We start from the raw sequence: 251930 nt of genomic DNA, 5'->3' as shown, positions 1-251930 counted from the left end.
TGAATGTAGGAAGCCTTCCAGCCTACACAGAGCTCCTCCCTGTAGCTTGGAAGCTTGTCTGTCTCACCAACCAAAGTTGGTCCCATAAACTGTGTTGTGTCACCTGTCTTGTTTCTCTGATATTCTGGGACCCACACAGCTACAATGACACTGGAAACAAAACTCTATCTTCTGTGCTTGGAAACGCTAAATGTGGTAAGAGCCACAGGTACTCTTATGGGAGCAGATGAATTTGTCCAAAAATGCTAAAAGGTTGGACACCGGAACACGGGTTCAGCTGAGGCTTGGGCTACATTACCAACTTATGTCAGTTTAACTGGTGCTTGAAGTTGTAGACATTTCTCCGAGTGACACAGAATCACAGAAGTGGAAGGAACCCCAAGAGGTCATCATGTCCAGTGCCTGCACTCATGGCAAATCCAAGCAATCTAGACCAGTTTTTCTTAAACTGTGTTCCACAGAACACTGGTGTTCTTTGAACAACTCGCAGGTGTGCTACAAGCATTTGGAAAAAGTACACTGATGGTATATATTTTGTTATTAAAACCAGATACAATGTTACTTCTTCATTGCTATGACACCTGAGTAAATTACTTAATTTTGTTTTTGTGGTATATGTTGTGGTTTGTTTTTGGATTCTTTGGGGAAGCTGCCGGTCTAACCAATTTTAGAGAATTTTCATAAGTGTTCTACATAAGAATATTATTGTTTGGTGTTCTGTGGTCTCAAAAAGTTTAAGAAACACTGATCTAGACCTTCCCTGACAGGTGTTTGTCTAATCTGCTCTTTAAAAAAATCTCTCAATGATGGAGATTCCACTATTTTCCCTATGCAATTTATTCCAATGCTTAACAAACCTATTCCAATGCTAAAAAAACCAACTGTTTTTCATAATGGCCAACCTAAACCTCCATTGCCGCAATTTAAGCCCATTGCTTCTTGTGCTATTATCAGAGGTTAAGGAGAATGGGTTTATTTCCCTCCTTGTAACAACCTTTTAGTTGTATGGAAGCTGTTATCTGGTCCCCTCTCAGTTTTCTCTTTTCTGGACTAAACAAACCCAGTTTTTTCATTCTTCCCTTATAGTTTGTTTTGTAGGTTCCTTTTGTTGCTTTTCTCTGGACTCTCTCTGATTTCATCCACATCTTCCCAGAAATGTGGTACCCAGATCTGGACACACTATTCCAGTCAAGACTTAAACAGCACAAATTTGAGCAGAAGAATTACTTCTTGTGTCTTGTTTGACCACTTGTTCTAAAACATCCCAGAATGATATTTGCAGTAAACAGACTGACCTAATCCCTTGTGTAGTGAGCTCTATGTTGACAGGAGGGCTTCTTCAGGTAACATCGCTAACATAAAAAAGTGGAGTATCTTGGATGCTCACATTTAGATGCCTTCTGTTGGCTTATTACAGTATTATAAAGTGATCATTGTGGGCTCTGTACCTGCCATAGCTAGCCAATTTAGAATGAGAATTTCCCCTTATACTGGTGTGTAGTATGGTAGTATCTTTAATAGTGTTAGGGGAAATTAGGCTTCCCCACACAAAGGCTATGACCTGATCCCTCTTCTACCTCTCCCCTGAAGCTGACGGGTTCAGCTTGGGCAGCATGGAGCTCTGGCAGGACATGACAGTAACTCTGTCCAGATCATGGTTCAGGCTGGGGCAGGTGAGCCTGTGCTTGGGTCAGTTCAGCCAGGACTCCACCAGCCACACTGAGGGGCTCAGGGTTCTGACAGGTGCGGGAGAGCAGGAAGGCTGGGGGTTAGCTTCCCTGAAGAAGGGGTTCACACACTGCCTAACTGCTCTAGGTTAGGTTGTCTACAGCTATTTTCTTCCCCCAAAGACTTAAGTGATCCAAATTCCAAATGTTTGAGTTAGGTTCTAAAATCATCCGGAGAAGAATTACAAAAAGTACACATCCAAATGTTACAGATCCTGGACTGACTCCTTTGGTAGTGAGCCACAAAGAGGAATGGGGATAGATGAGCATTCTCTCTATTACTTTGCTGTTACAGGCTGTCAGGGCAGATCTCCACTCCCCCACACTGAGTGCAGAAAGTGGGGGGCAAACAAAAAACTTAATAATACACTTCCTTTGTAGCCTCCGCTTAAAAAACTCCCCTAGGTCACAGATTTCCTGATCCTGGGTGGGGTAGCACTGCCACCACTGTCAAGTGAAGAAAACCACCCTTTAAAAACCAGGAAGACATACTTGGGTAGCTCCCTGTGGGGCAACTCCAAACTTTTCCCTTTCCTTAGGAGATAGCTTGGAAACAGAGAAGAAATTATGATGTAATCTGATAGCTGATCTTTTGCTCTAAGCATGCAAATGCACAGATACTCTTCTAGGACACGGAAATTAAATCATTGCCTTAAAAAAGTAATTTATTCACAAAACAAAAGATGAAAAGATATCAAGAAAGTAAATAAAGCAACTCAAAACATCAAGGTTAGAGCACAGAGAATTACTTCCCTGGGTTTCAGCTTAGAGGTTACAGAGTTCAGGGGAAAATACATCAGGCAGCCTAAAAAGTCCCACACCAAACCCAAAATAAAAATATCCTGATCACATATAACATTCTCTTGCTACTTACATGTCTATGCTCTAATTATGATGTGGCCAGGATATGTACTGGATTAATTAGCATATCTGGTCTCTCCCTGCTCCAGCTGAATAACAAAGATCCCTCAGCCTGCAATTGTTTCAGGTCAAAAAGAATCTTTCTTTGTCCCCATTGACTCACTTGGCTGCTTCACACAGTGAACCCCCTGTCTCTGGGTTTAACCCTTTGCAGGCATTCATTTATGACATAGGCATGTTTCCTAAATCTATAACGTCCAATTGTGTCTACATCCATCCAATTTCCAATTCCTTGAGAGGGAGGAAAAAGTATTTGAATAGAGAAGAGTCCTCACCAGACACTTTAATTTTGTGAGATATGTCTAAAACAGAACAGACCCATCATAATGTCCTTACATTATTATCTCTGTTTTACAGATAGAGAAACTAAAGATGAGAAGTGAAATGACTTACCTGGTTGCGCAGGTTCACTACAGCCAGATTTATAATTTAAGAATCCCTGACTCAGCCCTATGCTCATGTCTCTAAACTGTTATGTTGATCATAGATAAGTATACTAAAATAAATATTGTTAAATTTTACATACTGTCCATAGTATACCTAATTCTTCCCCAATATGTTAAAAATCTGTTCTGAAGTGGGGCTTGGGAGTTCTAGTTTCAAGAGGGGCTTGAGAGTTCTAGTTCTAGCATTTCCAGTGGGAGCTTAGGTAAGTGACTGAAGCCCCAAAACAAAAATAAGTTTCAGGCACCTAAGTTCAGGGTATATTACAGTGTGTATGCTACTGTGATCCACCAAAGTTTGCTGGTTAATCCTGTATCAAGTTAAAATCACTCCATACCAAAATTTCCACTGCAAGAGTCCCTAAGCCTCTAGGTATTTGCTTGCCTCCTGCATAAGTGCCAACACAATCCTCCAATCAGGCAAAGAGAGGCATTCAGGTGAAGTCTGATCTGGTGGGAATGCTGTGAGCGCACATAACTCCCCAATGCCTAAGTCCCTTTGTATCTGGGCCATAGAATCTGTATCTAAGGCCAGGTCTACCCTATATCTTAAAGTTGATTGTAGACACACGATCCTAGCTATGGCAATGGCGTAGCTAGTATCAACTTAGTTGGCCATCCTGACAGAGGGAGGCTGACAGAAGGAACTCTCCTGTTGGCCTCCCTTAGTCCTCGCAATATAAACGAATACAGGGGTCAACTCTTGACCCTGATAGTTTGATTTTGCTTATCACTACTAGGTGTGTGAAATCTAACCATGACCCTGGCCAGTATGTCTTCACTATGCGGAAGATCAGCCTGGTCAGGATTGATCTTCCAGGGTTCGATTTCACACGCTTAGTAGGGATGTGTGAAATCAAACGATCAGGGATTGATAGCTGACTTCTGTACTCCTCAATACCATGAGGAGTAAGGGAGGTTGATTGTAGATAAGCCGATTCTAGCTACACAATTGCCATAGCTAGAATTGCGTCTCTACAATAGATTTTAAGGTCTAGTATAGGTATGGCCTTAGTTCCTCATCTGTAAAATAGGAATAATAATAGGTCCTTATTCTATGATGGTGTTGTGAATTTGAACTCATTAACAATTGTATGGCACTCAGTACCGTCATCATGTTATCTAAGTACCAACATAGATTTAAAAATTAAAATTAAAACCCCACACGTCACCTGAATTCACACTCGTTTGCAGTCTCAACAAAGACCAAGGAGGGAATGGACATGGAAACTACCTTCTCACCCTTTCTACCTTCAGATCCAGACTGAAGCAAAATGGTAGGACATATTCATCTTCTGGCTAAACTATGCCAGTTCTGTGGATTAATGGACAAGTGTGTTGTCTAGAGCAATCAGTCTAGTACCTTTGCAGGTACTCAGTTCACTAAAAATACAAAATATGTTAAGAGCGAAGAATGAATAGGAAAAATAAGAGTTCTTGGACTAAAGAAAAACTATATGTACAAAGAATCTCAAACTGTTTCATCAACATTAATGCATTAAGCCACACAACATTCCTCTGAGGTAAATAAGTTAATGATGATCTTATCTAGTTAAGAGCAATTATTCAAAATTGGAGACAACCATAACAACTTAGCTGACACAGCTGGGATTCAATTGCAAGCCTATTAGCGTAATAGTACTGGACAGGACACTAGTGCAAAGCTCCAGATAGTTTTTAATTGAATCAACTCATGTAATTAAAACATAAACAAAAAAAGGATGCTGTAGAAGGATTAACATGTGAGTATTTGAATTAATATTTTTACTACATTCTGACTGAAAGTCACAGAAGTATCTGAGGCTAGTTAAGGAAGCACCCTAGTTACAATATTTTAGCCTTATAGCATCTGTTCAATCTGACTCCATTATAAAAAGCTTTTAGCATGATAAAACAGATACAGCTACCTTTATGGTATGATAACCTCAGTTTTTCTGTCAGACTGAGAAGCAAGTTTTAACATGATCTTTTCCTTCAGACAGACTTTTTAACATCAGGATATTCTGTGGAATGGAACAAATCACCCTGCAATACGTCCCCTAAATACACATTCTTTTCTGCTATTACAAGACTACTGGTTCTTCTAAAATGGAGTGGGATTTGGTGTACTTGGCCTGATTTTACTGGCTGCCCAGCAGGGCTTAAGGATGGCTTCTGAGCCTTATAGGGCTTGTCTACACTACCTCCTTGCTTCGAAGGGAGGATGGTAAGTAGGGTGTTGGGAGTTTATTAATGAAGTGCTGCGCTGCATATGCAGCACTTCATTAAGCAAATCCCACCCCGCAGCAACTTCGAAGTGCCGGCTCATGTGTAGCCGTGGCTCATCCACCAGTACTTCGAAGTCCCTTTACCCCTCAAAATTTTGAGGGGTAAAGGGACTTTGAAGTTGCCCCGGCACTTTGAAGTACTGGTGGGTAAGCCGCGGCTACACACGAGCCGGCACTTCCAAGTTTAACACTTCGGAATTGCCGTGGGGGAGGATTTGCTAATGAAGTGCTGCATGTGCACTCTAAGTGCGTTAACTAGCTAACTCTACGTGCATTATAGCAGACTTCCAGGTCAGTTATAGTTAAGATTAAAGTTTATGCAAAACTTAAGAGTTCAGTGCTGCTTCCATTAATCATTGGTAGAATTGCTATTACTTTAATGGGAGCTGGAGTGAGTCCATAGCATCAATGAGTGTTTGATGTAACTGAAAACAGGATATTGTTTAATTTTTCTAGGCTGAAATTCCTACTTGTCATATTATGCAATGTACAGGAAAGACAGAAGAAGTATAGACTCCTATGTGACTAGAAACAAGAAGAGTAAGATGATTGTGCCCACTTTCCAGCTAAAACCTCAAACATGAGGTATGCAATTTTAATAAATCTAAATGTTTTAAGTGTATACATATCAGAACAAAAAATGTAGGCCATACTTATGGGATGGAGAAGTATCCTGTGAAGCAGTGTCCCTGAAAAAGATTTGAAGATTATGGTGAATAATCACCTGAACATGAGCTTACAGTGTGATGTTGTGACCAAAAGAGCTGATGCAATTGTAGGATGCATAAACAGGAGAATCGTTAGTAGGAATAGACAGGTTATTTTAGCTCTATATTTGGCATTGTTGTGATCACTGGTGGAATACTGTGTCCCTGGTGCTCCTAACTCAAGAAGGATGGGGATAAATGGGAGAGGGTACAAAGAAGAGCCACAGAAATTATTGAGATTAGAAAACATATCTTACAGGATATGCAAACTCAACATCAATCAAGGCTCAGATTGAGCCTTGAGTTCAAACCCTGTTTCTGTCTATAGACATCTCTGACTTAGGGTTATAGGATCCTACGGGGTAGTCCATAGAATTAGCGTTAGCATTTAGATTCAGATCAAGTGACAGTGGAATGTGGGATCCAAGATAAAGTCAAATTGTGACCCTAGAGTGTGAAGCTCATTATTTTGCAGTCGGCCAAAAGTTTCTCAAGGTTAATTTCCTTTATCTTCTCTATCCCCAGAATCTTCAGTCAACACTAATGAAAATGAAAATAAGCCCCCTTGGCATACTGCAGCAACTCAGTGAGTCAGAATGAACCGTTACATTGGTTTCTCACCAATGAACTGTGACCACACAGTCAGAGAGCCTGTGATAGTTGGAATTTGATGGGTGAGGAAGGCCAGCGGGTAGGTGATCCCCTGTGGTGGCTGTCTCCTGCTCACCCTCTGCTCCAGTAATCCCTGGCTAGGCTAGTGTCAGGGGGTTCAGGGGTCCCCAAGCTCTGCACCCCATCCGCAGGCAGGAGTGACTCTCACTCAGTAGGAGAACAGCACATTTATTAGCCGACAGGGTACAGCATCTTACAAAGGAGTCAGTACTGCAGGCAGAGACAGTCCAATCCACGCTGGGAAGAGGAGGCCCCGAGGGCCCCTGGCGCCAGGGCCTTGCCCCCTCCTTTGTCTCTCTCTCTCCCAGCCCAGACTAACTGCTTCCCAACTCCCAGTTCCAATTCAAACTCCTCAGGCTCCACTTCCTCCTTTGTCTGCAGTACAAAGGTGTCACCTGGTCGCCTCGGTTACCCTCAGCAGGAGTCCCACACCCTCTGTGAATCACTCACCGTACACACACATCCCCTACTACATCACAGCTGGTTGGGGAGGGGACCAGAAGTCATGGGTGGGTGGAGCGTGGAAGGTGGAGAATGGCCCATTGTGGGGAGGGGGATGCGTTCCCACCCCTTGCACTGCCCCTGTATATGCGCCTGTGTATAATATGCAGCTCTTCACAAATGCTATGAGATTTGTAGACATTCTCTCTAGAATTGTAGGAGGGAGAGTATGCAGAATTATCCTTTAATCTCTTTCTGTTTTGAAATTGTCTCTTTAATATCAAACATGAGGAAGAGTTCAGAAGCCTCAGAAACAACGTCATAGGACAAATTTTGCGGAATAGGACCAATAAAATGATAGTATATTACTGTCCTTCTTTTTCAAGTGGCTATTTTATGTCCCACATTCCTTGTTTTCTCAGGAGATAGATTTACAGCAAATCTAAAGTGGAAGGGAGGAAGCTCCTGGAACAAAACAAAAACATTTTAAAGATCAACAGGCTGAATAGCACTCCCCAGTTTGAAACCATATTATCAAACAGCATAACAATGAAAAAACAAGCAGTCCTGTAGCAGCTTAAAGACTAATAATTTTAATGTTTAGGTAATGAACTTTAGGTAGGACCCACTTTAAGGTTCTACAGGAGTGCTTGGGTTTTTTGTGAAGCCACAGACTAACACCTCTACCTCTCTGAGACTATTTACCATGCAAAGCACAGCAGTGAATCATCTTTTGGCAACCAATACCAGACAGTGGGTGCATATAAAATTGGAAGAAGCTTTAAATAATAAACTCAAAATTACTTTCAGAGTCAGTTTAATAGAAATAAAACAAATAGTGGACCTATCGTCTACCCTTTTTTATACTGTTGAGTCAGAGTATGTCCTTGTGTGAAGGCAATGGAGACGCACAATTGTAAATGAGGCCAAAATTTGGCCCCTGAAGGCTTACCAAAGATACATTCTGTTGTGGGAAGGAGATAATTGCAGGTTTTTCTTTGGGTTAGAGGAAACATTAATATGAAAACATTTTGCATTTAATGTAACTTTGATAAACACAAAATATTAGGTTTTTAAAAGTACAAAGTAGTGGTCATTCCAGTGGATGGAACACCCATAAAAGGAAAGCAGTTTCCTTTTATAATGACCTAGTTCCTCTCAGTTATGGTGAAATTCTGACCCTATTGAAACCATTGGCAAAACTCACACTGAAATCCTTGTCCAAAAGACACACTTCCCCAGTTTGCATTATTGGGAGCTGCGGTCTTTTCTGTAGAAAGTGTGAAAGGATTTCACCACCAAAAGCTACGAACACCTCAAGATCCATATTAATCTTTACAGATTATTTCTCCAGCTGTTCTATGGACAGTACCAAACCATGTTCTGCTCTTGTCTCTTTCGAGAGGAGATACGGAATTGGATTGTGGATAACTTTAATATCTGTACTTTAATATACATTCTGAGTTTTAGGAAGATGTAACAGTTCTACTATTATATACAGCTAAATACACCATGGTGATTGAGACATGTAGATGAATGAGGACAGACCCAATGATAGATTTGAGTTGTAAGCTGCAACTTTATTAACTTAATGCAGAGGTAGGAAGCTATTTGTCCCATCTCACATAAATCTCACAAACCAGTCATATAAATGAGTCCACTGCAGGTGTTACAGGAATCCCACCATATAAACCACTTTGCAAATTTTGGTAAGTCATCATGGGTGGCATCTGGGCCTCAGATGCAAAGGGCACGGCTGAGTGCTAAGGAAAATGTGTATATGTGGTAGAGAGACTGGGAGAGTGTGTGGGGGACAGTGTGTGTGACACATCCTGCCTGGGTGTGGCACAGACAAGCTGTGTGATAAGCCATGTAGGTGGGTTTGTGACACAGAGTATGTATACTGATTGCTGCTAGGTAAGTTTCTGAGAAGTGCCATGCACTCTCATTAAGACAAGGGTATGCTGTCCTGTTCTCATGTCTCCTCCCTACCCTGCTCAGCAGACAAGAGGTATGTATGTGTGGTGTTAGTGTGTATGTGAGACACAGAGTCTATGTCGGGTACACAAAGTGGGCGACAGGCCTTCTTGTGGCGGGTGTCAAATATGATACTGTTTTTATGTTTGTGTATTCACATTTATATACATATGAGTAATGTTTTTATATTCCACATGCTTATTTTCTTAACACATGCTGAAAGTTTTTGTGTTTTTTATTTTTTTACTTTATTTATTTTACATATGAACATCACCAAAATTTCCATTGGTTTGGATTACATTAGGCAGGTTGAGTTGCCGTGCTAATCACAGGCATGAAAAATGAAGCCCAAGTTAGAAAGTTTGCTCATCCCTGGTGTCTGTGTGTGTATGTGTGAGAGAGAGAGCGAGAGTGAGAGAGAGAGAGCTGGCTGCTGGAGAAGTTTTAGAAACAGTGCATTGCTTCTTAAGGCCGGCACTTGTCTCAGTCACTCACCATTCGTAATTCAGACAGGAGGGGCCGTATTAACTATTAGGCTAATAAAGCTATAGCGTTAGGCCCCTCTGTTCTTTAGAACGTCGTGGACCAGAAGGGGGAGTGACAGGTTCCAAGAGGAAGAAACAGAGTGAGCTGCAGCTGTATGGAGCAATGTAGGGAGGCGGGGCAGGGCCAGGCACCTGCCATTTCTCCTTACTCCCATTCAGCTCTCCTCCTGTGCAGCAAAACTCCCTCCCTCCCCATCCCCCTCAGGCCCAGGGTTCCTGTTGGAGCCTGGAGCACTCCTGCCAGCAGAAAAGATAAGGCAAAGCAGCCTCCTGTAGTTTACACGGAGTTCAGCAGGCAGCCTGCTGCCTCCATCCCCTTGGGTCTGTGTCTCACTGGCCACATTGCAGGAACACAGACACTATGGTCTGCCAATGTCAGGTACACTCTCGTTAATAGCACTGGGATGACCAGACAAACACTAACAATCTGGTTACTATGATCTGTGCCAGCTGCTTTGTTCATTCCCTCACACACACACCTGAAGCTTTCCCCACCCTCAATTTTTTGGGGAGCTTTGCTACTGAACTGTTCCAAAAGCAAAGAAATCCTGTTTGTTTTTGTTTTTTTAATGTATTTTTTCTGTATTGGAATGCAACCAAGATTTTTCCTTATACTCCACCTAGTTCCAAAGGCCAACACATCTTTATTCTTAAGAGGCTGCTAAACCACTGGAGGATGGTCAAGCTCAATGCTGATGTTGTAGGTTTCTCCCTCCCCAGGCTCTCCTCGAGGATTTTAAATTCACTTCTTAGCAGGTTACTCCTCTCCTAACATTTTTTTCCTCCTACTAAGTCTGGCAGTGAGGAAGTCCAGACAAATACCAGCCCAAGTGAACCTGCTGCACCTGCACATGATGAACAGGAGCAGCCTCTTGTCCCTTTGACTTCTGCAGCTGCAGATTCACCTTACTTCTCTGAAGATTTTCCCAGTGCTGGTAATATAAATATGTCATTCTCCTATGATCCAGGCAAATGGGACATGACTTCTCAAGATCTCACTGAATAATGGACTGAGAAGGGCCCACAGAAATGCCAGAATCTAGATGATGACTTTTCATTGACAAAGGGAGAGTGCACCTATCAGAATCTTTATCTGATCAAATCAGTTCTTGAATATGTGAAGACTACCAAACAGATTGCCAAGAAAGAGTGGTTCATCTATTGGCCTTCAAAAAAGAAAGTGAACTGTTTTTATTGTCATCTGTTTTCTGATACCAAAAAGTGCGGAATGAATGTTCTGCAAAAACTTCAGTGATTGGAAGAATACTGCATACGTTACCAATAACGCAATGAGTTGTCAGCATTAATTGTCGGTTAGCAGCTACGGTGACCAAAAGAAAGTTAGTGGCATAGTGATACCCAAATTGAAAACCAGTTTTTGGAAGCTTGTGTTAATTGGAAGGACATTACATTATTGAAATCATAGTTTTTCTTCCTGAGCGTGGTTTGCCATTTTGTGGCTCAGATGAGATTGTTGGATTGAAACAATGGCAATTACCTGGGTGTTCTACAGCTAATGGTGAAGTTTGACCCTTTCTTAGCTCAGCAAATCAGTGAACATGCAAATCTTGTACTGTTTATTGTGGTTTGTATAGTATCTAGGGCTGGATTTACGCTGAATTTTTAAGGGTTCCAGCCAAGGGCCTTGTCTTTTCAGGTTATCAGTCTGAAATGTAATCCAGACTAGTGAAGAACTGTCACTGCAGCCATAACACTCCAGTAAACATTTTGGCTTGCAACTTCCATGGTTATCACTTGCAGGTTGACTCCAACACAGTCTCAGTCCCAGATTTTTCCCACAAATGTGTATGTTCTGCACTATCCAGCTCTCTTCTGGGCAGTTCAGATATTAGAGGTCAGTTGCCCCTGTAAGAGGTTAATGTGCAACAGTTTGCTACTTTAATTCAATTTGAACATGTCATGGGATTAGGTTTGATTACAAAAATAAAAAGTTTACAAAGAAACAGATTTAAGTGAGTATGAGTAGAGTGTGTTAATGTCAGAATAATGTCTAAGGATGCATTCCGTCGCAGAGGGGCCCTGAAAGAACACACTATTTTCAACATTGTTCTTCAGTTCGTGTCCTATGAATCAGACGTATCTTATAATGGCTTTCAGCTTGGCCCACTGTCTCAGGTCAGCTATTCCTTCGTGTCTTCTGGAAATCAGAAGCCAATTAGAGCTGCTCAGGAAACCCCAGATCTCTCTCCCTCTTCCTTCCCCATCCTGTTCTAGCCTATTCACATCAGAAAGGAGGGATAGAGATGGAGGAGAAAAAGCTCTACAACTCTGACCGGGGTATTTGTACAATAATTTATTTGCAAGATTTCATTGGAATATTGTTTTACCAATACAGTTAACCTTTTATTTGAAGATTAGAAAATAAAAACCAGCAAATGACTCTTGAAAAGTTGCAGTCTCTGGGCGTGGCAGGCTTACTAGAGAGCAGGCATCCAAAAACTGTTTGTGCTGCCAAGACTGAGAGAGTGCTTTATCTGGCCAGCCAGAAAATAAAATTGTATACCACTAATAAAATAACTGAAGTAACAACATCTTTATGTTGTGCATTACTACGAGTTATGTGCCATAATTAACGTGGTTTTGTTTATTTTAATTTTCATTCTGCTTTACGATTGGTAAACCACATTTTAAAACTCTAGGGCTATGTCTACACTACAGCAATATTTCTAGAGAAGATTTCTTCTGAAATAAGTTCTTTTGAAAGAGTGCATCCACACACAAAAAAGCAGATCAGAAGAGTGATCTGCTCTCTCGAAAGAGAGTGTCCACACAGCCCTGCTTTTTCAAAAGAATGGACCAGGGATTGAAAAATCAGGCACCATGAGGACTGCTCTTTCAAAAAAAAAGGGCCGGAAAAAAAGTGTCTACACATGTTTTGAAAGAAAGCACTCTTCTTAAAATGGACATGGAAGAGCACTTTTGAAAGAAGCGCCACATTCTTTCAATTTAATTTGGAAAGAATGCTTTTTGTGTTTAGAAGCGCTGCTGGATATTTCTAAAGACCCCCTTCTTTCAAAAAATACTTTGAAAGAACTTGCTAGTGTAGACGTGGCCTAGATGAATAAACAACTTCACAATAAATTGTTTGGCCTCAAACATGGATGGTAGTAAAACTAAAGAGAAGGAAATGAGTATGCAAAAGGAGATACCAACATTACAAACTGCTCCATGTCCCCATCAAACATCCAGCACTAGTAATGCCAACAGTCTGCTATAAGATTTATGCCACATATTTCCATTATTCCTCATGTTATTTTACTCTGTGAAGTAAGCCCTTTTATTTCAGTGGAGCTACTCACAGAATAACATACTGCTCAGAGAGAGTAAGGATGGCAGAGTCTGGTACTTTTACATAGGCAAGATACTTTAATAATCTATTCTACCAGAGGCACTAATCTCAGATTAAAAAACAAAACAAAAATTGCCTAGAATTAATTATTTATAAACAAACAATATCAGTTAAGCTCAACTATTATGAAAACTACAAAGTTAGTGGAAGGTAGACCTATCTTCTACAGTAGAACAAGATCTAGAGTAGCCTCCATTAGGTAATCCTCAGTTCTGCTTGTTCCCAAACCAGTATGGACACCTATAAAAATGAACCATGCTGAAAATCAAGGTTCTTGCTTTCAAGGGCATAGAGCAAATTTACAAATGTATAAATGTTCACCTGCATATGTCATGTGAGCACCATAATAACATCGGCACCGGAAATTGTTATTCAGCAATGGAAAAACTCCTCTGACACATGGATCACTTGGTTAATTCCATTCTTATGATTTATAATTTGAGACACTGTACATCATCCAAAACAATAGGATGGACTCCTCCCTAACTGTCTGAAATCCTTTGAACATTTTTTAATTAAACTGAATAAGCATGAGCTTAATTTAAGCCTATTAACCAACACCAATATTCTGTAAGAAGTTAGGACTTGCTAGAAGTAAAGTTCTTAAAAGATCTAGTGCATTGAAATAGATAATAAATGCAGTCTTTAAATATTATGTGAAAATGCTAATAAGCTATAAACTAAAGCAGGGGTCAGCAACTCCCAGCACAAGTGCCAAGTGGCATGTGAGCCGATTTTCAGCAGCACTCGAGGTGGGAGATCCGTTCTGCCCCTCCCCCCTCATGCAGCTGGGAGCTTGCTCAAAGCCATGATGGCTGTGGATTAAGAAAAGACCAGCTAATGCTACCCGCCACCTAAATGTTGAAGCTCTGCATCTTAATGTATTTATTAATGAAGCTGTTGTAAGTATGACTATTAGGCTACATCTACACGTGAAGCCTACATCGAAATAGCTTATTTCGATGTAGCAACATCGAAATAGGCTATTTTGATGAATAACATCTACAAGTCCTCCAGGGCTGGCAACGTCGATGTTCAACTTCGACGTTGCGCAGCACCACATCGAAATAGGCGCTGCGAGGGAACGTCTACATGCCAAAGTAGCACACATCGAAATAAGGGTACCAGGAACAGCTGCAGACAGGGTCACAGGGCGGACTCAACAGCAAGCCGCTCCCTTAAAGGGCCCCTCCCAGACACAGTTGCACTAAACAACACAAGATACACAGAGCCGACAACTGGTTGCAGACCCTGTGCCTGCAGCATGGATCCCCAGCTGCCGCAGCAGCAGCCAGAAGCCCTGGGCTAAGGGCTGCTGTCCACGGTGACCATAGAGCATCTCTCAACCCCTCAGCTGAGGGCCGCCATGGCGGACCCCGCTATTTCGAAGTTGCGGGAGGCGCAATGACTACACGGTCCCTACTTTGACGTTGAACGTCGAAGTAGGGCGCTATTCCTATCCCCTCATGGGGTTAGCGACTTCGACGTCTCGCCGCCTAATGTCGAAGTTAACTTCGAAATAGCGCCCGACGCGTGTAGCCGTGACGGGTGCTATTTCGAAGTTAGTGCCGCTACTTCAAAGTAGCGTGCACGTGTAGACACGGCTTTAGTGATAATAAAAGATTCAACAGAAAGATACTGACATTCAAGAAGACTTATTATAGAAAGATCCTGTGAATAGGGTGGATGAAGAAGGTCACCAACAAGGAATTACATAGGAAGATACAGCTGAAAGAGAACCTATGGCAGACGGTTACACAACAGAAGTTACAGCTATTTGGGCATATTTGCAGAATGAATGACAAATGAAAAACAAGACCCTGGTGTTTGCCATAATGGACAGTTTAAATAGGAGAGGCAGACCCCACAGAGAATGGGTAGATGACATAGTAGATTGCTGCGGAGCTACTCTACAGAAATTGGCTACTTCTCATTGGACAGGGAAAGATGGAAGGAAATAGTGAGGGAGGAACTGGACACCAGCGGGCGCTGGGTCCATGATTTTTGATATTTATATCTATCAAGGTTCTTATGCTATGCCCACCACAGTTATCTATGTACCTTATTCCAGTGCTATGTCAAGCCCCACTGTAGCTACAGTAAATTAGCCAACAGAGGAGGCTGTGGTGAATTATTGGGATGACAGGTCAAAACATAGAGTTATGCAACACAATAAAGAAAGGTAACTAAAGTTTTATCAAAAGGTTTTAAACTGATACACAGTAGCAATTTTCGTAGGCCATGTCTACACTAACAAGTACATTTGAAACTGAGGTCGGAAGACGGCCTTGTTTCGAAATAACCCATGGAATATTTACACATATCCTGTGATCTTTCAAAAGTAACATCGAAAGAAGGGGGGAGTTCCGTTGAAGTTGGTCCTTCGTTCCTGCAGTGGGAAGAGTGGGCCACTTTGAAAGATTATTTTGAAGGGCGCAAGTGTAGATGCTCTTCAGATGGCTATTTCAAATGAGGGAGTCCTCCACGGCGGCAATCAGCTGGCAGGCGGTGGCACCGTTCTCAGCATAAGTGGAGCTCTATGTCTCCAGTGCCTGGCCATGTTTAAAGACACCGGCTCCCACAAGCCTCAGGCAGGGAGGCATTGTGGTGTTCCCAACAGGGAGCTCCCAGTGGGGGATGAAGGTCCCCTCGGTCATGGAGTGGCCCAGCCCCGAGTTCTGGAACACCCTGGCATTGTGGACATGGCTGGACCAGCCCATGCAGATGTCCTGGAAGTGACAGTTGGCATTAACAAGCACCTGCAGGACAACAGAGTGGTGGCCCTTGTGGTTTACATAGGCCCTGCTGCTGTGCTCCAGAGCCCAGATGGCAATGTGTGTGCCATCCAGGGCCCCACAGCAGTCCTGGAAGCCCAACTCATCAAACCCCTGGATGGTGTCATCCAGGTACCCAACATGGATCAGCTGCCGCAGGAGGACCCTGTTGATGGCCTGGATGACCTACAGAGCATGAGGGGGGGACGCGCTCATGAGTGCAGGGTGGGGTCCAGTGTGCCCGCCCGTCCTTGTCCCCACTCTGGCCCCTGTCCCTGTTCCCAGTGGGGCCACTACCCCAGTCCCCAATGGTGCCCCTTGCTGGGGTGCCCCCTGCATGCAGTGGGGGTGTGACATGGGCATGGCTTACCTCATTGAGGACATTCCCAATGGTGGCCTTGCCCACCCCAAACTGGTGGCTGATGGATCGGTGACTGTCTGGGGTGGCCAGTTGCCAGAGGGTTGCCAGAGGCCAGTTGCCCTCTTCTGGAGCAGGAATGCTGGCCTCAAGCAGGTGTCACGGTGCTTGAGTGGTGGGACAAGCCAGTGGCACAGCTCCAAGAACGTCCCCTTGGTGATCCTTAAGTTCTGTAGCCACCTGTCATTGACCCAGTCCTCCAGCACCAGCCTGTCCCACCAGTCGCTGCTTGTGGGGAAACCCCACAAGTGGTGGGTGACCTAGGGGACTGGGTGGGGACATTGCGCTCTGAGGATGGTGTCCAGGAGGGTGGCTAGTAGGGTGGCCACCCAGAGCCGCTGGTGTATGGTGGCCAGGACTTCAGCCAGTGCACCAGCCACAGGCTCGATGTGGCAGGGGGGAGCTGCTCAGGGTCCATGGGAGTGTGGGGTGTCTCCTCTGCTCTCTGTTGATCTGCGTGCCTGGGGACAGGTAGCTGACCCTCAGCATGTTCAGGCTGAGGCTTGGGGTGAGGGGGGGGGTCTTAAAAGGGACGGCAGGTGGTGACCCCAGAAGTGTTCGTCCGCCATGCGACCCTGCCTGTGGCACTTCCTGCCTCTGTATTTTCGAAAGAGCACCCTGGCATGTATGGATGGTCTCTTTTGAAAGTGCAGTGGGGGCCATTCGAAAGGGTGGGTTGGACCTTTGGTCCCTGTTTGCCTGTGTGGATGCTCCGTTTCGAAAGGCCGTCTTTTGATGTTAAGTTTTGAGAGGGTGCTGCAGTGTAGAAGCAGCCTTAGTATAGAAGAACAGCTTGTGGAGAGCAGTTAAATCTTTATTTCAGTGCTGGAAAACTGTTGCCAACTTTGTAATCACTCCAAACCAAACACCCTGGCCTGGGATTCTGTCCCTCCTCTGAGGCCCTGCACCTGCTGTACCCCTTCTCTGACACCCTACCCCCCTCTTACTACATCCCCCCAGACTCTCGTTCACTCTCCCTCACCCTGACTTCCTTTCACTTGTCTGGAATGGGGGCTTGGGGAGGAAGTGGGGGTGAGGGTAGAAAAGAGGGTTTCAGAGTACAGGAGGGGATCCAGGCTGAAACAAATAGCTGGGTGAGGACTCCTCAAAATTTTGAGCTCAGTCCTTGAGGAGGCCATTTAGGGGTCTGGGGCAAATAGATCTATTTTGAGGCATAAAGGGACTTCGAAGAACCCCGGACATGTCAAAGTACCGGTGGGTTAGCCGTGGCTACGCATGAGCCAGCACTTCGAAGTTTAACACTTTGGAGTTGCCGCGGGGGGGAATTTGCTTAATGAAGTGCTGCATATGTAGAGGTAGTGCAGATACAGCCAACATAAGGTGATTTGTAAGAAACAAATTAGTTCTTTCTGAACATAGATTAAGTTCTGATTTATGAAGGCACTGAAGCAAGCATTTAATTTCAAGATTTGCTTAACTAATTTCCCAAATAATGGCTTTACTTTATAAATATTATATATTCATATGCTATAAACAAATTATTTGAAAATTGTATGCAATGTTTTATGTTCCTCTCAATGTATCATTAAACTGAAAGAATACAACAATACTTTGAGACGCAATCAGAATAGCAATATTAGAATTTAGGAATATTTCTTATGTGCAGTACTCACTATTAAAGCCCTCAGTTCCAGAAAGTAATTTATCTGCATAGATCGTTAAACCCTTTCAGTCAACAGACTTCGGCAGTATTATTCCACTATTTGAATAACAAAACAGCAGTCATGTAACGCTTTAAAGACTAACAAAATGATTTGTTAGGCGATGAGCCTTCATGGGACAGACTCACTTCTGCAGATCCACAGAATTTCCAGTCCAAACCCAGTCATATATTACAGAGATCAAAAAAAAATTGCAATGTAAACTGGAAAACCAAATCATAGAATCATAGAACGCTAGGACTGGAAGGGACCTTAAGAGGTCATCGAGTCCAGCCCCCTGCCCCGATGGCAGGACCAAGTACTGTCTAGACCACCCCAATAGGCATCTATCTAACCTATTCTTAAATATCTCCAGCGATGGAGATTCCACAACCTCCCTTGGCAATTTATTCCACTGTTTGACCACCCTAACAGTTAGGAACTTTTTCCTAATGTCCAACCTAAGCCTCCCTTGCTGCAGTTTAAGCCCATTGCTGGATTTATGCTATGTACCACTTATAGCCTTAAAATAGGATTGCAGTGAGACTTGAGTATTGCATAGTCCTGGCACTAACCCTGTGCTGTGGGTGAATTTCATCTAAAGATAGGAAAAGACTGACTTTGCTAATGACAAAGTGAGGAAGAAACTGAATATGTAGCACAGAAGAAAGCTGCCTAGACTTCTCTCCTACTATTAACTAATTGACTTAAGAGTGAAGAAGTAAAATCAGATGTCTCAGTGGAATTACCAAACTTGGCCTGGCTGAAATCTGCTTTTACCTCCTGCATGGACTCTGAGGGCTGTGCCTAATTTGCATACCATTGAGTAAATTACTCCCACTGCGAGGATAAAGATGGAACATGGCATGTAGCTGTGGTCTGTGTGCGATACACCTCTGTATAGCTGCATCTACACTAGCATAGTCTTTCAAAAGGAAAATTGAAATCAGGGTCACTTTCAAAAGAGTTTGTGGCGTGTCTACATACAAAATGTGCCCTTTCAAAAGCAGTCCTCCAATCCCAGGGCAGGAAGAGCAGACCGTTTTTAAAGTGTCCTTCAAAAGTAAAAATATTCAAACACTTCACAGACCATTCTTTCAAAAGAGGAGTCCTCCATGGCACCAGCCAGCTGGCATGCGAAGACGCTCTGGTCAGTAGCAGTGGGGCTCTACGCTCCTCGTGTCCAGCTGCGCTTAAAGATGCAGGGATCCAGAAACCCCATGGCTGGAAGCTGAGAGTGTGCCAGCAGCAAAGGCACAAGCTGCAGCCAGCATGCCGTCACAGCCACCCCTAGAACATCTAAATAGCACCATGGCCAGCAGCCAGCCACCACAGGAGCCCCAAGGCCCCCTTAGAGCCCTTGCAGGGGCCTGCACAGGCCCCCACAAAACAGGCCCCCTTCTGGAAGGAGCCAGAGCTCAGGGACCTCCTGGGCTTCTGGGTGGAGGAGGAAGTCCTCCAGGAGAGACGGGGAAAGCGGCGCAATGCAGCTGCCTTTTCCTGACTCACCACCAGGCTGGCCTCCTGGGGTCACCCTGCCCACAACCCTGCCCAAGTCAGAAGCAAGGTCAAGGAGTTGTGGCAGGGCTATGCTAGGGCCTGTGATTCTGCCGGCCACTCAGGTGCAGGGCCCACTTCCTGCCCCTTCTTCCTGGAGCTCTGAACTCTCCTGGGGCTCAGGGACAGCTTCGGAAACCAAGCGCTGGGAAGCTGGCAACAGCTGGGTCCGGGTCACCCACATGGATGAGCTTCTGCAGGATCCTCTGCAGAAGCACAGCATTAATGGCCCGGACAGCCTGCATGGGATGGAGGGCATGTGCAGTCGTGAGGGTCTGATGGGCTGTGCCTGGCCCCTGCCCCCACCCTCATACCACTCCCAGCCCCAGTCCCTGATGGTCCCACTTTCCCAGGAGCCCTCTCCACCCTAGCCCTGGTGGGTATGTGGCCCAAACTGGTGCCAGCTTTCAGGGGGCTCTAGCAACTCTGTTCTTGAGGGAGCCACACCCTGGTGTCCTGGTGTCTGAGGGCAGGGGCAAGCCACTGGCACAGCTCCAAGTAGGTCTACGTGCTCATTCTAAAGTTCTGCAGCCACCTGGCATTGTCCCACTCCCCCATCACCAGCCATTCCCATTTGTTACTTTCTTTACTGAGTGCAGGAAACTGTATTCAGATCTTCCAATAATAAAACAGACTGTGCAGTTCAACAGAATGTCAGCTTTGCTGCAAGGTGTCTATACCTTACCTTTCAATTCTATTAAGGTTTGTAATAAACAACCCCCTATAAAATCCTGCTCATTGTGTGAAGAGAATTACCCTTCCTAGAGTAGGGGTGGATGGCCTGGAGTTCCGTTGGCCCTGTGATCCCCTTCTGCCCCTGGTTTGGGGTCCCTGGCAGGGCTGGGATGGGGTAGGGAGGACAGGGAGGTAGGACCATGGGAGGACCGTGACAGGGTCAGCTTTAGCAGTGGGGGAGCAGGGGGTGGCTACTCGGAGCTACTGGGGTGGCTCCAGAGTTGGTGGGGCACCTGGGGGGGAGCACCGGTGGGGTCCTGAGGGGAGGGGTTCCATGGCCATGGCAGGGGGTCTCGCCCCCAGGAGGAGGTCACGGGCAGCCGCGATTGCCCTGGTCAGCAGGGTGACCATGGCTTTAACGATGACCACCATCAGTTGCTGTTGTGGGTCCATCTAGCTGTGCAAAAGCCATCCAGTCCATGCACTGGCTCTGCAGGGCTTGTGGCAGCTCTGTAGGCCTCAGCCTGTGCAGGGCAAGGGTGCTTGGGATGGGCCCTTTAAGGGAGTGGCTGGCTGCAGGCCCAGAAGGGCTTCTCTGCCATGCGACCCCATCTACAGTGTTTCCCTGCTCTTTCTTTTGAAAGGGTGCCTGTGGCAGTGTGCATGCTTTTTCAAAAGGCAATCTTTCGAACCATGAATTTTGAATGAGCACCTTTCAAATTCATGCTGTGGTGCAGATGTAGCTTATTAAAAAAAGGGATGGCTGCAAGCTATGTAGAACTCCATGATATTCATACATATACATATAGCCTGCAAGACGCACTTTGAGCTCACCAAAAGGAGGGAGCTGCTTTTTGTCAGCATCGGAGTTTTGCAGCTCCAAGCATTTTTTCTCCACAGCTGGTGGAATGCCAGTGCAAGAACCTGCTATAGATATCAACAATATTTATTTTTCCCTTAGGGCCATGTACGTATCAAATTTTGGGAGCTCTACCAATGTGGCTATCTGTGGAGCAAAGGGGCTTCCATAAATATTTTACAATTATTTCACAGCACCAAAATGGAATAAGAAGCCATTTTCATAATCTTGGGGTTTTTTTGATATTTGCATATTCTATTCAGTCTTCTCCACAGTCACATCATTTAAGCAGCAGTTCCCAAACTTTCTGGCATCATGCCCCCCGTTTTGATTTTTGAGAAACCCTCACACTCCCCCACCTCTTTACCATCATTCAACAAAAAATTCAATTTGTAATTTAAAATAAACAAAAAAAACTTGATATAAAAATGTTAATATAAAAAATAAGCACAGATAGTTTTTCTTGTACCCTTGCAGGTGCCTGGTGCAGTAGTCCCACCTGACCAGCTCCGGAGTCCTGTGCCAGCTGCCAGAGCTGCCTGTACCAGCCACCCACCTGCCCTGAGCCCCTCCCCTCCCACAAAGCCAGGCACCCCAGCTCCCCATCTAACCCCATTCTCCTCCTTCTCCCCCCACAACCGACACTCACTGTCATTTGCAGAAGGCAAGCAGCTCCACATGGGTCTTTGTGGGCTGCCTGCTTTTTACAGTGGCTGCACCGGGTCACCCACATAAAATGGCAGGGGCTGAGAGCCGGAAGCAAAGGCCAGTTCTTTCTTCAGGTGGGGGAAATGATGTGGGGGAGCTGGGTTGCCTCGCACCTCCCCTGGAATTTCTTCATGCCCCCTGGGGCAACACCCCACAATTTGTGAAACCATGATTTAAAGGTACAAGTTAATTCCTCACTCCACTAAAATTCCCACTGGTTCTTCAATGAGATTTTTGCCTAGCTAAGGACTGTAGGATTGGGCCCTCCATAAAACAGTTTTCACAAGAGATATTAGTATATCAGTGGATGAAATCCTGGCTCCATTGAAGTCAATGGAAGTTTTGTTGCTGACTTCAATGGCATGAGATTTTACATAATGATTTTTAAGGGCTTCTTGATTGATTCTGAATGTACGTAACTAGATGTTAAAAAGTAAATGGTAGATTTCACATACAGATTCTTGGAAGAGATACAACAGGAAACTCAGTGGTAGTTAATTCTGATTAATTATTATGTATACAGTGCCATACGCGTACATCTTATTTTACAGACTACCAAACCAATGTTTCGTTCATAAAGGGTTACCATCTATTTTTTTAAAGTATAGTTTCACACTCATTACATGAAATCAGTTTATGGAAGACAGAACACGTCTGATGGTCTGGAATAATAGTAAGGAAGGTGCAATAATTACGAGAAATTCATTACTTCACACATCTAAATCATTTAATTCTTGCCACAGTTCTGGAACATTTTAATGTTTGTGTTAATGATTGCTTTTAATCCCAAAATACTTATTTGTGTGAATTATTGTGTTTCAGTGCAGACGAGCAAACAATATCATCTAACCCACCCAGTTCTAGGCTGAAAGCTTGGGAAGAAAAGAGGAATGGCTATTCGGTGGTTGTCAACTTGGTGAAAAAGACTGAAATGAAACGTGATAGAAAACTTTTGGCGAAGGAATCTATGGATCTGTAATCCAGCAGTTTTCAATTTATGGGGTAACGACTCTAAAGTAGGTCCCAAAACTAATTTAATGGGGTCACCAATGGAGTGGGGCTTGGGCAGGCTCAAGCTTCTGTCCTCCCCCTTTGGGCTCATACAGTAGCATTTGTTTTTGGAATGGGGTTGTGGGCATGGTGCAAAGTTTGAGAAGCCGATATATTGATTGCATGCTTTTTTGAAAAATAAATCAAATGTAGCCACAGATCATGTATGCCATTTGACAGTTAAAAATCAGACCATTTCACATTTAGATGCAGTTATATTTAGGCGAGGCAACTTCAAAAATGGACAATGTTTAAAAAAAGCTTCATCTCTGGGGCTTTTCCTAAAGCCCTTTCCAATGTATTAGATGATAAAGGGCGACAAATGATGTGGCAGACTTATTTGCTATCATCAGTGTTCTCTCCTGCCGTACTGCCAAATCTCTTAATCTTGGGTGGAAGAAATTTACCTTGTGCCTGCAGTGGTGGAACAAGTTGGCAGTGAGCCTGTTGCGTAAGAGGGTGACACAGGGCCCTGGACAAACGGGCTCAGCAAAGAACAACAAGTTAATGTATACTTTGCAACCTGGACAAGGCAATGCAAACCTCTCCCTTCCTGTGCAATAAGCGAGACGGTGGCCCTACTCCTGTGCGGCTTCCTCAGCCGGGAGGTTTTTGGCCGGCGGTGGTTTGAAAAGACAGAGGCGGGAGCTGTCAGGCTAAGTAAACAAACAAGCAGGAAATCGTGGCAGCTCGCTCTGCTTTGCGCCGCGGGAGAGTTGGGCTCCCCAGGAGCGGAGGGAGGGGTTTGCAGCATCAGCTGCGGCGAGAAGGCAGGAGCTCCCGAGGCAGCCCGCAGCTGGTCCTCAGAAGGTGGTGCTGCTGCTCTCAACTGCCCGCTCGGCATGGAGAAGCGCGGCTTCAAGCGCCTTGGGAAGCTCTTCCATTGGAGCGAGTCTGAGGACTCAGAGCCGGAGACGCCGTCCCCCCAGCGGCAGAGGGAGCCCAAGAAGCGCTCGGCCTTCAGCCACTGGCGTCTGAGGAAGCAGCAGCAGCAACACCTGGGGGAAGGGGACGGCGGCTTGTTCCACTCTCCCGCTCCAGCCCCCTGCGCTGCCGCGGAGCCTGGGATCTGCACAGTCAGGTACTTCGCGTCGCGTCCTGCCCTGCCGCCCCGGCCCCCGCGCGCGACCCCGCTCTCTGGAGCCTGCAGGGCAGTGGCATTTCCCGCTCAGAGCCTTTGGCAGCCCGCCTGTCCCCTGCCAGCCGGCGCCTGCCTCCCTCGCCCCCAGACTGGCCCGGGGAGAGAGTCCGACTTGTAGCCCAGCCGCCCGGGGCCACGGATGGAAGCGTTTTGCCATATGGAGGCTTCAGGACCTTGAGATGAGTCCACACAGGAACCATCTGCCTGCACCCCGGCTAGTTTGGTCAGGCAAAACTCAAAGCCGGTCTCGGTCCCCCACTTCACACTGATTGGAGTGTGTGTACACCACATGGCTGAGATGGGCATGAGCTTATTTGACCTGGGAATCAATGTATTTCCCACCGTAGGCGAACTAAACGCATTTCAGTCACGTCAAGTGAGGGGAATTGCTCAAGGCGTGTGGCCAAAAGACTGTTTACAGGTGAAAGTAGAATGCTTGTTTGCACAATATCAGAGGGGTAGCCCTGTTAGTCTGGATCTGTAACAGCAACGAAGGGTCCTGTGGCACCTTATAGACTAACAGAAAAGTGTTGAGCGTGAGCTTTCGTGAGCACAGACTCATTGCATCTGATGAAGTGAGTCTGCGCTCACGAAAGCTCAGGCTCAAAACTTTTCTGTTAGTCTATAAGGTGCTGCAGGACCCTTCGTTGCTGTTTGCACAGTGTTTGCATTTCCAAATACAGCCGGCTTGCCTTGGCTCATGCTTCAGGATTCATGAAGTCCACGACAATTGTAAGCTTCTTGTGTCTAGAAGAGAATGTGTAGGTGCAAGAGAGTTGCCTACTTTCAGTAATGTTTTGCATAGAAGCAAGGACGGATAATGTCAACACGTTTTGTGTGTAAATCAGTAAATGTATTAATGGACGTAAAAGTAACAGGCACCTTGTGCTTGAGGCAGGAAGAAACTTTCCAGGTAAAAAGAATAGTTTCACTGTCATGGTAGTTTGTATTGGCACAAAACGAAAAAGCAGTCCTGTACCACTTTAACAACTAACAAAACATTTTAATAGGTGATGAGCTTTCGTGGGACAGACCCATTTCTTCAGATCAGAATTTTCCAGATCTGAAGAAGTGGGTTTGTCCCACAAAAGTTCATCTCCTAATAAATTATATTGTTAGTCTTTAAAGTGCTACTGAACTGTTTTTCTGCATTTTAGTTTTGAGTAAAAAGGTCATAAAATGCACATAATGTATTTTCAGTAGTTGCCTTAGTAGCTGTTAATTTGGTCCACGTTCTTTTTCCAGTTCTGGGCTCAGCACAGAAATAGGGAAGGAAGAGTTTAGGTCTTTAGACTTCTCTTTTATGGCATTTCCTATCTTTTCAGACCTCAGTGTAAGATGGAACTCAGCCTCAGGGCTCCAATAACCCTCCAAAGGGTGCCACTAGAGACAATCAGTGTGGTTACCCCAGCCATGTCCCCTCTGTTATGGAGCACACTTCCTTTATGATGCTCTTCCTTGGAGCCACTTAGAGCACCTTTAAGCTGCTAGAGCTGTATGATAATTGAAAATCAAACCCCTGCTGTATTTAATGAATTCATAGGTGACTACAGGAAATTTGGGTGAGTACTCTGGGTCGTGCTGTTCAGATGAGTTCTAGGTCTGAAATGTAAAGTTTAGCCCAGCATTTCCCAATCTAATTTGGCGACGGAACACTCTTTGGCTTGGAAAATATTGACAGAGCACACATACACTCAAAAGTTGATTTAAGAGTTAGTTTTTTTAAAATGTCTTTTATTTTACAAAGAATAAAACAAACAGCGAGAAAATCATCTGAATTAACAACTAGTGTCCTTTGGATAGGATGGTTAGCAACCTTATAATAAAGTATAAAAATTAAAAATCGAGGACAAATCCAGAACAAAACATCAATACAACAGCCACAAGAAAGATGATTAATATTGTTCTTTTGTACAAAAATAGAAAGAACAATATTGGACTGTCCTTCCTTAAAGCTTAAAAATCATTTTTGTGAAAAAGAAACACAAAACAAATTAGGTATGGAAAAATATTTTTAAATTTTGTGTTTTTGTAAATTTGTTAATTTTACGGAAGCCACGGGGAAAAAAAATAACATTTGACAATTTTTCAATGGAAAGAACGTTTTCGCATTTCTGTTTGGACACAAGTACAACTACACTATTTTGAGTGTGTTTTTAATATACAGTACTTAGGTTCTTAAATACTATTCAAATACTTTAGTAGCTATGATACACACATACTTTCTTATTTAATATTTTAGAAGGAAAAATATAGCATCAAAATTGTTTCACAGAACAATCATTCATATCATGTGGAAAACCAGTGTTTCATGGAACACAGTTTGGGAAGCACTGTCTAGGGTTGAAAATTGGTAGTATTAGTGTTGTGTGGATTCAGAAGTGTCCAAAGTAAAATATACATATCTCAAGTTAGATAAAAATTCAGCATCGGAGTTTAATATTTCTATATTGGAGGAGTAATCGTGTGTGCCCACTAAAATATGATTGTGTATATGGAACAACTTTAGTATTTTTCCATATATTTTATACCAATATTAAAAAGTCCCTTTTGATGTGATTGAAAAAGAAAACAATGTGTTCTGTAGTCCTTTTTGACAGCCAAATTCCCCCTGCCTCCTCCCTTTCTAGAAAGGGCAGAACCTTAAATACAGCTTTTTATACCTATGGAAGGAAAACAGGTCAGAAACTCAGTGAAGAAAATAAGGTCTCTTGCTATGGGAGATGTTTGGGTAATAGGCTCATGGGTACCAACACAAAGCCCAAAGAAAATAAATAGATGAGATTGAAAAGTAGAAACATAACTGTTTCAGAAGAGTAGTTGTATTAGTTTGTAGCTTCACAATAACAATCAGTTCTGTGGCACCTTTAGAGAATAACAAATTTGAAAAGTCATCAGGAGGTGTTGTGGGCGAAGGACAGTTTCCCCACCTTTGATATTTGCAGAAATCAGACATCCTACTTAATTTGCTTCATTAACTGGTGCTAATAGTGATAGGTAACTTCCTAAATTAAAGTATATGTTAAACAGAGCTCATTTTAAACATGTGAGGTTCTTAGCAAACAGTCACAAATTAATACGAAACAGGTGTTCATCCAATTAACTACAAATGTGCAGGTTTGATGTTCAAAGGTACCTATTCAAAATAAGCATGGGAAGTTTGTGTTTAAATCTAGTTTTAAAAAATAAGTAGTTGAGTGGCAGTTGCAGGGTGTGTTACAGTTGTGCACAGCAGGATATAGAAAAAGTCTTTATTTTTTGATGATTTTTGATGAGCTAAATATTTTTCTTACTAAGGCTATGTCTACATTAGAGTGATATATCAGCAGAAGTTTTTGTTGGAAGATATCTTTTGACAAAACTTCTACGGACAGATGGCACCCAGACCACGTTCTTTCGATCTGCTCTGTCAACAGAGAGTGGCCAGACTGCCCGGCTGTTCTCCCAACAAAATGGCCACCCAGAACCACAGCAGACAGGGTCACAGGTCAGCATTTCCTTCTGGGAGCCCAGGCGAGACACTCCCTTAAAGGGATCCCCCCCAGACACCTGTTCTCTTCCCAAGGACAGCACAGCTGTTAAAGCAGAACTTTTATGCTTTCTGGGAGAGACAGCTCTTTCTAGCAAGCCATGGTGTCAGAGCAGCCTCCAGGCTTGCACTGGCCCCACACAGAGGTGCTTCAGCACCTGCTGCATCCTCTGACAGTCATCCTCCTCTTCCTCATGGAGGGTGAGCCCAGCACCACCTTAAAAAAAGCTTTCTGTTGCTGCCAGACAGTCACACCTGACCCTGCCTCCCGGGCAACACACCAGTTTGGACTGGTGGGACCAGCTGATTATGGGGCAGTGGGATGGCCAGCAGTGGCTTCAGAATTTCCACATGCAGAAGGCCATGTTGCTTGAACTTGTGTCTGGGGCTTGCCCCCACCCTCTGGAGACAGGACACCTGGTTGCAACCCGCCATTCCTGTGAAGAAGCAGGTTACAGTTGCCACCCCCATGAGCTACCACTCAGTGGAAAAACAGTTTGGTGTGGGGAAGTCCAACATTGGGGCTCTCCTCATGGAGGGAAGGCACTCTTGGGCTGTAGTCCCCCCACGGGGGTGGGAGTGTCCCACCAAAGGGGGACCCTCAGGAGGCAGGATGAAGGGTGCAAGTGGTGAAACTGCAGTCAGAGAGAAGCACCATCCCTGGGGAACCATGCCATCCTACCCTTGCACAGCCCTGCTGCTAGGGAGTTGGCCTCATGGGGGTACTCCTGGTGAGCTCAGGAGCAGGGAATGGGAGGGGAACCCTGGGCGCAGGGACTTCCTCCCTCAATCCCTGACATGTTTGGTCCTCTCCCTCTGCATTCACGTCAGCCATCAACACCATCTTGGTGTGGAGGATCATCTGTATGGGAGACATGGATGCAGTCGTGACTAGATTCACTGCCCTGGGGTTCCCAAATTGCATTGGAGCTATTGAAGGGACTTGCATCCCAATCCATACCTTGGAGCATAGCGCATCCAAGTATATCAACCAGAAGGCATTCTTCTCTGTGGTGCTGCAGGCCCTGGTTGACCACCAGAGATAGTTAACGGGCATTCACATTGGAGGTCAGGCCAGGCATACAATGCTTGTGTGTTCTAGGCACATTTGTCCGCCACCATGAGCTGGTGGTCAGTGACGTTCAGATGCCACTGTGCATCATGGGGGACGTGACCTAGCTCCTCAAGGCCTGACTCTTGAAACCTTACACTGGCCAACTGGACCCCAGACAGGAACTCTTCAGTTCCCGCCTCTAGCAGGCCCAGATACAGGTTGAGTGCACCTTTGGCAGTTTCAAGGCATACTTCAGGTGCCTGGCCACCTGCCTGGATGCAGAGGAGTGCAGTGTCCCCCAAGTTGTGGCTGACATGTTGTGCCCTGTGCAACATACTGGAGGGGAAGGAGGAGCCCTTCTTTCTGTCATGGGGGGCAGCTGCTGGCTGCAAGTGTGAGCAGCCAGGTGCAGCTCTGATCTGCCAGGCCCATTGGGACAGAGGGCAGATATGGAAAGCCCTGAGGAAGAGGTTCTCCTTCATCCCCTGGTAACCCTCCTCAGGGCACCCTCAGCAGGGGCCTTGGGCCCACAGCCTCATCCCCAGCACAATTCTTCCCTTCTCCCTCTCCCACACCCCTGCCCAATGAAGAGGGACACAGGTATGGTGCTCAAGTAACTATTTTACTGAACCAAAGAAAAACCAGTGCAAAAGAAATGGTGTAATAAGAAAACTATTTACAAACAGTGCAGTGAACTATTTACAGTGGGGGGGGGACTTTGGACAGGGGTGGGGGCATAAGAACATGGATGGGGGTCTTGGGAGAAGGGGCACAGGGAGGTCTCAAAACATGAAAGGGTGGGGGCAGGATCTGGAGCGGCATCTGCCTTGGGGAGCAGGGGCAACCTAGGGAGCTGTGGGGGTGGGCATGGCACTGAGCCACTGCAGCGGGTCCGGGACACCCTGTGGGATGGCTGGTCAGGGTAGGGTGGAGGGGGGCAGAGGGTGGTAGCCACGGGTGGCAAGGCCATCATGTCCCGTCAGACACCAGTGGTGGTGTCAAAGCAGGACATGGGTTGGTCCCAGGCCCATGACTGCCACTTTCTGTCCTGCACCTGCCTCTCCAAGATCTTGGTCATTCTTCAGAGGGTGGCACTGTGGTCACTCTGGAGGACCTCCTAGATGCAGCAGTGGCCCCTCTGGCTGTGGGCTCACCCTGGTGGTGAGGTGGGGTTGGCCCAGCCCTCGGTGTAGGTGCACTATAAGGAAGACAAGAAGGAGTGACAGTGAGTCATTCACACAATGCAGCCCTTAGGGCCGTGCCCCCCACTGTGAGCAGCAGCCAACACTTCCCAAGCCACAGGATGGAGTATTCTGGGTGCAAAGCCATGTGTGGCCTGCACAATGGGCCCTGTTGCACAGGGCTCCATGCTGCCTCCAGGACTGGGGTGACTGCAGTGGCCTCCTCCCCTCACCCAACAGACTAGCAAGCAAGGGGGATCCAGCCACAGAGGGGATCCTCTCTGGGGTGGTGTGTGAGCCAGGAGCAGCCTAGTCCTCCCTGGCACCCCCATATACAACTGCAGCTCAAAGTGCTATCTGTGGGAGTGGGTGCTGCCTCTCCCCTGCAGCCATGCCTGCATGCCAGATGCCACACTTCTTGGTGTGTCTTGGGTCAGGCCATTGCCCTTGTGGCTAGCCCACTTCCAGCCATGGAAGGTGCTGACAGGTCTCCCTCCCCCCACAGGGGCATGGGGCTCATCAGGCCTACCTTGAGGCTAGCAGCAGGATGGTGCCTGTGCCTGGGGGCTCTCTGCTGGGTCTTGGTGGCACATACTACCTTGCACATGGTTCCACATGCTGGGACTGTAGATGAGGTTCTGCCTGAATAGGCTGGGCAATGCTCACGAGACACCCCATCTGTACCTGCCCCATGGCCATTTGCTAGGCTTTCAGGTATGGTGTGGCTGTGAGGGGGTGGTGGACTGCAACCTGTAGCTCCGCTACTTCCGTGCTTTCAGTTTCCTGCCACAGGGTTGGCAGCAGGAACCACAGAGTACAGATTGCTGTGGACGTGGTGTCCCCTGGGGCACCTGTGCCATGCTCTGGAGGACTTTTCTGTCAACAGAAGACCCCTCGCAATGTCCAAACCTGCCTTTTGTCAACAGATCTCTGCTGATAGAGGCATTCTTCCTTGTGGGGAGCAGGGTACAGCTGTCATCAAAGGTGCTGTGTTCTGTCAACTTACTCTTGGTAAAAGCCAGTTTTGTCAACAAAACACTCTATTGTAGACTTAGTTTAAGGGACTGTCTATCTCGTGTAGCTGCAGCGGTGTTGGACTAAAAGATTTTTTTAAAGTGGATTTCTTGAAACTTAAGACTGCTACTGCAGAATGTTGTGCCTCAACAAGGTCTGTGCCTTCTACTTCTTTTACTGTTGGACTTCTAAAATTGACTGAGGAAAACCTGGTCAAATCTTTCTTGGATTATTTTCACAACAATAACTCTTTTTATGTCTGGTGAGGAGACAATAGCTACAGAATTGGATGTGTGATATAATTGGTTTAGATTGCACCAGTTCAGAACCCGGAATGGAAAAAAAAATGTTGGAGAACAGTAAGTGTATATGAAGAAGAATAGAAAAGGTAGCAAATCAGGCATTACTTCAATGTTTACATTAATTGGGATTACTGCAAGTATGGAGACTACATCCCCAAGGGAAGAGGATAGCTCTGCCACCTCTTGGATATTTATTGGATGGGGGGAAATGACCTCATTTTTAGAGAAGGGATCATAGAATTCCATCTATGACACTGATTAGAGCAGAAGGTGAACAAAATATCTATAGCTATATGTAAAAGTTAATGACTAAATGAATTTTCCTTAATCTACATTAACTATCATAGGAAAATGCAACTAATCAGTTCAGATTTATAATACAGGGTAGTATGGTAATTGGTCTAATATTTTGCTGTTCATGAGGCAGATACTAATTAGAAAATAAAGGCTCAATACACGTTACTTCTGTTGTGCTTCACACTTCTGCAATTTGAAACAAACTTTATTTGGACTCAGTAATGTGAATGTGTTTTGTATTTGTCCTTGCTGAGTGAGGGTATGGAGAATTAGGTACAGTTGTCTGCAAAGGCGTGCATTTGTGTATTTGAAGGATAGAGTCATGAAAAGTCTAGCCTGGATGTTTACAAGGCATCCATCTTTTTTTTTAGCATCCAGGTGCTGTAATATAAAAGTTTATAGTAGCATAATACTGAATGCCAAGGGCCCCATCCTTTTCTCTCTCTGATTTTTGGCTGCTTGAACCCTCTTTTTCTCTTCTCTGATACTCTTTAGTTTCTCTTACTAAAGAAATGTCAGTCTAAACAGGCAAGCTTTGCAGTCAGGTTTGAAGATGGTTGGACATTGGCTCAAACAGCTTTCACTAAATACGGATTTCTACAGCGCAAACTTTTTACATCTGACTCCACTTTTTATTCCTGAAGTTAACAGGGGCCCCAACCTGTCTAATGTAATCCAAACCAACAGAAATTTTGGTTATGTTCATAAGAAAAAAAATCCCTTTCAGCATGTGTAAGAAAATAAGTAGAATGCAAAAACTCTGTTAATCAGAATATAAATGTGAATACACATATATTAAAAACGGTAACATATTTCAACATTTTAATGAGATGGATGAGCCTGAGACCCAGCAGATGATCATGCTACACTGTCCCCTTATGAAATTTCACCCCCACCTCCTCCAAAGGGGCTCAACCCCACTTAGTCCACTCCTGCTACACAGAGTCTTTACTGAGAACACCTGCTCTCCACCTCACTACATATTTCCCGATACGTAGCAGTCTTTGTGGGTCTCAGATGATGGAGTGGTTTCCAGGGAAGACTGGTCCCAACACACAGAAAACTTCAAAAATCAGGAACAGAACCTTAATATGACTCAAAAGTAGACTGGGAGCCAATGGAAATCATGTAGCCTTGGCAAGCTGATTGTTTGACAGTGTTTATAATTGGTCAAACAGACACTGCACAGACTCTGAAGTTTAGCCTGGCCCTGATTGCATGAAGTTTATGACAACTTATAATAATGCAGGTATGAGCCAGCAAAAGCCCAGATTATAGCAGCAATGGAATGGATGTAGTCAGCTGCCAAGTTGGTGTTGCTGAGGTGTTACCATTGTTACTTCTCTAGCTTCAAGGAACAACAATAACTTTAAATAATAATTAGAGATTTAATGGTAACAATTTTAAAGTAGATAGAATGCAGAAATCTCAGTAGCTCCTCTGATTGTTTGCACTTTTGGTCTACTACAGTAAACCCCAATATGAGCAATTTTGACTTGCGCTTAACTTGTGTTAACATGAGTTAGGTGCAAGAAAAATAATGGGGTTCCTGGGGGCTGGGGAGCGCAGCTGCTCTGCCAGCTTCCTGCTCAAGGGACAGACAGCCATGGCAGTGTGGATTCTCCCCAGCTTCCCTCAGCTTCTCCCCGAAGTGTCAGGGAGCTGGGAACCAGGTAGCACTCTGGCTCCCAGTGAGAGCTGGGAAACTTACCAGGGCTGGTCAGTTTCCAGCTCCTGCCAGTGGAGGAGAACTAGGCTTCTGCATGGTCCCTGGCTCCCTGCCATTCTGGGAGCCAGGAAACTGACCAGAGCTGGTAGACTGGTCAATTTCCCAGCTCCTATAAGCCCAGGGGAGCTGGGAGCCAAGCAGCTGTCTGGTCCCCTGCTCTCTTCCACTCACTGGAGCCAGGAAACTGACCAGGGCTGGTGCCCTCATCAGTTTCCTGACTCCCTGAGTTGAGTGGGAAATTTGGCTTATGCGGGGGTCAAATTAAGTTTGATATTCAGTGGGGCTTCTCGAGGTGCTGAATTCTTTCAGGAAGGGTGGCATGTGTCCATAGCTGTGAAAAGGTCATCTGACAGTGGCTTGACAAGGGAAAAAAACCAGTTAATTACAGTTTATTAATGGCATGAAATTAAGTAAAGGAAAATGTAGGTCAAATATCAGAAAAAATATCTTAAACTTTTAGATTATGGAATATACATTACTCCACACAGGAACAACTCATTAATGTATTATGTGTAGGGCAGTGTTCCCTGTAAGTTGAGTCACCCAGGAGAGATTCATGTGTCATACAGCTGATTTAACAGAGCACTTAAAGCCACCCACTGTAGGCAGCATATGTTTCTATTGTGGTACACATCCCCACATGCCTTGGTGAACATAACAAAATTTATTCTGCCCATGAATGGAAAAAAAATTAGAGGGAACACTGGTGTAGTCCTGTCAATTCATATTCATTAACTCAATCTGTTTGCCAGAAGGTAGGAATAAGAGTGAGGAAATGGATCACATGATGATTTATCTATTTATTCCTTCTGGGACACCTGGCAGTGTTCACTGTTGGAAGACAGGATACTGGGCTAAATGGACCTTTTGTCTGACTGAGTACAGCAGTTCTTAACATTCTTAAATATAACAAAACGTGTTTGTTCGAATGATTGGCTGAACAAGGAATATGACTGAGTGGACTACTTACTGCTTACACCCTTATACTCCAGGTGGAGTACAGGTTGTCTACAAGTCTCTTCCACTTGACTGTATGTTGGCACAAAACTTCTAGCTGACTCCAGAAGTACCCCAGTTGTCATCCTTCATTCTCTATAGATCTCTACGTTGTGCGAGATGTTCCTCTTTTGCGTCTTCCTTGTGTACTCCATTTGAGAAGTTGGCGGTCTATGCTGGATGATGGTTTTCTGAGAGCACAGCCTAGCCATCCCCACTTTCTTGATTTGAATGTCAAGTGGTTATTGTCCTGCTCTCTGAGTGGACTCAGGCTCTAAAGTTTTACATTATTTTATATTTTAATGCAGTATTTTTATATGTAATTCTATATTCATAAGTTCAATGTTCATGCACCACAGAACTTGTAACAGAGGATTTTAAATATTTCTTCTGTTTTTTAGAGTGGAAATCTTTGTAATAAAAATAAAGTGAGCATTGTACACTAAGTATTCTGTATTGTAATCACAATCAGCATATTTTAAAATTTAGAAAACCTCTAGAAATCTTTAAATAAATCATATTCTGTTATTAACAGCACAATTAATTACATGATTAATCATTAATTTTTAATTACATGATTATCTGTGCTTATAGTTTTAAATTGCTTGACAGCTCTAATTATATGGAGAAATTCTGTGCTGGTAGAGGGAGACAAAGCAATCTAATAGTTCTTCTCCATATCTAATTTCTTTGAATTATATTTTTACTATTCTTTGTTTTAACTTCTGTGGAGAAGGATGGGAACCATGCATCAGTATATGCATATTATATAGCGTTTTGTTGATGGAGGCTTGTTACTTGCTGACTTTTACTTTACCTTAAACAAGAAATTTTAATAATACAAGACTTTGGTGATTTAAAATTTTACTAAATTATAGTGGTCTTAACTGTATTAAACAAAATATGTCCCAATGCTGCAAACACTTACAACCGTCTGTCCCATGAAAGCTCACCTAATAAACCATTTTGCTAGTCTTCAAAGTGCGACTTGACTGCTTTTTGTTTTGATAGTGTATAGATTAGCACGGCTTTCTCTTTGTTACTATTCAACTTTATGTAGTCTGTGACTCATCCAGTTTGCAGTCAATGAAACAACTCGCATGAACAAAGTTATACACGTGCTTTTGTTTTCAAGGTCAAGCTTAAATGTCTAGGACTACATCTACACTACTGTGACAGATTGAACTCCAGAATTTGATTTTGTATGCACGTGAAATGAAGCTCTCAGGGGTCAAAGTTGATCTCGGCGCTTCTCATGAGAGGTGAGGAATAAGGAAGGTCAAAAGGAGAAATGGTCCAGTTGATCTTCGCCTGTGTAGACAGACATGGAACTCAACCGTAGATACATCAACTTGAGATACACAGTTGGCATAGCTAAAATTTCATATTGGCAGTTGACTTCTATGTCTAGTGTAGACATAGCCTAAAAGCATGACATTCACTTTGCAAAATTAGATGTGACAGTGCAAATGGGATAACAACAAAATAAACTAGCCTGAATCATGCCAAAATGAGCGCACAGTGCTTTAGGAATAAAATACGCTACTAGTATTGCTATATAAAGGATAAAAAACAAGTTCTGCTAAATGTCAAGATATGCTTCAAGAATGAAATACTTAAGTTTTCCAAATATAGTCTGACATTGTCACTATGTGAAGCCATGTGTGCTTTTTAAATGCGTCTCTATAGAAAGATACTAAAAGAAGAGGCAAGCTGGAACAGGCACTCATTGCTTTCCGTACAGTAATAATTGCAGTGAATTCATAAATGGTGAATATATCCACTTGTGAGAGACTTACATAAGAATGTCTGTGCCTTAAAATCCTGCAGCAACCTTTCACAGGATGAGAATTACATGGGCTGACTAGCCGCATCTTCAATGCCTCATTTGTGAATAGGCCAGTGTGAAGTGGAGCATGATACTTTTCACTTACATTAAACTAAAATTGACAATGTTTTTAGTATTTATTTTTTAATTTTATCAAATAGTACTGCTAATAATTTCTAATCATTTAGGCTGTGTCTACATGTGCACATATCTTGGAAATATTGAATATTCAGCGCCTCATTAGCATTAGGACGCTTCTGGCAGCAGCGCTTCGAAAGCACCGCTTTTGAAAGCGCGCACCTCGGCGCGGCTACAACAGGGGTCCTTTTCGAAAGGACCCGCACCTTTCAAAAATCCCTTTTTTCCGACCAGTGAAAAGGACCCCATGTAGCCGTGCTGCGCCTAGCCGAGCTGCGCACTTTCAAAGCACCGCAGCCAGAAGCGTCCTAATACTAACGAGGCGCTGAATATTCACGGCTATTTTGAAGATTTGTGCCCGTGTAGACACACCCTTACTGATCTGTTGCCTTAGAAGTAAATGGAAATCTTCCGTTTAGACTTAGTAGAATGGGACAAAATCTCACTCCTAAATTCTGTGTTTTCAGAAAGGTCAATGAATTCCTCAGTTAAAAAATATCAAATTGTGATATACAAGTTGTTTTTTTTTCTAAAATACAATACACTAAAAAGTACTCAATGTCAGAAAATAAAATATAGTGACTTTGTTATTCACCTATGTAGGAATTGTCCATATCTCTCTTAATACAGCTTTTGTAGTTCTACATTTCAATGGAACTTACTTAGAGACTATGTAGTTTTTCTTATGGAAGCATAATGTCCACAAAAAGACAGTGCCTTCCTGATCCTAGGATATCCTAGTTCTGTCTTATTTTTAACAGTCATTTTATCATACCATGTCATATGACCTTAGTCTTGCAATTGTTTTTTGTGCTTCTAACCTCTTAGTCATTGCTGCAAACTCGTTTATGCTTATGTAACACTAAGACTGTGGCCACACTTGGCCAAAACTTTGAAATGGCCATGCAGATAGCCATTTCAAAGATTACTAAGAGGCGCTGAATTGAATATTCAGTGCCTCATTAGCATGAGGATGCTTCCGGCCGCAGCACTTCAAAAGTGCTGCTTTCGAAAGCGCGTGGCTCGGCGCGGCTACATGGGGGTCCTTTTCGTAAGGACCCCACCCATTTCGAAATCCCCTTATTCCCCTCCGCTGAGAGGAATGTGTTGAGTGCACCATCCAGTCACTGTTCTTTGGAACAGTTTCAGTTATTGCAGGCCGAGGACTTGGAGACGTGCTCCCGACCACGTGTTTGCTTGACTCCTGCCCTTCCTGGCTTATTAAATCTAGCTGGGAAGGGATCACTGGTTGGGTCCAGAGGATTATTATTATTATTAATAATAATAATAATTAGATCTAGTATAGTTACAGCTGCCTTGAAAGAGGCAGTGATAAAACCACTACTTAAAGAGCCTTCTCTGGACCCACATGACCTGAATAACTATCACCCAGTTGCTAATATTCCATTCTTGGGCAAGGTGCTTGAGCAAGTGGTGGCACTGCAACTTCAGACATTCTTGGAAGAAACAGACTATTTAGATCCATTTCAGTGTGTTTTAGGTTGGGCTTTAGAACTGAAACCACCTTGGTCAGCCTGGTGGATGACCTATGCCGGGAAGTAGACAGGGGAGTGTGTCCCTGTCAATTCTCCTGGGCTTCTCAATGGCTTTTGCTTCCATTGACCATGCTATCCTTCTGGAGCGACTGGGGGAGTTAGATATTTGAGGCACTGTTTTGCAGTGGTACTGGTCTTACCTGTGGGTTCGTTTTCAGAAGATGGAACTAGGGGGCTGTAATTCAACCCCATGGCAATTGTGCTATGGGGTCCCGCAAGGTTCCATCTTGTCCTCTTTGCTGTTTAACATCTACGTGAAACCTCTGGGAGAAGTCATAAGGAGCTTTGGAGGACGGTGCCACCAATACGCAGATGAAACCCAAATTTATTTCCCTGTGATACCAGAACAAGGTATGGCAGTAACGGATCTAAACCTGTCTCTGGAGGCAGTGATGGACTGGATGAAGTCTAGTAAGCTGCAGTTGAGTCCAGATAATACTGAGGTCCTGTGTATCAGGAGACTATGTGTTTAAGAATGTGGCATAGTACTGGTTTTAGATAGGGTTACTCTTCCCCTGAAAAAAACAGATATGCAGCTTGGTAGTCCTCTTGGACCATTTTTTAACATTTGAAAATAAAATTTCTTCGGTGGCTAGAGTGTTTTTGGGCAGCTTCATCTGATCTGCCAGCTGCGACCCTTCCTGCACAATCGTGACTTGGCCACAATGATCCATGGTCTTGTCACATCTCAGTTGAATTATTGTTATGCGCTCTATCTGGGGCTGTCTTTAAAGAGTCTTCAGAAACTTCAGTTGGTCCAGAATGTGGCTGCCCAAGTTTTAATTAACACTCATTATGCAGAGCACGTTATGCCAATGCTCTGGCAGCTGCACTGGCTTCCAATATGTTTCCAGGCACAATTTAAGGTATTGGTTATGACTTATAAAGCCCTAAATTGGTTGAGTCGATGGTATTTAGAGGACTATCTTTTCCCATATGAACCCATCTGGGCACTGAGGTGTGCTGGAGAGGCTCTGCTCACTATTCCCCCACTTAGGGAGATAAGGTTAACATCAACACGGAGCAGGGTGTTCTCAGACTTTGCTCCCAGGCTGTGGATTTTTCTTCACCAGGATATTTGCATGGCACCAACATTAACTTTGTTTCGGAGCCAGGTTAAAGCCATTCTTTTTACTCATGTTTTATTAGTGTTTTAGTTTTGTGTGTGTGAGCCTTCTTTTGAGATGTTTAATAGGTTTTATGTTCTTTTGTAGTTTTGTAGTTTTAAATCTTTTTGTATGTTTTTATATTTTGAAAAAAAATTTGAAATAGAGAGGCAGGGTAAAATATTTTAAATAAACACAGAAATAAGTAAATAAACTGAGGTGTCATTAGAGGAGGTTGTGGAACAAATTTATGAACTGAACAATAACAAGTCACCAGGACCAGATGGCGTTCACCCAAGAGTTCTGCAAGAACTCAACTGTAAAATTGTGGAACCACTATCTGTGGTTTTTAACCAGTCCTTTAAATCAGTGTTTCTCTGTCAGGGGTATATGTGCCCTTGGGGGTTCACTGAGGTCTTGCAGAGGTACATCAACTCATCCAGATACTTGCTTAGTTTTACAACAGGCTGCAGAAAAACCATTAGTAACGTCAGTACAATGTAAAAGTTCGTTCAGACAGTAGCTTGTTTCTTCTGCTTCATGTGGCTTACACTGAAATGTAAGTACAATATTTCTATTCCAATTAATTTGATAATAAGATGGTAGAAAGTCAGCAAGTGTTTAGCAGTAGTCTTCTAGGATATTTCTGTATGTTGTTGTAAGGAGTTTTTAAGTGAGGTGTAACTTGGTGGTATGCAAAACAAATCTGATTCCTGAAAAGGGTACAGTAATCTGGAAAGGTTGAATGACACTTGTTTCAAGACCTCAGATTACCATAGGAACATGTTTCTCAACTGGTGGTATGTGTACCCTTAGGGTTACATGAGAGAAGTCTGGGGGTACTTGTAATTTTTTTAAAGGGGTACTTTATAAAAAAAAAAAAAAAGTTGAGAAACACTGCTTTAAATGATCTTCTGTACCAAAATGACTGGAAGATAGCTAATACGATGCCAGTTTTCAAAAAGGACTTTAGAGGTGATCCTGGCAATAACAGACCAGTAAGTCTAACTTCAGTACTGGGTAAATTGGTTGGAGAAACTACAGAAGAGAAAAGAATTGTCAGATGCATTGATGAACAGAATTTTTTTAGGGGAGAAGTCAACAAGGTTTTTGTAAACAGAAATCATGCCTCACTAATCTACTAGAATTCTTTGAGGTGGTCAACAAGCGTGTGGACAAGGGATGTCTGGTGAATATAGTGCTCTCAGTTTTCCATGTACATGCTCATAATTTGAATAAATATTTAAAAGAATAGTAAAACTGCATCTGTGGCAAGTCCCTTGATGGCCTGCTAGGAGTTCTGCACTTCTTGGCAGATATTTATTATGTGCCTCAGAGATTCATGGTAGCCCTTCCACTGCCTTTGGTCTTTCCAGAGACAAGAGCCGCCATTTACCAAGCCATTCTCATAATAGGCAAGTCCCAAAAAGAGGGGGCAGCTGATGGAGCTTTTTCCTTGCCCCAAACACAGCACACTTTGCCTGGGCCACTTCTCCCAGCACTTCCCTCTAGCACCTTCCCTCTGTACCTCGCTGAGCTAATTCTCTTTTCCAAAACTTCTTTCCAACAGGGTCTGTATGCTTGAGGGGAGAATCTTTTATAGCAAGCCAGAAGGCCTTAACTGGCAGCAGGTGTCTGTTCAGCATTTTTTTGTTGCAGTCTAATGCTTAATAAACCCCAGCTGCCTGCCTTGGAACTTGTGATTTTCAAGTAGTGATTTATGGCTTCTTTTTATGCAGTGTTCCGAAGAGTCCCGTTTAGTAAGTTGGATGAAAAAACTTCACTCTGAACAGGTGACTTGAATTAGAGTCCAACTCCCTTCATCTACACATACTTCCTGATAAAGCGCACAAATTACACTAAGGTTACACAAAGAAAGCTACATGAAAAGAACATTAATGTTGTGAAGCCAAGCACTAAGAAGGTAGGAAATGCCAAATTTAAGGTTACCCGTGGAACCTTAATTTGGTCCTCTGGTGCATTGTAATTAAAGACTGTATTGTTGTATGTTATTACAATTCATGGAACCAAGCACCACCCTTTCTCTCTCTCTCTCTCTCTCTCTCACACACACACACACACACACACACACAGTGCATTTAATCACTCCCAGGCACATAATTCCCTTTCTTTCTGCCAGACTCTGGGACCAGTCTTCCTCTACTCTCCTCCAAGGCCAGATTTAGGACTCTGTGGTGTAGGGCTTGGAAGGTGCTGGGCTCAGAGTATTGTTTGTTGTTCTTAGCAACAAAAGTGAAAATAAAATATTAGAAGTACAGTAGACTTTTGGGTTATGCGAGGGTTCCATTCCATGCACCCTTGCATAACCCGGATTTCTTATAAGTGGGGTTCCGGCTTTTTCCCCAGTGGAACACACATTCTGCAGCCGGGGAAGCAGCAGAAAGGTAAGCCCTAGGGTGGGGGGCAGTTGGGGAGGGTTGAGGCTGGTGGTGGGTAGGGGCTGTAGGAGGCAGGTGGGGGGCGGTTAAGCCTGGGGTGGGTTTGGACTGCAGGGGGGAAAAGGGGTGGAGTTGAGCTGGAGCTGTGTGCAGGGATGGTGAGCCGGGCTGCAAGGGGTTTGAACTGAGCGGTGGGGAGTTGAGCCAGAGCTAGGCGCAGAGATGTGGGGTGAGCTGGAGCCATGTGTGGGTGGTGAGCTGGCAGAGGGTTGAACTGGGGCAGGGAGGTTAGCCAGTGTCATGCCTGAGGGGTGGTGAGCTAGAGTCAGAGGCGGGGATGGGGGGTGAGCAGGAGCTTTGTGCAGGTGGCGAGCAGAGCTGGGGAGGGGGCTGAGCCAGGGCCATGCGGAGCCAGGGGAGTTGAGCCAGGGATGGGGGGGAGCGAGTTAAGCGCAAATGGAAATCGTGTATTTCCAGAGTTTACAGTAGCGAGCGGGGTCACGTAATCTAGGTTTGTGTACTCTGAGACCTTACTGTAAAATAGTTCAGCTATTTTGCATGTGGATTCACTTTTCACTAGTAACTTAGAATGTTTAGGACTGCCAAAAATAATCAGTGACAATGAAGAAGCCTTCAGGAGGTTAGCATAAGAAAATGAAAAGCTTAATTATAATCTAGGTTACAGATGGGACAGATTTGGAGGGAAAATATCTGAAATAGAACAACATATACTACGCTTTAGGCAACATAAATCATCCTCGTGCAGAAGAAACTGAGGAGTGAAGAATAAGTAATGGAAGTCCTTTTACTAAGAAATTAGTAGATACACTTGAGGGAAATGTGAGGAACATGGTGGAGAATCAGGTAGTATTCCTGACATTGTACAGGAGAGTGATGTTAAAGAAGAGCATGGTTTACGTGAAAAGGAGAGACGTAATAAAGACGGTTCAGCCTCATAGAATAACAGAACCAGCAATAAGAGGAATTGCACACAAAAACTGATAAATCTAATCTTGCTTTATGACTAGTAATCCTAAACCCTGTTAAAATTGATTGTACAATTTTGGACAGGCTGGGCAAAACTGAGGATATAACATTTCCAGTAAATGTGCAGAAGTGAGGTTTCTCAAGGTCGTACTGTGAAAGAGTGCTTAAGAATGGTGAGAAACTGAATTGACATTGGCTAGTTTGCTCAAAATAACTGAAAAAGTGCTTTATTTTTGTTGTCATATTTGACAAGAACGACAACTTATTGCTTGCATTTTCCTTGTACAATTATTGGCATTACTTAACCAATGCTTTGAGGCAACATGAAAAGTCACCCAGCTGTTTTACAGCCTGGTCCCAAATGGATGGCATTTGAGTCCAGATTCCAGCTGGATAAATACATAGACTCAGAAACCCCAGCAATGGAAGGGTGCACTTGAGCGTCTGATCTCAGTTACCTTTTCCTTGCAAAAACTGATTTGGATTTCTGGGGCTCATTGAATAAATTGTTAACTGAACAGAATGGTAATTTCCTTTGTTTGGTGGAGCCGCTTGGGAAATGTGAAGCTCTCATGCACATGCACCTACACTGAGTAGTTTGCAAAGAAGTGAAGGACCATCACTTCAACAAAACAATTAAAAACAAATTGATTGATCTTGTTGTTGATACCATATTGATGTGGCTTGGCAAAGTGAAGTACTATGCTGTGATAAAGGGCTGCACTCCCAATATTAGTTGCTGTAAATAACAAAGCTATCTTTTTTTGTTCTAAATTCAGTGTTCAACTTAGTTGAGTGACCTAAGGATTTTGTTCAGACTGTAAATATACTGAAAATAATATTATTGGACAGAGTTAAAGAGGATAAAGGGCTGCACCCCCAATATTAGTTACTGTAAATAACATCTTTTCATTGTAAGATTTGTTGACAATGAGGATGGCTCTATCCAAATAATGCAATACTTTTTCTGGTCTGTGGACAACTCTCTTGGAAAAGGTCTGACAGAACTGTTTATGAATGTTCTGAAAGAGAATGAAAAACAGATTCTGGACTGCCATGGCCAAGCCTATGACAGTGGCACAAACATACAGGGAGCTATGGCATCCAAGCAAGGATCCTTGCATTGAATCCAACAGCTTTCTTCGTTCTGTATGGCTTCCATTCCCTCAACCTGGTTTTGTCAGATGCAGTATCATCCTTTTTTAGATTCGGAATCTCTCTTCATAGTACTGCAGAGAATATACATCTTGTTTTCAGTGGCAACTGAAATGGAAAATCCTTATGGGTAGTGTTACGGATCTGACTGTGGATCTGCCAAGTGATATTTGCTGGAAGAGTCTCATGAGCAGCATACGGTCAACGTGATACCAGATGATAAGGTTTATGAAGCTGCGATAGAAATAGTGCAGTTGAGTAAAGCTGAATACAATAGGAGGCATAAAGGCTGGCAAACCAGATCACCAACTTCAAATTTCTGACTCTAGGTAATACTGGTCTATCCAATGGTGACAAACAGTTCAATTTCTTGGTTTTATTTTTTTAAGTGCATTTCTGTTCTAAAAATTAAAATGTTTCTGTAAGCTTACAGAAACAATTTTAATTTGCCTATTTGTCACATTAATAAATCCTAGTATGCAAATTTATCATTTTATATGATAGAGATAACTCATTAATGCAAATCATGCATCAAAGTCATGAAACAGGCTACAAATGCCAATAAAAATAAGGTATTCAAATACATAAAATATGGAGGAAGAGTGCTGAACATGTTCCTTGGCTTCAATTTCGTTTGGTGTAGTGCCAGCCCTGCCCTCCTCTATCCATGGCCACTGCCCCATTCCAGGTCTGGCTTTTTCTTCCTTTACATGCAATTTTGGTGGCTTGATACTCGATGTCAGGGGGTCAACAACCCATGGCTCTGGACCTGCACGTGGCTCTTTAAGGAGCCACTTGCAGCTCCGAACGCCGTTGCTGCTGACTCCACTTGCAGCTCCAGAGGCTGTCGCCACTTAAACAATGCCCAGAGTTAAAACAGGTTTAGTCGTTTTAAACAGTGGCAGCCTCCGGAGCCACTGAGCATTCAGACACAGCAGGAAGAAGCTGGCAGGGCAGGGAGCCCCCCCCCCCCAACTCTCACTCTCTGCCCTGCCAACTCTGGGCATTAAGTGGCAACAGCACTTGGAGCTGCAAAGGAGAGCTGGGGAGAGGGGCGGTCAAGCTTGCCCTCCTGGAGCCACGCAGAAGAGGCAGCAGGCAGGAGCAGTGGCAGCACTTGGAGCTCGTTGGCTGAGGCAGATAAATTCTGGGGATGGGGGTTTGGGTTTGGGGCTGAAGGGGTTAAGCCTGGAGATGCGGGATGTATTTGGGGGCTGAGGCAGGTATAGTCCAGAGATGGGGGTAAGTTAACTTTCTAATGGCTACAAATCATTGTGTGCGCGCTGTTCTTAAAATAGGGGTTACAAAAAGTACAGCTGGATGTTCATTAAGGACTGGTTGTCCGTATTCACGTACATTGTGGCTCTTTAAGGATTGATTTTGTAACTGAATTTTAAAAAATGTCTCTTCTCACTATTTCAGTTGCAGACCCCTGCTCTGTGCTGTTTGGGACTAGCAAAGGAAGCAATAGAGAGACAGTCTCCCCGCTCTTGGTTCAAGTCCCTAACTGTGGACCTGGCATGGCATGGCTTGGAGCTGCAATTACAAAGTTCATTTCTTTTCGGGTCCAAGTTGCCAAGCTCAGTGCAGATAGAATCTTTGAGGAGTGAAGTTGTGGAACTTCAGCAAATCTCTGCTGAGCCTGTGCAAGCTGTGTTTCTTTTCTCCCACAAGGCCTGTAATTTGGATGAAACATAGGCACATTTTAAAAGGGAATAGCAAACAAACACACACACGTCTTAACACAGACACTGCTCACCTGCAAAATTTCAAGTCCACTAAAGCAGAGTGTGCTAGAGCTTCTGGAAGGGGGAAAAAAAAGGCACCAGAATTTTTAATGTGCGGAAACATATTTTGCCTGGGCCATGTACTAGGAAGTTCTGGAAATTTTCCAAAAATATGTCTTAAATAGATTTTCATCATGGACGATTTCAGCTCAAATTGTTTGAACTGTTAAATTTTGTATTACAGGTTTGCTTGCTTTTTTTGTGTAGCCACAAACTGATGTGGCTGACCCCCTGAGACAGAACACTTTAGTCTGTACTTGGTGAATCACAGTCTGTTTCAACAGTCCAGTGAGAGAAGCACTGTTGCTATTTTAACTCATTGAAACACAGCCCAACAATCAGAAAAAGAACACAGAAGCTACTTAAGCATTTTTCTTCCAGACAGATATTTCATGCTAATATGGAGCAAGAGGATTAAAAATCTTTTCCTCTGTTCACAAAAATGCATTTCTTTTGAATTATAAGACGTTTCCCTGTTTCAGTAGTGAATATTTTGATAGGGGCTCCCAGATAGTGTCTCCCTGTAGATCTAAATTGTTGTTGTTCACTTATACAGCAATCTAAGAATGACCAGTGAACTTAAGAATGCTAGGAAGGCTGGTAGATGAACAAACAGGCAAGTCCTCATAGAGTCTTAAGGTATTTAAAATTTTCAGTTGGTTGATTTGTTGTTTATTCTTCCTGCATTACTATTTTTGTGAGCCATTAAGATTGTTATTTTGCTATTGTAATATTTCTGGGATATTTTACCAATGTGGCATTGTGCCTAAGGCCCTGATCCAAATCCCACTGGTATCAATGAGTAGCTTTCCAATCTCTGTAATAGAAATTGATCAGGCCAGAGGTCAATAACTGAGCAGAGGATATTTTATAGACATAATCCAGTGGAGACCACAATCGTCCATCTGCACTGGGCACTGCACCAGCACACTGCATCTTGCATAGGAACTCTGGCAAAGTCATAGTTGTAATCAAGTAATCAATAATAGTGGGAGCAAGAACAGGGCTATGGTATCAACAACAGTTTCATTGTCGTTTGTGAGGAAATATGTTTGATATTTCTACTATGAGTCTCGCTGAAAATCTTTGTGATATGATATAGTACAAATCAATGTTTCATAGTTAGTTAAGTAAAAATAGTTGACTCTCAGATATTAGTGTAGTGGGGCTGTTGTAGCAGGATTCCTATAGGGTGTCCAGTCCTGGGTCTTAGTCTTCAATTTGCTTGTTAGTGATCTATATCAGAGGGGAGAAAATTTTCTTCGTCAGGCTCCACTTTTTGTCCCTGCAGTTTGCAGGCCTCCTCCCAACCTGTCTAATGGAATCCAAATCAAAACAACTTTCAGTACTGTTCATATGAAATAACCTTTTTGGCACACGTAAGAAATTCTTGCTGTAGAATGTAAAAACTTTATTAATTGTCATATAAATATAAACACACATACATAAAAAGTGACATATTTCAACAATTTTAATTATATGGATGAGCATGAGACCCAGCAGCCAGTTGCTCTGCACGCCTCCCCCTCATGAAATTTCACACAACCCTGAAAGGGCCTGTCACCCCCCCCATTTTGCACACCCTGGATCTAGATGATAGCAAAATATCTTTCCTGGTAAAATTTACAGAAGAGACACAGATAGGACTCAGGACAGGTTGTTGTTACAGACTGATCTGAATCCCCTGGTTAAATAGTGACAGACTAACAAAACATGTTGTAATACAGCCCAAATGTACATTTGAGAGCAAAGTAGTATGCATCGTAGGATACTATCTTGGAAAATGGTTCAGAAAAGGATTCTGGAATCATTGTAGTTGTCCACCTCACTAAGGGCTACATCTACACTTACAAAAATCTTCTAAATGGCCATGCTAATGGCCAAATCGAAGAATACTAATGAGGTGCTGAAATGAATATTCAGTGCCTCATTAGCATGCCACCAGCCATGGCACTTCGAAAGTGCCGCTGTTCACTCGCCCGGTGCTCGTGTACACGGGGGTCCTTTTGAAAGGACCCTGCCAACACCGAAATCCCCTTATTCCTATCAGGTAGAAGCAGAGAAGTGATCTTGCCAGTTTCCATAGCACTGGTTAAGATAGCCATTAGAAAGAACACTGACCAGTTTTGGTGCCCATATTTCAGGAAATGCAGGAAGGAGTTCAAAGGAGGGCTACAGAGAGGATCCAAGAGCAGGGCTGGCAACAGACTTTGCTGGGCCATGGGCAAGGTTGGGAGGGCCTTGACTTCAGGCTAGCCACCCCCTACCCAGCCCTTCTCCAGAGCTCTCCTGTCCAAAGGATGGCTTGGGGCAGCTGCCCTGAGAGTTGAGCTGTAGTTCCTTGGTCAGCTCCCTACCTAAATAGATATCCATGGAGCATAGAAGGAACTACATTTTCCAGCATTTCCTTGGCAGCAAACGGCATGAAAGGCAGGGCGAACATGAAAGGAGGATGTTGTGACACCAATTAAGTGCAGTTTCAGTAGACCCCCATCATACACAATTTCTACTGACGCGTTCCTTGCATTAATGTGAGTTGAAATTGCTTCTGGCAGCTGGGAAACTGACCAGCACTGCTGTGCTTATTGGTTTACTGGCTCCCAGGGATGGCAGGGAGCTGGGAACCAAGTGGTCAGTTCCCAGCTCCCACAAGCTGAGAGGAGCCAGGAGCCAGGCTTCCACCTGATTCCTGGCTCCTCCCAACCTGCACAAAATTTGAGTTACTCATGGTTGCCCAGGAATGCAACCTACATATAACTTGGGGATCTAGTGTACTCAAATAGAAAACTGGAATGCAAATGCAAGTTGACTTGCTTGAAAATCAGTATGGGGAGTCTACTCACTCTGAGAGTGCTTGTGAGGTTTGCTGGAGACAAAGAACTTGTTTATATTTATGACACAGCCGAAATGAGAATTGTGTACCGTTTGAGCTAGTCAGCTTTGTTGCTTTCAATGGAAGCTCAGCATGTCAAACTATAAGATAACTGTCATGGGACCTCCAGGGTTTGGCAGAGGATCCAGAAACTTATTCCATAGGAATCTTCTGTGTCATCTGTTAATTGAGGGTAATAATACTTAACTTCCTCCCACCTTTTGTCTGTCTGGTGTATTTAAATTGTGAGGTCCTCAGGCCAGAGACACTTAATAGTGTGTTTGTAGGAATGTGTACCATGATATAGATCCAATTTTTACTGAAGCCTCTACATACTACTGTAATACAAATAATATTAAATATCAGTGTTTTTGGTCTTCAGGGCTGTTAATCTGACATTTTTCACAAGCAAAGCTCTAAGTAAGCCCATAATTTTATTTAAAAAGTGTCTGATAAAAAAAACCAAGACTTTTATAAAGTTTTGTAATGTTTGTATAATTTTAAAAGGCAGGTATGGCAGGGGAGAGGCAGGAGGTAAAGTGCTGTGTTAATTTCCCAAAAGCAGAAATGCTTTTGTAAATAATGCAGTTGATAAGACGAGTATTTACTGACAGCAAGTCTGTTCATGTGGAATAAGCCAGGTAGTTCCTGCTTATTGACCCAATACTCTAACACAGTGAATGTTACTATTCCTGTTTCATTCAACAGGGATTGGAAATGCTCAGAATCTTGCATGAGAAACTGAACATATCCCATGTCTGGTAATGTTTTAAGAAAAAGAAAGCTACTTCCAATAGTCTGATTAAAAAACAAGCAACAAAATCCCTGTAGATTATTGGGAGGATTTAGTTATTATTTATAGGGTGGATCAGAGGTATATAGAAAATAATTCTATTATGTGCCCCATGATTTATTTTATGGATTTTCACTGCTCTAGGAGAAATAATAGTGGGATCCAAATGCAAATTGACTTGCATTTCTTGAAATTCAATATTACATTCTGTTCACTTGAGGAATACAGTATGGTATAAATAAGAACTTTGTGGTATCACTATTTTCCTGTTTGGAACAAACATAAAACAGCACTATGGATCCTTGGCAGGGCTGGCTTTCTTCAATAAGAGAAGGACAGCTTTTCATGCTGGCCCTGGTAGATTTTAAATAAGCTAAACCCCCTATTGGACCAAACTCTGTGGGACAGAGATGCTTTTTTTTATACTGTTGTTGATTAGGAATGGAAAAGACAAATGTGGGTGGGGAGATTCCTGCCTACCTGCCAAAATTTAATTTCTTTTAAAATAGGAATTTAATTTGGAACCTAGATGTCCATTTTCTGTTTCATCATTTGATTGCTCCTTCTTAAACCTTAAATATTTGTTAGTGCCAGAGACTGCAGTTTGTTCATTTTTTAGTATATTAAGTCTTTAGTATGAGTCAAAACAAATAAGACTTCAAACCTGGAACAGCTTGTTTGTACAAGCCAAGACTGCATGACAGATCTATAGTCCTTAATAAATATCCCATTGTTAGTAACAAGATATTTCATTTTCCATGAAAAGCAGGAAGGATTCTGTATTTATTTTCCAGTACAATGACCCTTCTTGGTGTACAGTTTATCCAGATAACTCATTTTTATTGTGTAGAAAATAGAGCATTTCTCCTAAATTTCCCTTAAGGAATAATTAGGAATGTTAATAGTTAATCAATTAACCGGTAAACCTTACCCTAAATGGATTGAACTTATGAGTTACAGTTAACTGATGGGGGCAAGAGCAGCTCCCCACCCACCACGGGCAGGGAGCTGCTCCAGCCCGGCAGTGCCCACTGCAGGCAGGGGATGCTCTAGCTCAGCCGGAAAAACCCTTGTCTGCAGTGGGACCGTCGTAGGAGCGCTGGTGCTCCAGAGCAGCCCTCATCTCCCAGGTGTCACTTCCCTTGTTTAATTGGTTAACAGGTTAAACTTACCATTTAACCAGTTAACTAAATGGGATTTTACATCCTTAGGAAGAACAGAGATGGTGACACAACTAGGCTTTAGATTTATAAACAAAACAATTACATAACTCCAGCTATAGTATATGGCCTTTATCAGTGTACAATGAAATTAGTAACACAGTATGACCAAGGCACACCATCAGGCCTGAATATTTCATGAGTAAATTTCGTTGTAAGTCGTTTTTTTGTAAAGTGAATGTTATATTTTGAGTAAATTTTTGTGGTCACACATTTACTTTGTATGAGAACCTAGATGGATTATTACATTTTCAAAGTAGGCTGCACTTGAGAAATATGCCATTAGTAACTGAATCAGAGGGATTGCACTAGTGATAACAGCAATGGCATAGTACTCACAGTGTAGTATTTTACTGAGGACCAAATCATGTTTTGTGATTATTTATTTATTTATTTAAAAGAAACTTAGAACTGCTGCTGCTGTAATATAGCCTGGCTGTATTCTCTGCCTTAGTTTTCGCAACTGGTGCCTGATGCTGTGTGTGAGAGTCTAAAATGACCTGGAAGGATGCCAGTGGATGTGTGGCAACTTTAAATTCTCTGGCAATGTTTCACCCTTCGTGGCATACCTCCTTTTGACTTCTCCCTCCCCACCCCCAAATTCCCTGTCTGAACAAATTCTAGCAAATACAATTAGGCTACAGCTCCACTGTACCTGTAACTCGAAATAATTTACACAATTTACATAGTGCAAATTGTATAATTTATTTCGAGTTAACTTATTTTGGAGTTGGGGCTATCCACACAGCACTGAAGTTTAAAATAAGCGGTTATTTGGAAGTTTCTGCTACCTTCGTATGACAAGGGGTACTGGAACTATAATACTGCATGGATCTTAATGGTTCTCAATGTTGCTGGAAAAGTATAACAAGTGGGGTTCCGCAGGGGTCTGTTTTAGGACTGGTTCTGTTCAATATCTTCATCAACATATTGGCATAGAAAGTACACTTATTATGTTTGCAGATGATGCCAAGCTGGGAGGGGTTGCAGCTGCTTTGGAGGATAGGGTCATAATTCAAAATGATCTGGATAAATTGGAGAAATGGTCTGAGGTAAACAGGATGAAGTTTAATAAGGACAAATGCAAAGTGCTCCACTTGGGAAGGAACAATCAGTTTCACGCATACAGAATGGAGAGAGACTACAACACAAAGGGATCTAAGGGTTATAGTGGACCACAAGCTAACTATGTGTCAACAGTGTGATGCTGTTGCAAAAAAAGCAAACGTGATTCTGGGATTCATTAACAGGTGTGTTGTGAACAAGACACCAGAAGTCACTCTTCCGCTCTGCTCTGTGCAGGTTAGGCCTCAGCTGGAGTATTGTGTCCAGTTCTGGGCACTGCAGTTCAAGAAAGATGTGGAGAAATTGGAGAGGGTCCAGAAAAGAGCAACAAGAATGATTAAAGGTCTAGAGAATGCGACCTATGAAGAAAGGCTGAAAGAATTGGGCTTGTTTAGTTTGGAAGAGAAGATTGAGGGGTGACATGATAGCAGTTTTCAGGTATCTAAAAGGGTGTCATAAGGAGGAGGGAGAAAACTTGTTCTTTTCGGCCTCTGAGGATAGAACAAGAGGCAACGGACTTAAACTGCAGCAAGGGAGGTTTAGGTTGGACATTAGGAAAAAGTTCCTAACTGTCAGGGTGGTCAAACAGTGGAATAAATTGCCAGGGGAGGTTGTGGAATCTCCATCGCTGGAGATATTTAAGAACAGGTTAGATAGATGTCTGTCTGGGATGGTTTAGACAGTACTTGGTTCTGCTATAAGGGCAGGGGGCTGGACTCGATGGCCTCTCGAGGTCCCTTCCAGTCCTAGTATTCTATGATTCTACTGTACTTGAAATAACGTTGCTATTTCGAGTGCAGTGTTTAGCCGTAGAGTCCTATTTCAGAATACATTTGTATCCTGAAATAGCAGGTGTAGTGTCACCAAAGCCTTACTGAATGTTACATAGAAACATTTTATTATAATATATGCTACTAGGAGATTAACCCCGTGCTGCTTGGGTCCTAGTGGGGGCTCAGGGAAGGAGACAGGGAGGTGCAGGAGTCAGGGTAGAGGCTGGGAGATGTGGTCAGCTCAGGGTAAGCTGTGGAGGTGCCGGGGTCAGGGCAGGGGTGGGGGCTCAAGCAAGGGTTTGGCAGGTGTGTACGGGTTCTCCACAGACTCCCATCATCCAGGGCCTGTGCTGACCAGCTAGTGGCTGCTCCCCACGGCCAGCAAGGGTTGAGCTGCCCTGCTGGGCTCTCCCCTCCTGCTGTCCAGCACTGGGACCAAAGGCTAGTGACGGGGAGTGGATTGGGCTGGGGCATTTTGGCATGGAGGCCAACGCAGGAGTGGGAGCTATCATGCCCAGCCCCAGTACAGCAACCTTACTCCTGGCTGGTGGACAACAACTTTGAGAACCTCTCCCCTAGCCAGTCACTGTCTTAATTTTCAGATCTCTAGTGAGAGGCAAATAGCTCCCCTGCTGGGAGATCATCTTCCACCAATGAAGCACGATCTGCACTGGTGCTTTTATCATTTAAAATTTGTCATCTGGGGGATGTTTTATTTCACACCTTTGAGCAATAGAAGTTTTAATGATGAAAGTGCAGTGTTGATATAGCTTTTGAGTTTTCGTTTGAACTTTGGTGTTAATAAGCTAAGTGCTTTGCTCTTTGAAAGAGCATTTTTGTGTCTGAAAGGGATTTCCGAAAGCATCTACCTGCTCCTAGAAAGTCCTGCATAGAGCTGCTATTGGCCGTGTCTACATGAGCCCCAAACTTCGAAATGGCCACGCAAATGGCCATTTTGAAGTTTACTAATGAAGCGCTGAAATGCATATTCAGCGCTTCGTTAGAATACCGGCGGCCTCCGCACTTCGAAATTGACGTGCTTCGCCGCCGCGCATCTCGTCCCCACAGGGCTCCTTTTCGAAAGGACCGTGCCTACTTCAAAGTCCCCTTATTCCCATGAGCTGATGGGAATAAGGGGACTTCGAAGTAGTGCAGTCCTTTCAAAAAGGAGCCCCGTGGGGACGAGATGCGCGGCGGCGAGGCGCGTCAATTTCGAAGTGCCGCGGCCGCCGGCATTCTAACGAAGCGCTGAATATGCATTTCAGCGCTTCATAGGAAACTTCAAAATGGCCATTTGCGTGGCCATTTCGAAGTTTGGGGCTCGTGTAGACGTAGCCATTGTGAGCCATGTTTGAACACAGAGAAGTGTATGTGTGAAGTTTGAGGAGCCCTGAAAAAGGGGAACTGAAGTTCTGCACAGCAGCATTACCTCTAGGAGGCACTTGGAAGGCAGCTGGCACGGTTACAATTGTGATAGAAATTGATCAGACCCTTCTCTTTAACTCTGTCCAATAATATTATTTTCAGTATATTTACAGTCTAAACAAAACCCTTAGGTCACTCAACTACATTGAACACTGTGAATTTAGAACAAAAAAAGATAGTTTTGTGAATTTCACTGGCACTGGTGGCCATGAAATAAAAATAAAAATAAAATGGAGATACACATCTTCTAGGACTGGAAGGGACCTTTGGAGGTCATCTAGTCCAATCCCCTGCTCTCTTGGTAGGACCAAGCACCATCCCTGACTTCTATTTGCCCCAATCCCTAAATGGCCTCCTCAAGGATAGGGCTCACAACGCTGGGTTTAGCAGGCTAATGCTCAAACCACTGAGCTATCCATCCCCCTAATCACATGTTGGCTTCAGAAAAGGTCTAGATAATTTGTTATAAATTACAGCATTCGCAGAAAAGAAACTATAAAGAAAAAGCAAATCCTGTACTTTAGGGCACAAGAGAATGCCTGGAATAGGAGTCTGCAACCTGTAGCTCCAGAGCCGCATGTGGCTCTTGCTGCTATAATCGTCCTGACTATTTTCAATAAACGGTGAATGTCTAAAAGCCCCAAAGTGAACGACTCATAACTAAATAGCAAATATGTGATCTTGAAACGTTCGATAACTCATTTTGTTCAATTAACATTTTGTTAATCTGTGCAAATTTGTTTGAGCACAATGCACGTCCAGTTCCTCACTTTTCTGTAGTATTCTCTTTAACCCATGATCACTTACTTTGGTCTCCAGGGTTGCTTATGGATTTTCCAAGATTGTCAATGGTAGTACTAGTAATGGAATGACATTGCCAATATATTTAATATACCATTTGCTGCTAGAGATGGCATTGTGGGTTTGACCATTTTTTATCTCGACCACTTTGGATACTGTGAATTTGATGTGGACTTAGCTTTTACGTTCATTTATACTATACTGAAATGTCTCCCTAGAAATCACACTTATTTGCCACATGCTTACTCCCAATGCTGAAAAGGCATTTGCTTTAATTCTGCAACTGATATGCTGAAACTCCTGCTTGACAAACTCCTTGCTTTACTATTATCTTTTTTTTCCTGCCCATCCTCCCTCTGTTGAATTTCTCCACTTCTGGAGCAGGGATTGGATTTTTTTTTTTTTTTTGGCTTTAGGTAATGTCTACAGTACAGCTTATGTCAGCAGAATGCTCGTCGCTAAGGGGTGTGAGTAAATCACCCCCCGAGCAATGTAAGTTATACTGCCAGAGTGCCAGTGTTAGCAGGAGAGCTCATAAAGGTAGTTTCATTATGCCAGCAGGAGAGCTCTTTCTGTCAGCATAAAATGTCTTCTCCATATGTGTTGCGGTGGCACGGAAGCACTGGTGTTTCTAGGTACCACTGAAATGCAACTATTAAAAAATAAATATTTTCAACCATTTATTTCTCTTAACAACTGTCTCATCACCACATACCTGCCTGTTAACTTTAGTTGCCTGATTTTTGGAAGTCACTTTTCATACAAAATCATTAACTCTAGTTATCGTTATGGGAACAGAAAGGTACAAGCGCAGATCTCACAAGTTTTGATTTGTACAGACAATTTCAAACCATAGTGTTCACACAACTTCACAGTTGCTAAGTTACTTTCCTCTTTCTCCAAAAGTAACACATCTGCATTCTTTTGCAAAACCACCTTTTGAGCTTTCAAATATGTTGGTATCTATTGTCAGGGCAAACTTCAATGTTTCTCTTCTTTCCTGTTTTGTTTTGTTTTTTTTTAAGACCACCCCTGCTCATCTGCTACTCCTAAGAAACCTCAGTCTTTTCTCATTGTCATCTCTGTAACTCATGCTAACAACCAATCCTTAAAACAGTTTTCCTTGTACAATATGCCAGGCAGCTTTGCTATTCTAGTACTTCATTAAAAACTTGAGTTTTTCAGCTAGCTTTCCACTACCAATTGTCCATCCCTTCTTTCGTGCCTCTCTATATTCCTTTAATCCAGATCAAATTATAATTTGATATTTATAAGGGAAAAACCTTCCCACCTTTGGAGGTAAGATGATGCATGTCAAACAAAATGTTCGTGTCGCTCACTTTACCTCTTTCCCTATTGTTGCCTATAGTTTAGTCTGTTTAGAACAGGGGTGAGCTAACTTTTTACATCGGCCCCACTTTTTGTGCCCTCAACCTTTGTAATGTAATTCAAACTGATGGAAATTTTGGTTATGTTAATAAGAAAAAAATTTCAGCATGTGTGAGAAAATAAGGATGTAGAATTTAAAAACATAATAAAGTGGTGTATAAATATGAATACACAGTCATGAAAACAGTAACGTATTTGAACATTTTTATGAGATGGATGGGCCTGAGATCCAGCAGCTGATCGTTCTGTGCACCCCTTATGAAATTACACATACGTCTGCCCCCCACTTCGCACACCACAGTGTTAGAATAGAGGCGTTCAAGATGGAACTTGGCATTGTACATAAATGTAAAATACAATCCAGAGCAGTGGCACAGTATAAATAATCCACCTTCTAAGTCTGAGATATGAGAAGTGAAGTGGATTGGAACCATGCTTTCATTAAACCTTCCTGTTCTTTCACTGAGAACTGGCAAAGGTACTTTACTGAATGTCTGCCAAGGCTTCTGTAGAAACTACTTTTAAAGCCAAATTTTGATTGTTTGCTTAGTATAACTGTGACATTAATGACTGAACAAATAGAATTAGGTTAAACAGAGGAGTCGAATATAAATTATTTATTTTTCATCTAATTTTTTTTTAATTCAACTTTTGGGCTGCACTGTTTTAAGAAACCGCTTACTGATCTGTAGAGTAGCATAATGTTCATGAGGCTATGTTGTTTTTATACTTTTATTTTTAAGGAGAAAACTTATACTTCATTTTAACAGACAGAGAATTTTGCTTCTCATCATAGTTTTATTTAAATATTATATCTATAAAAATGTAAAGGACTTAAAAAGCTTAATCTTTCATTAAATTGTCCTGTGGAGGGCTCCGTTTAAGACATTTTGAAAAAACAGGTTTGATATGAAATGAAAATTGCTAATTCCAAATTTCTGTGTTAAGAGCTCTGCCACCTGATTTGTGGGAGAATTGATTACATAAATCAATGGTTAACTTAGTTTTCATTAGCGCGTGTTGCTGTCTTTTAATGGAGGAGTGGGAAGGTCTGTTCACATAAGTAAGGGCTGTGGGATGCACACTTTCTTTCTTGGAAAGATATGATGCCAGGTATGCTCATTAATCTTTTTGTAAGTTCCTACAAATGGAAGCACGGATGTTAGAGAGCTAATAAGCAGAGCCAAGATATCAATCGGCTCCCGTGTCTTATTGTACTGTAGTTTTTCATCAGCTAATGTAAGTAGTTAGTTTTTGCTTCTGAGAGAGATTTGTAATAGTGCAGGGTGACATTCCAGGTTGAAGTATTATCTTCAGATGGAACTTTAGTCTGTAAAGGGATTTCAGTGGAATCTTTTCCTTGTGGAAGTGTTGACACAAGGGCCCCGGAGCATCTGCGCAGCTTTTTTGTCGACAGTTTCTGTTGACAAAACGTATTGTGTGTAGACGCTCCAAGTTTTGTCTACAAAACTCTCTAGTGTAGACTTAGCCTTACTCATAACAGCTTTGAGTCATAGAATTTAAGGCCAGAAAACACTACAGGTTGAACCTCTCTGGTCCAGCACCTTCAGGACCTGAATGGTGCCAAATGAGAAAATTTGCCCGACCACAGGTGGTCAGTAATATATAGCATTATCACCAATGTTCCCACTGGCTTTTGGGCTCTTGGAAGACATTTGGGGTAAATTACAGCTAAATAACAGCACAGAACACTGACAGCCAGGACTGGTGGTTGTAAATGAATTTTATGGGAGCATGGGAAGTTCGCCAAACAGGAAGAGTGGTTGTCCCGCTAACTAAAATCATGCCAGGTTACAGATGTTGCTGGACAAGAAAGTGCCAGACCGGAGAGTTTCAACCTGTATTACATTATCTTATCTGATTAATACTGAAAATGTAAAAAATTTGATTTATTTCATAATTGTTGTCATTTTCTGCAATTTCATCCGTTTCAACAGTGAAAATAGACTTTCAGTCTAATCTATTGATGGAATGCCAATTACTTTACTGCTGTGGTTCTGGTTAGTAAAATATGACTTAACCAATAACGTCCCTTACTGTCATCTCTGTGGAGACTGGTCACTTGTACTTTTTTAAAGTAATCATGGCTCCTGTTGTTGTGATTGTGCTTTGAAAGGTGTTTAGAGTAAAGTGCATTCTGACCTCAGACTGTTCGATAATCTAGAACAAGCTCTGAAAAATGTCTTGCCTGTAGATTCTGAGTAGCTACCTCTGGGTTGCTCTTACTATGGTGTTGCATGTAGTTGCCTCAGATGGGTTACAGAAAACTGGGTGATATCTGTGATAATCTGCTTTTAGTCTACTGACCTAAAAAATGTTTACAAAAGGTTAAAAGTGGGTTATAGAAGGATTTGGAATTGAATAAGGTGTTCAGTGGATAACTGAATTGCTGTCAGAAGACTGCATAAAAAGCCATGCCAAGTATGACATTTCAGAAGACTGCAGGGATGGTCAAGTTTTAAACAGGCTTCAGCATTATCCTTATAGTTTTTATTTCAGTGATAAACACATTTCATAGTTCATCTGTTGAAACTGTGTCAGACTGAAGTTTTGTAAGCAAACTCTTTAAAAACTGAAACATTTTGATGACTATTCAGTGATCGTGTTTTTGTGGTGTTTGTTTACTTTATTACTCATCTTAATTAAATGCTAATAACCTGCTCTTCCCTGTGCAATAGATTGAAGAAGCTACAGTCCAAATTGAGCTAGACAGACGCATACATCTTCCTGTCTCAAACTCCTGAAAAAGCGCACACTTTTGATGACTCCATGCCTATTTTACAGCTTGCAGGATATTTACATGGCATATCCATTTATGAGCATAATTAAATTTTGGAACATGAAAATCCACATCTACTGTAACATATCTGCCTCTCTGTGGACTGCCTCCTTTCATCTTCTATTTTTCCCTATTATATTCCTTAGCCCCTTCTTCCAGAAATCATTTTTTTTTCTCTTCAGTTTTACTTCACTAATCCTTATTGGTAACTCATCCATATCATTTATTTTACTTAGTATGATGTAGGTCTTCCTGAGTTTTCATTTCCTCATTTCCAAAATTAGAGACTAGTGTTCAAAAGGAGCAGCCCTTGACTGTGTTTGTGGGTTTTTTTAATGCTGAAATAATTAAATAGTTGTAATTTAAAATGTGTGAAAGCTAGTGATCAAATTGTTGGACTCTTCTTTCAAAAATAAATTTCATGATGATGTATCCCAGAGAATTTTACAGACCTATATATGTCAAGGGAAGATGCAGAAAGTGTCAGTCATACTGCCTCAATTTTCTCACAAAGCAGTTTCTGTGAGATAAAGTGAAGCAATACTTATTTTTTTTAAAACAGGAGGAGTTGTTATGCCTATAAGAAGCACAAGGTATCTTTTTTTAGGGGAAAAGGCTGTACACTGTGTTTTGTTGAGTGATACAAAAATCAACATGTGCACACGCCCACACTCTCCCCCACCTTCTCTCCTCTCCCAATCAGTGTTCCTATAGTTATCAGTCTGTGGCTCAGGCTGGTCTAATGGGTGAGCCGGGTTCTGTCCATTGTGATTCTGATGCTCTGAGGTTGTTGCTTGGTAGGACAAACCAAAGTACCATGGAAGACAGCCCGTCTTTCATAGGAATCCCTTCTCATATGATTTTATGGATCGTGTTCTAATCCATCTCTTTGCAACATAAGCAGCCAATTTGCAACATATGTTTAGAGGGAGATTGTTTTCCTTGTTTAAGATCAGTCTACTGATGTCTTTTCTGGGTGTTGCTCCACTCTGATTTCGATCTAATTTCTTATCTTCAGATGTGGGGAGTGTTTTTGCTTCTAACTTTGGGTTTTTCAGTATGCTCTCATCATGATGGGAGTGTTTACATGATCTTCCAGAGCCTCTGAGATCCCAGCTCCTCACTTTTGATACATCTGAACCTAGAAACTATTTTCAAACTTATCTAATTAACACAGGTATTAGAGGGATAGCCATGTTAGTATGTAGTCACAGAAACAACAGGAAGGCCTGTGGCACTTCATAGACTAACAGATTTCTTGGCGCATAAGCATTTATGGGCAAAGACCCACTTCGTCAGATGTATGTAGGGGAAATGTCACATGCAGGTATACATATATAGGCACAAGAAAAGAAGGGAGTGCCAATCAAGAGGAAGGCCAGAATTAATTAGGTCTGTTCAATAAGGGAGGATGTTATCTACTTTCAGCAGCTGATGTGGAGTTGATGTGATATATCTATGCCTACATATTTATACTTGCCTGTGTTCATCATATATTACAAGGTTTGTTGATGTGATGGATGTCATAGAATTTTTTGATTTGTAATTACAAAGTTTTGCACATTGTAGTGAAAGTGTTTTGGCATGAGTGGAGTGTGTGTGGGTTAATTAGCAAAAACAACAAGAAATCATGTCAAGTATCGGAGGGGTAGCCGTGTTAGTCTGGATCTGTAACAGCAACGAAGGGTCCTGTGGCACCTTATAGAGTAACAGAAAAGTTTTGAGTATGAGCTTTCGTGAGCACAGACTCACTTCATCAGATGCTGGTCTTGGAAATCTGCAGGGCCAGGTATAAATAAGCCAGAGCAAGGGTGGGCTTGTTATCCCCACCCTTGCTCTGGCTTATTTATACCTGGCCCTGCAGATTTCCAAGACCAGCATCTGATGAAGTGAGTCTGTGCTCACGAAAGCTCATGCTCAAAACTTTTCTGTTACTCTATAAGGTGCCACAGGACCCTTCGTTGCTGTTAAGAAATCATGTGTGGCTCCTTGTAGGCTAACAGATTTACTGGAGCATAAGCTTTTGTGGGCAAAGACCTGCTTTGCCAGATGCACATTGTTGAAATTCTAGAGGCAGGTATAAATATATAGGCACAGTTATATCATATCAACTCCACATCAGCTGCTGGAAGTAGGTCACATCCTCCCTGATTGAATCGACCTTGTTAATTCAGGCTTCCTTTTGATGTGTACTTCCTTCTTTTCTTGTGCACTTTCACTACCAAATGCAAACCTGTTTCTAATTACTAATCACAATATTCTGTGACATCCATCATATCAACAAACCTTGAAATATATAATGACCATAAGCAGTCACTAGGACTGTTCCTACCTTGACACCAATAACAGACTCCCTGATGCATCCTTACCAAAGGCAGTAGGCCATTTCTTAGGGTGGGTGGCAGAATACACTGTGGCATATTACATTGCATAAGGGTTATATTCTTAAATGCTAGAATACTACATTTTAGCTACATTTAGAATTTTCTTCTGTGTAAAAAGACTAAATTACTCAAATTAGTATTTAGCAGGATGCCAGGATTAAAACTCTATCTTGTGAAATAATGTCATGGGATCTTTTAATGACCACAAGCGTTGAGGATCATAGTTTTACATACTGTCTGAATGATGGTCTCTTCAGCAGTACAAGGCCACCTAGAGTCATGGCTCAGTATTGGTTTAGTGATAAAACACTTCCCCTACTTACCAGTAGTAAATGGCAGATGCCAACAAACACTGTGTCATATGAGACAAACAAGGCAATCTACTAAGAACAAAAACAGAAAAACAAGCAAGGCGATGGGCAGAGCATTTCAAAGAACTGCTGAGCAGGGAACCACCAAAAGAGGAAGCAGATGTCAAGGAGGCAGAAGAAAATCTTGATGTTAACACTGACATCCCAATTAAAGAACAGATCATTCAAGCCATCAAATCCTTTAAAAAAAAAAAAAAAAAAAAAAAAAAAAAGGGGGAAAAGTCCCTTTCAAGGATAACTTGAGTGTAGAACTGTTCAAAGCAAATCCTGAGTTAGACACATCTATCCTGGCCCCTCTATTTGTATCAGTCTGGAAAAGGAAAAAGGACCCAGATGTGTGGTCCCATCAGCTTACAGTGAAGATACCAAAGAAAGAGACTCTCAGGCTTCGTCTACACGACAGCCTAAACTCGAAATAAGCTCACTTAAAGTATGCTTTGTTTGTTTGTTTATTTTTATGAAAGCAATACTTCTTTCCTGTGTAACTGAAGTTAAGAGCCATAGGCACAGTCTCCATCCCATATACTTAATGTAATTTACGTGTTGGTATTTCCTGTTCAGAAGTTAATTACTGTGTTCATGCATGAATACTCTGAGGATGAAGGATGTTTCGTTGTCCGCAGTCGTCATAGCTCATTCTCACCCTGATTTTTCCCTCATTCCTCTTTTATATTCTCCAACTATCCCCTGCTTTCTGCTTCATAAGTCAGTAAAGTTTTTCTTCCCAAAGCAACTGCAACATATTTTTCTTTCTTTCAAAACTTGATTGGTGGGTGGGTGGATGGGGGCATAGCACTGGGCTGGGATTCTCACAGTATTATATTTAACAAACATAGAAATTATACATTTAGGGTGTGTCTACACAGCAAAGTTATTTCAGAATAATGGCTGCTCTTCCCAAATGACTTTGCGAGTTGCTACACAGCAAAACCAGTATTTTGAAATAATTTTGAAATAGCATATAGCTTATTTTGAATTCTGTAAACCTCAGTCTAAGAGGAATAGCACTTATTCCTCATAGACAGGGAATAGGGGCTATTTCAAAATAAGGTATAAGTTTAAGGGGCTCTAATCCGAAACAGAGCATCCACACACAATAGAGCCTAATTCGAAATAGCTGAGCGCAATTTCACTATGCATTTTGTGTGTTGATACACTATTTAAAAAACAATCTATTCCAGAAAATTTCTTCCAGAATAGCTTATTCTGAAATAGCACTGCTGTGTAGAAATAGTCTTAAAGAAAAGGAACCCTGCTGATCTGCAAGGAAGCAGGTTTGTATGAGTTGAGACAAAAGAGAGATTATGGAAAATATGAAAAAACACTTTAAAAAACTGAACGTTTCAGGAGCAGTTACGTCTTCAATATGCAGACTTGTTAAACAGAAATTGTGTTGAAATAATTTCTGTAAACATAACAAGACATTCAGAACAAAATAATGTTTGTGCCTATGGACATGAGACTTTCTTCTGGGCTTGTCCTACCAAGATTGTTCAGAAGTTCTGTGCTTTAGAGTATTTTCATCTTCTTAATGCTAAGGTACAATTCAAACAGTCTTCACACAAAAATGCTCAGCACAGAAATATACAGACAACTTGAAAGCAGCAAATGGTTTCTCAAGCCAAAGTTAATGTTGTTACAACTTTTTTTCAAATTTTTCTAAAAAACTACAGTTTGCGATACATGTTGTGACAAGGCCATTGCCAGTCCCCACAGGGTTCTGTGATTCCTGGTGGTTTTTTGTGTACCTCAGAGACTCATAACAGCCCTTTGCTGCCTTGGGGCTTCCCAAATACAAGGGCCTCTGCTTAAGGCACCATTCTTACCATGCACAAGTCCCAAGCAAGGGGAAAACAAAACCCCTTCCACAGGTCTTTGGGCTGCTTCTGTCCTTCCAGTAGGGCAACTTTCCAGGCAAACTGGGGCGGGGAGACCAGGCCTACCCACTATTCTGGGCTTTAGCCCAGGGACCCTAGGGGATAGGCAGCCCGTGGGGCTTTTACCCTTGCTCCAACACAGCAGACTTTCCCTGGGCCACTTCATTCGTGGCTTCCCTCTGATACATTCCCTTGTACTTTCCTGAGCTGCTTTGCTCCTCTGGTTCTCACATCTCCAGCTCCTCTTCCTTTTGCACCTCTCAACACCTTCCCCAGTTCTGCCTTGGTGGGGTGGGGGACAGAAACCTTCTATAGGGAGCCAAGAGGCCTTCATTTGCAACAGGTGCCTGATTAGCCTCTGTCACCATCTGACTCCTTTTGAGCCACAGCTGCTTGTCCAGTCTTCAGGGTTGCACTGTCTGTGAGCCTAGGAGGGGAACAAAAAGACATTTACCCAACTCCCAAAATGCTCCCACCCTATCTTGCCCCATGCAGCCTGTTGCCACAATATGCAATGTCAGTATCATGTCCATATATGTAAAAATTAAGCAAGTGCAATAAATGCACACTCTTTTGGTTGGAATATATGTTATATAGTTATTTGCAATCTGAAATCAAACAATGCATTATAAAATCTTGTAACAAGATAAAAGAAGCAGTATAATTTATATTGATTACTATCGTGGTAACCCGAAGTTTGCATATTTTAAGAATTGAGCATCTAACTTAAATTTTACTATTCATTGCTAGATGAAAGGACAATTCCTCATACTGAAAGATTCCATATTATTATAAATTGCCTTTTCCTTTCCACTTAAATCTTAGTGGAATATTAATAGGCAACTTTTGAAAGCTAGATTTCCATTTCTAGATTTATAAATTATATCATTATTCATTCTGGTATCTTGAAAAAGATATTTTTTTTCAAGTCTTTACTGTTTTCAAGTGTGAATTTGGAATGATTGTTTAAGTATGCTAAATGTTCAGATCACTGAAGTTCAGAAAAGTTGTAAGGATTCTTGATTCATCGCATAATCTTTGTTCAGCAGAGCACCTGCCCTGAAATAAAAGGGTGTTGCTTATCATCATTTTGATGCATTGACAAAGTGGTGTGTGATAAGCTTGCTTAGCAGCTGCCCACACACAGGCTCCCATGCATTGTTTATCTTATTGTCATTTTCTCATACGTACTAACTTTATTTGAAGAACTAAAGTGTTTTCTGATTGCTGTTGGTACCTTGTGAAATTTAATGATATCCAAAAGAATATAAATTCTGAAACAGGGATTCACTCTATGCAAAACTAGTTAGTCACAGGAGATTTTGAAGAATGCAGTAATTCAGATTATACTAGTTTTTTAGCTACCCCTTTTATTTTTTTAAAAAATGTTCAAATACTGCAAAGAAGAAGACTTTCGTATGTGTTCATGTAGGCTGGGATGGGCAAATACCAGCCCGTGGGCTAGAGCTGATCCACCAGGATTAGTCCCTGATGGGCTTCCATATCTATACTTACCTGTACTCCACAGTTGTTGGGTGATCTCACTCTTGTTGGCCATGGACTGCTGCTTGCAGCCAATGGGAACAGCAGGAATTGGTGTCCTCATCCATGCTGCTTTCCACTGATCACATTGGCCACAAATGGCGATCCACGGCCAACAAAATCTGTGATCACTCAATACCTGAGGAGGTGCAGGTAAATACAGTGGTGGAAGTCTGTAAAGGACGAACCCCAGTGGGCCATTGCTCTTTTTATTGCCTGTCCCTGGTGTAGGCTAAAAATTAAAAGAGCATAACTTCTGACCTTAATGTCTTGAGACACATCGCTGATACACAAATATCTCCTCAAATCTATCCCTGCATATGGGGCTAACTTGATCCCTGGATGAAAAAAAAGTACAGGAAACAGTGCTACTATGTGGTATTGCGGGATTAAAGGTGGTGCTTCTAGGAATATCATCAGATCATGGTGGGTCAGTAAAAACAAATATGGACAGGCAGCATGGGTTACAGGAATGAGTGAGAAATTTGAACCAGAACTCCTGATTCCTCTCTGCTTCGTAAAATCACTTCACCTCACAGCCTTAGTTTCTCTATATGTTATGTTGAGATAGTCACCTCTCTAGCAGGGGGAGATTCTGTGCACCATAAACTTCTCCAAATTATTGTAGCTGTCATATCCAATGGTAGCTGAGTGTAGATTTCAGTCAGCTAGAGTATAATGATTCGGTCAGCTGCAAGTAGATATTAGTGGGCTCTTGAGATGGAGGATCGTGTGTGTGTGTGTGTGTGTGTGTGTGTGTGTGTGTGTGTGTGTGTGTGTGTGTATCTATCTATAATACACACACACACACACACACACACACACACACACACAGAGTAAACCCTCACTTTACACATCTTCAGGTTGCATGAAATGCGCTGTAATGCAAGTTTCGCACAACTTGAAGACATGTGGCTATCAGCCTGCCTAGCTTCCCGCAGCTGTGGACAGCTAGGCTGACTAAGAGCCCCTTCCCCCTGCCTTCCCAGAGCAGTGCTATGCACCGCCCTGGGAAGGTAGGGGGAAGGCTTTTAGCTCACCTACCTACCTGCCTGCCGCTGCTAGTGGCCAGGTGGGCTAAAAACCCCTCCCCAGAGTGGCACTGCCATCAAGCTGACTGCGGTCTAGCCCTGAGAAGGTAGGGAGAAAGCTTTCAGACCCCCCCGCTCCCCCAGCTTCCCACTGCTGCAGGCAGCTACTGGGGCTAAAACCCCCTTATCCCCCACAGGATCAGCGCCCCCCACCCAGCTCAGCCCCAACCCGTACACAGTACTCCCAGCCGCTGGTGCAGCACACAGGGCTTGGGATCCAGCCTCCTGTCCACCACCCCCACGGATCCTGCTCCTACCTCCACAGACCCAGCTCCAACCACCGCATGTCCCGGCTCAACTCCACCCTCCTGTTCCCCTGCAGCCCTAACCCACCCCAGGCTTAATCCCTCAACCCCAACCCACTGCCCAAGCCCCCCTGACTTACCCAAAATTCGGGGTATGTAAGGGTTACATGAAACACAACCCTCGTGTATCCTAGGGATATGAGAGAGAGAGTGTGTGTGTGTGTGTGTGTGTGTACATTGCCTAATACTGCAGGGTCCTGTGTGGTTTTTGCATGCTGGCATAAACGTAGTAAAGCCAAAAAGGGCTCCAATTTGCTTTATGCTTGTATTTTGTATTCATTAATTATAATGTCTTCAATGTCAAGTCATTCAATTAGAGCCAATGTAGAAAATTTCCAACTTTCTGTAATTGTTTTCATTAAAGAGACTTTATACGGTTAAAGTATGTTTTGTTCTCCTCAACATTGCTAGTGGAAAAATTTAAAAAAAAAAAAATCCAGTTGTGCTTGCATGGGCAGTTGAGTAAGTAAAAACCTGATTGTAAACATCTTTGGCCTCACCTAAACTGAACTGTACTTAAAGAGAGAGATAATGGAATCACGTAGCTGAGATACAAGTGAAATGATGGTCATGGGTAGGATTTATGAAGTGTTTCAATAAATCTTGCACCACAGTAAATATGCCACCCAGTGGCAAACTTTATAACAAATCCATATATTAAATTTCAAAAGTCCATGACTGAGGATGTAAAGAAGAGAATTTGGGAATCCTAGAACATTGGAATGAGTTCTGGGATAAGAATTTTTTTTATTTGATGGTCATTACTGAAAAATAGTAACTGGTAGGAGTTGTTAGATGCACTTTTGAGGATAACAGGAAAGGCTTGACTAATTCAAACAGTCTGGCTGATAACCGAATAACAGTATACTCTTTCATGTCCGTTGGCCCCGGAGAGTTGAATATTCTGGATAATAGAGAAGTATACCTGCAAATGCATAACACTAAAGAAAAACTAGATTGGATATTAAGAAACAAAAATGTACGCAGAATACTTTATTTACCAACAACTGTAGCATTGTACACTGTAAACTCACAGGCCATGTCGACATGATGTGCTGCTGCTGGCAGGTTCATGTAAATATGGGCACTTGACAATGCAAATGAGAGTTCGTTCTCATAGTCGCACAAGATCACTGTCCCGGCAGAGGCTTCTGTTGTTACTAAACAAGCCAGATAGATGGGGTTCTGTCAACAAAATCCCCTTGGCTACGTCTACACGTGAACGCTACATCGAAATAGCTTATTTCGATGTAGCGACATCGAAATAAGCTATTTCGATGAATAACGTCTGCACGTCCTCCAGGACGTTGATGTTCAACGTCGAAGTTGGGCAGCACCACGTGGAAGTAGGCGCTGCAGGGGAACATCTACATGCCAAAGCAGCACACATCAAAATAAGGGTGCCAGGAACAGCTGCAGACAGGGTCGCAGGGTGGACTAGCACTTCCGGGGCAACAGCTAGCCGCTCCCTTAAAGGGCCCCTCCCAGACACACTCAGCCTGCACAGCACACGGTCTGCAGAGCCATAGGCACGCACACCTCGGGCGACGCAGTCATGGATCCCCAGCAGCAGCAGCAGCAGCAGCAGCCAGAGGTCCACCCAGCCGCCCCTGCAGGAGCAGTGCTCGCCCTGCTCGATGCCATGCAGGAGGCAGCTGATCACATCCTAGCCACAGAGGAGGAGCTGCTCGCAGGGGAGGAGGAAGCAACCCCAAACCCTGCAGCCCCCCGCCCCCCACCCCGCTGCACACGTCGCCGGCTGGGGAGCTACCCCATGAGCACCGACTGGTGGGAGCGGCTGGTGCTCGGAGAGTGGGACGACGACTGCTGGCTCCAGGACTTTTGCATGAGCTGGCAGACATTTCTGGAGCTATGCCAGTGGCTCACACCCGCACTGAGGCACCAGGACACCTTCATGCGGCATGCCCTCAGCGTCAAGAAACGGGTCAGCATCGCTGTCTGGAAGTTGGCCACTCCAGACAGCTAGCGATCCGTGGGCCAGCAGTTTGGAGTCAGCAAGGCCACCGTCGGGGCTGTCCTCATGGAGGTAAGAGGACCCACGGGGGGAGGGGGAGGCAGCCCTGGCAGGGGAGGGGAGCCCTGGCAGGGGAGGGCCACACACATCCTGCATACCCCTCATTGGTGCTCTCCTGTGCTTCCCCTGCAGGTCGTCCGCACCATCAATGCCCTGCTCCTCCACAGGTTCGTGCAGCTTGGGGACCCGGATGCTGCCATCGCGGGGTTTGCCACCCTGGGCTTCCCCAATTGCTTTGGGGCTCTGGATGGGACCCACATCCCCATCCATGCCCCGGAGCACAGTGGAGGATGCTACTTAAACAGGAAGGGCTACCACTCAGTGGTCCTCCAGGCCTTGGTGGACAGCCGGGGCAGCTTCCTGGACATATATGTGGACTGGCCTGGCAGCACCCACGACGCCCGGGTATTCCGGAATTCGGGCCTGTGCTGCCAGCTGGAGGCGGGGACCTTCATCCCCCAGCAGGAGATCCCTGTGGGGAACACCACCATGCCCCTCTGCGTCATCGCAGACGCGGCATACCCGCTCCGGCCCTGGCTCATGCACCCTTACGCGGGCCACCTGTCAGCCAGCCAGAAGCGCTTCAACATGTGCCTGAACCACGCGTGCCCGGTGGTGGAGCGCACATTTGGCCACCTCAAGGGGCGCTGGAGGTGTCTCCTCACCTGCCTCGATGCGGGCCCCACCAACATCCCCCAGATTGTGGGCGCATGCAGCGCCCTCCACAACCTGGTGGAGAGCAAGGGGGAGGCCTTCTTTCAGGGCTGGGCTGTGGAGGCCGGCAGGGCCGATGTGCAGCCACCTGCTGCCCCCAGGTGCCAGGTGGACCCCGAAGGGACCCGGATCCAGGAGGCCCTTCGGGCTCAGTTCAACGAGGCCGCGGGGTGAACGCTGGCAGGCCCCCCAATACACCCCACCCATCCTCCACAACACTCCCTGCCCCTACGCCCACACCACAGAGCACCCAAGAGCACACCCCCCCACTCTTCTTGTAAATAAAAACAGACATTTGTTCGTCAAACCAGATACATGTTGAACTCTTATTATTATTATCATAACTAACTATTTACAGGCAACATAAATAATATATATATATATTTTTATATATATATATATATGTATTATAAATAAGATAAGATGAAAGAAAGAAGGGGAGAACTATTTACATGGGGGGGCAGGTATCAGCATAACAACATAACAGGGGTCTAATACAAACTATTTACAAAAGAAGATGATTACTGAAGGGGATATATACAAAGGTGGGGGGGGGCCACGTCCTGGGCCCCACACCTCCTAATGTCCAGTGCTGGGAGTGGGCGGCCGCGACCCATGCCTCGGCCTCAGCCCTGGCCGGGGCTGGCTGGGGGCCGGGCGGACCAGGAGATAAGGCCAGCGGGTGTCAGCTGGCCCCAGGTCCCCCTTGGCTGAAGGGCCTTCAGTGGCGGATGGCGGTGCAAGGGCAGATGGAGCGGCGGGTGGAGCAGGCAGGGCGGGCAGAGCGGCGGCCGATGTGGCATGGGGGGCCAGGTAGTCCGCGATGCGCTCGAAGGTGCGCATAAAGGCCCCCCATGCCTCCTGGTGCCAGGCCAGCGCCCGCTCCTGGAGTTGGAGGCACTGCTCCTCCACCCGCAGGCGCTGCTCGGAGACTTCCAGCTGCCGACGGAGGATTGCCAGCAGCTGGGGGTCCATTGCCGTCCGTGGGTGGTGCTGGCTCCGCCGTCGTCCCCGCCCTGGGGCCGGTCAGTGCTCCGCCAAGGTGCTGGCCTGGACTGATGGCCCCGGTGGGCTCTCCAGGACCACTGACACCTCGCCAGCGCTCTCCGGTCCTTCTGATGGTGCAGCTGCAGAACACGGGAGGGGAAGAAGAGTGGAGACAGCCATTAGTGTGGGCCCCGAGCAGTGGCCCCTGTCCCCCCCACCCCTCTGCTGCTGGTTCCCCATCCCCGTTCCCGGGAGATGCTGCTGATGGGTGTCCCAGCCCCTCCCCCCGGGGGACCATAGGTTCCGCTCTCCCCATCCCCAGGGATGGGGCATGGCACTGTCGTGCTGGGGGGACAGGGGCTGATGCACTCCTGTGAGGGACATGCCACTGCTGTCCTTGGGGCCATGGTCATCTGGGCATGTGGAGGGCCCTGGTCATGTCTGTTACCCCCCGCCCCTCAACCCCGGGGGTGTGCACCAGGGGGGTACATACTTGATGGTCCGCTCCCATGGTCGGGGGCACCCTGTGGGCGGACGCCCTGCTGGAGCTCCGTGATGGCAGTGCGATCCGGAGCCCCCCGTCGCTGGAGGAGGACTCCCCCTCCTCCTCCTCCGGTGCCCCAGGGGTGGGCTCCTGGGGGAGTCCCTGGGGTGTGGGGCTTACCTCCAGGGCAGACTCCGCCTCCAGGGCCTGCTGGGGCTTGTTGGCCGAGGTATCAAGAGTGGCCGGAGGGGAGGAGGTGTGCCGGGGGCCCAGGGTGGCCCTGAGCTCCCTGTAAAAGGGGCAAGTGATGGGGGTGGCCCCAGATCGGCCAGCCGCATCCCGGGCCCGGGCGTAACCTTGCCGCAGCTCCTTCACCTTACTCCTGACGTGGTCAGGAGTGCAGGCAGGGTGACCCCGGGCGGCCAGGTCCTCGGCCAGCCGAGCGAACGTGTCCGCATTCCGCCTCTTGCTCCCCATTACCTGGAGCACCTCCTCCTCACTCCAGAGCCCCAGCAGGTCCCGAAGCTCGGCCTCTGTCCAGGAGGAGGCCCGCTGCCGCTTCCCAGCCTGGCTGCCGGGCTGGGAGCCCTGGCTCCCCTTGTGGGGGGTGCCCTGGGGGGGCTGGGGGGTGGCCATTGCAGCGAGGGGGCGGTGTGTGGCTGCAGAGGGGCGTGCAGGTTGGCCGCGTGGCTGGGCTGCCGCCTGCACGCTCTCTCAGCTTCCTGCACAGGAAGGCAGGGGGCGGGGACCTTTAAGAGGCCGCTGCACGCGGCGACCATTGAGCTCAGGGGCTGGAGAGAGCGTTTCTCAACCTCTCAGCTGATGGCTGCCGTGGCGGACCCCGCTATTTCAACGTTGCGGGACGCGCAATGCCTACACGTTCCCTACTTCAACGTTCAACGTTGAAGTAGGGCACGATTACCATCTCCTGATGGGGATGGCGACTTCGACGTCTCGCCGCCTTACGTCGATGTCAACTTCAAAATAGTGCCCGCCACCTGTCGCCGTGGCAGGCGCTATTTTGAAGTTGGTGTGGCTACTTAAAAGTAGCCGGCACGTGTAGACGTGGCTCTTGTCAGCAGTCCCTTATTCCTGAAAAAATTGTCAGAACCTCGTCTACATGGCTTGTTTAGTAATGACAGAAGCCTCTGCCAGGACAGTGATCTTGCATGACTATGCAAATGAGCATCTATTTGCATTGTTGAATGCCCTCATTTACATAACCCTGCCAGCTGCAGTGCACTGTGTAGACACAGCCATATTGTATTTGCTGTGTTCATTTGTATATTTTCACCATACTGTACTTATGGAAAATGTAATAAAATTTACTTATGCTGAAAATGCTGGTTATTTGAGCGCTCCAGATGATAGAATGCTGAATATGAAAGAGTTTATTGTATTAAACAAAAGATGAACCTCTTCTGAAGCAAAGATTAAATAAGTGTATTAATATCCTAAAGTATTTGTACACAAAAGCAAAAACATGGAGGAAATGAAGAAGCACTAGAAATGCTGCTAAAGAACAGTTCCCCTATTGTACAAATCTAAACTGATTTTCTCAGTCGATATAGTTGACACAGAAGGGGAAGAAAAGGTGGAGTGATGATGTTATTTTGTAAGTGTCTACAATTTACAGCAAGTAAGATGAATTTGCAATCTTGTATTGCAAGTGAAAGTAACACAATATAGTTTTAAACTGCATATACAAAGCCACGGTGCTTTTTTATTTATTTATTTTGGTTTGTATTTAATGATACCAACTACCGTCACCTCAGCAACTCCCCCCGCAGGGTTGGCTGAGTGGGGAGCAGGGAGCAGGCTGAGTACAGTCCCTTTTTTTTTTTTTTTTTAAATCCTATCGGCTGATAAGAATAAGGGGATTTCGATGTTGGCGAGGTCCTTTCAAAAAGGACCCCTGTGTAGACAAGCCACAGGCGAGCGAACCGCAGCACGTTTGAAGTGCCATGGCTGGTGGCATGCGAATGAGGTGCTGAATATGCATTTCAGTGCCTCATTAGTATTCTTCGATTTGGTCATTAGCATGGCCATTTCGAAGTTTTTAGTAAGTGTAGACACAGCCTTAGAGTTGCAGAGTGGGGTATTACTAAGAATAGTAATGTGGAAATTAAGAATATTTAGGCTGAGTATGGGGAAAAGCTTCATGATGGTGAAAGCCAAGGGCAAAATACACAGATGAGTAGAAAATTATTGTGCCATGGCAGGGACATGAGACCATAGGTGGATTTAATAGGTTCTTTGAAAGCGGACATAAAAAGCTATGTTTGTGAATCTATAATTTGGCCATTAGGTGGCAGAGTTTTGATACAGAGGGTTCATAAGTGTCAGAAAGGTAGCTGAGTTAGTCTGTTGGTTCATACTTTACTGTGACTGCTTTTTACTATTCTACGTTGAAGTTACAGTAAAACCAGAACACACACGAACTAGAAATCTGTCTCTCTTGATTATTTTTCCTTAAAAAAGTAAGTATAGCAAATATCTTGTCATTTACACAACAAAACCATTATGCCTCTTGCGCAGTTATTTATCATTTCAGGACAGCTTCTGTTGTATCTTCCAAATTATAACTATGTTCAACCATTACATGGTGGGTGGGAAGTGTGTGTGTGTGTGTTTCTTTCGTATTTCATAAAAGTCAGTCCAGATTGGGAGTTAGACATATGCCAAAAAAGTCTAATGGGCATAGCCTGTAGACTTTGCTTTCTTAAATAAGACAGTAGATGGATGAGAGATGTGAACAGGTAATCCACTGCTATAAAAATTGTGAAGGTTTTCAGCCTATTAAATATTATTAATTTATGAGTAAAACAATGATCCAGCTTTTATACTGAGCAGTTGCCCGTGTGTGTTTGTTTTCCATGTTCATTTAGCTGACAATGTGTCAGTCCTTCCCAATGGAGAATTTACATGTTAGAATATTTTTCACTTCTATTAGCTTAAATATTTTTATTCACTTTTACATTTCTTTACAAAATGAAAGAAAATGATTATAGAAATGTTGCAACTGCTGAGCTAAAGGGCATTGTCTCTAACATACAGCTCTCATTTCAATTGTGTTTAATGGCTTGCGACCACTGTATCTGTTGTCAGCTTTTCTATTCAATACTAATTTATTGGCAAACAGAATGTTGTGTGTCTGTGAAGTTTCTCGGATCTCCTCTCAATGCATTTAGCAGCTGGGATTTTTTCGTGCTCTAGACCAGAGTCATGTCACACTGTGGCGAAGAGAAGATGGTGAGAATTTCTTTGAAGAAGTTGCTCTCAGGGATTGTAAGCCTGTTGTAGTTTCTTCTCAAGCCCTGTCTTGCTGTTTTGCCTCTGCTCTGGCTCCACTGCTCTAAAATTGAATTATATTTGTATTTTGATTAGTTATGCAGCAAAACCTCAGCCTCCCTGTGCAAAGGGCTCAGAAAAGCACACACCCCAAGTTCTGGGTACCTTTAATATAACTTCTGACTTTATAACCTTATATTTAGAGCCCTGCACAGATACAAAATTTTGTATCCACATCTGTTTCTGCAAAAATGAACTGAGGGTACTGGCAAATATCTGTGGATTTGCAGTGTTCTGCGTATATTCAGTGAACTAAAACTGCTCACCACCATTCCAAAATACTTTGCACCTCCCCCCACCAATGCCTCTTGATTAAACTACTTCCTCTGTAGGGCTACGTCTACACTATGGTTTTCTGTCAACAGAAGTTACTGTCGGAAAAACTTCTGTTGGCAGAGTGCATCCACACACGAGAGGATCGAAAAAGCCACCTGCTCTGTCAACAGAGAGTGGCCAGACTGCCTGACCCTCTCTTGACAAAACAGCGAACAGAAGCACAGCAGACAGGGCTGCCTGGAGAGCAGAAATCCCTGTCTGTCGACAGAGGACTCTCCAGCGCGTCAACACAACTTTTTTGTTGAGAAAAGCATTCCGTCTCATGGAGGAGAGACAGAGGGCTGTTGACAAAAGTGTTGAGTTCTATTGCATTTTTAGTGTGGCTACTTTCCGGGTTTTGTTGACAAAATGCCTGGTTTTTTAATAAACTCTCAAGTGTAGATGTAGCCTGAGTGTCTGAGACAGTAGATGGGCCGGGCAAACATCTGTGAGGATTTGGTAACCTTCATGACATTTTGTAAATTTTATTTTTTTCCTCCAAGCCATTTGGTATTTTGACGAACTGAGGCATTTTGTGGGAGAATGTCCTGATAGCTGCTTCTCTCCTGTTTTTTTAAAAAAGGAATGTAGCTTGACTATTTTCTAAACTGTGGCATGAGGAGAGGGATCATCTTTCATGTCATGTGGTCTTTAAATCACTCAGGGATTTAAAAAGTTTAAACCATCATGTTATATTCCATTCAGTAACTCTAAGAGCTTGCCTACACTGACAAGTTACTGTAATGTAAGTTGCTTGCTCAGGAGTGTGAAGAAAGAGCCCTCCTCTCCCTGAGCTCAGCAAGTTATAGTGCTGTAAATGGCCAGTGTAGGCAGGCTCCCAGAGCCATTCCTCTTGTGGAGGTGGCTTACCTTGAGCACTGAGAGAGCCCCCAATTTTGGTCCCACCCTGGACCCCAGAAGAATTAATTTGGCTTTGGGGGTGAAGCCCTGAACCTCTGTGACCCCTTCCCTAACCTCCCACCCGTGGGGCTGGAGCAAGAGGGGAGTGAGGTGTGTCAGTCAGGGGCCACATCAGTCAGGGTTCCGTTGTCCTCCTTCTTACAGTTGGGAAGTTTTTGTTGAGGTTTAATCACAACCACCTGTCTCTTGTCCATTGCTTCTTGTCCTGCCCTCTGTGGTTTGTGGTAGCAACTTTTCACCATCTTTTCTTATGGTGGTCTTTCAAGTATTTGAAGACACTATCATGTTTCCTCTGGAGCTCCTTTTCTCCAAACCAACAGGAGTGCCAGCGCGTGGGGCCAGTCCCCTGGCCCCCACCAGGGCAGTGCGTGGGGGCCCTAAGGGTCATATGCCCCCTGAAATTCCATGGGGAAGGGGCAGCAGCTGGCAGACAGAGCTCAGTTCCTCCAACTGCCCTGGATCCTTTACTTTGAGGGGTCCCATGTAGCTCAGGAGACTAGTGGGTGGCCTGGTGCCAGCAGTAAGGCTTGCCACCCCACCCCCCGGCCCAGTGCATTCAGCAGCAGGAAGTGGAGTGACCTGGCCCCAGCCTGCTCCACTTTCCTCAGCTCCCAGCCACGTTGCTCAACTTCCCACTGCCTGTGTATGTGTGGGTGCTGTGGTCCCCCTGCTTCTCCTCTTCCTCCGCCAGCAACAAGGCTTGGGGAGATGAGTGGGGGGCCCCACAGGCTGGAGGGGTCAGACTTCCCAGCACACACACCAACCCATGCTGCCAGTACCAGTCCCCCCCATCACTAGGCAGTGTCACGTGGTGGAGGATGGGGGAACAGAGGGAGTTAGGGGTGGGGTGGGAGTGGAGCAGAGGGATGGCAGGGGGCAGAGAAGGGACCAGGATTTAGATGTTGGGGTGAAGAAGAGTGTGGGACAGGGCAGGAACAGGAAGAGGCAGGGCCCTCCCCAGGCTGAGGGTGGCATCAGGAGGAGTCAGGGTGGGGAGGCATATTTATTTTGCCTCCTTGTGTCTGTCTCTAGCATTCACCACTGCTCCCCTCAGTTTTGTACTCGGGGTTGACTCACTCTAGCCCCAGTAGAGCTCTTAACTCCTACATGCACTACATCTGAAAGTCGATTTCAGATATGCTGTTGTAGCTACAGCAGTTGCGTAGTGTGACAAAGTCCCTTGTCAGCCCCTGTGGGTCCCTGCGCTTCCTGGTGGTTCTCTGTTGTGCCTCAGAGACTCACGGAGACCCCTTATCTGCCCAGGCCTTTCCAAAGGCAGGAGTCTCCGCTTAGTGAGCCATCCTCATCATAGGCAAGTCCAGAGTGGGAAGGATAAAGCCAGTCCCCTTGCAGGCCCGTGTCTGCTCCACTGGAGTAATCCCTCTGGGGAAGGGTGGAGGGAGTCCAGACCCACCCTCTACCCTGGACTCCAGCCCAGGGTCCCTCCAAGGACAAGAGGCAACTGGCAGGGCCTTCACCCCTGCCCCAGTGTAGCAACCTCAACCTGAGCCACTTCTCCCACCGCTTCCCCGTGGTACCTTCTCGCTCACCCGCTTGCTCTGCTCTGCTCTGCTCCTCCAGCACACCTTCCAAAACCTTCCCCCCTGCAACCAGCTGGGAGAACCTTTTATAGGGAGTGCTGGGCCTCAGCTGACCAATGAGGGCTGATTCCTAATAAGACCCCAGCTGGCTGTCCGAATTGGCCTAGTCAGGGAACAAGAATGCATTAGCCCACCACCCTGCATATCTTCCCCTTGTTTTAAATCTCTGACCCCCACTCCCATCCCTGTTTTTTGCTCAGTTGTCCCCCTCACTCTGTTGGGGCCATGGTTTTTTTTTTTTTTTTAAAGGGATCCCTCTTCTATTAAGAGGGGCCTTTAAGTCGTGGGTGGGCTGTGCCCGCCCACTCCCTGGTCTCCAAATAGACCCTGCATATCTTCCTTCTAGGAGGTTCCTGAGGCTTCCAGGTAGGGGGCTGCCACAACAGCTAGAATCAATGTATCGGAAATGGATTTCTCTAAGGAAGGTTGATGGGAGTTTTTTTTTCACGCTGACCTTCCTTAGCTCCTTGCTAGAGCAAAGAGTACTGGGGTTGACTGCTGACCCCAGACAGATCGGTTTCATGTGTCTTTACCAGGTGTGTGAAATCAAACTCTGAAAGATCAACCCTGACGAGGCGGATCTTCCGGGAAGTATAAATGTATGCGGAGTATGATATGTGATAGTTCAGAAGCTGGGAGCAGTGTGGCCCTTGTGTCAGGGAGTTTGTGTATAAACAGAGGTCAGGTGATAACAAAAGACTTGTCGTGAAAGTAAACTAAATTAGATGAGCCTGAAAGTATTCAGGCACTTCATTTAAAAGACAAAAAAGCAGTCCAGTAGCACTTTAAAGACTAACAAAATAATTTATTAGGTGGTGAACTTTTGTGGGATAGACCCACTTCTTCAAACCATAGGCATACCAGAACAGACTCAATATTTAAGGCACAGAGAACCAAAAATAGTTACCAAGGTTTACAAATCAGAAAAATGTAATCAAGGTGAGCAAATCAGGAGAGCAGAGGGGCAGTAGGAGGTGGGGAAGTCAAGAGTCAGATCAAACAAAGTATGTAAAAGAGTGCATATAATGACCCAGGTTATTGGTGTCCCCGTTCAAACCCCACGTTAATGTTCCGAATTTGAATATAACAGAGAGCTCAGCACTCTCTCTTTGCAGTCGATTCTTAAAGTTCCTTTCCAGTAAAACACAGACTTTCAGGTCATTAACAGAATGGCCCACTCCATTCAAGTGCTGGCTGACAGGCTTGTGAGTTCAGAGCTTTTTGATGTCTGTTTTGTGTCTATTCATTCTTTGTTGAAGCGTGTTTACTGTTTGTCCTGTATAAAAAATATGTGGGCATTCTTGGCACATGATGGCACATATGATGTTAGTAGAGAAACATGAGAATGTGCCCGTGATTCTATGAATAAATCGGTTAGGTCCAGTGATGGTATCTCCAGAATAGATACGTGGACAAAGCTGGCAACAGGGCTTGTTACAAGGAAAAGTTTCAGGTTTGATATTATTGTGGTATCGTCTGTGGTTGCTGGTGAGTATCCTCATAAGGTTGCAGGGTTGTCTGTAGGAGAGAACAGGACTGACACCTAGGACCTTCTGCAGTGTGGCATCCTGATTAAGGATAGGTTGTAGGTCTTTAATAATGCGTTGCAGTGGTTTGAGTTGGGGGCTGTAGGTAATGACCAGTGGTGTTCTGTTGTTGGTTTTTAGGTGCCTATCTTGAAGTAGCTGGTTTCTGGGTATTCGTCTAGCCCTGTCAATTTTTTTTTTTACTTCTCCTGGTGGGTAATTGAGGTTTATGAATATTTGGTAGAGATCTTTTAATTTTTTGTGTCTGTCAGTAGGATCAGCGCAAATGCGATTGTACATAAGGTCTTGACTGTAAACAATGGATCTTTTTGTGCATGTAGGATGGAAGCTAGAAGCTTGTAGGTAAGTATAGCGGTCAGCGGGTTTCCTATAGAATGTGATACTGATCAGGCCATCCTTGATTTGTACTGTAGTGTCCAGGCAATGTATCTCTCATGTGGAGTAACAGAGGCATAAGTTGATGGTGGTATGCAGATTGTTAAAGTCTCTGTGGAATTTTTCTAGAGTCTTTATACCATGAGTCCAAATCATAAAGATGTCATCGATGTATCGTAAGTAAAGGAGGGGTAATAGGGACGAGAGCTGAGGAATCGTCGTTCCAGGTCAGCCATAAATATATTAGCATATTGTGGGGCCATGCGGGTGCCCATAGCAGTTCCACTAATCTGGAGGTATAAATTGTCCCCAAATCAGAAATAATTGTGGGTGAGAATAACGTTACAGAGGTCAGACACCAGATTGACTTTGGTGACATCAGGGATGATAAGGCAGGCAACAAAGGGTGAAAATAAATGGTGAGAATGGAGAGAAGTAAATAGTAGATTTCCCCAGGAGTCTGTACTGGGACAGTGCTGTTCACTATGCATTCATAAATGACCTGGAAATAGGGTAACGGTGAGGTGGCAACATTTGCCAACAACACAACATTTATTCAAGATACTTAAGTCCAAAACAGACTGCAAAGAGTTAAAAAGGGATTTCACAAAACTGGATGACTAGGAAACTTCATGGCAGATGAAATTCAATGTTGATAAATGGAAAGTAATGCACCTGGTAAAATATTCAGGAAGGCCTCGCCATTCCCAGAGGTTACGTTCCAAAGAGAGCTGCAAATAGGGAAAACTGCAATAGTGGGAGACAAGGAGGAGGGAGGTGTGAGTGACACAGAAACACCACATTGTTTGGAAAGAACATTTTATTGCCTGCTGTTCAACAGTCAACCAGGAAATTTAACTTAAAAGCAGTAAACTAACAGTCAAACTGTAACACAAAAGACAATACAATCAACTTCAACCTTAATCATCCAACACGGTTCTTTGAAGTTGCTGCCTGGAAAGTTTTTTGCCCCCTTGGGAGGGGAGAGTTAAAAAGGGTGCGTTCTCAAAGGAAAATTGTGATGGAAAGCTATTTATTCAGCTAGATAGTCTGGCCATATTGAGGCTATAATGTGACCACTTGCCAGTTTATCCAGTAGTTCAACTTTCTTTCTTTATGTCATCACCTTTTTTCTCTTCTTAGCCTGTTGACCACTGTTTGCATCAATCACTTTCCTTTTTGGTGCCATAATTAAGCCTGGGTGTTCATTTAGTGGCCTTGATGTGGTTGTGAGGGAGCTCTGAGAAAGCATGAGCACACTGAATTGTTCTTGGGATGGTGCAGGGCAGCACGGTGCGTGGCAAACCACGAATAGGTGGAACCGCAAATCTGTGGATGGTGAGACCCTCCTGTAATCCCAAAGGTACACACAAAACAATGGAGTCTAATTAGTTAAACTCATCGATAAAGAGATATTGGGTTTTAATACGCATGTGCAGGACACACACAGCCTGAGGAGCCAGCCTTGGTGTTTGTCCCACCCCCTGTCACTCGTGTGTGAGAAAAGGGTGTGTGACCGGGCCGGCTGCACTGAGGTGTTTTATTAACACCTAGTCGCAGGCCACAGGAAAAACAAAATGGTCACACATTTGACATGGCTGCTCTATGCTGATACTGATAAGAAGAGGGACAGTGAAACCCATGTGGGCTGAGGCAGAGAGGAGTGCCTGCCTCTGGCAGCTGCAGGTCAGGAGCCACGGGAGGAAAGAGCGGAGCAAAGGGCAGAGAAGCACAAGGCAGAGTTATATGGGGATGGGGGATGGGAGTGCACCGAAACCCACGTGGGCCAAGACGCACAGGGGCGTCTGCCTGGGGCAGCAGCAGATAGAGTCATGGGGGCTGAAGCAAGGGGCAGTGGAGCTTAAGGCAGAGTTAGATTGGGAGGAGGTGCAGGGGGGCAGGATGCAGTGAAACCCAAGTGGGCTGAGGTGGAGAGGGACACCTGTCTGGGGCAGCAGCAGGTAAGGAGCCATGGGGGGAGGGGGTGGAGCAAGGGGCAGAGGAGCATGAGGCAGAATGATATGGAGAGGGTACTGTGGGGGTGCAGTGCAAGCCCTATGAGGCCTGGGGGTAGTGCCCTGGGGGGCAGTACAAGCCTCAAGGCACCTGAGGGGGTAGCGCAAGCCTCAAGGGGGCCTGAAAGGGTGGTGCAATGGGGGGCAGCGCAATGAGGGCTGCACTGTAACAGAGAGCAGTGCAGGTCTCAAGGGGTGGTGCAATGGGGTGGGGGAATATAAGCCTCAAAGAGTCTGAAAAGGGGCAGAACACAGTGCTATGGGGGCTGCAGTGCAAACCCCAGAATGTCTGTCTGAGAAGGAAGTGCCGAGGAAGTGGGGAGGGGGAATGCAGTGTAAAGTGGAGGGTCCAAGAGTGGGAGGGAAGTGCAGTGTCTCTCCTTCGGTGGAACTGAAAGGAAATGTCCTTTCTGGACTTTGGACAATAGCCACAGAAGCCGTGAGATCCTGGCCTGGTCTCCCTCCCTATCGCCCCTTCCCCTCCTGGGGGCCATCCATTCCTACCCAGCACCCCTTTCCTCTCTCCCTGCTTCCTCTATGCAGGAAAAATGTTGGATTATGATGTCTTCTGTGGCCACTGAAAGCGGGTGTGGCAAAGGGGAATTTCTAGACTCCATGTGGGGTGAGAGGCTGCTGTTGGGGGCAGGAAGGGGGTTTCACTGTGTTGTACCCACCTCGTACAAAGGTGAGAGGGAAATCCATAAAATCAGCCAAAGCATCATTCAAACCTGGTCACAGTGATTGACAAAGTAAACCCTGTGCAATGGAAATGTTCCAACTTAAGTACACCCTTAGCGATATAACATCAGGGGCATTCCAGTGGCAGGCTGGTGGTTATCAGTTTCTTTCAGCCCTAATCTTCATTCTCGGAGTCTGTATAGCTCCAGTCTCCTCAGGTACGACTTCTCTAAATTAACTCTTGCTGCTGTTCCTTCCAGCCACAAATCTCAAAGCCTGTTCGTTCATTCATGTTGGTAGCACGTGACTTTCCTGTGAGGTAGGTTATCCTCATTTTTAAAGAGGATGAAACCAGCAGCACACAGACTGCAGAGCTAGCCATAGAACACAGGCATCCTGACACCTGGCTTTGCATATCCGCTGCAAAACCATCTGTCCTGTCTTCGAGATGTTTTGGCTTTTCTGAGTTGGGTTTTGTCCATTATCTGCTTTTATCATTAGTGTTTTCTATCTCTTTCTTCCCTCACTGCTAGTTGTGTCTTTTCTCAAATTTTCTGAGCAACAGTAGTCTCCGGCGTTTATGTGGGGGTTGCGTCCCTCACAACTCCCATGTAACTCCAACTTCACACAAGTCAGGGGAGCCGTGAACCAGGCTGCCCTTGGTTCCTGTCTCCCTGCTGCTAGCAGGACCTAGGAAACTGACCAGAACATGGCTGGTAAGTTTCCCAAGTCCCAGGGGAGCCAGAAACCAAATGGCAGCCTCATCTGGGGCTGCCGCTGGGGGCTGGGCTGGGAGCCCAGCTACTTCCTAGCCGCGGGGCAACAGGTGATCCCCAACCCCAACAGCCGCAGTTCCTTCAGCTGGGGCTGCTGGCTGGGCTTGGCGCCCTGGCTGCAGGGCTGCGGGATCCAGCCCACCCCCAGCCAGGGGATCCCATGGTTGCCAGTGGGGCTCTGCACCCAGCCGGCTTCCAGCCATGTCCTCCCATGACGGTGGCTGGGGCTGCATTGGTGGAGCTTTGCTCTGCCAGCAGCACCCCTTCAACAGGACAGGGGCAGATCCCCCTGTGAATGGAGAAGTGAGCTGGCAGAGCACTTGGCTCCACCAGCTGCGGCGGGGCGGGGCAGGGGATCCCCTTGATGGGGGATCTCCTCCCCCTGCACCATGGCAGCGGCTTGGGCTGCACTGGCAGAGCTTTGCTCCACCAGCCACAGCCCTTTAACAGGGTAATCCCCTTTAACAGAGGGATCCTCTGTCCCTGCCCCATGGTGGCTCTTGGGGCTGAGCTGGCAGAGCCAAGTGCTCCACCAGCTGTCTTCCCCCTTCACCAGTGATCCCTGTCCCAATCACACAACTACAAGATACGCACCTATCTCAGGGATAACTGTACAAATAAAATTGTAAAACAATAAAATTCATATTGTTAAATTCTCAATTAAAATTATAGTGTTGTATTCAAACAAGACCTGAAAATGTTACAAAATATACCTAAAATGTAATCTATAATAATAAATAATTATGACTTTCCAAAAGAAGCACATTTTCTTTGGTGGCCCTGAAAGCTATTCATTTTCACGCATGTGGCTCTCAGTAGGCTTTGAGTTTCACATGCCTGACAGAGAGGCTTAGGTTGATGAATTCACACCCTGAGACATAGTTTTCATCCTGGGATGACTGAAATAGGTCAACCTAAATTTTAGGTGTAGCTCAGGCCTAAGAGTATAGCAGAGGAAACATACCCTGGACTTTATTTTATTAACATGTATTAAGTACCCAGTGTTTTCTCTCTTCCAGATGCTCTAATATACCTGATAAGCACTGTGTTGCTCAGGAAAGCCAGTTGTCTTCAATACCATATCCAGATCCCCAGTCTTCTGAGACTCCCTCAACAATTTCATTAGCTACCATTGCATTATCAACAATGACAAGAAAGGTAAGGGGGAATCAAAACCGTTTTATTAGAGGAGTGGCCATTTGAGAAAGAAAAGGACTGTCACTTTAAAAGTATTATTAATTTTATTGTTAAAAACAAACAAACAAACCAACCCACATTTATGGACTCATCTGCTACCTTGCAAGAATATTATGCATTGCGATATTCTGGGAACATACACTGTTGGGGTTGCGTGTGTGAAATGGCTTGAGGTGATCTTCCACAGAGACACACAGCCCATATGAGGTTTTTCCCTTTTAGACTGCATTATTGTGAAATATGTCTAAGCCAAGAAACAATACAGGGATGGCACATTCACTTACACTAATGCATTAACTAACTGGCATGCACTGTCTCCTGCTAAAAAGATTTTCCAGGGAAAGAAAGTAGAGAATGCATTTGCATTTTCTCCAGTACTGTAACTCATCTATTCGTCATAAGTATTGTTGCATGCCAGCAAACTGGTGGGAAAAAAAGATGCCAATTATTTCTGTCTACTGTGAGAACTATATTTCAGCTATTAGATTACAGTCAAGGTTGTGTAATGCCTTTTCTTGTCATAACTTAGTTTAAAACTACCTGGCTCAACAGGGAAAGTAATTTTCCCATAAACAGAATAAACAGCAGACTACTAGTAGATGAGAACTGCCTCTTGGGGAGATGGATTACCTACACTAACAGGGGAGAGCCTCCTGTTGATATAGGCATTGTCTTCATTGAAGCACTACTTCGGTGCAACTTCAGCAGTGAACCTGTAACATTTCAAGTGTAAACAGTCCTCAGACACATGGCTAGATATCTGTCCAAAGATCTCTCTGGATTCTTTGTCTATATAAGAGAGTTCCCATGCCTGCTCTCCATGTAAAGAGAACCACTGCCTTTAACTCAAAGGCTCAATACCATGCCAATGAATATTTAATAAAGGTAATTGGGCAAAGTACAATTAGCACGTGAGCTAGGCACAACACACAAGTTAGTCCATTATGATCAATGTCAGATTCTTAAAAATAAAATGTCACATTACTAAGTTTGTCTTGTTACTATTAAGGCAAAGTCTGCAATTACATAGCTGCCGAGGTATTTTTCTTCACTTTCTCAGAATGAACTATCGTTCAGTGTTTAGGATTTTCCTGCGATGTTAGATTTCCTCCTCTGCTTCCTCAGTTTGGAGTTCTACCTCACACAGAGTAATATACAGGAAGACCACTACCCTAACCACATCTGGGCGTTCATGAGTTTCCCTATGAGGCATTTGTCAAGGAACATCAAAAGCCGAAGAGTGGAGGAACCCAAATCACAATAGTATAACTCACAGTAGTGCTTTAAGCTGTGGGGAACTTTCACTATCACAGCTTAATGACACAGGTTCCAGAACTGTGATAGAGAAAAAAATAGATTCACAGGATGGGACAGAAGGTCTTTGAAAAGCCTCTGACCAAAAGTGTAATCACAGTGAACTATAGTGAACATTGGTCAGTGCAGGTGCCTAAAAGAGCACACAAAGATAAGAGAGTTGCTGAGAAGCTAAATGAATTCTTTGCATTGGTCTTCAGTGCAGAAGATTTGATTCCCAACTATAGGTGACAAATCTGAGGAACTGTCACAGATTGAGATGTTTGAGGTGTTGGAACAAATTGATAAATTAAACATTAAGAAGTCACCATGATCAGCTGGTATTCACCCAAGATTTCTGAAGGAACTCAAATATGAAATTGCACAACTACTCGCTGCGATGTATAACCGATCAGGTAATTCAGCCTCTATATCAGATGACTGGTGGGTTGCTAATGTAATGCCTATTTTTAAAAAAACTCCTGAGGCTATCCTTATAATTATAGTCTGCTAAACTACTCTGGGGGGGCGTTCCAGGTTGAAGGGATTCTACAGCAAAAAGTAAAAAAAATCTCTGCACAATATTTTAGATTTCTGAAAAATTCTGCATATTTTATTTGTCAAACAACACAATATAGTCATGTCAAAAAAAACAAATTGGAAGAAGGGGCTTTTGAAGTCAGGGGGACCTTTTGAAAGAAATTAGAGAGGGTCCAGAAAAGAGCAACAAGACTGATTAAAATTCTGGAGAATGTGACCTATGAAGAAAGGCTGAAAGAATTGGGCTTGTTTAGTTTTGAAAACAGAAGATTGAGCGGTGCATGATAGCAGTTTTCAAGTATCTAAAAGGGTGTCATAAGGAGGAGGGAGAAAACTTGTTCTTCTTGGCCTCTGAGGATAGAACAAGAAGCAATGGACTTAAACTGCAGGAAGGGAAGTTTAGGTTGGACATTAGGAAAAAATTCCTAACTGTCAGGGTGGTCAAACAGTGGAATAAATTGCCAAAGGAGGTTGTGGAATCTCCATCACTGGAGATATTTAAGAAAAGGTTAGATAGGTGTCGATCAGGGATGGTTTAGACAGTACTTGGTCCTGCCATGAGGGCAGGGGGCTGGACTCGATGGCCTCTCGAGGTCCCTTCCAGTCCTACTGTTCTATGACTCTACATGGGTGACGTGTTCTGGAAGCAGCCCTTTGAAATCACTTACAGCCACCATTAGGCTAATGAAGCGCTGCATATTCATATTAGCACCTAATTAGCATCTTCTGTTTTGAAATATCTAATAAGCCAACCACTATTTCAAAATAATTGGCATTGTGTAGACATTAACTTTTGAATTCTCTTCTCTGCTGCAGCCTTGCAAACTGTGTTCCTCAAAGGGACGGCCTAAGTCAGTGCATGCATGCTGCCATGGGAACTGCCCTCCCCCAGTTTCCTGCCTGTTAGCCGATGCTCAGGTGAGATGCCACTATGCCCTTGTATTAATATGAGATTTCAGCTGCCAGGGCAGAGCTCACTAGTGACCCGGCTGGGAGCTGCTGAAAAGCAGCTAGGTTCTTTGTTTTGTGTTCGTTTTTGCACAGTAACAGGAGAGTTATGTTACCGCTTAATCAATTACTTTGTTTATTTATCTAACAAGTTAATCTCTTACTGTTACAATGTTGCTTTGTTTGTTTACCTAGCGAGTTAAGCTCTTGTGGTTACAAGGTTTATACTTTGATTACAAATAGCTAGCATACACTCTAATTCATAGATCTATACTTGTTAAATTCATAGATCTATACGTGCTGAATGCGCGCAAAAGAAATGAAAAGTAAAATACCTAGCAGGTCTTATTCTTACCCCTGCATTACCAATGTGGCTTGGCCAGTTTCCTCTCAGTCCCTTGGGAAGAAGTCCTTTGTCCTTTTTTTCCAGGAGTCGAGCATCCCCGGGGACCTGGGGAGACCCCCACCCTCCTGTCTGGCAGGAAAGATGATTGGAGTTCAAATAGGGGATGTGCCGGACCCCTCTTTTATACCCATTGGGTCATGTAGGCTTCTTCCTTGGTTTGATTGAATTAAACTGTCTGATACTGGTTCTCACAGGGAGTTCAAGGGTGTAGTTCACACCTGTGAGGTAGACAATTGAGGGCATTTGTGTCTTAATGGGCTGGAGATTTTTCCTCGTGTCTGGGACTAGTGTCCTGGTGAATCAACTGATGGTAATTAGCCAAGGGCAGTCCCAGGCCCAGCTGTTAATGAGCCCATTGGTCTTAACTTTGCTCCGGAGCTTCAAAGGCAGTGGCTAAGATAAGCCCATCTGCGTTCTTGGGCATTCCAGGGCTGGGCTATTCCTTTTAACCCTTCCATGCTCCGAAGCACGTAGGGAAAGCAAGATAGAGTAGAGCAAAAGGGGGGGTTCTGTCTGGCTACACTGCCCAGGTCATCACCTAAACCCTGTGCACCACCCCCTTCCTAGATCAAAGCTCCTTCCCAGACCCTGCATCCACACCTACAACCTTCCCTCAGGTTACAATCCTCTTCTGCATGCATGCCCCCTCCTGGACCCTGCACCCCTGCCTTATGTCACAACCCCCAACTTAACTCAAGCCTCTTCTCAGACTCCACACCCTATCCTGCACCCCCGTCCCTTACCCCATCTCCTTTCTGCTCCCAACCTCAGTCCCAGACCTTGTACCCTCTCCATGGAAAAATGCAGCCTTTGACCATTTACCAAAATCTTGGAGTGGCCCCCGCATCAAAAATTTTTGCCCACCCATGAGTTAGACATATATTGGTCAAAGACAGTCTAGGTATATGTTTGGTCCTGCTTCAGCATGGTGGGCTGCACTAAGTGATCTTTTGAGGTCCTTTCCAGCTCTGCCCTATATATCTAGGATTCTACGTTGTACGCTTGGCAGAGGCAGTGAATAACACACAAACAGTGTTGTACAATGATTCAGCAAGTGCTCAGGCCAATTTATAGCTAATAGTCATATTGACCCCCACCAACCCATCTACTGTTACATTCCTCACAAAAGGCAGAATTCAGAGTTTAGAGTTGAAGCTGTCTTAGGGGAGTGGAAAGTGAGGTAGTTTAGGACATAGCAACTGTTCTCTGGAATCCATCTACATGCAGAGCCCAACGAGGGCCCAAATTCAGGGCATATTAACTTACCCACAGTGTTCACAGAACGTGCCACAGTAGGGCCTAACCAGAAGCGCTGCCTTGAAATAATCTGGGTTCAGTTCTGGCCCCACTGAGTGTTTGATGTCAATGGAATCCAGATTTTATCTGCTGGCTTTGCTGGGTTTGAGAAAGATACATTGCATGGCACACCCCATTATGGTCCTTGGGGGTGGGGAACGTTTTGTGTCTATGCACAGTTGTGATGGGGTGTGCTCCTTTCTCATGAGCACTACTGATTGAGCCTGCACTTTTTACTCAATTTCCTCTGCTCACAGTTTCCCCCATCAGCTGCTGCTCTTTGGCCAGATCACACTCTGTCCATGTGCAAAGCCACCCAACATCTGCTGGACATAGGCTGTGACTTATTTGGGCCTCTGGTGCCTGTGCTGCACAATATTCAGACCACAGGAGTCCAGCTCCACCAACATTTGTGGCAGAGGTGACCGGTGTGGGGATTGTGGGGCGGCACTGGTTACAGGCCCTGGCCCTCCCATGACCCACCCCTCTGTCCTTGCCTCAGCCTCCCCAACCCCAGCTCCACCCTCACCTGCCCCTGCTCTGCTCCTCCCCCACCTCTGCTCTACCCCTGCCCGCCGCTTCCAGTAAATGTGGGGCAGTTCCTCCCCCACCCCCTGCAACCCTGGAGTGGCATAGCCTAGTAGTAGCACAAGCTAGAAAGGCTCCCATACTCAGCTTGGTGTGGTGCTGATGATGGGGTGCCAGCACTGGTGGGGGGAGTCGTGTGTGGCCCCATGTGTACCCCCCCATACATTTTCTCTGGTTTGGGCCGGGAGAAGCCCAGAGCATTTGCCACACCTGCCCAGAGGAGCCTCAAGGCACCACAGCCATGGTCTCATCAAGCCACCTGCTCTGAGGAGAAGCTACAGCACCTCTTGGTTCAAAGATGCTTTTAATATGCCCCACTGACTGCTCTAGGTCTCAGGCTTTAAGTATAGCAGCCTTTGACTGCCTCCCTGCTGAGTCCTCATTGGCTGCTCCCTGCAATCCCTGTCATTGGCTGCTTCACCTGCAACTACTCTTGCCAACTCTGAGGACCTTCTGCACTACCCTTTGTGGGTGGGATGTGGAAGAGTCAGGAAGCTGTTTGCAGAGGGCCTCAGGGTTTAGTCTACCCTATTACAACAGTTCAGTTAATCTGCGAGAAACCATGGTGGTGCATGTCCTCTGTATACCGTATTGAAGCACTTTTTTTCCCCAAATTTTCCAGGTTGCAGTGATGCAAATATGGTTAGCATGAAAGCTGTGGGTACATGAACACAGTTGTAATGTGGAAAAAGCTGCTACATGCCACACTGTTATAACCAAGTCAGATGAGTCTTGCAAACCAGTTACAAAACACTGATGTGCTTCTTGTGTATATGGAGGTCTAAATTCTGTTCAGCATGTAGCCAATGCGTTAAGAAATTTGGCCAGCTGTGATATGTCAAATATCTGGCTAGTAGGATCAAAGCTGTGGTGTTGTAATACTTTTCACTATAGACTTGTTCATGCCTTTATCCTGCAGAAACTTTGAAATATATGTAATTACAACACAAGAGTAATTTCTCAGGCAATCATAACACAGAGCCATGTATTGCTCAACAGAATTACCATGCAATAAATGTTCTGCTGACTAGACTGATGAAATCACTGCAACTTTCCTTTACTTCCTCTTTTTCCACGCTACCAGATCACTAGCAATCCTACCTCCATTTGTATGGTAAATTTATTTGTACATTAATTAAAATTTCCACTTCTCTTTCCCATTTTGGCTATCTCGCAAACCATCTAAAATCTTATCTCTTATATTTCATAAAAAAATTATTTACTCCATGTTTATTTGTTCTGGCTGATTCATAGAAGCATTAAGTACTTCTCTTTGACTTTCCTTTTTCTGATGTTCTCTTGTGGGAGCTCAGCTTTGATGTGGTGTGCTGTTATTCGTCAGAGATGCTTAGTATTACATTTCATACCTGAAACAGGTCCTAAAGAACAGTAAGAAGAGTGCAAAAAATGGGGAGGGAAAAGGTCACAACTTTATGTAACATTTTTATAATGTGACCTGGCATTTCTTATGTTTCTTGCATATCTGTGTAATGGGAAAGACAGCCTAGATTTTTTAACTTGAGCATTAAAGATGGAAATAGAGATTGAGGAAGGACCTATCAAATTCCAGTCTGTTATGGCCAATTTCACAGGCATAGGATTTGAAAATTGATAAATTTTGTGTTTTCAGATGCTTAAACCTGAAATTTCAGTGTTGTAACTGTGAGTTCCTGAGGCAAAAGGATAGGGCAGGTCACAAACATGTTGAGAGGGATCAGGGGATTGCCATCCTCATTTTTGTGCTGCAGATCTGAACTCTGAAGGCAGCAAACAGAATTTCCTTCAGCTGCAGGAGGTGTCCAGCCAGGGGCTCCTCACTGCTGATTGTGACCAGCTCAGGAGAGACAATAACCACCTTCTCTCTGCATAGCTGCAGGAAGTGCTGCACCCCTACCCCAAACTCACTTCTGGTCACTGTCCTTCACCTGTGCAGTCAAAGCTTGGAAACCCTCTTTTGATGGGGAACTTCCAGCAGCACAGGGAAGATATGATCCAAGTCCACAAGTCTCCTCCAGCGTCAGGTATCTCAGGCTGCTGCCCAGTCCCAGACAGCATCCTGTAGTAGTGGGAGACACGGGGAAGTGGGTCTGGTCTGGTCCACTCCTCCTCTCTCTACCAGCTCAGTTTGCTGGGAGGGACAGGTCTTGGTGTGTGAGAGTATGGTGAAATTGATATTTACAAATAGTGACTGATAAAAATCTAATCCTGTCAAGACTAGTTATGGTATACTGTAGTAGACACACACACACACACTCCTCACAGCAGTCAAGATGCTTGAGAGGAGGACCATAATTTAAATTGAGGTAGTACATAGTCTTTCTCCTTCTAGCAGTCGGAGAAAGAAAGAAATTCAAGTGTATAAGATGTCTGCTGGACTTCAAATGCCACCCCCTTCTCTCAGCAGCTGAAGGAGAAGGGTCTTGCATTGAGTTTTCTAATGTTGCCCTTGGTCCTGGCTCCCCTCAGCTTATCAGATTCTCCTGAATAGAAGTCTAGACTGTATTTCAAGCCATGCAATAGAGCTGCAGTAGTTAGAGCAATATTTACTCAATCACTGTTGACTGTAATGATCAACTTAGAAGCTAAGTAATGCCTCTTGTAAACCACAGAAGTTAATGCTGATCCAACAATACATTGTGTTGCTCTCCAGCTAGACTAAGTCTTATTCAGTAACAGTGTGGTAGCCGTGTTAGTCTGTACTCCAGCAAAACAAAGCAGCAGAAATGTAGCACTTTAAAGACTAAAAAACGACTTATTCCATGATGAGCTTTCTTGGGACAGACCCACTTCTTCAGATCAATTTCATTTCCAATACAGACTGATGATTGTAAGTACAGCAGACCAAAAAGAAAAAAAATGCAATAAAAAATGACAAATCAAATAGGATTGAAGGGAGGGGGTGAGAGGTTGGGGGATGTTAATTGTCCTGTCTGAGATAATTATGAGCATCAAAGGAAGGGAAGCAGACCTTGTAATACGTGAGGTAGCTGATGTTTCTGTTCATACCATGTGTTAATATGTCAAATTTGAACATGTTCTCTAACTCAGAAATCTCTCACTCTAATCTGTTAGTCTCTGTTCCAGGACACACATTCTCAAGTCTGTAACAGAATGGCCCACTCCATTGAAGTGTTCAGTGACCAGCTTATGTGTATTGAGTTTATTGATGTCTGCTCTGTGTCCATTTATTCTTTGGTGAAGGTTTTGCGCCGTCTGTCCAGTGTACACAGTGTCAGGGCATTGTTGGCACATAATAGCATATATAATGTTGCTGGAAATGTACGAGAATGTGCCTTTGATCTATTAGATTCATTAGTCTTTATCTGTAAGAGATGTAATTTTGATGTGTCAGAACACATAACAGGTTGAACCTCTCTACTCCAGCACACTCGTCCAGCAACATCCATAATCTGGCACCATTTTAGTTAGCGAGACAACCACTTATCATGAGTGCGGTCAGGTTTCCCGTGGTCCCATAAAGTTTGTTTGCAGTCACCAGTCCTGGCTCTTAGTGTTCTGTGTTGTTATTTAGCTGTAATTCACCCATAGGTATCTTTTTAAGTGTCCAGTAAGCAGTGGAACTGTCGGTAATGCTGCTGGACAATATTGACTTCCCATGGTCTGGCAAATTCTTTCATTCAGCACATGTCAGGTCCCAGGGGCGCTGGACTAGAGAAATTCAACCTGTAGAATTTTTTTAAAAATTAGCAGCTTGAAATTTGTAGTGTCAATGTAACATCCTCTGAAAATACTAATGAGGTTTTTCATATTATTGCAAATTAATATTTCTTTAGCAAATACCATTCAGTACTCAATATTTTTATTCAAAATTGATAATGTAAGAGTTAGTTGCATGGAAACAAAATAATATCCATATTTTTCTACATTGCTAAAAGAATACATATTTTCAGGAGACAAATGTATGATTTATTCTAATATATTTTCTGTTACCTATTTTTACATTATATAATATAAAATGCACACGTGTGTGTGCATGCACACACACACACCAAACATTTCATAATACATGAACATACTTCATTTAGTCTAATTGTGCCTGTCTGGAGGCATTTTTATTTTTGGTTAACAATATGAACACATTTTTGCAACAATCTTCTGTTAGGATTTTCAATTATTTTATGGTAAATGCTAGGCAATATTAATCTAATTTTGGGACTAGCATTTGTAAATCTTTCTTTAGAAAAATATCACTCAGGAGTACTCCACATGGCTAATTGTCTCTGACAGGAAGGAAGTCTGAACTGATGGACCCTCGAATACAGCTCCACAAAAATAGATATGTACTTAAGCCCCAATTTTAGAATCCACTGTAATCCACACAGCTGCTCCTCAGCAGCTGCCTAAGCCTGAGGTCACTCAGCACCTATATTTCTGCAGTAAAATTTCCCTCAGCAGTCAGTACCATGGTTCTACCTCTGGCCATGTCCACCGTTGTCTCTGTGTCCAGGAACATTGTGATGAATTGGGGCAGTGTCTGTAAAACATATGATTATATTAATTCTTATTGATATCTTGAAGTGATATTATGAAAATATGCTCTCTCCTTTGTGCCTATATGTAGGTTGATCCACTACTGGTGATATACCCTGTAGCAAATACACATCAGGCAGGGACAATGGGAAATAATTAGTGTTAATGATGATGGCGCACAAACTTCAAAGGTTAAGCAAATAGATAGATATAGCTATATCAATTTATGTGTGTATATGTATGTATGCGTCTAAATATATATAATATAGCCATGTTCTTAGAAAAAAAATAGTTTAGCTGATTCCTCTGGAGTGAGAAGTCCAGGGTTAGGAGCAAGGGAAAACTACCAGGACCAGAACAAAAGAGAGTATTTAGTGTTTATTGTTTTGTATGAATCTGTATCTCTTTGACTGTACACAGGCATGGCCCTCCACAACTCTTACTGGTTACAAATTGCTTCTGGCAGCCATGTGGAGCCAGATGGAGACCCTGCCAGCCCTGCCAATGCACCCCTTCTGCCCCAGAACCAGCAGGGATACTGGGCTGCACACCAATGCTCATCCCTCCCATCAGAGTGGAGATTCAAGCTGCCCCCCTCAGGGCAAGTCTCCCCTGAGCACATGGGGTCCCTTGGACTGACCCCTGTCCAACAGCACCCAAGTTTTAGTTGGGAGTATATCACACAAGTCACAAACCTGTTACAGTCTATAAATTTTGGTTTACTGCCCAGGACCTGTTTATTACTTTTACTGAAAATTACTGAATAAAATAGCCTACCAGTGTTTCCCAAATGGTGTTCCATGGGACCCCAGAGTTCAGCAAAGGGTTCTGTGAGAAAATTCCATTACAATAGCTGGTTCCTCTGCGGCTCCCTGCCATGCTACTGCTGAAACAATAGAGCTAAATTTAATTGGTTTAACAGCTGTCAGGGTGGCGGGAGGGATCCGGACGTTAAACCAACTGAATTTAGTTCGATTATTTCAGTGGTGGTAGGGCGGGGAGCTGCAGAGAGTCCCTCACTTACCCCACTATCCAAGTGGCCACACTCCTTCCCTGGGTGAGGCTCAGCTCATCCCCACTCATGAAACACCTCAATGCCAGCCTTCCTTCTGCTGGGAACACGTGGCTGCCCCAGTGTAGGCTTCCCAGCCAGCGCCACGGATAGGTTCGTCCTGGGGGCTGGTTTGGGGCTGAGGCAAGTTAATCCTGGAGATGGGGGAGAAGGGTTTGGGACTGAGAGGGATTAAGCCTGGGGGTGGGGGAAGGGTTTAGGGTGGCTCGGAAGGTAAACCCTGGAGATGGGGGATGGGTTTGGGAGCCAAGAGGGATAGAGGGTGGGAATGGGGGTCTGCAAAATTCTTTTGAGTTTAAAAGGATGAAATAAAATTGGGAAACACTAGCTTAACTAGTCAAATGAGATTGTGAAACACTAGTCTAACTTATGACACATCCTTCTTTTCAGCATTTCCCATGGGCTAACTCAAGCAGCACATGAGTAGGAGCATAGCCTGGGGACATGTGGAGGGGAGTGCTTGTGGTGACCACAGGTAGTGGGGTTGGGGATCTGAACCCCAGCAGGAACGACAAGGCTTCCTCCAGGTAAAGGCAGATGGTGGCAAGGTGCCTCACAACCCTGGGTACTTGGGAAAGTGTCACAATAGGTGATTCCCATTCTTTTGTTCCTGTAAGTGTTGGTTTTAGAAATATAGAGGTGACAGTTACCCTAACTAATAATAAAGCTTTTCTGTCCAATAATTATTTTTATAATTAATTTGTATGGTCTTAGAATTATGGGAGGATATTGACATTTAGCGTAATGTTACTCATAATTAGGAGAAATGCTTAATAATATTGTAATTAACAAAAATGACCCCTATATATTTGAAAGTCAGGATAATGCTCACTGTAAAAATAATAATAATTCTTTGCACTTAGCACTTTTCATCAGTGGATCTCAAAGAATTTACCTAGGTGGGTAAGTATCTATTAACCCCATTTTACAAATGGGCTTTTAGAAGCCCTGAGAGGTAAAGGCCCATATTTTCAGAAGTCACCTGTAACGTGGGTGCTTTGATTTCTGGGTGCTCAGTCAGAGAGACACCTCAATTAACACTTTTTTCTAACAATCAAATGTTATGTTGTATTAATAAAATAACTATCTTCTTCCAGCTATATTATAGACATACTTGACAATGGTCATTAGAACTGCTGTGGAGGAAAAGAGCATCTTAATTTCATTTTTAAATTCTCACCCTTTGACAGAATATTTTCATTCTTCATCCTAGTTAATGTTTTTAACATCCTGGAAGAAAAATATGTTTAGTTCTGTCTCAAATTTTGTAAGGCTGGTCTCCAAACCAAATGTCACATATGTGGCTGTCTTTGTTGTAGGCTTTTGTGAAATTCCTTCTCAGTCTGATCCACAGTTCTTTTTGCAATTTATATATTGGCTTTATGCTTTTACAAGATTAGGAGATGTAGGGGGCTATGATGGCTTTAACTCAGCCCACTAATCTCTGGTTACTTGTTATCACTGTCTTCCACAGACCCTTTTCCAGGGGAACTCTTTTGTGGCCAGAGCCAAAGCTTGTAGGGCTACTTTGTGCCATTCTGGCCTTCTGACTCACATAAAGGATTCCTGGAGGATAAGGCACTCACCCACAGTATTCATTTCTAATGTGACATGACACATTAACGCTAGTTGTGGTTAGCCTTGTGTTGTGTTAACTTTGTTTTTGTAATGGCAGTTTTAATGTTCGTAAATACTTTTTTTTTTCTTACTGCACATTGCTGAAAGTTCTGATGTGAAACAGAAGTTAATAGTGAAGTAGAATAGAAGCCCGTAACTCTGACCTCATGCTTCCGTCCAATGCACATAATAGTAAGCCAGTAAGACTTTCATGTGGCTGAGGTCGGCATAAGGTTTTGTGTTGTGGTGCAAATGTTACTAGTTTGGTGTGCGTATTGTGTTGCTGTAGATGTCAGAAGTGCATGATTGTTGGACAAGGAGAGGCAGATTCCAACTGGCTTTACTGAACAAATATTTATTGGCCAGTTTTAGTCATGTATACAATTTTTTTAAATTACCTCAAATATTAATGGCTTTTTTTCATTAATAATTTTTCACAATAATTTATTCACATTGTATTCCTTTGTCTTTGTCATAATAAATTTAATAATGGGTTCTTTGGCAATAAACTAGTGGTTCTACATGGTTCTTGCAACTCTTCTGAAGTTCTGTAAGACCTGCTCAGATGTCATGTATTTTCAGAACAGCCACAGAGCTACACTGATGGCAAGAATTTAAAAGGAAAGGGAGGGAATAAGTCAACAGCAGTATTTGGTATGATCGTCTCTCCTCTGAAAGAGTTAGTTTCTAGAGAGTTACAAATTATTCTTTAGACATTTTTGTTTTAAAGCTACATGCATATTTTCCTCCCTTCCCACCTATAAAAATTATACAAAGTAATTTTCTTTAAAGAGTGCTATTTAATTAGTGATTAAAAACTTAAGACAAGATAATGTATCTCACAAAATGCAGAAGAATGAGTTAGCTGGAGACAGTATTATAGAACACATATGTGTGTTGATCTTCCACTTCCTCCTGATTTGCATCCAGAATTATGAAAGAAATGGTTTGTATTTAATGGCTCTGTCTTAAGGTATATTAGCTCTGAGATTCCAGTCCGGAACATTCAACAAAATGTTTTTGTTAAACTTGCCCTGTCTTGTTTGGCAGCATGTATGTTTAAGTTTTTCCCTTATCAAATCAAGAGGTTTGATATTTACTGCAGTGTTTGGAGGGTGCAGACTACACGTATATTTGTCTGGCCAAAAGCAGTGCTAGATAATCTGAGACACAGATGTGGACAATTTGATATTTTTTTCTGTTTAATGTAGCAGCTACTAAATGCACTAATTATTCAACTGTTATTTTTCTAATGGAATATGATCTCTGTAAATCTTAAACTTCACTGAATTTTAAATATTCCCCTAATCCCATTTCTTTGATTTTGCATTATCCCTTTTTCTAGCCTTAATGCTTCCTGTATTTTGCTTTTTTAAATCTTAATACTGCATTACAGTGTAGTTTGTAGTATTTTCCATTAGACCATGGCAAAATACATATCTGTTGTGTGTTTATTGAAGAGCTAAATAAACATGGATGTCAATTTGGACCGATCTCTTGCTGAACAAGGGCATATGTACCTTAAAGGGATATCAGTGAACTTGAATCAAATTTAGCGGAACAAATGTATGGGTTTTTTCCCTTGAATTGCATATCTTTATTCTTATATCTGTAGGCTAATTAATACATTTAAGCATCTGAGAAAAATGCCTCAATTGTTTAGAGTAGGTCCTGCCCTTTTTGATGTCACACCTACAAAGGGGCTTACCTCCTTAATTAACCCTTAGTAACCCATGTCACAATTGTAATTGAGCTACTCCCCATAGATGTCATTTTTCTGTCTGCCAGACAAACTCGGTTCAGATACAGTTTTCTTTTGTTAATTGGCTACTCCTAGGAGAAACGGGGAACTAGGAAAGTTAAGGTCTGGAGGATCAAAGAGAATAATAGGGGTTTTGGAACACACACAGGACGGAATATCACATCCCATATTCTGCTTGATCTTTCATAAAGATTTAATCAAAAAGGATTATCATCATCATGGTAAGGCAAGCAGTGATTTCCTTTCTCTCTTTTGTTAAGCTTTCTTTGGGTTAAGGTATGGTTAATTGTTTTAATTCATCAGATCAGTTCGAAACTTGACACATAGTTTAACACAGGGAGTCTGCCTTTAAAAATCAAAAGCTGCTGTTGGCAAAATGGGGGATAAAGATTACAGTATGGTGAAATGCTTTACTTTGGGGATGAGAATGGGCATGTTTTTTCTGCTGTGCTTGCTGTTTTGTGTTCAGCAGCCTTTCCTAAACACTCTTGTGGAACAGGAGGGAATCTTCTTAATTTTTGTCCATACTTCTCCATGTGTAGTGAACTTTTTTGTTTTGTAGACATATTTTATCATTCTCTGCTCCATGAAGTTTAAAAATTCACTGAGTCCTATTTCTTGAACTGTGCATAATCCTGTCTTCCTGGCTGCTTTTTTGGCGTGTTCCAAGCTGTAGAACTTTCTGCCTGACAATTGACAGACTGTAGAAAATTGGACCCAGGTTCAGGCTTCTTGAGACTTGCTGTTTCCCTCCAAAAAATCAATCCAGTATGTATGTTGTTGGATTTATATCACATTTCAGTACACGTTGTATCTCAGTAGTCTGGCACTTTCTAGTCCAGCAATATTCATGGTCTGGCATGATTCCAATAAGGCAAATGTCCACTTATAGGTGTAGCCAAGTTTCCTGTGGTTCCATAAAGTTTGTTTACAGCCACCAGTCCTATCTCTCAGTATTCTCTGTTGTTATTTAGCTGTAATTTACCCCTAAATGTCTTCTAAGAACCCATTGAGTAGTGGAAGTGTTGATAATGTGCTAGCCAATATTGACCTCTTGTAGTTTGGCAAATTCTCTGGTTTAGCATTGGTCCAATCAGACTCCAAGGGTGCCAGACTAAAGAGGCTCAACCTGTAGAAGTAGCCCTTCTATTCTTTTCTATGTAGTCACAAGGATCTTTCTACGATGGACATTTTACAACTCCTTTTCATGAACTAAAAAAATATAGTTCTAATAAAATATGTTATGGGTAAATAGAGATTTTGAAGATACTAGTTTCTTGCCTAAAATATCCTGATATACAAATCAGAGAAATACACAAATTGAAACTTGTGAATGCATTTTAGTTTATCCACTTCATTTTTTCAGTTACAAATTTTGCCAGAATGTATTATTAAAAGCGTTGCTCTGAAAAATAACTGTTTTGTTACCATGTTTCCCAAATAGTATAATTGCAGTTCCTGTCTCCATAGTTGAGAGAAATTAGTATTTCAGTAATTAGTGCATTAGAGTGTGATGCCTAGACTTTATGGTTGATTGGTGTAATCTCAAAATGGAGGGTAACTGGGCAGGAGAAGAGGAAATCTGGTAACGGAATTTTGGAGTTAGAGATTTTTTTTTCCTCTACATAGCTATAAGGGATACTGTCAAAAGTGAATCCTAGTCCATTTTAAAAAACTACAGCTATTGTGTACAACACCTGACCTCAGGTTCTATGGATATTTTTGTTAGATTTCTTTATAGCCACACTGTTTACTTCTCCAACATAATATTCCTCCCTGATTGCTTTGTGAAAGGCAAACTGAAAGGAAGAGTACCTAAGAGTTTGTAAAATTAAGATGCCAATGCACAGAATAAACCAAATCTGGGGAAATTTCTCTAATTTTCATTTATAAATGTTGCTTATGCAATAGTTGGTCTAAAAATTGTTCAGTACAGGTTTCTTGCTCTTGTCTTTTATATTTCCTACTTTTCTGCATTTTATTCAGTTTTTAATTAACTTTTCACTATTTTCTCCACATCCCCACAAACATTGTCATTCTGTTACCTTCTCTGCATAATACTTTATCCACTTTCCCTCTTCCTTCATTATACTAGCTATTTTGATTTACTATCTCATTTACAGTGCTCTCCCTTAGATCTTTTTCTTATTGCATCCCTCCCCTGTCAATTTTTCCAGTCTCCAGAAGAGGCTCCACATTGCTTCAACAGTTGATTGGACTTGGTCTACAAAAGAGATTAGGTCAAATGTAGGTGACTTAGGTCAAATTTCTAAGGAACCACTCTATACTACAGAATCCATTTCATTGACTTTAAGGTCGCCTAAGGTCGACTTTTGTACTCCTGCTTTGCACAAGGAGTAACACCAAATTTAACTTTACATGCTTGTCCTCAAGATAGTGCAGGCCTAGTGCTGTGAAATTCAATGTTCTGGACGTGTCCCACAGTGCTTCAATGTGACCAATCTGGCCGCCACTTTCAGCTCCACTGCTCTCCAGATATGCAAGAAATGGCCCAGGAAGGTTTGAATTTTACTTCCTGTTAGTCCAGTGGCAAGTGGAGCAGATGGAACCACATAGGACTACTTCAGGGCATGAATTCACAGGTTTGCAGACAAACTCTAGCAAGGAGCATGCAGGAGATCCAAGACTTTATTGCTGGGGGGAGAGGGGAAAAGATGAATCTGTGCTGGGAAAATTACAAAACAGCAAAAGAAACTCAGGCATATATGCCACGATCTCACAGGGCATGGAGGGAAGAGGTAACACAAGGGATGCTCAGCAGTGCCATGTGAACACAAAGGCACTCAGTCAGGTGTACCATAAAACAAAAGCAGCAAATGGATGTTTTGGGTCATCGCCACAGACATGCTGCTTCTATAGCAGCTGTGTGGGATTCTACAGAGTGACCCAACCACTTTTCCCAAAGAGATTCCTCAGGAAGCCTCTGACAACAGCAAGGAGGACATGGATGAGGAAAAGGAGGAGGACAATGGTCATCGGGCAAATGCAATAACTGATCTTACTGACAGTCAGGAACTTTTTGTAAAGTTGGATCTCATCCTCTCCTCTCAAGATGTTTCGCAGCCAGACCCTGATGGTGGGGAGGGCACATCAGGTTTGTTTTAATTTTTAATCGTGCTATGAGTGGGTTAAGGCAATTGGGTGTGATCTATGGAAGGTGCTCACATACACAGCCTGGGGCCCTCAGAACAACTTGTTAATGTGTTTGGGGATGGCGTGCCAATCTTCCTTGCACATCTCCATAAAGCTCTCAGACAGGTACTCTTTAATTCTTCTCCTGAGGTTTTTGGGGAGGCCTGCTTTATTCCAAGCTCCTTTATAGGATGCTTTCCATGCCTCAGCTCCTGTCCCCTAACACCCTCCTTTACTTATAGTACATTGCTGATGTCTTCGTCATATTGTCAAAGTTAGACTCGAGACTCACAATTTGTCAGACCACTCTGTTTATTAGCAATGCTGCTCTGCTAATATGTTCAGAAAAAGGTGAACCCCCCACCTAGGGCTCAGGTCTCTCAATTTATACAGACAAAAGAAGGCAAGTTAATAAAGAAAAACCAGACACATACCCACCCCACATAGCCCCTGAGATCAGTCACGTATCTTCATTTCCATATCACCTTCAGCAGTCTCCTGTTTATGACTCCCTGGTTACCTTAATTAATTACCGTCTAGCGCCTACTGCTCTGGTTCCTGCTTTCCCAGGCACACCTGGCTCAATCCAAACCTACCCTACATGCCTACACACAGTATCAACATAACTTCTGCTTCTTGAGCTCAGAAGCAACATTGTATCATTGTGTGATTTTTACAATGTAACTCTTATACTTCCACAATATGGACCCATTGTAAGGAGTCCCTTGAAGAATTCCACAGAGATTTCAACAATTTACATCCCACCATCAGTCTCTGTCTTTACCTTTCCACACAAGAGACCCAAGTTCAAATCAGTGATGGTCAAATCATTACCAGTCTATACCAGAAACTCAACAACTGCTACTCTTACCTACATGCCTCTAGCTTCCATCTAGGACACATCACATGGTTCATTGTTTATAGTGAAACCCTAAGAGACATCCGTATCTGCTCCAGTCTCAAAGAGAGAGACAAAAAACTGCAAGACCTCAACCATACATTTGTAAAATGTAATTACCCGCTGAGAGAAGTAAGGAAACAGATTGATAGTACCAGACAAATACCTGGAATTCAGCAATGAGAGGCCCATGAAGGAAAACAACAAAACTCTGCTTGTCATCACCTATAGCCCTCAGCTTAAACCCCTCAAGCGCATTATGGACAACCTATACTGGAATATGATCCCTGGGTGACAGGCCTGTTCTTTCCTACCGACAGCCAACCAACCTAAAGCAAATACTCACTAGCAGCAACACCATTCCGCAGGAACACTAACCCAAAAACCTCTCTCTGCAACAAACCTCGTTGCCAGCTCCGTTCACATATCTATACTAGAGACACCATCACTAGACCTAACCACATTAGCCACACCATCAGGGGCTCATACACCTGCACATCTACTAGTGTGATCTATGCCATCACTTGCCAGCAGTGCCCCTCTGCCATGTATATTGCTCAAACTGGACAGTCCCTGTGCTGACGGATGAATGGACATAAATCAGAATACACATGAACCTGTAGGGGAACACTTTAATCTTGTCAGACATGCAGTTATGGACCTTAAGGTAACAGTTTTGTTACAAAGAGATTTTAACACCAGATTACAGAGGGAAACATCTGAATTGTAATTCATTTGAATGCTTGACCCATTTAACTGTGGGTTTAACAGAGATTTCAATTACCTTATGTGTTACAAGGACAATTTTCCCCCCTTTGATATTCACAAGAATGGCAGCCATCCCACTTAATTTATTCTTATCAGAGGGCCCTCTTAATGAAAGGTGACTCTCCCCTGGTCTGCACCCTGCTTTCTTTCTTTTCCCTTTTCCTTCTTTTCTTCCCTTCTCCCCTACTATATATTTACCCTGTTTGCTTGTTTCTGCTCCAGAATCTGATGAAGTGGGTCTTACCCAGAAAAGCTCATTACCTAATAAATAACATTGTCAGTGTTTAAGGTGCTACAGGGCTGCTTTTTTGTTTGTGTGCTTGTTTTTGTGAAGCCACTAGTAAGTCGTCTAGCAACAAGGCACCACAGAACAGTCCAGGATACCAACATTCAATCAGCATCTGATCCTTACCAATGTTTATTATTCTCAAGAGATTAATATCTATTTTTGCAACCTAGAACGGGGTGAGCAAACTTTTTACATCAGGCTCCACTTTTTGTCCCTGGCCTTGTCTATGCATGCCCCTTCCTTTCGGAAGGGGCATGTTAGTGAGGCACTTCAGAACAGGTTAAGGAGGCGCTGACATGCATATTCAATATATCGTTAGCATAATGGTGGCCAGTCATGCTTCGAAAGAGCTGCTTTCGAAATGCAGACTGGCTGTATAGATGTGGACACTTTGAAATAAGCACCACACTTCGAAAGTCCCGTATTCCCAAAATGAATTGGGAATAAGGGAATTTCAAAGTGTGGCCCTTATTTCAAAGTGCCCACATCTATGCAGCCAGTCTACATTTCAAAAGCAACAGTTTCAAAGCGCAACTGGCTGTCATTATACTAGTGAGGCACTGAATATGCATGTCAGAGCCTCATTAACTTGCTCCAAAGTGCCTCACTAACATGCTCCTTCTGAAAGGGAGGGGCATGAGAAGACACGGCCCCTGTGATTAGCTGGGCCACTCAACCTGTCTAATGTAATCCAAACCAATGGAAATTTCTGTTACATTCATATGAAAAGGAAAATACCCTTTTGGCAAGTGTAAGAATATAAGTTTGTAGAATGTAAAAATTTTATTAATGGGTATATAAATGTGAATGGACATACATAAAAACAAGAACATATTTCAACTTTGTAATGAGCTGGATGAGCCTGAGACCCAGCAGCCGATTGTGCTGCACCCCCCTTAGGAAATATGATGCCCCCTCCGAAGGGGCCCACTCCCTACTTTTTGCACCCCTGACCTAGAGAAAGCAGGGGAAGGAGCATTAAGACACTATATGATAGCACAAGCTGTTCTGCCATGCTTGAACCACCCTGCTCTTCTTCTCCCTGGGCTGCTAGGTGAATGGAAACTTTTACTGGGGTGCGGGGGAGACCACGCAGCAATCCAGAAAGCCAGGCACACTGCTACAGGAAGGAAAGTGCAAGTTGCTCCCCTGTGACTGGATCCCTCCACACATACTACATTCCCAGGGCTGCTGGGGTTAGGAAAAGGAAAACTTTTGCTGGCCCAGCCAAGGGTCCAGGGGACCGCACAGCCACAGGGATATAAGCACAAGCTGCTCTGCTATGCCTGAACCACCTCTTCTCCTCCCTGGCTGCTGGGGAAAGGGAAACTTTCACTGTCACAGCCACGCAGGGAGTAGAAGCTCTCAGTGACTGTGAGAGAGAGCACAACCACACTGCCATGCTTGTCTCCCTCCCCGCCCCACACGCGCACACACTCTTCTCTTTCTTTCCCCAGCCCATGGGGCGAAGGGAAAGGCTTGATGCCCCAGCACCAGGAGAGGAGAAGCATGTGGTAACCGCCATTGCCACAGCTGTAGCCTCCCTTCCCCCAACTCTTGCCTGCACAGAGGACACTTAAAAGCCAAAATTTGTCCTTGCACAGAATACATCCTAATCATCTTGCACAGAGGTTTTTCCATGAAATACCTTTGTACTTCGTTAAACTTATCTACAGTAATTGTATCTCCTTAATGTCTGCCCTTCACTTATGTTTCGCTGCAGTGAGCTCAACAGCAGGCTCTCTGACCACTGCTCAATCCCTCCCGTGGCAGCAGGAAAGCAATGTGAGAAGATTTGATCCTAGACCACATGGATGCTGCTCACGCACACAGGGAACAGTTTAAATGCATGGAGGAGAACCACGGTGGAGGAAAGGCAGGCTGATCAGGAAGAAAGAAGAGCACATCATGAGGTGAGGAGAGCGCTCAGACAGCAGGAATTGGAGACCCAGGAGGAGATGTTGCAGCTGATGAGGCAACAAACAGAGCTCCTGTGGTGCCTGGTACTGAATTGGGGTTCTGTGCTCCTACACTAGGCACCTCAGGAGCTCTGTTTGCTACACCAGGAGCTTCATAATCTCCTGGGTCAGGACTTCACACTGTCTGAGCACTCCCAGCTCCTTTTAATCTGCCCTCTGTCCTCCTGGTCCACCCTCCTCTCCTCCACCATGGTTCCCCTCCATTCATTTAACTGTGCCCTGTCCGTGCAGGTGGCTTGCATGTGCTCTAGGAACATATCTACCCATGTTCGTTTTTGCCTTCTGATCTGTGCCAGTTGAACAGCTGGGGTGGGAGCTGCGGTCATCAAGGAGCCCATTGTTGCACACGCTGCAGCAAAACATAAGCAAAGGCCAGACATTAGGGAGACACATTTACTGTCAATGAAATAAGTTTTACAACACACAAAATAATTTTATGAAAGAGAGTCAGTGGTGGGAAGCAATAGGGACGTGTAATGTACAAGGACAAATTTTTGCTTTTAGGCATCTTCCCTGCAGCAGGTACTGCACCGGGATCTTAAAATACCCGCTTGACTCAGTTTGCTTCCAGCTGTGGTAAGACACAGATCGGGACATGCTTTCTAGCCATGTGGAGTACCATGGATTCCAAAAGCAGTTTCTGCAGCTGCTCCTGCTGCAAGGTGGGGCATGATGGCTTTTGAGGTTGCGGCAGTCGCAGTGTGCCCCCTCCCCAGGCTGTGACAGAGAAGTTCTCTTCCACCAGGAGCCCTGGGAAGAGGGGTGGGCAAGGCATGGCGTGTGGCTTGTTCTATCCCTCTGAGGGCCATCTGACACTTGCAGTCACCATGTGCTTCCACCCACCCCTGGCTGGGACAGGGAAAGTTTCCCTTGTCTCAGCAGCCCACAGAGAAGAAGGGGATGGTCTAGCCATGGCAGAATACTGTGTGCTATCATATAGTAGCTTAATGCTCTTTCACCTGCTTCCTTTAGCTTACAATGTGAGATGTTAGACTTCTTAGAACAGCACACACAATGATAAGGAGCGGATGCGTATTGAATGTGGACAGAAGACTGGTTGGTATGCTGCACAGCTCTGTGGTGCAGTGATGCCAGATTATACTTACTGCTGGCTTTGGGTAGAAGGGTGTCCTGTAATGGAGGTCGGAATAAGGCAGGCCTCCCCAGAAACCTCATGAGAATGATTAAAGAGTACCTGTATGAGAGCTTTATGGAGATGTGCAAGTAGGATTGACGCTCCATCTCCAGACACATTAAAGTTGTCCCGGGGGCATGGTCTGTGTATGTACAGCACCCACCACAGATTACAGCCAATTGGCTTAGCCCATTTGTAGCATGACTAAAAAAAGAGAACTCACCAGAGGTGCCCTCCCCGCCATGAGGGTCCAACAGCAAAACATCCTGGAAGGAGGGGATGAGTTAAAAAAGTTCCTGGTTGTCAGTGAAAGGAACACCTCCATTCACCAGCCCACCATTGTCCTCCTCCTCCTCTTCTTCATCCACCGTGTCTTCCCAGCTGTTGCTAGAGGCTGCATGAGGAATTTCTTTGGAGGTATCCACAGACTGTTTCAGGACTGACCCAGAATGTCTGTTTGCTTCCTTTGTCTTCAGCTACACCTGCCTGAGAGCCATTATTTTCACGTGGCACTGCTGGTTGTCCCTGTATACCCTTTTTCCATCACACCCTGTGAGATCTTGGCATAGATGTCTGCATTTCTTTTGCTGCTTTGTAGCTATGCCAGCACAGCTTCTGGATCTCCTGCATGCTCCATGCTGGAGCTCATCTAGTAGTAGCATCCTTCAGTCTACGTAGACTATGGATCGCGCCCTTCGTAGTTCCATTTGGCATCCTCATTTGCAGCGTCGGCTGTGACTGTGAAGACCCACACAAGAGTGACAGTCCTTGCTGCATCTGTTGCATATGTAATGGGTGTCTGGCAGGTCCTTGCTGTGGTTTCTGGGGGCTCGCTTCTCCTTTGCTAGCTGTCTGATCCTCAACTCACCCTTCTGAAGGCCCTTGTATAGTTCCTGCCTCCATCTGCTGTGATTGTCTGCCAGCTCCTCCCAGCTGTCTGGCTTGATGTCTACTTCCTTGAGGTCTCTCTTGCAAACATCTTTGTAGCACAGCTGGGGGCGTCCGGGAGGTCTTTTGCCAGAGGCTAGCTCGCCATACAGGATGTCTTTTGGGATCCTTCCATCATTCATCCTGTGGACGTGGCCAAGCCAGCGGAGCCGCTGCTGTCTGAGGAGGGTGTGCATAGTTGGGATTCCAGCTTGCTCAAGGACGGTAGTGTTGGACGCTCTGTCCTTCCACAATATTCCAAGGATGTGCCTGAGGCAGCTTAAGTGGAAGACGTTCAGCCTCTTTTTCTGGCAGGCGTACAGGGTCCAAGTCTCGCTGCCATAAAGGAGGGTGCTGAGGATGCAGGCTCTGTAGACTTGCATTTTGGTGTGAGTGTACAGCTTGCTGTTATTCCACACTCTCTTGCTGAGTCTGGACAGAGTTGTGGCCGCTTTACCGATCCTCCTGTTTAGCTCAGTTTCCAAGGACAGGGTGTCAGTGATGGACCCAACGTAAACGAACTCGTGGATGACGTCTAATGTATAGTTGGCAATGCTGATTGATTGAGAAACCGCAACATCCTGAGCAAGTACATTTGTCTTCTTTAGGCTGATGGAGAGCCCAAAGTCCTTGCATGCTTTGGAGAACCGAACCAGCAGCTTCTGAAGCTGGTCTTCTGTGTGTGACATGACAGCATCATCATCTGCGAACAGCATATCTCTGATGAGGACTTCCTGCACCTTAGATTTAGCTTTCAGCCTTGCAAGATTAAACAGTTTCCCATCAGATCTTGTTTGCAAAAAGATGCCCTCTGTTGAAGATCCAAAGACGTGTTTAAGGAGGAGTGCGAAGAAGATCCCGAACAGTGTCGGAGCAAGGACGCATCCTTGTTTGACGCCACTCCTGATGCTGAAAGCATCCGATAATGTGCCATTGTATTGGATGGTTCCTCTCATGTCTACCTGGAAAGACTGGATCATCTTGAGTAACTGTGGTGGACATCCTATCTTGTGGAGCAGTTTGAACAGTCCATCCCTGCTGACCAAGTCGAAGGCCTTGGTTAGGTCGATGAAGGCAATACAGAGTGGCTTCCTCTGCTCCCTGCATTTCTCCTGCAGCTGCCTCAGAGAGAAGACCATGTCGACAGTAGATCTCTCTGCACGGAATCCGCACTGTGATTCAGGATACACCCTCTCAGCAATCTTCTGGAGTCTGCCGAGGATGACGCGAGCGAACAGTTTACCAGTGATGCTTAGGAGGGAGATTCCACGGTAATTGTTGCAGTCGCTTATGTCTCCTTTGTTCTTATACAAAGTTATGATGTTAGCATCATGCATGTCCCATGGAACCTCTCCCTCTCTCCAGCACGGGCACAGTAGCTCATGTAGGGGTTCCAGGAGAGTGTCTGTGGCACACTTGATTACCTCTGGTGGTATACCATCCTGGCCTGGGGCCTTTCCTACCGCAATGTTGTCGATGGCTTTCTTCAGTTCATCCACAGTTGGTTCCTGGTCCAGTTCGTCCATTACTGGTAGGAGATCGAGGGCTGAGTCGACCACAATGTTCTCATGTGAGTACAGCTCGGAGTAGTATTTGACCCAGCGCTCCATCTGTTTGGCTTTGTCAGTGATGACTTCACCAGATTTGGATTTCAGAGGTGCCATCTTGTTCTGGGTGGGTCCTAATGCCTTCTTGATGCTCTCGTACATTCCCGTGAGGTTACCAAAGTCAGCACCGGTCTGGATGCTGCTGCATAGCTTGAGCCAGTAGTTGTTGGTGCAGCGCCTGGCCATCTGCTGTACTGTTTTTCTGGCTGCTCTGAGCGCTTGCAGGGTATTCTGGCTGGGCGAACGTTTGTACTCCAGGAGCACAGCGTGCTTTTTTCGATGGCTGGAATCATCTCATCGGAGTTAGCTTTGAACCAGTCATTTGTGTTTCTAGCTCTTCTTCCAAACACCGACAAGGCCGTGTTGTAAACTGTATCCCTCAGATGCTGCCATCTGGATGTCACGTCGGCACCCCCAGGGTTGCTGCACAGATTCTCCTCGAGGGTCGCTCTGAACTTTTCAGCTCTCTCTGAGTTAGCTGTCTTTCTGGCATCGATGCGGGGCCTTCCAGTTGGTTTAGAGCGGTGCAACTTCTTGGGAATCACCTTGAGTTTGGAGCAAACTAACGAGCGATCTGTATCGCAGTCAGCACTATGATAGCTGCATGTCAGAAGGATGTTTTTGAGGTTATCTCGTCTAGCGATGACCACGTCTAGTTGACGCCAGTGTTTTGAGCGTGGATGTCTCCATGACACTCTGTGCTGTAGCTTGGTTTGTAAAAATGTGTTTGTGATGCACAGATTGTGGTACGTGCAAAGTTCGAGAAGACGCTGACCATTTTCATTAATCTTTCCCACACTGAAGTGGCCTAAGCAAGAAGTCATGATCGGCTCCAACTCTCGCATTGAAGTCACCCAGAATGTACGGTTGTTTGCGAGCAGGTATTTGCGCTATGGCAGTACTAAGCACGTCATAAAACTTGTCTTTTACTTCCGGTGCGGCATACAGGGTTGGGGTGTAAGCGCTGATCAGGTGGACAGGACCAGCGCGAGTTTGAAGTATGACCTGAAGGAGTCTTTCTGATCCACCCATGATTAATTGCACCGTTTGTAGAAGGGTGTTTCTGATGGCGAAGCCAACACCATGCTCCCTGGGTTCTTCTCAGGCTTTACGCTGCCAGAAAAAGGTGTAGTCCTTTTCCTTTAGACATCCCGAATCTGCGAGACGTGTCTCTTGCAGAGCAGCAATGTCAACTTGGATCGTCTTCAGTTCCTCATTGATGATAGCGGTCTTTTGGGTGTCGCTGATGTCCTGAAGATCTTCAGTCAGACCTGTCAGCATGGTCCACACATTCCAGCAAGCAAGCTTAAAACTTTGATTTTCTTATTGGTTTGCCTGGTGCTCAGCTTAGAGGTCGCTTGTCAGGTTTGGGAACCTTAAGCCTCATGCAACCAGTGAGGCAGGTGAACTGTGGTGGGACAGTACCCTATTGGCTGGGGGCTGCCCAGCTTGAGGCGGGTGGTGGCTGTCCAGTGAGATGCGACGATCTCTCCCACCGTCGGAGGCAACCCCGGCGCTCGTTTTCTACGCCAATTTGAGCAAGAGCTTATAACTGGTATCTGTTACCTCCCGTGTTGGTTCAACGCTGTTAGCGATGCTGGAGTACCTCTCCAGGCGCAAGCTTGGGTGATTATTGGGACCCTGGGCTGCCCAGACACCAGTGTTCCTCTCTCGGCTTTACTGATATAGTCCAAAGGAGAGGATAACCTCTACCTCTGGTACCAGCTCAGCTGCAGGAGTTGCCGGGTCAATGCCAGAAGTTGGCACAGAACCACCTCCGGACTCCCCTCCGGATTTTCTGTCAGGTTTTACTCCCTTAGCCTTGCTCCTTTCCAGGATAACCCACAAGGGAGTGCGGCGTGGAGAACGTGGGTACGGTTCCACTACCTCTTGCACCTCCCTGGTGCCACATGTCCCCAAAGCTCCCCATGACGACCACCTTGCCTCCCCAGGACCCTCCTCCCCACCCCTCTGCCTTTCATCGGCTACCATCACCTCCCAGATCCTTCCTTCCTGTCCCCTTCCCCCCCCCACCATCCACTCCCATGTCTCCTGACTGCACCACATTGCCCCTATCAGTTCTCGTTGCCCCCAGGTCCCCCTTCCCCTGGCCTCTCCGCACCTGGCCACATGCTGCTGCAGCCCCACGTCCTCCAGGAAGGCGCTGATCTTGCAACCCAGCCGCACGCTGGGTCCCAGCCAAAGCTACCAACTCTTCATCTGGCTACGGCTGTCCCTGGATCCCCACAGATCTGGTGTGGCGCGTGCATGCAGGGAGTGCATGACTGGGCCTGGAAGCCATGCAGTCTGGGCCAGCACGCCGCAAGCAGCCTCCGTGGGTGCTGCCATCCTCACAGCCGTACCAGACGCCCCCAAACCCCTTGGCCACCACTGACATCCCTCAATCTCACCCCCCTGTCCTCCCCCCCGCTCCTCATGCTGCAGTGGGTCCCCCAGCTCCAGCCAGCAGTTGGGGATGATGCTGCCTCTCACACCTGAAGTTATAACTAGCTTCCTCTAAGCTCCCCCTCTAAACTCCCCTCTCAAAACTCCCTCCTGTTCGCATGCTCCCTGCTCGCTTGCCAGCAGGGCTTTAGAGCTCTGGCCTACCTGAGAGAGCCCCTCCCTCTGACTACCGCTCAGCCAGTCAGCACGCAGCCTGAGCACATGGCCAGCCTGAGCACATGGCCTTTCAAACAAACAGACAGCACAGCACTCCAAACACCAAATAAACAGACAAACCCAGGCCCAAAACCCCCAAACCCAGGCACCCACACACTCCAGAGAGCCACTTACCCAAAGGTGCTGTAGTTTGCTCTCTCCTTCCCCAGGAGAGCCCCTCTCAAAACTCCCTCCTGTTAGCAACCACCCTGTTCGCATGCACCCGGTCACATGCTCCCTGGTCGCTCATCTATGATGCTGGGATTCATGGGCAGATGTTCTCCCGAGGTGTGCTGCCTGCTCCACTCACCACGCTGGCCAAATAGGAAATGAAATTCAAACTTTCCCAAGCTGTTTCCTGTACACTTGGAGAGCAGCAGAGATGAAAGTGCTGGCCAGATTGGTCACACTGGGGCACTGTGGGATGCCTCCAGGAGACCAAGAACATTGAATTTCACAGTGCTCTGTCAGCGCTATTGTAAAGTCAAATACACAAGGTTACATTTGCTGTTACTCCTTGTGAAAAGCAGAAGTACTCAAATGAATGTTAGAAGCCCTTAAAGCTGGTGGATCAGACTTTGCAGTGTAGGCTGAGAGCTTAGAAAATGGACCTATGCCAGCTGAGTTTGATCTACCTTCCTAGCATAGACCAGGCCTTAGCCCTGGGTTCAGCAAAGCATTTTAGCATGAAATTAGGATAAGCACATGTAAGTGCTCTGCAGAATTGGGATCTTGGCTGCATTCAGTCTGCATGCTCTAACTGGACGACTGTTGTCATTAACATACACAGATCAGACTGACTGTGCACGAAGTGTATATCTGTTGATTAAGGTGGCAATTTTACAAAGACTTCAGAGTAGACCATCACCTTAAAGATGCTCGCAACACATTTGGAGCAGCCTACCACTTGTTATGCAGTGTGCTCTTCCATTTCACCCCCAAATCCATTCTAAAAACACATGAGTTTTCCCATGGTTCTTTTACCACTAAATGCTGTCTTTGACCCAGGTTTTTGTTGTTGTTCTTTTGTTTTGCTTTTTTAAAGACTATTGATTTTTGGATGTACTGGGACACCTTAAAGGGTTCTGATATTCAGAGGACTGGTTCTCAATACTTTGTGTAAATTTGTCCTCTCTGTGATATATGAAGTTTTGCATCCAAAATCACTAGCCACTTCTAAAACACTTTGACATCTTATGTCTTCTTTCATTTCCAATGTCCTGGATATTATATTTGTCTGAGTTAAAACATGAGCTCTTCAGGGTGAGAACTTGGCCTTAATGTGTTTTGTAAGTGGTGTGTATAATTGTGGTGCTTTGTTACTTCAGTATAATTTACAGAGGGTTTGTAGTTTCAGAATCAAGGAACAGTTTTCTTGTCTGTTTGCATTTGTTTATCTAGACATGAAACAAATTCAGGGTCGAATTTGGCATTTAAAATTAACAGTGTAAAGCTAGATTTTCAAATATTACATGCCAAACATATATGTATCAACTCATGCAAGATTAATTGCACATAGCAAATTTTTTAGGGTGCAGTTGATTTGCGTACTATTAACTAAGTTTTACACATGCAGTCATGCAAACCAAACTCAACAATGAGCTTAACATGCAGTATACGAAAATGTAACCCGGAATGCTTTTCAGTAACTTAGAAATCTTTATTCAGTCAGATTATGAAAGTACTATCATGACTCAATAGTTACGGTTGACTTTAGTTCTTTTTAATGCATGAATAATATAGCATATAAAAACATAAAAATGGCCATAGTGGGCTAGGCTAAAGGTCCATCAAGCCCAGTATCCTATTTTCTGACAGTGGACAATGTAAGGTGCTTCAGAGGGAATTAATAGGGCAAGTAATTACTGAGTAATCCATTCTCTGTTGCTTATGTCTCACTTCTGACAAAAGAGGTTATGCACACCATCCCTGCACTTCCTTGGCTAATAGCCTTAAATGCAGTGTTTCTTAAAATTTTTGAGACCACAGAACACCAAACAATATGTTTTATGCAGAACACCTATGAAAATTTCCTTTAAAAATTGTTGTCAGACAAAACAAACAAACAAACAGCAATATATACAGCAAAAATAGTGAAGTAACATTGTATCTGGTTTTAATAACAGAAAATATATACCATCAGTGTATGATATCAAAAAAAACATCAGATGCTTGCAGCACACCTGCAAGTTGTTCATGAAACACCAATGTTCTGCAGAACACAGGTTAAGAAACACTGCTTTAATGGACTTATCCTTCATGAACTTACCTAATTCTTTTTTGAATCCTGCTATTGTTTTTGCTTTCACAACATACTCTGGCAAGGAGTTCTGCAGGCTGTGTATTGTGTAAAGACATTACTTTGTTTTGTTTGTTCTTAAACCTGCAGTTTAGTCATTTGGTGACCCCTATTTCATATTTATTTCCTTTGTTCACACCAGTCATGACTTAGTAGACTTCTATCATCTCCCCCCATAGTCATTTCTTTTGTCCAACCTGAAAAGTCCAAGTCTGTCTTGTCTCACCTCAAAAGGAAGCTGTGCCTTACCCCGAATCTTTGTTACCTTTTCCTATACAGTAGTGCCTAGGTTTATGCGAGGATTCCATTCCCACATGCCCTTGCATAACTCGAATTTTGCTTAAGTTGGGGGGCAGCTTCCCCCCGGCAGAAAGCATGTTCTGCAGCTGAAGCACCTGGAGCTCCTTTTGAGATGTTAAGTCCTGGAATTGGGGGTGGGGCAGCTGGGGAGGGTTAAGCATGGCAGTGGGTTGGGGCTGTGGGAGGGGGGCAGGGGTGTTAAGCCTGGGTGGGATAGGGCTGTGGGGAGGGCAGGGGGTGGAGTTGAGCCAGAGCCACACGCGGGAGGGATGGTGTACTGGGGGGGGGGTCAGTTGAGCTAGAGCCATGTGCAGGGAGTGGCGAGCCAGATCCTGCTTGAGTGGTGAGCCAGCTGCAGGGGGGTTGAACCAGGGCGGAGGTGGGGTTGAGTAGGAGCTGTGTGTGGAGAGGGGTTTGAACCAGGGTGGAGGTGGGGTTGAGCTGGAGCTGTGTGGTGGTGTGGGGGGAAGGCGGGTGGAGCCGGGTGCAGGTGGGGAGCAGGGCTCAGGGAGGGGGTGGGGGGTTGAACCAGGGCTGCACAGGACGGGGGAGGGATTTTGAGTTGCGCTTCACTCGCGTTAATGCGAGTTAATCACAACTTGAAAGTATGCATTTCAATGGTTTACTGTACCTTTTACATTTTCCATATATCTTCTTGAGGTTGGGCAACCAGATGTGCATACACTTTTTGCCACGAGTGTACCGTGAACTTATATAGAGGCAATTTCATGTTTTCTGTCTTATTATTTCTCTTTGTTAATGATTCCCAAAATTCTGTTAGATTTTTACTGCTGCTGCACATTGGATATTTTCAGAGGACTATTTGGTGACTCAAAGATTTCTGTCTTGAGTGGTAACAGCAGAGGCAAAGTTTCTTAATACCTTAACTGACTGCTTCTTGGACCATGTAGTCCTAAAATCGGCAAGAGGATAAACAGTTTTTGATTTAGTTCTAAGTAGACCATGGGATGTGGTCCAATAGCTGAATCACCCACTAACAGTGACCATTATATAATAAAATTTAATGTGTAAGGAATGGGTGGAAAGGCCATAGTAACCCACCATGGTACCATTAATTTCAGAAATTAACTTTACAAAAAAGAAGTTACAAACTATACAAAAAAGAAGTTAACTAAACAGAAATTATAAGGTATAGTGCCAAAAGTGAATGTAATGTACCTAGATTTTCAGAAAGCCATTGGCAAGATCACTCACCAAATGCTCTTAAAATAAGCTATCATGGGATAAGAGGGAAGGTCCTCTCATGGATCAGAAACTGGTTAAAAGTTAGAAAGCAAAAGTGTACAAATAAATTGTTGGTTTTCAGAATGCAGAGAGGTAACTAATGGTGTCCCCCAGGGGTCTGTCCTGGGACCAAGCCTATTCAACATATTCAGAAATGATGTGGAAAACGGGGTAAACAGTGAGGTGGCAAAATTTGCAGATAATACAAAACTACTCAAGATAGTTAAGTCCAAAGTAGACCGTAAAGAGTTACAAATACACCTCAGAAAACTTAGGACGGGGCAACAAAAGGGCAGATGAAATTCAGTGTTGGTAAATGCATGGCAATACACATTGGAAAATACTATCTCAAATATATGTGTCATCTTCAGATTTACAGCATTTACTCATTAAGTATAAAATTAATTTTCAGAGAGAAGTAAAACTGCTTGTATATTGAGTGTAAATTGATTTAAAATAGGCCTGAGTTTTAGTGTTCACTTTTCTCTCACAGTAACTAACAGCTGGTAGCCATACATTCTTTCCATACAGTTATAACTAAGAAAAATATATGTATAATCTATATTTGGAAAATTAAGGCTGTCAATTAATTGCTATTAACTTAAATGACTAACTCAAAAATTAATCACAATTAAAAATTGATCATGATCAATGACAGGTTTAATTGCATTTTAAATGATAGAATGCCAATTGAAATTTAGTAGGGCTGTAAATCAGTCATGATTAATCATTAAGGCACTTTTTTTTATTATTGCAGCATTTCCCAAACTATGTTCTGTGCAACACTGTTGTTCCATGTGATGTGAATAGGTGTTCCCTGGAAAAAAAAATTGATGCTAGCAATATTTTCCCTTCTAAAATATTAAATATGAAATTATATGTGTATCAAAATACTATTTGAATAGCATTTAGACTGTAGATATATTCATATTTATAACATATTCATAATAGCATATTTTTATGCGACTTGTGCTGAAACAATCAGAGTCTATTAGGATTGTTTTGGCTTGAATTGTGTTCAGAGAAAACACACGACATTGCATCTGACATGAGGGTCCAACTTTCCAATATTGTTCCTAGGACTAAGATTTGTGATAAAGGCTATGTCTACACTAGCACCCCGCTTTCAAAAGGGGGATGCTAATGAAGCCCTGCAATGAATATGCAGTGCCTTATTAGCATAATGGCAGCCGCGGCCCTTCAAAAGTGCCACTTTTGATTGTGCACGGCTTGTCTACATGGGGTGCTAGTGTAGACACAGCCAACAAGATGAAAAAACATTTTTGCCATAAAAAAACCACTCGTTACTTTTTATTTTCCATTAGTTTTCTGTAAAAATAGATTTATAAAACCACAACATTTAAAATATTTTCCATATCTAATTTGTTCTGCATTTCTTTTTCATAAAACTGTGGTTTTTAAGCTTTCAGGAAGGACAGTTTCTCTTTTGAACAATATTGTTCTTTCTGTTTTTGTAGAAAAGAATGACGCTAACCATCCTTCTTTCATCTGTTGTATTGATGTTTAGTTTTAGTAGTAGTAATAAGCCTCTTCCGCTCCTACCTCTTGAAGCGTAAGCCAGTGATGACCATTTACCAGCATCCCCTGTCCTGGGCTATCTTTTCCAGGTTATTCCATCTTTTGAGTGTCTGCCTTCAGGTCTTTACACCAGGTGTTTCTTGGGCACCCTCTTTACCTTTTTACTGTTTTGGGTTAGTGCTTAAATTTTTGTACATAATTATAGGGTTGCTAAGTGTCCTCCTATCAGAAGGACATTAGTCGCTCATTCAGATGATTTTCTCTTGTTATTCATTGTTTGTAAAATAGAAGACATCTAAAAAATAACTCTTTTAAATCAGCTCAAGAATTATGAGCAGCAATTTCTTCTGCTTGAAACCCTCCACCCTGACCAGCATGCATGTGTTCTGTCAATATATTCCAAGCCCAAAAGTGTTCCATGGCCAAATTAGTATGGGAAATGCTGCATTATTGTATCTGACACCTGTGTTTAGTGGGGTTAAATCAATAGCTTGGGTCATTAAGAAATGTCACGATGAAAAGCTCTTTACAAAAGCTTGGTGTTACGACATCAGAAGCTACTTGACTAATCACCACTGTTCTTCTGCCATTACTGGTAATTTGCATGCTTCAGTTCTGTTGGTCAATTGAGTGATTGTACATCTCAAAAATTCTCACTGGCAGATTTGTATGCCAAGCACCAGTAACATGATCATAACAATCATTAAATGATTATTGTAAGCTGAGGTCTCAGATCCTTAAAAGTGTCAGACACTTAAAAAACTTTTGAAGGTTCTATATTCTTGGGTTTTGTAGATGTGTGCCAAGGTGGCTAGAGAGGCAAAGTTTTGAGTTTGATGATGACTTGTTCATTGAAGCCAGAACTTTATACAAAGTTATGGATTGGTTGCTTACAAAATGGTTGACATAAATATGGACTTCTTTAGTGTTCACGTATGGGTAGTTGATGGTTGTATTTTGTTACACAATATTGTTTTTGTTTGAATCAAGTCCATTTAAGAATGAAGTTTACACTTTTGCACACAAAATGAGTCCCATGGAACCTTAAAGACTAACAATTTTGTTATGGCAGAAGCATGTGTGAGTTAAAACTCACTTCATCAGATACATGAAGGGAAAAAAAAAGTGATAGTAGGGATACAGAGATGAGGCCTGGCCTACATTAGGAAGAAAAATTGATTTCAGGTACACAAATCCTCTGAGAATTGAGTAGCTGGAGTCGACTTACCTAAAATCAATTTTTTTCTACCACCCACACAGCGGTAGGTCAATGGGAGAAACTCTCCCATCTATTTCCCTCACTCCTCGCAACTGCCAGAAGTACCTGGATTGATGGCAGCACGATGACAGTTCGATTTTAGCAGGGCCTCCATGAACACAGTAAGTCTAACCCAGGAAGATCAACCACCAGCACACTGATCTTTCGTATATCTTCAGTGTTAAAAACTGTTTTTCTTTCACTTTGCTCACCTGATTGAGTGTTGCAACTCACAAAAGCTTATGCCTTAATAAAATTTGTTAGTCTTTAAGCTGCTACCACTCTTCTTGTTGTTTTTGCTGAAACAGATTATCACAGCTACTTCTGAAACTTTTGCAAACGAGTTATACCCAAAGCCTTCATGAATTGGGGCTGCAATCCTGAAAACATGTACTGATCTAACTTTATACTTGAATTGTCTTGATGATGGTTTTATTTATCTTATCAGAACTTCTTCATTATCCTCCACTTTTCTGTTTTATTAAGACTATCCAAAGCTACCTTTTGGTCTCAAACTTATAAATTTATCCTCTATTAAGTGCTGATTCTTCTCCTGCTCCCCATATCACATTCTCTACAAGGAAAATATGCATTTTAATAGAATGGTGTGCACTTTCGCACATTCATTTTTCCTCTTTTGGCTTGAAGTTCTTGCTAGGTAGCCTTGCATTCCTTCATTGCTGTCTTCATTCCTGTCTGTCTCTGCAATTAAGTAATACGAGCTGTAACAGAGTTTTAATGAAAATGTTTTAGTACACAGGCCAGTGAGTACCTTTTGAGAAGCTACAACTGTAGAAGGTCAAGTACCTTATTGATTTCATCTCTTTACCATTGCAGAATCCTTTAGGGTTACCATATGACTTTTCAAAACTGAGGACACCCTTGAGAGGGGGTGTATCTGTGGAGAAATTGGAGAAGGTTAAGAGAAGAGAAACAAGAATGATGAAAGGTTTAGAGAACATCAGCTATGAGGGAAGACTGAAAAAAACTGGGCTTGTTTAGTTTTAGAAAAGAGAAGACTTACGCAGGACACGATAGCAGCAACGAAGGGTCCTGTGGCACCTTATAGACTAAGAAAAGTTTAGAGCATGAGCTTTCGTGAGTTAACTCACTTCTTCAGATGCTGGTCAGCATCTGAAGAAGTGAGTTAACTCACGAAAGCTCATACTCTAAACTTTTCTGTTAGTCTATAAGGTGCCACAGGACCCTTGGTTGCTGCTACAGATCCAGACTAACAGGGCTACCCCTGATACAGGACATGATAGCGATTTTCAAGTACCTCAAAGAGGGTTACAAGGAAGAAGGAGAAAAATTGTTCTCTTTGGCCTTTGAGGATAGGAAAAGGAGCAATGGGCTTAATGTGCAGCAAGCACGGTTCAGGTTGTGCATTAAGAAAATCTTCCTGTGGGGGATTAAACACTGAAATTATCTAGGGATGTTGTGGAGTCTCCACTGGAGATATTAGGTTAGACAGACATCTGTTGCAGACGATGTACCCCGTGCCTATTCCTGGCTTGAGGACAGGGGCCTGGACTCAATGACCTCTGGACGTCCCTTCTAGTCTAGTGTTCTATGCTCAGTATCTACCACCCCCTATTACTGTACTATATCTACTGTAATATTAATATAACCTGAGTGTGTAAATACTGATACAGACAGGAGCCTGTGAGAAGGGGTGTCTTTTTAGATGGTAACACTAGAACCCTTTCAGGCTCTATGTTCCTTACGTAGAACTACCTAGCAGAAAGCTAATGTGCTGCTACTCCTTACTCTAACAAGCTGGAGTCTGTTCTGAGCTCCACCCTTGGTGTGCCTGAAGCTAGTAAAGTTAAATAGCTGCTCCTCACAGCAGTTTGGTAACTACCCAAACCCGTGGCTGCTGAATGCGTTAGCCTCCCCCAGCCTGTCTAGTTGCTCTGTACACAACCCCTTGGAGGGTTTATGACCCAAGCCGGTTCCTAGGCCCTGGGAGAAGAAGTTGACGTGACTGGTTACAATAAAGCCAGTTCATTTCCCCCCCCCAGCATCAAACTGTGGCGGGTTCGCTCGGCGCAACTGGATCGCTGGCAAACAGCTGGGCTCCCCCAGCCGTCGAGTTGTTAAGACACGCGATGATCGCTGCAGTGCTGGGAGCGGCCCGAGGGCCGGCCCCTTGGCGCGCCTCTTCTCTTCTCTCCAGCCCCCGAGCCGTCTGCCGCCCTCCCGGGCTGCGAGACCCTAGTTGCCTCCACGGTGCCCGGGGGCGCGCTCCGACTCCCCGCCTCCGGTCCGTGCACTCCGCTCCCGCGCCGCGCCCTTGGCTCGCCCCGGGCCGTGGAGCTCTGCGGCTCGGGCACGCCCCGGCCGCATGGCCTCGGGGCCGCCGGCCGCAGCGCGGGAAGGGCGCGTCCGCGGGAGGCGGAGCTCAGCCACCTGGCGCCTCTCGCTGCAGCGGGACCTAGCGGCGCTGCAGCGGCTGAGCTCCGACGCGCGCACCGGCCGGGCGCGAGCCGCACTCGCCGTGAGTAGCCGGCGCGGGCGGGGGTCTCTGGTTTCCACGTTGCCCTTATCAGCCGCAGGGAGGAGCCGGCGTAGCTGAGGGGTGAGTGTGCGAGGCTGCGCCCTCCCCGCTGTCGGGATGTCCGGGGGCGGCCTCGCTCTCGCCGTGGGCGCTGTCTAATTGGGGGTAAAGTCCGCGCCGCGCGCAGCCTGGCTGCGCGTGGTGTGGGGGTGCTTCACCCGCGCTGCTGCTTCTCTCTGGCGGCTGCTTGTAGGTGAGGTCGCGTGTGGAGCCTTGGGGGCACCTGCCCGCGCTGCTGCCTTCCTCCGGCGGGAGGCAGGTTCAGCAGCCCGCTGACCGCCGCTCCGGTGGCGTCGGCGTGCTGTTTTCGGCAACGGGCAGCTTCGAGCCTCCTCCGTCAGGATGCAGAAGTAGAAACAACGCGGGCTGTATGCTTCGGGGGGCGGTTTCCTTTCGGCCAGGGATTCCCCCTCTGCACCAATCTTATTTTCCCCTGGGTGTATGTGTATGTAGGTGGCTGTGAATTGTCTTGACAGTGAGGTTTTTTGGTGTAATTTTGGCAGTCACTATTGTTTGTTAAGGTAAATTATAACAACTGCACAGAATCGGGTTAAGAATTGTTTTTATTTTTTATCAATTTTTTTCAGAGTTTTGGGAAATTATGGGGGGTAGTTATTTAAGGGCAGTGGATGTCGAGATTCAGAAACTTAAAACTTTTACTGAAAAAAAATCTAATCCTGCCAATCTTAGCTATAAATAAAAGTTTATTTCAAAATAAAACAGTAGACAGTTTACTCTGAAAGGATGTAGATTGTTAATATTGGTAAAGGGTCTTTGTTTCTTTTACTCTCATTTTTCACTAAACAGAATTGTTTTGTATAGTGCTAATCAATTTAGATAGGAAATATAAAAAAGTTCCTGTTTTACTGTGAGCGCTAAAGATTTTCCAATGTATTATTGCTGCTTTTTAAAACTTACTTTCAGATATTTTAAATATATTGTATTTTTCTAGGGAATTTATTTCCCATTTGACAGGTTAATTTGAAGTTACAGGGTAAAATTTGACTTATAAGGTTAAATTCTGCCCTCAGTTATACGTTGAGCCCAATGGCATCTATTTTAATAGATGACCAGTTTTTGTCCATAGTGCAAGGCAGCTAGTAATATTTTGTCCGTTTGCTAATAATGTAAACTACCTTTCCAAACTTGCTATGGGATTTTTATCATCTGTGATATGAAAATGTGTGGACCTATCATGTTGATGAACAAAGAATGTTTATAAACATGAAGGTTTGAGACATATTATCAATAATATTAACACAATATGCATGTAATTAGAATATAATTATATAACATATAAAAAAGTAAATTATTTCTTTTATAAGACGACCTGCTGTTTAACAAACTGTTCAGTGCTTCCCTTTGCTATGTCTTGATGCATAAAAGTGTTTGTTGATAATGTTTGTTGATGAAATACCTTTTACGTTAGCCAATCTTTTTTTTTTTTTTTTCCTCCTGATTTTTTTGTTTAGTCCAAAACACAGTCTCCTGAGTCTTCCAAAGAAGAGAACAAAAAGAAACCAGTTTTCGGAAAACTTGGAAATTTGTTTAGTACGGGGAAGAAAAAAAATGCCAGAAACTCACTAGAACCCTCTACAAGCCCAAATATTGAAAGTGGGACATTAGTTTCTGCTCATAAGGATACAGCTTCACTGAAATCAATAGATAATGAACACACAAAGAAAGAAGAATGTAGAGCTCCCCAATTGAAGGAGGCAAGAAGTTGGAATGATCTTACAGAAACACACGAATATTGTGAGGAAATAACACCTTTGAGTCATGATATTATTACTGAATGGAGCAGCAGGGAAGCCTGTTCCGATATTGAGTGGTCACCTAATTGGAACAGCAGCAATGAAACAATAAAAAACACATTCTCTGAAAATGACCTTACAGTGGAGACCTTGGAACTGAAACAAGACCCTGTTGTAGACATTAGTAATTCTACAACACCAGATTTCATCAAAAGTTTGAATAATTTATCTAGTGAAGACTCAGAAAAAAACCTATTAAATCATAAACCGCTAGTTAGTGTGGAAGGGTCTACACAGCCTGTGTGTGTGGCATCAAAGGAATTGCCACACTGTTTGGAATCCAAATCAGCTGAACACGTACATCCTGCTAGAGTTCTAACATTGGATATCTATCTTAGTAAAATAGAAGACACGCCTCTTAATGAGTCTGTGACTTTATCAGGAGAAGTTTGTGGCGACACGGACACAATGGATAAAAAATCCGTTACTAGAAGATCAGGGAAGAGGAGGAAATCTCAGTCATCTAGTGAGACTCTAAATGGAGAGGGAAATCAGTCTGAGAATACTGCAAAAGATGATGCTGGTTTTGGTGGCAGTGTTTCTTCCAACGTGGTTTCAGAAAAGATAACCAATGCAGAAAAAAAAAATAAATCTCCACAACAGACTCCTGAACGGAATTCTTCTACCTTTAGTAACCAGGACTTAAAAATTGGATCTAACCATAAGGGATTGCCTAAAACAGAATCCGACAAATGTAAACAGCAAGTCCCAACTTCATCCTCTTTTAGGAGAAGATCCAAAAAAAACCAGTCTGATGCGGTCCCTGCTTCTCCCACCGGTTTGAAGAATCCAATAAAAGATTCCTTGTCGAAAAAGCAGTTTGTGCAACCTGTGGCAGCAACAGAAGGCAGCCCAACAACCAAAACTACTTCAGTGGAAAAGGGAGCTGTACCCACACCTTGTGGTGAAACCAATACAGGGACCTCCAAAGTTTCCTCTGCTGATGACCCAGAGAACACCACTTTACTTTCTGAAAGTAAAACTGAATCCAAGAATGCAAAGCATATAAATAGTTCTGAGGAACAAGCTTTCTTGCGTACTGAAAGGATCGAGAATGGAGAACTAGGCAGATCCATCGATAAAGAAGCAAGTTCTGATTTAGACAGCACAAAGCTGCGAAATTTATGTTTGGATGTTTCAAGATCAACAGTTACAACAAAAATTAGCCTGTAAGTAACTTTATACTTTAATTTGACTGCTTAGTGTAGCTTTTACTTTGACAAAATAAATAAACTTTAATTTGACACGTATTAAATATCAACCATCTAAATATATAGATAGTTCTCAGTTAAATGGTATTAGGAATTTGAAAAATCATGCTTTTCTGTCAATTTTTATGCACTTTAATAACAAGTAACACTTAAGGATTCCTGTAATTGGAAATATTCCTAAGATGCACTTTTTTTTCAGTTTTTTTTCCAGTGTTGGGAAAACCCAAATAAAAAAATCTGCTGGAGAGGTGAAAAGCCAATACTTTGTACTGTCAAAAAGTGGAATTTTAAGTGTCAATATTGACAGTAAAAGTCAGAGTGACGCTGCATCCCATATGATATCATGAAATGTTAGTTTCTCTTGTACCAGAGTAATAGAAAAGCAACATTTATAGTTTGATGGATGCTTAATTTGAATTCAAGTTTTGAAAAGTAGATTATCTCCTACAATGCTTACTGTCATAAATGGACACTCACTGAAAGGCAGGTCAACAAAATACCTTTTCTTAGTTATTGTTGCTTGAAATGTGGTGATGGGGATGAATTCATTTTATAATCAAATATTTCAGGTTTGCTGAATGAGTAACCTGAGCTAGTATATGTTGCTCAGGAGAATAGATGTTTCTTCACATCTCTGAGGACTTGTCTCCCCCAGCAATTGATTTAGCAAATCTAGTAAAGACCCACTAAATCAGTTGCTGATCACTCTCCTGTTGACTGAGGTACTCAAGCAGAAAGATATGAGAAAGGGGGAGTTGACAGGAGCATTTTTTCTGTCAACTTGCAGTCTGGACCCCACAATAAGTAGATCTTAGCTACAAGGATTTGAGTTATGCCACTCATGTGACTCAAATTGAGTAACCTAGATTGACCTGTTCTTGCAACATAGACCTGCCCCAGTAGTGACTTGGCCTTATAGGTTTTTGGACTGGTCTTGTTGTGTGTGTGCTTCTATAACAGCAGCAGCAAAGTGAATGTCACACTTCATTTCGCCAGCTGATGTCAACTGAAATAGTTAGAATACCAATTAAGATTCATCCCATCATTTATTAAGCTAATCGTAAAATGTTCCAATCAGAACATGTGAAATGTAAAGCTAGGTGTGTCTCAAACTACTATGTCATTGGAAAAAAGTTTGGTGACCCTCTGTAGAGTCTTTTTTCCCCCACATACACTGCATTAGATGCAGAAACTTACCTTGTACAGCTCAGAAGGTTGTGTTAGTTTTGAAAGTTAATAAGGCATGAAGTACTTTTTTTTTTTTTTTTTAAAAAAAGTTTACTTTTTATTCCTTTCTATTTTGACTAACCCCAAATATTTTTGCACATTTATCCCCTGGTCTATTGAATGAAACTGAATTTAGCAACATAGTTCTATTTGTAATACCAAACATACTTGGTTTTAACTATTCTGTTCAAAGTCACCAAAGATTTGGGAGTAATTAAATGATGCTACAGAAGCCATATAAATAGCAAAAACATGTTTTTTGTTTTGGTTTGTTTTTGACAATCCCAGGCAAGTCATAGTAGTTTTTTTTTTCTGTCAAATTGTTTTGGCAAACAAGGATAGATAACCTAAAATTAGTTCTAACCTCATTACGGGTAGACTCAGGTCACTTGCATCTCAAATTCACCCATTTTAAAAGGTGTTCTAATATAATAAACAAAGTTTCTTGGGTTTTAAATATCCATAGTTTGTAATGTGTGGATGTGGAGGGCTGGAGAGAGGGAGGTTATCAGAGCATAAGACTTGAGGCTTGCATCTGTTTTGAATGAAGACAACTGGCTCCTTTTAACTATTTTATTACGGCATAGGCTTTTGTGAGTTGCAGCTCACTTCATCAGATGCATGAGGTAAAAGAAAAAGGCAACATATGGTAGGGATACAGAGATGGGAGTGGTACATGGATCTAAGTCAATCAGGATGGCTGTTGATTAAGAAGGTGAGAATACCTAAAGTGGAAAATTACTTTTTGTAATAAGAAAACCATTCCCAGTTCCTATTCAGATCTATTCTTATGGCCTCAGATTTGCATATGAATTCCAGCTCTGCAGTTTCATGTTGCAGTTGCAGCCTATTTTTGAAGTTTTTTTGCTTGCGGATGGAAACTTTGAAGTCTATACCTATCTGTCCACTGGTTTCTGTATGTTACAATTCTTGGTGTATGATTTGTGTCCATGTATTCTGTTGCATAGAGACAGTCCAGTTTGTCCAGTGTACATGTCAGAGGGGCATTGCTGGAACATGATGCCATATGTCACATTAATATGTTCTTAGTGAGAGTCCTGGCCTCAGTTCCCACAGGTGATCTTCAGAGGTTGTTTTGTAGCTGCCTGCACGTGTTTCCATTTGCTAAATTAGCCTGATGTGAAGTTTTAGTATCAGTTTAACTTGGGAAGCTTTTCGTTTTTGCCATATGTTGTCCATGTGAGTCACCTTCCCTCAATGGCTAGATTCAGGGAGGTCTAACTGCTTGCTTCTTCAGGCTGGCTGCACTGTAGTAGACAGTGTGTCATCTTTGAAGGGGCACCCACCAGTATCTGTTTTAGGGCTTGTCTATAGTAAAAATGCTGTAGCAGCAGCGCTGCTATAACACATCAAAGAGACTGCTCACACCAATTGAAAGCACCTGCTATCACTCTAGGTAGTCTACTTTCCCAAGAAATGGTAGTTAGAGTGACTCAGTTCTCCTGACAGCCTAATGCTGTCTACACTGGAGGTTAGTCAGTTCAACTGTATCACTCGAGTGTGGATTTTTCATACCGCTGAGTAATATAATTATACCAACTTAATTTCTTAGTGTAGACTAGGCCATATACTTGCTTGCACTTGGCAGGTAGACAGTTTGTGGGCTTAGTGAGTTGTAGGCTGAGTTACGCTGTGCAATGAGTTATATGAATTCTGCAGACTTGACTTAATACAAAAATGGCCAGGGGAGGGAGGTGGAAGGGTATGAATTAAAGTTAGTCTTCCTACAATGGGAGTGGGGCACTATTGGCTTTCTTTTCCTGAAAGGGTACTCAGCTTTCGAAGTTTAGGAAACACTAGCTTACAGCAACCAAAGCTGTGTCTGAATATATTTATACTGCAAATAGACACTTGTGGTTGTCCCATGCCAGCTGGCTTAGGCTCGAGTGTTGAGGCTTTTCAATAACTATAGGATCCAGTGAAATAGAAGGGCCCTGGAAGTCAGGCTACATGCTGAGCCCAGAAGTCTGCACCACAAAGAGACAGCCCCACAGGCTGAGCTAGCTGTCATGGGCCAGTGTCAGATTTTTAATTGCAGTGTATACATGCCTTGCGTATCTTTAGAGACTTGCTTATGAAGCTGTTTTCTACCTTGTTCTATTAACTTCCTTGAAATTTACAAGGAGTTATTTTCTGTTTCTTTTTAAACTTTGCAAAGAACTTATATTGGCATAATTACATCCACACTCCTGAGACACATCATTACACTGCTCTAATCTCCAGTGTAGAAAGAGTGATTCTCCCATCGACATAGCTATTGCCTCTAAGTCCCTACACTGGCAGGAGAAGCTCTTCTGTCACCATTGGTGGCATTTGTATTCAGTACTACAGCTAGGTGACTGCAGTGCTTTAAGCTTAAACAAACATCAGATGGTTTTCATTCATAAACAGACCAGTCAGTTTAACTTCTGTGTCAGGAAAGATAATGCAGCAAGTAATTAAGGAAATAATCTGCAAACACATAGCAGGTGGCAAGGTAATAGGGAACAGCCAGCATAGATTTATAAAGAACAAATCATGTCAAACCAATCTGATAGCTTTTTTTGATAAGATAATGAGCCTTGTGGATAAGGGAGAAGTGGTCGATGTGGTATACCTAGACTTTAGTAAGGCATTTGATACGGTCTCGCATGATACTCTTATCAATAAACTAGGCAAATACAAACTTACATGGGGCTGCTCTAAGGTGGGTGCAAAATTGGCTGGATAACCATACTCCAAGAATAGTTATTAATGGTTCTCAATCCTGGTAGAAAGGTATGACAAGTGGGGTTCCACAAGGGTCTGTTTGGGGACCGGTTCTGTTCAATATCTTCATCAACGATTTAGATATTGGCATAGAAAGTATGCTGATCAAGTTTGCAGGTGATACGAAGCTAGCAGGGGTTGCAACTGCTTTGGAGGATAGGGACAAAATTCAAAATGATCTGGACAAATTGGAGAAATGGTCTGAAGTAAACAGGATGAAGTTTAATAAAGACAAATGCAAAGTGCTCTACTTGGGAAGGAACAATCAGTTTCACACATACAGAATGGGAAGCGACTGTCTAGAAAGGAGTATGGCAGAAAGGGATCTAGGGGTTATAGTGGACCACAAGCTAAATATGAGTCAACAGTCTGATGCTGTTGCAAAAAAAGCAAACATGATTCTGGGATGCATTAACAGGTGTGTTGTGAACAAGACACGAGAAGTCATTCTTCCGCTCTACTCTGTGCTGGTTAGGCCTCAGTTGCAGTATTGTGTCCAGTTCTGGGCGCTGCATTTCAAGAAAGAGGTGGAGAAATTGGAGAGGGTCCAGAAAAGAGCAACAAGAATGATCAAAGGTCTAGAGAACATGACCTATGAAGAAATGCTGACAGAATTGGTCTGGTTTAGTTTGGAAAAAAAGAAGATTAAGGGGTGACATGATAGCAGTTTTCAGGTATCTAAAAGGGTGTCAAAAGGAGGAGGGAGAAAACTTGTTCTTCTTGGCCTTTGAGGATAGAACAAGAATCAATGGGTTTAAATTGCAGCAAGGGAGGGTTATGTTGGACATTAGGAAAAAGTTATTAACTGTCAGCATGGTCAAACACTGGAATAAATTGCCTAGGGAGGTTGTAGAATCTCCATCTCTGAACAGGTTACATAAATGTCTATCAGGGATGGTCTAGACAGTATTTCGTCCTGCCATGAGGGCAGGAGGCTGGACTTGATGACCTCTCAAGGTCCCTTCCATTCCTAGTATTCTATAATTCATGCTTTCAGTTTGTTCTAGCTGAAGTACAGCCTGCCTAGTGGTTATTGAGAATTGCCCCTAAGTTTTAACATTTTCTTTTTTCTGCTGTCTGAATGTTCTATTAGGTGTACTAGGAAAGCCTTTTGAAAGGGGAGTCAAAGAGCTTTGCTTGTTTAGCCTTACCAAAGGGAAGGTGAGGGGAGATATAAGTACATCAAAAGGATGAATAGCAGCAAGGAAGGAGCATTATTTCAGATAAATTTGGACTCAGAAATTAACAGATGTAAATTGGTCATCAACAAGTTTAAGCTTGAATTAGGTGAAGGTTTCCAACCGTCAGAGTGAAGTTCTGAAACAGCCTTCCAAATGGGGCAGTGCGGGGCAAAAAGCCTGCCTGGCTCCAAGACTGAGCTTGATAAGTTTGTAAAGGGGATAGCATGATGAGATTTCTGTAATTGCAAATATCTCCACTAGCCAATAAAGGGTCATTAGATAAAAAGGGCTGTTACTACAGCGAAGCCTTTCCCAGGGGTCTGTTGGTGGGTTTTGCCTGCATACTCAGGGTCCTAACTGATTGCCTTGTTTTGAGTCAGGAACAGTGTTCCTGGCAAGCTGGCTGCTTGGGTGACTGCCCAGAAGAGATTCAGTTGCTGCCCAGCTGATTAGCAGAGTGCCCACAGCCAGCATCATGTGTTTCTATTGATGGTACAAATGGGCTTATGCCTTGGTGCACATAACAAAATTTTATTCCGTCCATGGATGAAAACAATTATTGGGAACAATGGTCAGGAAGGACTTTTCCCCTGGGGCAGTTTGGCAGGAGCCCTATGGAGGTTTAGCCTTCCTCTGCAGCATTGGCATGGATGACTTGCAGGTTTAAATGTGTGTAAATGATTAATTCTCTATAACTTGAAGTCTTTAAATCAAGAATTGAGGACTCAGTAACTCAGCCAGCAGTTATGGGTCTATTGCAACAGGGCATGGGTCAGGTTCTGCGATCGGCAAGGCGCAGGAGGTCAGTCTAGATGATCACAATGGTACTTTCTGGCCTTAAGGTCTCTGTGTCTACCTTGATGAAACTTAGGTACCTGCTAATTGTGACCATATTTGACCAACTCTGTGTTATCAGTAAGCCTGTGCTAGTAGAGGAACTTTCTTACAAAAGAGATGACATTTGCTGTGCTGTGAGATGATGATTTCTGTGCTCGTCATTTAAACTCATTGGTACTCACCGGCTCTGTCAATTCCTGGTCAGTTTAGTGAATAGTAGTCTGCCCAAACACAGAAGCATGAGCAGAGCTGATGCTTGAGGGTGCACAGGGGGTCAAATGCATCCCCCAGTGTGCTGGAGCCCCCACTCGCCATCAGCACCACTTCTCATGACTGTGGGGGCAGTCATATTTGTCTCTCCCCCCGGCAGTGTGCTGCTCAGAGGACTGCTCCCATACTCACTGGAAGAGGTGCGATGCCTCAGAAAGAAGAGGTGGGCATGTGCAGAGAAGAGGTGGGGAGAGGGGAAGCAGGAGGAAGAGAGACATAGCTGAAGAGTGGGTGGGGCATTGGCGGATAGGGATGAATCATGGGCAGGGCATGGGCCAGTGAGGGCCAGCACAGGGGCATGTGGCCAGAGCCCACCTTGGCGTCCCCACAATACAGGTTGAACCTCTCTAATCCAGAACTCCCTTGTCTGGCAACATATGTAATCTGGCCTGATTTTAGGTAGCCAGACAACCACTTATCATGGGTGTGACCAGGTTTCCTGGGGTCCCCTAAAACTTGTTTACAGCCACTAGTCCTGGGGCTCGTTTAGCTGTAATTTACCTCTAAATGTCTTCTTAAAGAGCCCAGTAATCAGCGGAAATGTTGGTAGAGTGTTAGACCATGTTAACCAGTAAATTCTTTCGTTCAGCACCAGTCGGGTCCAGAGGGTGATGGACGAGAGAGGTTCAACCTGTAGTTGCATCTGAGCATAAGTATGTGGTAACCACAGCATAAGTGGCTGTGGTTACACTAGCAAGTTGTGCCAACAAAACCATGGTTTTGTCAACAATACTTGTGGACTGTGCACACACAAAATGAGATTTGTCAACAGTATTTCAACAAAATACTGCACTTTTGCTGGCAACGTTCTGCCTCCAAACTTTGAGGCAGAATGCTGCTGTCAACATACAGTGTCGACAAAAAAACTGTGTGGATGTTTGCGGAGGGGGACCTTCTCTCGACGGAGGGGGCATCCACCGCAATAGGCAGACTTGTCTGCTGTGCTTCCAGGTGCCTGTTTTTTCGAGAGAGTAGCTGGGCAGTCTGGCCACTCTGCTGACAGAGCAGAGCGCTCTCCCAATTTGCTTTTGTGTGTGGATGCACTCTTTCAGCAAAAGTTTTGTTGGGAAACGTCTTCCAACAGTGACTTCTGTTGACAGAGCTCTGTAGTATAATAGTAGCCTGTGGTAAGGTGTGGTGTGTGGTGTTTTTTTGATGAGTGTGAGAGAGAGAGATTGCTGGGATCTGATTGGTAATCTCCCAGAATCATCAGATTTCATGTTCTGCATTTACACATACTGTGCTTTCTCTCATCAGGGCCCTGTACTGTTTAGGGAACAGATCACATTCATTGAGGGGTGAGTGGGTCAGTTAACACTTTAATATATCACTACAGCAAGTTTTGAAGATTTATGCCATAATTCTTTACTGTGTTTCAAGCTCTTTACATTGCTCTTATAGCATAAAAGGGCCTGAACACCGGGTTACTCCGCCTTGCCCAGCCAAGAGTTCCTTCTCTTCCCCACCCTCCTCCATTTTGCCAAGAGGCTTCCTTGCCAGCATAGCTGCTCTGTGCCATCTCTGCAGTCCTTTAGGTAGAGTGCATTGGGTGAAATCTGATCAAAACACTTTCTTCTGGGCTGAAGGATGGCCCATAGAGATGTTTCCATGTGTTAGCCTGGACCCTGAGATATAAAGTTCAACATAATGAGAGGGTCTTGGACCAACCAAAAATTTAAGAGCAAGAAAGGTGATGTAAAGCTATTGCTCCCTGCTGCCCGGGCTGCACCTCCTAAGAAGCTCAGAATTAAGTCTATAAAATGTATCGTCTTAGCCAAGTCTACACTTACTAAAAATGTGGAAATGGCCATGCTAATGGCCAAATCGAAGAATACTAATGAGGTGCTGAAATGAATATTCAGCGTCTCATTAGCCTGCTGCTTGCTGTGGCACTTCGAAAGTGCCATGGTTTGCTCACCTGTGGCTCGTCTACATGGGGATCCTTTTCGAAAGGACCCTGCCAGCATCGAAATCTCCTTATTCATATCAGCTGAATACTCATTAGTACATCGCCTTTCTTGCTCTCAAATTCTTGGTTGGTCCAAGGCCCCTTCATTATGTTGAACTTTATATATCAGGTGATAGGAATAAGGGGATTTTGGTGTTGGCAGGTCCTTTCGAAAAGGACCCCCCTGTAGATGAGCCACGCGGGTGAGCAAACCGTGGCACTTCAGCATGCTGCCGGCTGCAGCACTTCAATTGAGGCACTGACTATTCATTTTAGTACCTCATTAGTATTCTTTGATTTGGCCATTAGCGTTGGCCATTTTGAAGTTTTTTTGTAAGTCTAGACACTGCCCTTGAGTTTAGAAACAAAAGCTAACATCTTCAGATTTCACTCTAAATTGGCAAACAAAGTTCATAATTGGAGAAAAATGCTTCTTGCTACACAATTTAACAGGTATGTTTAGGGAGAAATAAATCAGAAAATGTGATGATGTTTATCAAATAATAGTTTGGTTGATAATCATTTTTCTAAAAAGGTTGGGTGAAATGAAACTCTTTAATGTATTCAAATTTAAAAAGAAAATAGACAAATAAATTAATTTTTTCAAGAGCCCAGCACTGTTTACACTGTAAATGTGTTGTGTGTGGTAACTATCTCCACTGTTAAACTTTGACTTCTGAGATCTGTAAATACAGGTTGAACCTTTCTCATCTGGCATCCTTGGGGACGTGACTGATGTCAGACTTGAGAATTTGCTGGACCATGGGAGGTTAATGTTGTCTAACACATTACTAACATCTCCACTGGTTACTGGGCTGTTAAATAACATTGAGGGGTTTATTACAGCTAAATAACAGCACAGAACACTGAGAACCAGAACTGATGTTTGTAAACAAACTTTATGGGACCAGGGAAAACTTGGCCACACCCATGATAAGTGATCATCTGGCTAACTAAAATAATACTGGATTACAGATTTTGCTGAAGAAGAGAGGTCGGGGTTAGAGAGGTTCAGCCTATAGTTGGACTCCTCTGCTGTGTTTGGCTATCTGTTGCACTGCAGCATTTATCTATCTAATATTGTTAGGAACATTGTGTGTGTGTTAATAAGTTTGGTAAGCTAGACAGAGAGTGTCAGTTTACTGGCTGTTACTTGATCATGGTCAAACTGTCATACAGTCCATCAAGAATGCCGTGATGTAGGCAACAGCCTACGTTTTTCACTGTATTATCATGCCATATTTTTGTAATTCTTTCATTGAATTTCTAATTTTTCTGAATTAAATTAACTTGTTAACTTGTTTTTTGTAATTAGGCATATCTAATCTGAGGCTGACTATTAAAGATGATAGTCTTACACTATTTGTCAATATTATAATAATTCAGTGTTTTAAAGTATTTGAACATTTTTGATGTTCGATTAGTCAAATATTAGTCAGACATTTTGTCTATCATGTTTATATGTTTGATGTGAAATTCATTGTCTGCTTTTGGATTACTAGAGAGAGCACAGGTTTTTTTTTTTTCTTTTATGAAATCCTTTTGAAATGTTGAAACTTCAACTGAATATCGATATTGGAAAAGGGTAATGTTATGAAAATGTTTTATTTCTTTTTAACTGACACAATGGTTCTACTTAAGAACATATTGCCAAATAACTTTTTTACTGTGCTTTTTGCAGTCCTGCAAAACCCAAGAATGTAGAACTGAATTTTAAAACTCCTAAAAGTCCTGAGCACTTAAAGGGTGAGCATGATTCTCTTGAAAAACCAGCTAGTAAAATTAACAGCAGGATTGCCAACAAAATCTCCTTGTTTGAAAATAAACAAGCTAATCAGCGCCAGCGACCCACGGATGTCCCTGTTTTGAAAAATAACGCCATATCAAATACGTTTGTTGGTAGAGCAAAGCTGAAATTTGGAAAACAACCCCAGGAATATGAGCAAACTGATAAAATTATTAATAAACAAAGCAATCACCAGAAGTTATCAAATAATGTGTCACGGGTGAAAGAAGGTTCAGCAGAAGTAAAGGCCAAACCTGAAGAAAACTCTCTAGCAGGAACTTCAGTTAATGAGGTTGAAAAGGCAGTAGAACTTACAGAAGGAAAAGTTTCAGGATCACCATTTAATCAAATAAGCGAAGTGGATGCTTATGCTTGTTCTTTAAGACAAGCAGATGTAGAACTTAACACTGTTACTAAAGATAGTTTGTCACCTGTAACATCTTTACAACACTCCAACAAAAATGAAATCTTAAAAGATAATGGTAATAGAGCAATTAATGGAAGTGAAGAAAAACTGGTATCAAACACAGAGATCTCATCTCCTTGTAAAGATGTTAAAGGTCCCCTAAAACCTGATGTAGTTTCCAAAGAATCAGAGCAAAACATACTTACTCAGATACAAAATGAAGGTAAAACTACAGAAACAGGAAAGCAAATCTCTGCAAACGTTCAGTGTAACAATGGCGATTTGGAAAACATACAGAGGTTAGAGCAAAATATTGTCAGTATGCAACAAAGCCCAAGTAACACTGGCAATATGTTTCCTGATAATGATGAGTGTGTTTCTGATTCCCCTTCGGATATGAAAAAGTTTACTGAAACTATAAAAAATCTGGACAGCTCAGTTTGCCTACCGCAGAAGAAAAGGCCAAAGCTTCCCAAGTCCCCTGCACCTCATTTTGCAATGCCTCCGATTCATGAAGACAATTTAGAGAAAGTCTTGGATCCCACTGTGTTTACGTTGGGTTTGGGAATAAAAAGAGGAAAAACACAAGATCTAGCACCGTCACTGCAGCTTAAAATGCACAACAGAGATAGTACAGAAGGTGAAATTAAGAGATCCCGTCTGGAAAAAAGTGCTGTCTTCTCAAGCTTGCTATCATCTACGACTAAAGAAAAGGTGTTTACTCCTTCTGTAACTTCAGTAAATACCATCACAACAGCTTTTGCAACTGAGTGCTCAGGGATGCCTGCTGTGCTATTTAATGCAGCTCCACCATTGGACATACCTCAAAACTCTGAGGTAATAAATCCAAATGATTCTGAAAATTAAACCTTACAAAACCCTGCCTGGATTCTTTTTTAAAAAAAAAAAAAAAAAAAACTAAAAAAACTTTCAATTTGTTTTGCAATTCAGTCTCTTTCAGGCTTAAAAGTTCCAAGTTGCATGGAAAAATATTTGCAAACAGATGAGCTAAATTCACAGATGCCAAACGGTGGAAGAAGTGACAAAAATTTCTTAAGCTGGCCAAAGTCTAGCCCATATGAAACAAATATCCCTTCTGGATTTCTCGATGGGGAGGTGAGTATGGTGCAATTCTTCTGACTGGTTTGAAAAGTTTATTGGCTTTTAAGCTACGTTCCATAACACAAATTGGTTTGTTTTTCCTTTCAAGTAGTGAAGTACGTAAATTGTGAATTTAGAAAAGTGGATAAATTGTCAAAAATGCATGTGTAACCCTTACTGTATTCCTTACCTTAGGAATCTTCATAAATAATAAACACTAGAAAATTTTGTTCTGATTATTCACTTTTCCGTTTTTAATGAAGTTTATTCTGCTTTCCTTCTGTAAATCAAAAGAATGCTTTCATTTTTGCCCAGTTCTGTAGGCTTTTGAAGACATATACTTTTGATATTCACCGATTTCCTCTCCTGAAGGGCCATTTTGCTTTTTGATGTTGTGGTGATAATGGGACACACTTCTTTAACCTTTCCTCCTAACTCCTTTTGGAAGAGCAGTCGTTGTAATTTTTAAGGAAACTGTAAAAATTGACTGGTAATGGCAGTGTAAGGTGCTGGATTAATATCCTGGAATCTGAAGTCCTTTTGTGTATTCACAGAATGGGTGTTAATGGGAAGCATCTACAAAAATTAACAACTTAAGTTTTAAAGTTAATTTTAAAGATAGATTTGTTTATTCCATTCTGTTGCGCTGCACATGAGGGTCAATTCACATTACTATTGTCTGAACCATGAGTAAAGGTACAAATCAGCTATTTCTAGTGCTACAGACCTCTAGCATTCAAAAATATTCCTCTCCAATATCAAAAAGATACATTCAGTAGGTGGTGGAAAAGGAGAATAGCAGACCTGCAAGTTCCCAAATCGAATAGTCTTTTCAAAGTGTTGTATAGATTTGAGGGAGAATACAGGAAACCTGAGTGTATTTCTCAAAGCAGAACAGTTTTTCTGCTGTCTTTCCACCACAGTGCTTAATTCTTTTAAAAATAGTAGGCTAGGACACTTGGAATGCTGTTTCATTAGATGTTTCTCTCTCTGCTCTCCCCAAGAAAGCAGAAGGCCCTGTCCTTCGCTGTTAGGCGTGGGTGTTAGTATCAGGGTTGAGATTTCTGTCAAATGTTTCAAAACTGCAGATTAGTTGGAGAGTGGCAGTAGTTTGCTTTTGCATTGCGATGAGAAGGGGCTCATGCTCTGATCTTTCTCCATGTGTTAATGACAAATGTAGATTTTGAAGCTCAGTGGCTAAAGATGTTTCAATGGCTGTTTACCTATCCCTATTTGTTCTGCTGCTCGTTGGTTAAAAGGAAAGTTTTGGATAAGCATTCTTTCCTGATCCTGCAAAAAGATCCATATAGGCACATGAAAATTTCATAGGACTCCGTATGTCTCCCTTTGCAGAACTGGGGCTTCTCTTATAATAGAATCATAGAACAATAGAACTGGAAGAGACCTAAAAAAGCTGCCAAGTCCAGCCCACTGCTCTAAGCAGGACCAAACCCATCAGATCAGCCCCGCCAGGGCTTTGGCGAGGTGAGACTTAAACACCTCCAGGGGTGGAGACTCCACTACTTCCCTGGGTAGACCATTCCAATGCTTCACCACCTTCCTAGTGAAAAAGTTTTTCCTATTGTTCAACCTGGACCTTTCCAACCGCAAGTTGAGACCATTGTTCCGTGTTCTGCCATCCGTGACCACTGTGAGCACCCTCTCTCCAGCACCTTTGCAGCCTCCCTTCAGTAAGTTGAAGGCTGTTATCAAGTCCCCCCTCAGTGTTCTCTTCTGCAGACTAGACAGTCCCAATTCCCTCAACCTTTCTTCATAAGTCATATGCTCCAGCCCTGTAATTATTTTGGTCATCCTCCTCTGGACCCTCTCCAGTGTATCCACATCCTTCCTATAATTGGGCACCCAGAACTGGACACAGTACTCCAGATGCGGCCTCATCAAAGCCAAATAAAGAGGAATAATCACTTCTCTGGATCTACTGGCCACGCTCCTCTTGATGCAACCTAATATGCCATTAGCTTTCTTGGCTACAGCAGCACACTGTTGACTCATGTCTAGCTTCTCGTCCACTACAACTCCCAGTTCCTTTTCTGCAAAACTACTACCGAGCCAGTCGGACCCCAACCTGTAACAATGCTTGGGATTCTTCCGGCCCAAGTACAGGACTCTGCACTTGTCCTTATTGAACCTCATCAGATTTCTTGCAGCCCAGTCTTCCAATTTATCTAAGTCAGTCTGGACCCTGTCCCTACCCTCCAGCGTATTTACCACTCCCCCTAGCTTAGTGTCATCCTCAAACTTGTTGAGGGTGCAATCCAACCCCTCATCCAGGTTATTGATAAATATGTTGAACAGAACAGGACCCAGAACTGAACCTTGGGGCACTCAGCTGGAAACTGACCACCATCCTGACATCGAGCCGTTGATCACTACCCTCTGGGCCCGACCTTCTAGCTAGCTTTCTATCCATCTTACCGTCCATTTATCCAATCCACATTCCTTGCCGACAAGAATATTGTGGGAGACCATATCAAAAGCTTTGCTAAAGTCAAGATAAATCACATCCATCGATTTTCCACCCCCCCCCCCCCCCCCGCCCCTCTTATCCACAGAGCCAGTTATCTCATCATAGAAAGTAATCAGATTGGTCAGGCATGACTTGCCCTTCATGAATCCATGCTGACTATTCCTGATCACTCTCCCCCCTCCAAGTGCCTCAAAATGACTTCCATGACTTTTGTTTTCACTTTGTATTCTATAGGAAAGGAAAATCTTTTTTTGTTTTTTGTAAGAAATGGCCCTGTTGTATGTGATCTATTGATGAAGCTTGATGCTAATGCTAACAAGCAGCATAAAGGCAAGGAATATAAGGACAGCAGTAAACAAAGACCTTAAAAATTGGGACAAGTCCTGACTGGAACTTAATCAGAGGCTACAAAACCAGTCCTGCAGTAGTATTCTCAGCTCATTATGATGATGCCTATAAAAATGAGCAGTTGTGAGGCACCTGGAATTCTGAGACCGATGTCTCATTGCACTCTCACTCTGTCTGTGGTGTGTTCTCTTTTTTACTTAGGTCATAAGTTCCTTGTGTTCAGAGACTGTCTTTTTGTGCTGTGTTTCTCCACTGATGAAGAAGATGGGAATTTGTCCATGGCCATTAGTCCAATATAAATAAATACATACAAATGTTAACATTTTGTTTTCTGTTTTCTAGAAACACAATATATAACCATAGCTTTATTGCATATTCTGTGACTTAGTTCACCGTTGGTTTAAATGTTTGTTTTTAAAACTCTGTGCTTTCTAACTCTAATTAGGGCTTATCTACACTACCACCCTCCTTTGAAGGAAGAATGGTAAGTAGGGTGTTGGGAGTTTACTACTGCAGTGCTGTGCTGCATACGCAGCGCTTCATTAAGCAAATCCCCCCACCGGCAGACATGTCAAAATACCAGCTTGCATCTAGCTGCAGCTCACCCGCCGGTATTTCGCAGTGCCGGGGCAACTTCAAAGCCCCTTTCTTCCTCAAAATCACAGCCATCAAATTTTTATGGATATATTTTTAGTAATAAACGTGGATTTATAAAATTACAAGATTTTGAGGAGGAAAGGGGCTTCGAAGTTGCCCCAGCACTTCGAAGTACTGGCAGGTGAGCCGAAGGTGGGCGCAAGCCGGTACTTTGAAGTTTAAAACTTCGAAGTTGCCATGGGGGGCGGGAATTTGCTTAATGAAGTGCTGGGTATGCAGCGCAGCACTTCACTAGTAAACTCCCAACACCCTACTTACCATCCTCCCTTCGAAGGAGGGTGGTAGTGTAGACATATCCTAAGTGTAACTTGACTGGTTTGTCTGGCATGTTTTTGTTTAGTCTACCAGTGTTATCACATATTCTTGTAATTTTATAAATCCACACTTATTACTAAAATATAGTCATAAAAATTTGATTGCTGTGATTATTTTAAATATATATGTTATGTGCCAGCATAAATGAGTTTTGTAACATTTTTCCATATCTCTTTACAAAATGAAATTTACACTTTATTGAATTCACATTTTAACTGCAGAGCACATATTGCTGTACCTTGAGTGCAATCCTAATTTTCTAAGTGGTCTGTGGAAACACCTTTTAGAAAATCTGGAAGGTTGGCCAGCAGGATTTTCAAGGGTAACTGATCCACAGGCAACACTTTAACTAGGGTAACGTATGCGTAAAATATGTATGTACGTGACAAAGTGGTCTGTAGTAGGAGAAATCTGAAACAAAATTAAAATAAATTTAAATACCAAATTAGAACACACTTTATTTCTTAATTTTGCTATGGAAAATTTACAGTCTCTTAAATATCTGTTCATATTTTTTTTCATCCCCCCCCCCCATCTATCAGGCATCTTCAGGAAACAGACAAAATAAAATTAATCCCAGACCTGGCAAGGTAAGGTTTTTTGTTGTTTTTTTTTTTCTTCTATTTTTTGTTATATTGCCATATAGTTATTCTGATGATATTGCTGTTCCCTGGTAGATTAAAAATAGTGAAATGATGTTTACGCAATTTTCTTCTTAAATACAGATGGTGATATATGGTGACTCAAACACTCAGAAGAATGGTATAGAAGTTTTTAATGATGTTTTGGATTGCAATTCTTGGGTGATGTCATCAGAGGTTTTTGTTAAAGTCGTCCGAGGATGGTAAGATGGGAATTTTTCTCCATGTGATTTTTGCTTCTCATTACAAGAGGAAAGGAAGAACCAATTTGTAACTCCATTGCAATGCTATTTCAGCTCAGTCAGTCATACTTTTTGTCCAAAGACAGTCAAGAAACAGTATTCTAATGTTAGACCCTTTCTAAACTAGTATCTGGCTTCCAAACTCAGTTTGACGCTGTGCCTATTGTCTAGCCAATTAGCTTAGCCTGAGCTGGTTTTATACCATATATGTTTTCTACAACAGTTGCATGATTGCTGATTCAGAATAGATAGGCTCTTTACATGTGTCTGTAGGCAGACCCCTGCATCCACCAGAGCCCTGCTGGAACAATTGTTATGTAGCGAGGCATTAACCATGGGCAGTTGGGATTCCAGAAGGGTGCAAGTGTCTGTCTGACCAGAGTGAATTGAGGTATTCAGGTGAGAGGTCAAAACTCAGTCATTTTAAAGTTACTCAGATGGAACTTGGCATGTTGACTGACAACGAAGATGCAATATTTTTTTATTAACTAAATTCTTTAATAGGCTTAGCTGTTTTTGATATCACGTGTAATTCACAAGTTAGATTATTTTTTCAACTTTTACATCACTAATCCATATTAAAAATAAATCTAATTTGCTTACATTATTTTATACATTGGACTAGTTACCAAATATAAAATATTTTGAGCAGTTTAACCCTGCTATAAAATTGATGCCATCCCCCTTTTCCCATTTAATATCCCTTTCTGTATAGCACGTGCAAAAGTAGTTATGTGGTTCTCAAAAAAACCCTAAACCACAGTGATATAATGTAGCCATCATGTGGAATCCCAGAAACCAACAGAAAGCACTTGGAATTATCTCTGCAAAATAATTTTCTCTCAGCCAAATCCTTTTGCAGTAACTTCAGTAAACGATCACTCTTTGTCACCACACATGACAGAAGACACGCAGCCTTGTAACACACATTATGGTAAATAGTAACAGGGAGGGAGCCGTGCTAGTCCATATACTATCAAAACAAAAAAGCAGTGAAGTAGCATTTTAAAGACTAACAAAATAATATATTTGGTGAGCTTTCGTGGGACAGGTCTGAAGAAGTGGGTCTGTCCCCCAAAAGCTCATCAAATAAATTATTTTGTTAGTCTTTAAAGTGCTACTTGACTACTTTTTTGTTTTGACATTATGGTTAAGTGTGGCATTATTAGAAGCTTCATAGGCCATGAGGTCCTCATGCTTCACAACACACCTTATAGTCAGTGTGGTAGTATTAGATTGAAGCTTCATATTCTAGCTCCTGATACTTCATTATCCTTTACTACCAAATTGATGATGTGAGGCGTTTGGACAATCAAATGCATCTTTTCATGTAGTTCAAGGTTCACACAAGTTTAGTGAACCTGGAAAGTGTTGTTTTAAAACAAGTCGTCTTTCCATCTGAGACAGCAGCAGTGTAAAAGTGTCAGGTGCTTTCTAATGAAATTTCAATGCTGGGAATAGATATTTGTATTTTTAAAAGAAGGTTAAAACTGAACACTGCACAGTAATTTGCATGTCAGCAGTGTTTGGTGTATTTGCATTCTCCAGCTGATCATTTGCATTGGGGAGAAAAAATCCACAGTTAATGTTTTGGTGCTTTCTTAAGAATTACTTCCATTGTCTTAATATTTAGGATATTTATTTAAGATTACTATTGTTTTCATGCCTCACTGTTGCCCAAGCATAATAGTATGACATGGATTTTTTTTTTTGCATGTGATTATTTATGACAGACTGAAAGTTGTATTATCTTTTCATTAAACAGTGAATTATAGGAAGTGTCATGTTTTTAACTGTAAATGTTAGGATTGCACACATCATAGTTGGGTAAAGCAAGGCTGCAATGGAAGACTGATGCTTAAGGGTATGCTACTGTAGAGACATGAAGTATGAGCAGTTTCTACTTCATTTTTCTCTTTGAGATAAGATGGTTTATTGTAATCTTTTATTAAGTGGATAATTGATAAGTGCAGCCCAGCATGGTAGAATAGTTGTGTGTTTTATGGCTGCTTTGTGTTTACTGGTGGTTTTTTTGTTAAATGGGCAATGTTCTGTATTTTGTGGGGAAAGTTTTTATGTATAAAAAAACATTTGGAGTTATAATTGTGGGTAGCATTGTATACGTGTATGTGTATTTGTAAAATGTATCATAGGTGATCAGGCCACAAGGAATAATCTAATGTGATCTCCTGCATAACCCAGGAAATAGGACTTTCCTGACTTAATTCTTCCTTCAAGTCCCAATAGCTGTGGTTGAACTATTGGGTATACCTTTTAGAAAATCATAATTAAGTAAAATGTCATCGTGGGAAGTATAAAGGGAAAAATGTTCTGTTCTTCAGCTGGATTCTATTCAAGAAACCCAATTTTGAAGGACCGTGTATTCCTCTGGAGGAAGAAGAACTGGAACTTGTTAATATTTGGGATGAAAATACTTCTGAAGAGAGAGATGAATATAAATCTGCTAAGCCTGCAGTGATTGGTTCAATTAAACACGTAGTAAAGGCAAGTAATATAAACTGTTCTTGTTCAGTTATTAACTATTTTTCAGTTTGTTTCCTCTATCACCATCAGTAATTTTGATGCCATTAAAATGATTGATTAACACTACAAGTATATCTTTATGTAAACTATGGGTGTTTGAGACGCATTTTTGTTTTTGATTAGATTCTGCTGGTTAATAAAATAAATGGTGGTGTATTGCATTATCAGCTCTGATACTGTGCATTAATATGGTGTGGGAGAAAGGACACTTTCATCTTGATATTTATCATTACTTAATCCCTCAAAACATAGTAGAAATTAAAGCTGCAGTATAAGCCTCGTAAATTAATAAAAATACTTTCTCTCCAAAGTTCAGTTCAATACATAGGCTCTAACATACATTTTTGTGGGCACCCAGTTTATATGCATTCTAATGCACACTCACAAATCTGGTTTGCATTAAAAAAAACTTTATTCGTAGAGATTGTGTGTTTTCGTGCACATGATATTAGCATACACAAGATATTATGTATACATTTAACACACCATTCAGAAGTCTGCTTTGATGGTTGCCAAAATAAGCTATAAATTGTAAGAATACTTGAGAGGGAAAGGGAAAACGCCCTTTTAAAAAAACCAGTTCTGTTAAAGAATGTTCTGTTTAGTGTTATGCTTGTATTTAATTAAACAAAATGTAGAAGACATTAAAGTAGAGGGACACCTATGTAGGGGACAGAAAAGTCAGGCATAAAAAGTCAGATTTGAGAGTTCAGCAAGAGAGATTTAAACATATGGGCTATGTCTACACTACTCCGGTCCTTTGAAAGAAGATCTCTTCCAAAAAATCTTCTTTCGAAAGATCTCAATCTCACACACACAAGTGGATCGAAAAATCACCACAGCTGCTCTTTTGAAAGAACAGGCCAGGAAATACTGCAGATCAAAAAGTCTGGCTCCACAGAAGACTGCCCTTTTGAAAGAAGGGCCCCCTGGAGCATCTATGTGCTTTTTTGAAAAGTCTTCTGAAAAAAGGCACTCTTCCTCATCTGAGAGTAGAAGAGAGCCTCCAGAAAAAGTGCCTCATTCTTTCGATTTACTGTCGAAAGAATGCATTTTGTGTGTAGACGCTCAGTTTTTTCGGAAAAGGCCTGGCTTTTTTGAAGAAAACTCACTAGTGTAGCTATAGCCATGGAGAAAGGAGGAACTACTAGCTTTTTCACATTTCACTTCATTATCCATACAGCTATAACTTAGATCAGATAGGGTAAATGGGTTATGAATAACAGAGGTGTTTTAAAAACTGATTTATTAATAGTATGTTATATGAGAGCAATAAAAAATGTCAGTTACAGAATTACTATTTTTGCAGGATTACAGGATTTGCCAAATTGACCTATATACAGGAACAGATGGAATGGGAATTATAAATTCATTTTTTGATGACACTGAAGAAACAGGTGTATTTGGCACAACACAGAAGACTTGTTCCATAAAAGTACATTGGGGCATGTAAGTATATAGTTTTATGACTATATGAGCTGGTATATAAGGAATTTGCTTTAAAATTGTTGGTTATAGTTGTCTGACATGCAAACATTATAATTTTACTTGCATTTACTCACTAAAATAGTGGTTTTCAATTGGTGGTTTGCAGACCCATGAGGGTCTGCAGATGACGTACAAGATTTCCGAAGGGCTCCACATGTTCATTCACCATTTAGTGGTCCACAAATGAAGAGGTTGAAAACTACTGCTCTAATAGGTTACTTGTTTGGAAGGCTATCCTGTATATAAATAATATGCAGTCGTGTGTCTCTTTTTCTAACACACAATATTAATTATTGTAGGATTGAGATTAACTTTTATTGAAATCCAGTGCAGAGATGCACTTCTGTAACATGCCATTGGTTAATAGCTTAATAACATGAATGAGTAACATGCAATTGTTGAGCACAATAGGGTTGTGTGACTACGAAGTGCTATATGACTATCTCTGACTGCTGTGGTACAGGTTGAACCTCCCTAATCTGGCAACATCCGTAATTTGGCAAGATTTTAGTTAGTTAGATGACTACTTATCATGGGTGTGGCCAAGTCTTCTGCAATCCTGTAACATTTCTTTACAGCCACCAGTCTTGGTGCTCAGTGTTCTGTGCTGTTATTCAGCTGTAATATACCCCCAAAGGTGCGATCTGATTGTAGAATACGTTCCCATACGTATATGTGGCGAAATAGTTTTGTCTACCCAAAAACGGATACAAATACGTAATTTTGTAGAGCATTCTGGATGTTTGACTGAAAGGCACGATATAAACGTCATTGTCTTTTTTGTTGAAGAGAATAAATACATAATTAGGAAAGAATTTTAAGGGGTCCCAATAGTTGCCCTGCCCACAGGAGTTTTTTTGCAGAGCTGATTGTATTTTCAAGGACATGTATGATTAAATATTTGCTGAGTAATGAAATATATATGTTAGAGGTAATTAAAGGGGAGTGGCAAAAAATCCACTTTTTTCCTTTATCTTTGCTTCGCAGTTATAAAACTTCTGTGACTAGAAGTGACTAAAGAATTTCTAGAAGATGAATCAGGCAATGCTACATTCTTCAGTTTTCAGAATTGCTCTTAACTAAACTTGTTTAAAATAAGAATATTTCTACTCTAGATTTGAGTAATCTCATGCAGTTTCTTGGTGCTTAAAACTGAATTTGAGTCCTTTGGAGAAGAGCAAGCAAAAACATTTATACTAAAAATAAGAACCATTAAATACAACATAATTTTGTGTACCTCTCTACGTTGGATCCCCAAAAAATTCTATGGAGATTTAAATATGAAGTTAAACAGAAGAAGTTAGAATTGCTCGGGTAGGAAATTCTCTGTAAAATGTATTTTTTCAAACTATAGTGTCACTGCTGCTTCTTGCACTTTATGAAAGGATATTTGGTTGGTTGGGGCTTTTGTTTTCTGGTCTACTTATGTTCACTGTTCAGGGATTAACAGGTAATGGTAGGCTTTGATCATGAGTAATTCTGCTCTACCAGAGTGGGACCTGTATATTTAGTTGGCGTTCCGCAAAAATCAAGTCATAAAATAACCCTTTGCACCATTAACTTCTGGTTTTGAAACAAAAAAGCAGTCAAGTAGCACTTTAAAGACTAACAAAATAATTTATTAGGTGAGTTTTTGTGGGACAGACCCACTTCTTCAGATCATAGCCATACCAGAACAGACTCAATATTTAAGGCATAGAGGACCAAAAACAGTAATCACGGTTGACAAATCAGAAAAAAATTATCAAGGTGAGCAAATCAGAGAGCAGAGGGGTGGGGGAAGTCAAGAATTAGATTAAGCCAAGTATGCAAAAGAGCCCCTATAGTGCCCCATAAAATTTGCATCCCAGTTCAAACCATGTGTTAATGTGTCGAATTTGGACATGAAAGAGAGTTCAGCAGTCTCTTTCCAAAGCAGAGTGAAAATTCTTCTTCAATAAGATGCAGACTCTTAAGTCATTAACAGAATGGCCCACTCCATTAAAATGCCAAGAACAGAACACCACTAGTCATCACCTGCAGCTCCCAACTCAGACCATTGCAACAAATTGTTAAAGACCTACAACCTATCCTTAATCAGGATGCCACACTCCAGAAGGCCCTGGGTGACATGCCTGTTCTCTCCTATAGACAACCCCCAACCTCACGAGGATCCTCACCAACAGCCACAGTCTATACCCCAGGAGTACCACTCCTGGAACCTTTCTTTGCAACAAAGCCCGCTGCCAGCTTTGTCCACATACCTTTTCTGGAAATACCATCACCGGACCTAATCAGGTTATTCACAGAATCATGGGCACATTCTCATGTTCCTCAACTAACATCATACACGCGATCATGTGCCAACAATGCCCAGATGCTTTGTACATTGGACAGACTTCTGACTCCCTTAGACAAAGAGTTAATGGGCACAAAACAGACATAAAAACATTCCAGATCCACAAACCAGTCAGTCAGCATTTTAAAGGAGTGGACCATTCTGTTAATGACCTTAAGAGTTTGTGTGTTACTGAAGAAAAATTTTTGCACCACTATTGAAAGGGAGACAGTCGAGCTGTCTTTTACGTTCAAATTCAGCACATTAACGCGTGGTTTGAACCAGGATGGGAATTTTCTGAGTCACTACAGGGCTCGTTTGCATACTTGGCTTAATCTAATTCTTGACCTTCCCTCCCCTTCTACCCCTCTGCTCTCTGATTTTGCTCACCTTGATCATTTTTTTTTTCTGATTTGTCCTCCTTTATTACTGTTTTTGGGTCTCTGTGCCTTAAATATTGAATCTATTCTGGTATGGCTATGGGCTGAAGAAGTGGGTCTATCCCATGAAATCTCGCCTAATAAATTATTTTGTTAGTTTTTAAAGCACTGCTTGACTGCTTTTTTGTTTTGATCTTATATAGACTAGCACAGCTCCCTCTCTGTTACCATTAAAATGTAGACTAACTGGTTTGTGGATCAGGAGTGTTTTGATGTCTGTTTTGTGCCCATTAACTCTTTGGGAGAGTTTGAAGTCTGTCCAAGTCTGGTTTTGAGAGTAGGAAGAGGTTATATGTACACTTAAAAATCACATTTTGTACACAGATGGAGGGCTTACCTCATAGTGGAATTGCTCAACTCTTCATATAGATGCAACACTTTACATAGCAATAGTGTGTAGCGCTTTTGAACTGGTTGGCTTCATATTACAAAAGAGGAGAACTCCTTGACCACTTTCTAAAGTTATTGCATAGCCACATATCACTAAATTTATAACTCAGGGCCCTACTTGGTCAATGTGGCTGCAGTAGAGTTCCAGCTCTTTGGATTTCCTATTGCTTCACACTGCCTTTGTTAAAAATCAGTACTATAAATTTAAAAAACAGATCACCTTTTTTTGGGAGAATACTGATGGCATATTTCTTATCGCAGTGCTTGCATGCCCACACTGTGCAGGTTGGGACTGCAACAGCAGCCTTACAGTGCTTTAGAAAATGATGGGGGATTTCTGAACTGTGTGGAATTTGGTCAGTTTATACCAATTGATGTTCTTTTCCCCAAAGGTATGTCAGCAGTGCAGCTGGGAACTATGAAGACAAAAAAGCAGTCCAGAAGCACTTTAAAGACTAACAAAAGAAAGTGCTACTGGACGCTTTTTTGTTTTGACAATACATAGACTAACATGGCTATCTCTCTGTCACTGTTCAGCTGGGAACTGTGATTCCCAGGGCAGAGAGACTCCCTTTAGCTCAGCTCCAAGTAAATGCTAAAAATTGTGGACTCTGTGTCTGGCAACATCTGTGGTCTTGCGTGATTTTAGTTGGATGTCCACTTACCATGAGTGTGGCCAAGTTTCCTCTGGTACCATAAAGTTTTACAGCCAGCAGTCCTGGCTCTCACTGTTCTGTGCTGTTATTCAGCTGTAATTTACCCCAAATGTCTACTAAGAGCCCAGTAAGCAGTGGAAGTGTTGGTAATGCTGTTAGACAATATTGACTTCCCATGGTTCAGCAAATTCTCTTGTTCAGCACTAGTCAGGTCCCAGGGGTGCCAGACTAGAGAGGTTCAACCTGTATCAGAGTGAGTATGCTTCACCTAATTTGTGTACACATTATTGTAAGTCTAGTATCTAGAGATTGTCTGAGAGTGTTGATTAGTGATTTAAAATGCAGATAATGGACAAGAAGGTCAGTCTGCGCTCTCTATATATGATAAATATAGGTCTCTTCCTTGAGTCACTTGATCTGAAAATAGAATACATACCACAGGAAGTAGGAATTTGAACTATTTTGCATAAGGCATAGAGTGGCTTGTTGATATTCCAAAGAAGGAAATGGTGTTTAGGCTCCTACAGAACAGTGTCACCCTACTTATTATTTAAAAACAAAAATTGTCCCTCTCCCTTCTACCCCTTTAAGAAATGCCGAGTTGAAGAGGATGCAACAAAGTAGAACCAAATCTAAAATATAGGCAGCTCCACTTTAGGAAAGATATATAAAGGAGCCAAATAGCCAACATTTTCCTAGCTGTCTACAGTTAGACATAGATTACATTTACTGGAACAGAGGTCTTCTGTGTCACAAAACTTAGTCAGAATCACTTGACCTGGGATAGCAAAATTCTGGAAAGCTACTTTGTACGTGAAACCAAGAGCTGCTGGTTGTAAAAATACTTGGGTCCCATTTCTGAGCTACTTGAACTTCTTAATGACAAGAGGAGGAAAATGCCAACCCAAACAAAAAACAGTCTGTCGCTGTTCGTGTTAGGTGGATAGCGTTTGCAGTGAATCTGGCTCTACATCGGTAATCTTCTTCAACTTACTAAAAAACTAATTCTGTATCATGAAATCTGTTTTAAATATGTCTCCAGTAAAAAGACAGTAATATAGTCTTGACTCTCCAAACTTTAGTTGTCAGAAGTTGCTGTTTCCCAACAGAGGGTCAAATCCCCAAACATATCAACTACAATGAGAGTTCCTTAGGCCCTGATAAGGCAAACAAATGCAGAACAATTGGCAGGGCATGTCTGCTTATGAAATGCTACGTGAGTGCAGCTGCACTGATGCAGCTGTGCTCCTGTAGCACTGAAGTGAAGACACTCCTAAATTGGTGGGGAAAGAACTCTCTTTGTCAGCGTAGTTCATCCACCTCCCCGAGTGGTGGTAGCTACAGAGACAGGAGAAGGCCAGACTAGACTGGACTCTCCACAGGTAGGAAGTGTGTGCTGGCATATCTGTTCACAGGCTGGTGGCAGGATAATAAATGTGGTCTTGTATTTATTTTCTTTAGTGGGTAATGGTGTCTATTTTAAGATACTGTTTGAGCATTATATTGATGTTTGTTGTAATTCAGTAATGCTGAGCTATTAAACTTTCTTCTGACTTATCTAGATGGCTAATTTATGAAGAACCTGGTTTCCAAGGAACTCCTTTAATGTTGGAGCCTGGCGAATATCCAAACTTAGCATTTTGGGAAAAGAAGGAAGCATACATTAGGTCCCTGAGACCCTTGAAAATGGTAAAATAATTACACTGCTTGCAAACTACATAGCCAGGAAACCTAGTGCTAATATGTTAACAGTAACATTTGTTTCACAAGACTCTGCTGAGTTCACAAATATAAACTATATAATATCTTATCTAATGACTTTCAAAGTAGCATAAACTGCTTGTTGTCGGGTCTTTTGACTCTTACGTCTAACTGTACCCATCAGTGTTTAATCTTCCTGACTGATATTGTGGACTTGAAAAATTATTTCATCTTAAAGAATGTTTTGTAAAATATGTATCCATATGCACATTTGTGACAAGCACATTTTTTATTTTTGTGTTTTCCCCTCAGGGTGGCCGCAAAGTTGAATCCACTGAGGAACCAAAGGTGAGCAAAAAAAATTGATACATTACATGTAATTTAATCACTATGAGACCAGCTCTTTGAAAACTGGAAACGTGGTAACAAGCACAAACAGACTTTCACAGTGGTGATGTCATGAGTACTGGGCTCTGAAAACATGATGCTGATACAGCACGATATCTCAACTTACGTCATACCTGATTACCATCATAAATTATACATTTGATGACACAGCACTCAGTTGTACAATGACTGGATAATAAATATTAGAGCAGATCCCTGAGCCAGTATAGAGACCCCACTGATAAGGTTTCATAGCCTGATCCTTTGTTCATTTTGTGCTATGCAACTAAAGTCAATCTGCTGTCAAAACTTGTAACTAATGCACCTCTTCTGTAACTGCTCTTACCTCTGTTATAGGTAATCGTTTATGAGAAGCCTTTCTTCACAGGGCAGCACGTGAAACTGGACTCGGAAATACTCTGTCTTACTGAGGAAGAAAAGCAAAATGATGACTCTGGAGAAAATAAGGCACTACCATTTTCATCAGTGGGGTCCATAAAAGTGTTGGAAGGAGTGTAAGTAGAGGAAAATGCCACAAACTGTTCTCATTGCAACATGAAGGAAAGTCTATAAAGTCTGTTGAAAATTGCACGTTACAGGATTCAATGTATAGTTGCAGTCTTTGTCCTCACCGCATTTACTTAAAGCGGTTTCATTGAGTCAGATGAATGCATCACAAAGCAGCCAAATCTGGCCAGCTGAGATTTCTCCTGATGTGGAGAGATCTTGGACAGTGCCGGGCTGGGGTTCCCAGCCTTTGCGCTGTTGCCTTACCTCATTTCCACCTTAAATGAAAAGGAGGCAATGGCTGGTGCATGCTCTCCTTCAGCCAGCATAGGTCGAAGTAGTGCCATATAGTTCTATAATCTGTCCTAGGTATTGTATGTGTACACCCTGGGAACAGGGGAGCCTCCCTTTCTGGTGTGCCAACCAAATAGTCACTCTGGGGTGATTGAGTCTAGGTCTATGCAGTTCATCTACCCTAAGAAAAGGTTTTATTTTATTGCACTTACCCCTTTTCCATCTGAGTTGAGCAAAAAGCTAGCTTCCTTTCAGCTGGGCCAAAGTTCCTTGTGATTTTAAAAAGAATTCATGTCTTAGCTTAGTAGTGGTGTGTTGAAGGTTTATGGGATAATTTCAGCTCTGTGTTCAGTGTCACGGTTCCATTCTTATGTACTTTTTTTCCTTCCCCACCCACCCAATATTTAGTTGGGTTGCTTATGAAAAACCAGGATTTGCAGGTCATCAATATTTGCTGGAAGAAGGAGAGTACCAGGAATGGAAAGATTGGGGTGGTTACAGTGGAGAGCTTCAGTCACTTCGACCTGTGATAAGTGTAAGTTCCAGGAAGATCTAGTACTGACTACTTGAGTTCAGTGCAGTGGTGGATTAACGTAAGGGGCAGTTGCCCCAGGGAACCCAAGGCTCCGTAACTCCATTTTCTTTAAGCAGTTAGCTTTAATGGAACAAAATAAATGTATTGCGTCATTCTTACTTTAAAATTAATGTAAGTGGAATGGTATTATGTGTCATGAGTGATAATAAGCATGAATAGATTCTAAAGCTTAAATGACACTACATTAGTGTTTTAATATGGGGCAGTGCTTGTGACTGTTGTCCCAGGACCCCACCTATTCTTAATCTGCCCCTGGTGCAGTGAAATACTTTATTACATTTCCTTTGTTTTTGTTTGCTTCAACAGGCGTTCACAAATCCACATATGATGATGTACAGTGAAAAAGACTTTGGGACTAAAGGTCCCAGTATTAATGTGCTAGGAATTATTTCCAATTTGAGAGACACTGGATATGGGCTGAGGACACAATCCATACATGTGTTGAGTGGAGTGTAAGTAATCTGTTTAATTACATTTTTTTCCTTGTTAGTGATTCTTTTTTAAGAAGCAACAAGCACTTTAGTATTTTCACTTCAATATCCTGTGAAGAAATCAGTCTGTGAATATGATTCCACATCTGTGGTTGCACAGGACGAAGAAGAATGAGGCTTGTTAGTAAATGTACTATGAAATTTATTTTCTTCCATTAGAAGACCAGATGTTCTTTAGGAAACATTGGCCTTTTAACTTGCAAAGGATCAGTGTGTGTGTGTAAATTATCTGTTCATCAGATGTTAAATAATAGTGTGCTATTGTAGCATGTTTTAAGCTGTAGTAAGACAATATTGCTCTGGGACTAATTTGCTATTCTGACTGCAACTCTGTGTTTTACTTGAGGCGAATCATAATAGCTGTATCCTTCAGTTCCCCTCTCTAAAATAGGGATAGTAATACTTAGCAAGCTCACAGATGTGTTGTAAGGATAAGTACTTGGAAGGCATTTGTGTGATATTGTTATGTGGGTCGTTATTCATTTTGTGTTTTTTCTGCACATCTTTGAGATGACACCTTTTCATAGTGAATTACAGTAAGCCCTCAATTTAACGGACTAAGGGGGGGAAGGGGTGTCCATTAATGCTGAAAGTCTGTTATATCCGAATGGTTAAACTGGATGATGATGCGCTGACCTTCCCAGCCCATCACTCACTCCTGTCCCCACTTCCCCTCACACCTCCATTTCCTTCTCACAATTACTAGGAGGGGAATTGAATGCCAGCCTGGCTCCTTCCACCTCCTGCAACTCTTAGCACTGCAGCTCCTTCAGCCCTGGCTTCCAGCCACCTGCACAAAGGTGGAGCGTGGCCACCCCCAGCCTGACAGCGGGTAGCAGCCTCCGACACCATGGCTGCTGCTCAGTGCCATTGCAGGCAGTGGCAGCTGGGTGCCAACATGCTTCATGCACATGGGGGTGGAGGAGGAGAGCTCCTGCATCCCACTGCAATCCCACCCTCTCTGGCTCCTCTAGTCCTGGTGGCCCCAGCAGCTGCAGGGCCCCTCCAACCTCAGCGGTCCCAGCCATTGTACCAGCTCCTCCAGCCCTAGTGGCAGCTCTGGTAAGTCTCCAGCATTTATTTGTGGAAGGCAGTGGGGCTGGCAGACAGTGTCCATTATTTCCAAAGCCTGTCATATCGGGGTCTGTTAAATCGAGGGTTTACTGTATTTTGAAGGAGGAGGGGAATATTCTGTTTAGTTTGGATATTTGTTCTTTATTATTAGGGTTACCATATTTGACCTTTCAAAAAAGAGAGACACTCCCTCTCAGGGGTGATCCGTATCATTATCTACCAACTCACCTTATATTAATGGGGTGTGTGTGTGTGTGTGTGTGTGTGTGTGTGTGTGTACTCTCACACACACACACACACCATAAGTTGGTACATATTGATACAGATACACTCCCTCTCAAGGGTATTGTCTTTTTTTTTATATGGTAACCGTATATTGTATGGTTTGCATAAATTTCTCTTATCTACTTGCAATTCAAATGATTATGAATCCTTATCAAACTCATTCCAATAGACCTTATAGTACCCTGCTTAATTTTGTGGTCCTAAATAACGAGTTCATATTATAATGTCACTAAAATGGGAGTAGTAGCCGAATCTTCTGTTAATGAATGCATGCGTGAGGATTTTGAAAGTATGTGGTACCTCTCAGTATAAAAATTTGACCTTTTAGGTTGCTATTTTTTCTCAACTCCTCCAGATATTTTTCAATGGGGCTCGCTATAGGGAGAATTCTGAGCCCAAAAAATTGAATGACAAATTCTAAACATCCTCCTACTCGGTCTCATCATATGCAACTGAAGGGAGGGTTAGATCCATTTGGGTGTCTTAAGTAAAATATTTTCATTGTAGCTGCCAAATGAAAATAAAACAAAAATTGCATTAGGATTTATTTTCCCTTTGATGTGCTTGTTTCTTTGGCTGTTACAGAATGATACTTTTCTCTAGAGAGATAATTGTTCTGCAATGAGGCCTTCAGGCTAATCTCTTGCCAGCACTAGTATTTTCTACAGCAGTATGTTTTAGAAAGACAAACAAGGGTTAGTCAGTGTATTCCAAGGTACACAATGACCGTGATAGCACTGAAGGATTTCGGACACATTGGTGCTTGTTTCTCCCTCCACAACACACAGCTAATTCACCTTGAAGGACCCCTTCCTGAACCTCAGACTCCACTGTCTTTATGAAGGCAGAGCTGCTTTTGATATCAGTGTGAGTTCTGCAAGAATAAGGGCTGCAGGATTGAGCTCACTGACTTGACACACTGCAAGCACTGTTTCTAAGGAATGTCATTTATTTCAAATTTTAGATATCATGGCCACCTTTCGTGCCTGGCATCCTCCAAGGCAAGGGTGCACAACGTGGGGGGTGTGACATTTCGTAAGGGGGGGGTGCAGCACAATCATCTTCCCTCCTCAGCCCCCAGAGCTTCCACTGCCTCCCCAGCCCTCTGATTTCTCCCAAGCAGCCTCCACTGCTGTGTAGCCCAGGGAACACTCCCTGCCCCACCTCCACTGGGCCAATCAGAGTGCATAGAGGCCCTGAGACAAGTAGCAGGGGCAGCCAGCGAGTTCCCAGCTTGATGAGGTACCCTCTTGGGATCTTGTACCCAAGCATCCCTGCCCCTTCAGGGCACCCCCTGGAGCCGCCCAGTACCCACTCACTAGGCATCCCACACCTTTTGAGCCCACCCCCCACAACCCTTCCTGTGGTCTTGCCACAGGTTGGGGGAACCCTGGCTAATTGCAGGGCTGACAAGGGGAGTGCAATCTAAAAAGTTTGTTCATCCCTGCTCTAAGGCTTTTTGTGCTCTTGGGTACAAGGGGGTAAGATGGGAGGCAGTCTCCTCCCACCCTAACCTTGAGACTGGGTGAAAGCCTCCACTCACCAGACCATATGTGTAATTAATATTTGTTCTGTAAAGAGTTAGATATCTCTTTGGGATCATAAATTCATTTTTCCCTTGCAAAAAATCCATTAATTTATGGTGGTGGTATGTGAAGTACTGAAATATGGGGTGCATGGAAGCTGCTGAATTCACCTTCACAGTTGGAGAGCAAAAACTCCACAGTTTTATTCATTTGCCTCAGAACTGAAAACTTGAAATAAGCGCAACATTTACTTGAAAAATGTGTGGTAGGTCTCCAGGTCCAGTCAACCCTTAATATATTTGTTGAGATAGCAGACCAAGGTGTCATTTGCAAAAATGTGCGCATTTTGTCCAGTAAGAACACAAAGCTACAAATTCATTTCACATAGGTCAGTGAACAGACAATAAATGGTAACAGCTTCAGTCTAGAACCCTCCCCAGATTTGAGTCTATAGCCCAAAAACCCTGTTGTTCTGCTATATCAAAAGGAGGACAGGAGACACTGGATATGGTTTAATCAGGCTACACTTCTACTGTTAGGTATCTGGGGCAGCCTAGCAGAAAAAGGACCATTGCAGGCAAATCCATGTTCGTTCAATACCTAGCTGGGGGGGGCTTCTGCCAGCCCCTCTCTTTTCCATCTTGGTCCCTCAGCCAACTCATTGATGGGACCTTGTGTCTGCCCCCTTTGATGAGAGTTAAGGTGGGCTATTGCAAAGGGGAGTTAGCTCCCTAATTCCCTCCCTCCCATTTCACTCTTAACAATTGCCTCCTTTTTAAAGTCCTTTACCAAGTCATTTATCTGGTCACTGTCCCTTCCCTGTGGAGCACTCACACTGCATATCTGCCTCACACAATGAGTTGTGACGTCTCAGACTAAGACCCTTCCCTACTCACCAAGACAGAGCCTCCATTGAACCTGCTGTAGAGGTTGTGAAAATCCCCTCACACTCCATCTAAGGCGGTCTGGGGGTAGAGAGGAAATATTCCTGCCAGCCCCCCAGCAAGGAGCAGCTAGTTCAATGTCCATAGCAGGTCATGACCAAACCTAGTATTTTGCCCCCTCCTGGGGTGGGGGGAGAGAGTGGGTACTGCTCTCTCTGGTCTGGGGAAAAGGGGCTTCTCTCTCTCTAATTGCCCCTTTTGAACTTCCAGCCCTTCTGGTTCATGGGGGTGAGTCAGTGTGGCCATGGAGATCAACTCCCATTTTTGCCTTGCTCCCCCTCCTGGCCATATAGAGCTATTCCATCTTCTCTGGCAAGCCAAACAGTGACCCGCTTCCCACTCACTTAAAGGTGCAGTCATTATCAGCTAGAAAACCCTAACCCATTACATAGGCTGGTAAGCTATAGAAGCAGTAGAGGTTTGTTATTGAATTTTAAGTAGTTCATCCAATATATTTTTAGATTAAAAATTTATTTTTTAAACTGAACATTTCAGTGTAGTTTTTAAATAAGTATTTTCAAAAATTACAAATGTTTGCAAATATTACGTTTGTATCTAAAGATTATTTTTACTTCTGCCTATAGTGCAAACAGATTTGAAAAAAATCTCTTTATTGCATGCTTCAAAAACAAATCCTTACTAGATTATTCTTCAATAATTTCCAGAAATTCCAGCATAATTTGTTAGAAAATCCAGGAAATAATTATTTTGTCATTTGAAAAGAGGAAAATGTTTATAAACTAAAAGAGCTACTTTGCTTTCTTAAGTCAGCACGGATATCTACTTCCATGTTGGCAGTTTTTCATTTGGCAGAAAATGGAAGCATTTAGCAGCAGAAGGTAACACCCTTTTAATGCAAGTTTAAACAGATACTAAAAGAGCTGCTTGTGAGTATAGAAACTTTCTGACTTCCTGCCTAGTTTTTACTCATCAAACGCTCAGTCACTATTTGTTTAAAAAATAAAATTAACTTATTTTGCAAAATACAATTAGTAATTGGACTGAACTTAACTTAGGGTCTTCAATGAAGAGTAAATTTGGTTCTGGTTCTTTTCTTAATTTAGAAAAAAAAACTCCCCCATCTCCCATAAATTTTTGTTTCGTATGCTGTGCTTCTTTAATTTGACTACCTTTTTCCTAATTTTCAAGTAATTAGTCTACAGGGTGGATCCAGTCTTATTTACCAAATAAAATGAACTTGAAATAAGAATTAAGAAGTGGCGGTTGCTAGTTAGAAAGGTGCCTTTTTTTGACTGCTATAGGGATATACCAACTAGTCTTCAGAGGTTCCAAGTACTCCCAATTCTTATTCAGTTATCAGTGATGGCTGTTTTAGAGCTTTCTTTCATCTGTTGGTCCAAAAGTGTTGTTAACATGACTGTAGATGCTACAAAGGGTAGATAGAGTTGCATGTCAGTGGTTCATCTCTCCCAGGTGTTCTGTTGTGGGGTTTCACAGGATCGATTGATTTTTTTTTTTTTGGTCAGCCTTCCATTCAGTGTGGCTGTTTCTACACATGACATTCTCCAAAAGTGACTTGCTAATAAATGGCCTGAAATATGCTAATAAGGAATGTATGTAAATTCCCAGCACCTCATTAGCATAAGGTCACATGATTTGGAGTCTGGTAGACGCTCTTCCAGACTCCAAAACAGCGAGTAGAAGTGCAGGCCCCGTGGGGTCTTCCAGAAGGAAGCCCTCCTTCTGGAGGCCCCTTCTTCCCAAAAATTTTACATAGAGAACTTGTCACAGTTGTGCAAGGCTTTGTTATTTTGAGACTGGATTACTATGATGCACCTTGCAAAATGATTAACTAGAAGATCACTCAGGCTTCAGCACACACCTGAGTCCCTTGCTGTTAAGAACAGCATCTATTTGCTCAAGATCCATTAACTTCAGTCAGACTTAATAACATGCATAAGGTTAAGAAGTGCTCTGTGAATACAAACGAGTCAAGACTGTGGTTTATTCATGTATACTTCATGAGATACCATGGTAGCCACCAATGTGGTAAGCGAGCATAGAACCCTCTCCAAGTGGGTGGGAAACAGAGGTAGAATGCACTGTGTCTACACTAGAAGGTATAGCCAGCAAAATATATGGAGCATCCATGCTAAAAATGCATTCTGTCAACAATATTTTGACAGAACTTGGCATCTTTGTTGACAGCTTTTTGCCTATCCCACATGAGGAAGAATGCCCTTCACAACAGAATCTGTTGACAAAAAAGCTGTGTGGACTCTCCAGGGGGCCCTCTGTGGACAGACAGGGTGTCCAGGTGACTGGGCAGCCCAGTCTGCTGTGCTTCCAGCTGGCCATTCTATCGAGGGAGTGGCTGGGCAGTCTGGATGCTTTGTGTTGACAGAGCCGCTCAACAGAGCAATCTGCTTTCATGTGTGGTCACAATCTGTTGACTGAAGTTTTATTGGAAGATATCTTTTGACAGTAACTTCTGTTGACAGATTGCTGTAGTGTAGACATAGCCATGGTGTTGCAGTAGTATGCAGAAGTGCTCAAGAGGGATCTGTGAAGTGTCAATGCCCCCACTTAGATTTACTATCCCAAGTCCTTACTTTCATGACAGTAAATATAGCTTGAAAAAACTGAAATATAATTTGAGGTCTTTTTTAAAAAAAAAAAAAAAAAATTATTCTTGAGTTTAATGAGACTCAGGTGCATTTGTAATGGAAAGGCTAGTAAACATCTGTTTGAAAAATTGGCCAAGGTGGTTTCATTTTCAAAGCTTCTGGCATATGTGACCTGCAGATATAGAGTGCACCCTGTAGACATTGTGACCTACAGGTATTGTATGCACATTGGAAACATTTTCAACTTTTATGTTTTGTTTACCATACATACCAATGTCACTTTGATTAAGTAGTTTTATAATGACTTGGGTGTATATCTTGGAATATGCCTTAAATGATTAGTTAAAAGACTCAGTTACAGATGAGTCAGAAGAGGTAATATGAAGGATTATAAGAATGAATTCACTGTGGACAAAGCCTGTGTACCGGTTTATTTTATTGAATTTTTTTCTCATCAGATCTTCAGCTGGTATAAATCGACATAGTTTCATTTAAGTCAGTGAAGCTATCCCACTTTACATCTGCTGACAATCTTTGTGCTTTGAAGAAGAGCTTTGTCAGTAGAAACTGTTCTTCAGTATTGGGATTCCGCTGAATAAATTACGTCTACACAAAAAGTATCTGTTGACAGAAGTGACTGTTGGAAGGAGCTTCCTGGCAAAGCTTCTGTTAACAGATTTCATCTACACACAAAAGCAGGTCGAAAGGGCAGTCCGCTCTGTTGGTGGAGAGAAACCAGACTGCCTGGCCCTCTCGTGACAGAACTGATGACCAGAAGTTCTGCAAACAGCAGTGTCTGGCGAACTGGAAGCCCTGTCGGTCGACAAAGGTGCCCTGAAGTGTCTACGCGGCTGTTTTGTCAAAAGCACACTGTTGGGGGAGGTGTTATATCGGAATGTGCTGGGTTTTGTGGACCAACAGTCAACAAAGTGCATTTTGCATGTAAACAGTCCATGGTTTTTCCCAATAAAAGTCCCGATTTGCCAGGAAAAGCTTCGCATGTAGACATAGCCAAACTGCCTCTTCCGCAGTGCCTCATTAACATTTCCCTTCCAAAAGGGAGGGGCAGATGTGGACATGGCCCTTGTGTTAGCTTTTAGTTTTGTGGGAGGAAAAAGTCCTTCCAGCTGGTGGCATATTTCCTAGCGGGAGAGAGACTGTGCTCCAGCAGAGTTTCACGAATGAACTAATTATTTTTGTTTTGGTGTGATCTCTGGTTTGGTTTGGTTTGGTTTGGTTTGGTTTGGTTTTTAAAAAAAAAAAAAAAACTTAGTCAGGTATGATGTTCATAATATGTTACTGCACCAGGGTATTCTTAATGCTTCTGCCAAACATCCTTGGATGTTACAAGAGAAGAGCTAAGGCAATAAATAAAATTATAGAAGTAATGACATAATAAAAGCTTTAAATTTGAAACATCACAAATATTTCCTCTGATCAGGGACAATACAGTTGAGCATCTTGACAGGTAAAATGCCTAGAGGTCCTTGTGTCTTGTAGTAGTTAAGTTTGAAGAGAGTGTTGAAATTTCTTCTTTTTTTCCAAAGTCGTACATGCAGGACAAAAGCATGACTATTATTATGGGGAGGGGGGTTAATAGTAAAATCATATACATATGGTTCTTGTGAGTTCCCTGTTACAGTATGGGGGCTGATTCCAAGTGCCAGTTGGTAAATGTGCAACCTGGGGTAGAATCATCGAACCCTAGGGTTGGATGGGACCTCAGGAGGTCACTGAGTTTAGCCCCCTGCTTCAAGCAGGATCAACCTCAAAGAAGTCATCTCAGGTACGACCTTGTCAAGCCTGGATTTAAAAACCTCTAGGGACTGAGATTGCATCACCTGTATAGGCAGCGCATTCCAGTGCTTCACCACACTTCTAGTGAAGTAGTTGTTCCTAATATCCAACCTACCCCTCTCCTTCAGTAACTTCAGACCATTGCTGCTTGTTCTGCTGTCTGTCACTACTAAAGTCAGTTTCTCTCCATCCTCTTTAGAGCTCCTTTTTAGGAAGTTGAAGGCTGCTATTAAATCACCCCTCAGTCTTGTCTTCTGTAAACTGAACAAGCACAAATCCCTCAGCCTCTTCTCAGAGGTCATGTGCTCCAGCCCCTTGATCATTTTCATTGCCTTCTGCTGAACCTGCTGCAGCACATCCACATCCTTTCTATACTGGGGGGCCCAAAACTGGACTCAGTACTCCAGATGTGGCCTCCCCAGTGCCAAATAGAGGGGAACAACTACTTCTCTAGATCTGCTCACACTCCTCCTCCTAATACACCCCAATATGCCATTAGCCTTCTTGAGTATAAGGGTGCACTCTTTACTCATATCCCGCCTTTCATCCACTGTAATCCCTAGGTACCTTTCCACTGTACTGCTGCTTAGCCAGTCGGTCCCCAGTCAGTAGCAGAAAGGGCTCAGCAGCTCATGGTGTAGGACATCTAAAATTTTTGAGGCAATGTACTATTTATTTTCATTTTGTTTTTAATGATGACCTGTGCATACAATTGCCCTTTAGAAATAACGCTAACATTAACTATTTCATGCATCATTTGATGATCATCTAATCTATTCATTCCCTCTGAAGCACCTGGTATTGAATACTCTTGGAGGATAAGATACGGGTCCAGATGGATGTTTGTCTGATCCATTGTGCCTTTTTTATGTTCTTAACAGTTAAATTAAAAATAACAGAAGAGGAAGCCGTGCTAGTCTATACACTAGCAAAACAAAAAGCAGTCAAGTAGCACTTTAAAGAAGAGCAAAATAGTTGATTAGGTGAGCTTTCGTGGGACAGACCCACTTCTTCAGACCATAGCCAGTCCCACGAAAGCTCACCTAATAAACTATTTTGCTCGTCTTTAAAGTGCTACTTGACTGCTTTTTGTTTTAAATTAAAACTGATTATTGACCAGTGTTTTGAAATAGTGTTTTGGTCTCTTTTTCAGGTGGGTAGTCTATGAGAATCCTGACTTCACAGGAGAGCAGTACATACTTGATAAAGGACTGTATCCCAACGTGGAGTCTTGGGGTGGCAAGAATAATAAGATCTCTTCAGTTCAGCCTATAGTTGTGGTAAGGAAAAGGAGAGGGTGGTTTGTATTACTGTTTTATACAGTTCTAATGAAATTTGTTTGCTTAAGTTCCCCTGGAGCCATGAGTTTTTGAATGCTTTTGCATTAATTCATCACTCTTAATAGCTTTTTTGTTTTTCCAAATGTTTTAGGATACCACCAAAAGCCGAATGGGGAAATTTAAGGTAAGCCCTGCTCTGAATTTGTAACACCAATATACTCCAGCATATATAATGCATATAAATAAATAATTATTTATTTTGTCAAATGGTAATTTGAGCAAATGACTAAAATATCTAGAAACCTGAGCAAATGCCTGAGATGTCACAATAATTGACTGGAGTGGAGTTAGCTACAGCCTGTCAAATTTACGAGAACCAATAATTGTTGAGTAACTTCCAATATTCATAGTTGAGTGCTATTTTGTTCCTATTTATGAGAGTGATTGATGTTTTCTGGCTCCATTATCTTCAGCTCTCCGTCCCTGCTTTTTTTTTCATTCCCCCTCTGCTCTTCCATGCCGCTGCTGTTTATCTGATTTCCTGACCCTCAAGAATTAAAAAACTTCAGGAGCAAAGAAATTACTGATGTAATATCAATTGTTAAAAATAAAGCACAGAAGTCAGGAAAGGCAGACTTAATACAGCATTTCCTGATTTTGGAGGACTTAATTTCTGAATATTAACACCACATTAACAGTTTCTTATCAATTCAGTGCCCACCAACTTAAAACGTCATAAGAAAAAACACTACAAATGAATGAAAATATGGAGGGTAGAATTAAAAAAACCCTGTTCTCATCCATAAATATAGTGTAAACTGATACTGCTTGTTGAACACAGAAGAAACTTGCCTTTGGCAGGAGACAATGTGCCTGGTCAGTCTTAACTTTTCCTTTGTTGCTTGTGTGTTTTACCTTTTCTCGGTGTCCTGAAGATATGCATTGGAAAATAGTGTGATGGCTTAGCACGCATGTTCAAATCTCTGCAACCTCCATGCTCTGACTGTGTCCTCAGTGGAGTTATACAGAAGTAACAGGCCATAATCTGAGGGATACAGAACTAGCCCTGGAATTAGACTTTAGTTAATAATTCTGTCAAGAGAGTGTAGATGCGGGTCTCTCTCTCTGTCCCTCATAGATCTGTGGAACTGTGATGGTTTAAAGAATAGTAAAATCTTTTTGTCACTGAGGCAAGGAGATATGACTCTGAGGCTGTGTCTACACGAGCCTCAAACTTCGAAATGGCCACGCAAATGGCCATTTCGAAGTTTACTAATGAAGCGCTGAAATGCATATTCAGCGCTTCATTAGCATGCGGGCGGCCGCGGCACTTCGAAATTGACGCGCCTTGCCGCCGCACGTCTCGTCCCGACGGGGCTCCTTTTCGAAAGGACCCCGCCTACTTCGAAGTCCCCTTATTCATGAAGGGGACTTCAAAGTAGGTGGGGTCCTTTCGAAAAGGAGCCCCGTCGGGACGAGACGCGCGGCGGCAAGGCGCGTCAATTTCGAAGTGCCGCGGCCGCCCGCGTGCTAATGAAGCGCTGAATATGCATTTCAGCGCTTCATTAGTAAACTTCGAAATGGCCATTTGCGTGGCCATTTTAAAGTTTGGGGCTCGTGTAGACGTAGCCTGAATGAGCAGAGGATGCTTATATTTAGTGAGGTTACAGATTTTAGAAGACTTGAAAAATAGGAAAGGTATACGTTTTCATCCTTAATTTATTATTTTAGTTTATTGTTAACTTTATTATTTATTTTTAAAAAATCATGCACAGATCAAACTTGAAAAAATTCAGACTAAATGGTGACTATTGCATAAACTCATGAGCCGATGGGGGAAGAAGTCTTGTTTAATATAATTTGTATTCTTAACTGCTATTGTGCCTTACCAAAGCTTTGCTCCATACACCTGTACATAGCTTTTAGGGAAAGTATTTCAAGGATATTTATTACCCAGTCCCATGCACATTATATGATTCTTAAGTGAAATAAGAAACATTGGACCTATGTTTTCTTTGGAGGCATAGTCTGTTGTACATGGTATTCCTCTTGTGGGAAACCTTTGCACGTCTGGACGTGTACTTTTATTAAGTGTGATTAAATTTGGCATAATTCCCATGATAAAGGATTTCTGTGTGACTTGATTTAATTATTGCATCAATTATTCTCCTAAAGTAATCTTTAAAAAAAAAAAAAAAAAAAAAAAATCAACCACTTTATGTGTGGCTTTCAGCCTAAGGTGAAATTTAGGGATAAAGAGAGATAAAGGGAGTTGTAATATAAATGTTGACATAACTTTAGCTATTGTAGTACTAATACGTGTCTAATCTGGGAAATTGTAGTGCACCCAGCATTGTGGTATCTGAGTGCCTTCCAAAGTTCGTATAACACTTAGATTCTGAGAAATCAGGTTGTTTTATATAGATGAGGAAGGAAGAATGTATTCGTCAGATTAAGCTGAATAAAGACCCAAGACAAATGAGTTCATTGACCATTTATAATTCTTAATTTACAAGAAGGATTTGAAAAATCTACTCTGACCGGTATTTAAAGGCCACGTCTACACAAGAAGCCTCTGTTGACAGAAGTCACTGTTAGAAGGAATTTCCTGGCAAAACGTCTGTCAACAGATTGCTCTTTTGTTCTGCTTGTGTGTGTAGATGCAATCTGCTCTGTCGACAGAGAGCAGCCAGGCTGCCCAGCCCTCTCTCAACAGAATGGCTGGTTGGAACTCTGAAAACAGGGCTGCCTGGTAAACCAAAAGCCATGTCTGTCGACAGAAGGGCCCCAGTGCATCTACACAGCTGTTTTGTCACCAGAACACTATCAAGAGATGTGTTATACTTGACCAGGGAGAGGTATAATGCTGCTGGCGGATGTGCCGGGTTCTGTTGACAACATGCGTTTGCCATGTAGGTGCGCCACTTTTTTTCCAGCAAAAGCCCGGTTTTGCTGGGAAAAGCCACTCATGTAGACATGGCCAAAGAGGGGTGTCTCTTGAATTTCTTGTATGTTGCTGAATAATTTACTGCGGAAAGTAATTTTTAATCTGATTACCTCAGTCTTTCAGAAAAGTAATTTATATGGTGTTAATGTTGCAAAACTGAAAGATTCTGGCCATGTCTGCACTAGCCAAAAACTTCAAAATGGCCATGCAAGTGGCCATTTTGAAGTTTACTAATGAAGCGCTGAAATACATATTCACCGCCTCGTTAGCATGCAGGTGGCCGCGGCACTTAGAAATTGACACGGCTCGTCCAGACGGGGCTCCTTTTCGAAAGGACCCCGGCTGCTTCAAAGTCTCCTTATTCCTATCTGCTCATAGGAATAAGGGGACTTCGAAGAAGCCGGGGTCCTTTCGAAAAGGAGCCCCGTCTGGACGAGCCGTGTCAATTTATAGGTTCTGCGGCCACCTGCATGCTAAGGAGGCGCTGAATATGTATTTCAGCGCTTCATTAGTAAACTTCGAAATGGCCATTTGCATGGCCATTTCGAAGGTTTTGGCTAGTGTAGACGTAGCCTCTCTGTTTTTTAAATGCATTTGAATATAAGCATGGATGGAGGGTAATATTTGACTTATCAAGTGGAATGTGTTGACTGCATTGTTGTTAAATCTTCTCTTAATGTATATCCTATGATTTTTAAAGGTCCAGCTATTTTCAGAGCCAGAATTCAAAGGTGACAGCCAAATATTTGAGAAAAATACCAATTGTATTGATGAATCATTTGCTACAAAGTCTTCAAAAGTTTTGGGCGGCAGGTAAGCATGGAATTATGATTATTGCAAAACTATTTAAATGGTAGAGAATTTTTAAAATCAATTTTACAGCTCTCTGAAATTGGAAATGGGTGAAGGATCCAATCTGACATACCAACCATGGAGTTAAATAAAAGAAAAAATGTTTTGCAGTTCATCATGTGAATTTTTAACTCTAATACCTACGGTTTGTCATGTTTCTCTCAGTTGCTTATTTCTGCTAAAATATTTGAGTGATGCTAAGGAATATTGGAAAGCACTGGCAGAACTTTGGTTAGGAGTAGAATACTTGTTATCAGATTTCTTTTCCCTTCTCTTCCTGCAGCTGGATTGCATATGATAAAGAAGATTTCTGTGGTAACCAGTATGTGTTAGAAGAAGGAACCTATCCTAATCTATCTGCAATGGGATGTCCACCTGAAACAAGACTTAAATCTCTACAGGTTATAAACATTGTAAGTTTAACTGAGTATATACACATAGTAGGAGTATTCGTCTCATATTTTCAGCAATATAATAGACAAAGTACAAGTGGTATAGGAACAAGTTACAACTCAGTAGCTATGTGTATGGAGTCTGATTTCAGTTCATGAACCAGAAATGCCTTTGAATGAGACACGTGCAAGAAATAAGGGATGAATTTTCAAAATCATCTAAGGGATTTTGTGGCACAGGCCCCTTTGAAAGACACTAGGCCCTGCATTCATCAATCTTATAGGTGTTTTTGAAATGTTTCCTGTACATCAGTGAAGCTTTTTATCAAAAAATCTTCGTTACATCACGCTGTGAACTAGCATCTTCTGAACTTGCATCATTCATGAGTAGATCCTGGTTGTTTTCTCATATTCTTCTGGTGTCATGTCTGAACTTATATTGTAAGTCCTTCATGACAGGGGACCATGGAACCTTCATTTGATGTCAAGTGTCCAAATGCATTTGGATGTTGTCAAATAACAATTTTTAGTTGTAACTCTGTGACATAGCTCGATGTGTGTACACACTTGTTTTGTTTCTGTACTTGCCGGTACTGAGTACTGGCACCTTGGCAACCCCAGCTGAGCACTGTCTTCTCTGTGTGTGTGTGTGTGAACTGTAGTGGACTTGCATGCCAAAATTGTGCAGAACAATAAAGTAAAGGAAGTTTTTAAACTTAATACCTCTTTTGTTTTTAGAGTTGCTAACCTTTGCAATTTTGTATGAAGAAACATATGTTTGGGGATTTCCCTAATCATTTTCTTTCTTTAAGTAGTTTGTACAATGAATGACTCAAAATATAGTAAAACTGAGCAAAAATATAAAATTAACAAATCAGGCAAACACAGGAATATGGTATTTGCAGGGCACTGTATGAAATGACTGGGGCAATGTATGTCTCTCAACGCAGTTCACACTGCTGTGGTTTACATGCTATTTGTATTTTAGGCATTTTTCTCTCATCAAAAGCACCAGATCTATAATAATTTAAAGAACCCCCACCCCCAAGTTTAATTTCTGGAGCACATCTCTGTGGGAATGTGGGAATGCTGTGATTTTGACCTCAGAAACGTTAATCTTGAGGGTTTATTCTAGTGAATTATTAACATGATTGTAGCCTATAAGAGGAGCTCCAAAGAAGAGATGGGTAAGAGAGAGACACTACGGCTTCACTCAACTGACAGTTTTATTGTGGGGAGACATGGGGGTTCTATCAGTGTTTTAGGCCTTAACAGTCATTTTAAAGCTGCTTTTTCTTTTGGGTGTGAAGATTAGAATTCCCCAGGGATTTTCAACTGATCAGTCCAATGAGTTAGTCTGAAAGAATAATTGTGATGTGTGCATAGCAACACACAAATTTGTGCATGTATGCATTGTCACAAGGATAGACTTGTCTACTGCACACAGAAATTCTGTGTGTGGGTTATGGAGGCTTGGGGGCTTTCTTAGTAAGCTGCTGCCAGTAAGAAAGAATGGCTGAGGATTTTCTTAATTTTCAAAATCTGCAAGATTAACACTCACAGTAACCATCTGGAGTGCTGTAAATGTGTTTAAATTGGACCCTTTTTTAATATAGGAACTTTCTGAGCCAAGCATAGCCCTCTTCGAAAAGGAAGATCTCAAGGGGAAAAAAATGGAGTTCACTACAGAAGTCTTAAATCTCCAGTTCCTAGGATACAATCCTCAAATAGCTTCTGTTCAAGTTGCTGGTGGCATGTAAGTTACATTTACTACTTCTATGGAAATTAATTAAATGTTAAATAATGCGGGGGGGAGCCTTAGAAGATAAATTATATTCCACTGGACTATTACTGTAAAATACATAGGTACTCTCATTTCTATTTACTGAGCTGAGAGAGTCGTAATGCCTACTTGCTACAAGATAATTATACTGGACCAGAAAGCACTCTGTGCCTTGTAGGAAGCAGGCTGCCTGGATTGCACATATAATAATGATATAAGAATTCAAAAATAGCTAAACTGGGTCAGACCAATGGTCCATTTAGGCCAGTATACTGTCTTGTGATAATAGCCAATGTCTGATGGTTCAAAGGGAACTAAAAGAGCTGTGCAGATGGTCACGTGAGCCATCACCTTTTATCCAGTCCCAGCTTGGGGCAGTCTGAGTATGGGGTTGCATCCCTGACCATCTTAGATCCATCAGTAACTGCAGTATACTCTTTGTTATCTGGATCTTTACTAACGGGAATTCTCAGTTAACCGGCAAATTTCATGAATATCAGTATGCATTTTGTTGCTTAACTAATGGGGAAAAAAACCAGAAAATTATCCAGAACACATTTTTGGTCATAGTATTTGGTGTATAAAGGTTATCTTGTAGGGTGATATATGGCACGCTTAACTAGTAGCAAGAAAGAATGTCGTGTATAGCTCATATAGAGGTCCGAGTAGGGAGATCAAAGGAATCTTTGTATGTCTGGGATTGGTCATTGATGCTGTGTATGTGAAAGCAGAATAAAGTTACAGGTTCACATAGTAGTGTTAAGCATCCCACATGTTTGGTTTCACTTGTTACAAAAGCTTCAAATTGCCAACTACGTATAATGTGTGAGAATTTCTGACCGATTTGTATACCCCTCTGGTAACCAGAAAATTTAATTAACCAGAATCCCCCATTCCCTGATGTTTCTGGGTAATAGAGTATGTTATCTAAATCCTTTTTGTACCTAGTTATACTTTTGGCCTTTACAACATTCCCTATAGCATCAGATGTCCCTGGTTGACTGTGTGTTGTATGAATACTTCCTTGTGTTGGTTTAAATTTGTTTCCTGTTACTTTCATTGGGTGATCACTGGTTCATGTGTTATATTAAGGGGTAGGTAATTCTTGCCTTATGTATTTTGTCTGCACCATTCATGATTTTATAGACATCTATAATATCCCCCTTTACTTGTCTTTTTCCTAAGATGATCAGTCCCAGTCTTTTTAATCTCTCCTTGTATGAAATCTGTTCTGTTCCTTCAATAATTTTTGTTGCCTTCTCTGTACCGTTTTCCAGTTGTAATACATTTTTTGATATGGGGCAACCAGAACTGTTTTCAGTATTCAGGATGTGAGCGTATCATGGATTTATATGGTGACATCATGATATTTTCTTATTATTTATCCCTTCTTTGAGTGACGTGTCTTTCACACATGAATGCACCATGTGCATGAGTCCAGAAGTGTTCTCCATGCAATGTCTGACCCACACATGGACAGCATATCCTCTTGTTCTCCCTCATAAGGGCATAGGGGTGGTGTGAGTCAGCTTTACTACAGTTCTCTTTTACTGCTTCATGACCTGAGTAGGATCTCTGGTTCCTCCTTTGCTCCTTGTCTTGTTAGGAGAGTTGTTGTATACTTTGTATAAATAGTGCCCAGATAGTTATATAGGTTACTTAAGAAAGCTTTGTGTAGAGTGCTGTATTGTAGCAAATACAGAACCTCCCCTGTCAGGAGACAGCTTTCCTTCTAATTTTTTATATCTACCTGAAGAATGACTTTTATTATGTGCACCAATATTGAGGTGATACATACCATAAGTAGAAACAAAAAGACATGAGAGTCAACATAGGAATAGCTGCTCCAGCCAAGATAGGTTAAGTGTTTCTGTGAATAATGAGTTCTAAATTAAATTTGAAAGAAAATTATGAAATGCATAGACTAGTCAAACTAAAATAACACCACTTTGAGAGAATATATGTGCGTAGTAGGAAGTATCAAGAAGTAATAACACATGTATGTAGTCTTTTATAAAAAACCAGCCTTCAACACAAACTTCCACACCACTGAACTTTACTGAAATAAGACAGGAGATTTACATTAGACACTTCACTACTCTGCAGAGGAAAAAGGACTGCAAGCTGTCTAAACTCCTGCCTGCCACACAGAGCCACAGCAGTGGTACCACTAACTCAGCCAGCAGTATCGTCAATCTGTCCAGCTACACATTCAGCTCAGCAGAAGAGTCTGCTCTTTCTCGGGGACGCTCTTTTTGTCCCACCACCCGCACAAACACAATACAGTTCTGCAGTGATCTGGAAGCCTACTTTCGCAGTCTCAAAGAATACTTTCAACACAACACTGACCAGCACACCATTACACAGACACCCTCCCAGCAGCACAAGAAGAGTAACTCCACATGGACTCCTCCTGAGGGTAGAAATAACACCCTGGACCTATAAATAGAATGCTTCTGCCAACGCGCACAGGCAGAAATTGTGGAGAAACAGCATCATTTGCCTCACAACCTCAGTCATGCGGAATGCAATGCTATCCATAGCTTCAAAACAACTCTGATATTATAATCAAAGAGGCAGATAAAGGAGGAGCTACTGTCATCATGAACAGATCTGACTACCAGAAGGAGGCTTCCAAACAACTCTCCAATACCAGATTTTACAAGCTACTTTCCTCAGATCCCACCGAGGAATACACTAAGAAACTACACCATCTGCTCAGGACACTCCCTACACAAGCACAAGAACAGATTTATACCAACACACCTCTAGAGCCCCATGCGGGGCTATTGTACCTATTACCCAAGATCCACAAACCTGGAAATCCTGGATGCCCCATCATCTTGGGCATTGGCACTCTTACTGAAGGACTGTCTGGTTATGTGGACTCTCTCCTCAGACCCTATGCCACCAGCACTCCCAGCTGTCTCCGAGACACCACTGACTTCCTGAGAAAACTGTAGTACATCAATGACCTACTACCAGAAAACACTGTCCTAGCCACCATGGATGTAGAGGCTCTCTATACCAACATCCCACACAAAGATGAAATAAGTGCTGTCCGGAACAGTATCCCTGATGATGCTACAGCACATCTGATGGCTGAGCTCTGTAACTTTATCCTCACACACAACTATTTCAGATTTGGCGACGATATATACCTTCAAATCGGCGGCACAGCTATGGGTACCCGCATGGCCCCTCAATATGCTAATATTTTCATGGCTGACCTGGAACAGCGCTTCCTTAGCTCTCGTCCACTAACACCCCATCTCTGCTTACGCTACATTGATGACATCTTCATCATCTGGACCCACGGGAAGGAGACTCTGGAGGAATTCCACCGGGACTTCAACAACTTTCACCCCAACATCAACCTCAGCCTGGAACAGTCTACACAGGAGATCCACTTCCTGGACACCATGGTGCTAATACGCGATGGCCACATTAATACCACCCTGTACCGTAAACCCACTGACGGCTACACCTACCTTCATGCCTCCAGCTTCCATCCCAGACACACCACACAGTCCGTTGTCTACAGCCAAGCACTAAGGTATAACCGCATTTGCTCCAACCCCTCTGACAAACACCTACAGGATCTCTACCAAGCATTCTTGAAACTGCAGTACCCACCTGAGGAAGTGAAAAAACAGATCAACAGAGCCAGACGTGTGCCATGAAGCCTCTTATTACAGGACAAGCCCAAGAGAGAAACCAACAGAACACCAGTAGCCATCACCTACAGTCCTCAGCTAAAACCTCTATAGCGCATCATCGGGCATTTACAACCCATCCTGGACAATGATCCCCCACTTTCACAGGCCTTGGGAGGCAGACCAGTCCTTGCCCAAAGACAACCTGCCAACCTGAAGCAAATCCTAACCAGCAACTATACACCACACCAGTCACTCTAACTCAGGGACCCACCCATGCAACAAACCTCATTGCCAGCTCTGCCCACATATCTACACCAGCAACACCATTACAGGACCTAACCAGATCAGCCACACCATCGTGGGTTCATTCAGCTGCACGTCTACCAATATAATTTATGCCATCATGTGCCAACAATGCCCTTCTGCTATATACATCAGACAAACTGGACAGTCTCTACATAAAAGAATAAATGCACACAAATCAGATATCAGAAATGGCAATATACAAAAACCCGTAGGAGAGCACTTCAATCTCCCAGGCCACACAGTAGCAGACTTAAAAGTAGCTATCCTACAGCAAAAAAGATTTCAAGACCGGACTCCAAAGAGAAACTGCTGAGCTACAATTAATCTGCAAATTCGACACCCGAAGCTCAGGATTAAACAGACTGCGAATGGCTGGCTAAATACAGAAGCAGCTTCCCCTCCCTTGGCGTTCACACGTCCAGATCAACTGCTGGTAGGAAGCCTCATCCTTCCTGACTGAGCTAACCTTGTTATCCCCACCCTTGCTCTGGCTTATTTATACCTGGCCCTGCAGATTTCCATGACCAGCATCTGATGAAGTGAGTCTGTGCTCACGAAAGCTCATGCTCAAAACTTTTCTGTTAGTCTGTAAGGTGCCACAGGACCCTTCATTGCTGTTACAGACCCAGACTAACACGGCTACCCGTCTGATACTTGACACACATTGGGGAGATGGTGTGCGTGTGTGTGACACAGACTGTGTGCTGGGAAAGTCTGAGACACCATGCGCTGTCTCTTTAAAGCCTCACACCAGAAAGCTCAGACCATAGCAGCTGAGCTCTCCTGATTGAGCTCTGTCTTCCTCTCTCTGGCTGCGTAGAGGTGACTTTTATATGGGCAAGGTGAAAGCTTGGGTTGGGATGAGAGACTCTTCATGTGTCTGTCTGTGTCCCACACGTAGACAAAGACTCTGTGCATGACAGAGAGAGGGAAGAAAGAAACACACACACACACACACACACACACACACACACACACACACACACACACACACACTGCGTCTACGCTACGAGATAAAATCAGATTTATTAATATCGATTTATAAGTTCGATTTTGACCATCCTCACTTCCACCATGCTCCCCAAGTCATTGCTGCCACACACAAATTGGCTAACATTGTTGCATTAGTATGCTGTGCAAAGCTATTCCCCAGTTCCCTCATCCCCGTAGCATTCTGGGTGTGTTAGCTGGGCTGGACATCGTCTTCCCCCATTGCATTTTCATCATTCCCCTCCCGATCCCCGAAAATGTCGCTCCTTGGAAGTAATGCAGAGAATCTTTGGTTTTCCCCAAGATTACATTGCCAGCACAGGTGCAGTGACTGTATTCTGAACTGTCCATCCATTTGTCCCACTTCCAGTCATTGCCTGCATGGGATCCCTGAAATGAATGCAGGGGCCTGGACTGTTTTTTAAAGTGAAAAGAAAGAGGATAGAAACGTGCAGGAAAAGAGAATTGCTGGTTTCCTTCTGGTGTCAGCAAGCCCCAGCAGGGGCAAAGGGGCGGGGGGGTGCAATGGGGGGCCAGTTGAAGTGGTCCTTCCCCAGCAACAGCAAGCCCCTTAGCCGCCAGGGAGACCTTTTTCCTTGGCAGTAGCAAGCCCCAGTATGGGCCAAGGGTGGGGCGGTGGTTTAGTGGAGAAACAGTTTGAAGTGGTCTTTCCCCAGTATCTTAACCACCTGGGGAGGTTTCCTCACGGCAGCCGCAGAGCCCCCAGTATCTTTCCCACCTTTGGAGCCCTAAACGCGTGACTGGCAGCACTGAACGGCAGGCACATCCTTTTATTGGGTTGGGTTGAGGGCTACCCACATGATGTGGCTGAGTGTGGGAAGGACCCAGACTGTGTGGTGCCTGTGGGGGAGGGATGGGGGTTCACACACAAATGTAAACCGCTGAGAGGAAGTTTCTTGGTGTGTTATGCAACCACGACCCCCAGCGCAGCCTTGTTCACGTGTGGCACAGTGGGGCAGGGGATGGTGCCAGGCAGTGCACAAAAAAATAGCAAGTGTACAGACAGAGCCACAAGCACCCTGTAGGGGCTATTTCAATGGGTAGATGCATGCACGTCGCTAACAGCATAGAACGAACAAAGCCATTTCTCAGGCTGTCATACTAACATGAGCCTACAGCTAAAGGCTCACTGCTCCCACTTGGAAATTCACAGTCGTCTTGTTGCTGGAGAGCAGCGGCCAGAGCAGAGCACTGAGAGGACACTGGTGGATTACATAAGGGACACCTCTGGAGGCTAATAAATTCACTTTTTTAAGATGTGGCAATTCCACACTGGCCTTTTATTGAACTTCTTCTGAATTCGAGCTGGACACTAAACCCGTCAGGTAACTGTGATTCTGTAGTCTCGAAATTAGTGTACCCAAAATTAAGCTAAAGGTCTTTACAGTGATGACGGTCACATGGTAAAGTTGAGCTAATGGGATTAAATTAGAATTTATTTCGTAGTGTTGACACAGCCAGAGGCTGTGTGAGAGAGGGAGGCATACAGAGACTCTGTGGCTATGGCCACACTAGCCCCTCTGTTCAGAGGGGCTATGTTAATGTGGCACTTCGGGATATGCTAATGAGGTGCTGTCATGAATATGCAGTGCCTTATTAGCATAATGACAGCCATGCGTGCTTCGAAACTGCCACTTTCGAAATGCAGCTGCCCATTTAGCCAGGGGGCTTTTTGAAACATCCCCTCTGATTTCAAAAGCCCCTTATTCCCGTCTGGTTTTGGTGGCTGCGTTTTGAAAGTGGCAGTTTCGAAGCGTGCATGGCTGCCATTATGCTAATGAGGTGCTGCATATTCATGCCAGTGCCTCATTGGCATATCCCAAAGTGTCACATTACCATAGTCCCTCCGAACAGAGGGGCTAGTGTGTCCACGGCCTGTGTGTGCATACATCTGGCTGCTGGGGAACTGTCTCTTCAAGGCATTCGTTGCCTGGAAGGCGAGTTCAAACCTCCATACCATAGAATTGTAGAACACTAGGACTGGAAGGGACCTTGAGAGGCCATCGAGTCCAGCCCCCTGCCCCAATGGCAGGACCAAGTACTATCTAAACCATCCCTGATAGACATCTATCTAACCTGTTCTTAAATATCTCCAGCGATGGAGATTCCACAACCTCCCTTGGCAATTTATTCCACTGTTTGACCGCCCTGACAGTTAGGAACTTTTTCCTAATGTCCAACCTAAACCTCCCTTGCTGCAGTTTAAGCCTGTTGCCTCTTGTTCTATCCTCAGAGGCTAAGAACAGCAAGTTTTCTCCTTCCTCCTTATGACACCCTTTTAGATACCTGAAAACTGTTATCATGTTTCCCCATAGTCTTCTCTTTTCCAAACTAAACAAGCCCAATTCTTTCAACCTTTTTTCATAGGTCACATTCTCTAGACCTTTAATCATTCTTGTCGCTCCTCTCTGGACCCTGTCCAGTTTCTCCACATCTCTTTTGAACTGCGGTGCCCGGAACTGGACACAGTACTCCAGCCGAGGCCTAACCAGCGCAGAGTAGAGCGGAAGAATGACTTCTCGCGTCTTGTTCACAACACACCTGAAGCTCTCCTGCTCCTGAGCCCCGCCTCTCCTCCCCCATGCTCTGCAGAGATGGGGTATGTGGGGAGGGGGACATGCTGACATCAGTTCACCTCCTTCACTCTCCTCTTCCTCCAACCCCCCCACTCTGCGCTTCGCAGCCAGCAAGAGTGTCCTGCAGACAGCTGGCCAAGGACTCCAAGACGTTTGCTTGTCCAGGGGAGCAGGAGAGCATCACTCTCCCTCATCACTGCCTAAGACCCCTCTCTCAAGCAGCACGTGAGAAGCTTCCAATTTGTTTATGACACAAAGTGATCCCACCAAGTAAAGAAGCTGGTCAGGGCTACATCGTATAGTTCCCATGTGTGGCCTATGCAGGGTCTGCTAGGGAATTTCGAGCACACTTCATAAATAGTCACCTGTTTTCTCACGCACCAATTCCACAGCCAGATTGCCTCAGAGCAGAGGGAACAAAATCTGCCCTTCTCCTTGCATTTGTGATATCACTAAGGTGGTGATGTCTGATGGGATCTGCATGTGGGGGGGCCCCATGAAGGCTAGAAAACCCCGGAGGTTTCCAAGTGGGCATGACTCTGCATTTATTAACATTGAATTTAATCTATCCTTTTGTTGCCCAGTCAGCTGGTTCTTTACTGTCAGCTTCAGACTTAGCTATTTTAAGTAATGTGGTATTATCTGCAACCTTGCAACCTCATTGTTTACCCCTTTTCCCAGATGATTTATGAATTTGTTGAATATCATTGATCTCAGTGACAACTCATCACTGTGGAAACTGAGCATTCATTTCTACCTTTTTGTTTGTAATCTTGTAAGCAGATACTGGTCGATGAGAGGACCTTCCCTCTTGTTCCATGACTGCTTAGTTTGCTTATGAGCATTTGGTGAACAACATTGTCAAAACTGTGTGTCCAAGTTCGCTGAAGCCACTGGATCCCCTTTGTCCATGTGTTGATATCCTCAAAGAATTCTTGTAGGAGCTGATGAGGCATGGTATCTATTTTTAAAGGCTATCTTGACTCCTACCCATCATGTATATTCAACCATCTGTCTGATAATTTTAGTCTTTACTACAGTTTCTACCAGTTTGCTTGGCACAGAAGTTAGCTTTACCAAACTACTCTTTCCAGGATCACCTCTGGAACATTTCTTAAAAATTGGCATTGCATTAACTACCCGCCAGTGATCTAGAATAGAGGCTGATTTAAGCAATAGTTATATACTGGTTAGTAGATATACAATTCCATATTTGAGTTCCTTCAGAACTCTTGGGTGAATACCTTCTGCTCCTGGTGACTTATTAATGTTTGATTCATCAGATTGTTCCAAAGCCACTTCTATTGTCAGCTCAGTGTGGGTCAGTTTTGTGGATACATTGCCTAAAGAGTTGCTCAGGTCTATTCCTTGCTCTTATCCTTTCTTTTTTTTTTTTTATAAATACTTTTTGACCTGCCTGATTACCTTAACTTTGCAGAGTTTTTTTCTTTCTGTTTTCCTCAGATTTGTCTTTTTAACCATCTCCTTTACTCTGTTGTATAGCCCAAGTGGCAAGTTTTTGGTGCCCCCCCCCCTTTTTTTTTTTTCATATACAGGTAGTTTGAGCATCTTCTGGTGTTTTTTAAAAAACAAAAAAAAAAACAGTGGAGCCTGCAGACATGTCATTCCTGTGACTGTCCCTTTTGAGTTCTGTTCAATTTGCCACTTCATTTTTGTGTAATTCTTTTTTAAATTAAATACTACTGTGGTGGGTTTATTTGGTATTTTCCCCCCACAAGGATGTTTAAATTTAATTACATTATGATTGGTATTACTGAGTGGTTCAGCTACATCGATGTCTTAGATGAGATTCTTGGTGCTTCTTAGGGCTAAGTCAAGAATTGCCTGTCTTGTGGTCAGATGGTTGGTAATATATTCCTGCTGCTATGTTTTGACTATTGAAGCATGAAATTTCTCTCCATAGAGATTTTATAGTACAGTTTGAGTCATTTAAGGTTTTTATTGTATTTAACTCTATGCTTTGTTTCACGTATAGTGCCACCCTCCCACCAGCACAACCTACTCTGTCATTCTTACATATTTTGTACCCTTGTATTACCATGTCCTATTGATTGGCCCCATTTCATCAACTTGCTGTTTTGCCTAGTATATCAATATGCTCATTTATGCAAAGCATTCAAGTTCCCCCCATGTTAGTGTTCAGGCTTACTTTTTGCATATGAGCACTATATAAAAGTTGTCAATGTTCAGTTGTTTGCCTTCATGTGATATAATTGAATGGGACTTCTATTCGTTTGACTGTTTCTCTTCAGTGCCTACCTGTAGTTAATCAACATCTGTCCTTTTTACTAGGTTATAGAGTATTCTCTTTAATAAATCTTCTCCTTAGGGTTATGTCTGAACTAATGCTCCTCTGAATCTGTTGACTTTCTCCCCAGCCCTTGGCTTAAAATCTCTTCTGAGCTTTTTAATTTTACATCCCAGTGATCTGCCTCTATTTTGATTTAGATGTAGTTCATCCTTCCTGTATAGGCTCCTCTTTCCCAAAAAAGTTCTCCATTTCCCAGTAAACCTACATCCCTCCAAATCCTCCAAACCTCCAAATCCTCTCTCCCACATACTGGGATACTGCAGTTCTGCCTGTCTAACTGGTCCTACACGTAGAACTGGAAGTATTTCAGAGAATGCTACCATGAAGGTCCTGCATTTTAATCTCTTCCCAAGCAACTTATATTTGTTCTTCAGGGTCTTTTTGTAAACTGTTGGGTTCTCCCAGACTCACAAATCCAGCTTTGTACAATCCTACTAATGGAATTTACCGTTACTGCTATCTGTCTCATTCTAATAACAAGGGGGCCTCTTCATCTGGAGAGGTATCCTCAGTGCAAGAGGATACTGTGGTGTTATCTGGAAGGAGGTCCCAACTATTACAGTTTGTTTTAAAATTATATGAAATCTTAGTTCCTGACCTTGGAAGCTGATATGTGAAGCCTCATAAAAGTCGTCTTGCAGGAAGAGGGCCGTACATAGCAGTCTAAGAAATCCATCAGATCAAACCAGATCTGATCTGATCTGACTTTCACTCCAAAGTCTATTATTCACAGCTGTTATAACTGGGATGTACTGTTCTTATTTTGATGTACAGGGAATGGTTTCAGCAAATCTCTTATATTATCTAGCCACTATGGATATCATATCTATACTTATGATTAACCCTGCTTCTAGTAAAATTGTTGAAAAAATACCCATTGACTTTAGCAGTTATAGAATCAGTTCTTTCAGCCTGCGTTTCATTTCTATACTCAGGTTATGGTAAAACTCTTAAGAGTAATCTGCATGTATTATATTTGATAGGTTATTTTTAAAAAAATGAGTTATGTGCAAAAATTTCACACGCAGAAAATTAGAAGGTGGCTTGAAAAGTCACCCTTTGATGTCTGAAGCTGAGCACTACAATTAGACTACTGCTTTAATGCCAGTCCTAATATTAATGTCTCTTCCAAATTACACTTCTAACATATGTAATTAGCTTTTAATTTTTTTTAGTGAATCACTTTTTCCAAAATGTGGCTTTTTTTTTCTGCTTTTGCATTTAAATGGGTTTTTAAGTTAAAATTCCAAATCTGACAACCCATCTGTTGGTTTGCTCACCCCTGCCCTCAACTAGATTGGTTAAATCATGTAATCTTCAAGTGAATCCAATTGCCCTCATCTGACTGAGCTACTAGGGATTTTCTCTTATGCTACTAGGTAGAGGTCTGAAACTAAAGGTCGTACATAGAGGTGTACAGAGGATAGACATTCCATTTAACAAAGGATTTTGACATTTGTCTTTGCTTTAGAAACAAAATCTATATGATTCTTTGGTGGGGGGTAGAGTCTGGTGTATTGACATATTTTTTTTCTTTTTGCCCTATTTTATATTCACATAATTAATGTATAAAAATGACAAAATTTTGTGAATTGTTACGACTTGGGTGCTGAAGTCTCCAGAACGTGCTTCTATCAAAGCTTTTCCAACCAGCTCTAGCTCAAGTCTTTTCTTCCACGTAGCTGACTGAATAGGGCATCTCTGTGTATCTAGCCACAGATCATTGATGTCTGACTCTGGACTAAACTGTGTAACTGTAATATGATGCCCTGGTCCTTTGAGACTGACAAGAGAAACATCTGGGGTCAGCCCACCCTAATTTTATGTAAAAGACAGGAATTAGTTTCAGGTAGTAGATGGCTTGGGAAGCACATATATACTTGTGCCAGTATAGTTACTATACTGTACTTTAGTTACTATAGTGTAGTACAGTTGAAAGTACCTTATTTTATTGAAAAGAAGTTGTTTGTCACTCAGAGCCAGTGGCTACTGTACATTTACTGACCCATCACTTGACTCTTATGTCTGTTGTGCAATTCTCTTAATTATGACTAGGTCAGGAGTCAGAAAACCGGCCAATCATTTCTTTCTACAAATATTCAAATATTTGCATTGTGGTGAAGGATTGGAATTAATGAGTTGGAATGGATGGATTTACTTTTTCTTGTTTTCTGTTTACAAGACCCCTAATCTGAGACCAAAGGCCAAGTTGTTCCTGCTCAGGGAAGCAGTGGTTGTTCATTTAGTGAAAGTATACCATCAGCTTCATGTGTGCTCCCTAATCTCTCAGCTAAGTCCCTTTGTTCTGCATGTTCACAACTCTCAGTATTTCCTGTCTGTGTGACACATGTATAAATGAATGTGTCATCTGCTCAACCCCAGGTTACTCAGTAGCCTCAGCTCCTGTTCTTTCTTGCCCCTAGAACAGAGGTTTTGCCTTCTTTTTCCCCATGAAAAGGTATGTGTACATTCAAAATGTTACAGCAGCCCCTGCTATAGTGTTTCTGTGCAGACACTGCCTATATTGATGGGAGACAGTAGCTAGGCAGGTAGAAGAATTCTGCAATTGACTTAGCACTGTCTACACCAGTAATTAAGTTGATACAGCTGCTTCTCAGGGGTGTGGATTTTCAATGTCCTGAAGAATGTTAAACCCCTAGTGTAGATCAGGCATCAGTGACTGGTTTGTTTTCAAAATTTAAATTATTTAGCGGTAGATGCCTGATGACATTTATTGTAGACATATCATGGGAGAGCCATGGCTAGTGGGGAATCAGTCTGAAGGGAGAGATTTTGGGCAGACAGTGGAGAGAAACTTGCATAATCACTGTAAAATTATTGAAAATGTAGGCCCATCAGATGCTTCCAGCTGATCAGAGTGTAGGGAACTGCGTGCGTGAGAGGCAACATTACAACTGCCCTGCACTCTGATGCATTTCACAGGAATACAGAATAATGAGCATGTTCACATTTCCTTGTTTTACTTAATACTCTTTGCTGCAGCCTTGGGGCCAGATTCTGGCAGGATCCTGTAAATATAGATTGCCAGAAAATCTGTGCACATTCCATAGAGCTCCTGGCAGAACGTTTCCATCCCATTCATTGGACAGTCCTACTTTCCACTTCCCCTGGCTGCCTCTCCCACCCCCAGAAAATAAAACAAAATTTAAAAAAAAAAAAAAAAAAACTGAAAAAGGGCATTGATTATGGAGATCTGTGTGTGTTTGTGCTTACAAATCCCTCATATTGCCATTCTCCCCTGGAAGCTCCTACATGCCAGTATAGAGCTATACAACACACCTGGCTTTGCAGCATATTTACACACCCATTTTGGTTGGCCACTCTATATTTCCTAAAATGGCATAATTAAATATAAAAATATTGTACTTCATGCTCTTGCTAATGAACCAAAATGCTTTATATTTAGCATGTGATTTATAAATGAAAATATTAAAACTTGTGCACAAATCCTATGCAGCTCAAAATCAGGAGATGATTGTTTTTATGTTGGAGACCACTGAAGAAGAAATATGGTCCTGGTTATTAGCACTATTAGATTAAGCACTATTTTTTGGTGACACAAATTCAGAAACAACATTTAATTGGCATTAATACAGATGATGCTTGAGTGCTGATAAACATGAAAGTATGTTTTGTGTTTTCAGGTGGATAATCTATGAATACAGTAATTACAGAGGGCGTCAGATCTTACTGTCACCAAAACAAATCCCAGACTGGCATAAATTAAGTGGCTGTCACCAGATAGGTTCTCTACGACCTTTATTACAGGTGAGAAAGCCTGTGATCTACTTTGGGGTCACAGCGTTTGCACAAGCTCCTGTTTATAGACTTTAATGCTCAGTTTATCTCATATTCAATAATTGTTTCTGATAATGCACAGTCAAAGGTAATATAAAACAGCAGCAATAGGATGCAAGGAGGTACTCTTGAAGATTTGGTCTTCAATATGCTATAGCTGATTGTGCCATTTGTTTTCACAGTACTACTTCCCAAAGCCTGAATTGGTCACCTTGCACACATTTAAAGTAAATGTCTCAGAGGGGTAGTCATGTTAGTCTGTAAGTATGAAAACAATAGGCAGTCGTGGTGTCTTAGGCTACGTCTAGATTACAGCGATTTGTTGACAGAACTTTTCACTAGAAGATACCGTCCGACAAAACTTCTGTTGACCGATCTCAGCCAAATTACCACGTGGATGGCAAGAGTGATCTGCCCTGTCGACAGAGTGGCCAGACTGCCTGGCTGCTCTCTCAAAACAACAACCAACCAGAAGCACAGCAGACAGGGCTTCCTGGTGTCTCAGAAGCCCTGTCTGTTGACAGAGCAATTATGCCTCCTGGGGAGTGTGATAAGAATGTCAACAAGAGAGCTGCATTCTGTTGATTTACTGGCAACAGAGTCTCTTGGGAATCTGGACATTCCCTGGGTTTTGACGACAAAACTCCAGTTTTGTCAGCAAAACCCTCTAGTGTAGCCATCGTCTGTGGGACTGAGATTTCTACACTGAGATAAATTCAAATGTAAGGCAGATAGCTCGATATTACAACAAGACTGTCTTCACTGTAAATACCATTAGCTTGATTTAGGGAGCACTAATATCGATATAATGTCGTCAGAACGGGCTGGGTGTAGTGTCAAGTTCAAATTTAAAAGTACGAATAAAGGTCAGTGTGGAAGTGCCATGTCTTAAAATCAAATTTATTAGCCTCCAGAGGTGTCCTGTATGTAGCCCACAGCGCCCCTCAGTGCTCCGCTCTGTCCACTGCTCTCTAGGTGCCACAGGAATTAGGTAATAGGAAGACGGCGAATTTCAATTCGGAACCAGGAAGCCTGTGGCTGTGGGGTCATATTTGTATGAGAGCCTGAAAAACGTCTTTCTTTGCTATTAGCGCTCTGAGTGCATCTACCCATTACATATAGCCCCAGAGTTTGTGGTTCTGTTTCTACCACTGCTGGCTGAGCACTTGGCACTTTTCATGTGCTGCCTGGTGCCGGCTGCTGCCCCACCACACCATGTGGCGACAAGGCTGTTATGGGAGTCATGCTTGTATAAGAGACAGAGGAAGTTCTCAGTGGTTTATATTTGGCTTGCGTGCAGTTAGGACTCCAAGGGAAGGAAAGATTTTTGGGGGTTTGCAGGTGCCGTGGGGAAGTCTCCCCCTAGCAGCTAAGATTTTTGGGGGCTTGCAGGCAACCAGGGGGACTACCTCAACTGGCTCCCCACTAAAACCCCCCCCACGCCCTCTGCCTCAACAAGGATCTTGGGGAGAGGGGGCTAGCTGTTGTTGGGGGGAGGTGTCCCCTGGTGGCTGCAAGTTGCAGGACTTGGCTGCTGCCCAGGGGGAATGGTTCAAGTGGCCCTTGAGCCATGGACCCCACAGCCAAAAAATATTTTTGGGGACCATGTCAACTGGCCATTCAGCCTCCCAAATACAAAACAGTCCCACAATGGCAGTGAAATTTGGTGAGCCCTATCCCGTGTGTTGGCAATGTCTGTGTAGTGAAGAGGGAAGCCAAAAATATTTTTCCTAGCCTTTTCTATCCTCTGCAAACTTTGGGCCCCTTCATGCAGGGGAAAATGGAGGGAGGGCCAGCTGAGAATACAGACACAGAAGCTGTGTAATGGACTGACAAGCCAAATACCCTCCCTCACCAAATTCATTTTTTTCAAAATCATTACTATCTGCTCTTCCTTCATGCTTTTCATTGTCCCTGTGTTATTTTCAGGTATCAGATGTACTCAAGGGAGAGGGGATAGTTGGTGGAGGGCCAGTGGAGAAGACCCACACCTGCTGATTTTTCATAAAATCTTTTACAATTCAATTATGGCTACAGTTTTAAAAAGAAATTCAGTTATAGAAGAAAGAGATTTCTGTGCATTTGGTGATCTTTGTTGATGCACTAGTTTTCCTTCCTCCTATTTAGAAAAATAGATGTTTGCTTACCACAGGAGGGGAATGAGGGCAATGCAATGTGGGAAGATAATGTCAAATACCAGCAAAAATACCCAGAATGCTACAGGGCTGAGGGAATTGTGGGATAGGGTCCCACAATGCACTGCTGCAACAGTCAATATTTGCCGATTGAGTGTGGCAGCAATATGTCGACTTTGTGAGGAGCACATGGGGAAGTGAGGATAGTCAAATTTGAATTTATAAAATCCACTGTTACAAAACTGATATTAATAAAATTGAATATCTCTTAGTGTATATGTAGCCTAACAAATTTATTAGGTCCTGAGCTTTTGTGGGTAAAACCAATTGGTTTAAACCCAGTTGGTTTTACCCATGAAAGCTCAGGCCCTGATAAAGATATTAGTCTCTAATTTGCCGCAAAACTGCTTATTGGTTTTAAACTGTTTTATTTTTGAACAAATTACTTTGACCGACTTCAGATAGCCTGTCAGGATTCTTAACGTCCTCCTGGTCACGCACATTCTGTCATCTGTATTGTCATGTACCAGTCGCAGAAATTCGGAAAATGAAGCTTAGTTTTTTGCTGACTTCAGCCAAAGGCTCTTTGATCTATTTTGATGGGGGAAAAAATGATTCTCTTTATCTTGAATTTGATATGTAATATCGTGTATTTTTAGAAGGATTAGCTAATTTGAAGGCAAGTGCCATCCATCCATGGTTAGCGTATAAGAGGGGTATGCTAGGCCTAACACTGGGGATGCTTTTTGAAACAGTTTTTATTAAGAAATAATTTTCTGCTGTTCATGAATCTCTTATATTTTGAATTATTAGAACTGGTCTAGAAATTAAAGAAGTGCCCAGTACCTATTATGAATGTACTGGCGCCCTCTCCTAGAACTTGTCTTGTTCAGTCACCAGGCCTGCTTCTGAACTGCTTAGCATTATGCAGAGTGAGGATACTTATATTTTGATTGCCGTATGTTAGGTACTGACATAGATACTCTCAGCACCTGGCTTTCCTTAGACATTTTTAAATGCCCTCAGAGAAAATCCAAAGTCTGAGGGACAGAAACCCCAACTGCAATATTGAGTAGTGATTACTTGGCATTTAACCAGCAGTACAGTGTATTCCTGCATTAGAGTGTGTAGCTAAAGAGCTGTGTTGTTTTCACAGAAACGTGTATACTTCAGACTTCGCAACAAGGAAACTGGAAAATTCATGTCAACTGATGGAAATGTGGATGATTTGAGTCTTCTTAGAATACAGGTTGCAGAAGATAGTAAGTCAGATGACCAGATCTGGGTTTATCAAGATGGATTCATCAAATGCAGGGTGAGGTTTAAACTTCATTTGTTTGTTTGATTGACTTTAAGCATCCAGACTGATATTTCTTGATGACAGTGTTTACATCTGGGAAGATTTTTGTAATTCAGAATCCTTTTCAGGCTTGATAGAAGCATAATTTCATTCACAAATATTTTGTTACCTTCAACAGTGAAAAAAGTTCCAATTAAACAGTTTGTTTTAAAAACAAAACACACACACACCATGGCTATGTCTACACTTGCTCCAGACTTCAAAGGGCGGGGCATGGTAGTCAGGCTGATGGGAGATTACAACCGAAGTGCTGCAATGAATATGCAGCACTTCATTAGGCTAGTTCTCCCCTGCGGCAACTTCAAAGTGTCAAACTTAGAAGTGCCTGTGGCTAGACAGCAAGCCGACACTTTGAAGAGCCTTTACTCTCCAAAATTTTGAGGAGTGAAGGGACTACTAAGCATGGGCACTTTGATGTGTCCGTGGCTACACGGCATGCCGGCACTTCAAAGTTTGACACTTCGAAGTTGCCACGGGGGAGAATTAGCCTAATGAAGTGCTGCATATTCATCACAGCACTTCGTTAGTAATCTCCCATCAGCCTGATTACCATGTCCCCTTGAAAATTCGGGGCAAGCGTAGACATAGCCCTGTATTCGTGATGTTCCAAAATTAGTTTCTTCTGTCTTCCTTCGATCTTTGCCGTGTTTTCCACCTCTTCTGCAGTTCAGCTGAAACTTAATTTTTATTTCTTTTCACAAACTAATCCTTTTTGGTGATTATAAATGACTTATAAACAAACAGTATATTAGCTGATGGTCACAAATAAGAGCATATTCCATTATGTACTGTTGAGTCCATAATATCCTGTGTTTGTGCATTGTTTTACCTCTGTTTGTCTACTTTTCCCCTCTATAAAAATGATAGTTTCCTGTTGAACTACCTCCTTATTAAAATTGTTTGCAGAAATATTTGACCAGTATTGTTCTGAAGGTTACACTTAGGGGTATTTGGCATTCCAAAAAGATGAAATGTCAAAGCCCTAAAAATCTTGTTGGTGGTTCAAATTACTACTGTAGACTTCGCTTCTAAGGCTTTGATCCATCCACAGACTTAAGCATTTGCTTAACTTTGTACACAATAAGTAGTGCCATTGAGGTCAGTGGCATTGCTCTTAATGCATAAGATTAAACATACGCATTTAGTCTGTGCAGGTCTAAAGTGAATCAAATTAATTTAATAACATGAATCTGCGTGAGTGTGCTGCGAGGGATCATGTGACCTGTTTCACAAGGTTGTAAAACTTCAGTTATGCTTAAGGGACAAATTTTCCTCTTTTCAATTAACTGAGGTACTGTCTGGACATGCACAGAATAGACGCTCTCGTAAAAGGGAATTATGTAGACTGTGAAAATGAGGCCAAGTGAGCAATTTTAACAACATCACATGCAAAATATTTTCCTCATGATGGCAGTTTGGTCTCAAACTGAAGATATTACTGTGTGGGCATTGTTGTAATGGGACTGTGGATGGGTGTTACCTCATCTTCATTTCAACATAATCAACTCATTTAATGTATTCTAAATAAAACTTACACTGCACAGAGAATTCATGGGGATGCAGCTTGTGCTGTACTACAGTCATTTGTTTAACTAGAAGAATAGCCACATTACGTGCAAATAACTAGAATGTGCCTGAGTTGTGCTGTTGCTCTTAAGAAGGGTAATGAAAGCTTTATGCTATACTGCCTGTAATAGAAAGGGAGCCTGAAACATAAGCCCATGTATTAAAGGCCTGATATGAGGCAGTAACTGCTCACAGAATCTGGCAAGAACTGGGCTGAGGTTGCAGAAATACCCATTCCAGAAAAGGTGCTCTGCACAGAATGCTCATGCAAACACATCCTAATATTAAGGGGTAGCAGAATACCTTCATTTCAAGTAAGGTACAAAACTGTTCCCAAAGTATAACAGAAACACACTGGCACCTCCTAAAAGGTAAAGTCAAGATGACAGTAGGTAATTGTTTGTTTCAGGGTATAAAGATGTAGGTCAGAAGGAGTACAGTAAACCCTCACTTTACGCATATTCAAGCGAGTTTCACACAACGTGAAGACACGTGGCTGTCAGCCTGCTTAGCTTCCTGCAGCTGTGGGTAGCTAGGCTGGCTAAGAGCCTCTTCACCCTGCCTTCCCAGAGCAGTGCTACGCACTGCTCTGTGAAGGTGGGGGAAGGTTTTTAGCTCACCTACCTAAAACTCCCTTCCCAAAGCAGTGCTGCTGTCAAACTGACAGCGGCCCAGCTCTGGGAAGGTAGGGAGGAGGGTTTGGCTTCTAAGGCTTTGATCCTTCCACAGACTTAAGCGTGTGGTTAACTTAACAGTGGGCAGCTGGGGGGTGGTGGGCGTAAAACAGGGGGAAGGGGCTCTTAGCCAGCCTAGCTGCCCACAGCTGCGGGAAGCTATGGAGGCTGACAGCCATGCATCTTCAAGTTGTGTGAAACTCACGTTGAAGCCAGGCAGGCTAAATCCCCCTTCCCAGCCTGGTGTTGCTGTTGAACTGACAGTGGCCCAGCTCTGGGAAGGCAGGAAGGAGGGTATTACCCCCCGCCCCCAGCTGCCCACAGCATATCCCAAGGGGCTACTGTATCTTTGGCCAGCCCAGGAGGCAGTGGAAAGTCCCACCGCTGACAGAGCTGTGTCCGTTGTCACAGGCATACGTGTTTTAGTAATCTCCTAGAGTCTGCCAGGTAGTATTCCTGTGCTTTGTTGACAATAAATCAGGTTGGTGGCACCTTTGTATCGTAATGAGTCTTGAGGTTATTGGGAAGTTCACACGAGGTCTTCTATGCTGGCTGGCTGTGCTGGGCTGTGCAGTACACAGGGAGAATGCACACATGCAGCCAGCCTTCTGACCACACTGCCAGTATGCTCTCTGACCCCGTGTACATTGAAAAACAAAGGATTATGGGGAAAGGAAAAAAAAAAAAACACTTCATTGGAACTGTTTGAGAGTTCCTGTTAAACTCAGTTGCCTTATGCCAGGTCACACTAATGAGCCATGCCCCAGGCATCCAGGAAGCAGTTAGGTCCTTTCCTAGCTAGCTACTGGTGAGCTGCCATGAGACTCGTTCTGGGGTAAAAGGAGCGAGCAGGGGAGTATTTTGCTGGTAGAGTAGAGAGAAGGAGATAGTGCCTTACTGAAACTTCTGTGAGAGTTTTGAATCTTTGCTGGCCTTGGTGGGAGAAATTAATAGATTAGTGTACCGGTGAGAAGTTCAGAGATGCACAATGAAGTAAATGTTTTCCAAGGCCTGCAATTTATTCTTTGCTTCTGAAAGTATAGTAGCTTGTAATCTATGTTGTCAAGACCACATGTTAAGTGATATGCCAACTGCAGGAGTCTTGCATTATTTTGTATAAATAATTATTTCTGGTGTCAAAGATTACTGTGTTGTATTTTGCATTGTTATTGCCAAGAATCAGCTTGTAGCCAGTAATGTAAATAACGGTGATACAGCCGGCAGGGAAGGAATACTGCAAGAGTGCTGCTGCATCCAGAGCCTGGGATGAAGGCAGAACTGGAGAGGTCACAACCCAAAAAGAATTGTGGTAGCCCATCTTCAAAAATCATTTTGCATACTCTAAGGAGCTTCTGTCTTCCTCAGACGACTGTTTAGCTAGTCCTCTGTAACAAAAGGATTGCAATGGAGGTTGCCCTCAGAAAGCAATTCACGGTGCAGGGATGGGGAAGTAGCTAAGAGTCCAGTGTGCGTGAAACACTTTCCATTAGCAACTGAAGCAGAATGCTGAGAAATCACAATTATCTGCCAAGGTCCCCCATTGGTGACAAGGAAACCTGGGGTACAGATGTTAGCATAGCTGTAGAAACAAGAACCCTTGACTAACTTTTGTTTTCTCTTCGATGATACAGATGGCTGAAGATTGCTGCTTGACAATTGTAGGAAACCTTATAACTCCTGGCTCTAAAATAGGCCTGTCAATTGAGGAGAATGAAGATAAGCAGTATTGGTGTGTTAATCCTGATGGCAGGATTCATAGCAAAATGAAGCCAACATTAGTTTTAGACATCAAAGGTAAGAACACATTGCCTTTCAGTGTGAATTATTCAACATTTACAGTGGGCTTATGTGCTGAAAGCCTTCCTATAGGATGATGGATGACACTCTAGCTCATAGACTTTAATCTGGGATCTGACATGACTGTTCTGATTGTCTGGTCTGAACTTAAGATAGATATCAGAATGACTGGGTGACATCCTTTGTAATGTAATAGCCCTTGGGAGTTATCTGTCTCATTTGAACATTGTTCTAATTTAACTTGGTGATTTATATAAGTTCTTAATATAAAACTGTGACTTGGGTGCTTCAACGTGTTTGTTTTTCTTTTCCAGTTGTAGGGAGTGAATTTCTAAATACATGCAGTTACAATACAAAAGGACAAATAAAATACCCTTTAATTCTGAAATATGATCATTATTATTAGCCCTGAGATCTGTATCCCTTACTGTATATTTTACAGCTGCTATTTTTGTTATAAGAGTGTTTCATTTAGATATTATCCTTGCTCTTCCTTTGATTTTATAGCCTGCATAGTAAATCCACAGGCACAATCAGCAGCAGAATTAACAGCTTGTCATTGTTGTGTTCAACTAGTTTTCTCCAGTTTACTCACATTCTATCTCTTTAAAAGCAAATACTGTCCCCCCAAATCCCACATTATATCTTCATTAATTTAAAACCAATTTTGAAGCAGCACTGGGAGTAGCATGAATAAACTATTAGTGCTTCAGTGAGACAGACATGGAAAGTATTGGCAGAAATGTAAGGACAGGGTTATGCAGTGGGGGTTGTCTATTTGCTGTCACAAATAAGCACCGTTTCTCCCCCTACCCCTTTAACTCCCTATTGTATGTGTGTAATCTCTAATCCTGCTACAGCCAGATGCAGGAATCTGTTTCCCAAAAGAAACAGGTGTTGTTATTAAGTAATAGTTGATCAAAATGAATCCAGTCTTTATTTAGTAACTACACTGTGCTGAAGTGTGTCCATCTTAATGAAGTCACTAGAAAAAAGGCAAAAAAGTTAGTGTACTGGCTCATCTTTGGAGAAGGACCTTAAAAAGCATGTAATGTACTTTGAGTGAATATTTGAAAACTGCTGTTTGCAGAATATCATATTCAGTAGCTCCAAAAGGAAACATGTAGATTCAGAGAGAGAGATCGAACAAACACTGCATTTTCTAATGCAGTCTAATCTGTCTGTCTGTTTTCCTTCTGATTTAAACTGCCAGGCTCAAAAGTAGAAGGGCAGAGGTCCTGAACGTTTTTTGAAAAAATATGTCCTAAGATGAACTGTGTGAGGAGCAATACAGTGAACTCTCAAGTTATGTGGAGGTTGCGTTCCTGCAGCCCCACGCAACTCAAATTCTCGCGCAAGTGGTGGGAGCTGGGAATCGGGCTTCCGCTTGGTTCATAGTTCCCCGCTGCTTCGGAGACCTGGGAAACTGACCGTTCATAAGCTGGTAAGTTTTCTGGATCCCACAAGCAGCAGGAAGCTGGTAACCAGGCATCGGCCTGGCTCCCTGCTCCCCTCTGCTTGCAGAGCTGGGAAACTGACCACAACCGCATCCTTGGTCAATTTCCTGGCTCCAGCCAATAGAGGGGAGCCAGGAACCAAGAGCAGCCTGGCTCTGGGGTCCCCTGCATTCCTGCTGCCCGGGTCAGTTTCCTGACTCTGCAAGTGGAGGGGAGCCGGGGGCTAGGCTGCTGCCTGGTTCCCAGCTCTCCACCAGTCCTGGGACCAGGTAACCGCTTCTGTCAGATGCAGCAAGAGTCAGGTCGCTGCCCCAACAGGAGCGGTTTCCTACTCCTGTCAGGGTGGCAGTCGCGTTAACCTGAGATGCGCAACTTGGTTGCGTGTATCTTGAGGGTTTACTGTACACAGCTTTTATGTTTGTTGTTCAACTGGAGCACTAACAATTGTAAATAGTAATAAAATGGAAGCTAAGACATGCCAGTGTACAGTAGCCCAAGGCTGATCCTACACTGGCTTAAACCAGAAGGAATTTCAGTGAAGTGAGTGGAATTGCACTGAATCAGAATTGGTTCCAAGACCACCACGTAAAAGAAGGCAATGTATCATGACGTTCTGCAGGAGCAAATGAAGTTGGCTGAGGTGCTTGAGCTGACAGTCTGAAGTGACTGGGGTTCTCCTGAGGGTGGGGGAGGGGATCGTCTGCTCTGGGAATTGCTTCCCTGCTGGGTCTGGACAGAGCCAGGTTATACTGGTGGGCAGGTACAGCACAAAGCCTGTTTCTCTTCTGGCATTTGCCTCGGGGGATGGAATGTAGACTGTGGCATGTTGGTTTTTAATGGGGCCTCTTTCCCTTGCCACCTGTGAAAGGTGAAGTCGTAAGCCTTTTTTTTTACCTCCTCAACATGCAGTGTTATAGCTATGTTTGTCCCAAGACAAGGTGGGTGAGGTCATGTTTTCATGGACCAACTTCTGCTGGTGACAGAGACCTACCTTGCACCCCCTGCCATATTTGTTGTTACATGATGTACAAGTGTCTTATGAAGGATGTTTACATATATAGATTTAATGTTGCTGGTTCAGGTAATTTAATAAGAGGAAAAAAAACTACTCCTTTCACATTGCTAAACCACTATTAAAGGTAAATAACCAAGCAACCATTTTCCCGTTTTAACAAATAACCCTACTTGTCCAAAAATTGTGATAATGGCGCCATCTTGTGGGTTTACTGAAATCATGCCGGGCAATATTATTTACCCCTCATAATCACACACTTAAAATACTTTGCTTTCCTTCTGTTTCAGGTTCTATCTCTCCTATACAGTTAAATTCCAGCCTGCATAACTCTGAACATTTTGTCATGATTAATATTTATGAACTGTACTTTAGAAGCACTTCTTAGTTATTTCCTGACAGCCCTATAACAAATTGAGCTCCCACAAAGTGATTGCAGAGGGGAGAGGCTGTTCCCCTCTGGTACTGAGAAACAAACCTTTCCCCTGTTCTTTGCACCAGCACTTCCAGACCTCTTGGTCTCCTCTCCACATTACAGCCCTATGGCAGTGCAAACGTGAAGCTTGCTAGGGAGATGGAAATTGACATGCAACTGCCTGAAAGCATTTGTTTCACTAAAGAACATTTCTTTGTGAATAGGAACGATAGACTTTTTTAAGAGAGTGAATATTTTCTTCATTGGCTGTCTGTCAGCTCTGATGACAGATCTGAGACATATAAATACAGCATAAAGGACAAAGAATAAATAAAAGCTTGGGTATTGTGTTAGTCCCTGTCCAATTTCATGTTTTCGATGAGAAGTTTATTTGCCCTACAGGCTGAGGCTTCCCAGCAGTGGGAGCTCTTGACTGATCACCTGTATTAGTGACCACTTGCATAACATACAATTAAATCTGTGCAGAAAATGTCAGGTATCATTGAAATAGTGCAAATGTAGCTGCACTGTCTGTGTTGCAATTAATAGTTAGACTGGGAGAGATGGAGATGATATAAAATTTAAATAGTATTCATGTGTATTTATAAGACAAGATAAAGGCTATTGTCATCTATAGTGAAAATACTGTATGTTCTGCTAGCTAACAGTTTTTTAACAAGCAGTCCTGTGGCACCTTAGAGATTGACCAATTTGTTAATGTGGAAAATCCACTTCTTTGGATGAAAAAGGGAGAGGGAAAACCAGAATCCAGGGTTTATATAGTGGTGGGGTGGGGTGGGAAAAGGGGGGGGGGAAAAAGGGTACCTGTCACTAGTAGGACCGGCTGATGACATGAATTCGATAAGAATGCGTGTTATTTGTGTATCTACAGACTAACACAGGTACCCCACTGAGAGCGCTTCTTTGGTATGGAGTACTACTTAGCTAGGCTGTGGGGACTAGAGTCCTGATTCAGACAGCCTTACATGACAACCTTGTCCTGTTGTGTTCTTCACAGCAATTGGGGAGGCAGATAGACGTGCTCTTCTGTGGTTTCTAAGGGGGTGAGGTGGCTGTGTAGGAATGCAGGAAGTACTGAAGAACAGAATATTCCCACCCTGTACCTCCATTTAGAAATGTGCAGGTGAAGTACATGTCTTCACTGTGAATCACCAGAATGAGACTGAAACATTTGCAACACCGAGGCAGTCTGAATCAATGGGTTTCAATGATTTTTCACATTTCATTTATTTTCAAATTTCTTCTTAGGGGGCACACAGTATGATCAGAATTGCGTTGTTGTGAACACATTCAATGAACAGAAGCTATCCCAGTGTTGGGAAGCATTACTTCTGTAAAAGCAGCCAGTTCCAGTGATCAGACAGATCGTAACAACCTTCGGGGAAGTCCAACTCCTGGCAGTCTTTGAAGAGAGATTATACCTGTCTGTGGCCTTTGCAGTCATAAGAAAAAGTGACTGAATAGTTTCAACTCTAAGCACTCACTCCACAAGTTTGTGTGATTTACTGGATGTTGACTATATGACAATGTTCACCGCTTCTTGCAACTTCTGTTTATTTTTTACATGTTCAAATTTCATGTCAATAATGAATTGCTAATCCAGAATATTTAAAATTATTACAGATAGTATAATGTTTTTATCTGGAAAAAAATATAAACTGAAATAAGTAGATAAAGTTTATACCACAAAAGATTGAAGTGCAACATATATGTGGGGACATCCCAAATTGATTGAGCTTAGTCGTTGTATATCAGAGTATTCATCTGCTGAAAATTAACATGTAAATAATGTGTTGGTACAGAAAAAAACCCTTCAGTCTGTTGTGTTCAAAAATTATTTAGAATTTTTACCAAAAATAATTCCTGTTCAGCTATAAGTTGTCATTTTAAAGTCTATATTTTGACAAGCAGTCTGTATAACAGAAAAACTAGAAAATAGAGAATACAAATATGTAGATATTAGCAAAAGCACAGGGCAGCAAGAATGGTGTGTCAGTTGTGAAGAAGTTGTCCATCTTCTGATTCTACTTTAAAAGGCTACATGTGTTTTACAAATTAAAATTATCATCTACTTATCTGCTTGGGGCAAATAATAGAGCTACTGCTAGATCTGAAGTAAATGCAGCACTACTGCTCTGTTTAATTTTTCTTTCTTTAAAGGAAAGAAGTATTTTTAATAAACATTGCTAATCACAGTGGTTCCCAACCTCTCTGCACGTTGTCCCAGCTATTGTTTGCCACCAGCCAGAGTTGGTTACGTTCTAACTGTCCATGATCTTAACTTCACTGGAGATGTTCAGTGAATGCTGAGGGTGAGGTTAATGGTGCTGAGCTGTCACAGCAACCCTAGAGCAGCTATGCACTGAAGTTTAGGACAAAGGCTCATTGAGACAGGGAAGGAAACTTGGAGACACTCATACCCCAGTAAGTGCCATATAAGAACTTAGGTATATTCATTAAACGAATTTGAAGTTCCACTCCTCATCACAGAGCTCGTTTCAAGAGACGCTGACAACAAGTGATGCATATGAAATAACTTGCAGTAGGTTGTTCTTGTGCATTCATGCTTTGTTGTCTCTCTTGACCCAGAGTTAGAAATGGTTTTATTTTACGTCATTAGCAGAACAGAACAGTGACTGTAAACTCTTGTGCCACGCTGCTGTACTTCATTCTTGCCTAAAACCAGTGTTGTTACAAGCCATTCCTAGCCACCTTGCCTTTGTCTTGCATAGTAAATGATTAGAATGCAACTTTCTTCTTCGCTGTTTGTTACCTTGCACGCTACTGGTGCATTATTTTTATTATTACCAGTCTCAGTGCCTTAAATCTCTTTAATTTTTTTTCACTTGCTGTACAGACAACTGCAATAATCAACAAATACATCTTGCTCTAAAAAAACCAATATTGTAGTTGGAACATCTTTTTATTCCTTCCTAAAGAGCATGACCTTTGGTTCCAAGGTGGTAATTCTGGTGGATTCTTCTGTGCCTTTTTATTGTACCCATAGTATGTACTTCACACATTTTATTCAATTGTACCTGATTTAGGGGACATAAATTATTTCACTATTATGTATCTATAAGTAAGCTGCTCTGTACAAGCGCGGTGCTGCCAGCTTAAGGTCTGTTATGAAAAGATCACCCAGGTTTCCTGTCTTCCTGGGTCCTTAACTTTTCTACCATGGATTGCATATCAGAAATGTACAAGTATAGTTGCTGCTCCTGTGCCATCAGAACTGAACTAAGGTCACTTCTACACATTGTATTAAGTTCCCATTTTCTCTCTCATCTCAAGTATTGTTCAGACTGACTCAATATGCTGTGCACTGAAGCATGGGATCTATAAAGGATGTCAATATTTTGTCTGTCTTTTTGAGATCACTTTGGCTATGTCTACACTAGCAGATAAATTCGAATGTAAGGCAGTTAGTTTGACTGTAACAAGTGTAACACTGTAAATACCATTAGTTTGATTTAGGGAGCATTAATATCAATATCACATAGTTGAAACTGGCTGAATGTAGCATCAAGTTTGACCGAAGGCTGGTGTGGAAGCACCATGTCTTTGAATCAAATTCATTAGCCTCCAACAGCTGACTGGCACTGCTGCACTGGGCTCCCCACCACTCACAGGAGCCAAGAAACTGACCAGTGCAGCAGCGCTTGTCAATTTCCCGGCTCCCCCAAGCTGTGGGCCCTGGGCATTAGGCAGCAGGGGGAGCACTGCCAGGGGTAGGGCTGCAGGAGGGCCCTGGCGGAGGATGCAGAATGCTGGGCTGAGGGAACTGTGGGATAGGTTCTCTCAATGTACTGCTACAAGTTTGTTTGTTTGTTTGCCCAGGCAGTGGGACAGCTCTCGATTTTATGGGGAAATGAGGATTCTCAATATTCAATTTAAGAAAATTGAATTTATCCAGTAGTGCAGACAATCTTAGGCACACTATGCTGTGAATGGGGAGAGATGAGCACCTTAGACTTCCACCTAAAAAGTCCGCCCCAATTAGGTGCCTTAGAGGAGAGGTCTGTCTTAAGTGCCTGTCTGCATGAGAGGAAGGTTGAAAATCTAGGCCAGAGGGACCACCTCTCCTGGAGTCAGATGGTTTAGGCTCTTACAACAGTGGTAAGCAATGGGCAGCTTACTGGGGTTCTGTATGTGGCCTGCTGGATGTTTTGTTTACTACATGGAGTGGAATTGGCCAGTCCTGCTTGTAGTCAAACAAGGCCATGTGAAGTGAGGTGCGTGCTGTCTGTATAATGAGAGCTGTGCACAGCCCCTAAGCCTATCAAACCACTGCTGTGGATGTCAGCATGCCCTGCAACTTCTAGGTACACAAGCACAGCTAGCACAAACAACCCCACCCCAGGAAACCTGCTGGGTCAGGACAATCTTGTAGCCCACTCACTAGCCTAAGTTTGCCCATTGCTGGTTTGAGTACCTTCATGCAGGAATCAGGTGCCTGCCTTGCCCCTCACAAAACCACACAAGGGGATATAGCAGTGCCCACTTTATAGATTCTAGCCCTGTGGTCAAACCATTCACTTGGAATGCTACTCCTCCCCTGCCTGGCTGGAAGAAAGTGGATTCATAGGCGGTGGGTGAAGCCCAACTAGAGGGAGAGTCAAGCCCCTTTTGTTCCTGCATGGCCAGATCCCTCTCTTCTCATACTCCACTTCAAGGAGCCCTGGGCTGGCAACAACTGCATCTCCCCTCTGCCAACCCCAAGCTACCCCCCTTTTGCAGGAGATCCTGTGCTTTTGAGTGCCATATGCTGGTTCAGAGATGGCTGAGGAAGCTGCATATGTTACTCAGCTTTCTGGTGGTTTGGAAGATTAGGAATGAACCCCAGAAACTGACTCGGACAGGCTCCCCTCAGCTGCCCCAGAGCCACAATGCATGACAAAGACAAAGTTCCCCAGCCAAACTTGAAACCAGGGCCCAGCAGCAGTGGCTGTGCTAAGGGAGGTTGAGCCTCTACTGTCCTGGTATACCTGCCACCTGTGACTGGATCTGATGGATCTTCACCTAAGGCTAGAGATGGTCCTTGTGTAGAGAGTAAGCTCCCACCCACCCCTTTCCTGGAACCCAAAGAGAATGAATGGAGTCTCCAGCTCCCAGAAGAGTACTCTGATCGACAAGCTAATAGGGCAACTTGAGGTGGGGTCCCTTCAGCCTCACTGGTGCTGTCCTATTGAAGCTCCCCCACTGTGAATGAAGTCATTAGAGCTGGGGACTGCAGCCTTGGGCTCCTTTTATTGACCAACACGTTTACAACTCAGGGCAGACAATGCTTCCTTTGATGCAAAGTCTTCATTCACAATACACCTGGAACACATGTATAGCACCAACAGCTCTGTGGCACTATCTAAATTAATGAGGCTGTCAACTTACCTATCATCATGGTAGCAGTCGCTATCAGTGTCACTATAAAGAATTACAGTTTTATTTTCACCCCTACCTTGGACACCTTAGAAAGGGCATTGGCCTTTCCTATGTTACCACAAGTTTAGCAAACCCCTGTCAGAAGGACTCTGAACTAATTTTAATAGTGAAAATTTTATGTTTAATAGCTTTTAAGAGAACTTGCAGTACTTACTGTATGTGGGGACTCATGGCCTATAAAACTTTTAGAAGCATTTTAACCTTACAATGCTCTTTTTAAGGGATAGGCTTACAAGGTAATGGTAGTAAACTACACCTACAAATGTGTGTCCAAATGCTACCTACCAGCTAGAACAGACTGCAAGCAAAACAGAATGGCTGTAGGTGTTATATTTTATTAATTACATTGATCACTGTTTTCCCACGTGCACGTCCTTCTTCTAGCTTCAGAAAGGCCTTTGGTACTTCAGAAAAAGAAAAGACTTGCTCAATAACAGGATGGATCTGTGAAACAAGAACAACAGGTAGATCACTTGGCAGGAATCAAATGAGCATCATCTCCCCTCCCGTACTTCCAAGTTCTGTGTAATAAGGACATAATGAACAGTAGATGACTGGATTCGGTATGTCACAGTATAAGGCTCTCTCCTCTCTAGGACACACTGGTTCTATCATATGTTCCATAGTGATATTTTGGGGGAGAGATGTGTTTTACCCATTTTATTGTTAACACTATTTCATACTGAACTTGTCACAAACCCCACCTTCACAACTCTACAGGGCCAGGTACTCAGGCACCTTTTAGGACATCTCACAGTCAGTGAGACTTAAGCAAGTGCCACATAGGTGCTTTTGAAAATCAAAGCAGAGTGCCCATAGTCACCCACAGCAGGCAGCTTGTTTCTGTTGCTCATGCATATCCACACATGCCTCCATGCACATAAAATTTATTCTGCAGACGGACGGGGTTAAAAAAGAGATGGAACACTGCCTGTGATCACAGAAGTCACAAAGGCAGCTTTTAAAAAGTGTTTATGTATATATAGTTTCTACTGAAACCAGTGGGAGTTAGGCACTCAGATACCTTTAAAAATCTTGTGTATTATTCACTTCAAACAACAACTTGTACCAAAGAGCTACATTTTAGTTTTAACATTAATGCCAAATAAAATGAACACCACCACACACTTGCCCCTTCACTGCAGGGAAATCAGTGCTGCTTCCATATTCCTAGCTGTACATATTCTTCCTGTGCCTCCAGCTAATGGCCACCATTCCAACTGCACCCATAGAGGAAAAAAAGCAACATCTTTTGAAAACGCTTCTTACTGACAGCCAAAAAGAATTCTAGAAAAGGCACCGGAGACTGAGCCCTCTTTCCAGAGGCCAAAATAACTACAAGAACTCTAAAAAGAGGTTGGTCTCACATCTCGATGCAATATTCCTGCAGCACTGGGCTGGTCATAACCATCTTAATGGAAAGAAAGATTAACATTAGCCAGTTCTGTACCTCGCTGTGGCAGTTACCAGCTTTTAAATAACAGAACACTGAACACCTTATGTGTTATACTAAAAATCTACTTGTTGATGAATAGCAACTTCTCCCAAAGGAGAGATGTCTTTATTTTTCCTCGGTCTACTTGTCAACTTTTAAGTAGTCAGCTAGATACTCTCAAGCTGCAAGAATTATAGTATTGCTATTGAACTCTGTCACTGGTGTTTAGAGAATGTGACAATAAGACAAGCACCTTGCAAATTTCAGAAGCAGTGGCTCTTTTTCAAGGAACTAAGCAAAAGGCACCCCCCCCCCACCTACACATTTCTACTTCTACCACACTGCAGAACAAGAAGTCTTGTGGCACCTTATAGACTGAGATATTTTGGAGCATAAGCTCTCATGGGCAAAGACCCGCTTTGTCAGGTGCATCTGACGAAGTTGGTCTTTGCCAACAAAAGCTTACGATCCAAAATATCTTAGTCTATAAGGTGCCACAGGACTTCTTGTTCTTGAGGACACAGACTAACATGGCTCCCTCTCTGATACCTGTCACACTGCAGAAGTTCATTTTGGAAATACAGCCCAGGATGTGAGTACATGGACATAACTACCAGCGAAGGGCTCCAATTTCCAAGCTAGGTTTTGAAAACTGGCCACATACTATGTCCCCTTCCACCTCCTCAACCCCCCAACAGAGGTGACTGATACAGGGATTCCAGGGAGCGCACTGACCCCATGCCCCTGCCCTTCCCCCTTTTCACCCCTGCCCACATTCTACCCTGCCCATGCCTCTCGCCCTGCACCTGCCCACCCCGTCCCACAGAAGCACCAGAGAGCTGAGCACAGACTGAGAGCAGTGGGAGCTAGGAAAGCTCCCACTGCTCTTGGGGAGAGGCATGATTGCCTCCCCCCCCACTCACTGGTAGTAGGGTGGTACTGATGGTGAGTGCAGCAAGGGGGGTGACCAATGCTGGGGGGCCCCGCATGTGACACCCCATGTACCCCCCATACATGCCTCTGTCCCCCCCAACCCCAAAAGCTGCAAAACCTCAGTACTGCAGCTGAAAGTCCTGATGTTGCATCAGTCAATCATTTCTCTGCATGTTCAGTGTTTATTGCTGATATCCAACATCCCAGCAAAGCCAAAAGGCTGTAGTAAAGAATTGATTTGTGACTGCATTAAGGCATAATAGTTTGCTTTGATTACTAATCATCTGATTTCTTCACCTGTCACATGCTTTATGATTCAGAGAAGTCAAATCAGCAGTGCCTGGCAGAAAAGTGCGCATGACTAGAATATAAGCTCCCTTCGCCCCTCCCTCCAAAACAGATGGAAAAAAGGCTCCAAAAAATGTATATCTGATTCGCTCCTAAAGCCCCTGTGCTAATGAAGCGCTCACACTGTGGAGTGACAAGGTGAGGGTGAAGTACTATCCTCTATTAGACCAGCTTCTGCTGGTGAGACACAAGCTTTCAAGCAAGTTCATGTCTAGCCATGGTGTAGCTTGAAAGCTTCTCTCTCTAATCGCTCCCTTATATCTTTGGACCCACACAGCTACAACACTGTATGCCAACTCTGGAGTGCAAGTTTTGCCTGGCTAAACAAGGGGAGCAGTCTTATCTAGGGGTTCTTTACAGTGCAGTGGAGAAAAGTCAGAGGGGCGACTGAGCCCTGTACTATTACCCGATTACTGGAGCAATTCTGACTGCATTCAAGACAAACTTGGCTTTAGTATAATGGGCAGAGGCAGCAAAGCAAAGCAAACCAAAGCAATAGGGCTCTGAATACAGTAGTGTCTTTGGCTGGGTTCATGGGGTAGATCCAGCACCTGCTGTGATTATTGCCAAGGGAAATGCAGAATCAACCAGCAAAGATAGCAGTGGTTGTATCCATTGCTTTAGTGCCAGTAGCGTGTGTGGAAAGAGCAGAGAAAATTCACTGAGTTGTACAGAGCATGGCTCAAGGAACCTGAGCTACCTATAAAAGTTACTTTAATAACAAGATCTATTTGCCAACCTTCACCTTGGTTTAAAACAAAACCAGGTAGACTGTTCAGGAGAAACACACTGATTAGGCCAGGGCAGGGTGGCTTGTGGAAGGGTGAGGGTATCTGAATAGGGATCAACAAAGGACAGAGCTCAGACACCATCCCTAGGTGGAAGCAACAAAGAGCCATTTACAAGTACAGGCACAGTAAGGGTTATTTCAGGCACCAAACACTGGTTATATAAAGGCTTCAGAACAAAAACATGACTACTCCACAGACCTGCCACCCTCTGTAGGTGTAACACACCTTTTGAACTACTTGTCATCACTTGTATCAGGTTTGGGTTAGAACAACAACAGATCTATGTCTTAGGTTTCCATTACATAATGTTCTTAGTGTGACATTTTTTAAGAGGCACTCTAGAACAGTGGTTCCATATCTGGGTTCCATGGGCCCTCTTGTAGGGGGTCCATGAAAAAAGAAAAGCTAATTTAAAAATGATCATAGAAAGTAAGTTTTATTTTTAAAAATGAGAGAGAACATTATTGGAAGATGTTTGTAATTTTGCAATTTTATTAATTGCTGTTTGAAAATTTGTTATGGTTTCCCTTTTCATTTAATGAAGTGTACACAGCCACTAGATGTGGCTTTGATTGAGGTCCACCAATGGTTTGGAGAGGCTGGTCAGGGTCTGCACTAGTGAAAAGGTTGGGAACCATTGCTCTAAAGGATTCAGAGAACCCCCAGCCCCATCTGAAGAATGTAGACAGAGAGATAGCCATGTAGGCCTGTATTCTAACAAAAAAAAAAAAAAAAAAAAAGCAGTCACATAGCCCTTTAAAGACTAACAAAATAATTTATTAGGTGATGAGCTTTCGTGGGACAGACCCGCTCCTTCAGATATCTGAAGAAGTGGGTCTGTCCCACAACAGCTCATCACCTAATAACTTATTTTGTTAGTCTTTAAAGGGCTACATAACTGCTTTTTTGTTTTGACAGAATGTAAAACACTGTCTCACTGCCACCAAATGCTCCCAGCTCATATGCTCCATTGTTAGAAACCTCTGGCCTGATTTAACACAGGCCCCAGGCACTGCTCTAGGGGTGTGAATAATAAATTGATGATCTTGGCAATCTAAAGCATTAAAATGTTACCTGGCAGGCTGATCAGCCCATTGTCTGGATAACCCTGAAAGGGCTGACTGTATCACAGCACAGTGAGTCAGTCATTCTCCCTTTACCACAATCAACTGACTAAGATAAAATCTCTTCCTGTGAACAGGCAGGGCTGCTGAGGGTGCCTCACTGTTTGCTGAATACATGATAATAAGCAGAGATTAACTGGATAATACAAACTGCCTATTTGCAGGCACACATCAGCCCCCACCCAGAGGACACAACTTGTTCAGGGAAAAGGGATTAAATACTAGAGACTGGGAAGAGGAGGGATTGCACACATGCTACAGAACAGTTTATCTGAGAGGGTTTGAATATACTCTTGCTCTCCTTTCTTAACAATGCAAAATGTGCTAGACATGGATCCTTGGGCTCGTCAATGAGCTCCTTGCAGGTTTTAAAGGGAAGCGGACGGGGAGAGGAAACCTATATATAGATGTTAGTTCATCATCATCATCATCCACCAGGGGCTCAGTGCCCATTGGTGTCCAATGCCTACCCTTATTATTTCCTTCCATCCTTCCTTGTGCAGTGCATAGTGGCTTAGTTTCTGTAGCTCTGCACCAGGCTACTATATCATCTATCCATTCTCCGTGGGGTCTGCCTCTCCTATGCGAACCATCTATTATGCCGAATACCAGCGTCTTGACTTTTCATTCATCGTTCGTTCTGCAGATATGCCCAAATAGCTGTAACTTGCGTTGTACAACCTTCTGCAGCAGATTCTCTTTCAGCTATATCTTCCTACGTAATTCCTTACTGGTGACCTTCTGCATCCATCTATTCTCAGGATCTTTCTATAGCAACTCCTCTTGAATGCCAACATCCTTCTCTCTGAATCTTTTGTTATCACCACCTACGTCTCACATCCATACAACATGCTGCTGAATACACGCATTTTTGAGGCGCTGAGCTTCGTTCCTAAGCTAATCGTTTTTCTTTTCCAGATCTTATCCATCACCTTCAAATTTGCTCTTGCCTTCTCTGTTGTAGTCACTGTTTCCTTCTGACAGTCTAAGATCATATGTTATGTTGCTCCCCAGATACGTGAACTTCTCTAGTTCAATCCCATCTACACTGATCTTCCTTCGTATTTCGTTATCTCCAAATAGCATTGTTTGTCTTATCAATGCTCATAAGCAGTCCATACTGCTTCCCTTCCTTGTTTAGCACTTGCACCATTATCACTAGCTTCACTTCATCTTTTTCAATTATAACTATATCATCTGCGATCCTCAAGTTGTTTATTCTCATCCCTTGCACAGATATCTCTTCTACCTCTTCCCTGAACTTCTCCATCGCTCTCTAGGTGCATGACGATGATATCAGATGCCCTTGTCTCCTACCTCTACGCATTCTAAACCAGGGATTCCCAGCCTATGGGTTGGGACACAAACATGGGTCATGGTTAGATTTGCTAAGGGCCATCAGAAGCTCGGAGCTGCATGTGGCTCTTAAAGGAGCCATTTTCAGCTCCACATCCAGCAGCTCTCTCTATCAGTAGAGAAGCAATTACTCATTACAAAGACAGCTTCTCTGCCTTTGATATTCGTCACCATCCCGGACAAGCCACTTAATAGACTCCTGCCATAAGTAATTTTCGCCCCCACCTCCCTTCCCCCGTTTTGCGCCCTCTTCTGTTCTATGTAGCTGATATGTCAGTTTTCATTTTGTGTTTGTATCTCCTCACAGCTGCTGAGTGTGACTCACTCAGCCCCTGAATGTGACCCTCCCAGCCCAAGTGTGACTCTCCTAGCCCATGAGTGGCACCTGCACAGCCCTTGAGTGTGACTCCCCCAGCCACCCAACCCCCAACCCATGAGTGTGACTCCCCCCAGCACCTCCAGCCTCTAAGTGTTGGGTTTAAGCTGGGGGAGCAGGGGAGAGTTGAGGATGAGGGGCTTTCCGCCACCACAACAACTCAGATCAACTATAATAATGAAATAATAATGACCTATAACAAATGTAGTGTTCTGTTATGTTATTATAATTATTAATGTATTTTCCCTTTTTTATGAAATAACTACTATGAATATATAAACATGAGGGGGTGCAATTTTATATTTTTGCCTCAGGAGCATAAATAGCTGGTTATGGCACTGTCCCCCTTCCCCGCCCATTTTGAATTGCCTTGGGTCACCAAGTCTTCCTGAATTGTCAAATTATAGTCTGGAAAAGGTTAGGAACTGCTGTTCTAAACCAGCTTCCCAAATCTCTGCACGTTCTCTCCACTGCCTCCACATTGTCACTGATATCCTTCACCAACCGTATCAGTCTGCTATCCACTCCGTATGCCTCCAACACCGCCCAAGTCACTTTCTGATCTATACTGTCAAATGCCCTCTGGGAAAATGGAAAAAAAAAATCAAAGCAATTGTAGATGCTCTTGTCGCACTTTCTCCATTATCAATCCTAGTGCCAGTATCTGCTCTATGGCACTTCTGTCTTTCCTGAATCCCGGTAGATGTTGTTCTATCTGTGATCTCAGGCTCTGTCAGTATCATCATCAACATTTTGCCTGGATGGCTTGTTAGGGCAATTGGTCTGTAGTTCTTGCTCTCCAATGTATTTTCTTTCTTGTGTATTGTCACAAGCAGGGCTCTTGTCCATCTTTAGGTGCCTTCCCTTCTTTCCATGCTATATTACAGTCAGTGTATTTCCTAATTCATGCTTTCTCTGCTGTATTTGATCATCTCTCCCGTGATCTTATTTCCATGGTTCTTGTTGTTCCTTAGTTGTTTCTTTGCTCTTTCTACTTCCTCCTTCGAAATATCGGTCTCACCTCCGCCAAGCATCAAGAGAGTCTCTTTCACTTCTTTACTCTGATGTTAGTGAAGACTCTGAAATGTATCAAATCCAGCTCTGAACTCAACCGGCTATGACTGAAAAGCTGCATTAAGGAGTCCACTCATCAGTATCCATTTTCAAGCTGCCTGGCCAATCTGAAGCCTTCCTTGCAAGGCATTCTCTTTCTGATAAGAGAGATGCACTGACTCCTGCAGTTGTGAGGAGAACAGAAGAGCCTAAATCCTGCAGTTGTTACTCAGGTAAACCGCCCTAGGAGCTTTGGGCGACAACTGAAGAATGAAGCCCCAGAACTCAAGAGCAATGGTAGTCTGGCTTTTTACAGCATCAGCACAATGAGCCTTTGGGCACAGGTATCAATACTCCTAATGCACTGCATACAAATATGCACATTTATTACAAACTTTACACAACATGTATTCTAGATTCAAATACAAAAGAACACACTGTAATTTTGAGACACGAAAGCATGATTGCATCTAACTCAGGGGCACTCCTTCAGTAGAAAGGGCCAAATTCCATTTGTAATTGTGGCTCATGAGCCAAGGTATCAACGTAGGACTCAATACTACCCTCCCTCCATCAACAGTCAATCTCCCTTGATGCCAATGAGAAGTTTGCACAAAGATCGTTAGTAAAATTGTCTTTGATGTTGCCTCTAAAAAAGTCATTTTTGTTTGGTGTGAAATTGTCACTAAACGGCTCACCTTTAACAACACTGCTGTTTCTGCCTTTTCTTTCGCTTCCTTCCCCATCCTCCTTTCTGACTTCCTCTCCCTTTCATGTTTTTGTGTCTCTTCCTTTCTTACGTCCACATTTCCTTCCCTGCCGCCATCTCTCAAGTCCTACCTTCCATGATCTTCACTGATACGCAATGAAATAGTTAATGCAGACACCAAAAGTGTCATCAGTAGGCTCTAGACCATGGGTGTCCAACCTTTTGGCTTGCCTGGGCCGCACTGAGTGAAGATAGTCTTGGGCCGCGTACAAAATATATAATATAGTTAATGTATATAAATCACATAATAATGTTAAAAGTTTACGATCTTGTGGGGCCACATTACTAGCTGTCCAGGGCCGCATGCGGCCCACGGGCCGCATGCGGCCCACGGGCCGCAGGTTGGACACGCCTGCTCTAGACTTAACATCGTAGTGAGATTAATGGAGAAGGCAAGTTCACACACTCTAGCAGGTACTGATTAAAACTGCAGGCAGACTCAACTAGGGCACTGGCAGGGATTATTCATGTCACCAATTCAAGGGTAGCTTTGGAACCTCCAGGTTTTCTTCTTAATGAAACCTAGAATCTCTTCAATATGACTATTATGCGCATAAAATGCATCAAGCAGTTTGACCTCTCTTGCCTTGATCATAAGTAACTAGAACTTCAGAAACACTTGTTTTTTTGTAGGGGAGCCGGTGGGGGAAGAGAGAAGATCCACTATAAATACACAGGAAGGGACAAGGGTTTGGTAGTGAAGACCCAAGAATGGGAAGGAGAAGTTCTGGATTTTGCTCCAAGCTTTACCATTGACCTCTTATGAGACCCTAGCTAAGGCTACATCTACACTACAAAATAAAATGCAATTCATAAGAACAAGGTTAAAAAAAGACTTAATAAAATTAATTTAAGTGTCCTCAAACATTCCGGAAAGTCAACCCACCGTTTCTCTGCATCAAGTGTCCATGTCTCCATTGCCTTATCCAAGTTCAACTGCATGAGCAATGCATTGTAGCTACCTATTCCACAGTGCCTTAGCCCTGTTGCATTCTGGGGGTTTTGTATCACTGAGGTGTGGGGAAAAGAACTGCTGCAGTTGCTTGGGAGTATTTGATGTCACTAGCCCAGAACGCAAAGCACTGTCCCAGAATTCAGAGCACCCACTCACTGCGTGAAAATGAACGAACGGGGAACACCATTTTCTCCGGCACAGCGCTAGCGCAAGCATGGATCCTCAAATACTTCAAGTCATTGCATAGATCGTTATGGCAACTTCCCAGAATATTGTGCACTTTTTCTTTCAACTAGAAAGAGAGTTGATGGTTGAGGAGGAGGAGGATGAAGATTTTGAAGAGGAGATCACTCAACTCCAGTCCAAGAACTCACAAATGCTAGCTGCTTTGGATGCATTGCTGACAGTGGAGCGGAGGTTTTGGACTCGTGAAACCAACACACACTGGTGGGACCACATCATTTTGGAATCCTGGGACAACCAGCAATGGGTACAGAACAAATTTGCAACACCTGACAGTTACCAGGCAGTGGCAAATAATTTGGGGTGGGCAGATCTACGGGGCCGGGGGGGCGGGGGGGAGCTTCGGTAGTGCCGACAGCCAGTGCAATCTGTCAGCATCTCCTGAGGAAGACCGTGACCCTGTGAGATGTACAGACCATGGTGGATGGCTTTGCTGGCATGGGGTTTCCTAACTGTGGTGGGGCAACAGATGGCGCACACATCACGATCATGACCCCAGACCACCTGGCCTCCAAGTATATAAACAGAAAAGGGAACTTCTCAGTGGTGTTGCAGGCATTGGTAGATCACAAACGTCTTTTCACTGACATCAATGTGGAATGGTTGGGGAAGGTTCATGACACGCACATCTTCAGAAATTCTGGTCTGTACAGAAAGCTCATGGATGGGACTTTTTCCCCAGACCAGAAAAGAAAGTCAAGATTGGCAACATGGAGATGCCTACAGTAATACTGGGTGAACCTGCTTACCCTGTGCTTCCTTGACACATGAAGCCATACCCAGGCACCATGGACTGCAGCAAGGATAAATTCCATTTAAGACTCAACAAGTGCAGAATGGTTGTAGAATGCACCTTTCGCCATTCAAAAGCAAGGTTCAGGTGACTATTGACCCGTTTGAACCTTTGTGAAACTCATGTCCCCACCATGATTACCTTGTGCTGTATTCTGCATAACATTTGTGAATCCAGGAGGGAGAATTTCATGAGCGTCTGGAGTGCAAAGGCTGATGCCATAAGCAGGGCATATTCACAGCTGCTTACAAGGCCATTCTCCAATAACCATGTGGAGGCAGTGGCATATCAGGGAGACTTTGAAACATAACTTCACGAATGATCTGCCAGACACATGACTGCACTGTATTTCACTTTTGTAATACCACCCCCACTCACCAGTCTGATTTGTGCTTCGCACCAGATGTGAACCAGTAAATTAGACCGTGTCTTTCACAGAAAGGAGGATTCTGTGAAATAACCCTGTGGAGGGAGGGTTATTTTCACAAAAAGATGGGCAGCTGTACTATTGGACCTCTCCACCTCCACCCCCACCCAGGTGCCTCTGTGGACCTTGCTGTAGTGGCGGGAAGCTGTGCTATCAGCCCTCCTAACCCCTGCAAGTCCCTGCAATTATCTGTGCACCCCATCACACATGGGTATCCAAAAAACACACACACTATGTCTGTCATCAAACGAATAAGTTTATGGGGGTGCAGAGAAGAGAGAGCTAAGGGGCAGGGAAAAGAAGGGATATCAAGGGTGGTGGACTAGCCTTTTGCTGTGGTGCTTGTGAGTAGAGCAGCAGACTGTTCTTGCCCTCCCTCCATGTATTTGGCCACCACCATGACAGGGAGAGGGCAACCTATATTGAGGAAAGTCAGGGCAGCAGGGAGCAGAGCCCACCGTGCTGCAGAGGGAGTCCCTCTGCAGCTCCAGCATGGAGTGCAGAACCTCGGTTTGGTCACCCATTGACATAAGCTTTGCCACGTCCTCCCTCAGGTGCACCGTTTGCTCTCTCTTGTTGCCACTGGGCTGTATCCCTTCCGTTTTCAGTGGATTCTGCTTGAGCCCGTCCATGTGCTGCAGGATAAGGTCTTGCTTGGACCTTTTGTTCTTCATCACCCTATCTCCCACGCTGGGGATGCCTGCTGGAAAGTGTCTCAGTTTTGACCATCACAGTCCACACAAAGTGCTTGCCCATGGAATGAATGGGTCTCTGTCTTTACAATTAGTGAAGCTTCTTTTCGCAAGGCAACTTACAGATCCTTAAGGATGAGAAGGATTCAAACCGTCTGTGGAAAAAGCCAGCACTTATCCACATCATTTCATTGTGGACGTGGTAAGCTATTGTCCGCTTTACAAGAGAGGTGGATGCAAAGCTGGAGGGGAAGGGTTCAATTCCAACAGCATGGAGAGCTGGGTGGGGAGGGATCTGTGTAAAATAAAAGAAATGTGGGGAGAGAGTTTTCCAGCCATATGCTGTGGGGTGGGGGGGGGGGGAAGAAGTTTACCAGCAGTCCCCAGAGCAACCCTCGTCAGAGAAAAGGCCACATAAAGCAGCGAAAACCAGAGCTGGACATGACACGTGGTGAGGGGGAAGCCACATGGACAGCAGGGTAAGGAGGGATCCATGTAAAGTGAAAAGATATGCAAGGAGGGGAAGGGAAATGGCAAGGGAGAAAGCGCAGAGAACCTGCCACCTGCACGGAGCGGGGGAAGACAGCACACCCGCCAGCCACATGGTGCAGCAATGCGCTCCAGCGAAATGTAAAAGGGCAGGGAGCATTGCAAAGGAATCCATTCCAAATTCCTGTGCTTTTTTAGATTTCCAAATAAGACATCACCCTCCTAAGACTAACAGATGGCATGAAAGAAGAGGTGCTCACACAGGATGAGCATAAGCCTGGAAAATTTGCCAAAATGCTATGTGGCGCCATGATACCAGAATACCGTCTAGTTGCCTGGCATGGTAAGGTGTGCTACTGTGGAAGCCGCAATAAGTCAGGCCTATTTTGTGCAAAGAATACTAGAGTACCTTGATGAGGCCTTCCTGGAGATCTCCAAAATGGATAAGCGCCCCATCCCCAGAAATATTAACACGCTGTTCTGTGGGGCATAGATCCACAGAAAACCTACACCCATAGCTACACCTATACCCAGCTGCAACCCACTTGTAGCATGCAGGAGAAAAAATACTCACCAGAATGTCTGGGCCCTGGGGACTAGCATAGAGGAGACTGGCATAGAGGGGACCAGCTCCATGTCTACAGTCCCCTCTGCACTGGTAGCCATGACATCACAGGATGTCAGGAACAGCTTCCTCAGACCCCTGCTGGTCACCACCTCCTCTGCACTGGCCTCTTCTTGCTGGCCCCAACACCGCCTGGTTCACCCTACGCTCTGGAATAGGGCCTCCAGAATTGTCAAAATTCAGAATGGGCAACATGGTCAGGTCCTCCCCAAGAAGCACATACAGCTGTTCATAACAGCAGCAGGTCTTTGGAGATGACCCTGACTGCTGATTGGCTTCGCGGACATAGTGATTCACCTGCAGAGCTCTTTCACCTTCACCCAGCATTGCACAAAGTCCCAGGAGTGACCGCTGGTGCTCATCCCACACAACATCTTCTCAAATAAGTCTGCATTTCTCTTGACACTTGAAGTCTGCTTGCCAGCGATTCCTCTCCCCACACTGCAAGATGATCCAGGATCTCCTGATGGCTCCACACTGGAGTTCTCTTGTGACGCTGAGAACTAACCAGACAACTCATAATTGCAAAAGATGGCTACTGATGTGATGTCATGGCTACCAATGCGGAGTCATGCAATGGGTAAAAGAAATGTTTGCTTCTGGGCATCCCTTATATTTTCTGAGCTTGCTGGTGACGTATTCAAATTCGCGGGCTTCCTGTGACCTACTTCCTGCACCTGAAGAGCAATGGCGATGGAAGCGGCCATACACAGCGGGTAACCATGTAGCTTTGTGGGATACATACAGGACGCTTCTGGAGGCTAATAAATTCGATTTTAAGACGTGGCACTTCCACACTGGCCTTTATTCAAATTTTTAAATTCAAACTTGATGCTATACCCAGTGACTTGTGACACTTATGATATTGATATTAGTGCTCTCTAAAAATTGAGCTAATGGCATTTACAGTAGAGACATTGTAATATTGAGCTAACTGCCTTAAATTCAACTTCATCATGTAGTGCTGACGGCCTAAGTCACAAACCTCCCTCTGCCTTAATTTCTCCATATGAAACAGGGTAACAATATCTTACTCACAGGCCATCTTAGCAGAACCCCTTTGTGGGTGGGTATCTCTCTCTCTCTCCCACACACACACCCGCCCACCCACCCCTTTTCTGGTATCTTTTAAAGAATCAAAACCTGCCATATTATGTTTCTTAAAACATTACTCCTGTCTAACTGCAGCTATGTAATCTATAGCCCCATGACAGCATAACATATAGGTGTAATATAATCCCAACAGCCGCGTCCAAAGGACTCTGGTTACATTTGGGGGTTTAAAGACCAAATGCCGCTTGACTGTCACTAACAGGAGCAGCTGGAGCAGGTTCCAGCACAAGGACAAGGAACAAGCAACTAGAACCAGCCCAAGAATATTTTGTTTGCCAGATGAGGCTCACCTCAATAGAAGCAAGTCAGAGTGTGCTGGATTCAGCTAATGTACTTCATGTTAAACACACTGAACTCATCATAGAAAGGCTCTAACCCAGGAGTGGGCAAACTATGGCCCTTAGGGCTGCATCCGGCACAATGGACCTTTAATGTGGTCCTCAGGCTTCCTGAGGAGCAGCGTCAGGGGCTTGCTCTGCTCTGCTCCACAAGGCTCCTGAAAGCAAGGGCAGTCGGGGTCTCCGCGCACTGTCTCCGCGGCTCTCATTGGCCGGGATCCACAGAACTGCATGGCCCTGCCTCCATGAGCTAGACATAGGGGTGCAGGCAACTGCTTCCAGGGGCTGCTTCAGTTAAGTGCCACCCAGATGGCGTACCCCTGAGCCCCTTCCCATGCCCCAATCACCTTCCCCAGCCCCAGTACCTCACCTGTCCTGCAAACCCTTCACTCCCAGTATGGCACACCTTCCTGCACCCATATCTCTCATCCCGCCACACCCCAGAACCCACACCCCCCAGCCGGAGCCCTCATGCTACTGGCAATGCGTGAGGGGACTTCGAGGGGACACATCCCCAAATGCTGCAGGTGGCAAGGGACAAGGAGCTCTGGGCAGTCCAGGGGATTAGAAGGGGAACTAAACCCTAGCCAGAGTCGACCCACCTCACCCACCAGCAGTGACAGGGAGTGAGAAGTGGAGCAACACAGCTCCACTCCCACGGCTGCTGGCCACACAGCTTGGGACAGGACCGCCTCCTGCACTCACTGGCAGGAAGCAGAGCAATGCGGCCAGCAGCTGGGAGAGCAGAGCCATGTTGTTCTGCTTTCCCCAATGCTGCCAGTGAGTGCGAGCAGCCTGACCCCTACTGCCAGCATAAGGCTCCCCCATTAGCCCCCTGGGCCATGTAAGTCAGGGGAGGGGACTTGGGCAAGAGGCAGGATGGGAGCAGGGCCTGGGGCAGAGTGTGCATTGTCCCATCCCTGCACCACCAGGGAGAAGCACCTCCTGCCTGACCAGTTGCCCCTGCCTCCTCTCCTGCACTCCAGCTTCCACATTCCTGAGCATTACTGACCCTCAGACCAAAAAGTTTGACCAGCCCTGCTCCACCTGATTTCAGGAAAAGCGGCCTGCATTATGTCACACTCTCCCCATTGGTACTCACTTGTGCTGGCAGTTTAATCTGCCTGGTATTATAAACCCCACACAAAGAAGGGAGAGCTGTTTGTGCAACTGCATCTCCTATTTATGCTTCCCCTCTTTCGGAGTTTGCTTTTCCTCAAGCACGAGAACTCTCCCGCCCCCAGACTCTGCACACTGCTGGGGGTAGGGCTAAGAAAACACAACACACCGGGTTTAGAAGCTGTTTTGTTCACTAACCTTTCCCACTTTGCTGTAGCTATTTTAAGTAAATCAAGGTGTATTTTCATCTCAGAAGACAAGCCCTGAAAATTAGTGCTGGTGAACAACAGCACACACTATCACATCACACTAACCAAGTGAGAGATCAATGCATTTGGTTAAGAGTCTGGTATCTGTTTAGACTATTCTATGATTTATGTGAATCGAATATGGAAATGAAGCCCAATATCTCTGTAAGGAGTGCACATTTAATGTTAGCTTCGCTCATGGGAATGGTATTAATATTAATGGTATATTTTCATGCACAGTGTGAGCAAGCTATGCTATCTGAAAAGAGAGGAACAGGTGGGTTTTAAAAAAAAAAAAAAAATACAATTCAAAACGTTGTACGCAGGCATAGCTAAATGCAGCTTGAGAGTTCTCTTGCTCCCTTAAAGCAAAAACCTATTGAGATGGATTATTTAAACAGGAAGTCTTTGCAACAGCTCTCAAAAAATTAATCCTTCTGGGTTCCAGCCCACCAGCACACAGTGCTAAATTAAAGTCCAGGCACCTCCACTCAGAGCATCTAAATATACAGAGCTAAGCAGGGAGGATTCAAACATTCCTACTGATCTTAACTCGGAGGGGGTTGCACTCTAACGATACTTCTTTACTGCAGAGTCAGTGTGGGCTCTTACCCAAGGATAGCCTCAACCCACTTCCTTCCACGTGCAAAAAGCCTTTGCTACTTACCAAAGGTTTAAAAAAAAAAAAATTACAAAAAGCATAGCTACCCATTTGATTAACTTTTCCGTTAACTTTGGCTTGCACTGGCATGATTTGAATAATCACTTTCGTAAAGAAACAAAAGGTGACCCAGTTCTTAAAGAGAATGCATGGAAACAATATTTTCCATAAGAATATATGGTACAATATTTTCACAGCTTTGTTCTCCACATTCAAGGGCACACTCGGTATTATACTGCATTTGCTTGTTGTGTATGTGTGCCATGCTTGTTAGCTAAAAACAAAAAACAAGCAAAAAAGACAGCATAGCAAACTAAAGCCCCAGGCTGATGCCACTTGAGTACATTGCTTTAAGGTGATTACATACTTTATGGACCCATTCAACTTACGAAAGTTGAAGGACCAAAAGGGGAACAATGTAGATAAATGTTTTAAGTCTCTATACCAATTGCTTATAACTTTGTATTAAGCTTTTTGTATAGATACCCTGTAAACTTCCGTACCATTCTTATTATCTTTGTATTAAGTCTTTTTTTTTCCAGAAATACCTACAACTCTGCATTCAAGTCTTTTTGTAGAAACTCTGTATTAACAAAGAAACAGGTATTTTAAACACTAATTTGCCACCTTCTCCTAAGAGGTGGGAAGAATGTCCATTTTGTATTTCAGAAGCACAGAAAAAGCTGATATCAGCCAAAGAATAACTTAAAACACCATGTTGTGATAAAGATTATGTTTTGTTTTATGTTTGACTTGTGGTGTTGGTCTTATGCTGGTAACACAGTATTATGTTAAAAACAATACTGTATTAAACAGAAAAAAGATTACAAGGCAAAAGGCAAGAACTCTCGTTAACGGGAAAGCATCCAAAGGTAGTCAAGGCACATTTAAATGTAATATATGCATAGTACAAAAGGTTTATGTTTGTAAAAGTGAAAAAAATGAACTTAGACAAATTTAGAGCACAATGTTAAATTACTAATGAAAAGGAAGAATAGGTAAAAACATTGGTTATTGGAAAAAAAATATCTGTTAATTGGAATGTTTTGACCAACCTCCAGTCTGCAAGCTCAGCTGAATGCACCTGAATGTTGTACAAGAAGGCCATTAGCATCTTCTCTCATTACTTTAACGGGAAGAGCACTTAAGGCCCTTTAAAAATATAGCTGCTTTCAAAACACTGTTTTAGTGTAAACTTCAGACAGCTATTGGATTTGCTTGGTAGCAAGAAAAAAAGGGGAAGCTTACCAAAATAAACTAAGGTACCAACAAAGTGTATTGGAAATTGTTCTGGGTGGAGGCTAAATTAGAAGTTAAGAGTGCAGGATGCCACTAACATAAATGTAACACAAGTTTGTGTAATCAACATCATCACTGTGTATGGGAAAATGTATTGTGGGTAAATGGAAGTATTAACCAGCTCCCACACTGGATCTACACGGACCCCTAGTGGCGTGATGCTAATGGCCAGTCTCGCAATTGCCAATGACTACTCACCAGCATAACAACATAGCTAATTAGCAGAGCAATGCAAGATCTCCCTCCTGGCAAAGGCTGTTCTGGCACTAAACAGGCTGTGTAGATGTGCCTCTGTCAGCTAAAACCTCCTCTGTTACCAGCTCCTATGCTTCTCCCTTATGCCTGTTTACCTTATATCCTGGCTGTGGCTTTTGCTGGCAGTAAACAAGCTGTGTAGACATGCCTGACCAGTCATAAGGAGCTGGCAACAGAGGGTTTTGGCCAGCAGAGGCACGTCTACACAGCCTGTTTACCGCCAACAACAGCCTCTGCCAGGAGGGAGAGCTGGTGCGGCTATGCTAATTAGCCATGTGATTATGTTAATGAGCAGCTATGTGCAATTGCGAGACTGCTCATTAGCATCAAACTGCCAGCACAAGGGGTCTGTGTAGATCCAGCCACAATTAATAACTGCATCAGCCTGTAACGTTTTACTCCTTGGTTGTGAATTATACACTTTTTAAGATGAAGCAATATTTACTTCAGCAATAATACAGCAGGTTAAGCTAATGATTTTAACTTACCTTTCCTGAATCAACCAGTTCTGCTATTTCATCCAAAGATCGGCCGCTTGGTGTGAAAAATGCCCATCGATAATGAATTCCTTTACAGAGGTGCTGAAATAGATACACAGACACGCAGACAGAGTTTCAGTGGAAACTCAAAATGTGAAATGCACATTTAAAACAACAGAGTCAGAGCCTAGTGAGGTACCTTACAAAAATATGGGAAATTATCTGGAATCTAAATGTCACAAAAACACATGGTCTAGATGCATGCACATGAATACTGCACGGTCACAATAAGATCAGAGTGAAATCTGGTGTCCAATTGGACATGTTGGCTAATTGTGATAGACGCCTGACAAGCAAGCTTACATCTTGTACAAAAAACAAAGAAACTTATGTACATTCACACGGGAACTGAATGAACCCCGAGTTCCACAGGTGATTCAGAGCCTTTCACCTCCAGACAATCAGTTCAAACCCAGCCCAGGGTGATGATGCCAGAGAACTCATTGCTGCCTGATGACTAGTTGGTGGCTCATTTGAAGTGCACTAGTTGTCCCACTCCATCTCTCAGCAGACAGGCCCATTCATCTACTGTTACTCAGTGCAGCATCAGTGACTGAGAACCGCACAGACCTAGAAAATGAGCTTTTATATCCACTCTCACCCACAGAGACCAGGTTGAGGCACACTCAGGGAACAAGGTGGAAAAAAAAGCTAATGTTGCTGCTAAGCGTCATGCTCCTTGAAGAGCCAGCCACCTTTCATCTCTGAAGCTGTCATTCCAAAACCATTCATGACTGTTAAATTAACTGAACTTCATTACATATACGTACAAAATAAACTATATTAATGTACACAATCAAATATAGGCTGCCCTACAAGATCAAGCTAGGCTCTACCAGCAAAGTAAGCTTTTTCCTAGCTAAACTTCTTTGGCAGATTCTGGAGCTCTAATTTATACCCTTGGATACATCATGCAGACACAGAACTGAAAGATCTGCTGCAAACGAAACCGCCATTTTTACACAGTAGCTGTACAGAAGACAGCTGCCTCTTAAAGGCTGACGCTGACAAACACATAAAGGGCCTACTCCAATCAAATTTGCTAGGAGAAAGAGGTAAATCAACTCCACTGATGGAAACCTACTGTGGGAACAAAATCAGAGCCCTGATTTTTCAAATACAACTGGAACTTCAGACATGACACAAAATGATTCTTATGTAAATGTGAAGATAGATATAGACTATGTCTACACTAGAGGGTTTTGTCGACAAAACCCAGGAAGCATCCACACTAAAAATGTGTTGTGTTGACAGTAAGTTGACAGAACACAGCACTTTTGTTGACAGCCTCCTGCCTCTCCCCCAGGAGGCAGAATGCCTTTCTTGACAGAATCTGTAAACAGAAAAGTCATGTGGATGCTCCAGGATCAGGGGGTGGTGGAGATGACACAACTGTCAACAGGGAGGGCTACCAGGTCCCTGGGCAGCCCTGTCTGCTGTGTTTCCAGTTAGTCCTTCTGTCAAGAGAGCAGCCACGCAGTCTGGCTGCCACTTTTGCACATGGCCATGATCTGTCGACAGAAGTTTTGTCAGATCTCTTCCAACAGCAACTTCTGTTGACAGATTGCTCTAGTGTAGATATAGCCATACTGCGCAATACGGGTATATATTTTTCCCAGGTTTGTATTTCACTTCTTTATGAACAGCAGGCCTCCATTCTAAACCGTCAGCATTAGACTTGAGGTCTCATTTAAATACAGAACTGCTGAATAAGCACTCCTTCGCATAGCAGAAATGCGTGCTCAGGGAAAAAGCAAGCCCACTGGGCTGTTCCAGACAGAAGTTATTTAAAAGGTGAAGAGATGGAAAAATTAGGGTAACGATATCACTACTCAGACACACAAGTCTGACAAAAGAAAAGAAAAAAAGGCAAAACTCCCATTGACTTTAATGGAGCCAGAATGTCATCAGTTGCACTTCCTGTGGACGTATCAGCAGCACTTACCATGAAAATAAAGAGACTGAAAAATCAAAACTCAGAGGCAACCAAACCATTCCCACATCAGACAGAGACATCGGCTCTCACTCAACTATCACCAACTCAGTATGTGGAAGAAAAAGGGGGTGGGTTATCCAGTTGGGACAGTATGAGCATGCCTAACTAAGCATACAGGAATCATGGGGGGGCGGGAGGGGGGAATACCAGGATACTGTTTACACCCACACTCCTTGTTACAAAGAGTTAAAGCATCCATTTTGTTTCTGTACCTTTACAGCTTTGCTTCCAATGGTGAGTCCTGTTTGTAGCATGCCATCAGCTACGCCAAGCCTGTCCATATTCAGCAGAAAGGGTGTTACCAATGTAACATATGTGGCTCCTGACCATTTCTTGAGGAAATCTGGAGACCATTTTTCAGTGGATCCTCCAACATTATCTAGGATGAAATCAAACCTGGAAACGGGGGAAAAGATGTGTGGAAGGCACTGTGGTGCAGTGAAAATTATAGTCTTGTAATTAACTCATTTATTTCAGAGAAAGGGCGACTAAGCAGAAATTGACTATAGCTGAATAGACTAGAGCATTTACAGATGGAAGGCAAGGATGCAATCTGCGAGCAGCAATATAAAACAAGAGATTTACCCTTTCAGCTAAATTCTATTATAATGAGTGAGAAGACCAGGACTTTCTTTCCTATCAGAATGTAGCAGAGCTGCGTTCCACCACTTTTTGCCCCCAGCGTTGCCATTTTGGAAGCTGGTTGGCTCCAAAGCCGCACATGGCTCTTTAAGGAACAACTTGCAGCTCCCACCACTCACTCTTCCGGCTCCCTGTCCTGCCCGCCGTGCTGAAAAACTAGCACTTGATTTAATGGTGGCAGGAGGGATCTGGCCTTTAAACCAATTAAATTGAGTCCCATTATTTCAGCACTGCAGGGGAAGCCGGAGGGGTCGGGGGAACCACACAGCCAGGGTGAACAGAAAAAGGGGCTGGCGAAGCAGCAGCAGCATGTAGAGTTCCTGTGCAAGATAAGCATATCCTGGGTTGGGGAATGGTGGTTTGGGGCTGCGGGTGGCGAGGGTGTGTTAAGCCTGGGGGCTGTTTGGGGCTACGCCTCCAGTGGCTGTGAATGAAGCGACTCAGCACTTCCTTGTCATTGAGAGCCTAAGTGTGACCTGTGGCACTGAGGGAAACATGGCAGCCTCCTGGGTCCAGCTGGTTTACAGTGTTTAGAGCAACTGCTCTTACAATCAAACTTTGCCGCTCATGCAGGGTGTCTGTTCTCAGGCTCCGGGGCTGTGTTTGTTGTAGGGGAAATGATGCAAATAATGAACCGATTCTCTGAAAAATTCACTAGGTAAAAACGAATAACTGTAGATGGAAGATACTGATGGGTGTGTCTTCCTACACTGTCCTCTTGATTTAGCTCTTTAGCTAAGCCTGGGGCAGTTTAGGGCAGCATCTGCAGTGGAGGGGTGGGGAGCAGCTTGGGGCTTGAGTTCCGGAATCCTTTTTCCCCTAGGAGAAAAGCACTAGAGAAGACAAACTGCTGAGCTTAGACCTTTCCTACACATCCACTACAGTGATATTGCAAACATTAACCAAGTAAGCGTTTCAAATCCCATGTGAAGGTGCAAACACCACTGCTTCATTGTACAGCAAGGGAAACTGAGGTGTGGAGCAGTTACGGCCGAAGAAGAGCTCTGCGTAGCTTGAAAGCTTGTTTCTCTTACCAACTGAAATTGATCTAATTAAAAGATATCACCTCACCCACCTTGTCTTTCATTAACGCTTACCATCGTTCTGAGATGCTTGAAGGGAAGCTGATAAAGTTGTAGAAATCATCATTATAGAATTGTGTCTAAATGAGTGAGCTCTTCCCCACTGACTTACATCTATCCTTTCTTACTTAATCCTACAGAGCAGGCTGTGTTATGACACTCATTTTATGGACCATATTCAAAGTGGGGAAGGGAAAGCAAGAACCTTCCTTTATTGACAAACTAAGGGCTGGCAAACGGGAAGGCTCAAAACTCCAGTGGCAGGGAGTCTGCCAGGCTACTTTAGGATTTGAGCAACCCAAAGGTATTGCAACAAAGCCTGCTTGCTATCTATGTGCATAGTGTACTACAAAAATATGTAACGGAATTAATACATACAATGGTAACCTTTTCAGTTGCTCTGCTACATCTCCAGATTTGTAATCAATCACATCATCTGCTCCAAGCTTTTTCACCAAGCTACTGGCATCTTGAGAACAAACTGCTGTCACATGGCCACCCCAAGCTTTCATTAACTATAAAAACAATGACAAAAATTCTAAGACTTCAATGTTATTTAAAGAGTGAAAAGATAATGAGGTGTAGGTCTTCTCAGTTTAACAAGTTCCAGATAAGCATGTGCAATAGAGTGGGGGCACAGCAGAGGCACTGTGTTACTGTGCAGGTCAACTCACTAACACAACTCCGTAAATGGTCTTTACGATATGCAGTTATTTTCTACTTTGATGCCTCTTACAGATATCAAACACCTGAAGTAAATGGCTTTGTGCCTTTCAAAGTGGGTCATTTTAACAGATAATTGTTCAGATGCTGCCAATTGCCTTGTATGTACTTGGCAACAAACATACAAAATGCAAACCATCTATTAAGGGAGATAAAAATCAATTAGTCTTTTAAAAATTGATCAGATTTTTAATTTAAATAGTTTTTGAGCTTCTTATTTAAACTGCAATTTATAGTTCCCTTTTTAAACATAAGCATGTTTAAAATAAAATCTGAATGTAATTCAAAATATGGGCTATGTCTACACTAGCCCCCCACCCCTTCAAAAGGGGGATGTTAATGAGACACTCTGGGATATGCTAATGAGACGCTGCAGTGAATATGCAGCCACAGCACTTTGAAAGTGCCACTTTTGACCCGGGGTCCTTTTTGAAAGGACCCTGCAAACATCGAAATCCCCTTATTCCTATAACCAAATAGGAATAAGGGGATTTCAAAGTGTGCAGAGTCCTTTTCACAAGGACCCCATGTAAATGAGCTGTGCGCAATCGAAAGCAGTACTTTCGACGTGCCATGGCTGCCATTATGCTAATGAGACTGCATATTCATTGCAGCACATTTGCATATCCTGAAGTGTCTTGTTAGCATCTCCCTCCCAAAAGGGGAGAGGACTAGTGTAGACATAGCCATGTTGTTTAAAAATAACAGTTTCTTAAAACATTTAAATAAAAAATTAACTGAATCTCTAACCCTCTATCAAAAACTTTTGAGTTAAATAGCTCTTTTTTTAGATAAAAAAAGGATCCTGGGGGGGGCGGAAAAACATTTAATTTGCGAGCTCAAGCTTTGTAAATGTATCAGAAGAAGTCATGAGCTCTATTCAAGACTTGTTTCATTTAATGAAAATAAAATATAAGCATTTATTTTGTATGATAAAATTCCAGTTATTCTAATGTAGCCGGTCACAAATCACAAGTTAAATAGCTAGTAAATAAGCAATACAACATTCACCATTTCCTAACATACTAAGAATGTACAATACAAGTCTGAAAGTATTAAGCTATATAATGCTTAAAAATATATATACGCTCATCCCTCACTGTATGAGCACAATTGGCTCCCAACTTTCTGCTCCTAGGCGAAAACTCCTAAGAGGGACATTAAATTACCATTAAAATACATGTAAAAGTGTCTGTTTGGTTCCTAATACTCCAAACTCAGCGAAGCAGTGGCAGCAGGTGGTGCTGCTTTGGAAAGGTAAGTGAACCTTGGGTTGGGGGGGCGTTGGAGAGGGTTAAAGGCTGGGGTCAGTTTGGGGCCATGAGTGGGAGGGAGGGTTAAAACCTGCAGGCAGCTCCGGTGGAGGAGGTGGTGGCCTGTTCCTCCCGTCTGCAGCAGAGGTATGGGCAGGGAGAAGCAGGCAGGGAGGTTCAGAAGGGAATGGGATGGGTATTGGGAGCGGGCTGGGGGGGGTGCGCAGGAAGCTGTGGGCATGTTGGGACCGGGCAGCACAGGGCAGGGGAATGTGCAGGGAGTTGCTGCAGGGGGAGTGTTGTGATCGGGCTGGGTGCAACTGAGGATCTCCCCACCTCCCCCGCCAGGAACCCTGCAGCCGGCTCAGCTCCAGCTGCGGGTCTCCCAGCGCCCCGGCCAAGGACCCGTGGTCGGCTCATATGAGCAGGGGAAGTTCACTCGGATAGTGAACAGTGGTAAGTATATGAATCCCTCATTTCAGCGAGTACTCGTAAATAAAGTACTTGTTAAATGAGGGATGAGTGTAGTAACAATTTTAATGCACCCCCTCATGTAGCAAAAAGTATGTGCCAAGTCTAGTGTAAAGAATCTATTTGATTGTAAATCAACGTGCTTCTATGGTTATATTGATCAATGAAAATGCACCTTTTTTTAAAAGTAAATGAAGTACAATGGAACAGTTAATTAAAATCAGTTATTTAAATTGAGACTTTCCACTTGGCAATTAATCTCCACCATGCCTTGTATGGGTTAAACTTATTTGAGAGTGTCCGGAATTGAAAAGACTTTGTCACCAAATATTCCCCTAAACCTGGAATTACTGTGTTAACAACAAAAGAAATAACTTCAAAGAGCAAAAGAATAACTGATTTATCATAGTGAAGGTGGTTAGCTAGTTTCTAGTCTGCAAAAATGCTCAAATGGAAAGGAATTTTGCTAATTTTAATTTACCCTTTATTGTTTACATTAGTCTAAATTTTTCCTAAGACACCATATGACTTCAATGCAATATCTTCCTTGATATTTGCTAACCATAAACCTAACATGGGAATTAATTATTCTGCATAACCACAGGTAGAGATCACAAATACTCAGCGGCAGGTTTCCATGAACTCCTTTAGCAACCTGTTTTGTATCAAGGCCAAGAAAGAGAGTTTAACCCACAGCAGACATGTTGGATTGTACCACTGAAAACTCTCTCATACTCTTCTATCGGCTACTATGTTTACAGCTTTGAAATCTAAAAAAGCCACCTACTGATGCAATCATTTGTTTATACTCTGAAAACAAAGATGCTGGAATAATGGGACACTGCTTTCCATCAAAAGCCACAAATAAAATGCAAATGTACTAAGAACAAGTTTCAAGAGTCAGAGCTCACTGAAGATCATCTCTTCTCCCCAAAATTAGGAACTGCTGAGATTTTAAAAAAGAGGTAATTACATTCTAAGCCACTACAATATATCTGATGCGTGTAAAAATATGAAGACTTTAAAGAAAATTTACCTCAGAAAATGCAATTTGTTGAAATCACTATCAATTTACACCAGTTTATTCCACTCAGATTTAGGGGAGGCAGGAAATCTAATCTAAACATATAAGATATTTCAAGTCACATGGAAGTTGGAGTCTCTTTCCCAGTAACTAAAACCCTGAAGTATAATTATTCATTTTCCACATTCACAACCTCTGTCCCTACAGCTTACTCCCTCCTAGTTTAAGCCAAGACGCAACTTGGGCACCTATCAAATCAGAGGAGCTTTTTTTTTTGGTCTTTGACCAGAATATTTTGACAGCCAAATCACACCCAAAAGGTCCAGGCTAGTGCACAGGATGGGGATGCTGGAGAAGGGAGGGAGTTTGATACAGGAAGGGCAAGGCCAACAGCAGGGACAGGTCACAGAGCTGCCTCTCCCCAGCCAGGCACATGCAGAGATGTGCCAGCATTGGGCTGCATCCAGGAGCCGCACGAGCCCACAGCAGGCGGGCATCTCGCCTGAGTTGTGCCCACCACTGGGCTTTTAATTTTTGTCAGAAACTGAACTCCCCGCCACCTCCCACGGAATCAGCTGCCCATGAGATGACAGCCACAGAGCTGCAAGGAGGTAGCTGTAGAGCCAAGTGCAACTCCAGAGCCACAGGCTTCCAACCCCCAGGCTAAGATGATGACAAAATAGATGGAATGACAAATCTCAAATGATTTTCAAACTCCCTTACCTTTGGGTTCGCACTGGTATCAGTTAGTAGCTTGCCATTTTACCACTAACATCCTCCACAGCCTCTCTCTTACATAATGCAATAGCATGCTTTTATAAAGGACACATAGTGGGCTTATTATAATACATCACCTGGATAGCAAAGGTACCAACTCCACCTGAGGCTCCAAAGATTAATATTCTGTAAAATAAGAACAATTCCAACTGATAAAATCTAACTGCATAGCAAGACAATGTCACCATGAAAGAATCCTCGTGAACAAAACTAAAGAAATACCCAATACACACAGAAGGATTCTTTGATGATGCTTTTTTACATGAGGGGGAGACTTACAATAGGGAGAGAAGACCTAATATAGGAGAGACATGGCAGCTAGGAGAAGGGTATAATGAATACAGCATTGCAACAGTCACAACAAATACCTAGGGTTATATTTTAGGGGAGGTACCACCATGTCAGCTTTAAAAAATGTGCAAAAATTTAATAACGTCTTCTTCATTGTCTCTTGCAGATCTTTAATACTAGGCTATGTGAAATTAACAGCTCCGTTTCTTTTTCAAATTTGGTCCTTTGGACAGTTGACCTTGCAGATGACTAAAAACGAGCGATAACGCTGTCTACTTATGCTTCTATGCCAGGGATGGGTGACACTAATAGTGGGTTGGCTGCATAAGTAGCCCTCCTTCACCTCAGTGGGCTGCAACAGCCTACGACCCACTGGGGTTTTCCCTGTGTCCCCACAGCCCCCGTATTGGCCCCCACTGTCTCCCAAGCAGCTCTCATGCTCTGGGGAACCAGAGCTCCACACCTACCTTCTCCTCCCCCTCCCCCCCAGCACTTTCAGAGCACACAAATTGTCATATTCACACCACCTCCCCACTCCTCCTCCCTCCCGGAACAGGAACACCGCAAACAGCAGATTCACAGCATTCCCGCTCTGGGGGGATGGGGACACAGCACAGATCAGGAAGGAAGGAAGCGTTCCAGCTCTAGGAGGAAGGAGGGCGACATAGGAAGTGTGGGCTCTGGGGTTCCCTAGTGTATGAAAGGCACATGTGGGAGAGGATCAGCCAGGACAGTCCGTGAGTTGCTTGCGGCCTGTAGGCCTCAGGCTGCCCACCTCTGTTCTGTGCCAATAACATTATCTTCCAGTACAACACGGCAGCTCTTGGCCTTGCTCATAGGAGTCTTCCACTAATCCAGTGGTGGAACCATTGGCCAGTAATTTTTTTTTTTGTAATCAAAAACAACTTAAAGGATGCACCATGGCCACCCTTTCTCCCCAAAAGAACTGAATAAATGTTAGCACATCATAAGCTTGGATCCACACTTTATGCACCAAATTTTCATCGGCTTTGTGTTGTGATGTTTCCTTAACAGAAAAATCAATTTTCAACGTAAACCAAAGGAAAATATTTGTTTAAAGTGGTGATATTTGAAGTATTGGAATATTTTAGAACTCATGGAATGTAAGTCACATTACTAAACTCTGTAGTAATCTATGAGGAAAAAACATGAGATAGAATAGGCAAAATAATACTGAAGCTATGCTAAACAAAAACATTTCTTTTCTAGAAATTCTACTGTAAATTGAGCGGCTCTCTTCCATTTATAAACAAAAGTTAGCAGAGATTACAGAACACCAAATTTTGAGAAGGAGCAAATAAGCGAAAATAGATCAGAACTAGTGCATCATAAAATGTTTCTCGTTTGTTTTGACAAGTGAATATTTATTTTACCTGTGTGTAATAAACATCTCATAGTACATTACAAAACACATAGTTGAATACTTTGTTAAAATAATTTAGTCTAGTGATACAAGACCTCAGTACAGCATTCTAATCACCGGGTTTTACAAACTTCTTCTAGATACAGTAAAACCCTTTCCCACAAACCCTCACATAACTCGATTTTCACTTAAGTTGGAGGGAAGCTTTTTCCCTGGCATAAAACACATTCTGCAGCTGGGGAAGCAGCAGGAACACCTGGAGCTCCTTTTGAAAGCTAGGTCCTGGGGTGGGCAGTTGGGGAGGGTTAAGCCTGGCAGTAGGCTGGGACTGTGGCAGGGGGCAGGGAGGTTAAGCATGAGAATGGGCTGCAGGGAGGCTGGAGTTGAGCCAGAGCTGCACAAGGTGGTGGTGGGGCAGTAGAACCAAGGTGGCGGGGGTTGAGCCAGAGCCACGCACAGGGGCAGTGAGCTGGAGCCGTGCGCAGGGTGGGAGGGGGTTTGAGCCAGTGCTATGCTCAGATGGTGAGCCAGGCCATGGGGGTTTGATCCGGGGCCAGTGGTGTTGAACTGGAGCCGTTCTTGAGGGATGATGAGCCAGAGCCAGAGGTGGGTGTGGGGTTGGGGGTGAGCCAGAGCCATGTGAGGGTGGTGATCGGGGCTGTGCGGGGGGCAGTGTTGAACCAGGGCTGGCAGGAGCAAGATTTGGGTTGTGCTTAACTCACATTAATGAGAGTTGAGCACCACTTGAACTTGCGCATTTTGAGGGTTTTCGGTATAACAGCAGCTAAGAATGACTCTGCACATTCACTTTTTATTTTACCAGTCTTAAATATTTAAAAATCAGTGAGCTCTTGATACAGAAATCAATGCATACAAAGCTTAATGCAAACCTATGAGCAGCAGGACGAGTTACTTACCGTTTCCCACTGCAATTATCTTGGTTCAGTCCCCCAATCTGGTTCAGTGCAGACCATGCTGTTAGACCAACATAGGGTAAGGAAGCAGCTTCTATGTGACTGAGAGACTTGGGCTTGTGAGAGACCTACAGTGGAGCAATCATGTCTAAATCACAATGAATAATGTAATTTGTGGTTGAGTCAAGTAATTTTTAAAACACTGATTTCAATAAAAGCATCAGATTCCATTTACATGAAATACATTTAAATAAACACAGACAAATAAAATTCTATATTCTATTAAAATCACTTGCATTAATTGAAAATAATATAAAGCAATAAATGTTTGCTGCAAAACTTTTGTGGAGAGTCGTACCACTGAACTGGGGGAAGTCACTGGCTAAGAACCTGGAGCCTGAGTTAATTGAACTTCTAATCCAGTGTTTGACAGCAAGAGCACTGACTGCAGAAGCTGAGAGAATATTTTCGTATTTCAGTTTACAGAACTAGTTCAGTACAATTGCTAGTTCATTCAAAGTTAATAAAGCAGCCAGGAGCTGAAAAAAGTTGGAAAGCTTGTTTTCCTCTTGCCATCTATGAATGAAAGTGAGCAGGATGAGATCTTCTAATTCTACAATTTTGAAGGACATGGTGACCAGAAACAATACATTCAATTCATACTGACTTCGTTTAATAAATCAGTTTCTTAAAACATGTTTTGCCTTTGCATTTTAAAATTAACTTTTTCTTATGTATCCAGCGCACACACACACACACGCACACACACGTCATTTTATGTAACGACTAAAAATTAATGCTGCTCTTGTACATTTTTAACTAAAAATTCTAAATTTCCATCCCCATAGAGCTTGACACAAACTATAAATACTAGCAGGGCCTGCCCCTTCGGACCACTATAGCTGAATTATTCATTTGCCCAGGAGCTGCTGGTGGCCCTGCGCACAGGAAGCCCTACCAGCCAGAGGCACAGAGCTGCTGGTGCCCTAGGAAGGGAGCCCTGCCGGCCAGGAGCATACAGCTGCTGGTGGCCATAGGCAGGGCACCACCACTGGCTAGGAGAGGAGGTAGCGACAACACTGTAGGGAGATAAATGCCACCCCCCTGCCTGCTCCTGCCCCTACCTCCTGCTCAAACCACCCAAACTTGCTCTTACATCCCATTCTGCCTGGACACTCCCTTGCCCTCCTGCTGCTGGCCAGACCCCCACCCTCAGCCTCCTCCTGCACCCTCCCTCCCACCCCACTCTCTCACCTCCTGCCCAGTCCTGCAAACCCCCCCCACTGCTGCACTCTCACTCCAACCCAAATCCCCAAACCCCAGCCCATTCCTGCACCTTCCCTCCCACCCAGACCGCCCACCCTTCGCCTGCTCCTGCACCCTCCATCACACCCAGACCTCAGACATCCTCCCTCATCTTGCTTCTGCACCTTCCTTTCTGGCCAGAACCCACACACCCACCCCCAGCCCATGAGGGAGGAGGAAAGAAACCACCCTGTGGCAGGGGCTCCAGCCCCAGCCCGATGACACAGAGGAGGCTCCAGGGGACCTCCAGCCCCAGCCTCACACTGCGGAGAGGGCTCTGGCCCCAGCCCTGTGCCACAGGCAGTTCCTGCAGGGGTCACTGCAGTAGGGCTCCAGCCTCAGCCCTGCGCCGTGATGGAGGCTCTAGGGTGGCTCCAGCCCCAGCAGGGGCCTGTGCTGCTATGGTAGGGCTCCAGGCTCAGCCCCACAATGTGCAGGGGAGCTGCAGTGGGGGATCCAGCCCCAGCCCCACACTGCTGTGAAGGCTTCAGGGGGCTCCAGTTCCAGCCCTGCCCTGCCCTGCAATGGGGGCTTTCGCAGCAGGGGCTCCAGCCCCAGACCCACCCTCCGGCCCCCTCCTGTGCTGCACAAAGAGGGAGAAGGGGAGGGGCTGAGTGGCACGTGTGCCAGGGGTTGCTGCCCCTTCTCTAGACTATTGCAGAACACTCCAGCATGTTCAGTGGGACGGACCACTGATGGCCCTCCTCTCATAATAGCATAGCTAAATACATTTTTTAAAAAATCCATCAGAAACATATCAGTCACATTAAATAAAGATAAAAAATATAGAGGCTGAATAAATGTTTTAAGTGTATACAAAGCTTAATGTACATGTATAGCGCAGTCTAATGTGTAACCAAAAAAAAGCACAATTATTGTAAAGGCTATACATATTTAGATGTAACACGTGTTAATCGATATCAATCAGAATCAGCTTTGTTTTGGGAAAATTAATTAAAAAATATTAACAGAAAACAATTAAAATTACTTAAATAAAAGTTTCCTGCCTGTTAATTTAAATTACAATTAAAATTTAAAATGTAAATCACTGATATAACTCAACCCTGGTACATATACTGCAGGAACTAATGTTGAAGTTAACTTCGAAGTTAGGCACTACATCAAAGTAGCCAGCAGAGAGTCTACACACATTTTTCCTTTACTTCAAAGTTAACTTTGAGGAAGGGAGCCCAACTTCGAAGTCCTTACTCCATTCCCAGGAATGGAGTAGTGCCCTACTTTCAAGTTTAACTTTGAAGTGTGTGTGTGGAAGCTCTACTTCGAAGTAAGCAACTTCTAAGCTATTTTTGTAGTGTAGACACAGCCCCCATCAAGTAAACTGACTATGCAATGTTGCAAATTAAACATGCTTTACTAAATCTCAGCTATTGATCTGTCCACGGTTAAACATATCTTGACAAATACCATGAAACAGCAATTTATATACATGATGAAAGAAACAAACAAAGCCTGCTGAATTTTTTGTTTTTATATCAAAATTTTGATATGGTTACCTCATTTCCGCTAGCTACGACAAACTCTGATATAGTGCCTTGCTTCCACGGAGGAATTGCAGCCCACACCTAAAACCAAAAGGAAAATATATTCCCACTTTTATTATTTTCTTAATATTTATATAATAGAAAAGTTGTTTTTCAACTTCCAGAGCAACTTCAGCCTACCATAAGCAAAGATTCATTATATGGAAATCTGTTTCACTGGATCTGAGTTCACTATAAAAAGTTTTATTTGCTCTTCTAAAACAAACTACAGAAGAATGATTAAAAGCAGCAGGGTAATATAACTCAGAGGTATTGTACTGTGTATAATATAAACTTTTGGAGAAAGTAGATTACATTAAACAATTTATAGCTTAGTGGAAGGCCAGAAGCTGGTATAATACCTGAAAGGAAAAGAGCATTTGTCCAGTACAACTGAAAAAAAAGATATAAACAAGTCTTATAAAGATTTGTATGCAGCTTAGTTAAATATCTAGCAAATAAAAAAAAAAGTAATAAAGGTCTACCCAAGAGAAATGTCCAGTTAAATTGGTAGTTTCAATCAAGATGAATCAGCTTCAAAGGTTTTGGTTTTTTTTAAAATGTAAGAATCCTCACGATTTTATCATATGCAAATTCAATGTACCCTAAACAGAAAGGAATGTGCTAACTATTCTTAAACTAATAGAGTTTGAAAATTATGAATATTTTGCAGGAAAAAACAGAAGTTCAAGAAAGGTTAATAAAACCCAACTTTTATCTTGGCTTCTGGTAGGCAAGGAAAAATCAGTTATGTGCAAAGAAAAAGAAAAAAAGAGAGGTCATAGTACATTTCAACATACATAAAAGCTAGAAAAATGAAAATAGTTTCATCACCTCATCTCCAGGCTTGAAATAGGATACATTTAGCCCACATTCCATAATTACACCAGATACATCTCGACCAAGTGTTAGAGGAAATTCACTCCCTGCGCTTTTTAATTTCAGTGGATCACGTTTCATATTTAAAGCAGCTGCTCCATAACCATCTATAAAACATGAGTAGGAAACATATCAATGATTATTTTATAGAACTGCATAAATCCAACCAGTAAGGTGTATAATCTGTGCATAATGCAACTTCATACCGCTGTAATTTGATTTTTTACAATTCTGAAAATTTTCTTATCTCTAAAGAACTAGAAACAAGTAGAACAATATTATTTTATGTTTTAAAAAAGTTTACACAGCTAACTATCAACTTTTAAGTTTTTCATATTTCTTCTTTTGTCCCTCATTTAGTGTACAAGTATTAAACAATTAGCTATTTATAACATATTAGACATCACACTGGCAGCCATTTATTATTTCATGATTAAAAATAGTAAGTCAATGAGTGACAATACCACACAGCATTTTGTTCTGTTCTTTCGAAGATGTCAGCACTCCTGTAAACATGATTTTAAAAACTACTCATGGCCTTATCCTGAGAGGTACCGCTCCACTAAGTCCTATTTCATAAATGTGACTGCTCTACACCTCTCCTGGTCATGCTCCAACAAAAATAAAATCCTGCCAGGACTGACCATTTTCTATGCATTAGACAGTTACTCAGGTGTAAAAGGCCTGCAAAATATACAGAAGTAGGCCGCATAGCTGTCCCATTATTTTAAATATTATCAGTCATAATAAAAAGAGCAATTACTATCTTAATTATGCACTATTATTATAAAGACGCTTAAAGGAACATTGAAACAAAATATTTTCTTGATATGAAGATATGGTTCTTTGTAAGTCACATGTACCAAAGAGTTAAAATCTTTGACTATCTCAAAAGATGCATAATTTATTTTTCATAGGTACATGAGAATTGACAGGCCAATTCTACAACCATTTATCACACAAATGATCAAATTCACTTCAGTATGACTCTTCAGAGGAGTATGGATTGCATAGCTGTGTTAACAATCTACAGTGTTTTGAATAGTTTTGGCTCAAAACGAGCTTCATGCAGGCAGACCCCGGAACTCCCTGTAGTTTCAGGAGTCTGCTAGCTCATTGCAGGATCTGGGCTTTTAAAGTGCATCAAACTGAAAGTAATTTCTTTATAATCAAAATTTTAAAAACAGAAAGCAAGTTCTTTCAATTCTCTCAAACCAATATCGTTTGAAATTCAAGACTGCATCTTGTTGTGAATAAACTGTGAAATTATTTAAAATTTTTGTTATTTTAAGTTTTTATTAACACTTCCGACCCTGATATTGAGAACAACTGTCTGGACAGAAAAACAAAAAATCTCAATGGTCAGTCAGTGAAACGCATTGACTGGGCAAAGCCTTGAATTCAGCGGACAGCAGACCTGAAGAAAAGCTGTCTCAGGCTAAGTCTGTTTTTCTCACAGCTGTTAGTTTGTTAAATAACAGCAGCCACATATGCAACAGGAAGCTAGATCAAAGAACAGAGAGAAACAACTTTGGGAATTAATGCTCTGAGCCAATTCTAACACAAGTTGAGGAAGCCAAGTATTTTACCAAAGAAATGCAACACATTGCAAGACTGGATCCACACTAACAGAAGAAAAGCATTTCAAAATTGGGCTACAACCTCACTCTCGTTCTAATCGCCAATTTTAAAACGTTGAGTATATAAAGGGAAGCAACCAGCTGCTTGTATTACCTGGGCTAAAACCAAGCCTAGTTTTGTATTGATAAATGCAGAACAATAGTCTAAAATTTATTCATCACTCCCCCCGACAATTTAACAGCAGTAAAATTCTGCAAGAGGCTCTTCTCACAATAATCAGGAAATATTTTTTTCCAAATAGTTACAGGCATATTTTGGCTTATGATTTACAACAATTTAACAAGAACAATACAGGTATAATAAAATTATACTTGCAATATGAACCATATTATGTTAAGAACTTAATGCTAAAATATACAAAAATATAATAAAACCTACTCAAAGTAAATAACTTACTTCTCATATTAACATCAATTGGGTTTAAACTTGCAGCATGGACTTTAATAATGACTTCATTTGGAAAATGTATTATAGGGAAGATCATGTTATTCGTAAATCGTAGCACATCATTTCGTCCGTATCTGTCTATTATCCATGATGTCATGACTGTACATCTCTGACAGGAGAAACTTATATTTCTACATAGACTTGACCTGATTAAACTTCTACCTCTTCTAAGGCAAGGTGCAATGGAACCTTGACTGAAAAACAGGCCACGGTAGGCTTGCCTACTAAGCAGATGCATCTTTAAATACATTGGGATATACCGTGGGGTATTGAATCTGATTCAGGTTACTATACTAGATAGACACAAATAAGTACATGCTAGCCACGCTGATACGAACTGCCTGCACAGAGACCACTGTTAGCATATCAAATCTAGGTATGTTTGCCAACTTCGGTTCTCTAAAAATGTTCTACTTTTGTTCTACTTCTTCCTTTACTAAGACACAGATGGGGGCTCTCCAGTGTCAACGTTACCTACGAGGCTCGCAGCGCCTGGGGTGTGAAGCAAGGGACTAAAGAAACTGATTTTTCCCCACGAGCAGCTACACCCCCAGAGGATACCTCGTGTGAAAGGTGGGGAGAAATCAACCCGACAATACCAGGCCAAACCTCAATGCCCCAAAGAGAACCCTCACCCCTCAGCCAGCTCAACTATGAGCCAGGAGATCCAAACCTCCCAGGAGTCAGCCTCTCACTCTCACTCTCACTCTCACTCTCACTCTCAGACCCCCACTACCCTGTCCCTGCCGCTTGCCCCACTCCTCAGCACATCCCCCTGCCTGGCCGGAATCTCCTCCACACAGCACGCTCAGGGTAAGGGTCACTCTCCGCTGGGCCACGCCCATTCGCCCCACCTCAGCCAATAGCGAGCCTGCATCATCCCATTCCGATGGGCCCGAGCCAATGGAGACAGGTTTTGTTGACCTGTGCGATCCAAGATGGCAGCGCCCATGGCCGGGTGTCCGAGTCTTTGCTAAGGCGCTTTGGCAGGGGCATCGCGGGGTGTCCGCCCGAAAGGCGCGGAGCGGCAAGGATGTTGCGTGCCTCCCTCAGAGAAGTGAGCGAGCTCCGGGCGCGTGGGGCCGCCAGCCCATGGGGTCAGGGCGGAACCCCGAGTTGAGCCTGGCCCGTTCTCAGCCCGCGCCCATCGCCGCGGTATCGGGGTACCCGGCGTCACCGCCCAGCCAGCGGCGAGTTTTCACTGCGCAAGAGAAAAAGGCGGCGCAGAGGCAGCGACAGCGAAGGGCGGAAGCGCTTTGGCCCTCGCGCAGCCCCGGGCGTGCCCGCTGGGACCCGCCTGGGGCTAGGGAGGGACGGGTGGGGAGAGAGAGGCATTGGCAGGACACGAAACAAGCAGGCTCTCCGGACTGCAGTGCATTGTCCGTGCCCTGAACGGGGGTGGCCAGATAGCAAATGGGAACAGATTTTGGAGAGGTTATCGCATCCCAAATAAGACGGAAGCCTCAATATTGGGTTGTTTGATCATCCTAGCTGAATAAAACCTACTTAAAATCCTGTCTCCCTTCTCTTTGCGTGATAGCATGTAAATGAATAGGGAGTGTATCAGAGCGGTAGCCGTGTTAGTGTGTATCTTTGAGAACAAGTCCTGTGACACCGTATAGACTAATACTCTCTGAACCACTCCCCCCTCACTCATGCATCTGATGAAGCAGGTCTTTGCCCATGAAAGCTTATGCTCCAAAATATCTGTTAGTCTATAAGGTGCCACACAACTTCTTGCTCTGAGAGAGTGGTGCTATTGAGAACCAAGCTTTGGCTGATGAATTTCCTCATCAGCCAAAACAAAGAAAACAAAACAAGTTAACTAAGGTCCTGTGCAGTTTAGGGGATTGTAGCTCTGTTTAAAATAGCCTTTAATAATAATTTTGCCACAACACTTGCATCTGTATCCACAATAAGTAGTTATATGTGACAGTCTTGATCTGACAAACTGATGCCCAAAATGGATTTTCTAGAGAATCCTCACCTGCAAAAATGGTTTCATATTACCACTATATTTAGAAATTGTATAGGACATGACCAGAAAAGGAGTGGCGTTGCTGACTGAAGCCCAAATACTTTGAAAGAGTTGTGTATGAAAGATGGTGGAATGCTCTGTTAGCTAATGCTTTATTTTGCAATAGAACAACTACATGTATGAAATTTGCCCTCAAAATTAAGGATTGAGGGAGGAAATTAGTTGTGGAAACTTGACTGACAATTCTTGAAAGTCATTTCAGTATTTGTAACTAGGACCTTGCAATTTAAAAATGCAAACTGTCATTTCAGATCTCCGCTGCACTGAGAGAAGGCCAACTGAGTCCAACAGAACTTTGTCAGAGTTGTCTCTCCTTTATTAAAGCCACCAAATTTCTTAATGCTTACATTACTATAGCAGAAGATACAGCACTGAAACAGGCTGAAGAATCAGAGGAGAGATATAGGAGAGGTAAGTTACCCTGGATGTGTATTAAGTTGCTGTTCTTCCATTTACATTCTCTGATTGTAGTGGATTGAACCTTTTGTTAGACTGAGTGACTTTAAAATAAGAAAATTTAGTTTTCTATTCATTTGACTTGCCTGTATGAATAACTGTGTGTCCTATTGAGGCTAAAGGCTCTGTGGCTATATTGTTTGCACTCCACTGTACCCAGTCACCATTTACAAAATACGGTGAGTGATGAGACGAAGGGAGGAATTTCAGCCAGGTAGATCTGCTCTTCTGTCTCTCAGTTTCTATCATCCCATTGCTTCATCAAAATGTCAGTCTGTATGCTTCAGGTTCAAGACATTTAGCACTGCAGAATGTTTCCTAGATGGCTGTTAGTTATCCAGGGAAGAATCTTATTTTCTAACCAACAATTCCTAGAGCACAGTTGCTTGCTCAAGAAGGCAGAATGTATGACTTCTGACTTAGATAGCTGCTTAAATCTACTTCATTCCTAAGGATGTAATCGTTACTATATCTGAGAAGGTAAGCTTCCTTTGGAATAGTTTACCTATTTTGGAAGCCATTTAGTTGCTAAGACTATGCGGAATGGGAGAAAATCTGGCCTAAGTAAAATTCTTAATGATGGAGTTGAAAACAAAAACCCTACTGCGAAAATATAATTTAAAAGCATTTGTGCACAACTTCTAAAAGTGTAGCTGAAGAGTAATATAAAATGTCATTGCTAGGAAACGAACAATTGGTTTTAATACTTCTGCTGTCCTTGTACCAATTCCTAACACAGGTCAGATACTGGGGGATTTAGATGGAATTCCTGTTGCAGTAAAAGACAACTTCAGCACAGCTGGTATTGAAACAACATGTGCATCAAACATGCTGAAAGGTAAAGTAGAGCATTTTAGGCAAAGAAAACACCATTTTGCAGCTCTGTTCCTTTCTTCTAAGCCAGAATTTCCCAAACTTTATATAGTTGGAACCCAGTTTTTTTCAGTACCTTTTTTGCAGCTCAAAAATGTAAATACATATTTAAACAAAAAACAAAAGAAAAAAAGAATAAATTTTCATTGTTCATTCACAATAATAATAGTACATAATAATATAAATCTTCATATAAAATATGTAAATGCCTAACTTATTGTTATTGCCTACATGGGAAAATATGAAATGTTCCAAATGCCACCTGTATTAACTACAATCAGTACATTAAATGTAACTAGTATGTAATCAATAGGTTATACTTTCCTTTGTTACAGGAGAGTAGTCAGTGAGGTTTGTTTGTTTGTTAAACTATCTTTCTGTATTTTGCAAATTGCAAACACAATACTTGTTGTGTTCATAGTAACTTGATCCTAGTTTTTGAGCTTAAGAGTTGTCTTTCATATTAATGTGAGTCATTAGTTTAAATTCTGCTTTCTGGATTTTTGTTTCTAGAAAGGTTTTTTTTTTTATTTTGAATACCCATATCTCATTATTTCATTTAGCCAGCCCCTTAAGATGTGCATAGCATTATAAAGATATGTTTTATTAGTCAAAGCAGTATTATTTTCATATTGAAAAAAAAATTGTCTTAGATAGTTGTGTAATAGACCACCACAAACAGTGAACAGTAACTCATGAAGGGAAAGTGAAACTGATACAAAAAAGTACTGACAGTTGCACAAAGTAAATCGAAAAAATGGGAGGGAGGGAGACAACAGCACAATTGAAATAAATTAGTAGTTAGTTGTAACAATAAAAAGGGAGAAATAAATATATCCATTTAAACAATAAGGGTCAGATTACCTCAAATTGCCTTTGCTCTGCATGCCACCAAAACAGAGGCAATTGACAGTGATATTGTGGGTGAGATTTGTGAGGGTGAAACTCTGATATAAGCTTTAACATAAGAAAAAGATACCATTGATATTGGTCAGACAAACTGTTAGAATTCTGGCTGCAATATCCTGTTTAAGTGCTCTGTAACTGGTCTGTGAGCAAGGTCTAAGTTAACTATATGATTCCCTCAGTCTCAGGAGAAGGAAGATTCTAGGAAATAATAAAAGTTCAGGTTAAGACTTATTCCTTATTTATTATTAGTGAATTTTGATTATCACTACTATTGTCGTAGAGAAACTTTGTAGCACTAGACCATGGCAGCTGCTGTGCAGAGTTGATTATTTTAAAATGTTTGGAGGCGTAATTATTAAAGTCCAACGGATGGTATTTGACAATTTCTTAACAAAACTGACTCTTTTGAAGGTTATATTCCCCCTTACAACGCTACAGTAGTTCAGAAGTTATTGGATCAGGGGGCTGTACTTCTAGGAAAAACAAATCTAGATGAATTTGCAATGGGGTAAGTAGTGTTAAATTTAATTTAGTTGCATGTTTAATGTAACTGCAGCATCTAATATGATCTGTCTGTAATCCTTGAGAACTCAGTTTGTGTGTCTGTTATATGATGTTAAATTCTCTCCATGCATATCTAATGAAACATGATGACTATGTCTATGAACTTCTCATTGAATAGTTATGCTAGAATGGTGTTTATCTATGTTATGTGATTTTAAAAAAGAGAGGGGCAGACATTGTAGCAGCTGTGCATGATAGGATGGTACTGAGGAGATTGAGTAGCATTTTTTTCCAAGATGGCTGCATTTTTCTTAGTAACTGAATTACACTTTGATCCATGACCTGTTATGTTCCGGGAAGGGCTGTGCTTTCTATACTGCCATCTATGTTCCCACCATTGTGTGACTCTCTTTCTACGAACATGCTATTCTGATGACATCTTGTGTGGTTCTCTCATACAATAAACTTCCAAAACAAAAAGCAGTCAAGTAGCACTTTAAAGACTAGCAAAATAGTTTATTAGGTGAGAGAGAACCACACAAGATGTCATCAGAATAGCGTGTCAGTAGAAAGAGAGTCACACAATGGTGGGAACGTAGATGGCAGTATAGAAAGCACAGCACTTAAGTGGGTCTGTCCCACGAAAGCTCACCTAATAAACTATTTTGTTAGTCTTTAAAGTGCTACTTGACTGCTTTTTGTTTTGATAGTGTATAGACTAGCACGGCTTCCTCTCTGTTACTAATAAACTTCCAGCATTGAGTATCTCAGGCTTGAAGACCTTAGTTTTCAAGCAAATTCATGGCTCAATTTTCCTGATGCTTACACAATGTAAATCCACTGACTTAATTTATACTAGAATAAGTCAGAGGAGAATTTAGCCCCCAGTCTGCTCTGTGGAAGGAGACATTGAAGATATAACTATAGAGTGTTAAGCTCTCCTGCAAGTCTTTAAAACAGCATTAGGGTCAAATAAATCTATCCCAGCCTTTCCATATCACAGTCAGATTTGCCTGAAGGGCCACGAGTAAAAGGTAGAATTGGGAGTATTGTATTAATAATATGAAATCCATTACTGAAATATAGATGTCTGTGTTTATCCTGTCTGAATTTATTACCCCAGATCTGGGAGCACAGATGGAATATTTGGACCAGTCAGAAACCCCTGGAGTTATTCAAGGCAGTACAGAGAAAAATGTGCGCAGAAGGCCCAGACTGAGAATGAAGACTCCAATTGGTTAATAACAGGAGGAAGCTCAGGAGGCAGCGCTGCTGCAGTGTCTTCTTTCACATGCTTTGCGTAAGAACCTTTGTAGTAATCTGACTAATTTTATTGTTCACTAACTAATTACTAAGGGTTATTAATAACAATGTGTGCACTTTTTCTCAAGTCTTAATTTGATTTTTAGAATTTTCCAGTAACCTCATTTATAGTGAAGTGCTTGGGGGAAAGGAAGATACAATTTTTGTGTGGAACTGTGGGATTATTTGCATTGGTATTGAAGAATTAGTTACATTAGGAAAAACACAGAGGTACTGAAATGCTAACACAAATTATGAATGATTACATTGAGGTGTGCTTACACTTCGTTTCATTCTGAGCATCATTCAGCAGACTGCTGAGAACGTTTTGCACTGCTTGACATTTGTGGTGTCAGCAACAAGAAGAATAATGCTGTTATCATTCACACGTACTGTCTCTGGAAATGTCATGGAATCCCCTCTCCTCTCTCCCTGCAGCCCCAAAAAGGAGAAGGAATCTTGATTCTTAGCTGTCTCAAGATCTCAACTGTTAAAGTGTAATAGTCTTTTCTCCTGTATATTTAATTTAAATGTTAGTGTTACTTATTAATGCAGACATAGGATTTGGTGACTGATAATTTTCAGAAATCTAGATTTACTGTAAAGAACCAAGGTATACAAACGCTTAGAAATTACCTTTTTGAAATGTAGAATTGAAAAGAGAGGGTTTATTGCATAAGCCACTGTTGGTTTGCTATGACATGTAAAATATTGATATTTTGTATGGAAAATATAGATATATTTTATTAACTACATGGAGTAATCAGCTATTAGCTTTGTAGATTTGTAAATATACAAAGGCTATGTCTACATGAGAAGCTTCTGTCAACAGATGACACTGTCAGAAGGGATTGCGACAGATTGCATCTACACATAAAAGCAGATTGAAAAAACAGTCTGTTCTGTCAACAGAGAGCAGCCAGGCTGCCCGGCCCTCTCTCAACAGAACGGCTGACCTGAAGCTCTGCAAACAGGACTGCCCGGTGAACCAGAATCTGTCTGTCAACAAAAGAGCCCCAGAGCATCTACATTGCTGTTTTGTTGACAGAACACTGTCAAAAGAGGTGTTGTTGCTGAACAAGGAGAGGTATAACTGCCAGCAGATGTGCCATGTTTTGTCGACAAACTGTTGGCAAAGGACATTTTGCATGTAGACGCCCTGTGTTTTTTCCTGAGAAAACCCCAGTTTTGCTGGGAAGAGCCTCTTAGTGTAGATGTAGCCACAGTGTGTGCAATTCCAGAATGTAAGATTTCTCTTACTCTTTGCAAGGGCTACTCCTGGGGGGATTCTTTGCCATTACACAATGCAGATTTTTTCAGAAATTAATGTTTTTTGCCCAACATTTTCTTTTCCCTATGGGAAATCGGTGGCTGTGCTGCTGGCTTCCAATAGGGGCTGCTGGACCCAGCAGAGCCCAGTTCAAACGTAGAAGACACTGCCAGAGAAGGGGAAGAGAGCTAGAGAGTAACTAGGGCTGGGTCTACATTTGCAATGGAGGATCGAACACTTAGGTTCAATCTTCCAGGGTGCCATTTCGTGGTCAATGATGACCCCGGAACTCCTTGCGAGCCACAAGGATTAAGGAATGCCTCCTGTTGGCATTCTGCAGTGAGGACAGGGATGAATATCGACAGCTGCAAAATCAATTTTTGGTACACAGTTGGCATACCTAAAATCGCATAGCAGCCATCGATATTCAAGGTAAGTGTAGACCCAGCCAGACATACACTTGAAGAGAGAGCAATGCACAGGAAAGTCCATGGTACTAGACTTGCAAGCATCAGGCTGTTTCTCCTGCTTGGGCTCGAAGTACTAAGAGGGAAGGTATCTGGATGAGGGAGAGGGCATGACTGGGCTCCCAGGGAGTGAGGGACACAAGTGTCTGGGCAGGGAGGCTCCTGTGTCTGGACTCTGGGGGACGGGAGGTCTGGACGTATTGGCTTTGGAGGTTCCCCATGGCTTAGCTCTAGGGGTGGGAGCATGGTGTCTGGCCTTCTTACTGGGCTTTAGGGGAAAGGAGGCAGAAGAGTAAGAACTGGGTTGTGGTAGCGCTTTCCAGTCCCTCTGCTCTTGAGGGAAATTTTGTGTGTCTGTATTGTTAGATATATTTGCTGACAAGTATTCTGAAATAAATTACCAAAATAATTTTAAACTGGCTTGATTTTTTACTGTTATTTTGACAAAATTTGCAGAATTTTAAAATATTATGTGCAGAATTGTTAATATTGGGTGTAAAATTTTTAATCGGGCACAGATTTTCCCCCAGGAATAATGGACAGAGAATATAAACAGTAATTTGGGCAGGAGTTGGAGCTATGTAGTAATGTCTGCTAATTGTTAAAAGATTTCAGCTCTATTTATTTAAGAATATTCATTAGCTAATGGTTTTGTTTATCTATAAAAGGAAAAATGTTTTTGTTGTACTCAGAAAGTGTGTTCTTAAAAACAGCTTGTTTTTTCCCCTATCTTTATAATACAGGTTTTCATCATTTGCACACTAATGTGCAAAACGTTACTCTCTCACTGACACCTGCTCTAAATGGTATCCACTAAGGCCCCAATCTAACTTACACTGAAATCAGTAGAAAGTCTCCCCTTGACTTCACTGGAAGGTGGTCTGGGCTCAGAACATCTGATCCACTTCACTTCTGATGAGGGTGTGACTGCTAAACACTTGTCAAATCAAAATGGCCTTTTTCAGCCATTTTGTTGTCTGTTCATCCACTCTTTCAGCTTCTTTGAAAACGGAAAAGAAATCAAGAGTACTGCCTATATTTCTGTCTTTGAACTGAGATGTAAGTGTATGGTGTTTTAGAGAAGTCAAGACATCCAAAACCAGAATGTAGTTTGTTGCATAAATAAGAACTATTCGCTGAGAGGACAGTAACCATACAACATTCTCACCCTTTGGCTGAGAGAATTCCATTTAGTAACATTAGTAGTACATTGGTTCAACCATCTAACAAACTAGCTCATGTGAAACAAAAAAATACCACATATGATGAAAAATTAGAAGTGGTCAAATTCAATTTTATTACTTAAAATTTTTGAGCAAAGCAGTTTCATTCTAATTTCAATATGCTTTTGATTTTTGAATAGATCGGAAACAAAAGAAAAAGGAACCATTTATTTCATTTTGAATTGACATTTCTTTTTAAGAAATTAAAAAGAAAATTTCAATTCAGACTGGAAAATTTTTAATTTTTAGTTTTATTGAAAAATGAGATTTCATTGAAACAAGTTTCATAGTGCATTTTGATTTCACCAACTGTGTTTTTGACGCATTTCAGTCAAAATTGCAATTTAGCTTTACTAGAAATAAGTATAGCATCTGAAGTTTTCCTGTAGAAGGAAAATCATGATGTATAGCTTTGGTCTTAGAAAATATGAAGAAGTCATTCCTTGATGAACAATGTGCCTTGTTAAATGTGAAGGATCTCTTTTATCAGTATGTAAACTGAAAGCTGCTGCTGCTGCTTCTTCACACTAAATAGTAAAAACCAAAATAAATTGGAGATGAGTGCGTGAAGATGAGATACTTTAAATTAGTCTTATATTTGTGGATTTTAAAATGTCCCATTTGAAACTGTGTGGCTTTAAGAACAGATAGAGTTTGGATGTGTTTTGTAGTATCAGTTCTACTAATAATTCTATTTAAACCATAGGGCTTTGGGATCAGATACAGGAGGGTCCACGAGAAACCCAGCTGCTCACTGTGGAGTCGTAGGTTTAAAACCAACCTATGGACTGATTTCTCGTCACGGTCTCATTCCACTGGTGAACTCTATGGATGTGCCTGGAATTTTAACCAGATGTGTGGATGATGCAGCAATTATACTGGGTATTACTAGTGCACTTATTTTTATATATAGTTTTTCTCAAAACGTTTTGAATTTGAGACTCGATTGTACTACTTTTCATGTATGTCATGAACCTTTTTTTCATCTTTCAGGTGTGCTTGCAGGACATGATCCTAAAGATTCTACTACTGTGCAGGATCCCTTTAAGCCATTTGAACTACCCAGTTGTATGGATGCCAGCAGTCTCTGTGTAGGCGTACCAAAGGTAGCGTTCCCAACTTTATCACTGGAAAAAAAAATCATACCAGAGTGTAAAGTTCTGTGTCCTGCTCCCAAAGTCTGCAGTGATTTGGCTCTGTGGCGACAGCATGTGGGAGTGAAAGCGTGTATATTTCATTGCTTGGTGTCTACCTCTTCAGATACTGACACTCTCTCTGTAGTCTTCTGCCCAGCCTTTGGAGGGAATGTTATCTAGAAGTTATAAGAGGAAACTGGGAGCTTGAGCTCCTGGATTCTATTGTTGGCTCTTTCACTGATTACCTGCTTGACCTCTAGGAAGTGACTCTTTTCTTGGTTCCTGAATCTGTGTATACACTACAAGCTGTAGGATGTGCCCCCACTACTTGTGTACACATAAGATAGCTCAGTGACAGCTAACTTGAGTATAAGCGTCAGTATAGCTGCTGTAGCACGTGCTGCAGACAGACCAACTTGAAACTGCAGAGGAGGGGATAAGTTCTCGCATCACTCAGCTGGGGCTTTGCTGCCACTGCCTGTGCTATGGCTACACTGCTGTTTATGCTCATGTTACACTCTCATTGAGCTGCCTTGAGTACATGTGAATGAGTAGGAGAATTGTATCCCTCGCTCATAGTGTAGACATAATCTGAGTGCAAATAGGGATAATACTCACCTCATAGGGATGTTAAGGCTCAATTAATATTTATGGAGTGCTTTAAGATTCTGGGCTGAAAGGCACTATATTAGTGCAAAATACAAAGATGATTGTACTGTGCAGAGAAAGGAATAGCACAGAAGGGTTCTAATCGGGGATCAGGTAGCCAAGGTTCAAAAGTTCGATGGTGTGTTTTTTAATTGCCATCGTGCAGATGATCAGACTAGGTTATCATAATAATCTGTTAGCCTTAAAATCTGTGAAATTTGTGAACTGAATACTATGCAGCATCCTCTAATGCTCAGCAAAAACTTAAGTCTGTAATAAGTTATTTAAAAAAAGAATGTAGAGAGAAGTAATAGTATTTGCATCTAATAGTATATTGCATAATTTGGCTTGTTTACAGTTAACAGATGATTAAGAACCATTGAAAGTAAATTTGTGGAGTAAAGGTTATTTGTGGAGATTTGTGCATTGCATTAGTTTCCTAACTTTCCTTCTCCCCTAAGGAGTATCATGCACCGGGGCTATCTAGTGAAACTCTGGCACTGTGGTCTAAGGCAGCTGACCTCTTTGAGAATGCAGGTGCCAAGGTGATTGAAGTGAGTCTCCTGCACACACAGTATTCAATTATCTGCTATCATGTGCTGTGTACGGCAGAAGTTGCATCAAATATGGCCAGGTTTGATGGACTAGAATATGGTAAGTTTCAGTTTTCAAAGGAAAAAGGGCTATATTATTTATAAATATAAATATTCACTTTGTTGGCTGTGAAGTGGTATAAAACGTCTGCCAAAAGTGTGTGTGTTATGGTGATTTAATAAACCTACTTACCCGCATGTAATGATTGAATGCATGGAGTTGTGGTTTTGTTTTGTTTTGTTTTGTTTTTTTCCAACATGTGGTAAATACCCCATTGCAGCTGAAAGCTGGAGTGAATGACTAGAAACTGAGGTGATCAAAGCATTTGCAAGCTATCCTGAGTGATTGTGAAAGCTCCAGTGGCTATCTGCCTGTAGTACAAAAATTCAAATAGAAATTCTGAAAACAAACTGTGAATTATTAAAAGCATATGAGAGCTCAGTGTATAGCTGAATGTTTTGCCATTTTATTGGTTGAGATACTGTGCATTAACATATTAAACTCTATAAAGTTTAGAAGCACCTGAGGGAGAAAATGTTCAGTCAGTGGGGACAGCCAAATATAGTCCTGTGCTAATTAATGTAAATTTTGAAATAATCCTGAATTATCTGGGAAATGAACCAGGTAGACTTAAAATATATTGACTGAGAAATGTTATGTCTTAATGGTTTGCCATTTTAGTTTGCTTAATGAATCTATCACTTGATCATAGCAGGTTTGGTGAGGGTGATTTAAAAACAAAAATTCACTTTGATACCATACCAAATCTTGTGATAAGCTTTACTTACTTTAAACCACTGAGGCTGTGTCTACACAAGCCCACTTCTTTTGGAAGGGGCATGTTAATGAGGGAGTTTGAAAGATGCTAATGAGGTGCTGCCATGATATGCAGCACTTCATTAGCATAATGGCAGCTGCGGCAATTCAGAAGTACGAATTTCAAATCGCGTCACCCATGTAGCTGGGGATCTTTTGAAACATCCCCCCAGTCTTTGAAAGCTCCTTGTTCCAAAAACAAATGGGAAGAAAGGGATTTCGAAGACTGGGGGGTTGTTTCGAAAGGCCCTCGGCTACATGGGTGGTGCACAATTCGAAAGTGGCACTTTGTTCATGGCAGCACCTCATTAGCATATTTCAAACTCCCTCATTAACATGCCCCTTCCGAAAGGAGGGAGGTCGTGTAGACACAGCCTGAGTGACTGACTTCGAAAACAATTTGATACAATAGCAATTTGAGTTAGGCCTCCTTAAACATTCCTGTTGCACCTGACTATTGTATCTCTCTTGGTGCTTTTCTCCCCTCTTAACTATGCTTTTCCTATTTTTTGTTTTTTCTCCTTTCTTTATGTCACAAACCCACCATTATAATTTTGTTTACAAGAGGTGATCTTTTGGATTCTCTTTATACATACCTAATGCTCCCATTCTGGGCTTTTAAATATTGACACTATCCCTCCAAAAAATACACAAGTCTTTCATACTAAATTCAGTGCTCTTTGCACACCTGTCAGTGGGTCACAGAATTAAATCATTGGCCAAACTATTAAGCAAGTACCAGAGTAAAGTGCAGTTTAATTGACGTGCATGGAATTTCACTGCTTACATCAGTGTGATTGGTGCTGAGTTTTGGGTATGCTTAATGTTGTGGAAAGATTAGAGGCTGATTCAAAAATCTCTTGAATTAATTCCATTGAAAACAATGGGCTTAGGATCAAATCTTATAAATAAATTGTTGGTTTTCATTTCTGCAAGCAATTTTTTAGTCTGAGAGAAACATCTCAGCACTGTTTATGATGTGTGTACGCTGCTGCACATGAATCAGGATTGTTCAGTTCAGATTTTAGTCTCAAGCGGAAGGGTGAGCTATAAGCATTGCTGAAATATTTCTATACAATCGTGTAGTGAAGGAGGGGAAAAGTTGCTTCTCTCAACCTTCCCTGTCAGACTGAAATCAGAGATAGGAGAGTTCATACAGTAGTACTTTTAATTGTACTTCTCTTTTTGGATAGAAGGAAATATTTCCTTTCTAGAGATTCCAAATGCATAACGCCAGTGTGAGTCCAGAGCATGGAGGTCCACAGAGACGAACCTTCCTTGATTCTTGTCTTCCTCCCTCTCAAACAGTAATATATTCAGGAAGCCTTAAAGCCGAAACCTTTGACTTCTGGATCACTTCCATCTCAGATGCATTCTATGTCATACAGAAATTTGAGTATCTTTTAGAAGTTAGAGATTGCCCCTCATCTACTATACATACTGTAGATGAAATCTAGGCATAGAAGCCAAAATCCCATTGCATTGTTCCATTGGGAAGAATTTGGGTATTGAGTATTTAACATTAGTTTTTGTGTGCAAAGCTATCATGTTAACATCTGCTGCACTTGATATACGATGTCATTGTGAAAGTCAATATTTTATATTGTTTAATGGTTTTCATGGATCTTCAGGAGTTGTTTCCAAATCACTGGTGATTTACTTTTAGGACACCGGGCCAGTGGGGGCGAGTCCACAGAAGCCATGTATGCTGCAACACGCCGAGAAGGGTTTAATGATGTTGTAAGAGGAAGAATTTTAGCAGGAAACTACTTCTTGTTGAAACAGTAAGTGCCGCACATTGTAAAGCTTGAATGTACAATATCTGTGACTTATTTGTTAAGCAGATGATGATGAACTTGCTTACGTTAGGCAAATTCCTTATTGCTATAATAGGTGGCAAACAGATTTTAATGCCTACGAAGCAATGCTTTCCTTTACTCTTAACTGAAACGTTTTCAATTTAGGAAGGTTGGAACAACATTTTGTGTGATTTGCACTTTGAGTGCCAAAAAATTTAGTCTGTGGTGGTTTTTTGAAATCAGAAAAGAGCTGTAAATGCAGAGGATAAAACGGGCAGTGATGGCATACCAGCCCATACATGGCTGAGGTTAAAGCACTGCCACAGCAAGTGCTTTAACAGTCCTGCCCCTTTTGCTCCCCACTGTTGGCGACAGGGCTGCTAATGAGAGAAGGCATAAAAGAGACAGCTGCCTGAGGATCTAGTGATTTTAAAAGGATGGGGGCTCCTGGCCATTGCTACTACAGCAGCAGCAGCAGCAGCAGCCATAGCCCTATTGGGAGCCCCCAGCCCTCCAATTTGCTGCTCAAGTTTCAGGGTCCCTGGCTGCCACCGTCACAGCAGTGGCCAAGTAGGGCTGGCTGGAGCAATCTGGTCATGGTACTTACATACATACCTCATAGAACTGGAAGGGACCTGGAGAGGTCATTGAGTCCAGTCCCCTGCCCTACTGGCAGTACCAAGCACCATCCCTGACAGATTTAAAAAAAAAAAAACTGTTTGTCTCAGAACCCTAAATAGCCTCCTTAAGGATTGAACTCACAATCCCAACTTTACAAGGCCAATGCTCAGACCACTGAGCGTTCACCCCGCCAAACTGTTCTATTATTAAATGCTCTCTGGCCATCAGTATCAAGCCAGTTTTAAACTTGTTAATACTCTCCACTTCTATGTTCGACTGATGCCTCTCATGGAAAGCCAGAAGAGGTGGCACTTAGTTCAAATAGCTCTCTTGCCATCTCCATCTCTCTGCTTGAGTCTACAGAGAAAATAAATTTACAGTGGTGTGATCAAATGAACTCACTTATTTTCATGAGGAGCCTTATTGATCTGGCTCAGCTGAATGAACTGATGTGAGAACTCAGACTGAACTTACTTTTAATTCTCATTCATTCTCCATTGGTCTTCATTATAGGAGAGCATTTTACCCCTCTAACTTGGTAAAATGTCCACTTTCTCTCCCTCTGCCCTGTTGGATTCCAAACATTGAGGATTTCCACGCTGAAACCTCAATCAGCTGCTTTTGTGGCAGAGTCAGTTAAAGAAAATGGAATGTGACAGACTAACAACTTACTGCCATTCTAAATGACCCGGGCACAATTAACAAACTTGGAATTGAGTTTAGCACCTTTGAAGTTCATTGTATCAGAAGTATTTATGTACTGTTGCGGGATTGTCTGGGACTGCTTAAGCAGGATCCAAGATTAATGCAGTCTCTGGGAGGTATTAGTAACTTCAAAAGTCTTTTTGTAACAATATGTGAGAATTTTCTAGGAAAAACCTTTGGGGTGAGGGTTACACATATTCTCCCTTCTGAGCCTTTGGAAGGTATGTCCCATGAAAGGGACCCTTTGTATGCTCATTACCTCCATCTGGAAAGTCCAAATCAAAGGCCCGTGAACTGAACGTGTTATGAGTGTGTTTGTTCTCAGCTGAAGCAGTCCTGAACTTCTCTAGTCACTGGGGAGCTAGAAGCTGAGAGTAGGTAACTTTGCTGAACCACCAAGGGAAGATACAGGTGCAGTTGCCCTCAATTGTGAGAGAGTACACCTAATATTCCTGTTGCTTTAAACTTTTACCAAGCTAATAAAACCCTTATGTCTTCAAGTTAGGGATGTCCTCAGCGTATGAGCAGCTAGACCCTTTGAACTGTCAGTATTATTGCTCAGCACCCTCCATTTAGTGATTTTGATGACATCTGTCTGGGCCATCTACCATAAACATAGGGTGGATGCTTGTTATCCTGGGTGGGTCAGTTTTGCTGAAAGAAAACAAGCAGTTTTCACAAGAGCTAAGCAGAGGGCAGTGTCAGCACTTGTGTTACAATCCATGGTAAATGAATCATCAAGAATAGAATTTAGGGTTAAATAACATGCTTTTAATAGATTGCAGGAGAGGCATGTTTGTTCTCTCCTATATTCACTTTACAAAATATTTTCTATGAGGTGTAAAAATCATAGGATAGAAACGATACTTGAAGCTATGCCTTCTGGCATATATCACAAGTGGAAGCTAAAATGTAATTACTTAGTCTTTTCTCTAAAACAACAAGAAGTCCTGTGGCACCTTATAGACTAACTAACACGGCTGCCTCTCTGAGCCTTTTCTCTGTTAGTTCTTTCAGAAGTAGTTGAGATTAAAAAAATACAGGAAGATTAGTAAAAGATTCTTAGGCTTACACTAGAACATTTTCATTAGTTCTGCAACTAACCTTTCTCTTAGTCTGGTAAGTGAGAGTTCACAAATTACTCCAGAAAGATAACCGTTTTCCATAACATAGCTGATCTCATTCAACTGATCCATTGTATTTTAATCTTTACAATCATTTTGGTAGAATAAGTACCAGGTTCTCCTGTACATTTTTTTAAAGCCTGAAAAAGTTAGGATGTGTTCAGATTTTTCTTCATTACAACTCTTCAGCAAATTAGATCTTTAGAGTAATGAGCTGATAGTTATCTACTGGAGAATTTGGATTGCTTTATCAGCAGACACACTGGTATTTAGTTATTTACCATTGTCTTACAATGTATTTGCTAATTACACATAAAATATTTACACTAGTAGTTTGACTAATCTTTTGAAGCTGTTCTTCTGAACTTGACATTAAATCCTGAAATTCAAGATAATGCTGCATGTGAAGTAGGAATGAAATATAAAATTGTCTAGTTTGCGTCTGCTGAAGATAAGCACAAAAAGAATTCAGCACCTCCTTCAGTCTAAACTGCTGCTTATGTAAAGTAAATGACTGCAGGAGTTTTGGGCAAAGACCTGGTGTTCTTCACTGCAATGTCAATAAGAAGGACCCGATGTAGCAAAGCGTGCACCTGAAATACCTAACTTTAAGCATGGGGGTAGTACCTCTGAAGTCAGTTAAACTATTCGTATGCTTAAGTGCCTTATTGGATAGAACACCTAAATGATTGTTATTATACAGATGTGATTTTTGACTCATATTTTTTCCAAACATCACTCTTCATCATTCAGTGAGTAATTAAATAATAAATTTTCCAGAAAAAGACTGGGTCATAAAATCCTGCCTTGAACCTACCCCTTACATGGCTTGTGTTTTTTCTTCATTTATGCATTCCCTCTGCACAGTCGTCAATGATGCTTACCCCAGTTCTGTCCCTGTGACTGTTTCCTGGCTCATTTCTACAGCATCTGCAACCATGCTGCTTTGATGAAAACCTAAGTACTAGCTGTGCAGAGGGAACACTGGGTTGGTTGGTTGGTTTGTTTTCACTTACCCATTTTAATTGTTGATGGTATTAAACTTAATTGCTAACACCAGTGACTCTTTGTTCCTAGAAACTATGAGAAATATTTTATCAAGGCCCAAAAAGTGAGACGACTCATTGCCAATGACTTTGTGAATGTTTTCAGTGGTGGTGTTGATGTTTTGCTCACACCTACTACTTTAAGCGATACAATACAGTACGTGGAGTTTATCAAAGAAGACAACAGAACCCGCAGTGCACAGGATGATATTTTTACACAGGCTGCAAATATGGCAGGTAAGTAGAGAAAGAAGTGCATCTACTTAGCATATTTCCCAGCTTGTCTTAAATTTAGTATTCATTCTGTCCAGTCAGCTGCCTGCTTTCTATAGGATCCTTGTTTAGAAAGCAACTGTCCGAACCAAGATATTATTTGCTTCTTTGACTAGCAAAGCTTATATTGATCTTAGGACAGAGGTAGTTAAATGAGTACATTCATTAAATGTGCAAGCATTTAAGTATATAATTACTCCTGGAGGAATTCTGCACGAAAAGATAAGAAATGCAGCGAAAAATGAAAAATTCTGCACACCATTTAAAAATTTGGTTATTTTATTTGTCAAAATTGCTTACTATAATGATGCCAGTTAAAATTATTTTGGTAATTTAATTCAAAATCATGTCAGCAAGTATGTTTGTAACAATATGGACCATAATAATCAGAAAATGTTTTTGAGAATCAGACTCCATATTAGGCACATTAAATGAGTTATTACTCCAAATTCTATATTAATCTACAACACAGAACCATATCTCCAAACCCTTAAGAAGCAGAGCAAAGGAATGGCAGAATCAGAGTAATGGAAAAGCTGAGGGAGAGGGAAGTATCTGCCTGGGAGTGTACCTAGAAGGCTGTTTGGTTTGGGTGGCAGAAATATTGAACAGGTGCTATCTTTGCTGGGGAGGGCAGGAATTGGTAAGGAATTGAGGAGCCACCCCATGCAGGCACTGTGAGGCCCCTGGCCTTTCCCTTTGCGCTAGGCACATCTGCTTCATTCTTGTGAGGCCCTGTACCCTCATCCCATTCAGCATCTGTCTCAGTGCTGTTAACTACTACCTCCGTTGACTCCATTGCAGTTTGTCCCCACAACCAATAACGCTTCTGAGCCCCATTCTGTGACACCACCCCCACACCGGCTTTGAGTGCCCTATTCTGCCTACTACTCCACCTCCCATCCCATGCCTCCTCACCTGCCACCACAGGCATGTCACTCTGAAGAATGGAGCCTCTGCCTCTTCCTATTTGCAGCTGGCTGTTCCAGCCCAGGAGCGAGCTGCCGTCTTTCTGGCCCCAGAAGCCCCTGGTGGGTGAAAGATGTAAACACAACACCTCTCTGGCAGAAAGCATTTTCTGTGGATGTGGGGAATATGTGGAGGATGTGAATTCTGTGCAAGTGCAGTGGTATAGAATTCTCCCAGGAGTAATATATTCTTGGTTATATGGCTATGATATTTTTAACTCTAGTCCCTTTGCTTCCATGCTTTTTCTGAAGAGTCACTTTTGTAATATTTCTAATGATGTGTGTCAGAGCAAATCCTGCACATATGTTGTTTTAATAATCTTGCTTTTTTCCCCCTTCAGGGCTGCCAGCCGTAAGTGTTCCTACAGCACTTTCCGAGAAAGGTTTGCCAATTGGGCTTCAGTTTATTGGACGTGCATTCCAGGAGCAGCAGCTTCTTACTGTGGCCAAATGGTTTGAAAAACAAGTAAAATTCCCTGTGATAGAATTACAGGGAATGATGAATCATGGTCACACTGGCTGTCACCACCAGAAATCAGCCTTTTTTTCATAACACAGGACTTGGTGGTTTCAATCACTTTGTGCTGTTTTCAAATTGAAAAGAAATTTAAACCTTTAGTTTTTGTACAAATGACAGGTTGTAATATCTAAATATCTGTATTAAAGGAGAATGCAAAAGAGAGACAGGGAAGCTTACTACTATGTAGTTAAAGTGAAGTGAGGGCTGTGGTATGTTCCCTATGCCTGTAAGAACTGCCTGTATTGTTTATAACTAGCATAAAAATATGTTCAGAGTGTGCATCTTACAATTAGAACTGGCTTTCCTCATTTGTTAAAGGAAATCTGCAGCATTAACTCCCTGGGGGAAACAAGCATGGACATCTTCTTTAAGTGTGTACAATTTCACAGACCTCTGGTCACCTTCCCAAATTAACATGGTTCCAGTGGAACCAAGCCATGAAGGAGTCTTCAGCCTTAGAAGGTCTTAGTGAAGAAGATCTGTGTGACTGGTTTGGACACAGAGATCCTCTTAACTCTGTCACTTCATGGGCTAATCATACCACTGAGCCACCTACCTGACCTCTGGAGTATCCCTTCACCCTGCCGTGATGAGTCCAAACCTCTGGTCTACTCCAGCAAAGGCACAGAATAGGAGTCACAGCCCATGGTAGAACAGCATGGACACTGAGATCTATTCAGCTTGGGCCAGGCTCAGACACAGGGAATTGGCATAGCACCCAGGTGCACAGCCCTAGTGGGACCAGAACCCCCCATAAATTGGTCTTACTCTATAAAACTTTTATGCAACATAAGGTCAGAAGTTTTTTGCTCCATTTATCAGTTGAAGAGAGAGATGCACAGCTTTTGTCACCCTTGATAATAATAAAATTGCTTTTTTAATAAAGTCAGTGTAAACAATTGTGAAGGATAAAAAGTAGGACTTAAGGGATTGCAAGTGATAACAAACGGATTAAATATTTTACTAAGCAAAATAAATAGAAAACACTAGCTAAACTTAATACTCTAAAGCAACTTGTTACAGGCGATTTCTTACCCTAAAGCTTGTTTTAATTCTTTTCTCACAAGCTAGGCAGCTTCCTAGTTGGAGCCCAGTCCTTTCCCTCTTCAGTCTTAAAGGTTTTCAACCAGTCAACGTGCCAACATGCAGTTGGTGTCTTGGTCTCTAACAATCACCAGTATTAGTTTTGGTTTCCTGCCTGTATATCAATTTCCCCAAGGCAGGACTAACCATAGTCCAGGCTTACAGGAAGAACAAGGTTATTCACAGATCATTGTCTCAAGTTCCTTGGGTGCCGCTAATGGCCTTCACGAGCATATCTGGCTATATAAGCATGTTTATAATTCATATTTCTAACTTCAAATACAGGAGTAATTCATGCATACAAATAGAATGTACACATTCAGGGGATTACGAGCTTTTCCACGACAGGCTGCATGTCACATTTTGCATAAAGCATACTTGCGTTAGTCTTTATGAAAATGTTTGAATTTGAATATGCCTCAGGAGTTGCAGCTTCACAATCTGCACTCAGTTAGGTTGGAAAGACAGGGAAAGATAAGCACATGAATGAAAAGGTACAGAACTGTCTCCTCAAGAGCAAGAAGGTAGCTAAACCATATGCAGGGCAAAAAAGCCATCTTTCTGCAGCACCTGTGGGTGGCTGTGGTACTGATAAGTCCTTTCCACAAGAAGAAGAATCAATTGCATATGTTTCCTTTCAGAAATAACCTTCTAATTTTCACCAATTTCTCTTCCTCCTGTCCCCTCTGTTTTTCTATAATCATAGCTCAGGTGCCAAAAAAGAGGCAGTTTTATTGAGTGGTACATTCTTTTCTTCACGGCAGACAGTGTAGAAAGATATAATTTGCCTCCTAAATAGTCATTATTTGACACACATTAAATGTTAGGCCAGGGGTCTGCAACCAGGGGCTCTTTGAGGACTTCTTTGTGGCTCCTGACACTATAATTGCAAAGTTTAAAAAAAAAAACAGAAATCCTGATTATTTTCAATAAACTGTGAACATCCTACAGTAAACGTGTTGCATTACAAATCATTGTGTGTGTGCTGTTCTTAAAACAGGGATTACAAAAAGTACAGTTGGATGTAATTTATTAAGGATCATCACATATTCACATGCACTGCAGCTGTGGAATTATTGATTTGTTTTACCAAATTAAAAAAAAGTAGCTCCTCTTGTATTGTGGTTACCAACCCCTGTGTTAGGCATTTCCATCCCATACATTAGAATGGAATAATTTAATCAACAGCCAGTAACAGCTGCAAAATTTACCCTCAGGAATATTGTTTCCCATGTTACCAACATGAGTGCTTATTTCTTAGTAACTGTTGCTTTGATCTAGATATTTGATTTTCTTTTCACAAGCGGATGATGAAGAAAACAAATAACTAAGGTGTGGTACCAGAGGACTGGAGGGTTTTAAGAATAGGTTTGACAAACTCCTGACAGGGATGGTTTAGATTTACTTGGTGCTGCCTTGGGAGTCGAAGGGGGAGTTGTGGGAAGATGTCTGGACTTGGCTTTTAGGGCCCTTCCAACTTGCTGTTTCTGATTGCATGAGACCTCTCTTGTTCAGGATCCACTCGCTGCATCTTCTCCCACCAGCACAGGCTGTCCACCACCCTTCGCTGGACTGGGGTGAGGTAGGAGGGGCTCCACCTGAGGGTGTGGGCTGGGGCCAAGAATGAGGGGCTTGAGTTACAGGAAATTCTGGGCGGGGACAGTGAGTTGAGAATGTGGGAGCAGGCTCAGGCTGTGGGCTCTGGACATGAGGCTCTTGGAATGCAATCAGGGTGCTGACTCTGGGAGGGGGTTTGGCTGCAGGAGTGGGGTTTAAGGCTGAAGCAGGGGGCTGAGGTGC

At 42.8% G+C, this 251930-nt stretch overlaps 3 protein-coding genes across 5 annotated transcripts; 2 read left to right on the top strand and 1 right to left on the bottom strand.

Moving 5' to 3' along the window:
* Positions 1-23614: 23614 nt before the first annotated feature.
* CRYBG1 (crystallin beta-gamma domain containing 1) lies at positions 23615-193140 on the top strand. The gene is made up of 23 exons (XM_074988832.1): positions 23615-23853; positions 82498-82636; positions 120779-122289; positions 132245-133592; positions 133707-133871; positions 138207-138254; positions 138390-138508; positions 140890-141052; positions 142401-142540; positions 147945-148071; positions 148396-148431; positions 148828-148985; positions 149680-149806; positions 150173-150318; positions 159725-159851; positions 160003-160035; positions 163499-163611; positions 163934-164063; positions 165659-165798; positions 179375-179498; positions 182820-182978; positions 186895-187057; positions 191214-193140. The coding sequence occupies exons 1-23, from the start codon at positions 23615-23617 to the stop codon at positions 191300-191302; spliced, it is 5544 nt and encodes a 1847-aa protein (XP_074844933.1). The 3' UTR covers positions 191303-193140.
* Positions 193141-195719: 2579 nt separating this feature from the next.
* Positions 195720-230005, bottom strand: RTN4IP1 (reticulon 4 interacting protein 1). 3 transcript variants are annotated; one of them, XM_074990798.1, is made up of 10 exons: positions 229705-230005; positions 227623-227774; positions 226762-226830; positions 223946-224070; positions 221431-221479; positions 217484-217620; positions 215594-215777; positions 213335-213427; positions 196533-196624; positions 195720-195848 (listed from the first exon to the last, which is right to left on the bottom strand). In XM_074990798.1, exons 1-9 carry the CDS (start codon positions 230003-230005, stop codon positions 196541-196543), a joined length of 1194 nt encoding a protein of 397 aa, XP_074846899.1. In that variant the 3' UTR covers positions 195720-195848; positions 196533-196540. The 3 variants fall into 3 exon arrangements, with proteins under 3 accessions (XP_074846899.1, XP_074846898.1, XP_074846897.1); XM_074990797.1 differs by having other exon boundaries at positions 196537-196624; XM_074990796.1 differs by lacking the exon at positions 196533-196624.
* Positions 230006-230644: 639 nt separating this feature from the next.
* Positions 230645-251149, top strand: QRSL1 (glutaminyl-tRNA amidotransferase subunit QRSL1). Its single transcript, XM_074990795.1, has 11 exons — positions 230645-230812; positions 232045-232204; positions 232989-233087; positions 234443-234539; positions 235659-235835; positions 239504-239679; positions 239791-239903; positions 241043-241235; positions 243658-243775; positions 247318-247523; positions 248869-251149. Exons 1-11 carry the CDS (start codon positions 230645-230647, stop codon positions 249078-249080), a joined length of 1719 nt encoding a protein of 572 aa, XP_074846896.1. The 3' UTR covers positions 249081-251149.
* Positions 251150-251930: the final 781 nt, after the last annotated feature.

The sequence above is a fragment of the Carettochelys insculpta genome, chromosome 3 (assembly GCF_033958435.1).
Source record: "Carettochelys insculpta isolate YL-2023 chromosome 3, ASM3395843v1, whole genome shotgun sequence".
Classification (NCBI taxonomy): Eukaryota; Metazoa; Chordata; order Testudines; family Carettochelyidae; genus Carettochelys; species Carettochelys insculpta.
This window is presented reverse-complemented; position numbering and strand designations above follow the sequence as displayed.

What these genes read in the sequence shown, in the direction of transcription:
- CRYBG1 (XM_074988832.1), top strand. Translation starts at nt 23,615, where the DNA reads ATGGAGAAGCGCGGCTTCAAGCGCCTTGGGAAGCTCTTCCATTGGAGC. An exon ending in ATAAAAGTGTTGGAAGGAGT is followed by an intron (nt 148,986 to 149,679) that starts GTAAGTAGAGGA and finishes CCCAATATTTAG; the next exon opens with TTGGGTTGCTTATGAAAAAC. An exon ending in GCCGAATGGGGAAATTTAAG is followed by an intron (nt 160,036 to 163,498) that starts GTAAGCCCTGCT and finishes TGATTTTTAAAG; the next exon opens with GTCCAGCTATTTTCAGAGCC.
- RTN4IP1 (XM_074990796.1), bottom strand. Translation starts at nt 230,005, where the DNA reads ATGTATTTAAAGATGCATCTGCTTAGTAGGCAAGCCTACCGTGGCCTG. An exon ending in TCGTAGCTAGCGGAAATGAG is followed by an intron (nt 224,071 to 226,761) that starts GTAACCATATCA and finishes GCTCCACTGTAG; the next exon opens with GTCTCTCACAAGCCCAAGTC. An exon ending in GATAATTGCAGTGGGAAACG is followed by an intron (nt 221,480 to 223,945) that starts GTAAGTAACTCG and finishes CTTATTTTACAG; the next exon opens with AATATTAATCTTTGGAGCCT.
- QRSL1 (XM_074990795.1), top strand. Translation starts at nt 230,645, where the DNA reads ATGGGCCCGAGCCAATGGAGACAGGTTTTGTTGACCTGTGCGATCCAA. An exon ending in TGATGCAGCAATTATACTGG is followed by an intron (nt 239,680 to 239,790) that starts GTATTACTAGTG and finishes TTCATCTTTCAG; the next exon opens with GTGTGCTTGCAGGACATGAT. An exon ending in AACTACTTCTTGTTGAAACA is followed by an intron (nt 243,776 to 247,317) that starts GTAAGTGCCGCA and finishes CTTTGTTCCTAG; the next exon opens with AAACTATGAGAAATATTTTA.